This window comes from Micrasema longulum, unplaced genomic scaffold (assembly GCF_059751315.1).
Source record: "Micrasema longulum isolate JH-2025_06_02 unplaced genomic scaffold, ASM5975131v1 h1tg000953l, whole genome shotgun sequence".
In the NCBI taxonomy this organism is placed as follows: domain Eukaryota; kingdom Metazoa; phylum Arthropoda; class Insecta; order Trichoptera; family Brachycentridae; genus Micrasema; species Micrasema longulum.
Window position 1 is genome coordinate 38,319 of NW_028278144.1, and position 288,358 is coordinate 326,676.

The 288,358-nt window shown below is 31.7% G+C and overlaps 1 protein-coding gene across 1 annotated transcript; it reads left to right on the forward strand.

Annotated features, from left to right (window-relative positions):
* Positions 1-23,310: 23,310 nt before the first annotated feature.
* On the forward strand, positions 23,311-204,202 carry LOC148277939 (zinc finger homeobox protein 3-like). Its single transcript, XM_088232148.1, has 4 exons — positions 23,311-26,196; positions 32,374-35,324; positions 39,493-42,676; positions 198,671-204,202. Exons 1-4 carry the CDS (start codon positions 23,346-23,348, stop codon positions 199,303-199,305), a joined length of 9,621 nt encoding a protein of 3,206 aa, XP_088088274.1. The 5' UTR covers positions 23,311-23,345; the 3' UTR covers positions 199,306-204,202.
* Positions 204,203-288,358: the final 84,156 nt, after the last annotated feature.

A 288,358-nucleotide genomic window follows, 5' to 3' on the forward strand; every position in this document is an offset into this window, starting at 1 on the left:
ATTAGATTATAATTATTCATAATCATTTCTTCACACGTGCTGAGGCTTTTAACTAGCAAAAACAAGGTTAAATCAGGTCGTTAGAAAACAACCTTTGATAAGTTTAATTGCGTGTCTCTGCCAAAATTATTCATAATTACTTAAACACATTTGAAAATTATATTCCAACTGCTTCAACCCCTTTATTCATTTTATTATACTTTTCATTTTGATTTTTAATATTTTACACTAAAATTAGTCAATTTAATGGGGTCCTGTACCGATGTCAATTTCTTACGCGTTAATTCGATAATCACTCCTTTTTTCCTCAATTACCAATACACGACCAGATGTCAAAATCAAAAACTATTATATGCTCACACCAACAAGCTTATATATATATATACATATTATAGCTTAGATACCGACTTCTTAAAAAAAATACAAATAAATGTGGGATTGAGAAAACTCAGACATCGGGATTTATTCAACCTGTCTTAATTTTCAAGGAATGCCACATTTCATACATACGCATGTGTCGGGAATATAACATAATATTTTACTGCCGAAATAGCAAAATCGACTTATTTTAATATTCTTTTCTTACTTTTTCGAATAATTTATTTGGAATAAATCACAACTAACAATGGTCTTTTAAAATAAAATAAAAAGTTGACATACTCTGTGTAAATCTATGATTAAAGGTATGTCCATAATGCACGTTGAATTGTATCGAAAAATATACACAATTTATTTTTTACGCATGTTTCATCATTATTACCTTTAAAAAAATACAAGAAAATAAATTCAGGTTAATCCTCTATGGAATTCAAAACACTCATGTTTTAAATTAATTGTAGTATTTTGTTATGAAAATGGAGCTGCATCAGTTATCCATTATAATTATACGAGTACATCAATTTGATTCCATTTAGCTGATCTCTAAACAATATTTCATTATTCTTTTATGTTTAATTCTTATGTTACGGTACACATAAAATATTAATTTTCGTTTCTTTGGACTGACGAACAAACTGTTAGAGTGACTTTTGCTATTATATAACGAATGATCTCGCTGCAATTGATTTATGCGCTATGAGGTACGGATAAGAAAAAACAAAAAATATAAAACGTTACGTTTCTTGGTATAAATTAAAGTTAACTATTTGTGAAAAAAATATTCAATTGGCATTCAAGTGCCTGATTTAAAATACGCAGTATAATGTTACTTCCTTCATAAATTTGTACTCATTTATTGCATCGCTAGCGCGCGGTGAGTTTGTAAGTGATGCAAATATGTGAATCGTAAATCTGCGGTAACCTCACACAGATGTCAAGAATTACGTGCCACGTCAAGCGTACCGACTTCTAATCTGAAATGGTACACCGATTTAAACGCAGAAATAAGTTAAATCCACAGCGTTCAATGTATGTTTGTGAAAAAATAAAATGTGAACCAGAATATTTTGAAAAAGTTGTAGCTTTTGTGAAATTTTAGACGTTTTGTCAAACCTCTTTTTTGTTCCCGTCTCAAAAATTGTTGATTTGTGAATTTAAATATAATACAGGTGTTTTCTAGATATAATTTAACATAATTCATGTTATCGGGTGCTGTAAGGTCAAGTCTATGGGTTGCTAAAAACAGCCAGGTCGCTTTTATAAAAAAAACTGTAATAATTACCTTCTGAAAATAGTATTGATTACAAAATCGGCATTTTTAAATTTGCAGAAAACACCCACAGCACCAGAAAAATCTTTCGGTATACATGCTGATGGGAAGATTAATGCCTACATAAATCTGATTATCTTAAATAAATTAAAGTGGATAAATACATAAGTATTTCAATTTAGTAATTTAAAAATTTTGTAACAAAAAATATGTTGCAAAACAGAATATATATTCAGAATAAAATATTTTTTAAGTTATTAAAAAAATAAATTATGTGGTTCTTTACAAATTATTAACCATATATAAATATAAAATAATCTATTCAATCCTTAATAACACAACACGCATCAGAGTTTTACTATGGCTGGCTTTTTTCTACAAAATTCACATATTAGGTAGTGTGGTCAGCCAGACTTTTAACTTTTCGAATACATAATACAATATTTTTTTTGTGTTCGAAAAACTAATGAGTGCATTATTTGAATGTAAAATAAAATTTTGGCAATGTTAAAAATACTTTAATGTCTAGATTTGATTATTCACTTTTTTCGCAAAAGTGCTTTTATCCCAATTTCACTTTTCTATAGAGAAACGACATAATATTGTTGACATTTAAAATAATACACACTTATATAATATAATGGTTTTGATTTTATTAATTTTTTGAATTGACCACGAAACTGCAAATATAATCATATAAAATAAATGTGTGGTAAAACGATGTACGATATACGGTGCCGAGCATTATGTAAGGATGAGACTAGCATAATCGACCAAATAATGAAAGGAGGTTACGTTAGTTTGGACATGTAGTGCGAATAGACAGCAAAAGAACGGCTAAAAGAATTTTCGGTAAGAATGTTGATGGATGCAGAAAACGAGGAAGACTGAGAAATACATGCGACCAAAATACTTGAAGTTAGACACTTCAAAAGTCGAAATAATCATCGTGCGTGCATGAGAAGATGTATAGATGCAAAGACCGAAAAAAATATAAGATGAGAGTGATGGTTTGTTTTTGTTTTTAAATGGAAAATACATAATTAATCAATATTTTTTAACTGTATTTACATTTGCATGTTCTTATTTTATCGTTAATTAAAACTTTTTGAACTCAACATTTGTAAGTCGCTCCCTAAACTATAGTACCTACGTAGATATAAACGCGCCTTTATTATCACGCCCATCGACTGAGTAAATGAGTAAGATATTGCGCCAATTATTTACGTCGAGATTTTCTCACGCTTTGTACGTACCTTCTCACTAAGCAACAAATAGACAATCAAAACCAGGCCGCCACACCAAAAGGTTACGTTGATTGCACTGCTATTGCATATTATTCAAATACTAATTATTGTGCTAAAAGGATTTTTTACTCCGGGTAATTTGTTATCATAATTATGTGTGAGTGATCGATATGTGCCGATGAACCAATTCGGCTATTGGTATTGGTGGATACAACAGTAAGCAAAAGTCTTTTCCCACGCCTATTTTTTTTATTTTTATTATTTTAAGGTTATTATTATCATTATTATAGGTGACTTATATGGCGCCATTTTCGAAATACAATACCTCAAGGGCGCTTTACAAAGTGATTCTATAAATAATTCTACCAGTTGATAAATTAATTAAATTTTAACTTTCTAAATTTGTATGTATTGTATCGTTTTTAAGTATAACAATTTACTAAATAAACCCTTATGGATTGGTTTATAGATAGTAATCAATCATTTATAAAATACAAAGTATGTTCAAAAGAACTCTTAACTACATTAGCGACAAATTCATGAAAGTGTCTGGGTGTTTTACAGACAACATTTTAAAAATTAAAAATATATTCTTGTGGAAAAGATACCCGGATGATATTTTTTTTTAACCATATTTAAAAAAAAATATCTGGAACAGAATGTCGATTAACTTGATTTCTTTATTTTATAAATACTTTAGATGACAAAATTTAGTTCACTTTAGAAATTAAAAAATTTAGTAAATTGATTAAACTTGAATTTTCAATTTGAATTTTCTGCATTCAACATTAACAACAGTCAATAAACAAATATTTAAAAAAGCAAGATCAACCTTACGCTACAAGGTCCACGTAAAGTAAATTAAAGAAATTATTTTTTCAATTTGGCTGCTTAAAGTGCATATAAATTATGTCGATGAAATTATTATACACGTTTGACTGACGTTCATGATTCCGGATTTGAATTTGAATTTTCATGAGATCAAACTACGAACAGTATTTTTTAAAACCGTTCTTCCCCATAAGATTTCGTAATTTCATAAGAAGCGATAATCATGTAACAAAAATGATAGAGATCCACTGAAATTATCGTACCTAAAAATTTAATGCCATATCACCATTAGATGAATGCAAAGGGGTGGATAAGGACAAGAAAAATAATATCCACAGTATGTAGATTTTTTCATTTTGTTTATTCTCCACCCCATCCTGAAAACTTGTTCACAAGCCTCCCTTGTGCGCGTGCGCAGATTAACTATCAATCTCAATTATTCCCTCCAAAATTAAGACGTTATTATTCCGGACAATCAAATCTTTCCGTTAAACTGCTTGTTTGTTTTCATTATGGGATCGTTTGATGGGTTACATTAGTTAATAAATGACGGACAGGCACGCAACCCGCCGCTAATTCCGCTCAAATAATGTAAGGCATTTTCACTTTTATGACTACTTATTATTACCAGATTTCCCCCAAATTCCCTTATTCTAATGAATAACGTAATCCATTACGTTCAACGATTATCATTAATCCGAAACGAACGATTTTGACGTAAATTTTAGTGGATTTCAATTAACATTATCCAATTTCCACAAAACCTCTACAGCAAAATAGACAAATATTTCGATACTTAAATAAATTTTATTGATGATTAAAGAGTATGAGATTTTCGTTTTAAATATAGTATTATTCGAGACTTGAATTGAAAAACTAATCAAATTCAGCAGTAATTCGAACCTAAATTGAGAAACTCACACCAACATCAAATTAATTCATTTATTATTTTGGTGCAACTGGTCTTAGGATTTGGCACTGATATAAAATCTAAACAAATATGAAAAAAGAAAATACAGAAAATACATATTATATTAAAACACATTTTTTGGTGTTTATTTAATCTCAAAAATTCACATGAAAAAATATTTATTTAAATATTCTTTTTGTCGTTAATTTTAGAAACGATATTAGATTCTTTAATTTTGGTGCATAAAAATTGCCGTCTAGATATATCTAGGACCTTTTAGCACATTACCTATATTATACCTCCTAATTGTAACTGCGCTTATAGATTTCCCTTTTTTCACTGTAATTACTGTCATACATGTTTGCCAATCCATAAGGATGGACTTACATACAGTATTTTTTAAGTTTGTCGAATGTTTAAAAAATAAAAAATATACTCACAAGTTTTTACTCTTTTTTTAAAATTTACGAGTAAATTTCAAAATGCTAATAAACTCCGGATATTATAGATGCTGAGATGCAAAAAATGACATTATACTTAGAAAAACAAACAAAAAACGTAATAATTAAAAGACCGTTGAATCACAAAACTGACAAACATTTTTCAAGATTACTGATCTATCCGGTATATAACTTCTTATCGTCTTATGTTCGGGTACATAACATTAACATTTATGCGAGTCGATTTTCCCGTTTTTTATCGATAAATTTATCAGTTATTGATGTAATTAATTTGTAGATATGTGTAATTCCGTTTAATATTAAATAAAATGCTAACGATAAGTGCGTTAGTTTGTTCAGATGTTTGGAGTGAATGAATTTCATTGAGAACGTTACAGTCTGTGTTTATTTACTCGACTTTGATAATTTCTTATTTACGTAGTATAAGAATGAGGATGTTCTACCTATAGATACGAGTATCATTAGGTAAAATAGATACACTAAAGCGTATTTAAAATTCAGAATAAATACTCGCTAAATGTTCTTCATCTCTGTTGATATATATGTGGATTGGGTCTAAAAGGGTTAGTGTCGTAAATCACAACATTGCGGCTGAGGAATTTTACAGGTATTTTGTGACGTTATAACAAACTGTTTGAGATCTTTAAAACTCTTTTCAATAAAAAAAAAACACTACCACATATGTATGTGAATATGTAATTTTTTAATATGAGCATTTTTAAATTGACATCAACCCTTTACAAAATGTAGGCAAGGAAAAAAAATCCTACATTGGCCCTCATGGACCCAAGACAGATATAAATATTTTCTAAATTATTTAAGTTGAGGTACATAATAAAGGGTAGTAATAAAACGTTTTGGCGATTAACTCTTAAAATACTGTGTTAAATAATCCCTTCGCGGTGATGTAACATCGCAAAAGACGGAATATTCTAACAGTTTAATAAATCTTTTTCCATAATTTAGATAAATAAAAATAAAATTTATCTCTGTTATAAAAATAAAAAAAACATAAATTCGCCACTCATAATTCACGCGTGCGTCCCCCATCACTGTCAACAACTGACTGAATTATTTTTACACAACCCGGCTACAGAACAGCGTCGCAGTCTTCCTTGTTATGTGTTCTATCTTCGTGCTCTCTTTAAATCAGATGTATTACTGCATTTGCGGACTTCTTCGAGTAGCGAGGTTAAATATTTTTTGTAAAATCCAGCATAGTTTTACAAATTTTGCTTTCCAAATCCGGTGTTAAAATGTCGATTAGGAAAATACAATACAAAATATACAACTTAATCATTAAAAAAATAAGAGAGATATATCAAGTCATATTATCGCATCTCGTCTAGTGTGACACCATAGCCACACGAGAGTTGATAATTAATGTAAAAATAATGATTGTTGTATTAGAAGCTCTTTTTATTTTATAAATTACTAGCGGACCCGACAGACGTTGCCTGCCCGAACCTTGGCAAAAATTTTTTCATTGATAAGTAGGTACCTAGATACTTGTTTGTGATTAAATTTCAAAACTAAAAATTGTCCATATTAAAAAATATTGAATTTAAGTAGGTACTTGTTTATGGTTGAATTCCAAAACATAAAATAAATATTTTTTCAAATATGGCCTTCTTTTTGCAAACGTCAAACTCCGGTCGCCTCACCAACAAAGGGGTGTACTTATGTTAAAGTACGATTTTAAAAAATGCATTAAATTTAATATTATTTTAGTGTTATCAAAATTCCAATAAAAAGAAATAAATGGGTAGAAATTATAAGGAATTTCAGGAAAGAATCTGATTGAGATCCACAAAAAACAAAAACTGTTAATAAACATCCAAAAACAATCTTTTTTTAAACAAAAAAAAAGAATATCTTTCCATTTTTTTGCAAATGCATTCTCCTTGAATGCAACCCTAGTAGATCGATGAATAAAACATTTATGCTCCTAACTTCTTTTTAACATATTCAATTGAAGATTTTAATATCTACAAACACGCACAGTGCAAATATTTATATTTTTCTGAAAACCGCACGTAAATCGGTTCAGCCTTTTAGAAGAAGTACGGTGACATCTCACGTACAGAGGAATTATATATATATATAAAGATATGCTCTTTTTGTGCCGCGCACTTAAAATCACACACTTACTAAATCACAAAATATTTACCTTCAGAGAAACTGGTCGATGCGGTTCGCACTATCTCAGAGCGTAGATCTCTCTCGTAAATTTGGCTTCTAAATCTTCGATCGGTGCATCGAGAAAAAAAATAAAATTAATGTATCGAATAACCAACTTGATTAATGAACCGCCTTTAATTAAAATGTATCCACAGACATACCAACAAGGTCGTAGGGACAAATTATTTTAGTGTTTGGAATTCTCCTTCGAATTAATTTAATTAATTAAGATGACTGTTGGTTTCGATGTCCTAATGTTTTACAACAACTCGCGGGCATGGAAACATATTTCAAATTAATGCTTATGTGTATTTTTACCATAGTTGTATTTTTATTTGGTGACATATTATATCCGATTTCCAATTCAAACAGATTTATACAAATTTGTAAATGTAAAGTAAGAATGAAAATAAAAGTACGGACTTTTATTTCAGGACAAAAATAGCTGAATGTTTGAAGAGTAAAACGATTTACAAGTTATTTTTTAATTAACAAAATAGTAGTGACAGCCAGTTTAAGCCAATAAAACGAGTTTCGGCCGCGGTTTCAGTTTCAGACAAAATTTTCCCGAAACTTCAACTCAGGCTAAACCTGCAGTCGGGATGTGTCGGATTATATTCGTATGTACTCGAGTGGCAAATTAGCACAATCAGAGATATTGAATTGTTGTCCATTAAAATAATTATATGTTGTATCTCTATTGGCTAACATAAAAAATAAAAACTAGACTGAATTTGTGATTTGTTGACTTTAGTTAGTAGTTCTAAGATATTTCATATTTATCTTTATATAACTTCTTTTTGGTATTGCTTTTTTGTATATTTTCATATTGCGTACATTGAATAACTGTTACATAAAGAACCAAAACGCGCATAAAAAATAAAAATAATAAATTCATTAAATTTATACCTTTTATTTCATTATGTATTTTATTTTAACACTTATTTTAATAGACTCGTAATATGAACAAATTACAACAGGGATAGAGAACATTTTAGAGAATGAAATATGGACGTTTCGGCATTTACGGGGCTGACGACTTGTCATTGGCTGGTTTATGTGACCACTCTACACACCATGTAACATTTACCATTAAGCCTATGTTTATTATCCATATTTCTTCAATCCTTCCAGTTGTTGATTTTAGTGAAGTCAAAGAGCTGAAATGAACTCGTAAGGCTTAGCAAAAAAAACGTTCAGCTTGGGGCGTATTGAAATGACTTTTAACTTATTTAACTAAGTGTCGGTTTTGGCTGAGAATCTTGTTTCGGTTGTTCGCTACAAAACAGCTTAATTTGAAGCCAAAATAACCCAGGGCCCCGATTACAACGAAAAATAAAATATTCACATTAAAAAATATGCAAAAAACGTGTTTAGTTACAAGTTACCACGGAACACATTTTTGCACTCAAATTTGATTTTACTTCGACAGTTAAAGGTAATTATGTTAACATCCCATTGTAATCGGGGCTCTGTTCCTGATTCGAATTTACAAATCTTATCGTTTTAGGCATACTCGTAACTTCCAGAAAGCCATTGTTTATTATGTGGTGTCTAAAAAAAGTGCTTCGTTATTTTTGAACCTACGAGAGCAAATGCGGAAAAGAGTTCATTAAAAAGTAGGAAAATATTTATATTTTTAACTATTTAAAAGTAATAAGGGTTTATGAAATGCCGTCAAATACTTGTTAGTAGCATAAAAAATATTTTTTAATTTATAATTTTAAATTCCCGCGAAAACGGATCATTTCATTGGCCACGCCCCTAAAACGTCACGATTCGGTTAAATTTTTAACTTTGTCTGTGACCGTTCTAATAATAGAACAGCTTCACGAATCTTGACGTCACAATTATCAAGGCAAAACATGTCGCGTTTTTGCAAAGGCATTTTTTTTTTAAATGTTGTTTTTGAATAAATGTATGAAAACATTTCTCAACAATATCCATATTGATTTTTAAAATACAATATTTTTTTCTCAATCCATTTCGCATGTTTTATCGGTATTCTTAGTATGTAATATTTCCATATTGCAGCCAACATCGAGGATGTAATAATTTAAAATTTAAGAAGCAGATAAGGTCAGTTTTATTTACGTTCTTGTACGTCAAAAAAAATGTGTAATCTCACAGAATAAAAGTTTTAAATGAATTATCATATAAATGTTGGTTGAAAAAGCTAAAATGTTTCTTCGAAGTTACCATATGCCTTCAATTAACATTCTTGTCTAAGGTAAATAATAAAACAAGAAGTATTTTTATGCATTTTTTTACTCCATAATTTTTTACGCGTTTATGTATAAATATTTTACATTATTCAATAAGTTAGGGCGTATCCCGCATTATTCCAGCACATCATGTCCAGGTGTTTAAATAACCCACGTATAAGGAAACGAAGCTTAATTTTAAGTCACAAAGACGTCATTGTTTGCACCTCACCAAACGAACATATGGAGTTATTATTCCGTGGTTTATCGATTCGATCGATCGACCGAGAGATTTAAGTTTTATCTCTGTGTATATAATACTATTCATACTACAAGTAAATACGTATTTATTAAAATAAGGCATATCTTCGCTGTTTATACAATCAACACATTGAACGTATAAAAGGGTCTTCTTCTTTTCCTTCCTCTTGGTTTAGGTTATATGACCTGTTTGTGACGGTGGGCTGTCCTGGAATTATGACATCCAGCTGTTCTTATCTTTTTGGCGGCCTTCCTGATAGTCTTCTGCTGCAGGGGTTTCCAGACTTAATGATTTTCGCAAGCCTCGTATCTTCCACGCGGTCCTCATGGTCCCTCCAAAACGCTATCTGCTTCTTCCCCACCTCACTATATCTTTAGCCCCGCAGGCAGACCTAACTGTTTATATATATTTTATTCTGATCCGATATCTAAAGAGTTCTGCCTGCAATGGAGCGTAGAGTTGTCATCTCTGCTACTCTGAGAAGGCTTTTTGTCCTGTTGGTGTCGGCTCTCACTTCCATCCTGCAGATCATGATGGGCTGGACGCATGTCTTGTATATCCTGATCTTACTTTCAATTAGCATGTGCTTGTTTTTCTTTGTGGCTTTATTAGTTTGTGATCGTACTTCACCGTATCGGTCACCGCTGCTGGAGATCTTTACATCGAGGTATATGAACCCCATGACTTCCTTAATATGTAAAGTATCGATGATCAGTTTGCATATGAGTGGCTCCTTTGATGTGGTTAAACACTTTAACTCACAGAGATTATCATATTGTTTTTTTTTTTTTAATAAAGTGAAACATATATAGCATTCTCTGTAGATACTCTTAGTTTTCTGTTAATATTGCATCGTAAAAGGGGTGATTAGAGTAAAGATTGGTAGCTACTGTGAAAATTCTTCTTCAATTAAATCACGAAGATACAATATATTTCATTTTTAAATATAGCAGTTAATTTTAAAATTTTAATTCAAATACTCATGTATCAAAATAACATATTGCTAGATTAAGAATAAAACCTTTTTTCGTACATTTCTTGGGTAATATTAAGATTTTTTTTTAATGTTTGAATAAATGAGTTTAAGGAATGATTTTACAGTTTAATCAGCAATATTTTGTAAATTTCAATATTTTTGTATACAAAACTAGATTTCACTTCCTAAGGAGTTGTTAATATTAAAATTTATATCAACAGAGAGAGAAATTATTTTTAAGAAAGTAATTTGGAAGTCTAGGCATTCACGAAGCTTATTTGTTTTTTTACAGTTGTAGTCGGTATGACTTTAAGAATTGTTTAACTCATTACATAATGCAAACTATAAATAAAAGGTAGAATAAAATTGCGAATGGCAAGTTATCGAGTGGAAAGCAGATAGCTGTTAAACTGCCGATATGTACAAAAAAAATATGACCTATCCTTGGCTGGTTTAAGTAAGTGTGTAAAGTGGCCACAAGCCAATGACAGGTCATAAGCCTTGTAATAGCCTACACTTCCGTATTCCCTTCTAATAAATGTCTGATCAAACTTAAAATGTGGGGTATTTACTTAATAACTTCATTTTAATTGTTTTTTTTAACCTAAATTCTTCTTTAGACCACTTAATATATTATAATATATTAACTGGCCATGTGTTGAGAGATGTTAAATATGCCATTATTCAGCTTGTCGTGAAGGGGAAGATTGAGGGACGCAGAGAAGTCGGAAGAAAACAGCTTTCCTGGCTTCGAAACATCAGAGCATGGTCTAGTATTAGTATTGTGGAGGAGCTGTTTCGCACTGCTCACGATAGGGAAGCTTTCTCCCAGGGGGTCGTCAACGTCCGGGGGACCCGACATGACGCGTGAAGAAGAAGAAGCAATGTATAGTTTTTCAACTTATTTTTTTGCGTTAAAGCAAACATTTTTAAATAAGTAAAAAGGCGTAGTTTTAGCAGAAAAAAACTATATTACGTTTTTCATTTGGTGTCTTTTGTCTGAACGACAACGATCGCTATGACAAAAGCTTTCTATTAAAGATACGCTAAATTAAAAATAATCAATTGATTCTAATTTACGTTGCTCATTCCGATACATTTTTTAATCAGCCGATTATCAACGCACTATCAATAAACACGCGGAATTAAATTAAAATGGCGGAATGTCTATGGTTGTCATTGTCAACCAATCAATGGTAGGCAGCCATTGTCTATTATTGTGATGCGGAGGTTATTGTCGATATATTTTATTGTTCCAGGCACAAATGTGACGTCACGGTCTTTTTGGCCGATGACAATTTTTCGGATGTAACTAATCACGCGAAACAAATAACCGGATTTATGAAGATTTTGTTCATTCAGAATTTAATTTTAATACGACATTGTTCATAAGCGTCAATTTAATTTTAGTACGACATAGTTCATAAGCGTCAATTCGTAAATTTCTTGCGACAGCTAAAACTCAATTTATTTATTTGTTTATTTACATTCATAAGTTAATTGTACATTATTTGAGACATAAGTCCCAACTCCATGGGACTATAAGTCTTGTGTTGAGATGGGACTAGCAATTAGTTGACCCAGACACATGAGTATATCACCACAAATACAGGATCAGGAGCTAATTGATAAATAAATTTTAAAGATTTTTGTAAATAACAGCTTTAAATTATTATTTTGAACCCTTTATTGAACCCGCTCGTGGTGTAGTGGTCAGTGGATTTGCCTACCTTGCAAAGGGTGTCGGGTGCGATTTCGATATGGTTGACATTAATTCATTGTATTTAAAAATGAATTTTTACACTTGAATATTTCATAGTTTCCAGACTGGCGCCTGAAGCGTAAGACTGATTATCTTAACTTTTTTTAAATATCAGGATACGTAGCGTTTAATGTACCAATGCCGTGCGCCATTAGGTGCGGAAAGGGAATGATTATAAATATCGTATTCAAAAATGTATTTGTCTTCTCGTTTACGTTGCTTTCACGTCGCAACGGAGCTACCGATTGACTTGATTTTTTGCATAGGGCATATTTGCCAAAAAACTGACAAATATCATATGTTATTTTTTACATCCAACTACTCCCCGGGGAAATTCCTAGTGGAAAAATGAATTAATATTAAAATTGAATAACGATGCTACATCGCCATAGACTAACTTATCTTCGTTTTTTTCCATAGAGACAGTTAGAGGGCCGGCAATCGATACGGGCTACTTTTTCTCTAAAAAAAAAAAATACGTCAGTTCATCGAGAAAAGTCTTGTTGTTATACGACTAACCTACATAATTAATTAATTTCTCCCTAATTCCACGCGAACGAAGCCGCGGCTTAATTTTCGCTTTCTATAAATTTTCGTAAGGTTGCCAAAATTTCATGCAAATGTTAAAATTTACGTTGGTATGAGTGGACTGCGTGTTCTTTGCGCTTTTGACGTCACTATTTAATTATGCATCATTGAATAATTGTCAGAAATTTCGAAATTGGAATAAAAAACCGTTTGTGAATTAGTGTTTTCGTCCAGATCCATTCCAGATTTGAAGTTGAATATCTTCAACGTCTACGCCACAAGTGTTTTTGGACATGCTTTTGTATTGTCAATCACTTATCCATCAGTACTTTTAGGTCTCAAGTACGATTAAAAAACCAACAAAAAAATCGGATTGAATGGGTGCAACAAATTGTGTACCCAGTACTCATACACACACAAACACGCACACATCCACATAATATTGGATAATTAACCAACACAAGCAGTCCACGATGAATGAATCGTGTAGGTGTAACAGTTTACTTCCTGTGATCCATGTGAACAAATTCAACTAATAGAAACTTGTGATAGAAATCAAACAGATAATTTTTATGCAAACGAATAAAAAAGCGTTTCCATTTACACGCTATCTTATCTATTCCCAACGTCGATATCACCCTTTTTACCAAATCTCAGTTAGATTATCTTTACAACTTATAAAAGTCAAACTATACGTATAGATTACCTTGAATTAATAAACAACCAATTCGTTTCTTTTGACGTAGTGCCATGCATGAATTTTTATTTTTGTTGCGTGCGGACCCGAATCTCGATCAGATACAAGTGATATATTGGATTTGGGTCTAAGTATAATAAAACTAGGCTGTCTTTGGTACGGAAATAAGAGCTTATGATCAATTATAATAAAAATAATTTCTGATTGGCAGTTTAGGATGGTAATCACTGTTAGATACATCCGCAAACATATTAAAATATCTGAACCAACTTTTTGAAGGATATTTCATTTAGTAAATGTTTCATTTTAAATTTAAATGCGTGGGAAAAACTGTCTACCTAACTATTTATGCGATTTCCACCTTGTGGTGTAGGGATGAGCATGTTTTCTAGCATGCGTGTGGTTCCACGATCCATCACCGAAAAAGTTTTTGGACTAATTTTTTTCAGAGTTTTCCAAAACTGAAATCTGTACAGAAAAATCTGATTTTCATGTTTCAATTGATCGAGATGCGTAGTCTTTTGTATTATTTACTCCATTTCTGTTGAGATGGGGTCTCTCTAAACAGTTGTCTTTCTAAGACATGTCCAAATACAGTAGGCCCTCAACTTTCGCACATAATTGGTTCCTAAAAATGTGTGCAAATATAACCGAAAGTCGAGGGATATAAAAATAGAAAATATATTTTTTTTGTTATTTATTCTTCATACACATAATTCATAAAGTTGATACGGCTTTAAGTGTTTCAGTGCTTTCAGATGGTTTCTTTGATCAGTTTGTCAATGGTTAGTTAAATACCATCCTTTTTTTTCTTGACAACAAATTTATAACATTCTGTGTCTTAATCGCCCTACGTTCTTGAGATATATGTACGTTCTCTATTTGGATTGCGACAGAATCTTCCATGATAGTCAAAAATGTATAATTAATCTATGAAGACAAAGATCTTTTCATTTCATCCATCACTATTTCGTGTCTTTTGAAAACAATCTTTGATGATACCTTTCTAAAACTTCGATCGTATTCCTTAATTTTATTATTGTTTTTCAAAATGTTCAATATCGTAGAGCAATCAGTATTTTGATTGTACACACAGACGATCGAAGCAAAAAATCCACCGCTATCAAAACGTCTAATTGTTTCCATCGTTATTTCAATCGTATTTAGTTTATGAATGCTTATTTTTTATTATTCGTATCAAAACTGCAGTTTCTCCGTTTTTCTAAAATATTTAAAATTTCTCTAAATACTAAAATATAGCCAAATCAATTGGCAAAACACACAACGCATAGACACACTCTCTAACGAAAGACTAAATGAGATTAATGTTAAATGGGCTTTACTCATAAACTTATACGGATGGGAATACAATCCATATTATAACTATTACTACTACTATTTGCTTTATTGTATTAGTTTGTATTTGTTTTTAATAACAATTAATTACTGAATTGAATTATAAAATTGCTATAAATAATAAATAACATATTGCCATTCATTATTATATGACTTTTCTGCATTCCATTTTTCGACATGTAGGAGTACCTATATATATATATTTTTTTTTTTTTTATTATTATTTGGTATATTATTTTGATTATTTTGGATATTGTTTAATATCCTAATAAGTGTTTTTGTTTTATACAAAGAAGAGTCCCGACTTAACACGGAATTTTCCAACAAATCGGGATATAAAAAAGTTATGATTATGCTCTATGATAAAATTGTGTATTTTGTGCATTAAATAAATAAATAAAATGGTAGAATAAGTAAATATGGTATTCCTGCCTAGGCGTAACTTTATACCAGGTTTATAAGTAAGGCCCCAAATGTATTTGGAGAGCAACCACATAAGTAATAAAAATCTGTAAAAAAAATAGGTAATTTTAAAAAATGCGCAATTTAGCGAACTGTTCTAAAATTATATTATATTACTATTTGCACACAAATCTAGGATTAACCACCTGTGGTGGTATTTCGTATCTTCTCTAGAGATTGATTAATTTGAAGATTTTAATTTTTTTGATGCGACGACACTTTGCTTCATATAATGGCCACACTGATGATTAAAAGTTAATTGGCGTATAAAAGTGCTTCCAAAAAGGAAATAAAACTAATACGGTTTGATCAATACAAACTAATTAAGTATTTTGGCAAGTGCTTAAGGTCGCAATAATGTGTTAAATGAAAATCATCATGTTTGATTTCACGTGTTCATATTTTTTTGACGTTAAATCATTAATTTGGCCATATATGTAACAAAAATTAGTCTTATGGAAAAATAAATATCCCCAAATTAATCACTCTCTTTGGGATGGAGAAGATTCATAATTGCACTCCTGAGGAGTTTGAAAGATACTTCGACAGAGATGGATATGCTTTTGAGGAGAGAATATAAAAGCCTATGGCCTATGGCCAATCAGTCCGACGCGCAGTTGTCTTTTTCGCACAATATCGGGGAGGCATCTGCAAGAAAGCGACAGATAAACTCTGTCCAAATGCTATTTCTCTGCCATCGCATTTCCTCTTGAGCACAATGTTCCAACATGATTCTAACACAGTTCCAGCACGCTTAAAACATGATAACGTTATTTACGATTGGTACAATCGCCATAACATGACGCAAGAAAATTTACATCAAATTAATTCGATAGGAAATGTTTCATTGAATGAATGTCGATAACGTAGGGAAAAATGGACCATTACGATTTCGAAATACGGTTTGTTTTTTAATGCATTTAATACGTGCAGCACAAAAAGTCTTTAAGGCACATTAAGTAATAAACATAATTTGTTTTCTCCGTCGCCACTGTTATTAAAATTGTTATTATTATATTATTATTATTATTTGTCAAGTGGAGCGTGAAATGAGAAATTTTCGTATTGAGAGTGATTGTAAAGCCATCTTTGCGACTGTTGAAACTTGGTAAGGGAACGCGCACACGGGCCTTCCGCCACTTGTCGCAACTACAAACAGCCGTTATTTTTTATTCATGTAGTTCCATGATTAACGTCATCATCATCATTCCCTTTTCGCACCTTATGGTGCATAGGGTACTATATTGTTTTTTATTTTTTTAAATGAAGGTGAGATGATCAGTTTTACGCTTCAGGATCCAGTCCGGGGTCTATGAAATATTCTGGTGTAACTTCCTTCCATATCATTTCTTAGAATAGAGGCTTAGCTTAAAACCTCTTACATGGTAGGCAAACGCGCTGACCATTACACCACAAGGTTGAAAAATTACATAGTCTAATACAATATTTACAACGCAATATTTTTTTTAATCACATTAAAAAAATAAATATTTGCGTTCTTATAATTTACCTCAATATTTAATAGTTAAACTGGTATTTTATTATTTATTTATTTTAATGAAACCAACAGTCAACAGTGTTAAAATTACAAAATGCAGGTAAGGTTTAAAGACAGACCAGCGAAGTTTAAATAAACACCTATAATATTAACTTACGTATCATGTATTCACTGCTACATTATGATATTTATTTATTTATTATTTTTACATTATAAACAATGATTAATAATTCTTAAAATGTGACGTATTTATGTTTATATTTCACTACGTATTTATGTTTATATTTCATTTATGTATACCTATATTATTTATATTTTTAAACGAATAATAAAAGAACAAAAACATATATTTTTTCAGTTTATTCACGAGTACACACAGAACTAACAATAAAAACATTATAATTTTTAGGACAAAGCGCACCGAATATATATATACCGAAGTCTTTTAACACATATTGGAGAATAAACAAAAATTATATCTAAATCAATAATGTACATAAACCCTTTAAATGCCTAGACTTTCATATTCCCTTATTTAACATATTATTTAGCACTGTTCTGGGTAATATGTTAATCTGAAGCCCTATGAAGTAAAATCTTGTCCTTGCCTACAAAAGTTTCGACACACAAAAAATTCAACAATTATTTTACTTTAATTATTTTGAATATATTCAAATGTTTGTAGACAGGCTGAATAACCTCCCTAGAGATAAAGATTAAGGTATAAATTTGTTGCCGTTTAAACAAAAGCAGAATGATGAATGTTATACAGTGTGTAAGGTGGCAGCTTAAACCATTCAATAACAGGTCATACGCCTTGTAAATGCCTCGACATCCATATTACCTTTTCAAAAATGTTTCACCTCTTTGTTGCAACAAAGTTATTTTACTTCAAACTGTTTTATTTAACATTTTGTTATGCGAGTGGCCATTTGTTATATTAACACTTAACACCCCACTAATTCTTCCAGTCGACGGTACTAACTCATTTCAAATCACACATTTTTTCTCGGTAGTATTTATAGTATTATTTAATATTATTTTAATTTGTAATTATATGATTCTTAGTACCGCCCGTGCGCAAGTAGCCTAAATAGTAATAATATCGTAATGTACCAGATATTATATTATTATCTTATATATACTTACTGTAAATTAATTGTTATTATTTTTTTTTAACATTCATTCGTTATTACCATTTTTTTATACGTTTATATGTAATTTTTTTTGTTTAAATTCTTAACAAGTTATTTACAACTTGCTTTTCAACTAAACCACTTTTGTTGTATCCATATTTTTTCCTTTTTTACTATGTAAAGTTTCACTTTTTATTTTGCATAACAATATGCTTTTTATTGTTTCTACATGTATACAAAAAAGCTTTGTTAATTTTTTAAAATTATTTCTTACTGTTTGTACATACCTGTATATTTTTTCTAAATGCCCCTTAGGCGTATTGTAAAATGAAATAAATAAATAATATCAACCTAACCTTATATTGTGCTAATGAATAAGAATCTAATTTCATTTATCCAACCTAACCCAACTATGTACATTGCGTTTGAGCATTTAATGCTTTGATGCCTGTGAACCAAGTAATCAAACAAATTCCATTTCACACTACAACATTTTATTTGAAAACTTTCTGTCACGCACATATAAGCCACGCTCATTAGAGATTTGAATGGACTGTACTAAATATTTTTTTTTATATAATCTTTATTTAAAAAAAAACGTTAAAATACAATTTATACAAATTAAATGTAATATAATATATATTTACGTTTCCCATAGCGTAAAAGGGAAAAAACTATTTTTGTATCTATTAGTTTAGTTATACTTTATAAAATTTTGTTTATTTTCGGTTAGAATTAAGACATTCCTAAGTCATGTAAAGTGCCTACTGGTTCGAACATTGGGCTACATCACAAGACATTTAGGCTCATCATCATTCCCTTTCCGCACCTAATGGTGCATAGGGCTCTGCAATGGTACACCAATTGCAGCGTATATTGATCTTTTTTTTGTTACATGAAGGAAATATGAGCAGTCTTACGCTTCGGGTACCAGTCCAGGGACTATGAAATATTTTACACCCTTTTAAATATATTTATAATAATATTTATAATAAACCATGTCCGTAATCCAACCCGAGACCTTTAGCATGGTAGGCAAACGCGCTAAACATTACACCGTGAGGCCGACAGTTTGGATAACTGATAAGATTTTTTTTCAAAACGAGCGAATAAAACGAATACACCGTCTTGATCAAAACTACATTTCATTGTTATGGTCGTATCACTGGGAACCGCTCTACCGATCGCCGTAAATAAATATTGACCAATTTAATAGTTATGTTAAATCACTCTTTTTATGGCCAACAAAAAAAATTGCATTTTCGCTAAGGTTAAAAGCAGTGCCGAATGGAAGATGTAAAAGAAAAACTCATGATGACGTAATCTTTACTTGAACGAAGAAAGTAGCGAGTTTATTGGGTGTTACGGAATCTGTAGATTCCTTATCACATTATTAATACACTTCTAAATATTCCACCTTTGCACGCGACCGCCAAATTTGAGGATGTGTGAAGTAAGCGTAACGAAGCACTACTGTCCGGCGTCTAGTGGTCAAAAACTGACGAAAACCGCATTCTCACTTGCCGAAAGGGTCAGTCATAAACTGGTTCTACTAAAAACTGCCGAAGAGTTCATTTGCTTCTTTTACGGATTCCCACCGTACACCTGGGGTCTGGGAGTAAGTAGCCTAGCAATTCCGGTCTGGTTTATGAGTTGGAAAAATTTAAACCGGTTTTTTTCTTGGATAAACAATAGCAACACTTATTTATGACTCCGAAGGCGCGATGTTATTATTTTGAAATATTGAAAATACAACTGCATTATTGTAGCAATATACCTACGCTGGCATACCGTACTTAAAAATTTGTAATAATAAACGTTCATACGCATAAAAAGCTTCTTATTGCTATATAATGCAAAGCAAAGAAGCCTTAACACGTGCAAGATCGTCACATCGCCCAAGCGGACAACTTTTTATTTATTAAACTATGAACAATTCAGTGTCTTGTGTCTAAAATGGCCAATGTCAGATTTAATTTTTTTTGTGCCAACGTTTTGTTAATTCTAAAAAAATTAACTATTTTGTACACATATATATGTAATAGTGTTTTTTTCTAGATACTAGTTTAAAAAACGTAAAACAGTTTATTAAAATGGCTTAAAAAGCACTCTCTATTAGTACTATTGAGATTGTTCCTTTTAGACCCAAGCCCAGTGGCGTCTTTGATACCAAATTTCGTGAAGCTCAGATTTTAAGGATAAGTGTAATATGCGTAAATGTTAAGTATGTACCTACAGTAAATACCACAGTACGGACAGTGATTGAAGGCATTTTGAGCATTTTTATATTGGATGCTAGTTTTTTATCTTCACAATGTGTTGATATAATGAGAATTAAAATACATATTAGGTACTGGTGAATGGCAATGATTTCTTTGTGAGGCTCAGCCTCACTTGCTTCATATGCTCCTTCGTCCCTGCCCAAGCCACACAATTATAGCATCTGAAGTAGTTTTTTACTGCCCTCATAAGCAAAAAGGCAGCTTTTCGACAAAAATCACAAAACGAATTGAACATCAGGCAATGTTAAGAAATGTCGAACCATTTGATATAAAGCAAAAAACAGTTTTTTTTATTTTTAAATGTTAGTAATTATAATATTATAATAACAAAATATCTAAGGATTCCTAAGCAAAAATATTGTAGATATAATACATGCTGATTTTATGCTTAGAAACAATTAACATACTGTGTTTTAATTACGATTATTTCGAGCTGGCAGATAGGCGCCTCACTCTCCGCTCGGCCTCCTGTTCTGCTGTAGGGAAGGTGATACAACCCCATTCACGCAACCAGAGTTCCAAATTTGGCGATAGGGCTTTTGCAATAGCCGGACCTTTGGCGTGGAATGCCCTACCTTCAGAAGTTCGAAATTGTGCAACAGAATCCCTTTTCAGAAAAAAAAAAAAAACTTATTTATTTGTGAAATCGTTTCAATCGTTGTGAAAAGTGCAACTTTTTAGATGTAATTTTTAAAAGTACCATATTATGTGTATTACATAATTTGTAAAATTTGTCTGTTAGTAAATTATAATTAAGAGTTAGCCTGTAGATAGATCTTATTAAAAATATATATAAATATATAACTTTAATGTACAGCGCCCTTGAAGTGATTACTCACGAAAACGGCGCTATAAAAATTGACGAAATTTATTTATTTATTCATGTCTTCAAGTGCCAGTAGTGTAAACGATTCAATGAAACAAAATTACTATTCTTGGGAATTCAACGTTCTTACTACGACACTGTAAGAAGGATTGTCTGATAACGGTACAATCTAAAACCTACTTCAAGTCATGTCAAGTAGCAGTTTCAACTTGGATTAGTGACTGAATAGCTTTCTACAGTCAAGCCGTTATGATCATCCTTTCTGTTTTAATTAAGATTAATAAGTATTGATGGATGCGGGTCTCATGGAAACATGAATAATCGGCTACTTGGGTAGCCAACTTGTGACAAAAGTTGAACGATAGGCCAGCGAGAAACGATGATCGATCCATCAATATCGTCATTAGCTGTTTTTTGTTGAGGTTGGTTTTTGTCCAGAGTAAAATCCTGATTTAATTAGGCGAGTAATTTTAATCCTAATTTAAAAAAAGATGTTTTAGTCCAAAAAAATATCTTAATTTTCTAAACATTACTTAATGCTATCCTGGCAAGATTTTCTTTGGATAAATAGATATTCTTTCTTAACAAAACTGATACGAAGTGGCGGCTTTAATTTTGTCTCTGTATAAAAAGTATTATTTAACATATTTTTTAAGTGGTTGTGTTATTCTAGCAGTGTTTGAACGAAAGGCTTTGCGAATTAATACATCTTGGAGTGATTTAAACTCATCCTTTACCACTCCTTATCAATGTCCTTCTTTTCCTTTCCACTATCTCCTTGTTTTGTCCATATTTATCTTATTTTAATATATAGTATATTTATTATTTATATAGTTTAAACTTCAAGCCGTCGTCGCTTTATTACAGTAGTATTTAGTGAATACATATAATTGGATGGCAGGCCCTACTATGTATACATTTTATATAATTTTTAAAAAAAAAAATATTCATTTAACCTGTACATCTGTTTGTATTCGAAATAAATAAAAAATAAAAATAAAAATGATTCTTGTGTTGGTACCTAAATTTAATTCCTTTTTCAACCAAAACAAATAAACAGCGCCCTTTTGAAATTTCTAAACGCTAAAAAAATATACAAAAATAAGCAGATATAATCGGGATTATTATATTCCTGGTGAAAAATATTAATAATCCCTTCAATAGAAAAAGCCTTTTCTTATACTCACCATCTCCATCTTACGCAATAACAGTTTTTAAAAATGCCCTTTATCTAAGTAAACAATGGAAAACGCCGAGTGAACGAACATCACCTGCCCCTACCGAAGACATGATTAACCCTTCTAAAAAAACATATAAAAAATTCACCCTCAAAGTTACAACAAAAACTTTGCCAAATGATGTATCTAATGGCGAGCGCATTTAAGTAAAGACTTGGCCATTATCAAACGAGATGATTAATTTAACTTTGTATAGTTTGCTGATTTTCGATACTTCTTTGTTCATCTTCATTCCTTCTTTACCCTTGTTGTTTTTGCGTTTTCGTTTTCGTTAGGCGTCTTCTCATTGTGTTCGCCGTCGCAGTATGAATTAGTTACGGCAGGGGATTATTCCTGGAGCCATAAATCCCGTGACGTGTCACACGAAATTATGGTTTATGTCCTAAAGAAGTCGCGAAATCGGCCGGAAAACCATTCTTTATTATTAATGGGATAATATTATTTTCTTCCGTGGCGCGAGGCAGGTAGAACGAGGGTTGGGGACATGGAGAAACTGTTACACACTGTTTTATAATACTTAGCTAATGTAGGTAGCGTTGTATTGATAACGTGTTTTTGTATAAAATATTTATTGAGCTTACAACCAGCTTTCAAATACATACTAATTGAATTTATTGTTAAACCTACATTACATCAGTATTTTGATAGTAAATTAAGTGTAATTATTTTCTTAAAATTTATATGCCTTTATTTATATGTAACATTCTAAAAACATACAACTTTTAGTTGAATAATTTTTCGTTCATATTTTAAGTTTGTCATAGTTGTTGTTTCTCTATCTAACGGGTGTATTTTTCATGGTTTCAGGGAGGGATGTGATGCCGGCCGGCCCCAGGCGCCATGCCCAGCCCGGTGCTGCCAGGACTGGCTCAAGGACAGGCTCAGGGACTAGCGCACAGTCAGGGCCACGGCCAGGAGCCCGGTCACGCACTGGGACCAGCGCAGGGACAGGCCGGGGGGCCCGAGCCCACTAGCGCCCCCTGTGGTGCGCGCAAAAGGAAACGGAAGCGGGACGACCCGCAAAACTCCTACGCTTACGAAGAGGAAGAGATGAGTCCCGAAGAGGAGGCTGCCGCCTCCCCTCCGCGGGCGCTTCACCCGCCGCATGCGCCACACCCCGCGCACGCGGCGCACGTAGCGCACGCGGCGCACGCTGCTCACAATACCCACCCCGCCCATGCACCCCGCCATACACCAGACAACTGCAGCATGTCCTCGGACGTGGAGCAGTTCGATGGAAAGATTGTTTATAACCCCGATGGCTCCGCTTACATCATCGAAGAGTCGGAGCTGTCCGATGAGGAGGCCAGTCTGCCCCGGCTTCTGGGCGATGGCTGCATCGTAGATGGGCGCGGAGTTCCAGCTGATGCACCGCGGGAGTTTCCGCAGATTGCGAGTGCTGTTTACGTGTCGCGTCAGCAGCTCTACGGTGCGTTGTGCGCAATGGGAGCACCACCCGCTCGCGCTCCTGACCCACCAGCCGTGCACACCTACCGCGTTTTTAGCTTTCGGGATAAGACGCGACCTGCCCAGCTGCGAGATCATTATCGTGCCCGCGACTGTCTCAGTGTACCGGTTAAACCAATTCTTATGTGTTTTGTGTGTAAACTGAGTTTTGGGTATGCTAAATCGTTCATTGCGCACGCGCAGACTGACCATGGACTAGCGCTGCTAGACAGCGAAAAAGATGTTCTCGCGCGCAAAAACTCATCGGCGATCATCCAGTGTGTGGGTAAGGAGAAGGAGCCCCTCGTATCCTTCTTAGAGCCGGCGGGAGCAGCTTCTCCGCCTTCCTCTTCTCACCCGCTCCCGGGGTCCGCTGACGTAACGGAAGTTCCTAATTCTTTAATGAATAAACAGACAGACTCTAACGCTAGTGATAGTAATAATGATAGTTTACTCGACAATGGTTCCTGCGAAAGACAAGAAAATATGGACGGTGGTAGGAGTGGAAGCGGAGGCCCTAATAATATGTGGGGAGATCCGCCAATGTCTCTTATTACGGTGCAAAATCCTCAAGCCATCAATGCCTCCATCCAGTCGCGAGGAGGTTCTCCTAACTCTCCCGGGACACCTGCCCCTTCCTCCCTGGCATCTCTCTCCAATCTCCCGGCTCCACCGGCTTTCCTCTCGGGAACAACGATCGGCGTGTGTCCCGAACATTTACAAGGAAGACCATCAGCCGCTGACTGTCCCAAATGTGAACTGATTCTTACCTCCAGTCGAATGGGTGGACCACTAGCTGGAATGCATAGTCGAAATTCTTGCAAAACTCTTAAGTGTCCTAAATGCAATTGGCATTACAAATATCAGGAGACACTTGAAATTCATATGAAAGAAAAACATCCTGAAGCCGAAACGAGTTGTATTTATTGCATCGCAGGTCAGCCTCATCCTCGACTAGCTAGAGGTGAAACGTATACATGTGGCTACAAACCATATCGTTGTGAAGTTTGTAACTATTCTACGACAACCAAAGGAAATCTCAGCATTCACATGCAGTCTGATAAGCATTTGAATAATATGCAAGAACTTCAAAATGGTGGTGGTCAGGGTGGTGGAGGAGGAGAACCCCTAACGCCTCAACCACCACCACATACTCCTCCAGGACCACACAAACCACCTCCGCCACCACATCACTCACCGGTCACCTCTCATAAGCCAAAGCCCACCTTTCGTTGCGATGTATGCAACTATGAAACAAATGTGGCGAGAAATTTACGCATTCATATGACATCTGAAAAGCATACGCACAACATGCTTGTTTTGCAACAAAATGTCAAACATATGCAAACATTGTCAGCTTTACAACATCAACATCAGCACGGCCAGCAGCAACTCGAAGGCCTCCTTCATTTCCATCCCGGTCTGTTGCCAGCCGACAAGCCACTTCCAAATGCTGAAGCTGCATTAGCTGATATGGCGTACAATCAAGCATTAATGATTCAATTGATGACAGGAGGTCCTTTGCCCGGTCATGGCCCGCCAGATTTAGCACCTCACCTTGATCTTGGCCTTAATCCTGATACGATGGAACCGCCTCCGGAACCCGCTGATCCAGATCCAGACCGCATATATTCATGCTGTGTTTGTAATTGCTTTTCTACAGACTCCCTGGAAGCCTTGGCTCAACATTTAGCACAAGACCGAACGAAAGTGCGTGAACAAGAAATTCTCGCCCTGGTTGCAGGTCACTATGTGTGTAAGCTTTGCACGTACAAAACTAATTTGAAAGCTAACTTCCAACTACATTGCAAGACTGATAAACACCTGCAACGCCTTCAACACGTAAACCATGTGAAAGAGGGTGGTCCAAGAAATGAATGGAAACTGAAGTACGCTTCAGCTGCTGGTGGCGTTCAAGTGAGATGCAACGCATGTGACTATTATACCAACTCCGCTCATAAACTTCAACTTCACGCTGCTGGATCTAGACACGAAGCTGGCGCTCTGCTTTTGAGGCTCTTGCGTTCAGCTCCACCGGGAACAAGAGCGAGATGTGCACTCTGTGGATTTGTGTCACGTGCTCGTTTGCCTTTGCTGCAACATGCTCGGTCTCTAAATCACCTTCAGATGGAGCAGATTCATCAACTTCAACGCCGCTCCGAGGGTAAAGACATGCCCGCTGACATCGGTGAAGTCTTTCAACTGATGCTCCAACCAGACCAGTCATTTGGAGATTCTGAAACAGGTGAGATATCATTTCAACATATCATTTATATATTTACAGTAATTCATTTTACAATTCATTTTGAGACATAAATACCCACTCCACGAGACTAAAGTCCTGTCCTGAGTAAATAAAATTATACAAGTACAAAGAATAAATAAAGTCTTTTTAACTTATTTTATTGAAATTAATTATAATAATAATAGTTTGAATAAATATAAAAACAACATATTTTAATTATCAGTAGGGCTTTCGTTTCAAATAAAAGGAAGTAGTTGGTTTTACGCCGCTTCCCGACTCCCATATGGTGAATAACCCAAAACAATTACAGAGCTTGTCGGTTATTTCTTTTTAAATTTTAAAGTTCACCTACTTTTAGCTGCTGTGTAATTATGAAACAAAAATAATCATCGATAAAATAATTTAGGACACGAGGAAAAAAATAAAAGCTCGTTGTCTTGGACGGACAATGTAAGCTTTTGGGTGTTGCAACAACAAACCATCTGTCGTACAAAAAAGTTTATCTGTTAATTTAATACAACATTCAACACGTAAATGGAGTGGTTAAAAAGATGTTACACAACCTTTCAAATTATGATGACGATGATCAACAAATTTGTTGTAGACTCGTTTCGTTGGTACCCTACTTTCTCTATCACTCATTAAACGTTTGTCACGTGTTCTTCATTCTTTTGTTTTCTGGAAGGAGTATACATGCTTGAATCGCTGCTTCGTACCTAGTCAAAATATTTTTGTTAAAGTTTATCAAATCATTATACTCAAATATACCCAACACGTAAGAAAAAACTGGATTAATCAAAATGTCATTTCATTTGTTTTCAAAGCAAAATAAGGCGTCTTTCAAAAAACTCTAACCAAATCATATTTTATCGCTCTTGTGCGTAAAAAAACACGCTTTTTATTTTTCAAAACTTATTTTTTATTCATTCATCACATGCACATAAGTAATAAATCATTAATTTACTAACAATTGGCGCACTTCGTAAGAAAAAATGCTGCTTCATTTTACATGTCTTCAATCGTTTTTTTTGTTGAATTCATAACGGAGAATTTTGAATCGCTTTAAAAGCAGCAGTAAAAACCATGTCCAAATGTAAAAATACCCGTGCGTCAAATACTGGACAATGGAAGTTCGATCACACTAGAGTTTAGATTACGCAAAAGACGTATTCTTTCAAAGTGTTTGCTTGATTTCAATTAAATCCAATTCGTTCCCTCGCTACTGACGTGTTCTGTAATTTATTATTTGAGAATACATCCGGCCAATCACAGCATTGTATTATTCGATGTCTATTTTTAAATTCACAAAATAATTTAGAATGCCCATTTAATCTTCATATATCAACTAAAAACGTTGTAGAATCTGTAACACAAAAATCGCCATACTTTTTTTAAAAATTACTGCATGCTGGTTCATAGATTATTTTTTTGATGAATTGTTTATGCCGTTTTTATGGTCGTTTTTCAATTTCTAATTCGGTTCTTTTTTTTAGCGAAAAACAATAATTCTTTTTTTCAACTTTTCGAGAGTACCATTATCTTGAGTCTTTAGGATAAAACGTTTTATTCTAGTTCCTACCTTTGTAATAATTAAGAAAAATGTGTAGGTATAAGGTCCCTTAGACCTTATTATAAATTAATGAAATTCTTTCTTTGATCATTCCAAATGTCTGATCACGCTTCGGAGCAATGTAATTTGATCAATCTCCTTCCAGACACATCCATAAACGTCTAAATAATAGAATTATAACATTTCAAATTAAATTGAAACTCGAGCGTCTAATACAGGTTTTTAATAACGCGCCTTTTACGGAGCCCAACTGCCATTGGCTCGGCTCGGTCACGCCCCCTCGGTGCGCGAAGGAGACCCCGCCATACCGCCCGAGCGAGACAGCCTACATTAAGAAGGACAATGTATTGTAAATCTGCATATCGGAGCGAGACAAAAGACGGGGAGGGGGGGTGATGATGTTTGTAAGAATGCTCGGCCGATGACACACGGTCGAATGTTTTTTTTCGCATTTTTCTTGATTATTTATTTATTGAAGAGTTGCGTCGCGTCGTTGATTGTAGGAATAATTAAGCATTGATTGAAATATTTTGCTCGCTGACTATTATTTCGATCGTAAACGGCCGCCGCGTTCGAAACATTGCGCGAAAACAACTCGATGTATATCTATTATGAATGCATTAAACATGTAATTTTATCGTGTCGATTAAAATTTATTATAATTAGGCAGGTACTATAATGACTAATAAACACGTGTACTTCATTAAGAGGTACATTCTTTTCTTTTTTAAATTGTATTCATTTTTTACTAAAAAATTTCCATCATAGTAAAATATACTAATAATTGTTTATAAAATTATTATTTTGGTATTTTTTTAAACTTAAATTAACAATATTATAAATTTAATTGTCAAGGAAAATTTTAATTTATTTTTAATTTTTAAAAGTTTGTTTGTTTAAAGCATTTTTTCTTAATTGTTCTGACAAAGGTAAAACTTTTTAAGGTGTTCTATAAATATTGGTTTATTAATAAATATAAAAATTATATCATCTTTTTTATTGTATGAAGTACTTTTTATATACTTAACTTAACACCCAACCTAAATTATTAATCATATTTTTGAAAAATGCTAAAATCATCTCAATTCAAGGTTGGTGCGGCTTGACACATTTTTTATAACGCCAACCATTAGTTTCGCTTAATGTTTATTTCAAAAACCTTTACTGTTTGTTACAAAATAAAATATTCGTGTTTTACTTTGTAATAAACAGTAAAGGGTTAAACTAAAAAAACCGAAAAACACAATTTTGTCACATAATTGGTTATTGCAAAACACTGTTCATGTAAGGCAGCGATAAGTATTATCGATAAAATCAAGAAAGCGATTCTGCGTTGGTTTGTAAACGTAGAGCGATTGGACAGCGAAAGAATAGCTAAGAAGATTGCGAATGTTTATGAATTTGCATCTAAACGGACGAAAAAATCTCAGAAATTCAAGAAATGTGGACGCCAAGACGTGGGCAGATTTGTGAGTGTTACACAGTGTGTAAATCGGTCATTTCAACTAGCCAATGAATGACAAGTCAAAATCCCTGAAAACATCTGTTCAAAATTGATCAATTCTGTCAAGATCTCTTTGATTTGAACTTGTATTGAAAATAAAAAAATATTATTTTTATGAAAAGTGCTGTACAGCTTCTTGGACAAGGATAATTCTGCTTAATACCCTCTTGTCGAATCACCGAATAAAAATTAATCCGTCTTTTATTCGCGTTCTTCCACTAATGCCTAAGTACGTATCCCTCGTATTACTTCACTAACACACCTTCACTGCTGCCCTCTGTTTATGCACCAATACTCGGATGCTGTTCATCTGTGTGCGAAACATTCATTGTTCTTGTATCAGTACCGGACTCTGGTTCGAAAGCTTCTCAAACTTTGCGATAGAAAAAAATCTGGACCAAAAATATAAATTAGTTATTAAATTTTTTGATGTGGGTGCAATAAGAAAAAACGCTTTTTAGCAATAAGCCCTCTTTTATGACGCATATTAATGATTTATTTGTATAAACTGGATTGCGGTTACGCGGGAGTACCACGGACTCGTGGATCAGGGGTCTAAGTTTTGAGTCCTGCTCTTTTACAACTTTTTTTCATTTTCTTATTTCTTAAGTTCTTAAGCCTTATAATTATTGAATATTTACACTTACTTTAATTACATGTAATTTATACCATCTTACAGTAAACAAAACATTCATTTTTAATTTATTCAAACTCTTTTCATTATTAAACCATAATGCTTTGGATTTTTTTAAATGGGAGTCTCATTTTATGCTTATTTATAGTTACATGCTTATGAAAATTGGATGACATTAAACACTATTTTATTGACTAAGTGTTTGAGCATTTGATTGTTAAAAAAGTTCAATATAAAAACAAGAATATTTTAATAAATGAGTCTCTTTTTTATTGGTACCCAATTGAGTTCTTCTCGCATTAAAAAAAATATATTTCTACATTTTATTAGCGCTATTCATAAAAAAAGCATTGAAATTTTAATATTTGTGTAAAAACATAAAGGTTTTTCAATAAAAAAACGACAGTCATCGAAAATATAAAATATCTTACTTTGCCTTCCAAACAAAGGTTGTATAGGTCCACCGTTCTAAGACAGTGAATAACAGAATTCGCTTTTAAAAACGTGATTCATAATGACTTCAGATTTTTTTTATTTTTAACGATTTTTGAAAAGATTTTAGTCCGTTTTGGTGCCATGTTTCTGGACTGGACGTTCAATTCCCTACAAGATTGAAAGATAATATTTTTTTGCTTAACTCAACGTTTATTTTTTACGAGAAAAAAATCACTACGCTCAGTCGAACTTTAAAAATCGACGTATCTTTTTTAACCTACATAGTTTTTTTTCTCGTATTATTTCCAAATTCATTTTTAAGAACAGTATTTGCTTTCTTATGATTTATTCAAACATATCCATTTTAGGGCCATTTTCAACGAGTTGTAAATAACTCACTATTGGCAAATGGGAATCAGGTTGTGGTAGAACGGCGTTCAATCCTTAGACTTTAGGTTATTAAATATGCGACACTTGTCGCAGGACCACAATTATCAAATCCAATTAGCTTTTTTATTAAATTTTTAGTTTTTGTGTTGAATTCCTAACTTCATCAAGAAATCGACATTATCAGGGTTATTCATAATTTTTTAAGTAACCATGAGGATGTCACTTTTTTGACAAAACTACAAAGTTGTAGTGGTTATTGGATTTACTAATATAAAAGAGAGAAAAATAAAATGTAGTGTGTTTCATTTTATTTTATTTTAGTCAAATTATTTACAACATTGGCGCATCAGTCAATAAAACTAGTTTACGATTAGTTTTTAAACTTATTATTGTTTCGTAATAAATTACATGTAACTAATTGATTGTTTTTTGACATTCGTTTTGACAAGCTATGGTATTAGCAAAAATAATGGAACATTCTTTGGATGGCCTCATAATACATTGAATGTAGCATTTTCTTTGTTAGCTTTTAGTTACTCCCATTCTGGACGTAAATACATTCTCTTTGTGCTTTTTTCTACATGACTGACACTTCATTTCACTCGGGGTCCCCACTAACAAAATCTTTTGCTAACTTTTAAGTAGATACGTACTTTGAATAAAACTGGAATCTTATTGAAAATTGTGACAAGCATGTTGAACGTTGATTAAACTGCTGTCACTTGAAATTCTCAAATAAACCAATGAGGAAAAAATATTGTTATCGTTTTGTTCGAAACAAATCACGCGAAATTCGATGTTATTTTTTGCGTGTTTATTTTGTTCGTGTGGTGAAAGTTTTTTCACCACAGTGCAATTTTCATAAATACTTCGAGGAAAACAAACACGCCCTTATTTACTAATAGAAATCGGGAGATATTGGTTTTACAAGGAATCCGATTGTCCAAAAATATAATTTCGATAAATTTTATCCAAATATGAATGTTGAGTTAACAACATACCTCTAGTCTTATCTCGTCAGTTAAGTGGGTAGGGGAATAACACGTTTTTCGTCCAGTAAAAACATTTCTTTAGTTGAGTTTCGCACGTGAAGCCAGTATAATCTATTTACTGTCAGTTCCGTGTGCACCTTATTTAGATCACATACTCTTGTTAGAACACTAGTCCTTTTTACCTGGAAACTCTCAAAAGATCGGTTTGCACGATTTTTGGTCAGACGGTAATACGCACTATTCATCGTGCATTGTTTTTCTTCAATGCGTTTCGGTTTCTCTTCGAATCCACTACAATTGATGGCGTAATACAAAGCTCGAAGAAAAGGCGAAATACATGAATTTATGGACACATTATTTTTTCGGATGCATTTTGTAAATGGACGTCTTGTGTGTGGGTCGTGCGTTTACAGTATTTCAATTATTGTTTTTTTTGTGAAGGATCCGTTCGGTAATTCTGTAAATGACGGGAAAATCAATTTTGTTCACTTGATTATTAAGTAAACACCTTCTTTAACGGTTGTTTTTAAATAAAATAATCATCATCTGTCTATTTTTATTTTATTGTTGTTTTAAGAAGAAATCATTCGGTTACGTTACGTATCCATTTTGTTTATTTTAACTGATATTTATTTATTTTTATTTATTACAGATAATAAGGAACCTGTTGATCAGAAGCCCGAGCTCAGCCAAGAGCAGCAGATGCTCAAATTTTTAGAGCAACAGCAGCACCTTCACCAGCAAATGCAACACCAGATGCATCAGCAGCAACAAATGCAGCAGCAGCAACTACAACAGCAGCAAAACCAACATCAAGAAGAAAACAATGCTGAACAGCACTCGTGTCCGTTTTGTAATTTCAATAGTGATTCCGAGTTACGTCTGCAAGCTCATATCGTTGCGCAACACGGTGCTCCGACACCGACACCTCCGGCCTTCTTATGCCCACTCTGCCAAGATGGATTCAGAGACAGACCCGCTCTTGAAAGACACGTCATGCAGATCCATTCCGTTAATTCGGAAGGACTTCAACGATTACTCATGCTTGTGGACCAAAGCCATTGGCTCAACAGCGCGAGGCTCGTCAGTCCAGACTCCGTAGCGAGCAGCAAAGACTCCGGTCAGAAAAACGACTCTGCAAATCTCGAGGAAGACAGAGAAATAATGTCCCCTCAGAGTGAAGAAAACTCCGAATATGAAAACGAGCGCTGTACTACTTGCCTCAAAAACTTCCGAAATATAGATGAACTCTGCATCCATCAGAATGAAACTGGTCATCTTGAGCTCAAACAGACGCCCCAAGGACCCGGTTATCTATGTTGGAAAAAGGGGTGCAATCAATATTTCAACAATGCTCAAGCGCTGCAAATGCATTTTAAAGAAATTCACGCAAAGAACTCAATATCAAATATGTCAGTTTCCGAAAAACACGTGTATAAGTACAGATGTAATCAATGCAGTCTCGCATTCAAAACGATGGAAAAATTACAGCTGCATTCCCAGTATCATATGATTCGCGACGCGACTAAGTGCGTTTTGTGCGGCCGTAGCTTCCGGTCAATTCTCGCCCTCCATAAGCATGTAGAGACTTCCCACTCCGAGCTAACAGAAGAAGAGATCGCTACCTTCAAACAGAGTCTCATGAATAATCCCCTCTTGTTAGCCGGACTACAAGGACAAGTTCTCGACAGTTCAACTAACGAACTTCTCAAAAAAGAGTCGCTAAAGCTTACCGAAGAGGAGCTGATGGAGTTAGAAGAAAACAAAGATCTGAATAATATTAGCAACGAGGACGGTAATCAAGTTGATGGGGAAAATTCTGATGATTCTATCGTTTATAAAGATCAACAATTCTTAGAGGATTATCTTAATTCTCAGGCGATGGCGGAAGATTCTTATAATGATCCAAATAGAAAATATAAATGTCACCGTTGTAAAGTAGCATTTACGAGACAATCTTACTTGACGTCTCACAATAAGACCCTTTTGCATAGAAAGGGCGAGAAACTTACCTACCCTATGGAAAAGTACCTAGACCCGAATAGACCGTTTAAATGCGACGTGTGTAAGGAATCTTTTACTCAAAAAAATATTTTACTTGTGCATTATAATAGCGTGAGCCATCTGCATAAATTAAAGCGCGCTATGCAAGAACAACAGAATAATAATAACGTCCCTCCGAGCTCTCCCGGGGTGGGAGGAGCGGGACTCAACACCTCCAACCTCGCGCTCACTCCCAAGAGTACCTCCAGCGAAGAGGACGATAAGAAACGATACAAGTGCAATATCTGCAAGGTCGCCTACACGCAAGGCAGTACCCTCGATATCCACATGCGCTCCGTATTGCACCAGACTCGCGCCAGCAAGCTACAAGACCTCGCCATCAGCGGCCAAATCGACCTATCCAAGCCGCTTATAGAACAGCCGGACACCCCGAAACAAGATCCCGCTAAAATCTTTCAAGACATGTTGTCGCCTAAAAATACATCCCCTTCGTCTAGCAGCAGCGGAGGGGTGCGCGGGGGGTCCCCGGCGGGACCCGGGCCCCCCTCCCCCGGGGTGCAGGGCGTGGCTTGCAGTAGGTGCCACGCGCTGTTCCCGACGCAGGATCAGTTGAACGCGCACCAGGCGCTGTATTGTCTGCTAGGCCCGGCCACCGCAGCTCTGGCAGCAGCGGGACTAGCGCACCTAGAACAGCAGGAAACGGCCGACGACATGGTGGCCAAGAATAACAACCCGCCCAAGAAAACAGACTCGCAGATATACAAGCACCTGCTGGAGAGCTTCGGCTTCGACCTCGTCATGCAGTACAACGAGAACCACCAGCGGAGGCAGCTGAAACTGCAGAGAGAAAACGAGGAGAAGGAGAACGCGAGGGTACCGAGCCCTCCGGCGCCCCCCGCGCCGCCCGAGCCCCCCGCGCCGGAGGAAGAGAAGCCGCCCCTCGAGCTGCCCGAAGTGGCCAAGTCCACCTGCCAGCACTGCAACAAGGAGTTCTCCAGCGTGTGGGTGCTCAAGACACACTGCGAGGAAGTGCATAAAGATAAAGTGCCGTTAGAGTTTTTAGAACAGTTCGCGGAGCAGTTTAAGAGTGAATACGAGAAGAAAACAGTGGTAGTGACAGCCGCGACGTCGTCCACAGTGACGTCCAGTCCTCGAGTGACGTCTCCCAGCGGGGGCGGGGAGCGGGAGAGGGAGCGGGAGAGCGCGACGCCCGCGCCGGTCTCCACGCCCGCGCCGGCCTCCGCACCCCCGCCGGTCTCCACGCCCGCGCCGGACAGCGCCGAGGAGCGCGCGGCCGAAGGCGCCATGCAGCTGGCGCAGCACATGAGCGAAGTGCAGGCGGCTCTGGGCGTGATGCAGCTGCAGCAGCAGCTCGGCCAGCTGCACCCTATGGTGGCGCAGATGCTCTCCATGGGCCTCCCGCTAGGGCTGAACATGAGCGCCCTGGCGGCCCTCAACCTGCAGCCGCCCCTGGTGCCCATGATGATGCCCCCGCCGCCCTTCGACCAGATGTCCCTGGCGCCGCCTTACTCCCCCCAGGACAGTCCGCAGGCCGCTCTTCTTAAGCAGCAGCACGCCATGATGCAGCATCAACAAGTGGTAAGTTTTTTATTCATTGTAAATACGTAATTAGGTAATTACAAAACATAGTGGTTGATATTATTGTAAGTTTTTAATTTTATTGATGTTTATTTATTTATTTAACTTTTTGTACATAATGTTATTTGTACATTGGCGGGCTCATTGACAAATGGCAATTTCTTCCAACCAACCAATAAAATAAAAGCTTTATTTTTATAATTTAAGTTACAGAACATATTCAATAGAAAAAAAAGATTAAAATGCTAAAGATATATAAAAATAGAAATAAACGTAATAAATGATGTTCAATTGATTCATTATATGTATTTAATATACTACATCACACACTCAATTTTTTTACTTTTTAAACACTTGTCTAGGCTCTGGCTCCATTTCTGACACACATACTGTATTCTTCGTCCGCCTGGACACAGAGAAATATTTTAAACTTAGTTTGTTTATTTCTTTACAACCATTAATATTTCTATTGACGGCAATATGCAGATCGCTTTCATACTCGAATCAACAAATTTAAATAATAATTCATTGTCTGTCAACCCAAAGGCGTTCCTAATTTAGTTCACCAATTTCCTGAGCCATTCGACGAAATTAAAAAGACGCAATGATTCGAGAAAGCATGGAACGATAATAACATAGGCCTGTAATTTGACGGAATTACAAACATGAAATCATTCTTTGATCCCGCACATTTGCATAAGTCCGTATTGTTTGGTCCAATTATCGTAATAATGACGTACCTGGGTCATTTTTCCCGCGTGCCTCAGATTAATGCGAAAGATTTGAAAAATCATTTAAAAGGGCTGGATAAACTGTACCCGATGTGATTTATGGAAGTTAAGAATGTCGTGAATCATTATTTCTGAAATTCCCTGTAATTAAATGTAAGCGTATATTTATTTCCATTTTAATTTCCGCGCTAGCTTAATGTCGGTACAAACTACAGGTTCGCTTTTGATTATTTTTATCCAAACGCGCCATTATGTCGAAACAATTAGCTGCTAGGAAATTACATTTATTAAAACTTCCTACACATGACGGCTGCATAATATCAAAGCTATAACTAATACAGAAAACAATAAACATTAGCGAAACAGTTATCATTTATTAAATAATATTTTTAATTCTCATTAATTCTAGTCACGTATTGATAAAATAATCATTGCATGTAAGCAGGTACCATTTATAAAAGAAAATAACTTGTTACTTCATTATATACATTAAGAAACGTGTTAATACATTTTCTGCATGTTTTTAAGAATATATTGAAGAAAAATATTATTTGTTAAACAAACCCGATGAAAGTTTACTTATGTTAACAAATTTCAATTGATTTAGAAAGACAATGTCTAAAATCCTTTTCAGAGATTTTATTCAATATAAAATCTCTCAAAACAAATGTTTAAAACATTATTTTTATAAAAATTTAGTCGATATAATCACTCTGTAAAGCGCCCTTGGGGTGTTGTGTTACGAAAATGGCGCAATAAAAGTTATCCATAATAATAAAAGTTTTACATAATATCCTGAATTGCATAAATTTCATAGCATTCGTTTCACCTGTTAAAAAATAATATAAACGTAATATTTTTCTAATATACCTATAAAAATATAAATATTTCTAATATACACTGCGTATTTTTGAGATTTGATGATTGCACAACACACATTTCATTAATATACCAACTGAAGTGAGAGCTGTGATAGATTGTTTTGAGACTCAAATCATTGTACCGAAGCAGATGTTAGTGGCAAAAGGCTCACCAAATTCTTCTCGCAAAATCAAAGTTATCAATCTCTAATTACGTCACATTAACCGTCATTTTTCTTAAAGTGGGGTTCAGATTCTCCTCAGGTCGATTTCCCCCCAGTTTTGCGAATCCTCATAAACTGCATCGTAATTTGCTACATTAATTGTGCCGTGTATCGCATCTTTGGTGTTTGCTTATTTAGTTACCCCTAATTCTGAAAGGCACCCCTAAATTTCTACCTGGACATATGAAAACGCAATGCTTCTATGTATGGGTGAGTGAGCCGTGAGCATGTATGCATGTATGGAGCGAGACCATCCCATGAATGCAATGTTTTATAAGCTACATATTTGTCCGGAGAATGCAACCAGTTGGACAAGAAAATAATTTCAGATTAAAAATGCAGTATAATACTATATCATAATTCCCTCATCTGCACTGGTACACCAAATGCTGCGTATCTCGATCTTTTGTCACATGAAGGTAAGACGATCAGGTTAAGCTAGAAGGTGCCTGTCCGGGGGCTGTGAAATATTGCAATTTAAAATCACATTTAAAATCAAAATTAAAGTAGTTTAATAAAGTAAATTAAATAATAATTTGTGCAACTTATCAATAGGTACAAGATTTGCAGTCGTTTAAATTGTACGATGTTTTCCTTTAGGAAATAATAATAATTTCAATTATCATAAATAAACAGAAACAAAATAATTTAAAGCCTATCTTTATTTTTATTTAAAATGTTTTTTTTTTAAATGGCGATTTAAAAAAATATATATTGCATGAGAATCAATGTTTTTTTTTTTACTTTTCCCATTACGTGGATGAAAAAAATATTATGTACAATAATGTTCTATTATGTAGAGTTCGATGAATCGTACATTTTATAACATACACAACCGGAAAAAACTGTATATTTATCTTAGTAGCTACACATAATTAACAAAACTAACATAACGATTGAATTATTATTAAAACATAGAATAACCTTTTTTCTTATTTTGTACTTATATGTCATACATATATGTTTAAGTTTAATAGTATAACAGTTAAGAAACTAAACTCATTACATTGATTATCAATTAATCTTAGGTATAGATGAATTAAGGTGACGATAGTTGATTTGTTTGGTACAAAATTTTATTTAAAATATAGCCTAGAATACTCGAGCGAACATGCAATCTTAAATTTAAAAATATACAAGCGCATTCCTGATATATTACGAGTAATGTGAAATAAATGTTTGAGAATAAAATTATCTTTACGCGGCGTAAATAAATAATAATAACAATAGTTATTATTTATTAATTGACTTAATAAAGTTAATAATAATAACTATCTCGATTACGAGATCCATATAAAATCGATCCTCACAAACATGAAATGCCAGGTGACGCGAAGAACACTTCGAAAACCTCCATCGGATTGCATTGTTATATCTGTTGTTTGTTCAGTAACTATTCTTGTTACTCGTACTATTGTCATGGTCCTCCATAATGGGTGAACGCGAGTGAGAGGCGAGAGAGAACGAGAGAGCGAAAGATGAGTCCTTTGTTCCAAAAGGATGAATTTTAGATTCGGAGAACTATTATTATTGCGTTTTTTTTCTCGTTACCTGAGTTTTGTGTTCGTCAACGGGGCTTTGTTGGCGGATTTAGGATAGGGATTCTTCCGATTCTTCGTTAGCGGTGTTTAAATTAGCTGGCTATTTGAAACGTGTATTTTTCTAGCATTATTGCTTCCAAAGATGGTGTATTTTTTGTGTCAAACACGCATAGAATATGGGCTTATACACATGTTTTGTGCAGCCATGTAACGTTGTATTAAAAATAAAACGGAAAATATAAATATGGCATACCTAATAATTCTTTATAGATTTTTATAAGTTTGAGATTCGTCGCCTAAGTAGCTCCTTAAAAATCATCAAAGGACATTTATGTTTTTTAAAGCATAATTGTAATGATTGAGAGGATCGAGCGCCACATGATACATCTCGCATACATTCTTAGCTTCTTCCACTTTTATGCATCTTGTCATTCATCCCCTCTGAGTATGTCATCATTCAACGTAAAATGTAAAAACAATGCCCTTAAAAACGTACACAGCCTTCTTCAAAATTTGTTTTTTTATTAGGCACGCTGGAATTTAAATTGGCGCCTCCATAAAAATAAGTTATTATTGAAATCCAAACAATATTTTAAACTGTTTAAAAATACTTTTCCAATGTATTTTCATCCCCACAATGAGTTCTATAACTCAGAAATTCGGACTCGTGCATGGATTAAAATTTATTTATGTACCTATATTATGATGCATTCATTATTTCTAATATTCAGTAATATCAACCATTATGTTATTATACTGTATATCTGAACGTTTGCATGTCAATTTCTTATTTATGTTTTATTTTCCTGTAGGCAAACGCAGCCGCTGCGAATCAAAAGCGTGCGAGAACTCGCATCACTGATGATCAACTTAAGATCCTTCGTGCACACTTTGATATCAATAACTCCCCCAGCGAGGAAGCTATTCATGAGATGGCCGGGCAGTCTGGACTTCCACCGAAAGTAATCAAACATTGGTTCAGGAATACGTTATTCAAGGAACGCCAAAGAAATAAAGACTCACCTTACAATTTCAATAATCCGCCATCTACGACGCTCAATCTTGAAGAATATGAAAAGACTGGAGAAACAAAAGTAACACCTTTGAATTCTTCAGCTAGTTCTGATGAAGGCAAACCCCCACCAGAAAAACGACCGAAACCATCCCCAGCACCAACACCACCAATTGTATTTCACCAACAAGAAAATACAGTGAAACTAGAACCGCACGAAGATATAAACTCTGAGGAAATAAATAGATACAATTCTTACGATAATAAACACCAAGAAGACAAACTCTATAATTTTCCAATGGGCCTTCCACCTCAAAGCCCCGTTTCTAGTCTAGCTGGGTCTGAACACCACCCTCAAAACATGTCTCGTCCTAGTACGCCAAATCATATGTCGCTTAGTTCGATAATTCAATCGCAACTAGAATCAATACCAGCTTCGGCAATTCCTCAAGTTCCTCAACTTTCTGGATCAAATCATCCGTCGATGCTTCCGCCAAAACTAACACCACAAAATTTCGCTTCCCCAAACAATTTGCCCCCGAATGTCTTACCCATGACCCCAAACAGAAGTTTAAGCCCTGGTCGAGGTTTAAATGAATTTGGACTTTCCGGGGGCAATTCAAATGGATCTAACAGTTCCGGAGGGTCATCCGGTAAACGAGCCAATCGAACCAGATTTACCGACTACCAAATCAAAGTTCTACAAGAATTTTTTGAAAATAATGCGTATCCAAAAGACGACGACCTTGAATATCTTTCAAAATTATTAGGTCTTAGTCCGAGAGTGATTGTTGTTTGGTTTCAAAATGCGAGACAAAAAGCGAGAAAAGTGTATGAAAATCAGCCTGCGGTAGAACAACCGCTTCCTGGTATACCTGATGAAGCTGGAGCTAACCGTTTTCAAAGAACTCCGGGCTTGAACTATCAATGCAAAAAGTGTCAACTCGTATTTCAAAGATATTATGAACTCATTCGACATCAAAAGACACACTGCTTCAAGGAAGAGGATGCAAAACGATCAGCTCAGGCACAAGCTGCTGCAGCTCAAGTTGCAGCCACTTTGAGTAGTGAAGATTCTAATTCTAGTACCACTACTGTTGAGCAACACCATCCATCACAACAGATGCCTCAACATAGAGACAACCAACCTCCTCAGATTCATAGTGTACCAGCTAGTCCGATCATGGCCTTACCTCAGCAACCTATAACGCCCACTCCGTCAAGTTCGAACTACCCTTTATCACCGGTTACAACACCCACACCTAGTGAAAGGGGATCTGAGCGTGACAGAGAACGCGAACGAGAGCGAGAACAGAAGGAAGGAACATTTCAATGCGATAAATGTAATTTAGTATTTCCTCGGTTTGAATTATGGCGCGAACATCAACTTGTTCATTTAATGAATCCAAATCTATTCCCTTCTTATCCACCGGATTCTCCTTTTGGAATTCTTCAACAACATGCTCAGTTGCAACAGTTAAATGCTTCTCTGGGAGGAAACGATCCGAGCGGAGTTCCTCATCCTCTAATGTCAATGCTCAACAATCAAATGAATAAAAGAAAATACGAGGATTTTGAAGTCGAGTTAGATTCCGGAGATCAACCAAAAGACAAAAGGTTACGTACCACGATTTTACCTGAACAACTTGACTATTTATATCAAAAATATCAAGTTGAATCAAACCCTTCTCGAAAAATGTTAGAAAATATTGCTAGAGAAGTAGGTTTAAAAAAAAGAGTGGTACAAGTTTGGTTTCAAAATACAAGAGCCAGAGAGAGAAAAGGTCAATTTAGAGCACACGCTCAAGTCATCAACAAACGTTGCCCATTTTGCCCAGCATTGTTTAAAGTAAAGAGTGCTTTGGAAAGTCACTTAACAACAAAACACGCTGACCAATGCTCCCGTGGAGAGATAAACATAGACGCACTGCCAGACGAAGAACTCAGCATGGAGTCTTCTCCCAGTTTTGGATCACAGCAAGGGGATAAACCAGGAAATTTTTCGCAAGGGGGGGCAAATATGATGCCCCCCTTATTTCCGCCCTTTCATCCCGATATGGAGAAATTTATTAAGCAGTATAACGAGGAATCTATGAAGCGCTATATAACTGAACTGCAAGCTCACGCCGTTGCCCAACAAAATGGTGGTGAAACCAAAGAAACTACTGGAGGTAGACCAGAAGGAGAGATTCCACTCGATCTCAGCAAACCAGTGGATCTGTCACGACCAATGAAAGTAAATATGGATCACGAGCGTGGTGGTTGCGAACCTGGACCCTTAACTGATTTGAGCGAACGATCACTGTGCGATGAGCGATCTGACAGTATGTCAGAAACCACGGAATTTTATGACGATGAAAGTAATCCAACTTCACCGAGTTCAACCCAAAGCAACAATCGCAATAATTCTTCCGGAAATTGTAGCAAACGATATCGAACGCAAATGTCATCGTTACAAGTAAAAATTATGAAGTCACTCTTTGGAGATTACAAGACTCCAACGATGGCCGAATGCGAAATGCTCGGGAGAGAAATTGGCCTGCCTAAACGCGTGGTACAAGTTTGGTTCCAGAATGCGCGCGCCAAGGAAAAGAAGTACAAACTGGCGCTGCAGAAGCCATCGGGTGGTTCTGATGGAGACCCCCGCACTCCCGACGATTGCAAGCACTGCCAGTTCAAGTACAGTCACAAGTACTCCGTTCAAGACCACGTGTTTACCAAGGGACACATCGCCGCCGTCCGAGCGTCGCTGGAAGGCAGCTGCGGAGGAGGCGGCAACGGCGCCCGCGAGGAGGGCGGCGGCCTGGCGCTGCTGATGGCCGCCCGCCTCGGCGGCCTGGCCGGGCTGGGGGCGCTGGAGGGGCGGGACGAGGAGCTGCTGCGCCGCCTATGCGCACCCGCCCCGACGCCGTCGCCCGCCCCGCCCGGAGGCCCGCGCGCCTTGCACCCCTCGCTCCCCGCGCTGCCCGCCTACCCGCCCAACGGTGAGTGCCCCATCTAGCCGCTCTCCGGCCCTTTCTGTGATCTATGTGTATAGTCTAATTGTAACGTAAACCTCGCTTCCGTAATATTTGATGTTGTATAGCTTGTCTTGTTGGTGTAGTGCTTTTTGTGCTATGTGTGAGCGTGTGGACACTGGAAGAAAAATGCTCCAGAGCGCAATGGTGAAAATTTATTTTTGTTAACTTAAATCAATATGTGGACTGTAATTCATATTTTTATTTTTTTACTCGACAAGTGTCTAACGATACTTTATTGTATTTATTTGTATGTGACGTTTTATTTGCATTTTATATTAGATTATATGTTCATTTAACAGTTTGTACATAATATTTGGAAATTTATACATGTGTAAAGACATTTATCAAAATTATTTATGTTTCGTTTTGTTAATGTTTTTCTCCCAGTGTGCGCGACGTCACCGCTGGTCAGTTATCCTCGGGAGGTGGGGGTATGAGCGGGGCGGCTGCCCCCCCTCTCTCGCGTTTAACACACTAACGATGTTTATAATAATTATTATATTTAAATGCAAAGTGTAAAATACACAAAAATCCTACTAGATACTATTGTGTAAATACTATTAATATTAAAAAATATATTGATATAATATAGAAAACGCTTGGATATCTTTGCCAAATTACTGTCGCTTATAAGAAGTAAAAGTTGGATTTATTAACAATCGTTTAGTAGTGCAATTGATGGACATTGTCAGTTTGTGAGCCACATATGTACTGTGTACTCCACCCCTCGCCGAGCGACTCACCCCTGTGGGCCTAGAGGGCCTTGCGGCGTGAGACGGTCTCCGCGCCGCGCCCGGAGACCAGCGCTACCAGTTCGGATAACCTGTTAGGGAACTGCCACTGCCGCACACAATGGCCCACCGCCGGTCTGGACACATCACGAAATTCTCACGTACTGTTTCCACAATCGGGTATTGCGTATCGATGTAATTAAAATCTCAGTTGCCAAATTATTTACTCGCCGAACCAATAATTGGTCTATGTAGATTGTCACGATCTTTCTAACCGCGTGACAAATCGCTATATTGCCTTATAAAAAAGCTGCGCTTATTGAGCTGGATTCTTATTAAAATTGTAGCAATATATTACCAAAACCTTCAATTATGTACCAGACATTAAGGAAATTCACGGTCGTGTGTCCCGCGGAGAATACGGACGCTCTTTTTTAACTTCGGCTGTTAAAAACCGTTTAGAAGTCCACTTCTTCTGGTACAACAAACTCAGCTCGCGATTACCTCCAATCCGGTAGACATGCGACTTTTTCAATGCGTGTAATTTTTAGCCAAGTAGTTTGGTAACTATTCACGATGCATAAAACACGTAAATAAAAGCATTTCACAAAATCGAAACAAAGTCTCATTAGTAATTTTACACTCCATTAAATTACTTGTTACGGAACGGCATCGCAAATGATACGAGTTTCCTTTACGTTTTGCAATTTTTAGTTTCGTAAATCTAAAAGAGTTCGGATCTACGATACTGCCGTAATTTTCTGTCCCATCAAAATCAAAGTAGGTGCGTTCGGAAGACACGATAATATCGTTCGTAAGAGGGGTGAGTTTTGTAATATAACATATAAAGTAGGGGACATGTTTGAAGGCCGCCATGGGTATAAATGAGCAATTATTCAAATGAAAGTCTTTTGTCTCCAATCCGGTATAGAACTCGAGACCCTGCGTATACAAATCTCAACTGACCATCATTATATTTATCATCTTTCTCACACATGCTCAGAGCTAAAATAAAGAAGCCGGTTATAGGAATTGTCTTCACCCCTCGGAAGATATTTTCTTTATTGTATTAAAAACCGTTAACGACTGTACTCTACAAATTATAATTCAAATCAGACTGCATTGTAATTTAATAATCTAGCATTTATATAATATTTAAATGTTTAATATTATTCACACTCGAGATACAAATAATACGTCACACGACTGAATATAATAATATTAAGCGAATAATAAATGTTTTTAAGTCAAATAAAAATACAAAAATTACAAATTCGATTGCCTTAAAACGTGCTAAATAGTATTTAAATCAATAGGTACTCGTCTTATAAAAAATGATTTAAAAACATTTATTTTCCTCTAAAAAATTTCAAACCATTTTCCCGGTGACTCAATTTAAAAAATCTGTTTTTATAAACCATGTACATACATACATTAGAAATCTGAGATGTTATTCCTCTATCATAATGCCATACTTACGTATGTATAAATTCAGAACAAGCGTGCCAGAAATGCTATATGCAAATATTTATGTACAAATTTAAGGTATTCGAAAGACTTTTATTCATTCTAGATCTACCCTTAAAGGGCACGTGTTCGAGCCCATATAATGCATTTGATATTCAAATATCCTATTAATAAAGCCCAATATTGTAACACAGAACTGAATTTCAATGAGAAAAGAAGCAGTTGTGACATTGTGATTTTAAAAACTCCGTACCTTTTGTTAAACAACCATTTTGATGAATGGGAAAATGTTAATGAATGCATTGTCTTTAATATTTTATCTCACAGAAAAATCTCAATTAAAAGTAGTGTTTTTATTCGATTATTTAAAATTAAGCACAAAAAATATATTATGACTTAAAAAAATATTAGAAATTCACCTTGCTTTGTAAGAGAGTTATATCTCTGTACAGATTTGTGATTCCTATAAAAATGGTTGCTTGTTTAATTGTTGAGTCGACTTTGATCAGTTCGATATTTATGTTTAATTTATGTACAGAAAATTGTGATTGTATACGTAGAGAAATTAATTGTCAAATGCTACCCCCGAGTAGGGGTAGAGCGATCTGTAGATTTAGTTGAACAAAACGTTGTTAAGTCATTTAGTCTAAGTAGAACTAGATTGATAATTATTATAACTTAGGCATCATTTATTTTAGATAACTGTCGATTGTTGAAATAAATATTATATTTATATTTTAAAAATTATATTTTCTTTTATTTCATTTATGGTTTTTTTCCCTTTGTTTCTTTGTGTTTTTATTTTTCAGTTTTATTGTTTCATTTTTGTTCTCATTCACACACACAATACACAAATATAACCATTCCATTCCATTTTCATGTAGCTCATACAGAACAGCTTTCTGTATAATATTACATAAATATTATTTTTATGGGATTTAAATTATGAAACAGATGATTTTACAACACAAACACTTTGGTTAAAAATTCAATGGTAAATTATTTGATAATTATTGAGAAACCGCCAAAATCAATTATTGTATTTGGAGTTTCGCCTTACTGAGAACTTTGGTAACGCAAACAGGTACCTAATTATAACTTTACTGTGGGAAAAACCAGGTGATAAGTGGTTGACCAAAATGGAAATTAAGAAATGGTATGACAGCAGTGTTGGAGACCTAAGGATTCTTAGAAAGGTTTGTCTACTACACATATTATAACAATAACTAATAATACTTATTGGGTGCACACAAATATAATTAGAATTTTAATAAAAGGGTCAAATTTTGTTTGGGATTTTTAGCAATAATTAAACTGGGTTAAGCTTTATTTTGGCCGTTTAGTTTGGTATTTAAAACGGATTAAATTTTAATACTTTATGATTCTTTTAAAATGTGTAACAAAGTAAATTAACTAATTATTGTGGGATGATGGATTTTACCTTCAAAAAGTCTGATATACAGAATGCTTCTAAATCACTAACACTTTTTATTTATTTATTGTTTCGTGTTTTTATGTTGTTATTGTTTGTTTCGTGTTATTTCATTTAGATATTATTTTTCAACAAAAGTAAGTATGGACAGTTGATATTTATTTGGTTCTAAAAAAATAATGTTTAGAAGAACATTTTTTATTCTGTATTATGACCTGTATTATTTGTCTTTGTCGTGCATAAATATTTTAGTTTGAAATTTACTTTTTCTGGCATTTACGTGATGCATTTCTATTACAATATAATCTAGGTATAAATATTGTTTCAACAAAATCTACATTTTCAAGTGCGTTTTGTATTTCACGTTGACAAAATAGGATATTTCAGGTTGACTAATAATATTATTCCTTTGATATATAACTTACATTACAAAGTTTTTTTTATTTAAAGCGATATCGAATCTCTCGCCTCGTTGTAAAAATCAGGAACGAGTAAAATTACACATTAAAAAAAGAGCTCTGTTCTCTAGTAAATTAATGGCCAGTTGCACTAAATGAAGTTAAATAATTGTTGCATTTTTGTGGAAATTGACAAATTATTTGTTTGAAAAATGTTTTGACCATTTCGACAAAAACGCAACAATTATTTAAAACAACTTATCTTTTTCAGGAGCAACTGGCCGTGAATCCTTTAAATTTTCAAACTGAAATGTAATCACTAATGTAAAATTATAAATTCGCTTTTTCCATTTGTAATAGACGATAGCAAAAAATGTGATTTGGGTAGTTGATTGGCTCTTAACTTTCAAGGAATTAATTACAAGAATATGCAAGCATTTTAAATGGCAGCCAAGATGGCCGCAATGAGCAACATTAGCAAAATGGCGACTTAATGAATAAGTCAAGTGGAAGCTTCTCTATCCAGTCCACGAGGCGCTAAGTGTATATTATTCCATTTGCCACATTAGATTATTATAATGGCGGATGGGTTCGTTAGCGACTAACTGTACAATACATTTGTCACGTAATCGGGTTCATAGCTCCGCCATTGCGGCGTGACTTTACTATGAAGATTAGTACTATTGCATTAGCAATAGCATTAGCAATAATTATTAACGGCATTGACATTTGCTAAAAATAATAGCTATTTAATTTTTGTTTTTAATTTTTTTTAAATACATACATATTTTTTTTAAAATCGTCAATTAAATTTAACCAAAGCTATTTTATTACAAAAAATGCGTTTTTATCATACCTGGTTTCTAAGAAATCCTGATTCATTAACTTATATATTTAGGAACTAGGGCAATTGCCTTAATATGGATTGATATCTCAATACAGGCGGAGACACTATGTCTTATTTATTTCATGTTACCACATAGGTATGTGGATTTGTGTGACGTAAACATATTTGTTTGTATTTAAATAAATAAATATTTTCAACAGCTTAGAGGAATAAGGTAAAAAATGAGCTTGAAATAATGGTCTATAATTGAAATGAGAGGAAAGAATCCGAATAACCCCATAAAATGATAGCCACAGTTTTCGAAACTCTTTGACAGAATCTGGCTTTCCACACGCTAAGCTAATAGCATGCGAATTAAATTGAATTAAAATAATACACGCCATTACTCATATACTGAAATTTTACATACCGCGCGCGTGAACCGTGCTGCTTCTTACAAAAGTTGGCGAGTAAAGCAAATATTTTGCAGTGAAAACGCCAAGTTAAGGTCTAGGAAGTTGAGGCACTGTACTTTAACAATGTAGTCTGATGAACCACTAATAAGCCACAAAATTGTATGTTAAAGAAATAAGCCAGTAAGAAACTTTTAATGGCCTCTCTGCACAATCAGCTAAAAAATGACTTAAACCTCTTTGCCTAAATACCACCGAAGTATACTTACCTACCATTTTCTCGGTTATAGCTTATACATGGGTTAGTAATGTTAGAAGAGCCAAATGACTTAGGCTTTAGAAACTACTCCTAAATAATATATACGTACACTTTGAGAAATTTATTAATAATGTATTTGTCTTGTGTATTTCAAAATAGCATTTTATTAAAAATAATGTATACACAGCCATTTTGGTGAAACTCACCTCAAGGGCGCTGGCATATTTAAAAGCAAGAAAAATCATATTTTGATAATGCAATAAAGAGTATTAGTTTTTTCATGTAATACGTGCATTAGACCGCGTAGGTATAGCATCTAGTTGAGAAAAAAAATAGTTGTCAAAGAAATTATTTTTATTAAATTTAAATTTGAAGCTATTGGTTATTTTGAACTTTGTGGTTATTCACTATAATAAAATAACTTCCATAAAACATTAAACCTGCATTCCACATTACTAATAATAAAGGAACACTGTTAAAAAATAATCACGATTAAGTCCCTAAACATAATAAATCTGGCATATACCGATTAAATTGTAATTATTGCAATGCAATCTACATTGAAAAAACTAAAAGAAACTCTAATGATGAACATGAATGAAATGAAGAACACTTTAGGTGCCTAAATAATAATTTTATAAAAATCGCCAACCTCCTGATGGAAAATAATCATAATTTCAATAATGACACTGGATTAAAAGTTCAAAAAATAAAATACTAAAATTAAAAAACTTGAAAATCTTAGAAATTAAAAAAGTGATTTGTAATAAGTAAAAATAAATAGCCGAATTTACAATATTCATTTTACTCCACTCTTGTCTAGTTTTAAAGATCGTACCCATCTCACTTCACACTTTCCATCTTTAGGAGAACGACATGACACAAATACTTGACTCCACGTAATATTTAGTAATCACTGTTAAATAAAATAAAATATGATAGAATTCATTTGTCAATTGTACCTTGATATAGAGGCTTGTGTTGCTTTGAAACCGGTCTGTAAAAAAAATTGTTTTAAACAAATAAGTTGTTTTATATTCATTTTATTTTGTGAAAAAGATAATCAGAAATAATTTTAAAAATATAAATTTTACAAATTAAGAATCACATATAATCAAATATACAAAATAATGGTATCATTAAAATCAACAAAATAATAGTAAAATGTAGTAGTATTAAAAAAAAACAAAATAAGAGTACCATTGAAATCAACAGAAAAAGAATATATATATTGGTAGTCAGATGGCAGAAGGGACCATCTGTAATTTTCAAAAATGTTCAGGAGAGCTGAAAAAAAGGCTAAATTTCAAGACTTCAATCCACAAACTAAAATATTTTAGTTTTGTTTTTAAATAACAAATTACAATTCTAAATAATGCTGTTTTTATTTTTTTTTCTATGTGTATTTACCGAAATATTTATTAAAACTTTTGAAAACTAAAACACACAAAAAAATACAGATGGTCCCTTCTGCCATCTGACTACCGATATATAAACATAATTGTAATGATAATTGAGATATGTTTTCTAGAAACTCGCTCAATACTATAGTTTATAAAGAAATATAAGAAATAAATCATATGCCAAATAATAGTACGTACTAAATTATTAAATCACGAACAATGTCACCGAATTTTCAGTTCATACAGCGTTGCTTGCTAGATATCCAAACGATTCTTGTTTGTGCTTTAATCTAGGAGGCACTGCGCTGGTTTAACTATACCGTTCGTCTTTTGGTGTCCCTGTAATTAGATTATAATAATTGTGAGAACCTACCATAAACCGTGGAATGTCAGCCGTGTAATTTTATTTCGATTAGAGTAATGTGTAGGAGACAAAATTATTTAGCTGCTTCCCATATGTACATTTCATGATTATCACTTTGTCTTTTTTGATGAATATAATCTTTATCTAGGACAGAGTCATTTTGTATCAGACTTATATACCTTAATTACATTTTGAGTGATGAAACGCACATCAATTGACAATGAAAAGTACAGTTTTTTTCATACAAGTCACTTGGTTTTCATTAGCTGTACTTGAAAACCAGTAAACATTATTTTTAAGTAATCATTACTTAGCCAACAAGATGGTGGCCAGATGCAATAATAATATAATAATATGTTAGTTTGTGTAAAAGAATCGCATTTTATCTATTTTATTTTATTAAGGAACAATGACCGACAGCCGAACATACATACCTAGATTACACACGTGATAATATATAATATTGCTAGACCCGTCACCCTTTATAACTGTTTACAGCGTGCAATTTGTTGTTAAACAATAATTTGATAAACGTAAGAATAAAGTACAAAAGCTACAAAAAATAGTTTAAAAATAAAAAAAACATTTTTGAAAAAAAAACACAATTTTATTTTATTTTTTATACATATATTTGTAGTTCTACGTGTCATGTACAAGGCTAAGGTTCTCGGAAAAAAAATATTTTTGTTTATCTTGGAAATGGGATGTTCGATCACTGATTTTGGCTACCTTGGTACCTTTATGAGTCCAATCACCATTGTTGCAAAGTCCAAGAACAATGGCGCGTGATAACTATTTTTAACGACAGTGTGGATATCTGTCAAAGATATCCCATCTTTCCTACATTCTGCTTCAAGATTATGGCGTTGTAAACTGAAAAATGAGAGCCCTTAAAAAGTCTGCGTTGAGTCGAGGCACTTGTAACGAATTTACAAAAATACATATCCACGTGCATGCACATGCATAGACACAAACATTCAAATATGGTCACGAACACATATTTATGCATATTTAATTTTTATGTATTAAATATTTTATTAATATGATTTTTATCATTTTGTGGGACGACTAAACAAATGAATAAATAAAAATCTAGTTCATAAACTCTTTGCTCGACTCTATAGCAGTGATTTCAATAGATCCAAATCTTTTTTCGTTTTTTTCCCACCAAACTATCGCGTTGATAAAAAATGCTCACATTTCAAGTAAAACGAGCCACTGTACAGAATTGTAAAGATCCTAAGGCATACAATCGTGTGCCTAATGTAATGAAATTTCCTTTCCAAATGACTTGATTTGTAATTATTTTTCACGGGATAATATGCCCGCACGTACTTATCCGTTCTTTTTACTATTATTAACATCAACATGGTACATTGTTACATCAGAATAACTGTGTTAAATGTAATTACTGTATTTTAACGAGTAACAAAACAGAAACTTTCAGTAAATTAGATAAAAGTAACAAATGACATTTTTTGTTTCTTTGTTGAGAAATCTACATCATGTTACAAATATTTCAATAACGAAATAAAATTAGAAAACATTCTATTTTGTTTTTGCGTTCAATCATTAACACAAACATGTAAAAAAATATGAATATTTAAATTGAATAAAAATACGATAATTTTCATACTAACATAATAAATAATCTACCCTTTCAGCACCATATGATTATCTTGTTTATCTACCGCGTACACAAACTTGGAATCAACTCTCAAAAACGTCAAAATAAGTTTAATTTTCCCCTATTTTTTCCGTGTACATTTTTAAACCAATGCTTGTAAAATAATTATAATTTTACCAATAAAAAACAGAAGCCAGCTTAACAAATTTCTTGTACAAATTTTAAGTAGCGTCTAATTTATAGTTTACTGGACATCAATGTCCATGAAAATAGAATAGATATTTTATTAATCCAATTTAAAATCGAATGTAAAATTGATACGGTTCTATCACAACAAAGGTTCTTTGTAGTTTTTATTTAATATACTTACAGGTAGCTACATACTATCTCGTTATTTTCAATACCAATGTATCGATTGAAAACCGTGAAATAAGCAGCTAGTGCTGTTTTTGCAATCTTTTCAAACATGTGAGTAGAGAGTATAGTGTTTTTATTAAATAAAAAAACAATACCACACGTAAACAAGTGTCAGCGTATAAGGTTTGAAAGTTGGGAAATTCCAGACAATTTATAAGGTATATTGTATTATCAAAGATATAATAAATACTGTTAGTTGGTTGGAAGACATTTCAATAGAAGTTTTATACCTACAGTATTCGTTCACCAAATAACAAAGATGATTTTAAAAAATACCTGTTTTATACTAGTAAATATTATTTCTATTCTTAATTGTGATAAATATTTCATGGAAAAATATTTTAACCGAACGATTAAAATATATCTTAAAGTATTGTGGTATACAATGAATTAGGATGGTATTCATTATTTAGTACAGTTCAATATTTAGTATTTAGTACAGTATTTGGAAACTTTCCCCTTTTTTGAGAAGCATTATTATCGTAATGCATTATAAATATAAACACATAATAAATAAATAAAGTAAATATTTTTCATTTAATTACTAAATGAAAAAATAAATGCCTTGTTTAGAACATCGAATTAAAAATTTATTATTTTTATTACTGTATCTAAAAAAATACTTTAATGCACTGTTTTTTTTAAAACTGTACCTAGTTTGTTCATAACTAATAATGTGTATACATTTTTTTGTTTTTTGCAACGTCCAGTTTGACTTTTTATTCGCATTACAGCATGATTACCCCCTGATATGTTTGTACTTATTGTAAGTTATTTTTTTACAAATAAAACTAATAAATGATGTATTTATTAATATTTTTTTAAATATTCATATAAAACACATTTCAATAAATTATCTTACTTTTTTTTACCTAAAACTATTCCGAAAAATGGAAAAAGGAAGACACAAAAAATAATTAATTTTGACCTTGTCAAGTATCGAACCAAAAATTGTATGCACTGTAACTAAACGCTCTTACCATTAGATATTCATGTGAATAAGCGATAAAAAGAGGTCGTATCAAAATATTTTGAACGGTTATAGTTATATGGCGTTTAATCCTCTTTGCTTTCCCTTACACAAAATCACTAAGGTTTAATGTAATACTCGTATTATAGTACCTACAGCTTTTCGAAAGCACGATATCTTATTAATTATTTGAAGTTATGGTCGTTTTATAAAATTAATGTAACATAATATTACCCGTGAGACAATAGGTGAGACGTGATTGTCGTTACCTGCAGCGCCAAAGGTCGCGGGTTCGACGCCTAACGATCCAAAGAAAATACGAACGTGTCGAAAGCTCGACAACTCTGTCGCTGGTATTTATAAATTATTGTGTTTTATTATGTTATTATTTCCGATTAGTCGACTGATGTATACATATTTGAACAGAGCCGGAGTTTTTTGCGATGAGGAAGTTTGAAAGACAACGCATTTAATCAGTAAATTGTGACAAAATATAGACCATCCTTTTTAAAATAATTTTTAACTTCTACATACGACAAGCGTAGAATTTTTGAACCGATATTTCTTATAAAAAAATGTAACTTCCGTCAATTGATTTGAACTGTTTTTATCTTTAACACTAAGCGGAAACATTTATTTTGATATTTTTACGTATATGTGAGATTTGTTCATATCAATTTAAAAAGGTGTTTTTCTTATTTTTTTCAAATTACCTTTTTAGGCAATTAAAAATTATTTTGTCTACCGCAACTGTTCAGTAAAATAAAAAAAATGTTAATTGGCTTTTACATTACAATAATACCATAAAACCCTAGCATATAAAAACAAATAAAGTATTAGGCATTATTAGGATTAAAGTAAAGAACAGAGAAAAAAAAAAGATAAATACGTAGAGCATATTTTTATTTTTTATGGTTTACAAACAATAAACAATACATAAAATATAAGTTTGGTAAACAAAATTTGTTAAGTTAAGATAGTGTTTATAAACTGTATTTATCTTAACAGAACGTATATTAATAAGTAAAAAAAATCAATAATATCAAAATTAACAAATTAAATTCAATTTCATCAAGTTATATTCATATATTTTTTTAAGTCTTCGTACAGGAAAATTCGAAAACATTAAATATCAAACATGTTTTGTCCCTATAAACAATGAAATAATAGTTTTTCACTGTGTGTCCAGACATTCGTGTTAATTAAAATTCAAATAAGAGAGTACATACATAATCATTGAAAGCATATAAATTAATAAACATACATATTATATTTATTTTCATACATTAGTTTATTGCACATTATTTGAGACATAAATACCAACTCCATGGGACTCAATATCCTGAGTTAAGATGAGACGAGCAATTAGTTGACACAGATACATGAGTATATCACCACAAATATAGAATCAGAAACACTAAAAAATATTCAAAATAACTTATATATGGCACATCAATATGGTAAACAGTAAACTCAAACATTCAGAAAATCGTCGAGGAGTTTCCTACTCAAATCCCTCCCACTAAGGAAAATCCAGTCCTTAACTCCTCTCTTGAAAATAGTTTTTGTTCTTGAGAGCTTAATACGCTCCTCCAAAATATTGAACACTCTCGGTGCGATAAATGAGAGATTTCTCTGAGCAAAAGTCGTATGGGTTTTGGGTATGACATAATTCGTGCTATGGAAAAATCTCGTTGGGATATTTTACTGAGACCTCTCCTTATGATTTATTTTGTTTATGTGCTTTAGAAAAAAGTATTGTAATAAAAAAAACTCAACAAAACCAGATAAAATAGTTTAAAATATTTAAAAAGCAGTGAATAGTGTTGCGGACTCGCGGATCAGAGGTTTAGTTTTGTATTACACTCCACCTAAACTTGATTCCCATTTTTTAATAGTAAATTATTTACAATTTGTTGAAAATGGCCACTAAAATTAAAAACATTTGAATGTAGAAGAACACTAGTATTTCTTCAAGAAAAAAAAAGTTTTTTAAAATAATATTTTTGTTAGTTTTGTTGCTTTTGTATTGTCAATAAAAAAAGTTGACTGGTTTATTCTATATGACATTAAAAACATTTTTTATAAAGGCTCTTAAAACTTTGATGCTTGATATCCTGAGTTCGGTTCCGGGCAAGGGCGTCATAGGGTTTAAAGCACCAGTAAATGACCACCCCCCAGTAAATGACTAATGGTTAGAAAAAAAAAACACAATAGAAGTGCTACATGTGTCCAGTCAAAAAACTTTTAACACTAGAAACTAGGACACATCTTTTGGTAAGAAACAAATATATCAGTTTTGAACTGTGAGTTGTCAAATGGTAATAGTGCGTCTTCCCGTTATTGTTCTGAGATTGATAGTGTTTTTATAAGGAAAGGTGCGGTAAGTGTTTTATTTGATGCTATTTCTTATGCAATTCTTTGAATATATCCATATTCCAATGTGTTAGGGTGTTTTATAATGTTATGATGTAACTAAATCGGAGTATTATTTTTAATGGGGTAGTAGTGGTCAGTCACTGGTGATTCTGCTATTTTTTTAGAGTAATATTAATTATAATTTAAATACTCGTATTTCAATAAAAAAGTAAAAGTACTTCGAAAAATAATGTGCTTTTCATTATTTTCTTTTATTTTGTACGCTTGAATAATGAAATTTATACCTTTTATGTGGATTTCACTACAAGCTGAACCTTAAAAAGTCATTCGTTGGTGATTTTTGACCCTAGCTTATTTTTTTACTAAAATATTTATTATTTCGCTACTGATTTTCGGCGAAGGTATTTTTTACCACGATAAACGCAAAAAAATGCAGTCACAAGAATAAGATTTTCTTGTACTATTTTACCCGCACCGGGGAAGCGGATATAATAATGGAGTATACGCATAGCGTAATAACATCTTAATTGAATCTGCGGAACAATGGAAAAGCAACACGTTCCAAATTCAAACACTTTTCCGCCACCTAAGTTCGCTCGCACCGCCACCGCCTTGTTGCGGCAAACAGTTGAACTTACCTGACCTCCCGCGCTGCATCAAATTATCTACAATTTACTGGGCTTTTCAACACAGAGCCAACCGACAACTTTTCAGATCCTAAATTCAACACTATCATCTACAGGGCGCTCTAATGTTTAACAACCCTGTGTAAATGTGTTAGTGCCTGTCGGTGGGTGAACCGAGTAAATATATTAATTGTATTTGTTTTAGTAGGCACACAAGAATATTTCAATGAAAAACGTTTTTTTTTGTAGTTGCAAATTATTTGTGCCTTGCTTTTAAACTTTAAAATCTTTACCGTAGATAACAATAATAAAAATAAAGCAGAATCAGAATAAACAAAATAACTCTAGAAATATTACATGAACAAATAACAAAAAATAAAAATGGTAAAAGTTGGACACAAAAAAAACAAAAGGAGCTAGATACCACCATTAAATAACTTAGCCTGCTTTATCGTCCCTGTAATGAATCGAACAGTCTCTCTTCGTGTATCATTACAGTTTAGGAGCTCAGCTAGGTTATTAGTCGCAGCAATCCGAGTGTTAAAAACAATATTGCAATTAAAAAGTTATGTCACGGATACGTAAGCCAAGTTTTTAAAATATTTGAATGGACGATACAAAACCAACCTTTGGGACTTTTTCAGAGATGGCGATTGGTAATAATTAAACCTTCGGTATAATTGTTATATGAAACAGTAACTTAATGATTTTCTTTTTATACGATATTACATTAATCAGTTAAAATATTTCATTTTTTAAATTGATTTTTACATAAATTTTACTAATTTAATTTGGTTTAATTTTTATTTCTAAATCTTAAGTAAAAAAAAATGTGTTTCTTTTTAAAATAATTCAACCAAAAATGTTCATATTATAACTTTTGTAAAAGGCAATTCAGGCGTACATGTTAATAAAATAAATAAGTTTTTCGCGAGTAAAAAAGATGGCCACCAAAATGGCTAAACAAGTTCTTTGACTAAAAATTGTATTTGTTTTAATTTTCAAATAGATATTTCTTATTTCAAATAGATAGAAGATTCTTGCTCTTTATATTTATATTTTTCAATGAAAATGGCGTTAATCAAATGAGATAAATCATAAGAACACAAATGTTTGTTTTAATTTTATTATTTAAATTAAACTCAACCAAAACCCATCATTTAAAAAAAAGGTAAATAATAGAAAACTTTTCCATTTATTGTGTATGCAGACAATTGGTAGAATTCCATATTTAATTTGGTAATGTATCCAAAATAAAACAAGTTTATTGGATTATAATTCTACTTTATTTTTTATAAAATATACAAAGGGTATATTGTGACGCGTTTCGTCTTGTAAGGACATTTTCAAACAAACTAACTAAAATATTTACAAATTTTCCTTATTTACTAAAAATAATTGCTATTTTATGTTTGTGGATACAAGCCAAAACAAGTAGAGTTATTAAAATTTAATTAGGGTATACTGAGTATATTAGAGGAATATTTTGGTTATATTGAGGAAAAACCTTCCAATATTTAAAAATATTTGTAAGGGTATGACTTTAAAATTAATATAATAATTATAAAAATATTGATTTCATTTATATATTTTAGTTAGTTTGTTTGAAAATGTCCTAACAAAACGAAACGCGTCACAATATACCTTTTGTATATTTTATAAAAAAGAAAGTAGAATTATAATCCAATAAACTTGTTTTATTTTGGATACATTCCCAAATTAAGTTTTCCATTGTTGGAAAAAAAAATACGAATTTCTTTTTGTAAACATGAATTCAATTTCTTACCATAAAGTTCGGAAATTCAATTAACCGCAATGTCATAGACTTTCTTGCTCGCCTGTTATAAGCTATTAAATAAAATTAAAATTATTTTTTCTTTTTTTAGATTTATTTCGACATTGTTGGTCTTATATTGCTCTTCGCTTGCCGTAGTTTACGGGAATAATCTCCGTCGACTAAGCATTAGCTTGTGCCAACATAATTTTCTTGCTATGAAATTATAACCGGATGAGACAGCAGCATTTTGGCGCCAAAGTGCGAGAGAAACGCCGTGTTGCTCATTCCAAATTTGAATAACAGCGCTAAGTGACGATGTGACTGTAATAATACAACGGAGTCATTATGGTCGTTAATTTCACGGATTATCGGGGAAGAATTTTGTGACTATATATTTCAAAATATCGATAACATCTATCAAGATTTTATAATATTTTAATTTTTCAATTAACGAAAAAAAAATCATATTATGTACTTAATCACCTACCTAAATGCGTTGTGATATTCTTTTTGTATCCATGTGTATGAAAAATACTATTCTATTTGTGAAAGAGAACCAGAAGCCTAGACTAGTGTTTTTAGCTCGATGGCTGCTCTTAGGTAAAAATCCTGAATAAGGAATTCTGAAAAAAGTCCGTTTCGTAGTGTACCTGTCAGCGCGTTTGCCTACAATTATTTATGTCATATTTGAAAAGTTTTCCCTTATTCGTGTTTTCTAATGAAGAAATTATAATAATCAAAATATTATTTTTAACTGCACACAAATCCAACGTTGCATATGACACTACATTTGTACATAAATTAAAACGTAGCTATATTCATATCATTCGTTATTAGAAAGCAAAATAATTAATTCGTTGAAATGGTTAACATTTATAACTAAAAGTGGAATAAAACTATGTACGTATTTTTATTATAATAATTAATTCGTTGAAGATACGGTGATCAGTTTTCCGCTTCAGGCCTAGAGATATCGAAATATTGCAGTGAATGTTTTGAAATTTGTGTTCCATGTTTACTCTGCCAGGAATCCAACCCGGGGCCTAAAGCCTCCTTTTTCAGGATTCTAAAAGTAGCCAACGACTCGCATATCAGCATCAATTTCATAGGCAGAATGGTAAATGTTACACAATGTGTAAAGTGGCCACTTAAACCGGCCAACGACAGAATATAAGCCCTGTAAATGCCTAGACTTTCATATTTCCTTCTCAAAAATTATTTTCCACTCTGTTGCAAAGAAAAAAATAGATGTAGAAAGCATTTGGAAATACTCAAAACATCGTTATCTTATTTGGTTAAAAAGGTTTCATGTTTTGGAAGTCCCACAATTGGTTAGAACACCCGAGTTGAGAAGTGAAAAGGCCATTGAAAAATGAAGATGGAAGTCCCATAATCACAAAATCTCATTTTCAAAATATTTTGTTCAATGTGACTCACGTTTCGCCCTTTAAAACTTTAAGGCACAGATATTATATGGGCCGAATTCAAGAAATCAAAAAACGCAGTCATCCATTTTAGACCGCTCGTTGATGTCTCTCAGTCCGATTATTAATGTGACCACAAAATAAATTATTCACTCGGCTAAAACAATAGACGACATGTCCACCGGAGAATATGCATCCGACACGAACGGATCGAGTGATCGAGACGCCTAGACAAACGTAACCCTTATCAAAATAAATTTAAATTTATTTTTAAAAATCCCGAGATAAATCATTCATTAGTTTTTGCATCCAGATCTTGAGCCGTCTTAAAGCTTATAAATAAGCAATAGAAACGATCTTTGACTGTCTTTATTATTCTTGCTTTGGCAACATTCAAATGGGAGGCATGACGTTTGGCGACGGAAGGTTAAGTTCATTGTACTTGGAATAGTTGATTACTTGGCAAAATACAGCCTGAACACGTTATAAGTACTACTGTTGTGTCGCCAATAATTATTAGTCTTGGTCACACTACTAAACTTGCATCTTTAAATTTCAATACAAATATTAAACTCAGAATTACTGATAATGAAAAAAATATTGATTTCATTAAGAGCATTTTATTGAAGGAATTTAAAAGTCTAAGTATTAACAGGGCCAATGCCCCGCCATTGGTTGGTTTAAGCCACTTTACACACTGTGTAACATTCATCATTCTGCCTATGTTTGAACATATGTATTAACCTAGAATGTAGGTAAAATAATTCGGTAAGAATTCACAAGCAAGGCGGTGTTTCACTTCTCCACCCCCTGGACCTTTATTAATCTGGTATTTATTAATTTATTATTTTGGTAATCTACAAAAAATCATCATTAATTTTTACCTACATATAAATACATAATATGCAATTAATATGACTATAAATGTAATTTTTTTCTATGTCTCTGTGAAAATCAACTCAAACAACAATTATTATTAACCACGCGATATGCGTAGTTTTATTCTTCACTATTTTAATCCATTACTCGTACTAAAGTTTATTGAAAAATACCACTATGACATTCAGCAGATATTTCCATTATGATTTGTCATTGACAGTACTGTCAAAACTCGAGCACTGGCCGATTTAAAAAAAAAAAATAATTTCAAAAACAGCCACTGCAAACGCCACCTGTCCTATGTGATACATAATATGTCAACGGTATCCTATCAAAGAAAAATAGGCCTTCGGAAATAATGTCCGAAATACTAGTTTTCAAATAGAGAATCTTTCATTATATTTGTAATCTCTAAGTTTGTCTTAGTACTAAAAAAGCCGACTTGGGTTAAAGACGTAAAATACAGTATACTTTTTTGTATGGAGAAATAAGCTGAGATAATCGGCTAGTTTCATCGTTTACTGAGAACGAGCTGGGCGCTGGCGCTGGGCGCACTTCATAGATATTTTTTGTCGGAAGATATGAACAATGATTTATAATAAATAACTACCATTTTATTTATTTTTCCAATAACATGGTTAATATAAAACATTATCATCAAGAATAAAATATAATGGTAAGCTGTGCATAATCGCCTATTTTGACGATTCACCCCTGCCTCAATTTCAGGGAGGGGGGCAGTGAAAGTCCACGGTTTTACCAAACAGTTTCATGAAGCAGTTTAATTTGTGAATGAATAATATCATGACCAATTTTACAGAAACACGTGAATTTATTTTTTAAAATCATTTTTAGCAGCTGTTTATACCGGATTATTGGCTTATGCTGCTTTAATCTATAATTTTTTTAACTGTTTTAAATAACAGTTTAATTTTTGAAAAAGTAACTGTTTCTCATTTTTAATAACTGAAACGCCCATCACTAGTCCTGGGGGGCAGGGAGGTCGCCAGCTATTTTTTTACTCGTAAAAGGGTCGCGTACTCAAAAAGGTAATTTTTTTCTTACTGTAGGTATATTTTTTTGTGAGAATTTTCTTTCTCTTAAAATAAGTTATACAAAATAAACTCTTGCAAAATTGATAAGGCCCTTCGTCAATAATAATATTATAAAATAATTATATGTAAACCAGGAAGGGACATTCTACGTATTTTAATATAATCTTGATAAACGTCAACACCAACAATGTTTTGAGTATGTCCAAATGTTTGTTGACAGGCTAGATTTCCAAGATTCAACAATGAGGAAATACAACAGTGTTATTTTATTTATGTACTCGTACCTTACATATAAGGCGATTTCCGTGGAAGTAAGAACTTGTAAATAAACACTGATTAAATTTAACTTGTGAATTGATAATCAAATTATGCGAATATATTACGCGTAACAATAAATAAATACATTAAAATTACATTATCAATAAATTTAACTTTTTAATTTAATTTTAAACTATGGTTTTTCTGTTATTCTGCGAACACTTACAAATTTAAACTGAAGTCTGGCGGGACAGTCCAACTTTATAATTAGCCATTTAATAGGACACATTACTTCTGGACTATCCTACATCATTCAATGTGGAAGGAAGATATTGTAGGCATTCTTTAAAAAAACATTAAGTCAAAATTACTAGTTTAGTATTGCGAGTTTAAAAGCTTGTTAAAATAAAAGCGTTATACACGGTTTTTCAGGGCTAGACCACGAAACTTTAGAGAAACGTTCCTCATGGTAAGCTTTAAAATAAATCCTTTTTTTTTTCCAAAAAGTCATTGGAAAAAATAAAATCAAAAAATTTTGATCTAAAAATGGAAAAAATCTGTAATTTCTCTGACTAGCAGTCCCTTCACAAACCTCTCTGATCAATTGTCATAATATCTAAAAGTAGAATCATTTTCATAAACTTCTAATGATAACTCATCGTTCAACGTGTTGGCTGATTGAAAACTCCCTCTTTGAAAACGGCAGAACCAAAAACTATTGGGTTAGGTTAGGATAGGTTGGATTAAGTTTTATAATAAAAAATATTAAAAAATCCGTAGCTTATTAAGTTAAGCGAAAGAAATTAATTCTTCAGTGTAATTAAGGATTTAGTGGAGTAAAAACAATTATTTTTAAATCAAATTTAACCTAACCTATCCTACCCAACCTAATTTCACTTAAAAAAATAAATTAAACATTTATTATGGTTGAATTTAAAGAAATTGGCTAAGCTACGTTCAAACCTTTCGTTAAACGTTCATTCAACAAACGGCCTTGCCATTCAGTTGAATGCCGGCATTTTATGAACAGCCTAGCCGCTTAGTTGATTGGCTGATTTAACTATTTGGCGGCAACATATACATATATAGCTTATCTCTCAAGTAAAATCCTCATTACGGTTGCCTCAAAAATCTTTTGTTATTTTCTTCCATTTTTTGCAGAAGTTACATATATCTGTACCTAGGTGAAATAATTAATTCCCTATTCTCTCACTACTCACTACCCCGACATACGATCTCTCTCCATTTATAGTTCTATTGTTACAAGCGAAACGTCCCCTATAAAAGTCGATGTTATTAGATACACCATAGAGTTCCCATGAATTATTGTAAATTGAACAAATAGGTAGCACTCTTCTTCCGATGTGCCATCAAAATCTTTTGTTTAATGTGCCATAAGGGATTTCAAATTATGATTGATATTGTGTAGCGAATTGAAACTAGAAAAATTAACTGACTTTGATCTTTCTAAAATAGTGTACCTAATTAAAATAATAATTACAATTTATTTATTTTTATTTTATTTTATTCATACAAATACACATTTTTAATTGGTCTCCTAACTCTATGAAGCCAAGAGCCCTGTATTATGTTGGAATACAACATAATGGAAAGTGATCAGTATAAACCAATAGCAAATATATATATTACATAAACACATATTTTCATAAACATCGAGACAACACGCTTAATAGTATTTATTTAAATCTATGGAATATCTCGCAGCAGTGTCCTGCAATGGTCTCTTCCCTTAGACAAAATCCAAACGTTTGCACTTCTCCTGAAATTGGCTTTCGTTTTGGAGAACTTAATACGTTCATCCAGGGCATTGAACACTCTTGGAGCCACAAAAAAAATTCTCTGAGCAAAAGTCGAACGTGTTTTTAGTATTAAATAATTTAAATTACAGGAAAACCTCATACGAGCATTCTGAAATCAAAACAATTTCTAAGGCGAGAAAGTGAGAGGACATAATACATCGTACTTTTATCCACTTGCAATAATATTAATTAGACTCCCATTTAGAAGAAAGACGAAATCACAAACTTTAATTTGACAAAAAACAGTTGGAAAATATTATGATACTATAATGCTGTATTTTACAGTAACCATCTCGCTAATTGAAACATAAAGCTACATAACTAACTTATCACACTTTGAACCGATTTTCGTTTGTGGATATTTATTAAGTATCGGCTTCGATTACCAGGATAATCGCATTAGCCAATACTCACATAGGTTTAAATCAAAAACAGTAAAAAACTCATTTTCACTTTAATGAGCAAGTCTTCGATCAAACATTGAAATAAAAATATACGCAAATATATGTTTACGTATGCAAATCACCTTGTAGAGTCAAATCATGTTTTGGATAAAAAAATGTATTCGTTCACACACGCGAATAAGGTGTTAAAAAGATAGAACTTGAAATTTCGCAAAAAAAATCATTAACAAATTGCCTCGATAAAATAACATTAATCGATCTGGTATCACATATTTATTTCTCAATATTGAGTGCATATTATTTGTGTATAATATTAATGATTTTTAAAAGAATAGCCTTCTTCACACATATCATCTTAATCTAAACGGCAGGGTAAAATTATAGTGGATTGACATTTATTAGATTCATTTGTACCTATTTAAATTTGATAAAATTCATATGTTTCCTTTTTTTAAAATTATTTTCCATAGTTTATGATTTGAATCAAAATATCGATAAAAACATCTAGGTTGATATATTTAAAAAAATTAAAAATATTTGCGTTCTTATACTTAACCAAAATTTTTCAATTTTCAACGACTTGTAAATAACTCACTATTAGAAAATGGAAATCAAATTGGGGTAGAGCGAGGTTCAAACCTCGGTCCTTTGACCCGTGAAAACGCAACACTAGCCACAGAACCACATTCAGATTCAAATAATAAAGCAAAACGTAACAAAATATATTTTAATGATAGTCTTATCAAAACCATCATTGAAATTTAGCGAATACTCTCAGGTAAAAATTCTGCAAAAGTAAATCGACTGGAGGTTAGTCGGTCTCATGGTGTACTGATTATTGCGTTTGCCAGGCATTAAATAAATAATTGTAAAACAATAATTATTGATCCGCCGTCTTGTATGTTGTCATGCTGTCTAGTGGTGTGAAATGGGCCAATCGTGCGATATCACGCAGTGGGCTCGTGGTTTGCACGTGCACAACGGTCCAGTCTCCTTGAATGTACGGTAGTTGGTGAAATAATTCAGCCAGATGAATCTCACCCACATCAATAACGGTGTCAGCTCCTTTACTTTACAAAAGTCAACAAATGCAGGAGTTGAGGAAATCGGGATGTTTGTTAGGCACATTCCCTTCTCAAAAATGTTTGCCCTGTCTGTTGCAATAAATTGACATATTATACGTGTAAAACTGCTCAACTTACTACCCTGCATTTAGGGGTACCAATGTACTAATATGTAAACCATGAATTTCTTGTTTTTAATTAATCTGATAAATTTGTACTAAAAATACTTTTATTTAGGTTCAAATTCAATCCTTGCCATGTGTTTTTTAACCTTAAGGGGGTAGTTCACGCAAGCGCGCATTAAGGGCCAGTTAATTTATTTGAACGCTTCTAAAATCCGCATGTCTCGCTGTTCAGTTTTGCAGCATCCACAATAATTACAGGCATCTAATTGCTCGACATCTTCCCACAGATCGCATCGGGCAACAGTGTAGCGAGCCACTCATAATTACACCGTACCGTTTAGCCGAGGAATATCCACGACTTGAGAATTATCTCGCGTTAAGAAAATCGGTTGTTCCACAAACCTTAATCAACTTTATTATAATTAGCTACAAGAAATTTGTAACTCCATGTAATAAGCCTGGGTATTATCCTTAATACAGACTTATCATTTAATTTAAATTGCGAATTAAACTATTCCTTTCTATGATTTTTATTAATAACAAGCTTTTACCCGTGGTTTCGCTAGCAAGGTACTGGTATTATTAAGGAGAAATTATTCAAATTGTTGATTAGCAATAAGAGTATTCCCTGATATCTGCCGTATCAATTGAACGTAGTTATGCAGAAAGCAGCCAGCCATAGAAAAGTGAAACTAGCACCTTTGTGAAAAGAGTGAATAAACAAATCTCCACAACAGTTGGACAAATTTTGACTTTAACAAATGATTAACAAGGAATACATTCGTTTTTTTTTTAACATAACAAACAAGAATTTAATTATGTATTTGACCAGTTTTAATGATTTTTAAGTTTCGCTAGGATTTTTTAGAGCTGTAGGTGTTTTCTGCAAATTGAGAAATACCATTTTTGTACACTTTACACACTGTGTAATTTAAACCAGCCAATGACAGGTCATAAGCTCTGTAAATGCCTAGACTTCCATATTCCCTCAGTTATGGTATTCTCCATTGAAACAAGACAATGACAGGTCATAAGCCCTGTAAATGCCTATATTTTTATATTCCTTTTCATAAAACGTTCTTCATCATTAATTTAAAATCTAAAATACATAGCCAACAACGCATTTTTTACTCACGAGTCACATAGTCTACATTAGATGCGAGGCATTTGTTTATCTCGAAAAAAATTTAAACATGTAAAAAATAATAGATTTTGAAAGTAGTTTTTATATTTCGTACAATTTTATTTTTATTTTTATTTATTTAGGAAAAACAACAGTTCTTATATAAGAATACAAAATATAAAAATTAGTACATACATCTAGTTAAAAATTTTCACAAATATAATGAGAAAAAATGCTACACAGTAAAGAGAAAAATAATATATTATATAAGACATGAGAAAAAAAAAAGCTCGTAAGAAGGTTAAGGGATGAGGAAATAGAGTGGAGAAATATCTAAATTGGGGCAAAGTAAATGAAATTTGAGGTGATTATCATTTAATTTTTTTTTAAATGAGACCGATTTGAATTGAAAATCGTGACACAAGTTTAGCCGAAAGCAGGCGCAGGTAATAAAGAACGTATCACCAAATCCCAAGAGTTTATTGTTTAAGCCTGGAATAATGTCATGTCGGAAAGGTATACACGGCTTATTTATTCAATGACAACCTGGACTCACTTTATGCTCGGGACCCTCGTTAATAAGAATTTATATTATTATTGTTACAATTCCAAAGACACCTGGAATGTCCCTGGTAGGAGCAGTTTCAGTCTCTATGGAATTAGACAAACAATGTCTTTCATCCTATATCTTATGAGGACAAACACAATAAGACGCCGAACGTGCACGGGATGCGTACGCTTTGTTACACTTGTGAGCGATCAAATCAGCTCGATGCTTACTTTATAAAATCTACCTTTTGTATTTGTAAAATTACAATTGAAAAGACGTTATTTTCGTCAGACTAACTAACTTATTTATTTCAAGCAGTTTAACTAAAACCAATATTAAGAAATAAAAATTAATCAGTATAAAACTGTTCAAAATGCTCTTGAATTTATTTTTATGTTAATTAGAATTGCCGCTTAACATTTAAAGTTAAATTCGGGTAGTAAAATAAAAAAGCTAAGTATCTATGTGAATATAAACTTTTAATAAACTCTTCTACGTAGATGTATCTATATGTTTCTTTTTTGGGTGATTCCGACGTTTCGGCTACCATTGCAGGAGCCATTTTCAGGGTAAACTGAGTGCACCTACAATAAACTACAATGCGCACTCGCCAATAAGGAGAATTCATGCGTTTGCAAATGAATTTGCAAATGATACAGATATTACAATATTTGGGTTTGTCCAAATGTTCGTAGACAAAAGACTGGATTTCACCCCCTTGGGAGTCATCAAGATTAACAAATTACAACAGGGATGGAGAATGCCTTAACTGAGGGAATATGGAAGTCTAGGCGTTTACAGGACTTATGACCTGTCATTGGCTGGTTTAAGTTACACAGTGTGTAAAGTGGCCACTTAAACCAGCCAATGACCTGTAAAAGCCTAGACTTCCATATTCCCTTATTTAAGGTATTCTCCATCCCTGTAGTAATTTGTTGATACAGATATATTTAATAAAACACTTTTCATTTTAAAAGGCAGTGATTAAAAATTTACATTTGTTCTTGAGAACTTAATTAATAAAGCATAAACCATAAAGTTTGAAAAACTATTTTATTTTTGTTAAAATTGGTAAAATGTGTTTTTTTTTCATACTTTTTTCGAGTAGTTTTGTCGGAAACGCAAGAAATATGAAACTTTAAACTCTATATAACTGTTTTTTTGTAGCATCTAGCAGTTAATCGTACCAATATGGATATTCTATAAAAAACACGTAGTAGATGCATTCAAATTTTAAAAGTTTTATAATAATCCAATCGAATTCTATAATAATTTCAGTCATCCTTATATCGAATATTATGTAATTTTACGGAAATTCTGTTTGTATGTTCTTAAAAATTAATTATGATAAACACGTCTTTAAAGAAATACACGGGATGAAATAAAAATGAGTATGAAATTGATCGTCATTATCTCCCAACGAATTTCAATCTGCTGGAACATAGCAACATAACCTTTGAATCTGCTTATCCAATCACTTAACCCATTCGTACCGATAAAATGGTAATTATTGGCTGGCCAGGCACGGGTAATAATTAGTCCGTGTACCAATAATGGGTTGAATTACTAAAGGTTTTACACTGACCGGCCGGCAAAAACCGCAATATCTACTCCGTGGTATAGAACGAAGTAATAGTGGCGTGGGAAGAACGAAGATCGCTCACTTAATTGTCAATCAGGTATTATAATTATACCCATGATAAAACTACTTTTTTCCACCATATATCATCATCATTTCATCGCTAGTCATAATTTCTTATCACGTGGTAAAAATAGTAAAAATTGGAGACTAATGCCGAACACTGTCGAAGTGGTAAGGACGGTCTGTTGATGTCTGTCGATAGTCCGGCTTTTCCTGTATAAGTTTTCTGTAGTTTCGTCTTCATTTAGAAAATTCAGTTAAGTTCCTAACAAGGCCACAGCCGACTTTCTTGACTATTTTATATTTAGAGCAGTTACAAAAAATGCACATAATAATCGGGCCAAAAAACAAGCAACTCCCATTTAAAAAAAATAAAATACAAAGTATTGTTTAAAGATTAACATATTACAACAGAGATAAAGAACATTTTAAAGAAGCTTATATATAAGTCTAGGCATCTACAGGGCTTATGACCTATCATTGACTGATTTAAGTGGTCACTTTTCACACTGTGTAACATTCACCATTCTGCCCATATTTGAACATCTATATTCCTTCAATTCTTTCATTTGTTGATGTTTGTGAAGTTAAAGAGCTGAAACCTTTATTTATGCTAGTGAGATTCAACTAATTGAATTATTTCACCTACATAATAGGCAACGCTTAAAATTTTTTTTTTTTCAATTTCTATACTTCTTCATGGACCAGATAGATTTATCAACAATATTTTGAGTTTTTCCAAATTTTTGTAGACAAGGACTCTTTAGGATTCTCTTAAGGATTCTTTAAAATGTTTTTTATCTCTGTTGTAATATGTTAATGTTAACAGCCCCCCAGGGAGTTAAATCCAGTCCCTGTCTCCAAAATGTTGGACAAACTCAAAATATTGTTTAAGGAGTTAGTTTTACACCGCAATATTTCCAATTCAGGGGGACTGGTACCTGAAGTGTGAGACCTATAATCTTACCTTTATGAAATTAAAATCAAGACAAGCTTTTTCGGAGTATAAATGCAGTGCCTTATGCAGTATCTAGATAGGGAAGTTATGATAATTATTTATTTAGAATGCATATTTCAAACAAGACTTTTTGCTGTAAAAACCAACGAAATGAATATATAGCTTAATAAACTAAGAGTTCTCAACTTTAAGCTTAACATAGTAGCTTAACCCACTTAACCTAACCTTTATTTTATGATACCACACGTTTGAAATAGAATTACAATCAGAACAAGACAAACCCCACAGAGCATATCGCTGCTTGAGGTTTATTTTACATTCAAACCGCCATTAAGGAGAATTCTTTCTTCAAAGCCGCTAAACTAGATTCTTACCACTCTATTTGAAAATCCTTAGTAGTTTCCATGCCCACGGCTAATAACTATGCCATAAAACGAACGTACGCACAGACCAAACATTACAATACCACTATAAAAATACATTTTACGTTTTGTTTTCGATATGAAATAAATAACTTATCTGTAAATGTAGACAATTTGATGATTTTATATTATGAAAAAGTATCTCTGCATTTCGAAAACTATTTACTTGGTAAAACCAAATGCCACCTATATCCGGAAACGGTGGGATGTTTGAAAATAAAATAAAAAAACTTAACATACAGTTCACCCGGAGTCAAGAAAATGGGTTGGGAAAATAGGGAAAGAAGAGAAAAAAAAAGTAATACAAAAAAGTAAAAAATAGATAAGTTTTTTTTTATAAATTAAAATAAAATGTAAGAAAACTAATAATTACAAATTTTGCTTGTATTTTAAATAAAATTAAATTTGACTGAAATGGTCTATTATACTAAAATTATTGTTATTTGAGGATCGTACTAGATTAATACATTATTTTTTACCCAGATTTGATAGTTGTTGTGTTAATCTGCTATTGAAACTGGGTATTCTAAATATAAAGTATTAACAGCTATTGCGTCATTTAATTGTCAATTTTTCCGCCTTATCTTAATAAAAAATAAATGTTGCATGAATCTACAGATTGGTTTACAAATAGTACCTTTATTAAATCATTTGTTATACGAAGCCAATAACTTTGTCCAAACAGTATTAAAATAAACAGTGGAATTTATTACTCAGTGAAAAAAATGTTTCCACTTGACTGTTGACGTGTAAAATACATAAATAATTAAGCCAATTATTCAAAAACATCCGTAACTTATAATTTTCTTAAATGACGCAAAAATTAATAATAATTATAGCTTTTTTACTAAATCAACTTTTTAGCGATGGTGTTTTTACTTATTTGAATCTTATTCGTCATTCCGTTTTTATTAAAATACTACTTAAATTATTATAATTACATGTACTATAAATGTATGTATGATTTTATTATTAAAAGAGTTCTTAGAATATAAAAAAAGTCGTGACTATGCCTTCCTTTGTTTGTTGATTAGCATAATTATTAAAGATTCATTAAAAGAGTCATTTTTCCTAGTATTCTAAATTTAAAATCACGTCATAACGGATTTGCCGGGAATTATTTTGATTTGTTATTTTTAATTTTCCTCCTTTTTTAGTGTAGTAGAAGCCGAGTAGTCTTTTGCATTTTTGACATAAAACAATAATCATAAACTTTTATGTTTTATCAAATACATTCTGAATAATTATGTCGTTACTCTAATAATCATTTGGTTACATTTATTGTTCACACTGAACAGGGTTACTTCTCATATTACCGAAGCTATGGACTGTAATGAAGGACGTTGCTTCTCTGTTGAAATTTATCATTGGAAGGTTGAAGTTATCTCAGGAGGTCTCTGGTACTGCAGGGACACGACGATTGTTCCGGGAGCTAGGCAAGCAATGCAGGAGCAGTAAAGAGGAAGATAACCTATTTCACTGCATTATATAGCCTATGTGGGTCCACATATAAACTAGAACATGCGTCGAATGCTCTGGAACCTACCCACAGTAGAGCACCAAATCAAAACCTGTGTATTTTTTGTAAAAGCGTTTCTTTGCGTGAAATACTTAGCGCTTTACACAAAATAAGTTGATTTTTTCAAAAAACAATCCGTCCTATTAAGGAAGATGTCTGCCATTAAGGGTAAAATATAAACATCGCATTAGGAATATGATTTAATAAAAATAAAAGCCAAGAAAACCTAAAAATTTACCTCATTTTGTGACAGGAAGTTTCCTATCTGGTGGGTAATTTCAGGATCAAGAATGCAGAGGAGTGATGATGTGTTAATAGGGTAAGGATATTTTTTTAAGGAGGGTACATACTATATCTGTCTCTTATTGGGCAACCAAAGAATATGTCGTCTGGAGTCTCGTGGTCCAGACCACATTCACACCATGCACTTCCCATAACATTAATTTGGCACAGGTGGCTATTAGTGATAAAAATTAATTGCAGTCAATTAACTAAAACGCGAATACTAATTTTTTTCTGATGACATGAAATATAAATAGATTCTTACACAAAAAAGAAATGTTTAAAAATGTTATAATAGTCAATTTCATTGGAAAATAATGATGTAAAAAAATATATTTCATTTTCATAATTTCCCTATCCAAACCCAGTGGTGCATAAGGCATAGCATTGCCTCTCCGTTTGCAGTGTATCTGGATATATTTTGTTACAAATATGTAGGGCAAGCAGATTAAACTTACGCTTCACGTGCTAGGCCAGAATCAATAAAATATCATCATCATTCTATGTCCGCTCCCTAGTTGGAGCAAAGTGCCCCCAGGCATTTCTGTCAGCTGGTTGTGTCCTGTGCATCCTTCCAAGTCAGGTTTGCGTCCGGTAGTTCTGACATGAACTCCCGACAATCAGGATGTCAAAAACCTGATGCCTTGTAATGTACGTTTTTTTTATTACTTTTACCTTTTTGGGATTTTTGAAATTGTAGGAATGAATGCATGTGGATGCATGGGAGCTCCTACCCAGTTGAACGGAAGAAAACGATGCTGGTACTTCAAGTGCTGTTTAAAACATGTTACTATATCAACATAGTAACTGCCGTAGACGTTTTACTCAAGTAACTAATTTGGACTACATACTTGAACTGACTATGATTATCCGACTGAGGCTTATCCTGTCACAATTTCATTTCATAAGTTCGTTCGTTTGTCATATATCCATCTCATTCTAACTCAATCAAAACCATATTTTGCCCCTGTTCCCTCTCATACAATACGAATGAATTTACGAAACGAATTAGTTACAGCATAAGGCTACTGACTGTGTAACTAAGAATGTAACCACATATATATTATCCAGTGTTCCCTTTACTTCCTAGTGAGATCCTGAGTTCATGTACTATTTCCGTAGCTGTCAGCAATTTTAATATCCACTCAGTGCTTTGTCATTAGTTATTTGACGGTTTTGATAGTTTATTATTTCATCATCATCATTTCTTTTACACACCGAATGGTGCATAGAGCACTGCATTGGTATACCAATCGCAGCGTATCTAGATAAAAAATTTTGCTACACGAAGGTAAAATGATCAGTTTTACGCTACAGGTACCAGTCCAGAGACTATGAAATATTCTTGTGTGAAAACACCCTTTTAAATAAATATTTCACATCAACGATGTCAGGAATCGAACCCGAGACCCAGTGAACGGTAGGCAAACAAGCTGACCATTACACCATAAGACCGACTTGTTTACTCACAGGAAATGTATGATTCAATTTCTACACTGTTTTTAAGATAATAGAAAGTCAAATGACAAGGGGAATTGATTTCCGTGTGAATCCTACAGTAGTCGTCGAGTCAAAAATACTCGTCCTGGATAATAATTACACCTGTCAAACACAGAACTGTATCTTAATATGAAGCATATAGTATGGTAGTTTTTCGTAAAAGTTTTTTATTAGTGGTTTTCAATTTTTATTTCTGTAAATATACTACGCCACTGGGATGATTTATTATGAATGTAGAAACGAAACATGTAGATCTCTGAATAAATCAAAGTTTCGACAGCCGATTGTTCTAGAAGGAAGCGTCCATAGCTAATTAGCATTGCTGTAAGTCGTTTGGAGGTCACAATGAATTAAAATAACCTTAACAATGTCAAAAGAATCTTCAGATTTGATGTTTTTAAAACGTATGTTAATAAATGACACATGCGTTTTTTGCCGTCTCCACCTGAATCCTTAATACGATCAAAGTCATCACCATCATTTCCCTTTCCGCATTCAGTAATGCATAGGGCACTGGTGAACGCTTGTTACATGAAGGTAAGGTGATCAGTCGTACATTTCAGGTGCCAGTCCAGGCACAATGAAAAACCGCAATTTAAACATCTTTTAAAATCAATTTTTCACGTCCACCCTACCAGGAATCGAACCCAGGACCTCAAAGATAGTAGTCGAACTTACTTCCACTCGTTTTCCTTATTCAGGATTCAAACCTAAGAGCAGCCATCGAGTAGAAAATACTCGTGCGGGGTTCTGGTTTTTTCACACACGGAACTGTATTCTTCATCCGCCTCAACACAGAGATAATTTGCCTCACTTAGAACAGTTTTCCCTAGTTAGGAGAATTTTTCAATTAGTTTTGGATATATTTTTTCTTATGGAATAATAATTAAAAATACGTCTTCAATACAATGTTGTAAATTGCGAGTCCTAAATATTTTTTTTTTTAAAACTCCTAAGGGGTGATATTAAAATTTTTGTATCACATATTGTCATATAAATAAAATTTTGAAAAAATATCAGATTAAACGTTCTGTTATTAAAATACTTAAGTTAACGCAAAGCACCGCTAAATAGCAAATATCCTTCTAACTACCTACAGCTGTAACAATAGTGTACTCATATTATATCTTTGATGAACTGACATAAAAGTATAGCTGCAAAAGTGCAATTTTTCGGGAGAGAAAACCAATTATTTAAATACAAAACTCATGTTTTGCAAAATGAACTATTATTTACAGATCTTTTTTTTTCTGTAACATTATCCAAGTTATTTGTACAAATAACAGAAATATTCCGTATATACTAATTGAATTATTAAAGATGGGACAGAAATGGGTCTACTTATGCTTCAAGAACTAACTAATTATATTTGTACCACTCAGTGAATGATAGAAATGAGTCTACTTATATTATCTTGTACTATTTGTGCCACTGAAAATATGACACAAATGTGCATACTTATTTTATTGAAACCGACCAAAGTTTAATAAGCACAAAGTTGTTTATTTATGTTTTGAGTAGTCATAGAATTGTACTGTTGATACCATTGATGTAGGCATGTAGAAGGATCATTTCAAAAATGCAGTAATACTCTTATGTCTGCCATCAAAAATATTCTAATTCAAGTGGTTTCGTGACAAGGTGTTCTGTTTAAATGAAAAGAATTATTTAATAATCCATATGTTTTATTTTAATAAACCGATAACAATCACTAACTTTCCAAAATCAGCTAAGCATTTGACCAAAGAACCACATTCGTAAAACTTTTTTTTGAACACAAAGCATTCGTAAATTCGCCTTTTTACGGTTAAAGAGCTGTATAAAATTATGCAGATACGCTTTTTCAAATGGAATTCGAAGATAGAAAACACAAGTGAAAATACCCCTGTATTCAAAGCCAAAGCACTGATTTAGTCACTTATCCAACCCCCGACTTCAAAAGGAACTGAAGCAAAACGCAAATATTAAATAGAGTTGTGTGTTGAAAACGATTTCTTACCTTGGAGGTTAGGTTTGATTTCAGTCGATGTTCGTGAATATGGCTGCATGTATGCAAATCGAACGTCCCCTCATCATCTGTCAATCAAAGATCCAAAGAGGATTAAATTATATCAGCTGAGGAACAAGAATAGCATGTTTCTAGGATATAAAACGTATTTACATATTGCTTGTCGATATGTTTATGACGGTCAAAGTAATTTACTAAGGAACGTTAAAGGTCTGTTTAACCGTATTGTTAAAAAGGAAGGAATCAAAAAAGAAAATAAGTTTTTAAAAAACAAATATACCGGTTTCGAGACGTACCCGTCTCTTCATCAGGACACTAATTACTGTACAATAAATACATAACCAACGTGCTGTCAGGACATGATTTACCTGTAGCTAGCACCAACGTGCATTGTTTAAAATAAAAAATATTAATCTTGTGAGAATCATAGTTTTAAAGGGGGAAGTGGAGGAAGAAAGTGGTAAAATGATTTTTTTATAAAAATATTTTTCTCACTTTTTCAGGTTTTGTGGAATCGTAAATTAAACTTCTTATTTGATGTCAGTATTTATTGTAGACGTCAGTATTAATATATATGTACATTGTAGACGTCAGTATTTATTTATTTATGGACCTAATAAATTACATATAAATTATTCAGCGGCTTAAACAAAGAATTTCTATCAATAAGTTATGTTTTTTTCTTACATAATGGGTAACGTTAAGACTTTTGAATCGGGTTGTGGTCCCGTGACTAGTGTTGCGCACTCGCGGATCAGAAGTCCGAGGTTCGAACACCACTCTACTCCAACTTGATTTTCAATTTTTAATAGTGAGTTGAAAATGGGCCACCAAAACGGAAGGATTTGCGTAAATTATAAGAACCCTAACAATTATTTTTATTAAAAAAAGAATATATTAAATCTAAATAAAAAAATAATGATTTGGTTTAATGTTTTTTTTAATAAATAAACAGAAAAAGCTTACATTTAAAAATGTTAGAACAAGTTTTTAGAACCTACCTACAACATAGATGGTAAAATATTTTATCGAAAAGAAATGTAAGGCTAGGCATTTATATGGCTTATGATCTTTCAAAAACAAACTTTGAATTTTCCTATCTGTTGATTTTTGTTGCCGTTTGTACAATTGCAACATGGTCATGACGAAGAATAACAGTTACAGTATGCGAATCGCCAAGCTCACAGTTTTGAATTAAAATCGCAGTCTATGAAACTGAAATTTGATAAGGTAAATATTAGCGAAACCGACCCTGAATCTTTAAAACGGTTAACTTAGCGTAGAGAAAGTTCTTTTCCTGTTAATTTTTGCATCGTTAAATAAAAAAAAATTGATGTAGATAATTAATAAAAACAAGGTTTTTCGTTTATTTTCCGTTTATGCTGTGCATATTTTTTTTTAATAAATAAGAAACATTTGGGCTCTTGCGATTTTCCCAAATATTTCTGTCTTGGTGGCAATTTTCAACGAGTTGTAAATGACTCCATATTAAAAAATGGGAATCAAGTTGTGGCAGAGCGGGGTGCGAACCTCGTACTTTTGATGCGTGAATCTACGATACTAGCCACAGGAGTACAATAATATAATTAACAAGTTTTAAGTAATAATTATACATTAGAGGTCATAATGCTAACATGGCGTCACTATAAAATTTCTTTGAATACAAAACGCTTCGTATTCAAATTGGCGATCTAGATTTTTTTAAATCTAAGGTCATTTTGTAAACACCAGCCAAAGTGGTATGCTAATAATGCTCGTGGGGATCAAAATAACAGACTAAAGTTAAAATAAATTTATGTATCAATTTTAGATTTGAATTTATAAACCTTCAACTGATTGCCCTAGCGACCCGCTTTGTAAGCTCTTTGACAGCGAAAACAAAATGGCCGATTAAATTTATGAAAAAGTATTCGAAAAACAAATTTGAAATTCGAATGTGCTCAGTAGAGATGGGAGATCATTTACTGGGATTACAAGGAAAAAATACACCAAAATCTGTATTTTTTTACGACTCGATAATGTTAAACCAAGAAGACAGTCGAAACTTACCTTCATATACGTCATTAGCATTTCCTTATTCGCACCTAGTAGTGCATATGGCACTGCATAAGTGCGGACACCAAATGCAAAGTATCTCGATCATTTGGCGCACAAAGCAAGTCGTACGTTTCATTTCCAATCCAAGGATTATTTATTTATTTATTTTATTTTATTTAGGATTTTTACAGATTTTTACATAAACAAAATAAGTAGAAATATATTAACAATACTAGAGCCAATTAAAAAAATCCACTGTAAATCTAATATCTAGTTTGTACTAATGTGTATGTGAATGTGTGTATGCGTGAATGAATTAGGGAGAGGGTACATGTGCATGTGGGAGTTAATGAGGGAAAGGGTGCGTGTGTGTGGGTGTAAGCACCAAATTTTGAGTAAAAAGTTATACCGAAGGCATTCAACTATGAATGTAAAAAGCGCAATAAGAAAAACGTAATAAAAACAAATTATTATATGTTTAAACAAGACATTTATTTAATGAGTCATTATTAGATTGAAAAAAAAAACAAACAAACACATTGCTCTTTGATAAATTAGATAATGACATAATTTTTTATTAAGTCAGATCAAGTCACCAAAACCATGTTTTTATTTATTTACGAAATTACAAAATTTTTAATAAGTCCATAAGATTATCAGTGAGTTGGAACGAAACAATCACAAAGCTAAATTGGTCGTTTTAATATTTTAAAAAAGTATGTAAAGTAGTCATTTGAATCGGAATAAAATCGGCTCAACCGGATTTCGGACACTATATGTTTGTCTGCATTGCGTCCTTCTCACAACAATATTAACACAACGCTAATAGCGTCGCTTCCGTACTGACACGGAATCTTAATTCTCTGTGTGTAACAAAGAGACCGATGTAGTGGTTTTGTCCTATTCCCACACGAATGTTGCATTTTTTTAAATGCAGAAAGATGGGTAGTGTTCAATAAAGTCGTTTTATGATCTTAACTTATTTTACGTTTTTTTTAGTTGCGGTAAGTCGTTTTCGTTCTAAAGGTAGGATATGATGTTGTTGATGAAAACAATAAAAAATTGATAGCTTAGACAATTTTATGTTAAAGATTAAACCTATTTTTTCCTAGCGTACCTTACATCTTCATATAAAATTATTTTAGTACGTAAAATAGTTAAATGTTTCAATTTATTTATTTATTTAACTTTATGTACGTTGGCCAACTCATTGCCAATAGACGATTTTTTCCAAACAACTAATCAATAAAAAGTTGCAATTTGTATAATTTTAATTTCAAAATTTATGCGAGAAAAAATAAAACGAAAGTATAGAAAAAAAAAACTTGTAATAGAGCAATATTTGTTTGTTCATTAATCGATATCGATAATAGTATTGAATGAGAAAAGGGATAAAAGAGAGAGAAAATAGGAGAGATTAAGGAAGAAAAAGATAGGCGTGATTTAAACAGATTCTTATTAATATTTAATGCTTTAAATTTGTGGTCAAACATTTTACTAAATGTAATTAAATATTTGTATATAACCACTTACCGACTTACCTGCTTACCTGCTTACCTGCACTTACCTGTCTGTCTCTTGGTTTCGAGACGTACGCATCTCTTCGAAAGAAAAAAAAAGTAAGTGTCATTTACAAATATTTAATAACATTTAGTTAAAAGAATCACTAGATTTTGGATAGTTTTGATGGTGGATCGGAGTTCCACTGACGAGCCGCATGGACACTGTCTGAATTACAAAAATGTAAGACACTTGTATTATCTCCAATGTCTAAAATTTGTTGTAAACCGTCAGCACTTGTTCCCTCAAAACCCAAACCGCCATAGTCAAAGATGGAATCTAGGGTTAGAGATTCTGTTTCGTAAACCAACACTAGGACAGAGGCATGCAAATATCCTTGCCTCTAAACTGTATGACGTATAGCTCATAACTTATAAACACAACGGAAAACGATAATTTAAGCCTCTCTTCTACTAATAATTCATTAATAAACTGGGTCAAAAATATAAACGTCAATGTTTTTCTTTTTCTTTTCCTGATAAACTTTTGATCTGCTCTCGTATTTTTTCCTAATTTAATTATAAATTTTAATTCAATATTTTTTTGCTCTACATGTATTCTTTATTTTTTCGATTTCTTATATTCAGATTACTCTTTTTCATACATTTTTTTAAATACCCTGAATAAAACATTTTATTTTAATTTTTGTTTTTTTAAAAAAATTAACATATATATATTATGCATCTACACCATAGATTAACGTATTCTAGATTTTGTATACCCACGCACAAGCTATGCCTATATGGGATTTTTTGTTTTCATGTAAAGTCATATATTATGTAATTAAAAATGTACCAAATGCAAACATTACAAAAAAAAAAAAAAGAAAGACGAATTGTTGATGTGAATTGAGAGGGTAAGAGTAAGAACTTTTAATTACTTATTTAATATTTCATATGATTTGTGTGTACAAGCTACTGAACAAATTGCTTCGAAATCGGCCAACCTTGACCAACTAACGTTAGCATGTTTTTGGTTAGTTAGAAGATATTGATTAAAACAATAAGTCCATCAATGTGAATACATATTCACCGAAAAGTTGAATAAATAAATAAACGGCTCGATAATGTACGTTAAATGATCAAAATTTTTGTCTGTCATTACGACATTCGTTTTGGGCAAAACCCCTGAAACGGGATCTCATTTCCCATTCAAGAGGTTCTAACACAATCCAAACACAGCCATCAATCATCTCTGACCGCGTAAAAGCGAACACTGTCGAAACCATCCTCTTTGTCCAAAGAAAACGGAGGAAAAAGAAAGACATCTTGTATAAATTACGAACCGCCCTTACGTATTCGTCGCATAATTCCCCGGCGAGTGTGACCAAGGGATTAAGTCGAAATTATTGTTTTATTTAATTCATACTTTTATTTATATCTTGATTATCCCATTCCAGCGAACCTAATGACTCTCGATTCGTCGTCCATCTTTCGAAAAGGCGTATTTCGAATTTGTTAATTTTTCAAAGAATTTGTTTGGAAAATTTTCGCCTTTTAAAATAATTTAAAAAATAATCTTACTGTATTTATCTGAGTTTTTCGAAGTTATTTTAAGACTGTGTGATCCCCATTTATTCCAAAAATACATTTAAATTTTTATTAAAATATTCATCACTCAATTTCGACAAAAAATGAGATTCGCCTGTTTGAAAGATGGACAACGAATGAGTCCGTCTGAAAAGTAAAGCATTAAAAAATATTATTAAATATATTATGATGGGTTTATGTATATAATTTGGATTGATAATAAAATAGCCTTTAAAAAGTGAACGGAGACGAGTTCTGCATGAATTGAGGAGTGGGTCAATTCAAGTCAGAAGGTAAAAGAACGATAATATATAAGTTTGTTGGTAGTATTTACATACATTACAAATATGATAAGCGTTTTAAATATTTTTACCATTGCGGGAACAATATTCTAAATAAATGCCATAAAAAGTTTGTATAAAAAAACATTTTAATACCAATTTGACGTTGTTTTTTCTCAAATAATTATTACGCGGCTCTACGTCGTTAAGACACTTGCCTTAACCATTACAGCACGGAGGCCGCAGGTTCCGAAGGTTCCGAGTTGGATTCCCGGTGAGAACACCAAAATCAAATTTGTCTTTTTAAGGCTGCGTGTTCCGTGTTGTAATTCACCACTGTGATTGGGCCGCTCGGTCTGTTGTGGTGCAATAAAAATAAAATAAAAATTTGCACCACAACAATACTTATTTTGCTGTGGTGCAAAAAAATAGCTAACTAATCAAATTTTAATTTCTTTTTCGTGGATTTACGTTGTCCGTGTACTTAACCCGTTACTCACATTTGCCAGTGTCTCGGTATACCTGGCGGAATTAGTCGAGTGTAGCCGAAGGAAGGGGCAGGGGTGGCCCATCTTTCTACGTGAGGCAAATAGCAAACGAGGTTAATGCTTTAAATACGTACAAGTCTTGGACTACGGAACGTGGTACGGTTTCCCTGGCTGAATTTTTAATTCAATGGTCATTACAGCCCTGCCTCATACAGTCGAGAAACACAACGTGAATTTTCCTGTTCGAGAAAAATAAAAATATTCGCAAATCCACTACTTGTGTTCACTAAGATGGACATAGGGTTCAAACTTTTATTGTTTGTGTGTGTATTCAACCAATTACAATCCATTCAAATCTTTAACCGCCTCTGTTTTAAAAACAAAATAAACTTTAAAGCATTTTTATATATATTATTTATTTATTTACACCTCTTATCAAAAATACAATTTTACGTTTACTTTTCCCAGCTAACAAGGGTACATACCCCATTTCAAGCTAGGCAATTACATTCTAATATATGATTATAGTTAACAAATTAATAGAGAGCACAGACAAATCAAATATAAACTTACTCGTATACACATTTTGATACATATAAATACACACATCCACATATATATATTTACACATATATAAACACATGTACATACACACACACGTACATACACCCATGCGCATACACATACATACATTCATAAAACATAGACAATTTATTTATAATGCGAATTATTATGATTGCCATCTATATATATATTTTTTTAAATTATTCTTTATTTGAATTTTTTTTCGACATCCAGTAAGAATCTCTAATCCACGGCATGCATCAACCTTTCTGACAATCTACGACCAATGTTTACTACTGTTCCTACTTTAACAATATAACCAATGTTATTATAACCAATGTTATTATTACCAATGTTATTATTACCAATGTACATTCCTTTATTATTATAATTATAATAATATAGTGAGAAGAAATAACACAACTCTCTATTTATCTTAAAATCTCAAACTACAATAACAAATAAAGTTAGTATTTTCCGTAAAGTTCGAGAGTTTCCCTTGAATATTCTGTTCGGGGGATGAATGGGCGAAGAAGAGGGAAAATAGGAATTGGTTCTTCCCGTAGAGAGACTGTCACGAAGCGTCGATGATATGAATTTTTAAACATGGAAGCGTTTGGGCTTTACCTCTCTCCCCTTGACTTACCCCCCCCCCATCACCGTGACACCCCACCACCCCTCACGAGTGACTTACAACCTTTTGATGTAATAAGTTGTATTCCTGAACTAATAATATTATGAAACCCCTCTTTTCCAATTTTCTTTTGCGAAAATAAAATAAAAAGTTTTAGGCATTTTCGGAAATCATTTCTATTTCATGCACGCGTGTTTTTTATCATGTTCGCATATTTATTCTTCTTATTAACTCTTCACTAGACAAATCAAGCATATTTTACATTTATTTCATTTTAATTTAACTTTCTGCGCGATTAAACATAGATATTTTAAATATTGTGAGGAATCGTATATTTAGCAATGCGGTAGAACTAACATTATCAATAATGTTCAGATTAAAAATTACTCTGCACCAGTAAAAATAATTCACATTGAAAGCATTTAGCTTTAAAGTCCAATAAAGTTTTACAACTTTCAAATATACAATTGATTCTTAAAGAAAAATAGGTAATTAAAATATATTAAGTACTAATAACATGACATCACTAAACATTGAATATGTTAAAGGAAAGCCATTAATAGAGTTATCATTATATCAACATTATTATTTGAACATATTTTGAGCGTAAAAGTTTAATTTTATTATATGATAGCGTTGATAACTTAAACTTAGCTATTTCTCCTCTGATGGAAAAAATCATTCATAATCCTTTAAATTTTTTGTACGTACGTACAAATCAAAATCTGTTCGTATTAAATTATTATTTTAAATATATGTGTATTTTACTTTGAGTCCGGTTGCTGCAAGCTTCCAGATTGAATAGGAAACTAGAAAAATCGCGTTTTAAAGTTCGTAATAAATAGCTGGGAGGTCCCTTCATTTTCACTACCCGTCCAAGGGAAAACAATGCAAATTACTTTTCCTCCCTGATCGATCACTCGAGCCGGGCTGAGAGGGAGGGCTTAGAACGTAATAACAAAGCCTTAGTAGACGTCACATGCACAACCCACCCCTATTCTCCCCATATACTCCTTACAGTCCCTAGCGTCACGTATGACTTTACCTCGGCTGAATACGAAAAATAAGGCAGTAAAATTTATTCCCCGGCGACTTGACGTTCAATCATTGACATCGGGTTGGTTTTCTACCCCCTTCGCTCACTATTTTTCCTTTTCCTACCCCTTGGATAACTCTGCCGACTGAATACTAAGAAGCGGAAGAAAAATTACCGCGATATACCATCCCTGTCTAGCTTCCTAGCGAACCACCGTTCAATCATTGAGCGTTGATGAATATCTTATTTTTTGTATTGTTAATAGCCCGGCCTGAAATTCAGCTCACGGACCCAAGTTTCCTTTTTATATAATCAACTTAAAATACACGGACCGCGTATTCTAGAATTATTCACCACATAAGCTAAAAAAAAACCCGACAATCTGTCCGCCAGAATCGTTATCAATGTTTGAAGAACTTTCGTACGTATGATACATCCTTATTTAAAATAAAAATCTTCGTCTAAAAAAATCTTCTTCATATTGCACCATTGTGGAAATCGACTATCATGGCAATTTTTATTTTTTCCGCATTCGCTCTGGATAAGAATTAGGAGCTACAATGGAACCACCCTTGCATTTCTTTCAGCCAGGAGATATGCATTCTTCCTACATTGCTTTAAATAGTTGAAAATACATTTTTGGTCACAGTTTTCTTAAGTGATAGATACTTTTATAACTTTAATTCACTATTTATTCCCAGAACTATAATTTATTTCAAGTTTAGCTCAAAATCACTTTATTTCCATGCAGGTCTTCGTTTTTAATTAAAAAATTTCGTATTTTTTCAAATCTAAGAAATATTCGAAGTATTTTTTATATTACTTGCTTATATTTTTGTAGAAATACTCTAGTATTATTGTGAATCCACTAAAACTTATTTTCGTAATAAACGGCAAAAAAACACGACATTATAAATATATAATCTGATCAATACTTTTGTTTGTGCTCATATCCTCTTTATCAATCATTATAATGAGGTGGGGCGATAGAGTGCACACAATGGCACAATTATGTGAACGTATCCATCCCTTCGCGGCAACAGTACGCTGAGGAGCGTATTAACAAAAATAGATTCCCATTTTTTCTAATATCTACCGCCGCCTTAATCTCCTCACATCCTTAGGTAAATCTAGCACAGCAAGCAGCCCCATAATAGTGCTCGGAATGGCCATTAAGGATTATATCACCGATCGTTTCATTCCTCCCCTTCTCCTACACTCCCACCCCTTCTCCGCGGGAGAGAAAACCTTTTTATACATTTCTTCATCCATTTTTTATCCCCGCGCTATCTATCAGTTGGTTGTCTGTGTCTGCCTCTCAGTTCTTATCTTCTTTCAGGGTCATTTGATGCATGCTTAGGAAATTATTAACAAACTGCACAGACTATCTTTTCAAATAGGGACCGAATCGAGTCAATATTTACACACGATTCTTGAATTCTAAGATATCGATGTCTTGTGTGCTTAAGATTCGAAGAATACATCATTTGTGGGCTCAGACAGATAAAAAATGATTTATTACTAGGCAATCTTTATATCTCTGAGAATTATAATTTATAAAGAAAATGCTGACAAATATTTGAATGACAATCATAAGGATTCAAAAACGTTACCTAACGTGAAGGTTTTTAATTTAAATTAACAAACTCAAACTGCAGCCTTGCAAATTTTTTGTGGTTTAATTTTTTTAAATCTACGCTGTTAATAAAAGTTTTTTGGCACTGCGTTAGCGTAGCGCTTACACAGGAAATGATTGCACTATGGTCGAAAGATTACAATTTTATTAAGGAAAAAATTGTACATTCAAAACTAAAAAAGAAATAATAATCCATATATTTAATAAAATTCTTTAATTTCTTTTAATGCTAGTACACACATACTATGTCTTGAGGCCCTTGGGTTACACACATAATCACATCTCAATCACGTAAAACAAACCCACTCACACAACGAAAACCCGTCAGCCAACCAGTGAAAGGTAGCACGTTCTCGTACACATACGTGTAAACAACTTTCAGTAAGATGCAAGTAGCCTGTATCTTAACACAATGATCGCGCGTGTATTAGTTGATCTACGTAAGAGAAATATATACGTACACGTTTAGATGTTTTGGCATTTGCACGTTCGTATGTAGCCCAGTCCGTTCGTGATTCGCTTTTCTTAATTAAGAGGGGGGTTTCGTTAGTTTGAGGCGTCTGTGTTAGTTTCAGACGTCGGTGTAAGTTTCGAGGCGTCGGTGTTAGCGGCGTTTATTGGCTCGTTAGAGTGATTAGCCGAGGGTGGGCGGGGGTGAAACGCGCGCAGCCTCCGGCAGGACACGCCCTGCTGAGGGATGATTTCAGTCCTGAAACGAACCGCACCCCTTTCAGCATTTAACGCTGCGCCAATGGACTAATCAACGCCCTTAATTAAAACCTAATTAAATCGGGAAATCTGACCAATCAGAAATATTGAAAGCGTTTCTAAAAGGTGATACAAAATTGAATGAGTTTTCACCAATGCATTTTTCATTATTTGAGGAACATCAAAACTGCACTCTCAAAATAAACTTTTAACGAAACCTTTTTATTTCTATACAGCTTTATTTTTAAGGGTTACCAATTACCAGAAACATTCACTAATACTGTGTTTTTAATTTTTTTTTATTTTATTTTCAAAAATTGCAATGAGAGTAATCCAGTGTTTGTCTACAACGATTTGGGCACAGTTGAAATAGGGCGATGATGGTATTTGATTTGTTTTCAAAACAGACATTGTTAAATTGTAGAAAATACTAAAAATACCTTTCAATTAAAGTATCTGAAAATTAAATACCTTTTTAATAGTATCTCATTATTGTTGTGTAAAAGTTTTCAGCTTCAGAAAATTATTGCATTTGCCTAACATTAACCATTATATGTATGTGTATGCTCCGCAATTTTAAATCGTTATAAATACTCAAAATTCCACCAAACCTAAACATATGAAAATTCAGTACCTTTTTAAGTTTTACATTACTGTAAAGATATTGTACTTAAGCTAAAATTTCTTATTATTGCATTCCCCTAACGTAGTCTTCTCTACCCTCCTTTGGCCGTGGGTGGGGGTAGATTTTCCATAAGCCCGCGCAATTTCAATTCAAAGCCTGTCTCGGGATGCTCTCGAAAGCGCTTAGTTACGTAACATCGTTGGGCGAGTAGTGATAAGGCTCTCTCCTTACGGTAGAAATAAGATTTGTATTCGAAATGGGATGCATGCATCTACCTCTGTCTACCCCCTTGCGACTATGTGCCCCCGGTAGGAACACGGCTAACTCACCCGCTTATAAAGACTTTTCCGATTTAAATTTGTTTTTAGTTTTTATCAAACGTGACTCGAATTTCTTGACCATTTTGCTACTCTGCGCGCTGATCAAAGTTACTCCACTTTCAAATAATTAATTCGTATGAGTCATCAAATCCTTCCTTTCATACTACCCGGGTAGATTATATAATAGTTACCTTTTTTAATAATTTGGTAAATTTATGTATGATTTTTCTGTTCCGGTTTTGATCTCGGGGATTAGTTTGCAGTTAAAACTTTTATCTCATTTTCCATGATTAATATGGTGCATGCATTTTACTTTGTCTGCCTCTTTGTAATTGTGTTGCCCCGGTTGAAGTATGATTTTAATAGCGAACGTTTTTTCCAATTATTCAGCGTAATAAAAAAACTCTCTCTTTACGGTAGAAAAAGGATGTTTTTTGATAAGAACTCTTTATCCGCTATTAATTATGAGACCCTGGTAGTAGCAATATCATATGAAGGCAATATGATCAATCTTATGTGTTTTGTTTGCTAGTCGTAAACTGTGAAATCAGAATTTAATAAATATTATAAGTCTCTCTGGTCGAGAATTAAATCTGTAACTACTGTAGTCAAATAAGCTATCTAATACATTAAAAGCGTACTAAAGCCCGGTAAAGATATTTTCATGCACACATATTTCGTATAGAATATTGAATTAATGTGCTTAAACTTCCACGAAGAATTACTCACACCGACTTGCGAAACGTTTATATGTAAGGATGGTATGGTTATGATTTAGATTAGCAGTATAAATTGTCTTTTATTCGTGGTCTGAATCTCCAGGGAGTCCCAAGTCAGAGGCCTTGCTAACTGGTCTCTGGACATGCCAGCTGTCCAATAAAACCTGTGTTATGATCCCTCTAACGACCCCAATGGCATTCCGTCGCCCGCGACCCTCCGCTCTACACCTCTGGACATTTGAATTCCTATTAAGCCATAAAACTCACACGTCTACAGTACCTATCCTATAAAGTTGCTTCTTAAGGATACAAAATCGATAATTTCTATACAAGGATAACCACATATATATTATTTACTAAACACATCGCATTATGTTCCTATGCTTGTCAAATCTTTTTTCGTGTCTTTTGTCTTAGGCATTCTCGAATTTTGATATTCTCCTCTTATTCCATTTCGTAAAACTTTTTCTCGATATTTAATCTTTTTGTGTTGACTTCGTTAATATTTTTATTGTTGATTCTTTGTATTTCAAAAATAAATAAGTGAATGTTAGCCGAAAAAAGCAATTTGCATTGTACGACTAGTCTTCGAGTTGACATCTATGTATGGATCTATGATTTCTAAGGTGAATGTTTGGTAAAAATATGAACAATATGTGCAGCATAAATGTTTAGATACCTGCAGCATGTAAGTTTTTTTGTACAATTTTACAAACAATAAAATTGATTAATCTAGTTGAAAAACTTCCATTCCGGGTGCCATCTAGACTAGCACTACAAAATGTTCTGTTTTACATTGACATCGCTTCAACGAGATATTTAAAATCCGCAATCCACAATATCAAGAATATGCGAACAATAAAATCATAACTGTTGATTTACCAAGGTCGATATTTTTCATGGCAATGAACGTAATTTTTTTTTTTTTTTAAAAGAAATATTTGCGTTCTTATGATTTACCCAAATATTTAATTTTGAGGGCCATTTTCAACGAGTTGTAAATAACTCACTATTAGAAAATGAAATCGAGTTGGGGTAGAGTGGGATTCGAACCACGGACCTTTGGTCCGTGAGTCCGAGACACTAGCCACAAGACCACAACCCGATTAAATTTGAGCACGTATTTAATTAATTCTACTATTAAATACATCTTTTTAATTTCTTACCGTCTACATTTGTTTTATTTAACATAATTTGAATTATTGCCTTCAGTATAAACAATGTTTTGGTGTGTGCATTGCTATCTTACACTAATATACAAAAAAAATGACAATGTATTTTTTTCATATTGTTTATGTACCCAATAAAATAAATGAATGTGAGACTGAAAAAAGCAATATTTACAAAATAGTATTTCTGTGTTAGTTTGGACATGTAGAGCGAAAGGACCGCAAAATAACGGCGAAAAAGTTTTGCCACGTGAATTTCGATGTATGCAAAAAACGAGAAAAATCGAAAAAACATAGCAAACCAAATAAATGCTTGAAGATAGACAATTATTGGTCATGTCAAAAATCGAAAGAATCGGCGTGCGTTGCTTGAGAGGCGTTTTTTCCTCCCCCCCTAGCCCAGGTAGGGAAACTACGCGTTAGTTTGTTTGTTTTCAAATATTTAGCCAAACAACTTTTTTTTTGTTTAACGAATAAACACCACCTGGAATTTATTATATTTTTATACGTTACCTATTAATACATTACATATATATAAGTTTACTTTTTTCATAAACATGCACATTAAATTGTAATTAACATAACCTTTTCTAATTTTCACCACCAATACAATTTTAGAGCCATTTATTAATTATTACGTAATTTGCACGTTAATGACAACTTCTAGTTTTCGTTTAATTTTTTAATTTATTTATTTTCTTTTTATTTAATATATTATCCGTAAATAATTATTTCTACATCTTACAATGATTGTTCGTGCATTTTGGTGTTTTTTAAAAAAATCTTTAAAACTGTTTTAATACAATATTTTGAGTTTGTCCGTAGACTTAGGCAAACTCAAAATATTGTAATTAAACCAAATGGACAATCTAACAAGAAATTGGAAAATTGTTTTCAGGCGTTGCCTAGTGCGTGAAATGATTCAATCGGATGAATCTCTCCACATCAATAAAGGTTTTAGCTCTTTAACTTCCCTAAAATCAACAGATGGAGGAATTGAAAAAATAAGGATGTTCAAATATAGGAAAAACGGTCAATATTTAATCAAATAAAGGCCTAGACTTCCATATTCCCCTCTCTCAAATGTTTCTCATTCCTGTCTAAATTTGTACAAACTGTATAATATTTACTTTAAAATTAAATATTATTTAATGTAAAATTATTGATATTTTATCGTGTGAAAGTCTTGCTTAGAAAGCATTTTCTCGGCACAAATTTCAGTGAAGAATTTTCAGTTCATTTGGTATTGCCTCAAATTGCACTTATTACCAACCCGCCACAATTTGAAGCCACCATTTTTGATTTCCACGGAATTCAGCCAAATGATCTGTGAATATTTATATGTATTTATTTAGTCGTTTGATTTTCCGCACCACACAGCCTGGAGGGATTATCTTACTCAACACTTTTCCGATTTATTCCGAGTGCAAAATACAAACATTCGGTTAGTTAAACCCAATCATAGATGAAGGATGAACCAGAAGCGTGGCTGCTGATTACCCCCTCTCTCTTTCCCTATACCCCCTCCCCATCTCTCCCATTCACTTCCCACCCTTCCCCCTATCCCCTTTGATCAATAAACGGACTGATCGCACAAAGAAGCGAAATTTGAATTTCTTAAAGGGAGTTTCCAGATTCTTCGATTCCTTCTTTCCCGCGTCTTTCATCTCGCAAATTGGCGGGAGAACATACATGTTCATGTTAACGGCTAGGAAATTATCGAATCTGAAGGAGTTTTCGTGATTGAAAGAGAGTACCTATGCGTATACAAATATGCTCCAGAGGTAACGTTCGATTAAATTTATTTTTGAGGTGCTGACGCATTTATCCATATTTACTTTATATCTGAATTTGGAAGATACATTAAAAATACATTTTTAAAAAAAAATAACTTTCCTTTTTATAAATTGATTTAAACCATATTTTCAGTTATAAGTCAACCGGTTTAGAAATATCTACCTCATCGTCGGGACTTTTTCTTATAACTGAAAATAAAGTGCTTCGTACAAATTTACAAACAAAGAAGTGTAAAACAATGTCATGCCACAAAGTGAATACTGTTTTCGATGTTTTATTTCCTTAATTTAATAAAAATGCCAATAGAGAATTTTAGGACTCATTCTAAGAATAGTAGAAATTTAGAAGAGTTAAATTGTTTGGAAATTTTTCGTAGTATTATGTTAGAAGTGGTAATTTTTTTCCTAAACTACAACTATCTATACTAAGGGCACTGATAAGAATATTGTTCTTAGTTAATATATATTATTTTATATATAAATACAAAATTACCAATCTTTTGATCTACAAAATACAACATCACAAAAACACACCTATACTGTAATTCAACAAAGGTACTTTTAAAAACGTACAATTTGTAGATATTTTTCGATACAATTTCACATGTATGCGGTGTTTCAGGGCCAATTACACAGAATGGATAGACTAAGATTTTACATTTAAGTGTGTGGGACAAAAATATTTCTTGTACAATATAAGTAATACACGTGTACTTATTATATATTGTTAATTTAATTTATTTTAGAAAGATTATTCACAAAAGTTAGAAAAATATCTCGAAATATGTCAATTTTGGGATATCGGTAGAAAACGTTAAATTCCTGACACATGCAGAACAAAGATGTATGATACTCGTACGTTCAATTGCTTGAAAATGAACGCAGTTTGAATATATCGTGACGTCTGAGTGTTCTCAATTCCGCATCTACGAATATATGTATTCTATTAAAGAGGTTGGTATCTATTTTATCAGTTCTTTATTTCGTAGAGAAATTTTATACCAAAACTACACGGTGTTTTGTCGGAGAATCAAAATGAAAAAGAGTTGCGCGTAATTTAGATGCGGGTTAAAAATTTTAGATTTATATGCATGATATAAATCACAAATTACGCGCTGACCATTGATCACGTGACTGATGGTTTATGTCAGGACATCCTTTCGCCTTCGAACTAGAGACTTTGCATAAACCTAAAAATTACAGTGCACGAATAATAAAAGAGGCAGTTCAACTATACAAACAACCAAATAATATGAACAGGGACGACGGGCCGAAATTAAACTCAACGTTTTTCCCGGCACTACATACTACAAAAATGTGCCTACTGCCGACTGTGCCGTGCCTACTGCCGACTGTGACACGGCACAAATTGCTGGAACATAAACACATGTTTTTTTAAACAAAATACACAGTTTACCCCAAAGATAGCTAGCAACGGTAGCCGAAATATTGGAAAGAATCCAACTTACGCAGAATAACCCAAAAAAGAAATTTTTTTTTTTTTTTAAAGATTATTTACACACCACACCATCATCATTATAATTCCCTTTCCGCATTAAATGGTGCATAGAGCACAGGATTGGTACGCCAACCCCAGCGCATCTTGACCATATCTGTTAAATGAAGGTAAGATGATCAGTCGTAGGCTTCAGGTGCCAGTCCAGGGATATTCGAGTATAAAAACAAATTTTCAAATAAATATACTATGTCAACCATGTTGGAAATCGAACCCGAGACCTCTTGCCAGGTATGCAAACGAGCTGACCACTACTCTGACAAATTATTTAACATCAAATATATACATTGTTTATATTGATTGTCTTGCAGTTCTGACTGCGTCTTAAGAAAACATTAAGTAACATTTGTCGGCGATAAAATATCAGAACACGACTCCGAAACGATAACATTCAATTTGTCAACAGAGTTCATAGAAAGAAACGACAATCGTGGATGGGGAGCTAAATTTACGAACTGTGGAAAAGTGGAAAAATTATTTCCTATTAACGAACAAACTTTGCCAATTTTCCTGACGACCGGAAAATGTTGTTTTCTTTTACGATCCGAATGTGGAACTTTCAGCGAGATTCATTTAGAACTAAAGTTCGATAAGTTTATAACGTCGTCAAATGTTCGCGAGACGGTAAATTTACTTGAGGCGCTGTGCATTCAGAAATTTAGCTCGAACATTTCTGTTAAATAAATTACTCGACACGGTTTTGTCAAAATACTCGTAGTAAATATTTATTTAACCCCTGCAGACCGGATAATCAGTTTATTTCCTCCTGTATCTTCCACAATGAATAAACTGTGAGTTTAAGGCTCTTTAAAACTCGACATCAGTTGGTGTTAGACACATATGATTAATAAATAATACAATAATCTTAGAAAATGGAAGAATATAATTTGTCGTAGAGTGGAAATCGAACTTCGGACCTCCTAATTCGGAGTCCGTGACGCTACTTAGGGACCACAACCATTTCTAGTCTCTATATAAACCTTTTACATTGTATCAACATATTATACTATAAGATAATAACAGAGGTTTTCCTATTGCTCTTAGTTTGAAATTCATTGTACATTTAAACTGATATTAAATAATTATAAAATATCAAAAATTATCTCACTATTCCATTAGTATAAACACAAACGAAAACAACACGAAACATTTTTAGTGTGTATTTTTAGGAATAAATTCAGATCTGAATTGGTCGAGTGATTAAGAGGAAACGCGGTCTGAACTTTCTTCATAAAAATGTTTTGCCCTATTTTCTACCTTGATTATATCACTACAGAAGTATTTTTTACACAATATAGATATTTAACATTAGCGTGTCTAACAGGCACAAAACATATAATTCTCTTTCTCAAAAAAATCGGTTCAGTTCAAACCAACGACGATTTTAATTAAACATTATCATTCCGAAGTGCAGTTGTCGTTTTTGCAAATTGTCGGATAGGTATTTGCGAAAGAGTGACAGAAAAACAGTGTTACGCATTCATCAAAATAGACTAATACCGCATATCATAAAAAATCAATTAACGAGTTTTTAACAATTGATTAACTCATTTTGCTTACCAAATACAAAAGCCTGGCTGTTTTTTGGTAAGTTCAACATTGTAAAAATAAATATTTACGTAATATATTTCAATTTGTTTAAGACACTAGTTACTTTACTGGAGAGCCGTTATGTTTTACGTATGTTTCATGTATCTTTAAAAATGAATTGTTTTTTATTTTAAAAATAAATTTTAGAATAAACAAAGACATTCGTTTGTTGTAATAAAACGTTATGCGGTATTTCGACTTATATTCTCATCCTCAAGCCAATAATTCAGTAAAAGTAATTTAGATTTTAAATTTTTGTTTGTTTTGTCCCTCAAATTCACGGATCCTTGAACAAATAATATAAAAAAAGACAAACAGCCCTGATAAGATTCCAAACATCCATTGGTTTTACGTTAAAAGTCATTCTGAGAAGTTTAAATTAAATATACCAATCGGGTATAATTGATATACCCCTAGACCTATGTAAATACTCGAATACCTATGTCAAGATTCTCGAACCATCCATGTTAATGTGTATGTTGAGATGCGTGTACCTAATCTTATCCTGGGTAAGAAATTTCACGTTCATTTTTAAATGGCTTTAAATATTTATTGACAATTCAAGATTGAATTCCCTTTTAATAAATACTTGATACGCTTCTATTTATTTCAAAATATTGAACCTCAAGTATAAAAATATCGGCGGATTTATTTTTAAAAGCAATATCTTCCTGTAAACCAAAAAACGGACTGGTCAAAAATTTACAAAATTAGTCATTATTATTTTTTTATAAATCAATGTAAGTATTTATTTTCGAATAACAAGGGTTTTTAGTGGCAGGTAGAGCTTGTAAGTATAAGCTAAGAAAAAGAAAAATAAAAAATATATATATATATTATGGGAAGTTCGGTTTCGAGGAGTAATAATGTTTCAGGGGTTTATTGATTGATTTGGTGTTTATTTTGTAGAACTCCATATTTAAACTTATAATTAGAAATCAAACACTGATTTGAGTCTACTGAACACTTTATTTTATTTTTACAAATAGAAACATATAAAAATAAAAACTTCGTGACAATTGTTTCGCCTTATTAGGGCATTTTCAAACGAATGTGAAGATTATTTGGATTGAATGTCCTTATATAGTTATATAATTCAAGGTACTTAAGTAGAAAATAAAAATAATCTTATGAACTATAGCATGTACATTAATCATACTTGAGGGAGAAACCGATGGTTAAGGGTGAGGCTAAGTGTTTAATAGGTAATGGGGAATTTAGGTATTTGTATTTGAATTTCGGGGAAAATATAAAAAAGTAAACATTTATTGACATACAAGTAAGTATTGTGAGATAATTAATGAAGCCTTATAGTTTTGTAAATTTAGATAATTGTTGTCGAAAAAATATCAATAGTATTATAACAGGTTGCTGTTCATTTTAATTTTAAAACATGATTGAAATATTATGAGGAAATTTTTAAGTTTTTATTTTTATATGTTTATATTTGTAAAAATAAAATAAAGTGTTCAGTAGACTCAAATCAGTGTTTGATTTCTAATTATAAGTTTCAGGGGTTTCTTAAAAGTTGAAAATGAAGGTGCATTTTGTAGGGTTTCTGAAACAAGTTGGTAACTAAAAATTTTCGAAATAAGGAATTGATTCATATCTGGCGTCAATCCAAATTTTTTTAAAAGGAAATAAAAATATTTCGTATTTTAGTACAAAAAGTGATATTTTTATATATTTAACTAGCAGTTTTATTTGAATTGTTGATTTGGGATGAGATTTTAACTTCAAAAGTGCAATATCACACTAGTAGTAAAATGTTATTTACCGGTCTGAAGACGCCTGGTTGAATAAATTAGTGGAAATGTGCAAAGTATTTTAATGTATAGAATAGTGAAATTATAAGTTATTAGGTAGGCACCTAACTATATAAAAACATTATGATTTAAATCAATTAAGTACGTTTAACGAAAATACTCGGGTAAAGTTTATTTGGGGTAAATCTCATAATAATATCAAATTAATGTCCCTTTAGGGCTCGCGAAATAGAAATTGGTTCTTTTTCGTTTTTCAGTTCGATTTTCAAACCGCTCGGCGCGCGCGCGCATTGTCTGGCGGGAAACAATAACAATGGCCGACAGCGATGAGACGTCACATTAATCAACCGACGGCCCGCCATATCTCAAACCGAGGAAGGAAAAAGACAGAGCAGCATCCAACTCCATCTGTCGCCTTCATATTTTACATAACCTCTGAGTAAAAACACGAGATGCACTTTATACAGATATCGACGGTTCGCTGCAAGAAGTCACCAAGTGACAATTTTGCCAAGGCAGAATAAGTCATATTAAAAAATGATCTTACAGATACGAAATATAATGAAAATTTATCGTAGATAAAACAATATCATAACGGCTAAAAATTACTACATGTCTTCAATTTTTTAGAAGAAGACAAGGACAAACACGATTTATAAAGCAGACACCATTGAAAAATGTATCTAATTTGTTACTTTGCAATTATAAAACATGTCTCCAAGTGCCTATCAGTTAATCATCGAAACGAATAAAAGCTTTCTAACCAACCCGAAAAAATCATAAATTAATAATTTTAGTGATTAGAGTCTAATTTATACACAACAATACATCAAACTACCCATAGGCGCGAGTATATCGAAAGTTAAAATAACACATCAAAGTAGTTAGGTGGGGATTTCAGACAAATGGCATATTTTGAAAGCTACAAATTTATTACTTTTAATGAAAACTATAAGGAAATAGGTAATTAAAACAAACTCATGAAATTCGAGAAAGGTTGTACGAGAATGACATTCCGATTTAAACTAAACAAAAGATTCGACAACCTTTACAAAAGATGTTAAAAATATTATCATTAGCAGTAAAACGTGAATTTAAAAAATAAAAAATATATTTTGTTAAATGAATGTAATCCGTAAGGGTTTATACACATGTCAATAAATTTCTAAATTATTTGAGTGAGAAATATTCAAATAGTATCATGTGTTTGAAACTTGTCATCTTGAACGGGTTGTTTCTTTCGTAAATATCTTGAAACCATTATGTTAGTTAGCGGGTTCTTGCAGAAAACCGATGCTGTGCCAAGCGCAACCTGCGCAACCCACAGCGGGAAATCAGGAATCGACAGCCCTAAAGCAAGGAACGAGAGGCAACATCACCTCTGCACTTGAGACGAAGAAGGAACGATAGCGTAATGTAATATCTCCCAATAGTCGGAATATAGTTCGATAATACAGTCTGGCGAGAGCATCTATCGACCATTATTGTTATGTTATTGCAGTGGTGTTCATAAGTATGGGAACACCTAAGCATCGGTAACATGGACGAGTTCGTTCAATTTCACGTTTCACTGGTGATTGTTACATAATTTTAATTCAGGTTTAAGCAATCATAAACATCCATTTATTAATATAGTGGTGGGTTTTGTAATTTTTTTATAAATTTGTTTCAATCAAATGATTGAGACAATTCTATGCAAATGCTAAAAAACCGAGCTACAAAATACGGGATTAAAAATGTGATCTATTAAATTTAACTCATTATTATAAGAGAACCCTTAAGAAATAAACAGACGCGAGCAGAAACTCGGTCTTGGAGCTAGTTGTACCGCAAAAAGTTTTAGCTGTTTTGTCAAAATGGGTTGTTTTATAATACATTTTCGTGCATATTTTTAATAAAAGGTTACAATTATTTCTTTGATCTTTTTTTTACTTTACTTTTTTGGTGCATCTGGTCCTAATTAATTCAGTAAAAAAATATCATTATTGTAATTGAAATTCATTTTATATTGTCGTTCTTGAAGCACTTACTTTTCGGGGTTGGATGTGAGTAATAATGGTTCCATCAACTTTGTTTAAAATTACTCATTTTTTTACCGATTTCAAACAACGAGACGGCAACGTAAAAACAAATGTTTAAATTTAGGTTTCATATCATACTAACCAGATTTTATCTTTAAAATTGAGATCGTTACGATAATACTTTAGGGCATCTAGACTTATGAACATCAGTGTAGTTTGATAATTCAGTGGATGGAGGACACAACATCTATCTACCATTTATTGGTATGTTATTACATTGACGATTATCTTTCGTTTCGCTTCTATCTCTCATTATTTATTTATACGTCGCTTTATTCATTCGTTTCTTTTTCGTCGGTGTTTGCGCGCTACGACATTGTTTTATTTTGAATACGTTTAATATACATCGGATCGTGGATTTGTATTTTTTATCAGCCTCCATTTATAATTTAATAGTCTGTTGTTGACAGGCTCTCAGTGGCTAACAAACATCGCCCCTCTCCCACACACGAGAGGAAAACGTGATAATGTTTCCTTTGGTTCGTAGCAATCTTGGTAGTGTCATTGTCTCGCGATTAATCCATCCGATCTTATTTTCGTTATTCTGCATACCTACAACGTTACATTAAGCGATCAATAATAAAATATTATTTTTTTAAATATTATTTTTGAAAGCGTTTCCATTCAGAAAATTAAATGCCCCATTTGTTTCAGAATAATGATTTTATATGGTACTTTTCAAACCGTTTTTGCGACAAATTACGTTAAAGACACTGAAAACAAATTATTATGTGCGTTATATTTTAGTCTTCTTACTAATTATACTCATGAAATACAATTTCAAATGTATTTTTTACGTTAAAATGTTAAATATTAAAATTAGAACTGTCATTATATTCCCCCGTTCTTTTTACGTACTTCATGTTTTTTACCCTCATTTCCTAGTTTCCACTATTTTCTATACTGTTACAAATTGAAAATGCTAAATTTCTATGGAATAACATAAGTCAATCCAAATAATCATGTGTCCAGGTACCTAAGAATATTTTTTAAATTTATAATTCGAGTATTATTTTACTTGCCTGAAATATCAAAAATCAAATAACACATTTGTAAGCCAATCTTTGAAAGTAAAAATACGTCAATAAATAAATATTTTTATATGCTTGTCCCTAAATGAGTTTTTCCTAAAACTTCTTGCGATTATTATATATAAAATTATGTACAATAGTTTTCTAAAAAAATAAAATTAATCAGAAATTTTATTTAGAACAATATAGCAGGCATTTAATTTTAATTTATCATCAAAGTCAAATCGGACATAACTAGTTATTAGCATTGAGTCGAAAATTCAAGCCACTGAAAAAACCGATACTCGATATACAGTAAAACTTTAATAATTATCTGGATTAATGAGTGCCAGATTTTATTTATTTTGAAATAATACAGCCAATTGGAATCACATTTAAAACTTACTTAAACATTTCCAGCAAAGTTAATTGCACAATTAAATTTAACTGAAATCTTCTTTATTTATTTTTTTTAAATTTTTCTTTTTTTTGAATATGTTAATTGCAAAAAATATTGACAAAATAAATATATAATTACAAAATGGTTGAAACAAACATTATTAAAGAATAACGTTTCTACCTCCCTTATAGAGTGAAAACTCGTGTTTAGAGAGCAAGTTCGTATGATTTGAGATTTGTTTCCTGATACTGATATAAATATTTGGCAACCTGGATGCCTGGAGTTCGGACAAATGATTTTTTTGTACCTCAGAATTATAGAATTCTGTTAAAAAAAGAGCCATACTGTTTTCTTAAAATACTTGGATATTTTTTATCTTCGGATTTATTTTTTCAGTTTTTCAGATGATTTCAATAAATACCGTTCTCAATGAAATAAAATAATCTGAAATAATTAAACTTATTTAACAGGGTAATTGATTATTCATATTGTTCATCGGTAAATTATTTCATTTCGCTGTGCATTTCTTTGTGGTAAGAAAAAGGAAGCGAGACATTGTAACATTTCAGATACAACATAGAAATGATATATGACCCACGAAACCGAGATGACTTTACTTTTTTCTTCTAAATACTTCTTTTAATCTTTCGGCGGGGACACTCTTGTTAAAAATCTCGTTGTTTTTATTTTTAGTTAACATCGTGACCAACTGGCTCGACTCCCTTTTTGCCCAGGGTTGTCCTAAAACTATTAATGCCTTTTACATATGTACATTGAGGAGTATATTGCACCTGAAAATAATAGTGTTACTACTTAAAAAACTTATTTTGAGAGCTGTTACGCAGATCCGAACTATCAGAAAACTAATGTTCATTTGAAAGAAAATAAAACACAACTTAAAATTCACTCATATTTTGAAGATGTAAATAGTTTTAGAAATGATAATGGCACAATGATCATTGTGCCTCTAATTTTTATAACATTTATGTAAAAAATAAAGTAAAATATTGTATTATAGTAAGAATCATACAGTTAATTATGCAGGCCGATAATAAAATCACGAACATTTCTGCAGACTCAGAAAAGTCAATATCGAACTAGTGCCACTATTATCGTCCACGTTCAATATGTTTCATATGATAGAATATATGCAAAACCAACGTAATTATAAAATAACCCTCAATACAATTTAACTGTGCATATGTTATTTTATGAAAATAAATAAATTATTAAAACAAGAAATTAAACGATTCCATGACGACTAAATACATTTGATTTATTTCTTATATTTGTTCCGCCTCGCGGTCTAAAAGTCAGCGCGTCTGCTTACCATGCAGGAAGTATCAGGTACAAATCCTGACATGGTCACATTAAATAATTATTTAAAAATGGTATTTTACACTGCAATGTTTTATATTTATAGTCCCTGGACTACCCCCCGAAGCGGAAGACCGATTCCTTCATGTTAGAAAATCGATCCAGATACTCTGCAATAAAGTTCCAATGCAGTGCCCAGTGCAACTGTGGATAGGAGAATAAAGATGAATTGCATTACCATTCAAAGCATTGACTTCGTGCTCAAACATCAGTTAATATTTGTTTATAACCGCTTACAGGCTTTCCTGTGTATCCCGGTTTCGAGCGGTGCACGTCTCCTCACCGGGAAACTAATTACATTTAATTAATATCCAAATCACTATTGACCACCTTAATCACCCAAACCATTAGTGAAACTTGTAACAGTGCACGTTGGTGATAGTTTTCAATAGCATGTTACCTACGAACACGTTGGTTTTTTATTTTGTGCAACGACAATTCGGCCCTGATAAGCAAAAAGGCAGCTATTTGTCGTCATATTTTGAAATATGACACTTTGGAGTATTGATCAACTTTGTGAAAATTAAAAAAAAACTGTCAATAATTATTAGTAAAACCCCAGTATGACATTTTTTTATAAGTATAAAACCAGTATTCGTCAAATCTACACCGTGTAGTTGCTTATAAATATCTCGATATTGTGGTATTGCTTAGAATTATTACCATTTTTTCGAAAAATTAGTAAGCACGTTGTTTTTTGTGCTGAGATAATTACTTTACGGCTTAGTATTAAATGGTTCGAAATTTACTATAGAAAAATTACCTCATATTGAATCATTTTGTGATTTTTTCGAAAAGCTGCCTTTTTGCATGTTAGTGTCCTGACAAAGAGACGGGTACGTCTCTAAACCGCCAGGCATAATAAAGTCGTGGAAGAAGTGGTTACTTACAAATATTTATTGACGTGTTCTGGTGGTGCATCTCATCGTCATTAAGTGACAACCCTGGTTATTATAATACTTCCCGAGATGCGCAGGTCACATCTGCACCCAAAGGACTGTCAGGCTTTATAAATAAATATCAAGGGACAGCTTTATGACCAGAGCTTTTGATTAAAAATTTACATCTCAAAATCTGGACTCGAATTAAAGCTCCTTTGTACGACACGACGTGGAAGCGCTAAGGACGAACCGAAATGTTTACGACATCATTTACATTTCCATACGAGTTTATTTGTTTAAATGGTTTATATTAATGTATATTCGAATCGTTATTTTCATAATTCCGTCTTATTTATTGGTTTTTTAACGTTCGAGCTGTTCCGTCCTTACATATAAATTATTTATTGAATACGCGGGGTTTAAAGAGAAGCCAAGACTACATATAGTATGATGTAAAAATTCATTAAGTAAATGGTATTGATAATGACAGTTAAATATTACCATCCCTTGCAAAGTGACATATTTTATACGGATTACGTGGTAAAAATTATGATTAAATACGATTTTAAGTAGGCTCAAATCAGTGTTCGATTTTAATATAAAAAATATAACATAAAGTCCTACAAAATAACCACGAAGTTAAAAAATAGATATTCGAATTTGTTGCAACAGAGAGTGAAAACATTTATGAGAAGAAAATATGGACAGGGTTTAAGGGGCCACTTTACACACTTTATAACATTCACCATTTTGCCTATGTTAAAACATCCATATTCCCACAACTATTCCACCTGTTGATTTTTGTGAAGTATAAGAGCTGAATGAAACCTTTCGTGCAACAAATTTAGGTCTAAAAAAGTTTCTTCGGAGAAAATCCAGCCTGTCTACAAACATTTGCATATACTCAAAACATTGTCGACTATAAATATTGTTATAGCACCTACCTATCAAGCTGTATCTTGAATTTTAAGCGCTAATTTCAGTACTGATACTGTGATTTAAGATGTTAAAAAGTATACACTCAGCAAGGCCTACGCATAAAACAATATAGTTTTTTTTATATTAATAAAAAAATTCGTGGTTAAACTCCAGTCATTTTTTTGTACGGTATTCGTTTTACCGATGTATTACGTATTTAACATTGAGTTTTCATGCCTTTAAATCTAATATTTTTGCATATTTACCATGGTGAATCTTAAAGGCTGATTTTAGAAGAAAAAAAAAGCCAAATCGCTGCATGGTTAGTAAAAAAAAGCTTTATGGTAAAACTAATAACAGAAATGAGTTTTTCGGGAGCTGAACCAGAAATGTTATGCATACGAACCTGACGCAGTAACCACTTACTTTTACTTGGACTTTTTAATATTTTTAAATCGTTGTTTTAACCTTCATCTTATATCTTTCATGTTATAATATATAACGTTAAGAATTTCATCCTTTACCTACCCAAAATTAATTGAATTCCTTGGATTCCATTTCGTTTCGCGGTTTGACAGTTTTAATTACGTTTTTTTTGTTTATTTTTTACTCCACGTTTCGTCGCAGCAGGCGGGTCACTTCTTCATACCTGAGAAGCCAAACACGTTAACTAAATTAAACCTAACTTTAAACACGAATTTCGTTAATAACCGAATGTAGCCTTGTAGTTAAAGAAGAAGTATAAAAATTGGAAAATGTGGGTGAATTTGTTTAGCCGGATGAATCTCACCCGCATGATAAAGGTTTCAGCTCTTTTACATCACAAAAATCAACCGACGGAAGAGTTGAATCTAGATGTTTGAACATAGGCAGATAAGAGAATGTTACACAGTGGGTAAATGGTCACTTAAACACGCCAACGACAGATCATAAGCCTTGCAAATGCGTAAACTTTCATATTTCCTTCTCAAAAACATTTTCCCTCTGTTGCAACAAATTAAGATCTGAATAACTAACTCCCTATGCAGTAAATCCAGCCTGTTTGCAAACATTTGGACATACTCAAAACATTGTTGACTAGAGCACCTATTTAGGCAAATGGGTATTTAAATTATGAAAATTCGTTATATTTACCCAATTTTTCAATATGATATTAAAGCAGCTACCTTCTTTCGAAGTACGTTTATGTTCTTAAAACACATTAAATTATTTTCAATATGTCAAACTATTTCGATTCCCACAATCCTATTATATTTTACGTGCTTTTTTTTATTAAAATGCTCTCAGAGGACAAATGACTTAATTGAACAATTTAAAAAAATATATTTGTACATCAGAAAATTTAACGCAAATTAAAATCTATTCTTCAATCTACGCTTATCTAAGCCACCACTATGAAAAAAATAAATCGACAAAGGTAACATTTTTAACAAATTTTTACTTTGCTTTTTAAGTACATGTTGTAGTCAAAAGAAAAATTGTCGTTTTCTGCGCCATAAACCTTCGCTATTGTGTTAAAATGGCGTCGCCTAACATCCGTTGTCAACTTTTCCTCCTCGCCGTCCGCCATTTTAAAAGACACTGCGTCGGAAATTGAAGTCAATCAAAATGGTGAAATGTATACTCCCTAACAATACGTCCAATACGCCATACGGCGCAGTCGGAGATCTTGTTGACTTAAAATAACTTTTAAAACATATTTGGGAATGGGGGATAGTCACCCTCTTAGTAAGTTGTATGCAGTATGTACGTTTCTATTAATCTTTGAAAAATTTTCTTTTGACAGATAATCAATAGATACTTTATCTTTCAAATGATTGCATAGTGGCATTTGAAATCCGGATTTCAATTGGTTTTATAAAATAATTTACTAACTTGTTCTACATTATTCGTTTTTAACTTTTAATGTACCTACTACTTTAACTATTAAAAAATATATATTTATCTAACTTTTTGTACATAATGTTATTTGTACACTGGCAGGCTTATTGCCAAATGGCAATTTCTCTAACCAACCAATAAAATAAAAGTTTTATTTTCATAATTCAAGTTACAGAACATATTCAATAGAAAAAAAAGATTAAAAAGCCAAAGATATATAAAAATAGAAATAAACGTATTTGTTTATAAATTACCTTAAATTAAAACTATTACTCAATGTGAAAAAAAAAGAAAGAGGAAAAAGAAAAGGAGGAGGGATTAAGGAAGAGAAAGGAGATGTTTCTTCAGACGTGATTTAAACAGAGATAATGTAGTAACATCTTTGATGGTGGATGGGAGATGATTCCACAGTCGAGCCGCATGGACACTATATGAGTTAGAGAAGAAAGAGGAATTGTGGATGGGTCTTAAGAGATTACCTTAAGAATTAGAACGAAGGGGTAAACCATGAACTGATAAGCGTTGAAACTTTTCACGCAGGTATATAGGAGCGTTAGGACTATGAAGTACATTGAACAGAGGTTAGAGGGAGTGATAGTCTCTCCGCTGTCTAATTTTAAGCCATTTCAGTTGCCTACGATAATCAGAAATGTAGTCATATTTCCTAAGACCAAAAATGTACCTTATGCATGTATTATGAAGTCGTTCAAGTTTATCGAGTTGCTCCTGTTATTTTAAATCTGTTATTCTTAGTTATTAAAATCTGTTATTTCAGAATAAGCTTTTGAAATGAATCATATTTTTTTAACATAAAGCTTCGTAACATTATTTATCCAAAAACAAATTATTTCGAAAATCAATTATGAAAGTTTTGACATATTTTTAAGAATTATACTACCATTCTATACTTTCTTTCCTATAATTATACCAATATTATTTTCTCATGCACACGCATACACACCCATACTCACACACATTTACACATGAACATACACCCTCACTCACATACACATACATGAGAACAAACATCGTATACATTCTATTAATTCAACTCTGGTCTTCAATATTATTAAATTTTAGGTGGATTTTCAAAATTAGCTCTCGTATTGCTAAGGTGATTCCAAACAAAAGTAAAATAAGTTAAGTTATTTTTTGTTTTGTACACCATTTTGTGAAAAGGACTTCAAACATATTGTTATGGTATTTGTTACAATCAATATAGTGTAAAGTGTCCGCAAACCAAGTTTTGTAAAATGTATATATACTAATAGCTGTAAAAATCTCTGATTAAATAAATTAAAATAAGACCATCTAAAATTTAGAAGTTGAAATTAAATCTACAACGTGCTGTACTGATAAAGCGTTTGATTATCACGAAGGTGCAGTTTGTTCGATAGTCAGATGCTAAACTGGCGTCCTAGGTTCGATTTCCAGAAGTTACAAGAAATACTTTTTTTCTCAATTGGTTTGTGTTGTGGTGTTTTTTCCTTTTTATTGACTGGCACTTTAAGCGTAAGACTGATCACCTTACTTTCACGTGACTGATGATCGTAGATACACTGCATGTTCCAATGGGTGCGAATCGAAAAATAATGGTAATATTTGTATCCACAAAACTCGCTAACCCTACACCAGAGGGCGATCAAAATGTGATCAAATAAACAAAAATATTTGTTAATTACTGAACAAAATGCGTTTTGAATTTAATTGATTGCCATTTCTTTATGTTTTCGTTAATCTCGTTTTGATAATGCTGTGATCGTTACTTATGACATCTGTGAAGTATATATATGTATGATCACATGTGCGCGGTAGAAATTGCTGGAAAAAAACTCGGGAAATGAAATTACGCTCAAGCGATCAAAGCGATTGGAGGGGGACATACCTACCTGCCCCCATCCCTCCCCGCCCCCTCACACACTTAAAGCTTATTTCAATTTGAAATTAGAACGTCCCGGCGGCCATCTTGTTCCTTTTGACATTTCTATCGGAGGCGAATGGAAATTCGAATCAGTAATAAAGTTACGTTAGAATATATTCGGCATGTGTTAACGAGTTTAAATGTTTGTTTTTAGCATCCAGGATTAAAAAAAGACTGACTTAACCTTATATTTTGTCAAGAATTATAATACACTTTACGTATTTATTTAATCCAATTTTTAAACAGATTTTACGGAAAATTTAAAAAATATTTCGTACAGAGATTTTCACGGTTGTTCTTATCAATAGTATCACCGCAGTTTTTCTCTGTATTTATATATATATTTATAAAAAGCAATGTTTGTATGTGTGTCCTCGATTGACAAAATTACTACTGCACTAATTTACGTGCGTTTTTTTGCGAAATGAAGTTTTGCGCTGGGCATGTTCATTATATCATTTAGAAAAAAATTAGGGGCGTAAATGAGTTATTTATCGACCTACCAAGGTTACGTTTAACGAGAATTCATATACTAAAAAAAAAGAGGCTGCTTTTTTGCAGATAAAAAAAGTATTTTTAGAATGTTTACAAACAACATTTGTTTTTTGAGGATCCTAATCAGATTCTTTCCTTAAATTCCTTAAAATTTCTACCCATTTATTTGTTTTTACTAGATTTTTACCAATGCTAAAATAGTAGCAACTGACAGTTAATACATTTTTGAAAATCGTATTTCTACATAAAGTGCACCCTTGTTGGTAAGAAGAGCAAAGTTTGACATTTTAAAAAAGAATTCTATATTTGAAAACAAATTATTTAAAGTTTTAAAATTCAAACATAAACAAGAACCTAGGTACCTTCTCATCAATTATAAGTTACACCATCTTTTTTACGTTTATCCGAACGGAATATATTAATCCAACCAGATTAGACTTTTACGTAACCACGTAAAAGTAAAGTTTAGTTGTAATTTGATATGTTTAAACCTAATATGTTTGTATAAAATATAATATGAATATGTATGTGCGAATGAATATGTATATATGTGTGTATATATACGTATGTATGTTTATGAATGCATAACAAGTGCCCGACTAACACGAATTTTCTAGCGAGTCGGGGCAAGTTCACAGGCAAAGGTCGTTTCTGATTACTTACCACAATATACTTTGTCTATATCCCTAATAAATGTATTAACAAATGATAATTTTTTTTTTTTTTTAAATAATAGTTTAAGCAACAAACTTACTTTGAAGGCTCTCATTGAGAAATACCAGACGTTTAACGTATGAAATATCACTAATGTGTCTCTCCTGAAAAATTGGGGTTTAGGAGATACTGTGGCCTTATTCGTTTCGTAAATTCAGTCGTATCGTATGAGCGGGAACGAGAGATTTCGATTGCGTTAGAGTGAGATGGATATATGACGAACGATCGACCGTACGAAAGGATATTGTGACAGAATAAGCCTCATGTAGTTTACCTCTCACATACAGATATTATTTTTAAAATATATATTTTCGACGTATTCACAGTGGAAAATCTCATTTCAGATGTTATTTTACATTTATATTAACTCGCATTCCAAGCGACGCATTCGTACGCGGGCGTATCGAACAATACGTTAGAATGTGAGCAATGAACCATAACCGGCGGTTGAACAACTGAATTTCAAATGCGCATATGAAAGGCAGTAAGAATTTCTACAACTACTAAAGATTTCGCCGAGATGTTTCGGGGGGGGGGTTAGGGTAGGGTGGTGCGGGGGTGGTAGGGGGGAAGGAGGGGATAAGGCACCACGTTTTTTAATATTTCAATTTCCCTGTGCTTTTTTGAAGTCGTTTCTGGATGGATAAAACCAGTGGATGGCTCGCGAAGATTATACAGAAAATTTGGCGTGAACATAGTAAATATTTAATTTGTCAAAAAAATGTTTAAAATTTTTTTTTTTGTTTGGTGTTGCGTATTTTTAAAAACATATGAGGCTTGATGGTATATTTTATAGGTAAGCTTTAAAATAATAACAAAATACAATTATCATCAAATCTGCTATCCAAAATAAACGGATATTTTTACAACAATATTTTAAGTTTGTCCAAATTTTTAAAGAAAATAATTAGATTCGATTGTTGATGAAACCAGCTGGTCCAAGAAGAAGTGTGAACATTGAAAAGTGTTTGCAGGCGTTGCCTTATTTGTAGGTGAAAATATTCAGTCGGAATCTCACTCGCATCAATAAAGGTTTCAGCTCCTTAACTTCATAGAGACCAACAGATAGAAGAATTGAAGTAAAATGTATATTCAGACATAGGCAAAATGGTGAATTATACACAGTGTGTAAAGTTGCCACTTAAACCAGCCAGTGACAGGTCAAAAGTCCTGTAAATACAAAGATTTCCATATTGCCTTCCAAAAAATCTGATTCCTAATCTCTGTTGAAATATATTATTAGGATTTTATTTTATTTTATAACAGTCGAACAAAATTATGCTAGGCAAAAAAAAATATCAACAATGTTTTGAGTACGTCCAAATGTTTGTAGACTGGAGGGTTTTATTTTCCTAAGGAGTCATTTAGTTATAAATTTGTGTCAACAGAGAGGTAAAATATTTTTTATAAGGTAACATGGAAGTTTAGGCATTTACAGGGCTTATGACATGTTATTGGCTGGTTTAATTGGCCACTTGATACACTGTGTAACATTCAACATTCTGCCTATGTTTAACTCCACTTAAACTAGCCAACGACAGGTTATAAGCCCTGTAAATGCCTAAACTTCCATATTCACAACAAACATTTCACGTCTACCATCTCGGAAATCGAATCCAAGACCTCTTGCATGATAGGCAAATGTGCTCATTACTGCATCATGAAGCCAACAAACAAAATCAATGTAGGCCTGATTGATATTTGTGATTAAATTCGTGAACTATTTTGATCTCTCTATTGAGTTTCGAAATGTTTAAGAAATACTGTTATTTAGAATGTTCTAGAAATGTGTCTAGAAATTTCGGTGAATAGGTATTTGAACATTGTTTTTCTGTCACTCTATCGCAAATGCCTTCCTGGTACTGAGCGAAAAAGACAAATATACGTCGCGTCGGTCTGATTTTGCCAATCGACAAAATCAACGTTTTGCTCTCCCATTTTCCGCACCCCAAAACTGAACCAATTTGCTTGTATTTTTTAAAAGAAAGAGTTTTAGAAGCAAATTTTCTGTATTGGTCCCTTTTTTGTTTTTCAAAATATTTATCACGTTTGAAGATGGCAAGAAATCTGGGCGTATTTTGGGGTTTTGGATGGTCCTAGGTCCCAAAAGAAATAATTTATCACAAAATCAAAATTACAGAGACACGCCAATGTTAAATATCTATAGCGTGCTTATCTAGTGTCATAATCCAGGGAGAAAATACGGGATCACGTTTGTGTGAAGAAAAGTCAGACCGCCTTTCCTGTTAATATTGTATTTAATAGTTGCGTTGTGTTTGTGTATACACAATGACGAGCGTTTTCTAAACACAATTAAATCAATCGAGTCGATCACACGACTGTTAAATAAATCACAGCTTTGGGTACAGAATCACAGAACAGGGAACAGAACCCGAGACACTCCCTCTCATTGGACCTAACCTTCACTAATGGAGACGCGATCATCTCATTCATTTTTCAACATAAATGCAAGTAATAGTTTTATATTGTGAGGAATCATATTTATTCCAAACTCCGCCAAGTCACGGCCTGTGAATTTATCATTAATGAAAGAAGCATAAACTTTTATGAGAGCAGGTAAACCTTCGAAAAGGTCACCCCAAATGACAGGCCACGCTAAGGTTAATGATATGTCAAAAATACACGTAATGAATTATACTTTGACTTTTTGTCAAAAGATTTTTTCTCTTCGAATACTAACAAATTGCCTGGAAATTACAATTACGCAATTACATTACACAATTTAATCATAAACATTTTATGAATGTGTAGAAAAATGTCGGTTTTGAAATGAAATTTTATGCAATTTAACACCATTTTGTCAAATATGTAATAAATAAGTTAATTGTAGTTTGAGATACCTTTAGCTAATCAATCGATTTATAACTACATAAAAAAATACTGCTGAATTGAAACAGTAAATTTTGTTCTGAAATATTTCGTTTAAAAATTTCGGAATATTATTTGACATTGTTAAAACGAGAATAAATATATTTATCTGTAATTCTTGTAATAAATTAGTTATTTATGTAACAAATCAATACTACTTGTATGATATTACGTTAAAAAAAATAAAGATTATTAATAAAATGATGTATAGTATCATAATCTCAAGATACAAATATTATTTGTGCGGTTTTTATTCTTTGTGTATTTTCAAATAATTTCACGTTTTTCTCGGAGTGAGCTGGCGAGCCGTTCCAGGTTTTCCGACAATCCGAGACAGCGCACAGGAGCGGCCGCCGAATGGGAAATTTTACCGTCTTTTTATTCCTAACAATGGGAAATATAATGGAAAAACGTGGAATGATTTACTTTTACATACATTCTTTCCTAATATACTTTCTTCCTTACTCGAGAGAGGAGGGAAACCGAGTTAGGTTAGAAATTAAACCGCTCAGAAAGAGCTTTCGTCAAAGGAAAAAAACGCATTCAGCTTGTTAGAAAAACAAATATAAATACAATAAATAGACGCATTTGGCATTTTATATTATCTATCTAGTGGAAAATGGCTTACTAAAATTAGTTTTTGAAATAATTTGATTGACGTACCCCATTTTTTTACAATTTAAAAAAAAAACTTTAATAAGATGGGGATCCAATTGTGATAGAGTAAAAAACGACCCTCTGTTTTACAATTTTATAAATGATGCAATCATTTTAATCGTGTGCACACCTGAAACCGTATAAAAAAATCGTATATAAGTTTTTTTTATGAAAACGGGTTCATAAAAAAATATGCATGATAAGAGGAGATGTAAAAGTAAAAAAATCAAGGTATTATATGATTTGTGTTTGAATTCAATTTATTGTTTCGTAATGTTATAAGTTAATAAAATGAAATATTGTAAAGATATCCAGTAATTAAACAGATTAAATTTCAAACTCATTTATAAATAAGAAGTTTTAGTTTTTCTTTTTCTGTTATTGTTTTATTAGTATAGGAGTACTTATTTATTTATTTATATATCAACGGTCCAAAGAACCTTTTACAAAAAATAATAATTTACAGAAATAATCACAGCAGTGCACAATAAACATGTAGTACATAGTATGAAATAATAGAAAAATTACAACTAAAAAATTTAAAACATAAAATAAAAAAGAAACATAACATCTCTAAATAAAATATATAACCATGAGAAAATCTTATGTTTTAAATATAAATATAACACAGAAAAGTTAATAATAACTAGATAATAGTAATTAAAAAAATTATACAACATAAGTATTAAAAAAATATAAGTTTTTTTAACAATAAAATAAAAAATAAAAAAAAACTTAAATTAAATTAACTGAATAATACCTTTATTTAGTGAAATCATCATCATCAGTTGGTTGGAAGAAGTTGCCATTTGGCAATAAATCCACCAATGTACAATTTAAATTATGTCTAACACGTTAAATAAAGAAATAAAAAATTAAAATTAATATTAAATTTAAAAATAAATCCAGTATTTCTCTAATAAATAACGAGTGAGAATTCGTTTTAATTCATAAACAGAATTTGTATTGAAAATATCGAATATATGTTCTAATTCATTTCCATACCTATGGATCCTGGGTATAGGTGAGTGCATTTCGAAGTTGGTCCGTGAATTGATGCAAAAAAACTTATGCTTTAAAGATAAAAATTCTCCATCTTAGAACAAGCTGAGCCATGTTAGATGGAGACAATCATAAACAGAGAATACTCCGTTTTCATTTTACATTAATTAGTTTTATATAGATTCCCTGTTATTATAAAGTTCCCTGTTAGTATAAAAAAAAACATTTAAAAAATTGAACAAATAATTTAAAGAGTTCCTTTGATATTAGAGTTTTATTATATGGATAAATAATTTATATTTTGGAAAGTGGGAATTCTATCACATATTACGTTGTGGCCCAGCTTAAATTTTTAGTAAGTACATTAAAGTTCAGTATAATATTGATTTGGGTACCTGGACACACAACCACGGACGGTAACGAGGCAGCTGATTAATTGGCACGGCTTGGAGCTGAGACAGCCTCAATGGGCCCTGAGCCGTACTGTGGGTTGCCCAAATGTGCTCCTCGTGACGAACTTAGGTCATGGGCCAAGAAGCGGAGTATAATGCTCTGGCAAAAAGTACTTGGCCAGCACCATGCGAAGGAACTGATAAGAGGGTACTCGCAAAGGTTTGCTTTTGACCCAATAAAGCTCAACCGAAATCAACAAATGGTTATTACAAGAGCCCCTATAGGGCACTGCAGTTCGAACAAAGACCTTGCTTGAATTATTTTTTCTGAAACTTTTGGATGTAGATTCAGCAGTGCAGATGAGGAAATACTTATACACATCTTATGTGAATGTGATGCTTCAAATCAAAAAAGAATATGCATCCCCGAAGGATCATTCACTGGGACCCGTCACAATAGATCTTCATAGATCGCAGTGACGTCAGAAGCTTGTGTCGCAATGACCCTTACCTCAAAGAATAAATAAATGTTCATATAATATTGTAAGTGTTTTGAAAAAAAAGGCATACGAAAGTCGCTTAATTTTCATTCCTTTTATCCACAAGCTATAATTTTCATTTTTCATTCCGTGTAATTTATTTCTACAATATTACATTTCGTTTGATTAGTAGCTTAACTAGTAAATAATTTAAACAAAACGATAAATTAGAATATTTTCTCGACATTTTTATTGCAGTGTCATTTAATCAAAGGCTGAACATAATTTCATACCAGTTTTTTATAAATAACTTATTGGGTGAATTATTAATTTCTTTTGTGTGAAAATGACATGCCTTTTTCGCTCCGGCTTTTTCTTTTTTAACTACTTGTTTTTCGATACAGAAAATTTAACACATATAATATTAAATTTGATAAAAAATGTGTTTTTATACTTCAATCTAAATATGCATAAAATTGCCAAGGCGAAACGACGCCAGCTCGTGTATTATTTTTAATAATGCATATTTACGTCTATATTTCTTAATTTATAATTTTGAATCAATAATTGCTATTTCAGCAACTCGTAGTATTCAGAATTTCAGAAAGGAGAAATATCAAAATAAATTAAAACTAAAATACGTGTGCTGTAAATGTTGAGATGTAGACAATACTTAAAATGTAGCCAAGCTTTATTGAACCAGTTGTTCGTTGCCAATAAAATGGCTTGAGCATTATGTCCACCTCAAGGTGTTAGAAATCTAAATAAACCAAGGAATATTTTATAGGGTTTCTCTTGTTGTAATATCACGTATTAAGTACGTTATATTATTACTTTCTTAACTCTTACACAACATTGTATAAAAGGAAAGAGGCGTCGGGGGAATAAAAATTGACATCCGAAGTCTAAGACTGATTCCCTTACCTTCCATGTCACAAATATAATCTATGCTCTAATCGAACTACTAATGCAGTGCCCTTTGCATCACAGGGTGCAAACGGGGAAACGGAGATGATGAAATGCAATTCTTCATACCTGTTTAAAAATGTTGTGGTATTTATTTATTTCGACGGCTTACGCCTTTGACAAAGTATAAAATAATATTGAAAAAAAAAAAAAAAAACAAAATACCTGAACACAGTATAAAAAATATAGATACGTGGAATAAAATGAGCAGAAAATAAAAAAATAATATTAAGGAATGAATATCACAAGATAGATCAGCGGAAACCTACTAAATACGCTTGTACTTACATTGTATATGTCACAACTGGATTGTCACTTTAGCCGGAATACATATTAGAGAACCAAATTACAACACGACTTCGCATTGCAAAAGGGCCGATCGACGATTAACCACATTGTCAACACTAACTTGGTATTTTACAATTTGGCTAACCACGTTTAGCTTAGTGACTGATCGCAACAAGATTTTCCGTTGATTTCTGAATTTTCAGCTGAAACCGAGACTTATTCAAATAATTGAAAAGTAACTTCGAAACACCAAAAAATATGCATTTTTATTGTTAAACCTTACGGGTTCATTTAAATAAGTGTTAAAATTCACAATGAAAAAAAAGGGCATTAAATTAATGTGTAAATTTATTTATTTTTAGCGCTTTCTGGTTCGTTGTTGTTATACGTGTAACTTATACGTAAAGTTCTTCAATGTACGCTCTAGAAACTTTAACTTATAAACTATAAAGGAATTGCAAAAATATCAATCTCAAAGATCTCAGTTCTACTAAAAATCACCAAATCAACCCAGTTTTGATTGTTGATGTTAGACAATGCCAATACAATCATTTGAATGTACAGCAATCCAATATATCTAATTGTTACATCTTGACCGAAGGTTTTCACTTTCAGCCGAAAGTTCGGCCAATTTTTGGCATTGTTTTATCGGCCGAAACCAAAATTAAAACTTATGTCAGTCATTGCTTTTAATGCTACATAATAATGTAAATTGGTGAAGATTTTATAAACTTCGGAGAGACCCAAGTAACCAGTATAATATACTTTTTAATAAAAAAACATGTTTATTTCGTTATTCATTATTTTAATCGGCCTCGTGGTGTAATGATCAGCGTGTTTGCCTGCCATGCAAGAGGTCTCGGGTCGATTTCCGACATGGTTGATATGAAATTTTTATTTAAAATAGTGTTTTCAAACTAGAATGTTTCATAGTTTCTGAACTGGTAGCTGAAGCGTATGACTGATCATCTTAGCTTCACGTTACAAAAATGATCGAGAAATGCTGCAATTGGTGTACTAATACGATGCCCTATGCACAATTACATGCGGAAATGGAATAATGATGATGAACTATTTTATTGAAATTAGCAGGAAGTACAACTAACTAACCTAACTTCACATAAGACATCGAAATATTTTTGTGTAGGTATTACACGCTCCGTTGGCTTTTTTTTAAATCATAAGGTAATTTTCATTGGATATAATGGTCATTATGTCATATTTTTCGTGTCCCAGTGGTTTTGAGTAGATGTCCGTTTTTACCCAGAATAATGGCCACCTTAGCTTATTTTACATAATAAACATTAAAGCTGATTGTTACGTTGGCCGGAATAAAAGAAAAAATTCAATCAATGTGGCGTGTCACCAAATTCACCAATTCACCAAAAATGCAATACGGTTAATCGTCGATTGACCCTTTTAAGAGCCGATTTGTTCTACGGTTAGCCAATTTATATTCCAGCTAAAATGACGACCCGTCTGCGACATACCCTTGAAGCGAAATAAAAAGTTTTTTTTTATGTTTTCCTTTTTATAATATTTTTTTGTTTTTCTATTCCGTTTTTTGTTGGAAATCTCTGATTTAGAGACGCCTAGGTCTTCGTCAATACTATTATAGTAGTAAAAATAAAGTTACTAGCTAAATATTATAAAAAAAGAAAACGCAAGCTTGTTAATAATACCTCTCATCGTCACGATTTTTGATATCAACCAAAGACTCTCTAACTTTAGTGATGTTTTGTAAAATATATATTATTTACATATTTACTTTGATACGTTTTTTAATTTTAAATGATAAGCATTGGCCTTGTGTAGTAGTCGTAATTATTTTTAAATCCGGTAAATTTTTCAATACAAAACAATAGATTACATAAATATGAAAGTATATACGTGTATGTATATGTATATATGTGTATGTATATACGTGTATGCATATATGTGTTATGGTATTTTTTTAGAGGTAAAAAAATCCATGCACTTACCCTTATGTTATTAAACTTCTTCATATTAATATAAATAAATCCTGATTCATCAAATTTAAAAAAATTGTATTATTATGTTTAAAACATTGTGGTCAAATATTGTAGCTAATGTTAGTAAATATTAGCATAATACCACTTACTGACTTTTTGTATGTACCGGTTTCGAGACGTACCGTCTCTGTCAGGACACTCACTACACCTACATACAAACACTTAAATACACACCTTCAACATCACTGTTGTATACATAGTATTTACGACAAAATCATTCATTGCGTGCAGAGTTATAGAGGGATGCAATTACTATCGTGTCCAAATATGCATACCAAATTAGGTTAATAATATAAAATTAATTTGGTTAATAATGAATTAGGTTAATACGTCTCGAAACCAGTAGACACAAAACATCGTTAAGTGGTTTTATATTAATATTTACCAACATAATTAATAAAATAGTTTTTGTTTCTTTAGTCAATTTTCAACACATAAATACTTCATTTATATCCAAACACAATGTTCACGGTGTTATGAAATGTCTTTCTGTCTTCGAGTTATGAGAAGTGTTTTAAAGGCGTTTTAATTTTCGCGATCTTGGATTGTAAAACAATTGCAATCTCATTTGATATTCACGTTCACTCCTTTTGACTTACTCTTTTTTTTGCATTCATGTACATAAATTGTAATCATATTATAATACAGTATTTCTTCTGACACATTCCTTCCCATCCCTTTCCTGTTCAATTAATTTTACAATTATAAACGGGGTTCTTATACGCAATTATTTATTTAACCATAAATAATATGCGTATATTGATACGGGGATTAGAATTTATAGAGGGAACTTTACAGACAATACTAGCATATAACAAATAATATCTTCCTTTTTTTTGTATGATACTTACAAGTTAAAATCATTTTCAGGAAGATAAATCATAAATCTATCAAACAAAGAACAATAGTCCTTAGACTGGCACCTCAAGCGAAATACTGATTATTTTACCTTTATTTATCAAAAATGATTACTATACGCTACGATTGTGTACTAATGTAGTGTCCTATACACCATATAGGTGCGTAAAAGGAATTGTGCTGATGAACTGATGTGCAAAACTGAATATTTTATTTCAATATTTCAATTTTCGTTCTGATAACTGAACAAAGATTTGTATCGTTATAAAATGACCATTATTTAGTTCAAATTCAAACCTGTGACGGTTTCCTTTCTGTTTTTTCTAGTATTGATAATTTATTTCCTTATAAGAGCAATAACTGTCACAAATCATAAATTACTTGTATCAACTTATGAGATTACATATCTTTATTCAGTATAATTGAATATAAATCTAATAAATTTCCGATACCATTTCGAGAGATTCTCAAAGCTTCTGACCGTCACGTTGCTGATACGTATCAAAACATAGCTCTGCTATATCTCAAACATTGTATTTCCACCGTTCGGACAAGATTTCTCCATTTTGCGATTATTTTAGCGTCCATAATAATTTGAAGTTCACAGCCTGAAGGTGTAAAATGGTTGACCCTGACGTCACGCCCGTGACCCTTGTTGGCACATACCCTCTCCTCTCTTCTCCTCCCGTCTCCACTCTTCTCTTCATCCTGTCTTTTTTCTTGTACTTTTTCTTGGCCTTATTCTCCTACCAGCCCTTAGATTGTTAACAAGAGACGGCACAAGATTTAACTTCCAAATCCTTATTTTAGACTGAATGTATACTTTAAATTAACAGATTTTGAGTCTATATATGAATACCTTTACTTTTGTGGAAATATTTAAACTTTCTTGGATCCAACAGTATTTCTTCTGTTTATTAATTATGTACAATATCCGTTAATAGTATTAAAAGTTTTACCCTCTTCACTCATTAAAATGGTAATAATAGAAACTTATAACTTTTGTAATCATGACAATGTTAAAAAAGAGATACCCCAGAAAAAAGTACGAAGGAAATCAACATTTAGATAAATTAATTTTTCTTTGATATTCATTCCCCTTTCTGCATTTAACGGAGCATTGGACACTAATCGCTGAGTATCTTTATCGTTTTTGTTGCATGAATGTAAGATGATCAGTATTATGTCTTAAAAGTCAGTACAGAGACTATAAAATATTCTGGTGAAAAATAACTTTTTAATTCTATATTTTAATATCAACCATATCGGGAATCAAACCTATTATTAATTGATAATTAATTAATACTTAAATTCAAATAAAACGAACAGTGCGAAATTTCATAATGACCATTTGTTGAGCGGCATTCCAAAAGGAGTTCCTTTATTCTTTTTTATTTAGTTTGTTTTTAGTCTGCCATAGTCCAGCTCTGAACCTCACACCTTTCTTTTGGTCGTTCCCCTTTTCCTTTAGGCGGTTCGTTCAGTTCGAAGTCTTCGTTCTTTCTGCACGCCTTCTAGATCGCTATTGCTCCAGGCTGAAGCTGAATCTACAAAACCGCGCCGGTAACCTTCACCGAATCTTTATGGTTTGTTTGCACTCTGATGCGTCTTGTGAGCTCTGAGCTTCAAGAAAAGTGTGGTACTGTAATTTCAATTAAAACAAGGTAGAAGTGATGAAGTGGTGGTTCGTATCACAGAGGTGGCGATATGAGTAATCCAAGCTGATAATCTCGATTTATTTAAGATAAACAAATTACGTTTGATATCTGAAGTTATTTCATCGCTTCAACCTCCATAAAAAAACAAAGGTGTCTGTAAAAAGCTACGTTTGACGATAATTTTAACAATTAATTCGTTTTTAGACTTAAAAATTGATAAAACCTCTTATGTGAAAGAGAGAAAAAATAAATGACTTTTGGAGTAACCAAATTAGTACATTTTCGGAATTATTAATACATCTATAAGGTTTATTAGATTATTTCCGATGAGCAAACGGCACATAGGTGCTATAGACTGGTATGGCACATAGTTTTAATTGCACTGTCATTAAAACAAAAAACAATCAAATTTTGGATAATTTTAATGCAGAAAGTGTCTTTTAAATTTGCTACGCAATATTTTCATGATTTTCATAAAGTTCAAAATCACGCAACTCGGCATATCATGTTGGATATGAGATTTCTCTATAAAATTGTAAATAACCTAATTGATCGCCCAGAAATTGTTAGAAGCATTTCATATCGAGCCCCTGTCCGTAGAACTCGTCAATCTGTACTCTTCGACATTCCTAACTCAATGACTAATTATGTGAAAAATAGCACTCTTCGAAGAATACAGATTACCTAAAATGAAAGTTTTAGTGACATCGACATATTACACTGTAAAAACAATATTTTTATCATATCTGTTAAATACATTTTTTATTTATCTCCTGCTTAACTTTTAACTTTTAGTTTGGACTTTTAAATTTAATTTTAAATTTGAACTTTTAATTTCAATTTTAACTCTTATTTTTTACTTATTTATATGTACATCTACTACCTGCATCTAATTAATTATTTTTGGTTGTAAATTTTTACTAAGACATATAAATGTTTATGGAAGCAGAGAGAGAGGAAAGGAAAGTATAGTTGAGAGCCATGCAATGTCTTCTCCCTTTTATATGCTTTTTATTTAATATTAATACATTTACACATATATATTTTTTTAGATTTCAATTACTTTTTCTACTCATCTCCTGCATTCATAATAAATTCATGTGAAATCTGTTATTGGTCTTACTTTTTTTAATTGTTCTTTTGGACTATGTATTTATAAAAAGACTGTATGATTTCCTTCATAAATAAATAAATATTTTAAAAACGTGAGTATGAAATTTAAAAAAAAACAAATGTAGTAAACGTTATATTTTATACTACTGAAACACTCGTATTTTGATATATTCAGATTTTTTTAAACAATATTATTCAAAAAGCAATGACAGTTCTCGAAGATGCGAGTAGTTAGTTACATATTTTTTGGCAATATCAAAATTTCTGTTATGGTTTGTGCAGCGCTGTTTAGCTAATGTGCTTTGTCAATCTGTTTTTGTATTTTAACACCTTAAATCTGGGTTTTTTTTTCAACTTTAAAACATCACTTATTTTAAAGTGTTTTAGTCTATTCGTCAGACAATTATGCCTGCAAACTATTTGATTGTTTAGTTCTGCGCTGGCTGTCCGTTTCCCAGGTCGTGACTCCGAGGGCAATATTACCTAACCCGCGGACGCTACGGGGATATAATAACCCCACAACTCTCATTAAACCAGAATTAGTTTAATTTTCACCTGATTACTTGGCTAGAGCGTTTTACTTCCTCTAAAATTGCCCTGGACGTAAAGAGAATCATAGACAAACAAGTTTTGTACCTACGTAATGTGCCGGTAGGTAGAAATACTCGTACTTGGATAATTTCATGGGAACTTTTAAACATAATAGAGAATAATTTTAATAGTCAGCACCACGGTGTGGTGGATGGCGTTTTTTGCCACTTACGAGGTCTTAGGTTCGATTTGCGGCATGGTTGACAAGAAATAATTTATTATGTTTTGTTTCCTTGCAACCAAATCTCACTTAAGGACATTCAATGTAAAGTGGGAAAATAACATAAATTTAGAATTTATATCTATCATGTATTATTTAATAATAACAAAGCCAAACGTTTTTTTATGTAAACCTGTATAAGAAGATTTTAACAAAATATTTTTTTTTTTTTTGAAATCCCAACAGTCACAATTTCGTTTCTTTCTACAACTTTTATTATGCTTTTATATAATTTAAACATAAATATTCAATATTACACGCTTTACAACACAAAAAAAAACATAATTTTTGCGTATTGGCATAAATTCTTCTTCAAACGCACAAAGGCAGAAGGCGCGATTTTCCAGTGCCCCATTGGTCGCATTTATTCAAAGAATAATGTACACTGTTTGGCTTTTTCTTGAAAACGGTATCATAAAATGGTTCATCATCTTGTTTTAAATAATCATTTTACTACCGTATGAATTCTGATGGCATAGTTACATCTCAAAATTGGTCTAATTCGTACCCCAAATGCAAAGCGTTTTAATAATTTTTAACTCTCCAATAATTATCAGTCTTACGCCATAGTTCATTTACCATGAAATACTGCAATGGGAAAAAACATTATTTTACGTCAATATAACGATAATGTTTATTTAATTTTTATAGTTTAGAACTGTAGACTCCTTTAAATGATAAGAACATTATTATTCAAATAAATTTAATTTAATAAGCGTCATGAGTGTTATGGATTTAATTTTCTGACGAATGAGTCTGTGATTTAGCTCTATTGTGATACTAAGCGGTCTTCAATTCGAAAACACGATTCTTATCAGAGATCGTATTGTTCTGCTATATACCTGTAACGAAGAATATTGGATGATGCTTTTGAGTGGCCTTTAAACTTTTTTTCGTAGAACCCTTTCGAAAAGAGAAAAATTCACGAAAAAACACATTTTAATATGTATGTACTAGACATACTGATGCTGAACATTTTATTTCGTTTTTCTCAATTTATGAATGATCTAAAAGTTTAGCAGATTACATTGGAAACCAAATAAGAACAAAAAAAATGAAATTTAACAGAAAGATTCAAAATTAAAAGTCATACTTACACAAAATTGGTAAAGAGTTGATTATAATAACATGAAATTTAAAATTTAAGAGTTAAGTTTTCAAAAATATTATGAAGAAATTAAAAAATAATATAGACATTTCTAAAGGTCTGAAAATTGTAATGTTTGAGTCAATACAAAAAACTTAAGTACATGTATCTTTAAAAAAAATCGTTTTTTATCAATAAAAAAAAAACTACAATTGTTACAATATTTTTAGTATATTTACTATTTTAATGTTAATAAACACGATAAATGCGGTTTATTTATGAAATTTCAAGTATTTATTCAGTTTGTTGTACCAAAAAACTAAACTGAAAAAATGATATTTTTTAACTCTGTATTAGGTGTTAACACATGTAGCGTCCGTTTTTTTCCAAATTTAAAATTGAGCAACAAAAGTTTAAAAAAGGGCAAAGACTACCACATTCCAAAGAAAATTTTCAGCACTCCAAGATGTTGTGTTTGTTTTTACTTTACATGTGTTATTTTATTTTATTAGAAGCCTTCAAAGTGGAATGTCAAGTAGACAAGAGTGAGAATTATCGACATCTCGTTCTGTTCGCGTTCAAACGAGGAATTAAGCTACCAAAGCTGCTCACGATATTTGTTTAGTGTACGGTGAAGATGCTATGATTTATTGAATAATTTTATAACCCTTCATTTGATAAAGAAACTACTTTTTTTTCAAACTCTGAATTTAAAATTTAAGAAAAATAATTCAAAATAACTTTAGCAGTATTTTTATTAATTTTTCTATTTTCCTTTACCGGGCAGGCTAAATGTGTGGGACAATACACGCCCTAGCTTCGTCTCCACACGTATTTAGCGCCCTTTTTTTTATAAAATTTGCCTTTACTTTTAGGGATATTGGCGTTATGTAGAAATCGGATGAATTCTTCCGGTACAAAGCGAAAATCATAAATCATATTTGTTTGTTAAAAATATTACTTCAAGTGCTGAAACCATTTAGCATATTAAATTATTTTTAATTATTTTACATAAACTAAACCTACGCGGTTATATTATTTAATTTTTACTTTTTTCCTTAAGTATTTCATATTTCTGCTGACGATAATATAAATCCAATTTTTCAGTTAAATGTTTCTGCTCGATGGATACGACAAATTAAGGTTACAAAAGTTTAGAAGCTTAGCAACTCTAATACATATCATAAGGATAAAATTTTCATTCCATACCGAGATTCCCCAATGGACCGAGTCTTATCTGAAATCTCCATCAAACTAAGACATCGGCATCGGATAATATTGAATGATAAAGACAAGGGAGACAGATATATCGGGAGAACGGTAAATAATAAAATGTCAAAGGTTAGGCAAAAAATGAAATTCAGTTAATGCGTCAAATGGTTTTTTTTTGAAGAATTAAGTAATGCAAGCCCAGTGGTAAAGTGATTATGATGTCTGCAGAACGCAGGAAGCTCCGGGTTCAATTCTCGGAGATCACAATAATAGGGAAATATCACGTACTACAAATACCGATACAATATATTAAATGGATTAAAAATAAGTAATTGTATTTTAACTGTATTGTAAATCTGGAACATAAAAGCTAATGATCCGCATAATTTCAGAGTTGTCAATAATACCGCATTTCTTTTGAATATATTTTGGTTCATAAAGATTTATTATTATTATTATTAAAAAACTCCCTGTAAAGATAAACACATAGTAGGTGCATACTATTGTTCCAAACTTTAGATAAACTGAAAATAGTGTTTTAGTTTACATAAGACTGTCGCTATCTATAGCCTTGTGATTTTATTATTCGCTAAAAATATTACGCTTCATTGACTCAAAATCGCTCAAATTATCAGTGTGATGTATAGAATCACCTTTTTTTCGTACCTACGTTAAATTATTATTCCATTTTGATTTTTGTAGACGAATCCATCTGATTTATTTTGATTTGTGAATACATAAACCGAATATTAAGTTCTTTTCAACGATTTTGACCATGGAACGACCGCGTCTGCGTGATTGACAGTTCTAGATTCGTATCGAAAGATAAATCTACTCCTAAATTCGACACATCGACCGTCAAATCTCAGCACCCTGTAAAAAGTGACCAACGACACCTGTGACATGAAAGACACATATTCAAAGCTTTCATTCCTTTTTTACAGAGCTCAGTATTTGACTCTTCGAAATGTTCCATTTGATAACATCTAGATTGTTAAAGCCACATCGACTAACTAATCTCTGCGCCTGGTAAAAACGGACAATAATTCCCTCAGCACGCAAGACACTCATTCTAAATGTATTATTCCTTTTACCAAGTGTTGATTTCGTCTCTTCGAGCTTTAAAGATTTGAGAAGATCTAGATTGTTTAAAGCGATGAAAATATCCGTGACTATTGTCGGGATGAAATTGTGTGAAGTTGATGAAGGAATGCGCATTGCAATATTGAACACACGCTGTGAAAAACCACGAAAATAGACAGTTAAATTTAACGCATTCATCAAAACACCAAACCAAAATACCTCGCTTTTTCCTATCTAATACCATCACTCAAACATTTTGATGAAGTAACTCATGCATGATTTTATAAATATTATTTAATCGTTCTTCAGTACTGAATTTAGTTAAATGGTTCATGTACGAAAAGTTTAATTTCATTTTATATCTGTTTATGTTACAGTGACGATTTGGTGTAGGCTTTTTATATTTGTTACGTGTTTTAATATGTTAAGACCTCGTGTCACGGGTCTTGATTGAAAGTATTTGATTCGAATCAGTTAATTTAATTAGTTTAAATATCAACTTAGGAATGCTACAGGTTGATCATCGTTGGATTTGTATCTGATTAGTTCACTTTTTTTAGTCACACAAAATATTTTTTTACTAACACTGTATTTATTCATCATTGTAATAAAGATGGATCCACCTTTATAATAGACCAAGCACGTGTATTTATTTACGAGCATGTGTGTTTAATTTTTTTAAATTTATTTGAGTATAAAAATTATTTAAGAACACAATGTGTGGGGGACGGATAAAGAACACTGTTCTGAATATGGAAATGAACCAGAACCCTGGAAAATTCTGGAAATAAAAATTGAGTGGAAAATACTGTAAAAGAGACAAGTCCACCTTGTTATGCAGTGATTGGTGCGATCGGCTACCTTACAGGTCCGTAAAATATATTTTTTAGGGTGGTACTTTCCTGCAATATTTCTGTGGCTAGGATCTAAGCGGGCCAATGTCAGATTTCATATTTTCATGCCAACATTTTGTAGACAATCGATGTCAATTTAAAAATAGATCATTTACTATTTTATACACACGCGGAAATGTTTTTTTACTAATATTTACTATGAAATAAGTAAAAAAAAATACAGTTATTTAAGGAAATGCCAGAAAGCATATTTAAAAAAAAAAAGTGCAAATATATTTAAAGATTAAATATTATTTTTTTAAATACTAGGTTATGCATAATATATTGTAAATAGTGAATATACATAGGTGAATATAAGTGTACATATTGAACAGTTTGAATACAATGAATTAGGATAGTAAGTGTGTAATAGTAATAAATAATGTTAGAATAAATATAGATGTAAATATTATGTTGTAAATATATATTAGACTATGTTTACGAGTATCATAGAACGAAATAAAATAAATAAATTAAAAAAAGAGTTCATTATAACGTCAGAAGGTGGGTAAATAATTGCTTTTCCGTAATATTACGATTTACGACATTGGCCCTCTTAGACCCAAGCCGCAGATTTCATTCCTTCCGGAGTCCTATCTTAAGAATAAGACTGATGATCACCTTACTTTCCATGTGAAGACACGCTGCAGTTGGAGTACAAATACAGTGCCTTTTGCACCGCTAGGTGCTGATAGGGAAATTATTATTATGATAAAGTAATCATTTATAACTAAATCATTCTGAAACTGCACAAATGTTTCTGTACTTTCTTTTTGTGGGTAGACTTAGCACAAATGATCAACGTTCTCAAAACATCGTTTCCATTTGTTTTCGTAGTGAAATTTTCTTCAAATAATAGTTTGCTTATTTTACTAAGTGGTGAAATTTAACTCTGTTTTTGTGCTTAAGTTCTCGCACACTGGGTGAATTCGTTAATCCTGTTGAGGAAGGCCGCCTCACTACAATGTTTTCCTTCGCATTGTTAGCGCCAACGGTTCTTTAGAAGTTCTTGTTTCAAAAGTAATTATTTAACCTATTGTTGTGAATTTTGTCCGGCATTACCGATATTGTTGCTGCTTCCAGCGGTACCTCAGGGACGACCGTGTCAAATCTACTAAAGAGATAGGAAGTTGGGATCATAAACAATCAATGTACAGGTGGACCAGAAAGTCTGCCAACCTCACCAATAATGATAATTGTTTTTTGCGCATTCATATTTTCCAACCAGCATAATATTTTTTTTCATCTTTTGCTGAAACCTTCACTGCCGTCATAAGCATAAAGGCAGCTATTTGCAAATGTCGTATTTTAAGATACTACGCTTTTCAATATTTTTCACTCTATCCAAAATCCAAATTATAAAAAATTGTAAGTAATTATAAATTAAAACACATTAAATCAATTGTTTCTCAGTATAAAAGCAGCGTGTGTCATATCTACACTGCGTTTTTGATCATGAATTTCTAAATACTGTTTTACTCCTTAAAAAACTTAAAAACATTAAAAAAAGCATAATGCCGTTTTTCGCACTAAAATAATTTTTATTGCTGTTTGCTTTGGACATCAAATGGTTCACAATTTATTTAAGAACATTACCGAATATTATAACTCATTTTGTGATATTTGTCGAAATAAAATTATGGCAGTTTAGCAATCATTTTAAATGCACTTATTCAAAACACTGGAATTTTGTAAATAAAAAATATCATTTTAAATATCTCTTTGCATGACAATATTAATAAAAACAAACCTCTGTTTGGTTATTTTTCCATGAAAAAAAAAAGAATTTAAGTTTTAGTAATTATTATTATGAAAGCTTTTTTTGCTGTTCTATGAAGCATTAAACAAATGTTTCGCATTTTATCTGCATAGGCCTTTTTAACTTATGCTTTACGCAAATGATTTTATTTTAAAATAGAGCTTTTAAAAATGAACTGTCTAAACAAAGAATTATTTCAATTACATTCAGTACAACAACTGTATTTAAATCCTGCCAAATTTGAAGTGGGTAAAATATGTACGTACGTGATACACGCGCATTATTTCCGAAAATTTTGTAAGAATGTGCAAAATAATAATTAATTATCGCAAACGGTGTCGTAGTTTTTGGATCCCCCATTGCGTGTACCTGGATTTTTCATTGTCTTTGACAAACGCATTCGTACCTGCATTTGCAGCTGTATTATCCCGATCCTTCGTCTCTCAATGCGCTTTACCGATTGTCAAACCAGACCGATTAGCCATTCCTCATTCCCGTTGTCACAGTTATCAATCACGATCGAAAATTTGCTACAGCTCACACCTGGGGCCGACTCTCGCAAATCGTAATGATGCAGTTGTCATAGGTAATTGCGCGGGCTGGATTTATTGCGGCGGCCATCTTGACGACTCGGCGCGTTCTGAAGTTCGCCGGGAGCCATGTACAAAATGATCAGATTTTGATATCGTGCAGTATGAAGTATGAAAGATCGCGCACTCTCGGAAATTATTCAAATTACGCTCAGTCGTTATATTTTATTGAATAAGTACACACGGCCGCGTACGTACTTACAACTTAAGGTACGATTATGAATTATCTATAATAGTAACACTCTGATAAGATCGCTTGTAGGTTTGAATCTGCTCCTATGATAGATTGTAATATTCTATATAATATTTTTCAGATAAAAACTCATGAGATTGTGCATACATTTAGCTATTTCTTCATTCTTCCCATATTTACTCTGAACAAACTGAAACTATACAATTAACTACCAGACAAAACTAAACAAAATACTCTTTTCTCTCTTTTTTTTAAAATAAGTTAAATTAACAATAGCATTAACAAGTATGATTTGTTTTCAAATATATTATTTTGTCAAATAAATGTTATAACTATTTTAATTTATCAACAGTTTAAATGAAAAAAAAAAGTTAGAGGGTCAAAAAATTTCAACAAAACCACAAGAGTTGTTAAAAATACCAACTATGTGGAAACTCTCCCCGTTATCACAACAAAATTTTTCGATTAGAAAATCAAAAGCCTTAACTAATTGTCATCATATTGATATCCTATGCCTATCTTGTAATTTAACATAATTTTTAATAAAGTATCAGAATGTAAAATAAAAATTAAGAAATATTGTTTATGTGGCCACTCAACAAACTGCGTATTATTTACCATTCTGCCTATGTTTAAAAATCCACATTTTCTTAACTCTTTCATCTGTTGAGTTTTATGAACTTCAATAACTGATAAATTTTAATCTTAATAACTTCTCCCTTAAAAGTAAAAATTAGCCTTGTCTTAAAAAAATGTGACATGTTTAAATTATTAGGAAATATTATTTTTAGCCTTATTTTATATCAATTGTATACACAGTTTACAGAATAGCTATGGTATTATACTGCGAGTTCCATACATACATAATTAATAAAGAAGTAGAATCCATGATTTTTGTTTCATATTATAGATTCAATTTATCAAATTTATAAATATGTTTACGGGGGAATAGAAAATGATTCTAATTGATTCAATCCTATTTATTGAACCTTAATTCAACGTGTTAAACGTATGAAGTCATACTTACTGCAGTTTCTCATTAAATCTGAAATTTCTTTTAAACGCGTATTTTGAAGACTTAAATGAAATTATCCAGACAAAGGGCGAGTAATCTCATCAGGATATTAAATAAGATTTTTCAACAATGCGAATAACAAATCACATTGACAGTTGGCGTTTTATGAAGCATCCAAACAGGCCCCGGCGTGTTACGAAAGACATTAACAGTGCAGCCTTTATTTGCGGCCATTTTTATGAAAGATAATGTGGCAACATTGTTGCATTCCATTGTATAAATCCTGGCAACAATGCAGTGACCGAGGCTGGGATCGATTAATACTTGTACTTATCATTTGAATGTCTCGAAATGATAGACTTAAAAATTTAAACTACCGGGCCATGGGGTAATTAAGTTTTTACGCCATTATTTCAGAATTTAAACGCGTACAGGCCCGATTTTTACTTGTATGAACATATTGTATACAATTATCATCCTTTGACTCGCGTTTTGCATTGAATGAGTAACTTCAGCCCTACGGGAAATTGGATAAAATAAATGTTTTCTTACGCGCGGTAAAAATTGCAGCAATAAATTGTACGGCCAAGTTTCCTGAAAATGTCCGAAAAAAGAATAAAAAATCATTTTAATTAAATCGGACTACTTCGAATGGCGTCACTGGTTCATATTAATCAACCTATCATATGAGAGCTAAGGAAGATTTCCGGTTTGCTTGCCATGGATGGACCAATGGGATGAATTGTATGAGAATAAGCGGAAACGCAACTCTGACATCACACGCGGGGTTATTTCAGAAATGCAAAACTTTAAAAAATCGAAGCGCTGATAATACGATATATAAAAATTGAAAAAAAAAATTTTTGGCTTAGTTTAATAGTCGTTTAACAAATAAAAAAAATAAAAAAACCATTTAACTTCCTCATTGATAAGAGCTTCACATTAATGAGGTCTGGAGTCGTATTCCCGAAAAATTCAATACAAGATATTTACAACGTCTTTTTTCCGATTTTTTTTTACTTACTCTTAATTTTTAGTATAACATTAAAATAAACAGATTGCGTTGGCTAGGATATTTGAAATTAATAAATGTTTATCATATTTTTTTAAAATAAATATTTGCGTTCTAAAGATTCACCAAAATATTTTTATTTGAAAGCCATTTTCAACGAGTTGTAACTATTTGAAAATTGCTGGTAAAAATATGTCAATCGAAACTAAACTGGCAGTGAAAAACGGAGTTTTTGTCCCAACACTTAATATTGGAAGCGAAACATGGAACTGGTAGGGGAAAGATGAAAGCCGAGTAAACGCGATTGAAATGCGATCTCTTAAACAAATGTGTGGGCAATCAATGTATAGCAGGGTTGCGAATGATGAAATCAGTCGAGAGTGTAAATCCGAGTCAAGTATAATCGATAAGATAAAGAAAGGGTTTCTGAGATGGTTTGGTCATGTAGAACGAATGGACGACGAAAAAATGGTAACACAAGTATATATGGCGAAAATGAACGGTAATGTAAGACGAGGATGACCAAGGAAGACGTAGCATGATCAGATAAACCAAAATCTTAAGTCTGGTCATGTCAAAAGTAGACATAACCAAAGGTCGCGTATTACAAGATGTATGAATGTGGAAGAAGCTAGGAATGTATGCCAGGATAGACGTGTGTGGCGGTCCATTTTCTTTACCTACCTCCACGGTAAAATAGCGTGATGGTAGTAGTAGTAGCAGTGGTAGAAAATGGGAATTAGGTTTGGGTAGAGTGGAATTCGAACCTTTGACCTTTGAGCCGTGAGACCGAGATATTTTAATTTAGTAAAATAGCCGATTGGCGTCTAACGTTTTTCACCATATATTTTTTTTTTAAATGTACCAATAAACTAAATTAAAACTTTTAAAATAGATACTTACGTATGGTTTTATCATATTCAAATGTATTTCGCTTTCGTAAGTAGCAGAGTAGCAATTTTCATATATTTTATTTATTGTGGTAAACAAATTATGATGAACCACAACAAATTAAAACTATTGAAATATTTTCTCTTTTTAATCTTGGAACAATTTTAGTATTTTAATTTTTTAGAAAAACAAATAGCTTCTTCATATTTTACTATTACTATTTTGATTACATTAGGTTCGATAAATTCATTGCCTTCTTAAACCTTTCATTATTAATTAATGCATAGTATACATAGTGACAATTTGCGAAGTATCCCCTGAAAACGCTTAAATAATATTCAGCTATTTTATTTTTTTATTAATAAAATTTTATGTTACAAAAAAAAGTGTTTTCATGAATTACGATAACTCATAGCTGGACCTTTTCTAATATTATTCGTACCTATATTTTTAAAATAATAACACAATATAAAACGATAAAAACATACACGATTACTCCGAATACCACCTCATATTATTCTGTTTATATGTAACAGTACTTTTAGATTAAAAAAACTTTTGGTAATCGTTTATTATTTTCTTCCTAATTAAATGATTGAAATTTCATATAACTTTTATTTATTATCTACCATACTAAATAATATCCATACTGTCAATTTTTAATAAGTCTGAGACTGAAAACTAAAAAACATTATTTTAAATGTGTAATTTAATTACTGTTTATTATAAGTACTAAACCCTTAATCATTCAAAAAATTGCAAAGGGTCCTTTCATTCAATCTTTTATTTCAACATTGCAACGGTCAGTCAAGAAGCATCCCTTATCCTGGGGTTATTTTGACCCCTTACCATAAATAACATGAATCCTGGGAACAAATAATAACACTACTTGCCGCGAATATTTGGCCCAACCGTGTTTGTTAAGGTGTTTGGGGTTCCAACCCCTGGGGCCTATTTTAATATTTATTTTATTTTTGAAAATTGTGGGCGCTTTTGCGATCTTCATTCAGGTATCTTATCGCTGAAAGATTATATTTGTTTTTGGTGAGATATTTGATATTTTTTAGTGTAAATATATTTTTTATGCTATGTTAATTAGGTCTTTTAAGTTGGAATTTAGACCACCCAGAAATACGATAGCAATACCTTTTGAAATGCATCTAGAACTTTAGTAAAGACTTACCAACGTAGGTATGTAAATATCTATAATACCCACATTATCTGAATATCCGTCCAGGGTACGTATTCTGATAAAAAAATAAAATTTATCTACAAAGTAAAATTAAGTTTTCTGTATGAAAAATATAATGTGTTTGCATTATTTTTTTTATAAACATGTTCAATTGCCTGTTACTGATCAAGATACTTTGAATTTTTCATATTATATATTGTATATATGTATATAAATATGAATATTAGTTTATACCGTCTCAGCATATACCGACAAAAATTGCCGTTTATAATCGCGGCCACGGTATTATTTTTTGTTTAAGACGTATTTTTAATTATAAAAATAAAAATACTTTATAGTTTTATTCCACTTCTATTTATAATTATTTTATAATTTTTTTACCAGTGACCGGGTTTCGTCGTGACCGACATCGTTAGACTGGTGGGAGAAATTTCTATGTTATATACAAGTGCAAATACCCACATCAGAGACCCAAGGAGACATAGCTGTCGATGGAACTACCAACCAGCGGCCCCTGTTATAGTTTTAATTAAATTTAAATACATGTAATTTAAATACATTTTCATTATTAAACTTCATAAAATTATATATTTTACACCAGTTTTTATTATATACATACAAACAAAACTTATATTCTTATAATTGTTATTACCTTTCACTTAAATGATTTTAATTTAAATTCTTTTATTTACATAATTTTATAAAATCATGATTTACAAACCCCTGCTTGCACTTGTATATAACATAGAAATTTGTTTAGTCTTCCACCAGTCTGACGATGTCCGTCACGACGAAACCCGGTCACTGGTAAAAAAATTATAAATAAAAGTGGAATTAAACTATAAAGTATTTTTATTATTATAAACAAAATGCAGTTCCACCAAGAAATGTCAGAAAAAAAAACTCACTATACGTATTTTAAATTAGTTTTAAATTTTTCTCGAGCTCAGGGTTTTAACGGGGCGAAACTAAATCATCAGCTTTACATAATTTTCCTGAAATCTCTGTTGCATATAATTTCCTGCTAAAATTCATCATTACTTTTCCAAACCTAAGGGTGCATAGGGCACTGCATTGGTACTACAATCGCAGCGTATCTTGATCATTTTTGTTACATGAAGGTAAGATGATCAGTCTTACGCTTTTAGGTACCAGTCTAAAGCTCGGGTTTCCTAGGACAGCGGTGCCCGTATTTTAACGGCCGTAGTGAACATTAACGCGGTTGACAGCCGTCGTAACGGTGACTAGAGAGTGGTTTCCTATAAAAATGGTGTTGATAACACCGTTAAAAAAAAAACCACTCTCTAGTCACCACTACGACGGCTGTCCACAGCATCACCGTTCACTACGGCCGTTAAGATACGGGCACCGCTGTCCTAGGAAACCCTAGCTTAAGGGCTATGAAATATTCTAGTCTAAAAACACCTTTTTTTATAATATTTCATATTTATCATGTCGAGACCTCTTGCATGGTAGGCAAATGCGCTGACCATTACACCACGAAGCCATCATAATTTTCCATTATATTCAGCTTCCATCATAATTATCAATTATATTTTAAAAATCATTATCAGTACAGTTATTTTAAAATTGAATTCGTAAATAGGTGAACCTGAGTATATTTCTACAACAGAAGATAAATTCACAACTATCCATCCACCCTTTCAGAGCGGGGCGAGGGTATAGCGGGCAGCGAGCCAGGGTCATTATTTCATTTGCTACGCTTCTGGTTTTCAAGAAAAAATCCGATTTCTTTGGGCAAAGGGTACCGCCAACTTGGGCCCTTTGTCCGCGTAAATTGGCTTGTTTCGGAGATTGTTTATGAGAAATTTGAGGGTAGACCCGTGCACATGGGTTCTTTAAATCTCACGGATAGCGGTAAAAGTAAAAACAATATTCTAATTGATTTTGTAACGACAGATGTGCAGATATTTCCTTGAAGGTATTTATTCAGCAATTAGATTTAGTTTTAGTTACCAAACCGCTCTTTCCAAATCATTTACGGTTATGGTGCTACATGAGTCATCCATAATAAAAAAATACTTCCAGTTAAATATTCGTTTTGATTATTTTGAAATTATATCATCACGTGTGATTAAATGTTTCTGTCTGTAAAAAAAAGATTTAAGTATTTAGCTTAAAATGTCGATCTAAGAATAATGTTAAGACCTATTTTTTTTGTACTAACTAGTAAACAATAAAATTCATTTCCGTGATCTACTTAAAAGACTTCCATTTCGTGTGCTTTCTAGATCGGCAAGACAAAATCGTATATTTTAAACAATCTACAATACCTAGAATATGCGAACATACTATAAAACTATAAATTTACCGAGGCTGATATTTTTCATGATAATGGACTTAAAATTAAGTCACAGGTCTTAAAAATATTGAGTCATAGAAACATTAGCAAGCACATACCTTTTTTATTTATTACTATTTCAAACACATCTATTTAATTTCGGATTTACAAAATTCGTTTTATATAACAAAATTTTAACTATTGTATCTTCAGCGCAAATTTTTTTTGGGTGTCCTACTCTGATAATTTAAAAAAAACAACGTATGTACTTGTATATACTGTTGGTTTACATAATAAAATAAATAAAAATGCAAAAAGACATTTTAAGAGAGATCATCATCAAGGCGCTGCATTGTACACGAGTCTTACTTTTCATGAATTGATCAAATTTATTTTAGTTAATATTTAAGAATGTATGAAAATACATATTATTTATTTATTTACGTAAACTTATTTATAAATTTTTTATATTATTTATCAAATAAGTCAACTTTTTTAGCTTGCAATCGTATTCTATCTAAGTATTGTTCTTAAATAATATGGCTTATTCTGTTCCTAAAAGGTTCCGCGTATTTCTAAAATTAAGAAAAAAAATCAAATTTAGTTTATGGTTCTAAATTCAAAGCTCGGGGAATAATGTTTGGATAAATATCATCAAAATGTAAACAAAATCAACATTTCTATTAATTTTACTATTCCCAATACATAAATAGCATTTTATGAAATATCTTTAACGCATTATCCCTAAATTTCCATATTTTATTCTCAAGAGAATTCTCTTCATTTCATTTTAATAAATATAATTTTCTTAAAATATTTTCTTATATTCTTCCCTGTATTCTAAATATCATCATTTAATTTAAATTCTTTTTGCATAAATTTAATGGCAGGCAATATATTTTTCGATTCCACTTGTCGAATATTTTTTATTAAATTCAATTCATTTTTCTGTAGTTTTTAACAGTAGCCTTAAAAGTGAAATTTACCACTAACTGGTTTACTGCCAGAAAAGATGCGTTTTTGTTTTAAAAAAATATGCCAGGACTCGAAATTTTTTAAACGTGCTGAAAGCAGCCAGACATAGAAAAGTTAAACTGAGATATTAGAACTTTTGTTAAAAGAGCAAACAATCAAATCTTCAAAACAGCTGGAATGTTTTTTACTTTGACAAATGATAAATAATTTAAACATGAATTTTTTTATAATACAAAAAAAGATTTAATTACATGTTCAACAAGTTCTTATGATTCCTAAAGTCTGGCTGACCGACCACACAACGTAAGATTTGCATTTTACAGAAAATAAAATAAATAATAATAAATAAAACTCCGATGCATCACTCATCACTCATTGAACATATTGTTTTAAATTTTAAATAATGGTACTTAATTATAAATAATCACAATTCATTAGTATTAATAACTTTAAAAATAATTTAATTATGAGTAAAAAAGAATTTTGTGTTTTTTATCTATCATATGCATTTCGCAAAAAACAGAAAGATCTAATATTGAATTATATCTCATTAATTGCTTTGAATGTATGAGGTGACGTTCTGTATTAAAACGTGTTTTTTTTATAAAAAATATTTTAAAATGAATGAATTCATAAAATTGAAGTACTTAAGCATTAATTGACTTTCATTTAGTTAAGATAACTAGATTTCTGGATGCATTAATATTCCCATCAGCATTTATACCATAAAAAATTTCTGTGGGTGTTTTCAGCAAATAAAAAAATGCTGTTTTTGTGATTAATTCGATTTACAGAATGTGATTATTACAGTTAATGAACTCGGCTTAGCTGTTTTAGGAGAACATAAAATTGACCTTACTGCACCCGATAACACCAATATCTCATTTTTTTCAAAATTGTGGACTGGTGACTTTTGGCGTACTACGTTAATTTTAATTATTATGTTTAACTTTTATTTTTTAAGACAATATTTATACAAAGTCTTCAAAAAAACCGTTTTAAAAGGTTCTTATTTTTTAATTCCAAGGATCAAACAGTAACAAATTATTTCAATTAATTAAAATAAATACAATATTTCATCAATCATCATTCCCTTCTCTAGTGGTGCAAAGGACACTGCAATGTTAAACCAAATGCAGTCGGTTTTAGACGTCATTTCAGAAACAATGAAATATTGCAGTTTTAATAACCTTTAAAATCAGTATTTCATGTCTTCTCTACCTGAAATCAAACCAGGACCTCAAGAATAGTAGACAAATACGCCACCCACTGTCTAACGAGGCGGACATATCTCCATTTGATTTCCTAATTCAAGGTTTTTACCTGAGGTCAACCATGGAGTCGAAAACACTCATCCTAGGTGCTGGTTCTATTTCAGAACTGCAGTATACAGAACTGTATTCATCATTAGCCTAAACACATAATTTACAATATACAAAACGAATAATAATGTCCTTTAAATGGCACCTGAAGTAAAATACTTATTTTTCATTTCTTATAGCCAAAAGTGATTCTGGTGTACTAACCCAGTGCTCTATGCACTATAAGGCGCGGGTAAGGGAATGGTGATGAAAATATTGTTTCTGAAAATAATGAATGTATCACGTTGTTTACCTGTCCAAAATAATTTGTTACTCTAAACATTGCGTCCGTTTAAGTTTTGAGCAAGTAATAAGTTTTAGAAAACTTTTATTTCAAACCAGTCTTAATTGTTAAAATACCACACACGATGTCCAGGTATTCAGAAATATAACACGTGGATGCTGATTTCAGAAACAAAGCCTTGAAAATCACAAAGAACCAACACCTTGGTTCGTAAGACTTGTGCAAACAAAGGAGAGACTCAAATAGGGGATGATTTTTTACATCCCTTGATGAACTACAAGCAAAAACATTTGGAAATTTAGAATATACAAATTACTGAAAAAAAAAACCTTGTTTTTTATTCTAAATATCATATTCAAACAAAAAGTAAAACCTTATCTCTGTTGTATATACAAATCTGAAATCATGTGCTTGAATAAATAATTTAAAAAAATAATTGTCGTTGTGAAAGTTAATTTTCTAACACCCTAAAGGCTGGTTTAGCAAGTTTAGTTTATAATTTTGTCAACGAATCTAAATTAATATTCTCTCCCTTTTAAGAACCAAAATTAGCTTCGGTAATAACTTTTGTCGAAAAACGTGTTAATTAGAACAACTTATATAAAGTTTCATGATACTGTAATAATTATTAAAGTTTATTGTGTACGCGTCAGTAACGCAATCGATAATTGTTTACAAAACACAAAAGAACATTAATTCATTTATCAGTTGTTAGAATAATCTATTTGAAATATTTATTTACGAGTTTTATAAAAGATAAAACGGCAACTATGTACGCAAGTTTCGTATAGATGTCACGGTCATTTTATCTAAAAGGTAAGTTTCAACTGACAATTAGGCTAAATATTCGCAAAGTTGATTTTACTGACGAATTATATTTATTAAATACAAGCCATATAAATTGGCTTAGTGCGTCCTGTAATAAAAAATAAATATGCGTATTTTAGATGCGATACATAAATAAAATAAAAAATAAGTAAACATAAATAAAAATAAATGAACGTTCAAAAACAAACTCTTTTTAATACCAAACAAAATTACTTCCTTTTATTTTTTCGGTATGTGCATTCTCGGCAAATGCAGCCCTGGTGAACGAAATTAATTTACGCTCCTAACGTTTTTTCTACTTAATAAGTTGAGAATTTTAAGAGCTGTAAATATGCTCATGGCCAAGATCTACATTTCGCTGAAAGCCGCACGTAAATCGGTCCATCGACGACATCAAGTCTATTGAGGACACACATACGAACAGTGCCTTATATATTTAGGTTATATATATTTTTAAGAATGCGTAACAATATTTTAACAATCCGTTTTTTTTTACATATTGAGTATTATATTTTTATAAAAAACTTTTTTTTTTAATATTTCATTTTATTTACTACGGCTTTTACAATTCTTGGTAGTATCTTTTTATATCAACATATCGAAAATTGTGTATTAGTACCTATAAATGTTCAGTAATTGAAAGTTCTGTCGCACATTTCTAACTCAATGTTTTTGAAAAATATTCTTTAAAGAACCAGAGCATGATGTATGTATTTCGACCTTAATATTCAAATGAATCAAATCTTCTGGTTTACGTTTTAAAATTATTTTTTTAGATTCTGGAAAGAATATCAATGGACGCAACCTAAAAATGTTTTTCGGAGATGCAGATAAGCATTTTTACGCAGGGCGCTTATTTCGCCACGAAGCTTTTGTTTAAAAATGATCACGTTTGTAAGCTCGCCCTATATTATGTCAAAACCAAAGAGCGGCATTCTTAAGCATCGGTTTTATGTAAACAATGGAAGGGACCCGAATTTCACCTTAATCATTGTGATGAGGTCTTTTTGTACAGAAATTCGAGGTAGAAAAATGGATATTTTACACTGTATCTTTTGTCAGGGGAGAAAAAATTAAAAGAATGGCTCCACGAGGATGAATGGACAGTATCCTTCTTATAACCAGAAATTTTAAGGTTCGGCCATTGTACCCCGGGGATGAGAATCATTCATTACCCATCGCGGTAGGTGTGCATTCTGCATAGTGCAAAGTAGAGATGTGCGTCACACGTTGAACGAAATTATCGAATAGTTCACTACCAGTTCTTTAGCAACACGACTCTTACATAGTATTATATAATGCCAGAACCATGAAAATGCTGATCTGATGCTGAAAAAGAACCTCAAGATCTTACGGGGTGCCTTTTTCAGTGAAATTCATCGCGGAAAATCTAAGAGGTTGATAGCCGATTGATGGCTAACACATGTTCTTGTTTGATTTAAGACTGTTTATTTTGGGTGTATTCACTAAATCATTAATATATGCCACGTTTTATGTACTAAAGCAATCTTCTATAACATAACATAAGTGTAAAATGCTAATTTCGAGGAATATGTTTTCAAGAGGCGGAAGAGTAGAAAAATGTGTTGATAGAAAAAAATGCTGGCAACAAAATGAAAGGCGCACTAAGCACAGTAATTGCCAATAAAAATATGTCAATCGAAGCTATACTGGCAGTGCACAATAAAGTTTTAGTCCCAACACTTATGTATGGGAGTGAAACATGGAACTTGTAGAAGAAATATGAAAACAAAGTTAAGGCGGTTGAATTTAATATTTTAGAATATGTGGGAAATAAATATAAGACAAGGTCACAAATTATGACATCAGGCGAGAGTGCAAATCTGAGACAAGTATAGTTGATAAGATTAAAATCTCTAAGATAGTTTGGTCATGTCAAACGAATGGATGATGATAGCGTAGTAAAACATATACATATATATGGCAGGAACGAACGGTAACATAGAACGAGAACTACCAAAAAGGACGAGGCATCATCAGATAAATCAAAATCTTAAATTTAGTCATGTCAAAAGCAGATAAAACCGAAGGCCATGTATGACAAAATGTGTGAATGTGGAAGAAGCTTGGGATGTTTGCCAGTCTGGACATATGTGGTGGTCCATCGTTTGTGCCTACCCCCAGGGAAAAATTGCGTGATGAGAGTAGTAGTTGAGGATTTTCAGTTCATTAGATGACTTTTCAGTAGTTCAAAGTGAATAAAAAATTCAATAATCTTTACGATTGAATATTTAATAACCGCTTGATCAGTTATTTTTGTAACATATTTCATCGATCTGCCTAGTAATGTAGTGATTGACGCGTTCGCTAAGCATCTTTGAGGTCCCTGGTTCGATTCCTGGAAACGTTGCCATGAAACATTTATTGTTTTAGGTGGTTTGGAAAAACCTAAAGCGTAAGATTGCTCACCGTACCGATAATTGAAATACGTTGCATTTGAATGAATGAATGCATTGTTGCAGAGCAGCGATAATGATGATGATGGAATTTTTGAACGTTAGATTTTATTACAATTTTACTTTCTAACATTTTAATTTTAAATATCTATAAAATACAAAAAAATTATATCTTTACAACTAAACATATATTAGATACCAGTATTAGTACTTCATATTTGAGAATCCCAACAAGAAATATGAATATGATGTTTCAAAAATCCTGAATAAAAACAAACATAGGTTACAAAAATTTTCCAATTATTCGATTATCAACACGGAATGCGCATCACTAGTGGGGAGTATAGTACACCTACCCTAATGCGAACATATGAATCTTCATTTCTTTTGAGGGTCGATAACTCATAGTCACTCTGTTATGACTCGATTCAAAATATATTTTTACACAATTGATGACGCTCTGGTTATCAATGAAATTTAAGGATATCTAAAAAAGAACTGTAAATGTATAACAATAATATTTTTTATCCTTAAAAGTGGTATGGGCATTATCAATAAAGAAGAATGTATTTACATCTACAGAATTAAATAAATAATTACCTATCACGGTAAGCTTAAAAAATAAACCTCATATTCGTGTACGTAAATGTTATTATTATTTTTTGCAAACTATTAATTTCTCCATGTCCGGGCCGATGAAGAATACAATTATCTATATGAAATAGAAACAAAATTCCTGGACGATCGTCCTTGACTCGATGGCTACACTCCGGCAAAAATTCTGAAGAAGGATATCGAGCGGGGATATATAAATACGCCTTGTACTGTTGCTTTTGTACTTGAGGTCCCGGGTTCGATTCCTGGGAAGGCGAATATGAAACATAGATTAAAAGGGTGGTTTTGTTCTGCAGTATTTCTTTGTTCCTGGACGTAGTCTAAGACATTAGTCATCTTCACCTTACATTCATGTAACAGATTATGAGTTTTTTTTTCTTAAGTTAGCTTACATTTACAATTAAAACATTTACATATATTTACAATTACTTTAATTATATGTCTATTTACATCATCTTACAGGAAACGTAACATTTATTTTTAATTCATTTAAACTCTTTTATTCTTCATACATTCAGGCATCTATTCCTACATTTTTAAACCTTTATGCCATAACGCAATTTTGGTATTCTGTTTTTTTTTTTATTAATGGTAGTCTTAACTTATTCTTATTTATAGTAAAATGCTTAGGATAATTTAATTTTAATACTGTCTTATGTTTACTGTTTGCTCTTATTTTAATGTATTATATCAAAGACGAAGAACATATAAGCTCTTATTTTAACTGCAAGTTAACTATATTAAGTTTTATTTTTGCCAATGAACGCCGTATTTCAGCGCTGAAACCGAATCAACTTTACAAACAAAACAAATCATGGAAGATTTTGTTTGAAAAACCTAAAAATTTACAAAACAACAATTTTTCAGGGGAGTTTTCAAACTAAATACCATGGTTTTACTTTTGTTTTCCCATCTTTTAATGGAATAAAATCATAGATATACTATACTTTAAGTGCACTGAATAAAAATTTAAAGTTTTATTATTTTATGTATATTTAAAATTTATTTAAAATTATCATCTATTAAATATACACCCAGTGGGCTTTTACATGACGGATAAAAAATAAAAATTCAAGCGTTTCATGGTATATAAAGTCAATATGCGGGTCTAATGAATACTATGTATCTAATAAACAGTTCGTTTTTTTAAAGTAACTAATTACATATTTACTTTTCTAGTACATCGATATTTATTTCTCTTAAATATTCTCCATCCCTGTTGTAATTTGTTTATTAAGTAATACTTAATAGATATACATTAATAAAGATAATATATTACATTTAAGTTGGTAGGTACATAATGAAATATTTTTGAAAAATTGTAAAAGTTTCATGCAAAAAATGTCGGCCTCGTGGTGTAATGGTCAGCGCATTTGCCTACCATGCAAGATGTCTCGGGTTCGATTCCCGGCATGGATGATATGAAATGTTATTTAAATCGGTGTTTTTATACTAGAATATTTGATAGTCCATAGACTGGTACCTGAAGAGTATGACTGATCACTTTACCTTTATGTAACAAAAATTATCAAGATACGCTGTGATTGGTGTACCAATGTAGTGCACCCAATGCACCATTAGGTGTGGAAAGAGGATGATGACGATACATACAGTAGGTATTATTTTAGCGTAGATAGGTATGTAAAATACAAAACGTAAATTTTTACAGCATTTGAATAATGTAAGTTATTTTGATTTTATCGTCACAAAATTTTTAAATATAAAAACTGACAATGGAATACGAAACATATAAATTTCTCCATACAACTTTCCGAACCGGTGTAGTCTAACGTTTAGAGAATTTCAAAATAATTATGTGTAATTTAAATAAAATGTTAGTGTAACAAATGCTATTGGACAACATTTGGACCATTGTGATTTTTTTTGCAAACTAAACTAAAGTAAATACGAATAGTAATTTTGATAACAATTAATAATAAAGCAATTTTAAAAAATCTTGGAACGTAGTTGAACCTCAAATTAAGGTTCGTTAATATATTTATTATTATTTATTTATTTATTTTACAGAAACAAACAGTTGACAATGATATAATAACACAAAAAAGATACGGTTTTAAGACAGACCAGCGAAGTTTCTAAATAAAAATCTTACATATTAAATTGCGGTACAATAAAAGGGTGTGTTAATGTGTATTTGTATGAGAGTAAGTGTAGAGGTGTGTTTGTGGGGAAGTAAGTGTCCAGGTGTGAGTAAGTGTGAGCATATACAGTAAACGCTGCTAAAAACCTACATGAAAGAATATCCAAAACACCTTTGATCTGTCCAAAAATGATATTGAATATGTGTGGCGTTACAAAGTAGTAAAAATGCTGGTAAAAGGTTTTTTTTATTTAAGCAAATTGATTCGGATAATTGCAATTTTCACAAAAACACCGTATTTTTAACGGTGAATTTGGGGTACCGACGATTTTTTTACAAGTATTTGAAAATAACGATTATACAGACGCATAGACACAGAATAATAAAATCTTATAATAACGTTTTGTAAAATTTTGGGCATTTTATGAAGTCTTCAATAACTATGCCTTATACATATTAGTACAAAATTTAATTTTAACCTTGTTACGATGTCGTTAGCTGAACTTTTCGAGGCCTAGCATGGAATGTGAACATTCAGTGTATTAATTGTATATTTAATGAAATCAAAACGATTTTTACCGGTCGACACAGATGTTGCCATTGAAGCCCTGATTATTGTATTTAATTCGTCGATATAATTTACAATATTTATGGCATTTCCTATAGACTTAATGGCATGACGAAGCCATTAGTTTATGGAATGACATTTTTGCTTATTGAGAGTACACGCGGACTCGATTTTGGAATGCTATAAATTAAAATTTAAAAAAATAATAACAGCCTTGTCGTTATATGCTCCCCCTGTATCAGAAAATGATTCCCAAACTTTCAATTAAATGTACTTTAAAAAGAACTTTGATTTTGATGTATTTTGTATTTTTATTGGAAATTAAAGACGTTTTTAAGGTTAAAGTATAGTTATCAAATATTTATAGAAACTATAAAATAAATCATTCCGTGTCCAGGCCGATGAAGAATACAGTTAAGCTTGTGAAATAAATCCAGAATCCGTGACGAGCTTTTTCGACTCGATGGCTACTTACTCTCAGGGAAAAATTCTGAAAAAATCGGCCTCGTATTGATGTAATTGGTGCGCTTGCCTAACGTTTTTGAGGTCCCGGGTTCGATTCCTGGCAGGGTCGACGTGAAATATTTGTTTTGATGGTGGTTCAACACAGCAGTGTTTCACTTTCTTTGGACCTGAAGCGTAAGACTGATCACCTTACCTTTAATTTAACGAAAATGATCTAGATGCACTGCGATTTGATTGCCAACGCGTTACCCTATGCACCACTGTGATAGAAAAAAGATGATTATAATGACAATTTTTGTTTTTTTTTAACATACCTACATATTTTATAATTTTTAATTTCGTCATCAGAAAAGCACACACTTCAAATTTATGGATTTTTAAACTTGAACTTTAACTTATAAACACAACATACTCATATTATTAGTGCTTAGATATTAACCGATAAATGTTTTCTCAAAAAATTTGTCTTCCTTCCATAGTCATTAGTTCCTTCAATTAGTGCTAATTGTATTTTTTATTATTTTCATAAGGATTTTTTAAAAATGAAACAGTATTTTCATATTTATCTATTTTGATTTATATCACAAAAATATATGTCAACCCTTTGGCAACCATATGTTTCCACTATGGTCCATAACAATGGCAGCTATTCTACTGATATTTAGGCGCGCGTGATAAGGGATTGTAAAATTTATTGGATTTATTGACAGGACATTAATTTTTTAGCCGTATCGAATATCAAAAAAGAAAATTAATAACATAAAATGTGCGGACATTATTGGCGGGCTCCTATTTGTACACGCGCCATTAAAAATCACAGAACCATTGTAACACATTTAAAAAATGTATTTTTTGAATATTCATACTTTCGTTCTTTTCATTAACCCTTTTCGAAGTGTGATTTATACATTAAAAAAAATACACTATTACTTTTTACAAATTTCAATGATGTTATAACGATAAATGGAGCAAAAATTGTGAGTATTAAAATAAATTACATTTTTTATGCACGTTACGTATATAAATTACTTCATTTAACCAAACAAAGGTTTTTTTTTTAAATGTATTTCATTACCCGGTGTACATTAAATGATTTTGAAATCTCGTTTCGGTTCCTTTAAATTCCACATAAATTTGGTATTTTTGCTTTTTAGAAATCCACTTATACGTAATAGGCTATTTTTTGTAATTTATCTATTGTTAAGGTTTTTAATTATTTTAAAATTAAAAACCAAAGGGAAATGTAAATCATTAAAATTAAAAAACAAATTTTTGAATTTGATTTTTCCCTTAATTTCAGTTTTCGAATCAACACCACTTCAATATCCACACGAGATCTTCGTAGATTATACGCGAAAGGTTAGTGGAACCCTTAAATAAAAAGTAAATTATATATAGGTAAATAGATTCGGTTGTATAAAGAGCTTTTTATTTTATATAAGTTGCTTTTGAAACCGGGAAAATCTAATTAGATTACGAATCATATTTAAAATTAAATTCTATATTCCAACGAGATTTTAAAAGTTCGATTAAGAAATCGTTGTTTTTAATTTATGGTATCATGTATTTGAAAAGGTGCTTACAACCTAACTGTATTCGGTTGTAAACTTGCATGTATATTTTGGCAAAAAATATTGTTCATTACTTATTTAATTAAAGTAGAAATGTATTAAATTTCAACAATATCTTAAATAAACATACTGAGATTACAATATTTACACATGTTCTCTAAGAGTCGATCGCTTTTAATAAATTATCCTATATCCGTATTTTCTAATTAGAATTATCATCAGCAATATTTTTATTTGAAAAACAACATCAGTGTTAGGATCAAATTCTATCGTTTTTATTAAAATCACTTCTTGCGGTTGAAAAATTTCACTCATAATTACACAAATTACCATTACCATATAAGCATAATATTATTCAATGAATTTTTTAACCAATTACAACTTCAAACAAAAAAAATATTGCTTATGAATTATTTACATGTTCATTATTTACATGTATATTTTATTAAGTTAGTTCATAACATCTTAAGAACTAATATAAACACAATAATATTACATTTGGTATCAAATTTTTTCGAGAGCATTGTTTTTAAATTGATTAAACATATATTTGGAATTTCTATTTTTTCTAGTCACTCACTGTACAGTTTTAAACTATTATATAATGAGTTTTGAGAGTGTTTAGTATCTCTAGTCTCGTGTGTACAGCATTGTTGGTTGAATTTTTATTATGTTTTTTATTTATTTTTTCTGCCATTTAAAATCACGCTAAAATGTCATAATACTGATCGATATTAAGAATCTCTTTTTAAGTATACAATATTATGTTTAAACTTTAAGTACACATAGAATACGATGTATTACAGATAGGTATCGTTTGTTCAAATATTATAAAAATTAAAACAATTTTCGGTTGTGAATTATTTATTTTCAATTCGTTAGCATATCGTGTGACGAAGATAAACAACCCCCCATTTTTTTTTTCATCATCGGATCACCCATTCGCATGCAAAGTGAACTTATGTTTAATTATACACTCTTCAAACGTAACCAAAATATATTCCTCCCTTTCCATCATTGCTGGTGTTGCTAACAATTAAATTGCACCACAAAATCGCTCATTAAAGAAAAAAAACTGCAAACAACCCCCCAATGGCGCCTTAGAAAAAACCGCCAAGGAAAAAACTTATTAAAAAAAGCAATCAAAACATTCTCAGTGGCGTCAACAGGGCGTCAACCATTAATTTTGCATGACAATTAAAATCCAGTACTAGATTTTTTTAATCCCTGTAATATATACAAGTATTCAAAGCAGTTTTTTATACCGCCCCTACCCTCTTTTTTTCTTTCAGAAGTTTCAACTTACCCCCAATTATTTGCGTTTTACTGCGCTTCATTCTTCATTTCGGAATTAAAGAAACTTTTTTAAGTGGGCACCGCAGATTAATTTAATAGCTTCTTTTGAAAATAGCTTACATTTTTTACAATGAAAATCACAAAATTATTTTCAAAAAAAAAAATTACGTTTGATTTTCAAATTGTTATAATTTGCAAAGTACTTTATTTTATTTCCGTTATACTAGAATTTAGTAAACATGTAATTAAATTACATCGACCATATTTGATAGGTTGATTTATTTGCTTCTTTTTCTTTTAATCACCCACCCATTTCATCCAAGCACAATGTTATTTAATGTGAACGCTCATGTTTAGGGCAAATTATAAATTTACACAATTGAAGATAACTTACAAAAATTATCTGAATGACTTAAAAGTTTTTAACAATAAATTTTAAATGATAATCAATTATTTATAACTGTGATCTTCCAAAGAAAGTATATTTTTACTTTTACTTTTAATTTATTTATTTTTTAAATATAAACGACGTGAGTCCTTAGCATGTTTATTACTATAGCAATTTCTTCAAATCAGTAGAGGTGTATGTTAGTTTTTATTTTTAAATGTTCAATATTTTGGAAAAATTTTGCCGTATGGATATTATTTTGTATTCTCGAGTAATTTTTACTTGTATTTGCATTAATTTTCAAATGCATTTTCCTAATTGCTTCACAGCCAGATTTTTTTAAAGCAAACTGTAAAGTGGCATTTTTATTTAATTTTCGTTTGCTTTTGATATGGTAGATTCATTATTCAACTATTGTTTGTATACTTTGTGATCTACCCTAATATTTCCACCCCATCTAAAAAAATGTAGCCTAAAAAACGTTTTAAAATCGGATATTATAATTAATGTCGGTTCCGTAGCTTGCCGGATTTAAAGAACAAAGGAGTTTTTATATCAAAGCAAAAGGTGGAGCTAACTCTTTATTTCTCATTGTACTAATGTAAATATGAAGTTGAAACATTTAAAAGGGTAATTTACGATTATTAGTAATGTGAGAGTTAAGTGCGCACTAAAATGAAATTCTAAATTAGTAAAAGTTACCTTAACCTAGCTCTTGAATAAGGTAAAGAATAACAATGAAAATATCATTAGGAACCAAACTCTTGATAAAAATTATACAATCAAAAGTCTTAATTTACGAAACTAAAAAACCACTTTTATAACACGGTTTCGTATAAATTTTAAATCGACATATTTTATGTTTATCAATCGTAGGCAATCCATTTATTTATCTTTTTATCGGTTATTTATCATACTTATTCATTTGACTGTACAAAAATACCTTTTCCATTGTTTTATTTTTAGTAAAATAACAAAATTAAATATATAAATATGTTAATTGACGAAAAAATCTTAATTTTAGAAAAAGAAATACGTGATAATTAAATCCTACACATATATTCATTTTTACAAATAATCCATACTGTTCCAAATTGAAATCTTTTACTTGTAAAATATCTTATATAAAACTCACCAATATTTATCCTTTAAAAAGCTGTCAATATCACAGGGTTAAAATAAAATTGTTAAAAACAAAAATGTTTATTGCTGTAAGGGGCACTGTAATCAGACTGACACTTGAGTTTATTTTAAGATAAACAAGTGGAAATATGTAATAATGACACAAATTAGGGTGAATAAATAGACTTGAGCATATGTTAAGAAAAACACACCTAAAACTTATGTTCTGTAGAATCGATACAAGATATTACACAATACGAATGAAACCACTTAGCCATACTAACATTAATGTAAGTTTGTATCTGTCAGTTTTTACGTTATTTCGATTCAAACAAAGCTTTTCCAATGAAACAATGCATCTAGTTGAATTGTGTACGTTCTAAAGGGGACCAAATGCATTTTTTCATGGATATCTCAGTAACGCGTTTTTTTAATGCATTTTTTTCATTCCACCAAAGGGGTAGGTATTATTCGCCGGGGGGTTACGAGCAAGGGGTAGCAAACTTAATAAAAAATCACCCTCTACCCTTAGTTGTAGCGGTAAGAGGGTACGTTAGCACGCGAAAGAACGTGTGCAACTTTGGTATCTGGGTGCATTATGCAACGCACTGATAAAAATACCATTAACCCTTAAATAAACAAAAAAACTTTATTTTTGGGATATTCAGTTAGTGCTTGCATAATGATATTCAATCCTTGTTTTTTTTTGTATAAAATACAACTCAAATTATACAACTAAAATAAAACTGAATTTTTGTTTTTGTTGTTTAAAATATTTTTTACTAAATACTAAAATGATGTATAATTCAGAACTTCTAGACACCCACCAGTAAATGTAAATATTTAGATATAATTTGTTTTTCACGGGGGGCTATTTTTGTGAAAAATCACTCCAAGATTAACTGTTTTTGCAATACCGCAAGCAAACCCATATATATTTAATTTTATTATACGCATTTACATAGTAACTAGCGAGATTACCCATTTTTTTTCCCATTTTTTTTTTGCACCACAACAGGCCAGGAGGCCCAATTACAGTGGTGAATTACATTACAAAACAACCAGGCTTGAGAAAAATTACATTTTTAATTTTTGCGTTCCCACCGGGAATCGAACCCGGAACCTTCCGTGCGTGAGTCAAGCGTCTTGACCACTACACCACGGAGGCCGCCAACATGAATGCTACCTAACTATGGTTAAATATTCAGTCAAAAAATAATCGAAACCACTATAAATTAGTGATTATAATTAGTTGTATTAAGATAATAAAATTCATTACACTTCATATATTCATAATTAATAATAATTTATACTATCCGAAATGTCGGGATGTTCAATATATAAGATGCCAAAAAATAGTCAAATTAAACCAATATTTATGCACTGTGTGATATATCGTGTTTTGTTAAAAAAAATATATCAACAATTGTGTGACAATTAACAATAAACAACCCATACATCATACTTATCATACTTTGAAAAATTCCACATAATATTTCATGAAGCAAGCAACGTTTTATGTAATTTGATCTCATTTCTTATGATAATTAAGTTTTGAAATATGAAATATAAATGCGTGGCTTTAATAAACTAAATAAATTTTTAGACTTAAATATTGATGAAGATTTTGAATTAATGAAAAATTCGTAAAACATATAAATCTAGTCACTTTCGATATAATCAGTTTGGCAGTTTCAATCGTTTCGTTGGGCCGATACGCTTTTTGTTTGACTTAATTTATACGCAGTCGTAAAAAAGCTCATAATCTATTTTTTAATCGCGTCACGCAATTCGAAGAAGATTGCCCCGAGTCTGGATATATATAGTGGACCGAGCCACGAAATATGGGGGAGAGTTTAGGCATGAGGATAATAAAATGGCTTTTAGGGTGAGATGAGAAATTATGGCAATCCGGTGCTTCCGAACTGTGTGTAAACTCAGAACATACCCTTAAATATTTCTACGTTTTCCACTCTTATCGAACTCTCAGATTGTACCTAAATAAGCAAATTATTTGCAATGGTCAAGTAAAAAAAGTTGTTCGAAAAATTTCGCATTTGACACAAAAGACCCACACCGGAGTATCAGTACAGACATCTATGTATGAAAGCTAAATATGAATGCAGAAAAAAGGTTAAAGCAAATTTCAGCAGTATTTGAAATGCAACCTTTTAGACGAATGCGAGAGAAATCGATGTACCAGAGGGCTATAAACAATTAATAATTAATACATTTAAAAAGATTTGAAAAGAACAGATATATATGACGAGAATAAATGGCAACGTAGGAAGAGGTCGACCAAGAAAAACGTTGTCTGATCAAATAAACCAAAATTAAAGATCTGGTCATATCAAAGCGGGAATAATCAAATGGCATGTTCAAATTTGGAAGAAGCTATGAATATATGTCAAGATAGACGCATGTAGCATTCTATCTCATTTGCTTACCCCTAATGGGAAATTGCGTAATGGTAGCAGTAGCAGACATTTTTAAGTATTAGGGAATCCCCAGAGAAATATGAAATAAATCATCCATTCTTTGTAGCGTAATTCCGGGTTCAGTTTTCAGTAACGAAAATAATGAAATGTAATTTTTATCAAGCATGGACAATAATTTATCAGCGAAATCAAGCCTCATATTGAGTACAAACAAATAAACGCATGGCATTGGTATTACTCACTATAAAATACTGCCAATGAAAATAAAATGTATTTTTTTAATTTCCTATAGGAACAAAAAAAACTATGATTTACTCTGTTTGAATTCGACAATTTATGTTTTGTGATTCAGACGCCAATTCTTATAAAACATCAATCAAAGTAATGAAAAATGATTTTTAGTGGTAGCAAAATCTGCGTATTGAATGCGTTAACTTTATACTTCAACTTTTGTTATTAGTGCATTAACAAAAATAAATAAAAATGTGTCTTCATTATGATTATTAAGTAGCTACATTTGTTAAAACAATCTATAAAAAGGCCGGTTTCTCGGTTTACGTTTAAATCATTTTCATTAATTTTGTGTGTTGCAAGTATCAATTACATCTAAAACAATGAATTAAATTTACATTCTAGGCGATACAGTATTGGAATAACGCGTATTGTTACTATTAAATTTCATCTTCGATTTATATTACTCTTATTTCATTTGATCACGTAATGTTTCGATACATCATACTATCCTACAGCTATCACATCCCTTATTTCAACCCCCTGCGCCTCCCTAATGAGCACAACAATACCTATCCGCGAAACTTAATAATCGCGTCTTATATTTTCCATTACAGATTCGCATTACGTTTTCATGAAAATCTACTATGCAATCACTTTCCATTGTGTCTAGAAAAAAGTATAAAATCTCCCTTATTCTTTCGCGCGCCCTGGCGGTAATCTCAGGGGCGTGCAAGAAAAACGATATAAATAAGTTTAAATAAATGCTGGGTAGTGAAAAAATATGATTCCTCACTCTTAGATGCGAACCATTTGTTTGCGAGTGTGACACAAACAAGTGTGCATCGCTGCATGTTTAATTGTTTTCTTAAATTACCACACATCCAAACAATTTATTTACGTTTCTTGATTTGTGTATTGACCTGCATTTTTTGTAATTTGCATGTACTGCTTTCAATGCTCATATCACCGTCATTGCACTCGAATCTGTGTTTTCAATTTGTCTGTTACCATCAATCTAATTTTTCAAATTATGACGGTGAGAGGGTATGTTAGTTTATTATCCTGTTATTCATATCAGTTAGTAGTCATCCATGAACTCAATCACTGAATATACTCGTACATTTCTTCATTTTTGGAACAATAACAAATTAGTGGTGACACAAAATATAACCGGGCAATATTATTTATAACTGTTCACAGCATGCGAGTAACAAAAATCATTACAAAATATTAAGCAAAACAATAAATTCAATTCAAATATTAAGAAAGAAACTTAAAACAAAAAGCAGGTTTATACTAAAGACGATCTATGGCAACAAACAAAAACTTAACGAATCTCTAAAAAAATGTTTCTCGTCTGTCTACGCGTGCAATATAGAGGGTCAAATTCAGATTCACATCAAAAATATTACTTTTCAAATTACCACTTCAATATTTATATTTTCATTACATCTGAACTTGTAGTTTGGAGATGTCTAACTAATAAACTGCACGATTGATATATTGCTTAGGTATTTTTTTAGGACGCCACTGTATTTGTAACTCCCCGTTGCAAGAATAATTCCCCATTTTCTCATTTCCACTTTGGGATACGCGTCGGCATCTTATATAATATTTAATGGTAGTCATAAGCAAAAATAATTGCGCCTCACAATGTATCCCACGCGAGTCCTGAAGAAATAATGTATTCTGATGGGAGCATTCCTTGCCTTGGACGAATTTGGTAATGCACTTTTATACCATTATTAATAAAATATATGAAACAAGCAAAGATATTGAATCAGAGTATCACATTTCGTCAACAACAAATTATTTTCTTTTTTAAAAATTGAATTTCACTTTATATTTATGCGCATAATTCAGTTTTCAATCTACAATTTTATCATTGTTCGCTTTCCGCTTATAAAAGTGCATAGGACATTACTTTAGTGCACCAACAGCAACGCATCTTGATCATTTTTGGTACACCTAACGCTTCAGGTACCAGTCTCAGAGACTACAAAATATTCAAGTGTAAAAACACATTGACAAATGATTGATACCTACCTCAAAGAGCTATTTGTATTTTTATTCTATTAAAAAAACCGCAATGTGAACAATAATGATTATCGTATTATAATAATGAAGTCAAATGAGTTTATGGGGAAACGTTTTTGAATATCAGTTAATTATTAAAAAGTTAAATATTTTTGTTACATAACAGAAACTGTACAAAAACAAACTATTCTTTTCCGTATACAGAAGAAAGTCACAATTGAGTACAGTACAACAATAAAAACTTCCGTGCTATTTGATATTCTTTGAATTTACAATATGCTTTATAGATTTAATAATTTAGGGAGCATATTGGTACCTTCCTAAAGAACAATACTAACATAAAGTTACAATTTATGTTTACCATTTATTAAAAAGGCACACAAAAATTTTAAGCAGAAAAAAAAAGAATTAATAGATTGAGTTTCTATACTGACATTTCCTAGTGTAGCTGCATTAATAAAACATATTTTTCCAGTTTCATCAGTTACTTCCATTTATAATTGACTGACTATAGTGAAAAAACTGAATACAGTATTTTTACCGATTATAATTTACAGGAGATCATTGTTTAAAAAATATTTGTTAAGTAACATGTTTTGAGTCATTCCAAATCTTTCTATGCTTACACTGTAATTAAAGCCTCTTAGAAATTTATCTAAATAGACCGATACCTTAACAGTGAAGGTAGCATTAGAGAAATTTTAAACTTCGGGACTTTTAACGTCAACCTTACGATTGGAAACATTAGGCAGAATTATAATTGTTACACAATACGTCAAGTAATTACAAGCCAATTTTATTTCATTTAATTTACTTATTAAGAACATTATAAAACATAAATTATTTATTATTTAAATAAATAAAAAAAATCATCACAAATTAACCAACAAAGGTTCTACAATTTGGAAATTGCTTTCCTGACAGTAATCCCATTGCCATTCAAATTTAATATAATATATTAAATTCGTTGTGAAATGATTAAATAATAAGATTGCTTTGCCAACCGACAAGTTTCTATGAATAAACAATGGAGCTTCTCGCTACTATCCGTCGCCGTGTTATAGGTCCGGTCGGATTTACAGATCTGTTGGCTTCCAAAAATAATTTCAAGTCTTTTAAAAAGTTTTGTAATCATTTCTGCAAATACATCCAATCAATTTAATCCCAGTCAGTGAAAAATTCACTTCCTTCGTTTTCACAATTTAATAAAGTGTCTATTATAATATCTCGGTTACCTTCTTTCAGCACCAAAGATACTAAGGCTATCAGGTTACAGAATGCTCCATCGGGCATCATTTCTCGTTCGAAAACGAATTTTCAGTATACGATTATGTGGAAATCACCAAGAACGTTAAATATTCTCAGATGTGGTGCACGGTACGTGGTGGGCAGGCTGCCGACCGGTAAAGCCATTAGCAGGTTGGTTTTGCATCATGATAGGTAGAACAACCTGCGTTGCTTTTGTCGAAGAAAAAAATACAGGTTTTAAATATTAAAATGCATTAGACTCTAATTACAATTTTTAATAAACATTGGGGAGACGCGTTTCCGCTGAGAAGTCAATTTAATTTATCGCTAGTTGAATATTTTTGCATCGGTTTGTTTTATTATGAAAAAATCAATTACAAAATTCGTTCATTTCCAACGCACAGATTAATTTAAATTTCAATTTCGATTACGCTGCTCTCTTAAAATGGAATTAAGGACATCAAAGCGTCGCTTAATGTGGAATGGCAAGGCGTCCTTATTTAGGAAGACGAAGAAAAACGCAATTATATGCAAAAAGAGATCGCGCTTCAATCCACCCCTACCTCCCCTATTGATTTACGCCCTCACAAAGGTGTGCAATAATTTAGACGAAGAAAAAATGCTGGAAAAAGGGGAGGATGGATAGATAGATTCGGCACCCTTATTTTTTTCCTCCGATAATCTTACACCCCCTTTAATTTACAGGGAAATTTTTATTTATATAGTTGAGCCGTAATAAAAAGATTTTTCGCAATTTTGATTGTTTAACGGTACCTTCGTAAGACGCTTGGTTTCTTAGCGCTGGGTAACGTATAATTATATTTATTTTTCTTTCAGAGGGGTGGAAAAATGCACAAATAAGAATTTCTGGGGTGGTAACCCCCTGTTACGTGTTTCATGCTCATAATAAGTTGGAAGGGTATAATTTTTCTTTTTTAAAAACTTTTATATTAGATAAAATGAGAAGCAGATTGCGGAGGCGAATTATTAAATGATTCCAAATTTCTCTGAATATTCAGAGAGATTTTTATTATTATATATTTATTAGGTAAGGGACCATTTTTTAAATTTTAGATTGAAAATAATGTTGTTTGTAAATGTACTGCTTAAATTTACATATTTAATACCGGAAAATCTCAGCAAAACTATTGCATTAAAACATTAATATGGAGAGTCCTCCGGTTAGGTTAGGCTTCATGTAACATGGCTCAGCCTGTTCTTAGAAGTAGATTAATAAAAAAAATTATTAAATGTTATTAAGTCATTGTATATTTACACATGGCGAGTTTTCTATGACTACCGATTAAAAGACTTACCAGTCTCATCACCAGAGGTGATATTTTTAACGCTCTCATGGCCGTAGAAAAAGCTTTTAACTCTCATATTTATATGCGAAAAACGCGAAATAAAAGTATTTTTTACGGCCACAAAAACGGTTCAGAATAGCACCGCAGGACTTTTGTCACATTACATTAGCATTTTAGTAAGTGAACGACATAGAAAAGTCAGTAAGTGGTTTATACAATTATTTACTTACATTTTATATTATTATATGTATTTTATTTAAACATTATTAATGCTTTAATCACTTATACACTTTGTGACTTTCATCATCATCGTTTCATCGTTTCCCTATGCCATGCGGTGCATAGGGCGCTGCACTGGTTTTCCAATTGTTAAGTCAAGTACTTTTAAATCCTTCTCATAATTAAAAAAATATATATTAATTTTGAGTTGAAAATTTAATGTTTTATTATTGGTTCAAATAAAAACAAAAAAATATGTAGAATATAACAAATATGTAGCATATAAACACAAAAAGTAGTTGGCTTATAAAAAAAGTATTTACTGGTTTTTCTTCTTTTTTTTCTTTCACTTAAAACAATAATTTGTAATAACCTGTTAGTAATAATTTATTGTGATAACTTTTATAACAATCATAGAATTCAATTAAGCTAGCCAATTAAAAAAAATTTTTTTTTCTTTATTCGTCCATGCTGTGTTCACATATAGTTGATGAACAATATCTAAAATAACAATTTGTTACATATAATTGATGAACAATATCTAAAATAACAATTTGTGATCATTGTGCCAATGTCATATACATTGTTTATTGTTTGTGAACCATAATAAATAAAATAAATATTTAGGTTAACATGCACATTCTTAAATTATCGAATGATCCTCCATTAATTAAAATATATTAGAGTTTATAATTTTAAAAGGGCTTCACATGGAATGATTTCTTCTTTTATTAAGCAATTTTTTTTTTGAGAACAATAAGAAAAAAATTAAATCTAGTTGCGAGAACATTAATTTGTATTGGTCATCATTACATTTGAATATTTGAAAACTTGTGCAATCAAAAGTTAGAGCATATGGCGTCATTACAGCTGATTGAATCGATGTCTAGAAAGTATGCGTCCATATTTACACAACAAAGGCAAATGAATCCGTTATAACGAAAATGAAATAAAAATCGATGTTTCCCCATTACTAGCTTTCAATTATTCACGGCTATGTGATTATTCGAATCCATTTATGCACGGTGGTACGAAACTCAGCACTAGAATCATTGAAAAAATATATGAAAATTTCACATAAATGTTCAAAATGAATTAATTATGGTGAAGTTTTCAAAGAGCAAGCGACATTAAGCCTACGGCACAATTGTACGAATTGAAGTATTAGCTAACTGTTAATAATTTTGAGTAATTAATAAGTTTTTTAATTGCTCAAAACTACGTAAAAACGATAAATAATACTAGTGTAAGTTACAAAATTTTGAGTTTGTCCAAATGTACAAAAGACTGGGTTTCACCCCCTAGGGAGTCATTAGAACAACAAATTACAACAGAAATGGAGAGCATTTTAGAGAGAGGAATACAAAGGTCAAGGCAGTTAAAGGGCTTATGACCTGTTTTTGGCTGGTTTAAGTGGCCACTTTACACACTTTATAACATTTACTATTTTGCCTATATTTGAACATTTATATTTCTTTAATTCTTTGATCTGTTGATTTTAGTGAAGTGAAAGAACTAAAATCTTTATTGATGCCGGTGAAATTCATCTGACTGAATTATATTACCTACATACTGCCATAAAAATATTTTTCAGTTTTTAACCTTATTCTTAGACAGTTAGTTTCATCACAATATTTTGCAAAATTATTCTACGTCCATAATATATTCTACAAAGATTTGGACAAAATCGAAATATTTAAATAATAAATGGTTAAAAACGAGGTGCTTTTCTTTACATTTTATTTATATATCGAATTACCACTAAGTAGTGCAAATATTATTTTTTACAACTATTATATACCTTTTTATACATTTATACTTTTTATTTTGTTTATTTATTCATTTATACAAATACATACATATTACCCAAACTCTATGAGGCCAAGGGCCTAGTGCTGAGTTGGGATACAACATAATGGAAAGTGGAAGCACGTACATAATTAAATAATAGCGAAAATGAAAATGAAATATTATTACATAAACATGCATATATTTCAAAGGGCATCTGGACCACAAGCAAAATAGTAAATAAATATATGCAATTTCTCGCAGCAGTCTCCTGCAATGGTCTCTTCCCTTAGCTGAAATCCAGACTTCTACACTGACTTTCGTTTTGGAGAACATAATATGTTCATTCAGGACACTGAACACTCTTGGGGCCACAAAAGAGAAATTCCTCTGAGAAAACATCGTACGTATTTTAGAAATTAAATAACGCATGTTTTATAAAAACTGAAATATTTAATGCTTGTTTCTTTTTAATAATTTATGGTATTTCAATATATTTCAAGTATTTTATATGCAGGCTTTTTTGGACTTTTTTACTCAATTTCAAATCTTAAATTTAAATTAGTTCCGTTTCTTAAACATCATTGCCGACATTAGTTTTGCAGTACCGTGTGTTTATATACTATGTGTGTGTACAAATACGTGTGTTTTGGTGTGGTGTGGGTAAGCCGTGTATTTCGGGCTAATTGTGTCGCGCAACTTGTTTATAGGACACATCTGACTGTGCAAATACTTTGTTAGCGCAATTCTGTAACCTTGTACAATAATTTCAATCAATACTTCCAATAATTGGGAGTAGAGAGGACGTTGGATAGAAACATTGTTTGTCTCCATACTATATATTTCCATTGGCGTAGGTACATTTAAATAAAGGTAATTAATCCCCCTTAGAACAAGTTTTTCTTGTAAGAGGGACTCTTAAATTAATTTTGAATAAAAATATTTTATTTAGTAGAATTATCAATACACACACATAAACTATAATATATTATAATGACACGAAAAAGAAACGCAACAGTTAATATAACTTTTATTTGATTATTTTTATTTTTATAAAATCAAATGTAGTGTATTCTGTAATGTGTAATGTCACCTTGGTTGTTTAATTTATACATGGATACCTGTATGAAACAAATAGAATATATGGGTATTGGAGCAAAAATTGATAAATTTTCAGTAAGTTGCTTATTGTATACCAATGACGCAGTTCTGTTAGCAAGCGGCAAGGATGATTTGCAACAAAAAATCTCCAGAATATATGATGTATGCCTGGAGAGCGAATTGGAGATGAACGAAAGTAAGTCAAAAGTCATGGTATTTGAAAGGGAAGTGAGGTTACTGACTGCATAATATATTTAAACGTTGAATGTCTTGAACAAGTAGAATAATTGGTGCATCTGGGAAGTATGTTTTTATGAGATGGAAGAGTAGAAAAATAAGTCGAGAAAAGAGTGAAATCGGGAAAGCACACTAATTGCTAATAAAAAAATGACAATCGAAGCTAAACTGACAGTGCACAACAGAGTTTTAGTCTTAACACCTATGTATTGAAGTGAAACATAGAACTGGCAGTATGACAGGGTTATGAATGATAAAATCAGGCGACATTGTAAATCTGATATAAATATAATCGATAAGATTAAAAAATGGTCTCCGAGATGGAATAAATGAACGGCGAAAGAATTGTAAAACTAGTAAATATGGCGAAAATTAACGGTAATGTGAGACGAGGACGACCAAGGAAGACGTGGCATGATCAAAGTCTTAAGTCTGGTCATGTTAAAAGCGGGCAGAACCGAAGGACATGTATGACAAGATATATAAATGTGGAAAAAGCTAGGGATGTATGCCAGGATAGACATGTGTGGCGGTCCATTCTCTTTGCCTACCTCTACGGAAAAATACCGTGATGGTAGTAGTAGCAGTGTATTTTGATCATCTGGTTTGTGAAGGAGGTGATCAGTCTTAGGTTTCAGGAGTCAGTTCAGTCAACTAAAACAAGTCGTGTAACTGTTCCTCAACTTATATCTTGACTAGTTTCTCTTTATAGTAAAAGTTTAATTTTTTATGTAACTGTTTCAGCTGTTCTGGGATTATAACTGTTTTAAAATAAGATTTTTTTACCACCTTTAGTTTACATATGCTCTTTTTGTTATCTTCACTGGTTTTTAGCGAAATGATTTTTGAAAAACGGTTTTATATCCATACTAATTGTATAAATGCGAAAGTGTATTTGTTTGTGTTTTCTTTACGTCTCAACGGACCGATTGACATATTTTTTTGCATAGAGATACTTATTTTACCATGAGAACCATTATTTGAAAATGATTAGGCGGTTTGGTGGAATGTCAAAAAGAATCAATTTGAAATCTATTTTTCTAAATTTGAAAAATTGACTTGATTGACTATGGTCAGTTTGGTTTGCTTTTCGTTTTAATTTTTTAGTAACATTTTGAATATGTGAACATTATAACGATACTACTTCACCATGGACTAAGAGATTTTCCAGATACCATTAATTTGTTCATATACTACTGATTTTTTCAATTTGAACGGTTTCGGTAGGTGGAAAGAAATTGCATCAAACGAAAATGCCCGCCCTAATTCATATGTTTATAAACTTAAACTGTATATGCATATAAATTGTTCAAATAAATAAATAGTTAGGAAACCCAGATACTTTCAATCCCGATAAAATGTATCATTTCTCTGGGAAAATTGTTATTGATAATCAAAAACTCTTATTCAAAAATGACACAACTAATTAACTACCTAAATAATTCTCCCTAATACCACGTGAGCGAAGCCATGGATAAAAACTAGTATAATAGATAAAATGTCAATTTGTGCTATGAAAATTTGTAATAATAATCTCCAAATATTTGTTGCGTTTTGTCAAAATATACATAATGGTTCAAATAAAAAAAAGTGTGTAAAAATAACTTATTGGTCCACTTTGACAAACGGTTTTTTATACTTAATCTTTTTTAACTCGACTTCTTGTAGTGCAGTTATCCCAGAGTGTATTTTAACTTACAATATAATATTTTTAGTACATCTCTCCGGCACTGACATGCTGATTGGTGTGTTTCTACTTCCCTTAAGGGTTAAGGGTGTGTTTTTAGAAGGGGTTGCATCCTTTGGGAGTTGTGTACTATAAGGATACACAGAACTAGTCTCTGACTCTATGTATACACGACAAATACTACACAAGTACATTCTGTATATGATTTACTAAATCAAGTGTAAAGATTTTTGTACAGCTAGTTCAAAAGAAAAATTCTCTTAAAGAAACATAAAGTAACAGAAACTAATGACTGGATAAATTTAATGATAATAAAATATATTAAGCGTACTCCAAATCGTAGTAAACAAGAAATCTTTTCGTTCAGATCAGTTCAGTCCTTCATAGTGGTATTCATTCATAAAATTCAGGCAAAATCGTTGTGAGATATTATAGTTTCCACTCGCCATATACATGGTATTAGTGACCTCGTAGTATTAACTAATAATTTTTTTTTTCGTATTCGCACCTGTGGTGCATAGAGCACTGCATTGGTTGTATACTTGTATCCAATTGTAGCGTATATGTGTAAACCACAAAGTGAGTCCATTTTCGTTAAATTATGAAGACACTCATTCACACTTTCTTTTTCTTCTCCAACTCTATGCACTATCAAAGATAATGTTCTATGCACTATCAAAGATTTTTCTGCAGTATCTCTGTTTAAATCACATCTGATGAAACATCTCCTTCCTTTTCATTAATCTAACCTCCTTTCCTCATTCCTCTTTATTCTATTTATTTTACTTAATTCCTTTTTTATTGGCCAGTTGCAAGAAATTTACGTTATAAACAAAAAACAGATGTATTTGCTAGAACTTTATTAAACTTCAAGAACAGAATTTTCTTATTTTTTTTATTTAATATTATTAATTGAGTCTCTAGTATTTTCATTTTTTTGTCATTTTTAAAAAAATTTAAAATCGTATTATTTTATTTGTAATTTTTTTACAACCTCCATATGTAAATGGGCGTTAATAAATAAATAAATAGTTAAACATTAATTAAATAAATGAAGGTAAGATGACGATTGCCCACCTCACGGTTGAATTCTAAGTGCATTTGCTTGCCATGCAAGAGGTCTAGGGTTAGATTTTCAATATGGTTGACATGAAATATTCATTTGAAATTGTATTTTTACACTTAAACATTTCAGACTCCCGGAATGGCACCTGAAGCCTAAGACTGATCATCATAATTTCATGTAACAAAAATGATCGAGATACGTTGGGGTTGTACGAATGCAGTGCCATATGCACCATTAAATGGGGAAAGACATGAAGATGATGATTTTATATATAAATCATGTCATCGCAAGTCGCCTTCTTCTAGGAGGACTGTACAAACCGATAATTGATATTGGTTTTATTGATCCGCGGTTGACTCATACACCCCTCCCCCTGACGATGCCTCCCTCTACACATTATGTCCTTTTTTAATGCCACCCCTGCGACAAGTAATAAAAATGACGTGACCCTTTAATAAGCATCCGACATTAAATATTACCGACGCCTGGGAATTCGGTGATGTTTCTTTTTTTATTATTTTATTCATAATTATTGTACTATCAAAGACATGGTGATGGTTCTTACCACCGTCGACGAAAAAAAATATCGTAACAGAGTGGCCACTTTACACGCTGCGTAACGTTCACCATTCTGCCGATAATGAACGACATTTCCTCGACTCATTTTAGGTGTGCTTGGTATCATAAGATTGCGGGCCAGAAAGAGCATTGCCTCGCTAATGATGGCCTTTGAACTTTTTAACGGGTTGATTTATAATCCCAACATTTTGGAGCCCATACATATGGCATCGCACTTGTAAATTTTCTCAAGCTTATTTAGGACATTTTGCGCTGTAATTGGGCTTCACCTGTTATTATGCAAAAAAAACAGGTAATAATAATATTATGAAAGAATCTCATTTGTGTTATTTCTAAATTATCATTTATCAATTAATGTCGTTAAGAGAATATTTACGTTTCATAATAAATGATAAGTGAAGTTTTGTTTACCAAGAATACTTTGTACGGTAATTTTATTTTAGTTGGAGTAAACAAAACGGTAATTGCTCAGATTCATTATTTATTGTCAGACTAAGTGGAAGATAAATAGCTAGTCCAGAAATCGATAAAACGTTGGGTAATATTCAAAAGGTTATTAGAATAATATGGTGGAAGACTTGAAGACATATGTATAATACACTCCTACATATTCATATATTTCTTTTCTATGTTGAATATAAAAAATAATAATTCGTTTGAAAGGTTCTTTACTGCTAATTTAATATACAATAATCATGAATATATATGTATACACTAAATGCAGCACTAAACATCCGTTTTTACTTGTAGCCCGTAAATGTGAAGCAGCATAGAAAGGCGCAACATACAGCTTTGAATTCACAGTAAACTGACATAGAGAGTTAGTTTTTTTTACTCTACAATGCGTTTCGCACGGCAATGCTGACGCGACAACGTTCATTTTTCGGAACATGATTTCAAACTATCGTTCTGTTTAGGATCATCTCTATTTAATAATATCTCTGTGATTATAATACCATAAATCATGTACGTTTAATAACCACCATGATATCTAATACAATCGATTAAATTCCGAACTATAAATACGTGCAGCCCGCTATTGACAGATCCTCGTAAAGATGTCTTTACAATCCAAAACCCGTATTATAATGAAACGAGTGAAGATTTAGCGATGTTTGTCGATAAAGTAAACTCTCATTATTCATACGAAAACTTTGACATTTGAAAAAAAACTACCTGATTAACCCTTCCGGGCATACGCCCGGAAGGGTTAATTAAGGGTATTTAGAGTCATTGGGTAGCATATTTTCCAATAACTTTTTTATGAATCATTACATTGATTTTTTTTTTCTATAATCCTCCTACCCCATAATGTTAAAAATGTATCAGAATATTTCTTTAATATGTTTTTCAGTTTGCACGTGTGCTTTTTGCCATTTGGTGAATTTCTTCCAGCCTTAAGTAAAAAAAGATCTCGTGCTTTACATTTTACATGCATTCCTTTTCCCGATTTCTCGCAGTACCCGCTAACGGCTGACGCAACATTCAATCAGCGCTGTTCAACGCGTCACGGCAAAATCATCGCGATGTCATCAGCATCCTCTCGCGACGGTATTTCATTAAAAAAATGTATGAGTTTCGCAGAAAACTAGAAATATTATGAAATTATCGTGACAATCATGGTTGTTTATTTATTTTAAAGTCGTATTTAAAGTATTTGAACTGAGGTATTTTTGGTGCCTCTCTCAGAAACTCGAAGAATTTTTTTACCTTCAGGCCCGGAAAGGTTAATTAATGCAACTAAAAAATTGTACACAAATATTTCGACCGTAAAGCGCTTAATAAGTTTAATTAAGTGGTCATTGTCATATTTTTTTAATACTCACAACTTAACAAAATAGACTAATAAACGACTAATATTGTTTTACAATATTGGACATATATTAGTGTATTTGGGATAGATTCACGAATACTTCAATTAAACGGTGCCCTCCGTGGTGTAGTGGTCAAGACGCTTGACTCACAGACGGAAGGTTCCGGGTTCGATTCCCGGTGAGAATACAAAAATTAAATGTGATTTTTCTCAAGCCTGGGTGTTCTGTGATGTAATTCACCGCTGTAATTGGGCCTCCTGGCCTGTTGTGGTGCAAAAATAAAATAAAAAATAAAAAAATTAACATTTTCAGTTATCTGTATCGACAAATATCGATTGACTTTCTATTGTAATATGGATCCAGGTTTAAATATTGACCCACGAGCCAAACGGATTTATAAAAAAGATAAAATAATAATCGTTTAATTTGACTTAACTGGATAGTGATGTGAACGTCTAATAATTACATAACGCAATTATTTTTAAAATATAACGCGAAAGGGTCTCCTGGAGCCGTCTGGTGATGTATGTTCATATGCTCCACTTAGGAGTGGATGTAGAACAAAAGAATAAGAAAAGTTTTTTCATTTACATCCAAAATAATTTACATAATTTTTTTGTGCTTTATAAAAAAACGTGTTGATATTTTTAAAGTTGTAGTAATTCCTAGGAATGTAAATAATATGTAAAACACTTAATGTAAAAAAGAAAACATGAAGTAATCCGTTATAAAAGAAGAGAAATTATATTAATAAAAAAAGTTTTAGTCTGGCACAAATATAAATACATTTTTATAATATTTTTTTATATAGGAGTTGCTTTGTTATTTACCTTGCTTATTATATACAAGGTTTATATTTCAAAAGTTGAATTTTCTGAAATTAAATATCTTTAAATTTATCTAAACTGTTGGGTTCAGGAGAATAATACCAATGTGGGCTAATCAAGAACTTCTCAGCATAATATAAATACAATAATAGAACATGCTAGACACTAAAAAAACAATGAAAAAAAAAAAAAGAATAACATTGAAATAAGGTTGAGGATAGTGATACAAAGTGGAGAAAAGGTAGAGGGGTTTTAATTATAAAACAAACTGATTCATAGTTTACTTATGACAAATAATATAATCGTATTAAAAAGTCAAATACACAGTTAACATTTCATTTTAAAGTGATTTAAAATGTTTTTTCAAGTCGTGAAAATTCATAATAAAACTTCAATTAAGAGCAGCTACGATACGTAAATGAGTTTTAAATAGTTATTTTTTTGGATAACGGATTATAAAAAAATGAATAATCTGTCGTGTTGATTTAACGGGACCGTCTTATATTGCTAGGTTTCATTGATAATTCGATTAATTATATTATTCAGCCACGCGCATCCCTAGTATAAAGCTTTGCAGAGTCGTAAAACACAAATCATTCTTTTTAACTCTATAAATTATGCATTTCACGCTTCTTCGCTTTAGAAATCCCGCCCATACATCAATTAAACATCCCTAAACTCCATTAAAACAGAAACCAACACCATTCCAATTTGTATTATCTAGACAGTGGGCAGGTCCCGCTTGTCAAATTAAAACACTTGTATAGCTTAAATAAATAAATATTTTAATATCTGGCATCTTTCATCGCGGCCCGTGGCAACGCCCATCTATTTCACGAAGTAAAAAAGAAATGATAATTTATTTATATTACTGGCTCTACTGTGAAAAAATGCTGCCTTTAGTACCAAAGCGTGTTGTTTGATAAGTAAATTAAAGTAATCTCGTAAATTAAACACAATTAACTAAATGTTTTTTTTTTTTTAAGTGAAACTTATGTTATCTGATAACGAATAATTCTAGTAATTTCTTCATACCTACCCAAACCGTTCAGTTTTTAGAAAATAAATAGAAGGTGTATATTTTTTATTTATTTTTGAATCTTATAAAATATAAAACATTAAAAACAATATGTCCTCACATCGTTCAAATATAAGTATATAACCTGTTACCTACTTTTTTATATCTACCTGTTCGAGACATATCCGTTCATCAGGACTCTCACAACATTAAGAGAATATGCGGTTGAAAAGCGATTTGGTTAACAGATGTTTGATAATTGTTTTTCTGACACTCTCTTAAAAATGTCTTGTAAATATACAAAATTTTTAAATCGAGAAAATATTTTCATAATGCCTCAAAGGACCAAAACACCAATAAAACTTTTTAAATTCTTTCTTTAAATATCGGTTGATATTAACCCTTTAAAAGCTATGTTTTTCCACCCCTGAGGGCATTTAGCCTTAATTTAATTACTGACAAGAAAAGGGTTAGTTAACACCCCCAGCGTAGGCTGTATACCGATATGCAAATATTTACCCGGCACACCACTGAGGCCTCTAATAAAGGCGGTGAGAAAGGGTTAAGGATGGAGAATCTCAGTTAGTGAAAGGGTTATTATTACTGTAGGGTATTTAGCGAACAGATTTGGTTAACCCTTTCGTTGACTGCGGCGTTTAGGGAAATAATTTATTAACACCAGAGACAATTAAGAAACTTTAATTGTAACGTGTGAACATTGGGGTTTTCTCGAAAATTGTTGGAGATAATTATTTATGGTTTTATCTAAATGGAGGCTTAGCGGGTTATTTCTTTAAAAAAAAAATCTTTCTTCATTATTCATTATTATTTCCTTTTGCAAATATATACCAATCGCAGCATTTTGTTACATGAAGGTATAATGATCAGCCTTACGCTTCAAGAGCAAGACTATGAAATATTACAGTGTAAAAAAATGCTGCACCTACCTTACCGTTTAAGAGACTGCCATTATTAAATATTTTTAACTCTCCCTGCACCGTTTCCGGTAAAGTTTGGTCATTGTAACCAAGATCTGAAAAAAATATGTAATTTGGATAATTAGGTGGTGTTTGCATCCCCTATAACTTTAAACATAGTTTATATATTTTTTTGTCAAAACTGTGTATATAAAACACGGTGATGGTGAGTGTCCTGACGAAGAGACAAGCACGTCTCGAAACCGATAGTCGTAAAAAATCGGTAAGTGGTTAAATACGTATCTACTAACGTTAGTTTAAATGTTTGACCACAAAGTTAACACTTTAAATATAAATAGTATTAACATTTTTTTATTTTTCCTTATTTTATTTAACCTTTGAGCGTTTTTGTCTTATATTGGAATAATTACAAATACATTTGAATATACAACACATTTTACATACAACTGCCCAAACACCATGTTTCAAACAATATCAACACAAACACAAATAATATAATTTGTTTTATTTAAATTATTTATTGACAGTTCTTGATGGAATTCCATTGTAATAACGTAATAACTTACATTTACATTTAAATTATTAATTTAAAAATACTTGGTACACTTCCACTTATTTATTTGACCAATTAGCGCTTTCACCCTCAAATGGGCATCTTCATACTGGTCTGAAGGTCTGAAGGTCTAAGGTCTGAAGATCAGTCTGAAGATGCCCATTAGAGGAAGAAAGCGCTAATTGGTCAAATAAATAAGTAAAAATGTACCAAGTATTTTTTAATTAATAATCAATACGTAAATATAAGTTATTACATCAATATCATATGTATTCTCATTATATCTGTAATGTTGGCCTTGTTTGTATTGTATTGTGTACGTAATTGGTGCTGTGTACGGTTTATGTTTTTATGAAATAATTTTATTATGTAAACATAGAATTTTCTGCACTAAAAAACCATAAATAAATCAATTCAAACACTTTGGTCGGCCATTAATTTTCAATTTCTCTTTAAAACTGTTTACTTAAAAATTACACTAAACCCTCGGCAACTGACCCGCCATTTTACCGCTTGTAATTTCTTAACTTTCATTACAGGATCGTTAAGAGATTTAAACGAGTCGTGAATTTTAATAACTCAATTAACAAAGTGGTACGAGTGGGTCTCGAGTGGCAGTCCCCATCTTAGGGGACTTAAACTAATTAACCAGCCACCAAAGCTTTCAACGCTCCTGTACAAATTACAGTAGCGTCTGGAGACGTTAAGAAAACATATAATATAATAAAATCGTTAAAAACTTTAACCACCAAATGATTTTTTTTTTTAAACTTACAGTCATTCAATCAAATAACACGATTCTTTTGAAAAGCAATTTTCATACTTTGCTTCATTTTAAAAATATTACGCCATTTTACAAATTAAGGTTTGATCGTTTGACACTGTTAAAAAGATTCCTTATACTCGTCATGATTTTAAAAATATATCCGTTTCTAAACTTTTAGCATGCGAAAATAATTTGTTTTTAACCAGATCGCATATTTTCAAATGACTATTTGTTTGATTAATCATGATATGTGCATATTAATACTGTACTGGAAGGAAAACGTCGGCTGTCGCCGATTTTCATATGCTTGTAAATTCGACCCATCGAGACTCATTTAATCGGCGGCCCTCCAGGCTTAGCTAAATTAATCTTAAACATTCAAAAATTTTAGCCCTTTGGGCTTCCCAGTAAATTTTTGTTGTTCGGAGGGAGCAAAAAGTAGGTAATAAAGAAAAATCTATCTCTTAAAACAACTTTTCAACAAACACACAATAAGTTAGGCTAGTAAGCGATCGGAATTAATAAAAAGGAGTCAATGTGAAGTTAACAGAGTTAAGTTAATTGGAATTTATTATAAAAATAAAAGACGAGTGATGTTTTGAAATTCAATGTATTTTACAAAATAGAAAGGATAGAGAATTCAAAATGATCAGACATCGTAATTGTCAGTCATTTGCCATACTGAGATAGGACAATAAAGAACGTGAACCACAATAATAATATACGTAAAAAATAAAAAAAGTATTTTAACTCATCAAAATATCATCTCATTAGTTACTTCGAAACACTTTGTTAAAAGGTCCTTCACACAAAAATAATTCAATTTAAATTACTATAATAACATATAAAATTCTCTATCCTTACAGTTTTGTAAAAACACATGGAATATATAATAAAAACACAGGTCTCGAATATGTCGCAAAAACGATGAAACCAGTCACTGGTTTTCCAAATTTGTCGATCAAAGTATCTCTCGTATTTTATTTCTTTATAAAATATAAAGAAAATGAACTTCCATCAGGAATTTTCACATACAAACTTGAATGTTTTAAAATTATCTTCAATTGTCTAAAAATTAAAATCGATTTTTCTGAATGAAAAATTAAAAAGTCATATTTAAAAAACAAACAGACAGTAAATTTTTTAACAAAAAAATAGATTTTACTTGATAGGCAACTGAAGATACCTTTGAATTGTTTGTATAATTGTATCATAATTATATTATGATCAATACATTTACAAAAGATTAATAAATAATTCAAAAACATTTTTTTTGATAACATTGAATTATTTTCATGTATTTGATTTATCTTCATCGTCGCTCCCTTATCTGCAGCTAATAGTGCATAGGGAATTATATTTGTACACCAACCACAACTTATCTCAATTATTTTTGTACATGCATGAAGTAAAGATAATCCTGCGCGTCAGGTGCCAGACCAGGTACAATGAAATAGTCTAGTGTATAAAACCCTTTTTAATAAAATATTTTACGTCAATGATGTCGGGAATCAAACCCGAGATCTGTTGCATTGTAGGCGAATACGCTGTCTACAAACATCTACTTTATATCATAACATTATTTATTTGATATAACTGGGTTATATCGACGTCTCCCTTGTATATTTTGATTACGTATTTGAATTATTTAATATTATGAAGTAATCAATAATAACTCAGTGCCCAGTAGGATGCAGAATACAGTTCTGTGTGTGAAATAGATCCAGAACCCTGGACGAGTGTTTTCATCTCAATGTTTCGTCTCAGGTTGTCACCTTTAATAAGGAAATCAAATAGGGTAAGTCCGCCTCGTTGTGACATGGTTGGCGCGTTTGCCTACCAATGCCTTAAAGTTCTGCCAAACATTATTTTTCTTTGAACGTAGCGTAAATGTGCTATTGGAGTGACCCAGCAGGCTATCAAAATAATTCGGCGAATTTTTAAAATAATGACATGAACATTTAGTACCTCATCAGTTCCATTTTTATCCTTTTACCGTGAAGGTGTTGAAGGGGGATAACTTTAAGAAAACCTTAATCCCTCGGAAAATAGGGGAGCGCCCCCATCTTTAGAGAAATAAATGAGCGTCCATCTATCCCCTTAGCGCTGCCCCGAGATACAAAACACTTTTATTTTTTCACGTTTTGAAACTCATTTACACCCAAAACCCGGAGCGTGACTCAATTTACGCCGTCGTCTCGAGAATTAGAGGGAACTGTACGTGAATTAGAAGTTGCTAAAAAATGAACATCTTGCGTTAGTTTTACACGTTCGGAAAGCGATTTCTAAACGGCTGCAATGATCAATATCGAACGAGGCCGAACGCTGTCCGGGTTCGTGCGACATTTTTTTAGCAATACGCGTTTTACTCGTGGGTGTGCTAATTTTTGTTACTAGGTACACAAAATCATAAAGTGTTTTTCCATCACTATACGAGTAGTGTAATATGAAAAAAATGTGTTTGAAAATGATCTTGCAATCCTTCTCATACGGATTAGAACATAGACTATCCGACCATATTTCCGATATTTAACATGACAATTCCAAATATCGGCAATCCGGTATTTCGATATTTTTTCGATATTTTTGCTAAATATTCAATAAAAGCTTACCTGTTTTATCGCATCCGGTTTTTATCTTCAAACCGTTCTGAAAGATGGACGTCCTGAAAATAAAAATGTTATTGTAACTAACTGTAAATCAAATATAATTAATTATATTCACTGTTTACTTTTGATGTCTTTAATCTTAATTCAAGCTAAGGGGGGTTACATGTATTTTTAACGCGACAGTAACATCTTAAACTCAACAAACACATACATTTCTTAAAACACACTTTGCTTTGTTTTTTAACAAATTCAACAAAACCTAAAACAAGTAAACAAAAAATATAAAAATAAAAAATTTGGAACTTTTGGAAGTCTGTAAGCCATAATCTAAATAAATAAAATACTAACTGAGTTGTAAGCGGGCATGGCTTGCACGGCTTGTAGTAGTATTTTAAACTGACTAAAACGACTAGGAAGCTACTATCGCTACTGCCGCTGGTGACAGAGTTTTGTTGAACGAAATCAGCATTCTGATATCTGATTGGTTGAATGAGCGGAGTGACGTATGGCGTGACAAAAAATTACGTTGAAGTTTGGAACCTCAAAATAAAATATTTTTTTTCAAAACTCATCTAATATCCTGGGAACAGAAAGTTAATATCGGTGTTTTCAATATATCGTTTTTGAAACGATATTCCGGTTTTTCGAAATATCGAAAACCGGTATCCATGCTCTAATAAGGATAATCTGTTTTAAAGAGGACCATACAGAGTTCAAAAAAATGTATTTGTTCACAAGTCTTCAAACGATTTTTTATTTTTTTTATATGCTTATATTCTTTTGAGAATTTTTTTACAAACATTTTTTTAATTTTTCATGAAAAATAATAATGTTGTATGAACATTATTCGGCTCGTGGTCACTCACTTGATGTAATTCCTGACATGGCCTTTACGAAATAATTAATGTTTTTTATCCGTGTTTGAAGATGCATAGGGCACTGATTGGTACATAAATCACTGCCTATCAGATGTAATATACAGTAGATCATCAGTTTTACGTTAAGGTTCCAGTCCTGGGACTATGGCAGTTTTAAACATGTATGAAATAATAACATTGACAGGAACAAAACCCAGTTTCATAAACATGGAAGACAAACGCGCAAACCGGTAAATTATAAGACGGACTATCCATTCGTTTTTCTACTGTAATAAAAAAAACTCATCCGGGATCTGATAATATTTTACAAACATAATTATATTCGTCATTAAAAATGAAATATTATGCTAAAAATATATTTACATTAAAATAATTTTTTTTTTCTGTACTTATTCTGGACTGTGGCATCTAAAACTTAAGTCTTTTCTCATCTCTGATATAAACACTAACACAATGCCCTGTGAATCATTAAATTCGGTATTTTCACAGGGCTGACAATAATTACTATAACTCAGATTATGAGGACATTGTATAATTCCTTCGTTTGGAGTTAAGTTCCATTATTTGGTCGCCACATGAGGCTCGATACTCTTTAATCTTTCAATCAACCGACATTTTACTGGGGATGCTAGGCTATCAGTCATTATGTAGGAGGAGGGACGTTCATTTGGGTGTTCACTTTTTCCAGGTGATCGGTGGTCGCATACATAACTCAAAAATTCTGATGGATGTAGGTCTGTTCGTACCTGATAACTATCTTCGACAAAGACAACATCGATTGTTTTACCTACCACGATGCAGAACCAACCTACCAATGGTTGTGCCGGTTAGTAGAGCAATCTTGCTACTTAATCGCATCGCCTCAAATGTCGAGATATTTCACGACAGTGGGCCTTCCCTTAGGAAAGCTCTTTCTAACTTTTAATTTTTCTTTTTACATTTAGTTATATTATGTTAATAACATAACTATCTACTGTAATTTGTGATATTTAATTGTATTAAGAATGAATTGGGTCTTTTTTCTGTAATGTTCTAAATATCTGAATAAATAAATTAAATAAAATTAAAAATCGTATTTACCAATCGATAATGATGATGATGATATTTGTAACATTTTTTATGCGGTTGACACCGATTACTACAATTTATAAGATCATCTGCTTAGAAATATTATTTTTTGGTGTACACATAAGTAGGTAAATATTTTTTTTGTATTCTTTTACTTAATCAATACCTTTATTTTAATGCGTAAATTGGTAAAAGTTTTACAGTCCACAGTTTGACTACTTCCTATTTCCGGTTCGCTTTCTATGGGGGGGGGGGTTTCCAATGTTACCGGATGGGGGTGATTTTAGAAAAGTCACGTGATAAAATTCTTAATGAGCCCTTTTCACTTCTCCTCCTCTTTCTTCAGTTCGGAGTGACGTTTCAGCACCTTGACGCCCGTGATTCACATAATAATATTGTAACTGTAATTCTAACATTTTCCCCTTGGGATGGTTTATAATGCAATGTATCTTAAAATTTTCCAAAATATTTTCGATTTGATTTGATTTAAAAACGAGATGCATTTAACAGATATGTTAAAATAACTCAAACGTGTCCAAAAACTTTTGCGTAGTAAAAAATATATATTAAAGAACAAATAAAAAACTATTTGTTCCACACATAAGCAATCCGTTAACACTTGAGTGGCACAAAGTAAGTCTACATAGAATATAAGACTTGATTTTTATATATTTTTTATTTTAAAGTCGTATTTTGTTATAACAGGCCAAAATTACATAATCATTTTTATAAATTATGGAGTACATATTATTAAGTTAAATATTTGTTTTTAAATACTAGTAACACGACGTTGAAGCACCGTTTGCAGAAGAATATTTTAGCAGTCTTTTAAGTCATTTAAGTGTAATTTAAAAGTTTAAAGAGTAGTTAAATGTGGCTTCTACACGTAATGTATTTATCTTTCTTGTTGATTTGTCTTTGTGTGTATTTGTATGTAGCGATTACAAAGCAACCATAATTACAGCATTAAATTATCATATTTTAAAGTTAAATATGAAAATATCGTAACGTCAACTGATTTTAATAATTATTTTTTTATAAAACTAATAGTTCAATCAAACTGCTTTCGTGGAGCTTTCAAATATGCTAATTTAAACGTGCGTGGACTTTTAAATAACAATTATTTTATTTATTTTCGCGTAAATGTATTTCCTAAAATACATTATTATCGAAAGTCAAACATAATGGTAAGCTGTGCATAATTTCTTATTTTTATGATTCATACATATATTGCAAAGTAAGAAAAAAAGCACATTGCAGTCGTAGAAACTAACTGTACCTAGACTTCAATACACTATTATTTTAGAATGTCTTCGTCTCATTTGAGATATGAGTGTATCAAGATACAAAATAGATCGCAATATTCCAAGTGTAATGACAGTACTTAAGGCATGATCACGCAAGCAATTGAAGTCACCCAATTATAATCCTAGCATGAGGACCTAGTTGGGTTAACTTGAGAATCCTTGAGTACATTCCTGTTTAAATAATTGGAGCGGAGAGGATCATAATGATGATGATTTCCTTGATAATATATCCTCGTCGTGATCCTACACAATTCATATCAAAACTTAAGATACTTGTAACAATGGTTATCAATATTTAATATGTAACAAAAAAAAAAAAAACATTAATGGAAAGATTGCGAAATGTAATAGATTTAAAAAGTAGTATTCTTATATATAAAACAATAATATGTCCTCACATAAATTACTGTTCTTCCATTCTTTTTTTATGTAATGAAGGAGAAATTCAAAATAAACAAATTCTTCAAAATAAGGCAATGAGGATTATACTCAAAAGAAATATCAATTCTAATAGAAGTAGAAAGAATGCACAAAGAAATTGGCTTGCTCAAAGTAAAGCAACAAATTAAATTTAATGTGGCAATTTTTATGCATAAAATAATCAAGGGGATGAATAAAATAAGAACAATAATATAATTAAACCAACAATATCATACATATGAAACAAGGGGTAAAAAAATATAATTTTACCAATGAGGAGAAAAACGAAATCTCAAAACTCATTGTACAAGGGATTGAAGCTGTACAATGAGTTACCTGAAGAAATAAAGGAAATAGAAAAAATTGAAATATTTGAAATTAATTTGAAAAATATGTTATCGAGAAATTTTGATAAAAAATGGTCGTATTATTAAAAGTTTACATTAGTTCTTAAGATGTTATGAACTAACTTAATACAGCATAAATAAATAATATTTTGTATGTGAAAAAGGAAATCAAGTGGACATAATGTGTCCGCCTCGCATTGTAATGCCTACCATGCTTGGGGTATAAGGTTTGATTTCTGGAAAGGTCGACACTAAATATTTTCTCAAAGAGTGAATTTATACAGCAATATTTATGTTTTTTTTAATATGATGCCAAATATGTTTTTATTACAATTTTTTGTAAAAGGCAGATTTGCCGTTTATGTTAATAAAATAAAATAAAAAAATTTTTTTTTTGTACACTATGCTCAGCTTACAAAGGTACATACCACGTTCCAAGCTAGTCATTTATATTTTAATACATAATAATAATTTACAAGTTAATAGAAAGAACAGACAAAAAAATATAAATAAGCTTATTAGAATACACATATTGACACATACACATAAACACACACACACACATACACACCCTCACATCCATATACCCATGCGCATACACATATTCATATACCCTTGCGCATACACATTCATTCATACATAAAAGATACACAATTGAATTTATATACATTTATGCGAAACTTAATGATTTCCATTTGGTTTCTAAAAAATATTATTTATTATTACATTTTATTTTCAATATCTAGTAATCCAACATGACATGAGAAAAAGCATCAAATTTAATGTACAATCCATTAAAAAAAAAAAAAAAATGAACAACTTTCAGTAATCCATCTCCAAGCCACGGCATGAATCAACCTCTCTGACTTGATATCATTGATCCTATGGATTAACACCTGAAGCGTAGGGTTGATAACTATACCTTCCAAGTAATTAAATTGATCCAGATACACTGCGATCCGACTACTAACGCAGTTTCCTATGCACTTCTGGATTTAAAATCACAGAAATTATTCAAAAAAAGATTTCAAATCTATGTAGGTACATTGATAAAATAAATTTTATTAAAATTATTGGTTGTGTAAAATAAAACACTTTGTTTTAAGATGACTTGAGTTTGTTAAAAGCACTACTAATTAAAGAAAGCACTTTATTAGCACCTCCAACCTCTGTCACAACCTAGATGGAAATGAAAGGATCTGTGCTTTCCGAAACTTGTAGTGCTTTAAAATGAAATCAAGTGGTCTTAAAACAAAGCATTTAATTTATTACAATTTATAATGTAATTCCACAAAGATAATGCCGATTCAATCAATAATATATATCTCACACGAGTTTTACAATTATGCAAATTTTTTTCTATTTCGCATTTGCTGTCAATTTATTTAAATACGTTTTTTTAAATCAGGATAAATGCACATAATTTTTAACCGCTTATTTGATTACTGACCGGTTTCGGAGCAACCTACTCCTTTACGATGGTACTATTGAGAATTGAATATAAATCATGTTTCATAATTTGAACAGTTAGTAGGTAATAAATCAAGTTCATGTCAAGTAGTATTTGTGTGATTTAGTATGGAATAAGGTAATAAGAAAACGGACGCAGCAAACTCCGGTGACAACTGTCATCAAGCGGAGGCAATTCGGTTGGCTGGGCCATATACTGCGGATGCCTCCTGAGAGCCTTAACCACGCTTGCCCACTTTACAAGGCATCAGGTTCTCGTATGTTTGTGGAGGAATGGAGTGAGGGGTGAGGAGGCTTGACATTCGATCATTTGCCGAAACTTTTTATATTTGTGTTAATACTTTTCATTTTTTTTAATTTATATTTTTGATTTCAAAACGTGGCAGCCCTGCGATGTAACGTAGTATCATTGGTCCAATTAACACATCCAGTGTCCGCCATTGATGGTTTTAATTCCCGCCTAAATCGTGTGACGTCACGTCCTCCGCCCACGTGACAGTGTATGTGTAGCTTCCATCCTGTCGTGTCGGGGGCGATGGGCGGGAATTATTGCTTAATTAGAAAAATGTGCTTATTAATCGCGCGACCAAACCAATGTGTTTTAAATGTGTGAAGTTATCCAATTTGCGTACTGTAGGGAGTTAGTAGTGTATCTGTGACAGGATCAGCCCTAGCATACTTGCCTACTGAAGGCTAATTGCGATGAAAATAAACATTGATTTAACTCATATACACTTTTATACTATTTAGTTTATTGTTTTATTTTTCGTTACTCATATAAAATAAAATTGATCACTCACGTATCATTCATGTAGAGATGGTTCATTCGAATAAAAATAATTAAATGCATTCGATTACTAAATTCATTCGAAATAAAGTTCAAATGCAATGAGTAATTCAAATGAATTTGAATTTATTGTTATGTTTTTGTATTTTTATCACTTATGACTGTATTTAAAAATGTAGAAAGCACCATGAATGTATGAATAAATGAATAGCAAAGCAAATGTTAAATGATTCTTTTATTTATAAAGTTTGCCTTTGTCCGGGCGGATGGAGAATTCAGTTTTTTGCGTGAAACAGACGAGCGTTTTTGAGTCGATGATTGCTCTCAGGTAAAAAATCCTGAATAAGGAAATCGAGTAAAGAATAGCTCGGCTTGTAGTGTAGTAGCTAGTGCATTTGTCTGCCATTTTTTAAGGTCCCAAATTCAATTCCTAGCTCAGTAGAATTTCAAAGATTGTTTAAACTGCAATACCTAATTGTTTATTTTATTGTCTATCAGATGATTGAAACACGTTGCATTTGGTTTACCAATTCAGTGCCATATGCATCAATAGGTGTATAAAAAGAAACAACGATGACAATTTTTCCCTGCTCAAGAACTTGAATATATAAAAAGAGCGAGAAATAATATCGTGGCTCTTTCCTTTAAAACAACATTTGAACAAAGGTACAAGGATATTTTTTTTGTAAAATTGTTTAACATGCTACCACATAAAATAAAGCTAACAAAATTCATTAATAAGAAACAATATTTCAAAGGAGAAATCAATATCTGGCTAAAAAAAAATTAGGATCGAAGAAATTAAAAAATATTTTTGAATAACGTGTGGAATACATAAAATAATAAAAATTAACTATGTATGGTTCAGTTCTCCTTAGAACAGGTTTCCTTAGTAAGGAGGACTGTCAAACTAATTTTGTACAACTTTTTTTTTATAAAGTATTTAGATATTTTTAAAAATTTAATAAATTTTCAAATTCAAAACAATATTCATCATTATTAAAAACTAAAATTTTTTGAGAAATATAAATTCAAATCTAGAACGTTGAAACACGAGAAAAAAATGTTTAGACCTACATGCAAATACACAAAATAGTTTAGTTTATAATTCTGGTTTACTTCAATATAATTGGTTAACAAATTATAACATTAAAAATCATGTAAAATAAAATGAGTGCCCTCTTTTAAGCAATTTTAATGCTCGACCTAGGTTACAACTTTTTTAGAACGCACTTGGAAATCAAAGTTTCCATTAAATTAATTATTTAATCCGCAAGAAGCTAATCTTTCTTTTCTTCTAAATCCCCATAAAAATTCGTCTTAAATCTACAATTCAAACAATAAAAACGGGCATTAAGAATTAAGGGCCCGTAATTAAATCGACACCCTCCCTTCCGAATTACAAATGTTAATCTTACTTTTTTCCGCCCAACAGATTTAATTGTTTGCTTTAATTAAAATCCGGAAGGAACGAGATTACGAACTCAGCAAAAATCTTGATTTTTCAGGAGTTTAAAGGATAAAAAGTAATCGGGGATTTTCAGCGCCGGACGCCTTGTATTTCAGTATTTTCAGGAACTTTTGTTACGATTGCAGGGGGGACTTTTTCGATTTCATAGTCGATTTATTTTTCTATTTGTATTATTAACACTGCAAGGTAAAATTTGTTTCCAGAAATAAAGAATAGAGTGCTTTAATACTTCGGTTTATTTATTCAATAATCTTTTAGGTAGAAAATTTACCAACAACTACACAAATGATTACTTATTATTAAATAGTTACTACAGTAACACAATTTAGAAAATAAAAATGCTTTTTAAAATGAAAGGAATACGTAAAACAAATGATTATAATACATAGAAAAGTTACTGTAGTGAAAATACAAAAACATGATTACGTACATGAAAAAAAACACGTTTCATGGAATTTAGAACGACTTTTTTAGTAAATATTTCATGACGACTTTCTTAGAAACAGAACCTGGACCTCAAGCACGGTAGCGATCACGCCAACCATTACACCACAAGGTGGATTTATTGCCTTGGTGAATTAAACAACGATTTATTTTTTTTTAATTCACAAAATTTGTACACACACAATGTGTTTTATCTAGGTTTCTAAGATTTATAAATAGTTTTTTTTTGTAAACATTTACCTTGAAAACAATATCATTTGTATACGTGCATTCTTTATTAACAAAGGCGTTTTTTATTAATCTACCGGTCGCAAAAACTTATCTAGCACATTTATGTGACACGTTACAAGGTCAATCTAATTTATATTATTTATTTAATGGAACATTAACAAATTACTACCAACACTCACATAGGCACACACAGAACAAAAAAAGACTACTTAGTAATATTTTATAACTGTCCACAGCATAATTTACAACAATTTAATATGAGACAAAAATATTGAAAAAGAAACAATGTTTTGAGTTTGTTCAAATCGTTGTTGACAAGCACCAGATTTCACTTCCTAGCGATTTATTAAAATTTACAGACTCAGAGATGAAGAACCTTTTTTGAGAAGAGAATACGCAAGTCTGAGCATTGACAAGGCTTATGACCTGTCATTGGTTGGTTTAAGTAGCCACTTTAAGTACTGTGTAACATTTACCATTTTGTCTATGTTTGAACATGCATATTTTTTTTTTTTTTAATATTTTTCCTTTTACATAATATTTTGTCTGTTTTAATTACATCTCGGTGTATTTTATTTTTATCATTATTAGTATTTATTTTGATTATTTTAATATTATTACAATTTATTTATTTATTTATTTTATTCATTTATTCATTCAAAATTACAAAATTATATATTTATTAACTTATTAAGGCTTTTTAGGCTATGCCCGTGTCAAGCTACAATAAATAACAATAAAAATAGATAGTAAAATAAATTAGATCAAATTATAATGACATAGAATCACAATCTAGAAAAAAAGGTAAATGTTATAAATAATCAAATTCCAAAGAATACAATAATAAATTATACAAATTAAGAATCACACATAATCAAATATACAAAATAGTGGTATCATTAAAATCAACAGAAAAAGAATATATGTATAAAAGCATAATTGAAATGATAATTGAGTTATGTTTTCTAGAAATTCACTCAATTTTAGTAAGAAATATAAGAAATAGGAGCAATACATTCAATACAATGAAGAACAAATGTAAGAGAAAAGATCTTGCCTAAACACAGGTAGTTTCTAGCTAGTCGGGACCTGAAACAATGAACATCTGTACATTGCAAGAACCGCGAAATTAATGAATAAATTACGCAAGACGAAATATTGTAATTTTTGCTTTTACGTTACAAATGATGACGTAATATGTATACAATTTCGTGTGTACATGAGCAGATTTGCATTATCAGCATGACAGGCGTGAGACGTCAGAATTAACGAGCATATGCCTACCTCATTTCTTCAAAAAGAGCAAGAAAATGCGAACACATTACCCTCACACACCCACACACACATGCAAAACCCATGTGTAAAACATCCCCGTCTTAAGTTATATTTCTTTCATCCCTCATTTCTGTAATCTCGATCCCGTCTTCCTCCCTCCCCCCTCGCTATTAAAATCCGTCAAGCGAGCTGTACAGCGAGCAATGCGGGAGGAAAAATTCTCCTAGGGGTGGGAAGGGTGGATAAACATTTCTTTCGCTTTTTAAATGGAAAAGACGACGCGAAGGCATTCTAATGGCAGAAAAATCGATAGCTATAATATGCGCTATTTAAATATCTCTATAATATTTTGCGGGGGAAAATTCACGTGAACGATTGATATAGAATTATTATTTGTCATCTTCATTATTTTTCCTAAAAACCTAATTTTGCACCAAGCACTGGATTATTTTTTTCACTGATCGCAGTTTATCTCGATATATTTTTTAATGGAGGCAATATAATCAATTTACGCTTCAGGTGCCGGTTTAAATACTGAATTTATTTTTTTTTTTTTTATATTTTACATTTTATTACATTTCAAACTCTGCGACCTAGAGTATGTCGATGATGCGGTAATAATTGATCCCCGCATAAATAAAGGTTTCAGCTCTTAAACTTCACAAACATCAACAGATGGAAGAATTAAAGGAATAAAGATTTTCAAATATGGGCAGAATGGTGAATGTTACACAGTGTGTAAAGTGGCTACTTAAACCAGTCAATGACAGGTCATAAGCCCTGTAGATGTCTAGGCTTCTATATTACCTTATTTTAAATGTTCTTTATCTCTGTTGTAATATCTTAATATCAACAGCTCCTCAGGGAGTTGAATCAAGTCCTTGTCTACAAAAATATGGACAAACTCAAAATATTGTTGGTAATAAAATCATGGAAAACTTAAAAACAAAAACGCTTTTCTTCCAATTCAACATGATCCACTCATCAATCCGTACGCAACTTACCTCCATTATCCATTACTTAATAGCAATTTTATAATGGTAGTACTTACTTATTGTCTTTATGGGCAATGGAAGTAGATTTGTATATACATAGGTATAATATTACGTTTTTTATTTTATGTTTTTACTCGCCAAAAACAAAACAACCTTTTGTGTTTGGAGTGGAACTTACAGTGAATTATAAGTACGAATATAATTAAAATTTATGTAATAAAAAAAAGACTTTTTTTTCAAAAATCTAATCCAGTTTTCTTTGCATAGTGGTCCTGTAATTTGATTTGAAATAAATTTATATCTATTATTTTCGTGTCATCCCTGCCGGTGATCAAGTGTCGTAGGCACATGCACATACTGTTAGACTACAAAGCGGACAATTCTATATTAATAAAAAATAACTATTTATATCCTAATTACTTTAATAATACAAGAATATTTGAGTATGTCCAAATGCTTGCAGACTGGCTGGATTTCTTCCCTAAGGAGTTATTCATATTTAAATTTATTTCAACAGAGTGGGAAAACATTTTTAAGAAGGGAATATGGAAGTCTAGGCATTTACAGGGCTTATGATCTGTCGTTGGCCGGCTTAAGTGGCTACATTACCACTTGAACCAGCCAATGACAGGTCATAAGCCCTTTAAATGCCTAGACTTCCATATTTCCTTCTCAAAAATGTTTTCTCTCTCTTGAATTTAAACTTCAGTAGTAAATTAAGCATGTTTAAAACGTAAATAAGCAGTCAACGTAATTATGCAATGTGTTAAAGTTTCTTAGAGTTAATAAATATGTAATAAAATAAATAAAACAACTGTGTTTTTAACCACTAATTTTTGTTTTCCACCGACCGGTTTCAAAGCAAACAAGCTTCTTCGTCAAGGTTTACGTAACTAATGAATTGATTCCTTTTTTATTTTTATCATGTTCACTAAATACTACAGGTGGACCCAATAAATCAAGTCGTTTTTTCCTTACACGGGTGGTAATTTAATATCATTATTTTTGAAGTTAGACGGGAGAGGACATAAAGAAATATTGATTGTTTGGTTATTAATTATTGTTTTTTTATTGCTTTGAAACCGGTCGGTGGAAAATAAAAATCAGAGGTTAAAAACAAAGTTGTTTTATTTATTTTATTATAATGAATAACCACAAAGTTAGTGCTTCAAATATAAACTAGAAATCATCTGGTAACTATACTGGTGTAAACTCGCTTATTATTTATTATGTCGTTATATTTTCTCTTTAACAAAAAAAAGTCTTACTCTTTTAAAAGTTAATAAAAGGGTATTTTCACATGCCGGGAATAACGTTGAAATTCTTAAACATTAGGGGAATATAACAATTGTTATAATTCAACTATCAATGTATTAAAACAATTTTTCAATCATATTTTTTGCGTTTTATGAGAAAACAGTTTGCAGTTATCATTATTTAATGTCATTAATCTCCTGTAAAGTTACATAGATTTTTAATAAATATGAATTCGTCCACCACCTTGAAAACAATAAATTAATAAATGCACGCTATTTTCACTAAACGTTCTGTGCACGATCTTGTCGGGGATCCCAAAAGTGACATAACTTGTAATTACTTTGAAATTTAAAACAATTTTACTGCAACACGGAATCATGAATATTTGGAGGGACACACGAAAGCAACGAAAAAACACAAATGTAAAAATAAAGATGATATTAGATATGCTTTTTTAATTAAAGCTTCCGCTACCGTCAATCTTTAGAAAAGAGGGTTCTATTTCATTCGTCTCTCCCCCGATTTTCAAAGTAGTCTCCTCAATTTGTGTTCAGCCGAATATTTAAGAAAACTTATTTCCATTATTCAATTTATTATGTACATACATTTGTATATTTTATTTATTTATTTATATCTGTAAGTTTATTGTACATTGTTTAAGACATAAGTCCCAACTCTATGGGACTAAAAGTCCTGTGTTAAGATGGGACGAGCAATTAGTTGACACAGACACATGAGTATATCACCACAAATATAGGATCAGAAACATAAAAAATAATATTTGGAAAACATGTATATGGTACATCAATATGGTAAACAGTAAACTCAAACATTCGGAAAATCATCAAAGAGTTTCCTACTCAAATCCCTCTCACTAAGAAAAATCCAAATGTATTAAATTGCATTAAAAAATATATTCATAATCTTTTTTGGAAGTTTTCATTATTTTTAAAAATATGTCTAATCCGCATTACATATAAAAAATCAAGTTCGAGTAGAGAGATTTTTGAAAGTTCATATACTTACAGCTCTGTATATTTTGTTTTAAAAATATGTGGTGGCAAACTTGCAGTTGATGTAATATTGTGTATGTTATTAAACATTTTCTCAGATTTTTTTTATGAAAGTTTAAAAAAATCGAGTTTATTAGTACAGACGCGATGCGACTTGACGATTTTAAATTCTCAGTCTTAACTATGTTTCAACAATATCGACTTTTTATTTATTTTAAGACTCATCGTAGTTAAAATACTGTATCTTAACACATTTTTATAAAGAATATAAAAAAAATATTCGTGAATAAATCGTTCAAAGAATTTCACTCATAGTACAATATTGTAAAAGCTTTAAGTTTATTTCGGGACATTTAAATTTGATTTCATCTGTCAAGCTTTTTACAACTAAACTATCTTTAGAATTTAATCGTCGGTTTACGTTTTTAAAAAAAATTGATACACATACATTCCGTCGTTATTCTTTGTAAAAGCACGCGTGTAACACTAAAGACAAATAATAATATAAATAAAACATTATGTTTCCTGAGTGAAATCTATCTTCCTCTGTAAATTGTGCCACGGTGTTTTTATGATTCTCAGCATTTTCCCAACATACTTTTGCACTTGTAATGTCAAATTTGTGTCGGTCGAGGGTGGCATTTCTCCCTCCTTTCCTCCCTTCCTTCTGCCTACCTCCACTCCCAGGGGAGGCAAACACAGGGAGGGGTAGTGCAGTAAAACACTATCCCTGTATCCAAAATAAAACCAAATAAAAAGAAGACCCAGGGTAAGAACAGATTGCTTCAGTGCAGTGTCTCGTTTTTCGCTGCTTGAATTAATGTGGCGCTTTTGTACACAAGATAGTTTATTTTTTGTTGAACATTGTATATTAAGAATACTCACTTTTAAAAGCAAACAGTAACGATTTTCTTCATACGTGTCATGAATATTGAATGTGTTGCAAAAAGTAAGGATAAGGAATTTTTCGTTTAGATAAATTTACGCCTGTTAACTAATTTTAACATAAAAGATGAGTTGAAATAATTTTAAATGCCGTTTGGATGCTTAGAATAAAAAATCTATGTGTTTCTAGTGTAATATCAAAAGCGTGGATTCCTTTTTGGAAATACAAATAGACAATAAATTAGTGTGAATAAATGTGATTGTCTCAATGAATTCATTTAAATATATTAAATTTACATTAGAAAATAATACAATGAAGATATAACATATTCTTTTATGCGGCAAAAAACGGGAGACTAATTGTTGTACTGTTTCGTTTATTGAAGTTAAATTTGAATTCAATATCCTTACAATTTCTTGTATTTGAAAAAATGTATGTGAATTGTATTATAAAACTTTTCATATGAAAGAAGGCATCTAAATAAACGAGATTTTTTCTGTTGACACGGAGTTGTTTGTCAATATTCCACTTTATATCAATATGAAATATCTGGACGCCAGAAAGGTGAACAAAGAAAATTTAATCATATGCTTTGCATATTTTTTTCACAAATGTATCTATGCAAACATTCCGAAAAAAGCACGCCAACTTCGAGTTAAACGAAGTTTTACGAAAGCGCCTGTATATTGTACATACAATATACGAGGGATTGCAACCGACCAAAAAATATTTGGGTGTTCGAGGCAGCCAGACCCGCGGGGTAAAGCGGACTCTCGCAATTTAATTTTTTATGTATTTTTCCCCCACCGCATGGGGTAAGGCTTGTGATATTACGGGGGTGAGATCTGTGGGGACCGAGACTACTTCAAGGGTGGGTTTGCAATTTCGTTACGGTTTGTTAAGAGCATTTTTAATTAGGGGAGCGGATGATTACTTTTACGCTGAAACTCGCATTAAAAAGTGAAAAACGGCAGCTTTATCGGCGATCGGGTGTAACTTATAAGACCGTAATATCTTTTCCCTGGGTAATTGAACTTCGAAATCACTCTCGTAGTAAAATTACTGGCGGGCGATTGAATTTCAAATTTATTATGGTCATCAAAAATGAGCTTTAATGTTTTTTCATGAATACGATATCAGAACGCTTTTAATGTAATTTTTATATTATACGAAATTCAAATAGTTTATTGTATCTGTTTTTGCTAGAAATATACTTGAATGATTTTAAAAGCTATTTCTTTTCGGAATTATCTTACAAAATAATACAAAAAACTGATTCAAATGTGAATTATTTATTCATTAAACGAAATAAATTGCTAGCATCGGGTCAAACAAATTTGTTAAATATCTCTAAAATAACAATTTACAACTAATTAAAAAAACAAAACGAGTATTGGGTACTGCATTGACAAGTCTGGTTTTAATCCATTTAAGGTGAATAAAATTAATTTTATTCAATATTCCTCATTTAGATTTATTACGAGATATTATTTATTACTGAATTTTGATACAACGTTTGGACGACTGCAAAGCCCAACATTGATTACATTATATTATAAATAAACAAAAACACAAGGAGGAAGTTTTAAATTGATAATTTTATAATTACATACATATATAGTCTAAAAATACGAGTACGTCATTATAGAGATAAAAAAACTCAAACAAACAGCTTTAAATAATCTTCAATTGTAATATTTAATCCGAAAAACTAAGACAAGCGTGAATTTAAAACCAGTGAAATTTGAAGAAAAAACTGAATGACGACGTAGAAGCTGAGTTTTTTCATTAGGCTACGCGGTTTTTAGCAATTCCATTTTTCAGCCTTTAGCGTCCGCATACCCCCGAGGGTGCGTTTCGCACCCATCTTCCCTCGAGGGGACATTAAACATTCAGAAGGCACCTGCGGTTTGAAATTTCTGGAAGAGCCCGCTAATGGAAGAAGACTAAAGAAGAGGCTTTGGGGTAGAAAATGAGGAGACCGGCACACAACGGGGCTAATATAAAAGTTGAGAAAAATTCTTCGGGAGGGGACGAGGGCATTACACCCTCCAAAACATATTAAGTCGTAAACTCTGTTATGTTTTTTCGTATTCAGCTATCGCACATTTGGCGATTATCATACTAACAAACAAAATATCACAAATAAAGAAAACATGCGAGTTTTATTATTCGTTTATGCAAAATAAAATAAAGTTTTGAACGGGATTTTATACGTCTTATGTTTGGCACATTTGAAATAAACATAACACATTCTGAATAAGATAACTTTTTTGTTTAATTTTGTAACTTAGTAATTTTTCAATAAATATGTCGAGTGGAATATGGTTTCATGCAAATCAAAATAATCAAATTCTTTAAAAGATCATTAATTTTAAGTATAATAACCTCTTTAGTTCTCCAACCATTTTCTAAATCCAATTAAGCATATACATCGTATTTTATAAGTACAATTTACAAGTGTTTGTCTTCATCATTGCAAAAAAAATGAATTCGACTAATCGAACCTTATTAATACTTTTTTTTTAAATAATTTGAAGGAGTTACCTTCAAAAATTTAATTTTAGAGGCTTGTCAGTAGATGGAAAGTAGTATATGGAATAAATCCATGAAAATATACCACAATACCCAGACCAATTGAGAAAAAATATTTTTTTATTTTTTTCTTGTAACTGGCAGGAATCTTACCCTCAACGCCAGTTTCACAGTTGGCAGTCTAACCAACTGCGCCACGGCGCCTTTCGTTGAAGCCAAACGCCGATTATTTCGACATAAATAACCGGCATGCTTAATACAACGTAATAATTAATATCGCGCATATTTCAAATGCGTTTAATAATTCTCAATCATGCAATTACGGGTATTTACGAGTAAATTAATTAATTCTCTTAAAACATTTTTCTTTCTAATGATTATGATAAAATTATAAATTAAATCATCAATGAAAGTTCATGGTTTAGTTTTACTTTTTATTATTTTGACCAACGAGCGCTTTTGCCTAAGTAGGCATTTTCAAGACCGGCAAGCGCTCGTTGGTCAAAGTTTCATTGATAAGTTTATTTTTAATTTTATCGTAATCATTAACTATGGAGTTTAATCAAGAAATATTAACAAAAAACATCAATATCTTTTTCTTTCTGTCAAATTTCTCAACTTTTTTTTATTTACAATATTTGAGTTTGTCCAAATGTTCGTAGATAAAAGACTGGATTTTTTATTTACTTATCGTATTTACTGTGAAGTTTTAATAAATAAACCGTATTTTGCTTCGGTTTATTCAAGGCCCCGTTTTTCCCGACAATATTCTTGTCTACATTGTCTTAATTATGTACTTTTTAATATTTGTAATTAAATATGTGTAATGTTCTCTCTTGTCAATCTTCTGTTTCAACATATGCGAAGTTTCACTTAATGAACTGTCTTATCCTCTCGGTCTCGGCGAGGCCCCGTATTGCCCGTCGTCCTTCGTGTCTGCTTTTCCCCTACTCTCCAGTCCGTGTTCTACTCTGCCTGAGCGAGTAATGAAGTGATAGGCTCTCTGCAAATGAGGTGGTCTTCTCAAGCTGGGGATCTGACGTGGGAACTATTAGCTCCTGGCATAGTAACTGGTAACGTATCCTTTTCATCACAAATCATTCACGACCGCTCGGCAAAGACAAGAACGAAAGACATTTAGAAATGTGTATGTAAATAAATACTTATTCCCCACATTTAAACAAGTTGAATAAATTTTATGTTAATACGGCACGGTGAAGAAAAATTATTTATTTATATTGAATAAAAACAAAATATTCACATATTATGAAATCTCTGTCCGGATAGATTGAGAATAAAGTTTTGTGTGTGAATAGAATCAAAATCCAGGACGAATGCTATCGACTCGTCTACTCTCAAGTGAAAATCTTCAATAAGGGAATCGAGTGGAGATATTTCCGTCTTGTTTTGTAGCGATTAGCGCGTTCGCCTACTATGCTTGAGACCCCAAATTTGATTCCTGGGAAGATTGACATGAAAATCTGTTAATAAGGGTTCTATGTTTATTATTCTTACTGTTTATTTGTTTGCTATATAATTATTTTTTTTATACTCTGTTTTACCTCTTATGTATATTGTAAAAAAAAAAGCAAAAATTTTAATAAAAAAAGAAAAAAAAGGAGGTTTTACATTGTTTCATCTTCCTGGACTGGCACCTGAAGCGTCAAGCTGATTACCTTACCTCCATCTAACTGACTATCAATAAACACTAGTGGCTAATGGAATGGACCGTTTTCCCGGGAATTTAATATTATTAGTTTTTTTTTTTAAATATGTTACTTAAAAAAAAATTTTTACTCGAAAGTATTTCGAAGACCCTTATAATTTAAAATGGTAAAAAAACGCGATTTTTTCCTGTTATATATTTTTTTTAATTTTTTTTATTTTCTTTATATATTTTTTATATGTGCCTACATAATGTTAACATAATTTTAAAAGGGTTTTTGATGATTTTATCAAATAAAAAGGCTTATAATATCAATTTTATCAAGTTATCCATTTATTTCAATAATGATGCCTACAATACATTACAATTTTACCAACATAAATAACATTAGGGGCTATTTGATTTTTCGATTTTGGTATTTAATATTCCTCCTTTAATTATACTTAGAGATGTCAATATTAACATTACTTTCTACATGGTAGTATACTCTTAACATACAAGATAATGCGTTAAAGTGCTATATTGTTAAAGGTTGGAAGATAAAATGACGATGAATATTTATACGCTTAAAAATCGAAGGTTCAGTACTTTTTATACTAAAATGGCGTGAAGCTACAATAGCAACAAAAAAGGCGTATCTACATTCCGTTCTGCAGAAATGTACACGAATTATTGCAGGTGTGTTTATCCGATGCACGAACCAGTAGTTGCCGGACTTCTTAATCCGGGATTTGAACCCTGCAATGTGTTATTATAAAGCGACGAGTGTGCCGCGAAGGGCTTAATACTAATTTACATCTCATTACGGAATCAGCCTGTGTCATTCGCATTGACACGTGTGATTATGTCACTGTACTTATGTGACTGTCACTAATAATTCTCAAGTCGCACGTTGGTCGCCTGTACATAACCACAGCCAGTGACACTGAGGCGAAAAATAATCAAACTAATCTAATCAAATAAATCTATAAACGCAGCTAAATTTTCATTCTTTATTTGATAGAAACATGTAAAACACAATAGCTTTTCCTCTTGAAACCTATATTTATGTAAAAAGTTTGCTATCGGGTCTTGACACAATGCATTTAGGCGTAGTCTGGTAAAACGAACGCAAAATTAGGAAATCATACGATTTTGCCATTTTAAAACGAATGTTTTTTCTAACCGCGCAATAATAAAAAAATAAAAAAACATAAATTAGATAAAAACAATATTTTTAAAAAGTATTTCTGTTAAAAAAATTAGTCTAAATTTGAAGTGACGTAATCTGCCGGTCTAAAAGTAATTATATTTAGTAACATAAAACTTTAAAGTATATTTTTTTACAGAAATACCTTTAAAAAGTATTGTTTTTGTCTAATTAATGTTTTTTTATTATCGCGCGATTAAAAAAAACTTTCGTTTTAAATTGGCAAAATCGTATGATATCTTAATTTTGCGTTCGTTTTACCAGACTACAGCCTTAAGAACCATCATAATACAGCTACCCGATGGTTCTTAGTTTATTGTAAATCAAATACAGCGTACTCAGATTTTTTTCACACGAAGGAAAGGTAATCAGTCTTACGCTTCGGGTACCAGTAAAGTAACAGTAATGAAATCGGGTTGTGGTCCCGTGGCTAGTGTCTCGGACTCACAGATCAAAGGTCAGTGGTTAGGATCCCTCTCTATTAGTAATAGAGTTACTTACATCTCGTAGAAAATGGCCCTCAAAATTAAATATTTGGCTAAATCATAAGAACGCAAATATTTATTTTTCCCCTTTTTTTTTAATCTAGTCATTTATACAACTATTAAATACTTTACGTTTATCCTGCCAGAAATGGAACCCAGGACCACAAAAATGGCACGCACACGCGCCAACTAATACACAACAAAGCAAACTTATCTCCACTCGATTTACTTGTCAGGTTTTTTACCTGAATGCGGCCACCTAGTCGAAAACACTCGTTCAAAGTTCCGGTTATATTTCACACATTGAAAATTATTCATACTCCTTAACCCCAATTACAATGGGAAGTTAATTGAGTTATCTTCGACTGTCTATAAAGAAAAACCGATAGGTGTGTGCTATAATAAGTACATTTGCATGAACAGAATAAAATTGAAGACAAATCATATCTTTCCATTGTAATCGGGGTCCTGAACCCAAATTATCACCCTTTAAACGCAAGTGATTGCGTTGGTTTTTCACGGTAACTATTATGAATACGAATCTTTTTTGGGTGATTCCGTGTTAGTTGAACCCATTCCGACATTTTGGCTACTATTGCAGGAGTCATCTTCCGGGTAAACTGTAGAAGTAAAGGTGTTTTGTAGAAAACATCTGAGTTTATCTACTAGTAATTTGTACAGTGTTGCAGGCGGCAGTAAGCACGGCACATTCCATGTCATTTTTGAGTTGAATCACGTTGAGTTTATTTTCAGCCAGTCGTTATTGTTTATGATATTTGGGTTTGTTTACTTCAATTGCTTCTTGTATTATTCGTGCAATGTAATTTCTAGGTTTATCCAAAATCTTTGGTTCGAAGGTGAAAAGATGTCCTGTGTCTACATTCCGCTATTACAGATTTTTCAGGGTACCGTTCACACGTTCTTTTATGTTTATCAATTCTTTTCTTAGCAGGGCGCACAACGCGCAACAATAGTTAAATGAACAGTTTGTTTATATAAATACATGTTCTGACCTTACAAATTACAACACGAATAGATACAATGTATTACGCACTTTTGACATTTATTTTTAATTATTTATACGTCTTTAATTTAATTATTTATAAATCAAGAATTTTATCTGTAAGAAAATTTGGATGCCGGGGAATCGAAAAATATTACGTATTACGAATACCGATAAAAATGTATGGAATGGATTTACACTAATTAATTGTATTTTCAAAATATGAATATTGTGGAGAAATGTTTTCATTTATAACTTTAAAAAGATTTTTTTTTAAAAATATCCCTCTAGAAAAACTAGATATGTTTGGCATTGATAGTTGTGACGTCAAGATTTGTGACGGTGTTTTAAAAAAAAATTGATTTTGGAAATGAACATGAATCGTGACGTATTAGGGACGTGGCCAATGCAATGACTGTTTTCGTGGGAATCAAAAATTATGAATTATAAAATATTTTTATGCGAGGTACTAATAGCAAAAATTTATTTTTACGGGACAGTATTTAATATCTTTTTTACTTTGAAAATGTCAAAAAAATAAAACGTTTTATTTCCCTATTATCAGGGCTTATGTCCCAAGTGAATTATATAAAAACAATGCAAACCACAACCAGGTGTTATATCTGCAGATTATTTGTGTATTTATTGTCGTTTTGTCTCTGGTTTGAATGAAGGGTTCGGTTCGCACGACACGCTGTTATAATACGAACGATTTCCATACAAAATGTTCGTAAAGAGAACTGTCTTGTCTGAAATCCAATTACTAAAAATACTTACTTTAGTGCATAGATAAAATATTGCTTGTTATTCAAAGCTTTTGTGGATACGCTCGTTATTCTTATATAGATCGTTGCTGAGTGATAGATCGACTGTTTTTCTTGATGTATTACGATGGGTTGTTCTATATGTTTATCCAAATGGCATTTTAAAATACTGCGACTGAAATAATTATTGACTCGTCAAAGAGACTCTATCGTAACATATTTTGTATAATTATCATTTTGTAATAATGTATATACATGGAATCATATATGTATGTGTGTGTTTTAATATTGATAATTTTTTTTTATTATTTTTAAATATACATATAATTCAATCCCATTACCAATTCGAACACGTTTTTAAACTACTGAAACGCAAAAAAGTTACACTCTGTGAAACTGATTCCGTTGAGCGCCTGGCTAATATTGACAAAAACGTTGGCTAATTAAAACAATGCTACCCATTTATTACAAAACATAGTGCAAATCACGCCCTTAGATGCTTATTTAATAAGGTTTAATGCACATTATAAAATTTAATTGGACTGACTTTTTTAAATAAAATACGAAATGACAGCCGCTTTAGCCCAAAAATTTTTCAAATCTTTTTCGTAAACTTCAAGCTCTGGTTGAGGGCCAAAAGTAGTATCAAATATTTTTTGGATATTTTTTTAATTCCGAGTATTCCAAAAAGCAATTTTTAAGACCCTTTTTATTTCAAAATTCGGAGAAAAATACCGGTCTACCCTAGTGTACTGGAGTAGTTACGTACATACAATTTTTTGTTTCTTTATACTTTTGTAATACGAACCCAGGGCCCTGATTACAGTAAAAAGTTAGCTGAGTTATCTTCAATAATTGTCTGAAGCAAATTTTCTAAATATTTTTTTTTTTTAAACATCTTCAATTACGAATTACTGATGAAGATACTTCAAATTTTTTGTACAAAAATCTCAGAGTAATAATGCGCTAAGCTAAAGAGGAGCTCAAACGTAGAAAAACCATTCCATGACTATTGGGTATTAAGTTAGCTACAGTTCGCAGCAAAACAATAGGCCGTACTCAATTAATCATTGCCAAATGGATATCAATTAGCATTGTAAATACTCCTAAATATTTACATGTGTATTTATTATTGCAGGATTATTCCAATTTATTTTTCTATAATTCGCCTCTATTTATTTTATAAAATTGTGTTGTATTGAATGTGTTCATTTTTTAAAAATATGTATTCTTTTTATTCACAATATACTTTATTGAGTCATAAATTCCAACTCCATGGAACCAAAGTCCTGTGTTGAGTTTGTTTGTTTGTCCGTCACATCTCCGAAACGGTGAGTCGTAGCGGCCTGAAATTTGGACATGTCATTTTAGATGCGATTTCAAAGTTAAAGTTGCTATTTTTTAGTAAAATTTGAATCGATTTCTACTCGATTAAGACTCAAACTTTATATGGATGCCTAGTGCGGCCCCGGCACATTGCCCGTAATCAACTGTCATTATCAACAGTAAACATACTTTAATTCACAAATGTATTCCCTAAACTGAGAAAAAATAGTATCTGAAGTAAATATGTTAATATAAGAAATACACGTGTTGGGACAATAAATGCCAAAAATCAATGTAAATCATGGGAAAATATTTTAAATCAATTACCTGTGAAAAAAGACTCTTTTAACACCTATGACGCTCCTACTGCTGCAACCAAACATTCTGCAATCCACCATAGACAATTTCTATTTATTATAACGTAAATATCCAATTTATTTACAAACAAAGCCAGGCACAGCGAAAAAAGCATCCAATAGAACCGTTAAGCCTATGTTGTCAAATAAAACAAAATGGCCACCAATTTGTTGCTAACCAACATCGCTTGCGTTCTATGAAACAAAGTGATGCTTTTGTATAGGTTGACGCATTATTACTTTGAGACAAATATACATTTTCTAACAAAAAAAATCGATTCTAGAGACAGTTAAAAAGATAGCTCTAACTTTCAATTGTAATCGGGGCCCAGAAGCGGAGTGCGGCTATGAGGTATTTGAATACACCTTTGTAATTCTCCTATTTGTTTCTTACAACCCATTTTCAAACATATTAAATCAATTGAAAAAACTTTACATTGATCTTAGAAGATTGAGTTTTTATTGGTTTCGACTTAGCTCTATCAAAACTTATTTTAATATAACCCCAATATTTAAATATATTTAATTAAAAAAAAATATTTAAAAAACTTCAAGCTTTGGGACGTTCTTCTGTTCAATGGCTACACTGAACAAAAAACATACTTGGAAATTGCACAAAAATAAACGAATGTGTAAATTGGAACAAATTTTTACGCCGTTACAAAATAACGCAGTACAAAAATGAAAAATACATTTTTTTTAAACATTCATTTAACAATGCGTAATAGTAATATGATTATAGATTAAATTCGTTTTAGAATTTCTTACATTACTGTATTACTTACTAGGCGTATAATATTATGAAAGTGGTAGTAGGCAATCTTTGTTACGATTTTTAAAGTATTTTGTAGACACCTTGTCGGGTCCCCCCGACGTTGGCGATCACTGCAGCTAAAGCATTTCTGTCCTGCCTACTTTTATATTCCGCAGCCTTAACGACTGCTTATTGATATACTCTGTATTTTTTATGTATTTTGTAGAAATGTTGTATTTATTTTAAAAAATTAAAGTATAATAAACAGTAGCAATTTCTTTTCACCGTATAAAAAGGGTTCTGTTGTACTACGTAACTTACATATGATTTTAAAAAATCGATTTACCTCGCATGAAAATACCTTTAAATATGCCTATGAAGGTAAAATGTTATGTATAAGTAATTTTACACCGTTCACTTCATTTATCAAATTATCTAATTTATTAATATATTTTACGTTAATACGATATTCAGAAGTTTCATAATCATTTTTCCATAATATGCGTGACGTTCAATTACGCTGTCAATATTAATGTAATCGAATGTTTTCATTAGCCTTATTGGACATGCCATTAAGGACATTATTAAAAATACAATGTATTTAATCTGACCCTATGTTTTACTTTAGTACATCAACACTTTACGTTGATTGATTGTTGTTTTAGAGAAATTGTATTTCGTAAAATGAAAAACGGTGTTTTAAATGTATGTATCGTGCAATCTGTTCATAATCATAACACGTTTTCCACTTAAAGTAAAACTACATATTGGAGTACTTTTGCCAGTTAAATAATTGTTTTTTTAACACGTGATCTTTTCTCTGTACTACGTTTTAATTTATATCATACGAAATTTCCTTTGTAAAGTATTGAAAATACCATACGATAACATAAATAAACGTTGGTAAATATTTTTTTATAAATGTTTAAAAGTAACTTTTTATTAGTTTAAAAAAAAATCAAGTCCTTGATTTTTTATGATTTACGTACATAATAAATTATAAGGGATCGTTTTCTACGAGTTATCACTATTAGAAAATGGGAATGAGGAAGGTCAGTGGTTTTTTAAAATTTCTTTATTTGTTTATTTAGTTTTTAGTTGTTTATTTAGATTATAAAACCAAAACAAAACTTTTTTTTTGTATCGTTTTATCGCTTAGATTTTTGTTTTTTTTTTCATTATTTAGGGCGTAACGTCGCTAGTTCTATTCGGTAAATTGTCCTGATTGTGCATTGGTTTCCCGGAAGTCGGAAATCTGTCACATCACTTTATTATTTGTTGAGTTTAAAGAACTTGTGATGTCATTAAAAAAAGTTCATTTTTGTTAAAATCATTTTTATTCTTTTTTACATGCATTTTAATGAATCTTCCCCGTACAATTAAATGCTGTATTTTTTTCGCATTTAAGAAAACATTTTTTGCATCCAATTTTCTGTAGCACTGAACTTCTTCGTTGGAATTTATAGAAATAAGGACAGAATAAAAATTATCTCTTTAAAAAAACCCGTGGCGCAAAGGGCACTTTATTTGCACCCCAATTGCAGGGTACTTAGATGTTTTTTGTTACAATGACTTTCAATTCATTTAAATGAACAAGGTAACTTTCGGATACAATTTTTATTCATAAACATTATAAAACAATAAATTAAAAGGGAAATATAATGAGATTTTTTTTTTATTTTCAGCGAAAAGGATCCGTTGCTTGAACATAAGACGATTCGTACACTGAATTTATTATACATGCATCAATCATGTAACATATTTTTACCCAAATTACTCACAAATTACCCTGGATAGCAAAACGTGTAATCAAATTTTCACGTCACAATAACGTCGTTGTTTAAAAATCAATAACGGTATTTTATTTATAAGAATGTTACGCAAACATAATGATATCACTTGAATAATTTTCCGAGTACCCGTGACTGAAGTTCCCATCATTATGTTATAGGAGTTCCGATGAATAATCAATTACTGGAAAGTAATTTGTGTCAATCAATAGGCTTGTGAAATGATTAGGGGATTGATGGGCGTAAATAAATATTTATAATGGAAAACTAATCAATATAAAATTCTAATCAGAATTTGGCTCTTTTCAATTATAGACATCGTTTGTTGGACAGCAAAACGTCGAAGAATTATCAAGTATTTTTTTTATAAGGAAAATATGCGAGATTCAAATTGTTTGCTTTAATGACAGTGGTTTTGTCTTGTAATAATGCTTTTATTTAATGAGTTTAATATATTGACATCATTTTTGTTCCACAATCAAGTTTTAGATAACTCGTACCAAAATATTTTTATTACAAAAATCGCGGAGTGTAGCCGATCATTCAAATGATTTATTTATTGTTATAACAACCCCTAGTTATTTTTAATTAAAATCAATCAAAGCATCTTAAACTATCGAAAGGGTTTATAATAATGTAACAGTATAAACGAAAAGCGTCTTAAATTTGTGTCAATAGGTGTGAAATCCTTGGCTGTTATCCTTAAAAACTCTTGGCGCAAGTGATCACAATTGATAAATTTGAAAAATACTTTAAATATTTACAGCGAATACTCTTGTTACTATTACATAAGAGTGTTCAATACAATGTTAATGGCAAGGACGTGTGACCGACTAAGAAGGCAAACCCCGAATAATTAGAACTAGCCATTTGCGCCGCTCGCAACTAAACATATATTATGTACCTACACATTACTTTGTTAGTTCATATATACTATCATATTATAATGCATGGACACTACAATAGGCAATACAATTAAACAAGAAAAAATATAATCCATAAAAAAATATGAATCTCGTAAACTGAGACAGAAAGGGTCTTTTCTCGTGTTTTATTTAACCAAGTATCTCAATATATTTATTCCGACATTTTAAAATTATTATTTTATTCGGATGAAATTATAATATAATTCGTAATTTGGTTTAATTTATATGATACATTAATAAATCAAATACGTTATGTATATAATATGACACGGTGTGTAAAATGGCCGTTCTTAAGTCCTGTTTGTGCCTAAACTTCCATATTCCCTTCTCAAAAGGGTTTTCCCTTTATGTTGCAATAAATTGCATGAAATTCTGACATGTCTAAAAACATTTGGAAATACTCAAAATATTGTTGATCGTCTTGTTACTTTTATAGAAATACATTTTACTATATTTACGTGAGACGAGGACGACCAAGGAAGACGTGGCATGATCAGATAAACCAAAACCTTCAGTCTGGTCATGTCAAAATCAGACAGAACCAAAGGGCATGTATGACAAGATGTATGAATGTGGAAGTAGCTAGAAATGTATGCCAGGATAGACGTGTGTGGCAGTCCATTATCTCTGCCTACCCCTTCGGAGAAATGGCGTGATGGTAGTAGTAGTAGTAGTAGTAGTATTAGTAGTAGTAGTATCATTTTACTAAACAACAATTTGAGTATATCCAAAAGCTTGTTGACAAATACTAGATTTTAGCCTTTGGGGAATCAATTTAAACTTAACTTAACAAAAATCAGTGAATTTTTAAATTAATGTGAAATTGTAGATGTTCAAATTTATTTTATTTATTTATAAATTTATTGCAAAAAAATAAAAAAAATAATATACATACTTAATAACAGGGAATCTATATAAAACCAATTAATGTAAAATGAAAACGGAGTGTTCTCTGTTTATGATAGTCTCCATCTAACATGGCACAGCCTGTTCTAAGATGGAGATTTTTTATCTTTAGAGCGTAAGTAGTCCTATACTAATAAAACAATAACATAAAAAAGAAAAACTAAAACTACTTTGTTATAAATGCCTAGCTAATCAAATGTAAGAAATCAAAAATCATTATTATACAAATATAAAGTATATATTGGTGCCAAGAATACATGTTACTTAAACATAAATAATATAGTATAATATATAATAAAACAAATATAAACCAATGAAATACATAAAAATATAAATAATATGTGTACCAATTATATAAAGTACTACGTTTATTGATTTACATATATTTTTCAAAAAAATCTCTCGCTACACTATTTATATGTGCAGTTATCTTTATTTAAAAAATTGTTTTACATTTTGAGTCTTTTATATTTGGCAATAAATCATTAAATATTTTTGGAGCTGCATTGTACTGCTTTTTACCAGTATTTAAAGTGATAACTGAAACCAGACAATGACAAGTCACAAACTCTGGATTCCATATCTCTTTTAAGAAATTCTCACCCTCTTTGAATATACTTTAAATAGCAACATATTTTTCGGCTGGATTTTATTCGCAAATCAGCGTATCTTTTGCGGTGACAGGGGTGTTAGATTTGTTAGTTTCTAGCTTTGCAATTGATACAAGTGTTAAGCCTTTGATAATCCTTCGGAAGAAGGGGCCGTAGGACATTATTCTAGTTGTGTTTACACCTCAGGTGATTCACTAAGCCACTGTATTACGTCTGACACCGGCAAGGTGTCGGTTTACCTCGTCACCTTGACTACTTAATTACCATGATTTAAAAAATATAACAATTCATAGAGTGATACATACATCCATATAAGTAAAGAGTCCAGTTTGCATCCACGTACCATACAAAAAAAGCTTTAACTAAGCACATATTTTAATTTATTATGAAAAGTAATTTGATGCTTGTGTGTAGGTAGTAAAAGTAAATGTAGACGGTAGTACTTAGCATTGCTTAGTGTAGATTTTGTTTAACTTTGAAAAGCTTTGAATTTCAGTCGTTTTCCAAGAATTAACCTTTTTGTAATTAGTGTTTTGTTCCCTTCAACGTGACGCAGATACATATTTTTCATATGAACATTTACAATTTAATATAAAATTGTGTGACAAATAAGATAAAAATATCATTTAAAAACACCTTCAACAAATAGTTTTTTTATTATTTTGTTTTGATTACCTTTTGTTTATTCATTTTATTAATTAAATGGTACATTGTTTTTTTGTTTTTTTTTTATTATTAAATATATGTACATTTATATATTATTTTTTTTACATATTTATTACAGCAATTTACAAGTAATTATTTATACAACAAACTAATTAAGTAGTAAAAGTAACCGTAGATATTTTTTTATTTTTGCTGTTGGTTGTTGGCTTTTGCTGATGTTTTTAGTAAACATTAAAACTATTGTTAAAACCTAAGTCTTTTGAGTACTGACCATAAGGGTTATAATTATTAAACCTAAAATAAGTTTGTTCAGATGAAAGTATTTTACAAACAATTAAGAAATATTTATACTTTGTTTAGGCATTTTTATTTACTCTCCTGCAGGGAGATTTTGAACAATTTCCAATCATGTAATAAGTACATAAATTACGTGCTAGCAACGCGTTCTCTACCCCGTGAGAGCGTTCAGAATACCAACCTTGGTTTAATGATCCAACTGCGTAATTCGTAATGTATTTTATTATGTCTGATAGCATTACTAATCAGTTTTGTTTGTCTTGTTACAGTAGGCGGACATGGAAATGGAGCTGGTCTTGTTGTAGAGACAGGCTCCGGAGCAGCTCTCCTGGACCTGCCCGGGACGTCCTTGGACCAGGTCCGTCACATCTCCGCAGACCCCGGGCTGTCCACCCTCCGGCTGCCCCGCGCGCCCCCCGCTCCGCCCACCTCCCGCGACGTAGACCTCGAGGTCTGCTTCATCTGCAAACACTGCAAGGTCGCCTTTGTCACCGACCATGCGCTCCTAGCCCACCAGCGCCAAACATGCTACTCGGGCCGAGAGCATGAGCGAGGCGTCATCAGAGTAGTTCAAACAGTACTGGAATGCAAAACATGCCCGAACGGAGAAAAATTCAAAACTCTACAAGACTTCAGAAAACACACAGAAACAGACGCGCACAACATACAGAACTTTCAAAAGCCAGGGTTACCGCCTCCCGAGTCACCGCTCAGTCATGAAATGGAAGACGTCGTCAATCAGATTACTCTCCTCGCAGCCCGCGCCGCGCAGGAGTCTCCGGCGTCGGGGAACAAGGACTCGAACGCCAATATCCAGAGGGAGTTCTGCGCTCCCGGCCCTGCCAAGCCGAGGTTTCCACCTCCGGCGGAGCTCATGGCCCAGCAAGCTAGCGCGGGCCATTAACAATTAACTTTCTTCGAATTCGTTCGAAATGCTTATCCGGGTCGGAAATTCTAGCATTGGATTTCCTAAGCTATTCCTAACCAGACAGCGGCCGTCCTATACGACCTTATGTCGAGTAAGACGTAACGACCTGACTGTTACGAGTATATTCCGACCTGAGTAATGATTGTGACTTCCGATTGAATAGGCGTTTTGAAATTACGCGAAGAATTTCTCGACATGGGAATCTCACGAGTCATGCTGAATGAAAAATATCATTATTTATTCATATCTTTGTATAATATTTGAGTATTGAAATATAAACCTGTCTTTAAGAAATGAAATTGTGAAATAACCGAGATTCCTAACGTTTTTAAATCAACATTATATTATTAGAAATAATCATTTTTGTAAATGTATAATTTTGCAATGTCGTTATTGTTTGAGAAAATATTCTTATACCTTGTATTTATAAATCAACATGATTCCTGTGAAGTGAGCAATTTACTCACTGGCGTTATTTTTGTAAATACAACGCAAGCTTTTGATATTTTAGAAGAAAGAAACGCAATAAAGTATTAAAGGTAACTTTTGATTCCTACTTCAAGTTGAAGCTATTTGGTAGTGTTACGTCACGCTCGGTTTAAGGCATTTCGATAGTCCTGAGAAGTTAGTGCAGTAGGCTCTCTCTGTTAATTAAGTACTGTACATATATCGGTGTATCGAAGGGAGAGTAGGATTAATGCGTCAAGTTTCCTGTGAATGATTATTGATTATGTCTAGTCGGTAGGCTCATAGATTAAACGGGGGTAGATGGCTGTTTTTATTTGATATTTTCAAATTGTATCGATTGTGTAGATTATACTATATGATAGAAACATCGCCCTCTGAGAGTTCCTGGTTCGAAATTCCTATTTATCGGTCTGTCGATCGATTGCCCAACTAATTCCGACTCGTCGCTTCGCGTATATGGAGCGACACTAACTAAACGATATTTCGAGAGAAAATATTTATTGGACGTAGAAGTTTATTGTCTCGCAGTAAGATGTTCCTACTTCTTGAGCAAGAAGATCGTGATTATCTTCCGTTTTCAAATTTTGAAAAAGAGAGTTACTACTTTATATCTGTTTCGTTATCGAGCACAAAATACGCCCTCGCTTATTTTTTTATTAATCGCTCCGCCGCCGACTGCATATTGCGCGGCGGTGCGAAAAATCACTTATACTGGTAAAGGACAAGTTCCTCGCCTTCGCGATATCGAATCACCGGATCTCCGAGGAGATCTCATAGCGCTACACGGATAAGCCGCCGCGAGAAGGTAGCGGTGTTTACGTATGACCAAGAGTAAAAAACGTCGAGGAAAATCGATCGCGAGCCGACGATTATAATCGAAATTTATGAATTCAATTCGTTTCGCGTTTTGAAGTTGTTGAAGTTGTTCTAAAAATAATACCAATTAGCCACGCCGCGCACTGGGAGGCGAGCGTGGCGGGCGCCGCCGCGCAGCCGCGAGTCTGACGCGCGTCCAACGCCAGCCAGCGTTGGCGCGGGCGAGTCCGCGCGCGCAGTGCGCCCTCAACACACACTATCCATCGACTCCCAGTCAAGCAAGTTCCTATCTTTATAGCATATAATACTATAATTAGTTATAATACTATATAATGACTATGTAATACATATTTAATCAACTTACGATAGTTATAATGTTATCATAAGAGTTCCTGGAGCATCCGAAGCGATTATATTTAAGTATTAAATGTGTTGACATTTATACCCAATGATCGTGGTGTCGGAAGACGTTCAATTTATACTTTTGTTGAATTTTAATTTGATTGATTCTTTAAACGAGCAAGTTTTTATAAAATTAAATAAAAACAATATTTTTTGTAATTTCGGTGTAATTTCATAATTTGTCCTTTGTTTTTTGGATTACTAATTCAGCGAATGAAATTAAAATCAAAAGAGATTCACCTGTCTAAAGTTTCGTTTGCAGTCACTGATAATACGGAGAGCATGTTCTCGTACGTAAAATACGAATTCTCAATATTAAGATAAGGTATATTTCACGCAATTTGAATCTAATAAATGAATGGTTATATCCTAAAAAGTTGTTTAAAATGTGACGGTTAAGAGTCCAATTATTTTCTTAGCGATGAAATGATTAGATATATCGTTGAAAACTGAATACAAGAAGAAAATCGCCGTTCGTTGAATCGATGTATGTTTATTACAAAATTGCTTATTTATAATTTATTCTTAAGTTAATGTGATTTTAATTTAATGTCAATAAATGAAATATTTTATACCTTAATACTTACTGGTCGTTCGCCAGAAAAATGAAAAAAATTGGTTCCTATTAATAACTACTATTGACATATTATTATAAAGTGAAAGAATATTACTACAGAATTTAGGTATTTTAATGAAAGACACCTAATACCAATGTTTAAGGAGTTAATGTGAAAAATTAACTAGGACCCTTTCGCAAGGAGGGACCTCAATCTGTATTATTGTACGTAACGTAATGTAGGAGTAACGTAATTATTAAAACACGTAGAAATAATAATTAATAAAATATCGTAGTTATATTCCAAAACGAACTAACTCGAAACTTGGGCCCGGCATTGCTAGGCCTACCTCGCAAACAAGTGAGTTTATTTTGGAACTTTGTGTGATTCTTGGATTTTTATTATTATTATCATTATTCATTATTATTAATGAGTAAATTTACTCGTGTAAGTTAGTTCCCATGAGCAACACGGCGTTGACGGTTCGATTCAAACAGAAAACCCCATCCAAAAACGTACGTCGGTATTCCATCAATATCGTACCATAATACGTAGAAACTAACCTTCAAATACGTATCGAGATTTTCCACCGATTCGAATATTTCTCTCTCTTCATAATTGTAATTTCCACCAACAATTCAATATTCATGTTTGATATTGAACTTCGATCGACGGTCTGTGTTGCCCGCTGCAGAAAAATAGCAAAAGGTGTTGCCACCGCAGCATAATCCGCCGAAACTTTCCGTTCACTTGAATCAAGAAAAAAAACAAAAAAATAACGCGTACAACATTTTATCTCGATAATTAATCGCACACATATTACGTCATGATTCTGTACTTTTCCAATTCAATGTTTAAAAATACTGAAAAATCTAATAATGACAATTAAACTAAAAATTCAATAACATAATCAATTTTGTTTTTTTCTTTCTCCAAGTGAACCGGTTTTTATTACAACATTATTGCATCGCATATATACCTAAACGTAGTCAGTGTATGTGTGTGAGAATAACAATTCTATACAACAGGAGAATATATGATATCATTTTATATGAAACGAGTTAAATCGATTTCTTATTTATGATTAAATTAATAAATTCTACTACAATATTTTCATTGAGTTTGATGCTTTATTAAATCAAATTTAACGTAGTTAAATAGCCAATATTAGAATATTTTATATTTGAATGTTTAAGTATAATTTTTCATAATATATTTTAATTAGTTTTTTTCAGCTATGAGCATGCCAATACATTAAGTGTTTAATTATATTTGCATTTGAAAAACAAATTTGAAACACATTGTTGGAATTAGTAATCATAAATTTGCATTTAAATTCGCTTGGAAAACAGTAGTAAACATACATTTTTTAAAAATTTGAATTTATTGAAAAATAAAAACACCTTAATTTTTCCCTTTAACCAGATATGTGAAATAACTAAAAAGTTGCTAAATTTATTAAAAAAAACAAAACATTTATTTAAATTTAAAAAAAATAAAAAACATGTACAATTTATTTTTAATTTATATTTTTATCATAATTTATTTACAGAATGTAAAAATTTCGGAATAATCCAAAAAAATCATGGTTATAATTTATTGTTTTAGTTTGTGAAGGAATTGACGTATAAGAATATGTGAGCAAATTACTACAACCGGCATGCTCAGCTCTGGTAAAATTCAATTACTGATTAATATAATCCTCCAGCTTTTAGTTTCTATATTGAACATTTGTTGTTGTTTGTGTTCTATGTTGCAATTTGTCGAATCTTTAATGATAATACACTGATGTAATGATATTATTTTCGTGTTGTGGACGAGTCTGGCCGCAATGGCGGTCCAGAGTGGCCGTGTGCGAATGTGCAACGGCCAATAATGGTTCCTATGTAAATTTCATATCTCTATGATTCTGTGTTTGGCAATTTCCTATGAAGTTTCAACCACCAAGATATATATTAGCCAAACTGTTTTCAATCGATGATAATTTGTTGAAGATATTTTCTTAATAATTCGTGTTTTAGTGAGGAACGCTTATGTAGAGTCGCACCGAGGGACATGGATTTCTAATATTTCACCAAATTATCGGATTCTACATGAATTAAAACATTTTGATTGTGCATCACGGCCAAAACTAAATTGACTGAGATTTTTTCAATCTGATGTAAATATCATTTCATTCAACTTGCAATTCAATTATACTTTTATGCTCAATTGAAAAATCTCTAAAATTGATATTATTACTTTTTGTTGGTAGAGTCATGTTTATGATTGTTTGTTATTAAGGTTTAGTTTTTAATACTGTATTATTTTAATTATTAATATCTCACATGTTATGCAATATAGTTTGTAAAAGCTGATAAGTATTGTATTATTTTTTATTTATAAACAAGAGATGGTACTGACTGATTGCGATGGCGCTACGCCATTTTGAAAAAATTCCTATGTTTTTTGGATTTTGTTTATGAAATCACTGTCCCGCAGTGTCATCAGTTTGGCGAAATTACCATCATTTTGCTGCTCACTTTCAATGGAACAATAACATTATTGAAAGATGACGATTTTAAATACTTCTACTACATTGTCAAGTGTAAATGGTGAAATAAACTCGATGCTAGTTTATCAGAAAAATATCAATTTGTTTCAATGAACGAAAATCACAACCCTTAAACAAATCCATCCCTACATCCTCATAATCCACTTCATTTTCTTCAAGTTTAGGTGCCCGTATGAATGTCTGAGGTTCAAGGCTCGATTAATGGGAAAATTTATTATCAATGATAACTTCTTGTTAAACATTGCATTGATTTAAATAATTAAAATTTTGGTTCATTTGGCTATTATGTAAGCATATTTGAGGTTCATTCCCGAAAGGGTTTACATAATTTTTTATCATAATTTCCCTATCTGCACCCAGTGATGCATAGGAGGCTGCATTGGTACCCAAATTGCAGGATATCTGGATCAATTCAATTACATGGAAGGGGATCAGTCTTACGCTTTAAATGGCAGTTCAGGAACAATAAAATATTGCAGTGTATTTTACATGTCCCTGTCAGAAATCGGACTTATCTGCACTCTATCCCCTTTTGTACGGTTTTTTTGCTAAAAATAATTCAGATACAGATATATAACTGTTACCCAAAATAGTGCCCTTTGCACCATTATATGCAGACAATTGGACAACGGTGATGCTGATACTTTTCAATAAACTATTTAACACAATAACATATTTCATCACAGATTTGTATATTTAATTACTTGGTTTACAAACATTAATACATGAAAAAATAATACATGAAACACATAAATATTAAAACAATAAAAAAAAAAAATACACTATTTCTTTTTCATAAATTACATCTAAACACTAACTAAATACATATTTATATCAAATGAGCAAAAGTAATTATTAAATTGAATTTGAATTATTATATATTAATTTTAATTGAAATAAAATGTCAAAAACTGAACGAATTCATTGTAAAATAAACTTGAATAAAATACGTATTTAAGAAAAATTTACTATAAAAGTTGTAAAAATGAAATTATTTAAAAAAAAACATTCATTAATATAAAACTAATAAAAATAATTCATAAAATACTAATAAAAACAATAAACAAAATATGCATCGAAACAAAACCAGCAATGTAATTCATCAAAATTAAATGCACAAAATATATATTTATATGAAAAACAAGATAAAGAACACTTAAGAGAAGGTAATGTAGAAGTCTAGGCATCTACAGGGCTTATGACCTGCCATTTGCTAGTTTAAGTGGCCACTTTACTCACTGTGTAACATTCACCATTCTGCCCATATTCGAACATCTATATTCCTTCAATTCTGTCATCTGTTGATGTTTGTGAAGTTAAAGAGCTGAAACCTTTTTCATTGTTAAAATATGTTTATATTAACAGCTCTCCAGGGAGTTGAATCCAGTCATTGTCGACAAAAATTAGGACAAATTAAAAATATTTATTTAACACATTAATCATTACTCTCGAAAATAGTTTTTTTTTGTTGTTTTTAACACTTTTAAGCATCTTAACTTGTTATATTATAATAAAAACACAGTTTCACCAAGAAATGCCTGAAAAAACAATGGTTCCTTCGTATAATATTATAGTAGCTGTGGACTGTTATTTATTTAAGCACAACTGGTAATTACAAAAAACATGTTAAAAAAAAAGTACAATTGATTATTAAGGTCTAACATATAGTTCATAAAAACAATAGTTAATAAAGACGAATAAGTAACTAATACACATTATGATACATAGTTAGAGAGGAATAGTGACTGGTGATCCCAGCATGGAAAAGATACACCTCTCTAGGTAGGCTGTTTAACAGACCAATCATTCTCCCCACAGGCATCATCAACGGAAAATTTGTCCTGCATTCTGAAAGAACAAATGGTTTGTATTGCCTAGCTCTTAAATAGTTGCTCGGTACATATAATTTTATGCGCTCCAAAAGGTAACTTGTCTGTAAAGATTTGATGTTGAAAGATTATAATTTAAATCATTAGGGCTCTGATGCGGCAGAGACCCGCAAAATATGGACAGATGAACACAAATGTTGTTTCGGGAGTTAGGCAAGCAAAGCCAAAGCTAAGCAATATTAAAACACGCGCAAGAGATAGAAATATATATTTCACTATCTTATATGAACCGTGCTATGCAAAAACCCAAGCAACATTTAAAAAAATATTTTAAATTCATAAATATTTTTCTTCGACCCTACCAGGAATCGAATGTGATAGGTCATGGTAGGCCAACGTGACAACCCCTATACTACGCGACGGACTTATCTCCACTCATTTTTTTAATGGATTTTCACCTAGAAGTTGCCATCGAGTCAAACATACTCATCCAGGATTCTAGTTCTATTTCACACACAGAACTGTATGTAACCCTCTTAGACACGGACAAAACTGTGCTTTTTTCTTCATTCGACAGGCGCCGTGACGCAGTTGGTTAGACGGCCAACTGTAAAAATGGTGTCGCGGGTTCGATTCTCGCCAGTTGCAAGAAAAATATCCAAGAAAGATTTTTTTCTCATTTGGTCTGGGTGTTGTGGTGTATTTTTTACTACCTCCTTCCATATACTCTCTGTCCCACCTGCTGATAAGCTTAAATATAAAGGTTTTGCTGGTTATTTCTTTTTTTTTTTTAAATAGTCACTGTTTTTCAAGTACTTTTTTAAATGGAGATTTAATATGTTTGCACTTAAGGCAACAATTTGAACTATGTTAAATATAACAAATAAAAAAGATAAAAAATAGAAATCATGTATATAATAATAAAATTTATTAAATATCTGCTTCTTTCAATATTTCTAGGACTTATAATTCAAATTTAAAAACATTGTCATGAAAAAAATGTTAACTATTTGTTACCACATTTTAGTAAGAATGTGAACAAAACAATAAACAGTTAGATTATGTGTTTGAGGAGCAATAAACACGGAGGTGCAATTTAGATTTAACGTTATTAAGTACAGGTATTTTAGTAATAAACACCTGGAAGTATAACACATCGATAAACTCATCCCAATAAACATTTTATGCGAATCTCAGCATAAAGAAGAAGTATATGTGATACGTAAGTATGAATATTTAATAAAAAATTGCCAACTGTTAAAAAAACATTCTTTTTGATTCATTTTTTAACATTATCATTAATGTAAAAAAAGTATTAAGGTAAGTCGGGGGAAGATGACTAATTTTGACTTTCATCAGTGACTGAAGATTTACTAATGACCCTGGCCTCAAATAAAGAATAACGTTTATTTAAAAAAAACATTTTATTACCTGAATAAGGAAGAATGTTAAAAATAGTAGTAAAACAAGAATAAAAAAAATTTAAGTAAAAAAACATAAAATGTCATCTTCCTCCATTTCATCGATGTAAACATACAAAGACTTGAAGCAGAGATCACAAATATCTGAATTGGATGTGTATGTTTCATGGAGCCATTTTTTACATTGAACACAAGATATCCAGTCAACATTGGGACCATTTTTGACAAAATATTTCCCTTCGCAAATATCACAAACGTTATCTGTTTCTCTTTCACTCACCAGAAAGACTGATAAAATCAGATATTTGAGAATCAGAATCCGTACTAATTGATGCTCGTTTTTTGAGTGTTTTTAATAACATATTTTCCTTTCAATTTGTTTTTCTTCGATATCCTTTTCTTAAGTATGTCGTCTTAGCATTGTTTTCCTTTTTTCTTATATTTTTGTCTCTTTATTTGGCGTATTAGAGTGATGTTACAACCGAAGCATGTTTTTTTTAGTGGATGGAGTACTTGGTTTAGATATGACAGGAGTTGGTGAAATGTTTTCGAAAAATGCAGTGAAAGTTGAGGAATGAATCATAAAAATGTCTGAGTTTAAAGATTGTTGAGATGAATCGGTTAATAAATGACTGTTTGCAATTGCAAAAGCGTAATTAGGTATTGCCATTGGATCGTAGGGAAATATTCCACATGCTTTAAATCCTACTGCTCCATTATTTACAGAAGATGTTTGACTTCAAGTTTGGTTAAGGAATGATGGAAACTGGTATCTAGTTATTTTACGACCCTGGTAACGAATCCAAGAAACACATGTGTTATAAAAAAAAAGACCAATTAAGTGATTGCAACCACAATGTATGACTTGGCAAACATAGCCTAATTATTTTGCTATTGGCAATGAAATCTAACAAATTACGTCACTTATATGAGACGAGTGACCATCAAAAATGAAAAGTACTGATCCTGATTCTTTTCGGGGGAAAAATGATATTTTATCCACGATGAGAAAATTTCAGCATTCACATAAGACGATTTTGAGCTCATTTTGACGACAGAACCAGGTGGTAAAACGACGTATAAGTGTCCTAAGCGGAATGTTATGACGTTTTAATATCTCATTGATACTTCCCACTTTATTTGTTATATCTCGAAAAGCAAGTTTAAGCCTATTTTTCATCCATAAGGCTCTGGAAGAAGTTGTAATATAAGTCCTCGGCATTTTTGTTAGTCTTGAATAAAAATAATATAGTTTTATTTGACTGATAAACTTTGTTTAAAATAATGTAAAGGGAGCCAATGGTGTTTATTGACATTTAAACCAACTATTTCTTCCAAATGGCATCTTCCCCCGTTGATGGGAGAAAATGCCAAACTCAACAAGAAATCCCAGGAGCACACAACAAAATCTTGTCCGCACAGCATGTTATTATGCAATGAATAATTTAAACCTAGCTAAATAGTAATAAAAATACATTCTGAATAATACCAGTCAATTTAAATTATGTTCAAATATATTATAGACTACCAAAAAAGGGGTAAATACCTCGTTTTTCAGAATATTTTCTTTAAAATACATTCGACAGCTTCGTAATTTGGCACATGCGCTTGGTTACTAATAGGTGACAACTAAAACGGTCATTACAGTGTCATTTAGTGAAAAGGGAAATATTCAGGTGAACTTGAGCATCTTCCCCCATTAGGCATCTTCCCCCGACTTACTTTACATAAATTGTAAAATAATATATTATTTAATTAAATAAAATCAGAAACTCAAATATCCACAATATAACAAAAAATGTTTCAATACGTATTTTATATAAACATTATTCTAGGCAATTTATCATCATCTATTTTACCTTTATTTTAAAATAATTAAATCAGCGTCATATACGAGGGTCGTGTGACGTAACAACACACATCTCCCTTACTCTTCTATCCAAATGTGGATGTGGATGGAATGTGGATGGAATGCGGAAGTTTAAACATGGGCAGAACGGTAAATGTTACACAGTTTGTAAAGTGGCCACTTAAACCAGCCAATGACAAGTCATAAGCCCTGAAAATGTCTCATACTCATCATTCCCTGTCCCTTATGGTGCATAGGGCACTGCATTGGTTCACCAATCGCAGCGCATCTTGATCATTTTTGTTACATGAATGTAAAATGAAAACACCCTATGAAATAAATATTTCATTTCAAGCAGGTATGCAAACTTGCTGACCATTACAATACGAGGCCGACATGTAAATGTAACTACAGTTCGCACCAACTATGCACAGAACTCTCCTCTAATTCGCTTGACGCGTAATTATAATGTATTTTTTCAATAACATAGACATATTTAACTGCAGTAAACTCACTTTTAAAACCAAAATTAAAAAACTATTATATCAAAAAAATTATGTTTCCTTATAAAAAAAAATATTTTTGCATTTTAAATTTAAGTTGCTTCTATTCACTCATATCAAACTCACACTCACCCTGTCCATAAACCTACCCTCACACCCATATACAATCACACACATATTCACATACCTACCAAAACCACACTCCACTTTTTTACACACGCATCCTTACACAAAAAAAACTCGCACACGTGCACTTCAATGAATTAATATCTAACTGAACTGGATTTTTATAATTGTATTTATGTGGAAAACTGATTTGGCTTTATTTTATGTTTTTTTTTTTTAATGATGAGTATATTTTTTTGTATTGCTGTTATTTTTCTGAATTAACAAAATTAAAAAAATCTCTAGACTTCTATTTTCCCTTCTCAAAAATGTTTTCCCTCTCTGTTGCAACAAATTAATCATTTTTACTGCTTCATTACATGTACATTAATTTTAAGTCTAGCTCTTCAAAAAGAATATTAAATTTTAGATTGATGAATCTTGAAAACGTTTGTGGTTTTAAATGTGAAAACAAATTGAATGTATGCTAAGTGCCGACACTGGTTAGTACGATATAAGCTTTAAGCTTTATCTCCTTGTTAGGCGATGTTTGGCGAATGTTATTAGATGTACGAAGCCGCCAGGGGCCCAGGGGGGGCGCGGTGAGGAGCGGGACTATAGCAAATCCCGGCTGATGAAAAGCAAACAGCTCTTTGTGAAGGCAAATCTCTCGCAGAGAGCTATGCTGAACAGCAATATCAACATTAAAATTGTCTGGAATCTTGAAACGAAAATCGCGAATGAAACAGTATGGAGATATTTAAATTTCACTGCGCTCATATGGAACTTTAGGAGAAATACTTACCTTACCACATTACCAAGGAATTCTAAAACATTTCGTATGAAATAACCGACCCGTGCATTTATTTATACACTCCGAAAATTTTATCATTTGTGTATGCATCGTAAAGGCAAAAGTACCACTCTGTAAAAGTATGTAAATCAAATCTATGGTCTAGAATGTAATGAATATAATATAATACAAGCTGAACCCGGCATACTACGAATACCGATTAAGATACATGAAATCCTTATTTTTGTGGATGTAAATTAATTTTAGTCTATTTTATTACATCTTTTATGTTTTTATTTTCTCTTTTTTTTGCTTGAAAAAAATAAAATGTATTTTCTTATGTTTATTATTGTTATCAAAAACATTTTTCACTTTGTGGTATGACATTTTACACTTATTTGTTTACAAATTTGTATAAACCTTTTTAATTTTTTAATTACACCTCGACCGGTTTCGAGGTTACTACCTCATCGTCAGGAATTTAACTAACTTATAATTACACGCGTTGCTATTTATATAATAAAATATTGTATGAAAGAAATTCGCGAATCATCTTGTGTCCGAAAACCATGAATTTAATCCAGAAACGGGTGTAGAAGTTTTGCATGTCAATAAAAATGGTTTTCGTTTAGATAATTTAGAACGATTAGAAATTAGTAAAGCCATTAATCAAAAACTTCAAATAATAAATAATCAATTAAATTTAACTTCGAGTCCTCTTTTAAAACTATTCCCGTTATGATTTATTTTATCTTCTTTCTCTCTCTTCCTTTCAATATTATTATATAAATAGCAACGCGTGTAATTATAAGTTAGATAAATTCCTGACGATGAGGTAGTAACCTCGAAACCGGTCGAGGTGTAATTAAAAAATTAAAGTGGTTTATACAAATTTATAAACAAATAAGTCTTATGTTTTCCTCAATTTTATTTCTTCAACTCAATCTTTATTCTTATATTTCACTAAACTTAATCTTTATTATTACCTTAATTGATTTTACACACTTATTTTATATAATTTATGAAAGATGGTGGAGTTCTATAATTGAGAATATATATAAAAAACGTTCGTAATGCTTACTTAAAAAATGTATGTATTTTATGTATTCTTGTTGAACTTCCAAACAAATTTAAAAAAATAATAGAAATGGATTAGGAATAATTCATTGTGTTTTCAAAATCAATATGGATATTGTGGAGAAATGTTTTCATACATAAATGAAAAAAGAAATTTAATGAAAATACGCTGCTAGAAAAACGCAACATATATGGCCTTGGTAGTTGTGACGTCAAGATTCGTGACAAAGTTTTAAACAAATTTAAATGGGCATGAACAAATAAACATGAATCGTGACGTATTAGGGGCGTGGCAAATGGAATGACCTGTTTTGCGGGAATTCAAAATTACAAATTACGATATATATTTTATGCCACATTCGAGATATTAATTCGGACTTGACTTTTCGAGACAATCTTAATATGAATTCGGGCTTGACAATCGAAACATTAATTCGGAATGGATTTCGAGACAATCGAGATATGAATTCGAACTTGACATTTCGAGAGAATTTATTCGGAATGGTTTCTCGAGAGATTAATACGAAAAGTTTACTTGGACGAAGTTAATATTTCGACATAGAATGATTCGAAGGTGCTTTTTGGGAAATGCATTTGATGAGTTCTTTCTGACATGACACTTTGAAAGCAATGGTTATTAATTTTAATGATTTTTCGGAATGGTAAAATATCGTTCGTGTTCAATAAAATTCAAGTATGTAATTTATAATATAAAGGGACTAGCCTGAGCTGATTAAGATGTTTGAACATTTACAACTTATAACATTTTCACGTCTGTCAGTTTGTTTCTCGGAAATAGGATAACTATCACAACGTTCTATTATTGGTTAATTTCGGTGAACAAGTGACGTCTTTCAAATTAGTTCGATTTTATTAAAATATTTTTAAATTTTTTTTCATATATTTTCAAGAAATTTAAAACTTAAATTTATTGCTCTAGTTATTACCATGCGTAATAAAACATGTTTTTTACCCAATTTCCCGTAGGGCTGAGCTTCCTCATTATTATTTTGAGTTACTTTGATATTGCACATGTATACGTTTTATGTAACTTTCATGTATGTAAAAGCCTTATAGGCGTGAAAAATCTTTAAAAAAATTAAATGTTTTGGAATGACGGAGGCTATGTATCAAAATGTATTCCTTTATAAATAATCAACGCCAGAGAAAGTAGTACTACCCATAGTTAATAATAATAGTTAGGAAAAAATGCTTAAATAAATCTGTATTTGTAAACATGTGTGTTTGCTATAATATAGTATAGTCTAACGCAAAACGTGAAATTTTGTAAAACCACTTTTAAGAGATAAAGTGTGTTAGATAATACCGATCCATTATATATTAAAATAAGTAGATGTATTAAAAAAAACACCCCCATGTAGCATCAACCCTTCGCTAAAAGCTCAATACATCTAACAACCCCCTGATTGAGATTTTTTTGTATAAACACTCAATCGAATGCATCAATCCATAATTTTCGCGAAAAATGTCACTTCAATGGATTGATTTTTTAAACGGTGACTTATTTTAGTTATTCAATCCAGAAATTCAATTAACAAATTTAAATTAAAATGAAACAAGCGATATCAATTTCAATACCACATTTTTTTGATAGTTTTTTTATTTGATCTTAAATTAGTACAAACATTATAATCAACGAATATCATAATATTAACTTGAATCTAGTTATCATTAAACTACATATTAATCATCAATATTTCTAAACTATATCCACTTGAAACTTACATTTCATCACAACACTAAAGTGGTTACGAAAAAAATTGCAGAGAACAAAACATTTTCAATTTCGATAAGAACCAGAAGATTTGTTGATATGGGTTCATGTAAAATCATCTAAAACACAGTCACTGAACCATACACCTATCACCGCAGTAGCACATTATCCTATCAAACCACGACAAATTTAACTCAAATAAATACCCAAGAAAAATTGCGAAAAAAAAATTCAGATACCTACACATGGTAAAGTCGATGTTGAAAAAACTAAAAGTACTGACATATTATAAAAAAAATACTTATATTACATTGATACTCGTTCACAAAATTTATAACTCTTAAAAAAATACATGATTTTGGAAAACACAAAAAAAACTTCTTCTAAAACCCGAATACTATTACTTTTTGAGAGCTTACTTATCTGCCCCACACATGTTTTTTTTTTAACTTAAAAAAAAAAATTTAAAAAAATAATTACTCTCTTGTTTCTAATTGTATCTCCTTATAATATAAATGTACAGCTTGGTACATCAATGACTTAAAACGTGATGTTTAAACGTCAAGCTTCTTTTTTTTAAGCATTAATTTTAAATGAGTTTCATTTTTAAGCAACATTTTTAATTAAAACATTTTTCACCTCTTTAATTTTTTTTATTAATTCATATTTATTGATTTTTTATTTATCAATTCATTATTTTAATTTTATTAATTCACGTGCATTTTTCCTACAGCTTGCTCACCGCATAGCGCACAACATGTCTGAGGGCTTATGTTGCCCACATACAAGGAAAACTCGCCAAACAACGAAAGCTGCCCGAATTATTTTGCATATTGGTTTAATCGGTGTTTTGACGATGAGACGGGCAAGTCTTGAAACCGGTAGACATAGAAAAGTTTGTAAGTGGTAATATACGAATTTAAATAATATTTACTAACATGTTTGACCACAAAGTTAATAATGCTTTATAATGTTTTTTTATCCATAATTTCTGAAAACCTTTAAAGGTTTAATTAACATATTACTAGGTCAAGTTATATTATGTCTCGTCAGGGCCCCGATTACTGTGGGAAATTAACACAATTATCTTCGACGGTCTATAAAGAAAAACTTATATTTGTGTACAAAAATAAGTATATCTGCATGAACATTTAAAGTATCTTTGTCAGTAACCAATAATTGAACATGTCTAGAAGAAATAATTGTACGCATATTCTTCTTTTAATACAGAAAAAATAATTTTACTTAGTAGAAGAAGCAATACAAAGAACAGTGAATAAAGCACTTAGTGTAACATTTAATTTTAATAAATATACTAGAACCGCAGATTTATATAGAATAACAAAAATGCTCAATCTAGAGGAATTAATCTACACAGAAAAAATAATAATGGTATTTAAGATGAAAAATAATAAAATAAAGACAAATATTAAATTTAATTTTAACTACAACATACATAAAATAAATACAAGAGCATCAAATATTTTCACTTGCGAACAGTTTTTTGTATGCAGCAATAAATTTTTACCATGCACTATCTGACATAAAAAATATACAACACATATACGTACTTAAAAACACCTAAATAAAACAGTTCTTACAGCCCGTGTGACGAGTGATAGTTGATGTTATTTTATCGGCTTTTTATTTAAAGTATTGTGTTATTATAAATAATATCCCCTAATCCTGCACATTTGCTGATGGAATATTTCGTAAAAATTAAATATGTAATGTTACGCAATATGTAAAGTTTAAAAACCTTGTATAAAAAAAAGATAAATACTAACTTCCCATTGTAATCGGGGCCCTGGTTAGTATAGTCAAAAGGTGTTTTTTTAATATTGATTTTTAATTTGTCTTCAGTCTCTAGCTATAAATAATTATTAAAGCAATCGTATTTGTAAAAGCAAAATCATTATTGTAATATTTAAAAAATACATTTTATAGTGAATTATTTATTGCAATATAAAACTTCAGTGACAGCAATCGAATAAATAATTCACAAACGCCGAATTCCAAATCCTGCAATGCACTACCCTTTTTATCATTGGCTTAAGCTTATCGATGTATTTTTAAAATGATGGCTATGCTTAAGGGTGGTATGCTTGACTAATCTAACTGATAAATGTGAGGGGTTATTTTTTAATAGAACTTATCAACCCTAAAGGCTACTCTGGGAAATGAGTCATATGCAATAAAATCGATTCAAACAGTATCGTTTATTTTACTATATAAACACATTTTTGAAGAAATAACAACTGTTCATTTTATAAAAAGTATAAAACATTTAATGTTATCATTTCGACTTAGTTTTGATACCGAATATTTAATAATTATTATTTATTTATTGATGTATCAAATTTCTTGGGCAATATGAATACTGACTGAATTATTTTTATTAAACAATATTTTCAAATGAAACAAAAACAAAGTATTGTGGGTTTTAATACGGGCCCAAGGCACCGCACCGATTACAATGAGACCTATCAGACGCATTTAAATGTCCATAAAGTCAACGAATTTTCTGAACAAAAAAATGTGTATACTTGTGTGGTTTTTTCCTAAATATTTTCAATCACAGATGACATCATATAATATTTGTTTTTTTACAATACAAACAGACGTACAGGTAAAATGATTATAAATAAAAACTATAAATAATGTGAATACGAAAAAAGTAAGGCCTGCCATCCAATAATATGTATTCACTTAATTATACTTAAATAAAGCGACGACGGCTTAAACTATATAAATAATAAAAATACCATTTATTAAAATAAAATAAATATGGACAAAATACGGAGATAGTGGGAAGGAAAAGAAGGGAATTCAAATAGAGTGGTGAAGGATGAATGAAGGAAAGTAGGATTGGATAATTGCATTTGATTCAATGATTAAGAATGATTCATTTCTGTCCAAAAATGTGTACATGTTTTCGTACAGAAATGAGACTTTGCTTTGTAGTTAGTTGAAGATAACTATATAAACTTCCCATTGTAATCGGGGCCCAGGTATGTGTTGCACTATAGTACAGATTGTATGGCGCTGATCGATTCGACATTTCCCAGGTGATAATTTACAGAATAATGACCGATTATCGGACGGGTATAATTTAACACCGACAGAGATCGCGCAATTGTCGAGAGGTCGCACAATAATTAACCATCAACTTAATCGTCCTATAACCGCTGAACAAATTAACTCGCAGATTATTGTGTGAATCAACGATTCATTTTCGCGCCTTTTCTCGGAAACCCTATCACGGATTTGATTTTTAAATATTTTTAATATATTATATTAATACCAAAGTGAACGAAATTCAGATGGGGGCAAATGTATTATAATTAAAAGATTATTGGCGTGATTTTCATACAAAAAAAAATTCATGAAAAATCAACAAAAAACAAAACAATTCTACGAATTAAAAAACGATAGTTTAAAAATATTATTTCACAAATTTTTAAAAAACATGCGAAATAAACACATTTTTAGAGTTTGAAGTTTTGTGTAGGAAACAGTAAAAGCCAAACTCTGAACTCATTTTAAATAATTATTTGCTGCTTTGTCTCTCCCTGCCATCGAACTAAAAGGGTATTATTTTTATTTTGAAATTTAATTAATAGGTACGAGTATGTATATAGTCGATCTTTTAAATGTACAACATTATATATATTTTTTTAAATCTAGATTCAAATAAAATATTGACATTAACGCATGCGGCTAAAATACAAAGATTGAAACCCTTTAAAAAAATTGAAGATTGCAAAAAAAAAAAATATGGACTAAAAAAAAAACAAAATTAAATTTTATCAATGCAACCATCTCAAATTGCTGCCATCATTAAAACAAAAGGAAGAACCACAAAATATTGAAAATTATATTATTTGATATTTTATAAAAATGTTTTTTGAGTTTTTACAAAAAAAATATGTTCAAAACAAGCAGTTTTTCTTTAGTTTTTTTGAAAAATAAATTATACTATTTTTTAAATAGATTATTCCATCATTCATATATTATTGACTCATTTCTTATAAAACTTCTCACACGAGAAAAGGCAAGCCAATGTGATCAATACATATTTGGACTTATCTAATTTTTATTTCTTTAATTTTCTGAAAAATCTCAAAATATTTGCTGCAATGGTGATGCAATTTCTGTGAACGCTAATGTACAATACACATATATTTACTTCTATTTTTTTTTCACGTACATTTTAAAGCTAAAATGATATAAATAACACCTTTTCTTTATTGATTGGTTTAACCCTTTACTCTCTGATGCTAAAAATGTGTTCGGGTGCAAAATTATTATTTATTTATGACAAAATACAAGGTTTTTAAACTCTACATATTACATTTTAATACATATTTTATTTGTACGAAATATTCTTAATCAGCAAAAGTGCTATTATATATAATAACGCAATAGTTTAAATAACAATACGATTAAATAACATCACATATCACTCGTCACATCAGTCACACGGGCTGTAAATAATTCATATATCTCGTTAAAAAAAACGAATTTGGTATGACTTATCAATTTTGGTACATATTTGGACGTTTTTGAGTAGTTTCAGCCATTTTGAAGTAATTAATTCCAAAAATTTAAAAATTTACTCCCGGGGATCAGTTTTGCATAGAGCTGTCACTCGTTTGGTAGTGTAAAATTACTTCTCCTTTACAAACTTTAATATTATAATTATGAAAGCAAGTTAGTCCTTTTTCTTTTCAATATTTTAGTTGTTAGATTATATTGTAGTTTTTTTATTTGTTTTTGAAAATATACCGTATTGAAAAAATAACGCCTTTAAAAATTGCAATAAGGTTATAAAACTTTTTTTACATTTTTAAAGTAATAAAGGTTTATGAAAATACGTCGAGAAAAAAAATTTTTTTGCTCCTTATTGGTAGCATAAAAAATATTTTTTAATGCATAATTTCAAATTCCCGCGATAAGTGTCATTGCACTGACCACGCCCTTAATACGTCACGATTCATATTCATTTTGAACATTGTTAGAAGCCGTTTAAATTTCTATAGAACGTAGTTACGAATCTTGACAGTCACTATTATCAATGTCGCGTTTTTCTAGGGACATATTTCTTCACATACATTCTTCACAATATCCATATTGATTCCAAAAATGCAATTCATTTTTCTAAATCAATTTTATATATTTTCATCGGTATTCCGTATATTTCCTTATTCCCTGGTGGTACAAATTTGTACCACTGTTTTTTTTATATGTGAAGATTTCCAACAAAAAAAAACAGGTCAAAAACATACTTGTATTACGTTGTCCTACCCGAACGTTGGTTTGCCTGCTACCTTAGAATAAAACTTTTCATTGATAAAGGGGTACCTAGGTACTTGTTAATGATTGACTTCCGAAACTAAAAATTATTAAGATTCAAATATTGAATTTAAGAATATACCTCGGAATTTTTTTAGGGTTGAGTTCCAAAACATAAAATAATCATTTTTAAAATACGGAATCGTTTTTGAAAATGTCACACTCTGCAAACAACGGGGGAACACTATTTTTAGAATTGCGATTTTCAAAATATAGTTGAAATAATTTTAGTATTTTCAAAAATTCAGCAAAAAGAAATAAATTCGAAGAAATTATAAGAAATTTAAAGAAAAAATCTTGAGATCCATAAAAAGGGAGTGTAGTTTATAAATATTCAAAAACAAACTTTTTTATACTCAAAAAAACAACATCCTTCCTTTTTGTGTACACGCATTCTCGTCGGTAGATAAAAAAAAATTATGCTACTAACTTTTTTTTTACATATTAAATTAAAATGTTAATATCTACGAACACGCCCAGCACAGAGATCTACATTTCGTTGAAAACCGCACATAAATCGGTTAAGTCGTTTAGGAGGAGTTCAGCGACATTACACGTACAGAAGAGTTATGTATAAAAAGATTGGATACAATTGTTTTATTACCTTTGTCTTTGCTACCTAGTTTCATGATTTTTTGGTTCAGTTTTTTGTGCAAACGTTTCATCATATAACTGTTGTAATTAGCTTTGGTCGTAAATATAATAAATAAATAATTGTTTCCAAGCTATAAATAAAATCCTTCAAAAACAAAACGATCAAAAATTTTACTATGTCTACGTTTAGAGATCAAAAGGGTAATTAAATCTATGTATTTTTGTGTAATTTATTTCATATTAATGTTACGCATTTTTCACAAAGTTTATAATTGAGGCCAAAATCCTGGTTTATTGATAATAATTTAATAACAACGTTTTGGTTAACAAAAAATAAACACGTAAAGAAAAATGTTAAACTGTCTGAAAAGCTTATGACTGCTTAATGGAGTTTGATTGGAACCACAAATCACGAATCCAAGTTTTGATTTATCATATTATCTAAGTACTTCAACATCAATGATTTATGAACATTACCTTCGGGTGACCTCAATAATAGTCATTAATAAAGACGTTTCTATGAAACAATACTAAATTATCAGTGTTCTGACAGCGTATCTTTAGTATGTACGGTAAGAAAATTTTAGTGTTGGTATTTAACATATTGCAACAAAGATGGAGAACATTTTATATAATTTAAGATACAAGGATTGCGACCTGTCACTGGCTGGTTTAAGGGGCCATTGCATATATTTATTTACTATTTAGCTTGTTGTCCAGATGTTCATTTTAATTTAGGTTTTTGAAAGAATTTTTATTTTTGGTATTTTTTAATAATATGCATGCTTCCACTTTCCATTATGGTGTATACTAACTTAACACAGGGCTCTTGGCCTCATACAGTTCGGGCCACATTTTTTTTTGTAATACGTATCTTTGTATGAATAAATAAATAAATATACTATTTATTGACTTTCATATTCCCCTCTAAAATATACGCTCATTGTCACTATAAAATTCAATTTAATATATCTTCGTATGATCTAAAACTACATAAATTTTTTATTTTTTTTTTGTTAACTTGTTAGATACCGCATGGACTCTACTGAAATTATGAATACAAATTGGTTCTAGAAAAATAATTCAGCCCTGATATTCCGATGTTTTACCATTTTGCTTTGACACACCTTAAGTAATTATGTAGGTATTTACAGTTTAAACGACCGCTAATTATTTAGTATTATCACCCGTACTTATTGGACCTTAACGTTTTTTTATGTACAAAACAAGTATAGATGACAAAGCATTTGGCCAACAATAGTCCATTCGATAACGTTTAATTAAATGTACATGTACGTGCGTTTTTCGAATTAAATCTATACAATACTGATTGATTTAAAATGGCGGAATTCCTGCCTTGAGACAGGTTAACCTGGCGAAATCAGTCAATAAAAAACAAATCAACGAGCATCAAAAATAATAAATTTGTACCTTGAAGAATAACACGGGAGTCCACTTTTTGTTGATTTGAAGTTTAACATACAGAAATTATCGCAATAAGCTTTTTATGCGTGGATAAAACACAGAAGAACACCTTTTTGCTACGAACTTAAGAGGCTTCGTTTTTATCAGCGCATATTATTATGCTTTCAAATATATATATTATTTTTCTGTTGATTCAAATGATACTCTTATTTTGTATTTTTTTTAATATTACTATATTTTACTATTATTTTGTTGATTTTAATGATACCACTTTTTGTTTATTTGATTATGTGTGATTCTTAATTTGTTTTTGCATTGTATTCTTTGCAATTTGATTATTTATTACATTTACCTTTTTTTCTAGACTGTTATTCTATGTCATTATAATTTGATCTAATTAATTTTACAATGTATTTTTCTTGTTATTTATTATTGCTTGACACAGACATAGCCTAAAAATCCTTAATAAGTTCATAAATATTTAAACTAGTGTAATTTTGAATGAATAAATAAACTAAAATAATAAAATAAAATAAACTTTCAATCTCTCTCATTTATGATATTCTTCACAACCCTTGCGCTCCAAAATATCTTGCTGAGAATTTCATTTAATTTTCTGATCATGGTCTTTTGCTTCGCTCTTCTCAAGAGAGAACACTTTCCATTCCTCGACATGGCACATCATTTTTCAGCTATTTCTTTTCGGTTAAAGCTGCTAAACTTTGAAATGAGCTATCTCTTCATATAAAAAATGCACCTTCTCTAGCCACCTTTAATAATTACTTGAAACATAATTTTATATCCTCAGAATCCTTAACTCCCTGAATTTCCTTTTTTTTAAATTAATTTTTATTTAACTTTTTAACCATGGTATTTACGTGTACAGTATCAAAAGCTTTTTTTTAAATTCAAGATTAGTCCTGTGATTACAATACCTAAAATCATATGTTTTTGATTGAGTTTATTTTTCGAAATTTTTTTTGTTCGTTTGTTGTGTTGTTTTTGTTCGTTTGTGCGACACTTTTGCTTAAGTGACTCATTTATAGATTTAACTCATACATAACATTTTTTAAAGAAAATAGATAAATTTTACCCGGTTTAAGTACAGCGGCGTTCAAATGAGTGTTAGGTTCAGTGTGTCATGAGGCCATCAAGTAGGTCAATTGTAAAGCTAGAATAGGGAAATATCACATTTACAATTTAAAAATAATAAGAATCTGTCATATACCATCGAGTAAAAAAGAACCTTAAATTTCTACGCCCGTTCTTTTATTAAAATTGTAGTAAAAGAAAAAAATGGTGTTTACAAAATTATCCACAAATAAGTATACAATACTTTCCTTAGGGACATCGAATGTGTGCACATACCAATACTTTTGCCCTTTGCAATCGAATGAACTATTTATGTAAGAATAAAAAATGATGATAACATATTATTCTTAATATAATATATACAGGACGGCACTCTATCACAGCACATTCCTCATATCGGGTGGAATTAAAAATTCAAACTTAAAATGAGTGATCGAATTTTGATCAAACCATAAGCTATATAATTAAACCCACTGAATCTTTCCGTGAAGCCATTATGTCGTGTTTTTTGTGACAAAACTCAGTCGAGTGTTACCATTGCCAACGGCCAATTTAGAATATAAAATCAGATTCGAAATTATTTGATTACAGAGCAATTAAGTTATAATTCTTTACGACTTCCCACAAACCTCAAAGCGACTTGCCGTAGTACTGTTTACGAAATTAATTATAATACACAAAGCAGTTTCAGTCTGTATTGAATCCGTAATTAATTATTCGATATTGATCGTGCTACACGTTTTAATTCGAGGGATAGAAATCTAAATTGTATGAAAATTTTGTTCCATGCTCTAATCGATAGTCAAAACAAATGGATAATTATTTCAAATCAAACGGCATGTTTGTTCTTTTTGGTGATTTCAACTGCGTAATTTTACTGCAAATATTTTAAACAGTTCAAAATAGTTACCAGTGTTTTTCGTTACTTTTGATTCAACCAACGATTTTTGATCAATGTTGGGGATCGATGAGTGGATAAAAATTGCATTATACTGCACTATACTGAGAATTCTTCACAACTCGTTTCTGTGAAGTAGACTTAAGGGTGGCTCGACGATTTGGCGACCATGTGAGTTGAGGTCTCTTATGGTGGAGAGGGTTCGGAAGAAATCCTTCCATTCCTCTGCATGAGTAAGTGTGAATATTATCGATGGATACAACAGTTTAAAGACCAGAAAGGATGTGCATCTTTCAAACTATGTATTTCTTTCAATTGTTGCGCGGTTATGTCAAAAACCCTGAAATTATCAGAGCGTTAGTTTTTTGCTCCGGATAATTAATTACCTTAGGCAGCGACAATATAAACTTTTCAAAATACCAATATTCAAGACAAACCTGCCAATAGTTATACCTGTTGGAAGGACTACCTCTATGTTTAACAATGTTACGTTGGACATTGATATTTTTCACGTCTCCGAGGAAGTTTTTTAGAACAAGATCTTTTTGCTTTTTTAAACATTTTCTCAAGATGTTTTCATGTATTATTTTCAAATACATTCAATTTTACTGTTTTTTTATGATAAAGTATATCAAGAATTTTAAAAATGAAACAATCCCTGATTTCTAGCTTAAGTGCAAGTAAAGGGTCGTTTGTTTCATTTAACGTGCTTTTTGCAGATCAATTAATATTAACCGGTTTGTATGCAGATGTTGCAATTATAACACATCTTGTTTTCACTTCTCAAAGTCGCGAGTATTCATTATTTTAAATATTTATTTAAGCGTTATTTTAATTGCTCGAAAGCGGCACAATTTATGGTTTTTGGAACGCTCAATTTTCAGAACAGTCGAAGTGATGTCGAGTAAAATCCTGGGTAGGTTTCAAGAGAATAATTTAATGTTTGGCTCGGGGCTGTGAGGATCTGTACGGCCGCTATCCGCCACACTGTACGTAGATCAATTGACGCGGGAATCTTAATGTCTGTTAATCATTAACATCAGGCTGTCAGTGGACCCGGTAAGACCGACGAATAGACGCTCAGCCACATCACAAATTATTGCTGTACACTTCAACCCTCTGATCCCGATGACTTCAAAATATGGAATAATATATTAATACACAAAATTCTTTGGAAAAATGTTTTTTTATTTTAATCATAATATCATATCCACTCCCTAGTTTATTTATTTCTTCTATTTTATTAGTGCACACGGCACGAATGCTTTTTATAAAAATAAACATAAATACATTTAACATAACAGTGTTCTATTACAAAATTATGAAGTAATATAAGAACAATATATCTACCCAGTTGTTTTATACATTGTAGTATATAATAACTTTCCGATTTTTACACTTAACATACTTAGGCAAAAAAATAAGTAATTTAAAAAAAAAAGACAACGCGGAATATTTGAATTAGCAAAAATCATAATTATTAATTTGTTGGTATTGTTGCAACGTATATTTAATGCCTTAGGTAGTTGGACTAACTAACTGTTGGAGTTGGAGCATATGGTGTCCACGAAGTTCCTCCAAGCATCTCTGTGCATCCTCCCGAGTTAGATTGGCGTCCCGTAGTTCTGACATGAACTTATTCATTCATTCATTCATTTATTAGTTTATACATACAATGTTACAAAATGGCACAAAAAACACTCTGGCAAATTCTGCTAGTACTAGGAGTAGGCTCAGTATATGAAGGGTCGGCAAGCCAGAAATATTAATACGCCTAATGTTGCAATCGGTTCCTATATGGGCAAATGCCTGTTCTAAGAAACCGATTTGTTGCGGCAAATATGGTTTTCGAATATGTTTCCTATAAATAAAAAAACTAAGAAAAACAGAAGAACAATCAGCAGTGGACGTCTAGAACGTCGAGAACCTGAAGTCTTGTAAAGTAGGCAAGCGTGGTAAGTAAGGCTCTCCGGAGGCATCCGCAGTACATAGCCAAGCCAACCGTATCGCCTCCGCTTGATGACAGTTGTCACCGGAGTTTGCTACGTCCGTTCTCTTATTACTTCATTCCTCAAAAAGTCAAACCACCGCACACCCAAGATGCTTCTGAGACACCTATTCTCAAAACTCCGAATTTTGCTGTTTTAGGCCCAAGTGAGGTGCCACGATTCGCATCCGTAGAGGAGAATAGGTGTTATGCAGTCGTTATGTAGGCGGAATTTGGTTTTCACAGAGTAAACATCCGATCTCTAAACAGCCTTCATACTGTTGAATGCGGCGCCTGCTGTTTCTAGCCGCACTCCTAGTTATTTTAGAAAGCTGCAATTTTCTGTAACATATACTCCCAGGTATTTCAAACATTCGACTCTTTCGATGACTTGGTTTGACAGTCAAAGGGTTTTGAGCATAAAGGCATTTTTTTTATTTTTTTAAATTTTTTTTTATTCCAGTTAAATGGCTATAAAGTGCAGAGTCAATTCTACCAGATAAACATATAAACATGAACATAAATATAAATATAAATATAAACAAAAATGTAACAATTAACATAAATATAACAATAAACATAAATATCACAATAAACATAAATATAAACATAAAATAAAATTTTATATTGCAGCACTTATGGTGGTCTTAACATATCGCGCCATCGCTTGAACAACGGTGATTGGGTCCACTCTGCAGTGGCTTGGAGAATTTCGTTATTAGACTTTTTTAGGCGTTCCCATAGGCTCCAGGCTCTTTGGCGAAGCAGGGCAGCGAAGGTGTTTATTCGTCCAGCTGTAAACATTTTGCATTAAAAAAGGTTGTAATATAAAAAAAACAAACTATCTATCTCATTTGAAAGTAAAACAGAAAATCGACTTTAGTCGTTGATCTATCCAAAACCATATAAGTTTCCGTTGCTATTATACTGTTTTCCTACCAGAAATAAAGGAAATGGCCATCTTAAAACTTAAAATCATTATGTAAAACAACATCACCATCATTCCCTTTCCGCACCTATTGGTGCATTAGTTAGGTAACACTTATGGAACAGCTGGAGACATTCTGTCCAATTCTTTACTATCTTATAAGTCCACAATATCAAGTTTATTTGTAGCTGCACGTCAAACTATTATTGTCAATTTAATTCCATAAATTAAAAAAATACTTACTTGTTTATTCTTATTACCTTATACTTGTTTTTTTATTTTTTACTATTATATCAAATTGCATTGTAGTATTAGCAAATACGTATTTCATAGATACATATTTTTATTTCTTATTTTTTCGTGATAATATTTGCTTGCTTGCTTATTAATTTAACTTAAAAATGTCTTTCTTGCTTACCGAAACATTTTATTTATTGTTTGCTTTACAGAATTTATTTCATAAGCTTACATCTTTGCATTTTTTGTTTACATGCTTACTTTTTTTCTTGCATACCTTTGTTCTTATTTTTTTTTGTTTTACTTGGTAAAACTTTTTATTATATCCTTTTTAACTAATTTCACATATTTTTTCTGTATATTCTGTGTTTATTGTTTAGTATGTTAGAATGAATTTCATTTTTATTTTTTGTAAATGTCTTTTGGGCGTTAATGAACAAAATAAATAAATAAATTAGGCACTGCATTAGTACACCAATTGCAGTGCGTCTTGATCATTTTTTGCTATATGAGGGTAAGATTATCAGTCTTATGCTTCAAGTACCAGTCTAGGGACTAAGAAATATTCTAGTGTGAAAACACCGTTTTAAATAAATATATCAAATCAACCATATTGGTAATCGAACTCGAGACCTCACAAGGTACACAAACGCGCTAAACATTGCACCACGAGGCTGTCAACATAAGAAGTCATATTAACTAAAAATCTCAAAAATTACGGTGGCTGGAGATAGCCACGTTTATTTTTTAGCGTCACATATTATTTAATCTAGTTATTAATTTAGAATTTGAAAAAAAGGTACGCAATCAGTAAAATCAATAATCAAATAAATTAATACGATAATGATTAAAAAATTGAAATATTTTTTTTGAATCAGCTATTGTTTGAGAAAAAGGAAAATCAGAATAAATTGAGACATTTTTCCAATTCATGAAGGTACTGGACATTAGACAATTTTTTTTTTTATAGTCCTTGTCACATTTCTGGTCATGCGGCTACAAGAGTAGATCCCAGCAGAATGCTCGTTCGAGGTTTTCCTGTAATTCGAATTATTTAATTTCAAAAATACGTACGACGTTGCTCAGAGGATTTTTTTTTGTTTATTTTCAGGAGTGTACAAGTCTGGATTTTGTCTAAGGGAAGAGACCATTGCAGGAGACTGCTGCGAGATGTTGCATATATTTATACACTTTTGAGCGTGTTGTCCAGATGCCCTTTAAAATATATGTATATTTATGTAATAATATTTAATTGTTATTTTGGATTTTAATTTTACGCTTTCCACTATGTTGTATCCCAACTCAACACAAGGACCTAAGCCTCACAGAGTTTGGGATACGTTATTTATTTATTTTGTGATATGTTTGTGTTTGTATGAATAAATAAATAAATTTTAAAAAAAATTAGAAATACGTTATTTATTTTTTTATTCAGAAAACATATCAATAATTTCATATTATGTTCCAAAGAAGTTTTTAAAAAAACTCACTGAGGTACAATATAGAAATATAAATTTATTGACATATAAGTAAAATGTCATATTTCGATTCATAGGTTAAGAAACAATGAAGTACTGTTCATCGATCAGCATAGAATAAATTATGGCCTCAATTCTCCAATGACCCGTCTTTGTCGTATAGTTAAGTCGAGACAAGATCTGCACTTTTTTGGTTTAAGTTTACAACGGTTTAAACGACCACCAAACAAATTTATGTTTGTCAATGGTTCTTTTCTTTTTTTTAAAAATGTTTTTAACTTTTCTTTTATTGTTATATTAAAACCCAATAAATTGTATAAATAGACAATGTCCGATTATAAATAAATAAATAAATATTCACGCTTAGACGATGAAGTATTGGGTGTTAACATCAGTACTGGATCTGAAACGTAAGACTGATGCCTGCGTGTACTTAACGATCGTGATACGCAACAATTGGTACACTAATGCTATGATAGGCTACTATACATATCAATAATTTATTTTTCATGTAAAAAAATCTACAACCCCATTTTTACGACTTAGGTTGGAAAGGTTAAAGGCTATAAATCAGGATTCTCAGACATGAACAATAACTAGTGTAATTTTGACGATTCCGCAAAAATATTTATATTTTGTATCGGTATGAACCTTACTGGAACATGCAAATTAATTATATATTTTACTCGGAAAAAACCTGTTTTTAATTTACATCAACCGTTAAAGGTGATATACAGCATGCCGTAAACTTACATAAAAGTACTAAATAAAGAGATACGAGTCATGTCAGGATATTATTTTGTGCTTCTTATTTCAATTTCCTAATTTCTTTATTTTATTTCATCATAGATTTATTTTTATTTATTTATTTATTTTATTTAGAATGGTTTACAAACAATAAAAAAATACGTATATAGTTTTATTCATTTTCCACTAAGAATTAATTATTATATTAAGAATTTCCCCAACGGAGTGATACATTTTGGGGATAAAGAGTAGCTTGTGACACTTGTCAGCTTTTCGGCTATCTCTATGCAAAAAATCAAGTCCATCGGTTGCTCAATTGCGAAGTGAAAGATGAATTCATTTTTCCATTAAGAAGAATTTTCCCGAAGAAGTGATATATTTTTCGGGACAAAGAGTAGCCTACTTCACTTCTCAGCTCTTCAGCTATTCCTATGCAAAAAAATTAAGTCGATGGGTCACTACGTTGCGACGTGAAGGAAACACAAACAAACACACTTTCGTGTTTATAATATTTTGGGTCAGTTGGGACTTGAATCTCAACAAATGTAAACAATTATGTCAGACTGGTGGGAGACTTAAAAAATTGCTATGTTATACACAAGTGAAAGCAGGAGTTTTTAATCATGATTTTGTACAATTAAAGGAATAAAAGAATTTAAATTAAAATAATTTAAATATGAAGTAATAACAATTGTTTGAATTTAAAAAATGTAAAATTTATATTTTTCTGAAGTTTTAATTGAAATTTTATTAAAAAATTAAGAAAAACCCCGGTCACTGGAAAAATTATAAATAAAAGTGAAATAAAACTATATACGTAATTTTAATAATATACTTAAAGTGCAGTTCCATCAAAAATGTACGTAGAAAAACTCAATATATCAATAAAAAATACATACGAGATTGGTAAAATTATCATATTTTTTTATTAAATGTTATTAAATTTTTGTATATAACCACTCACCGACTTTTCTATGTCTTCTGGTTTCGAGATGTACCCGTCTCTTGATCAGGACACCAATTAAACCAACATGCAAAACCTAGTATAGAGCTTCACCATAGTTGTTGCACAAAAATATAAAACCAACACGACGTGCATTTTAATAAGCAGATGCACTGATTAGGACAAATAAACATGCAATGATTTAATTATGAAAATATTATATGTTCTTTGAGAAATAGTTGAAAAAGAGAAGAGGGGGTGAGCTCAATAGGTTTAGGGTGACCATTATAGTGGAACATCGTATAATTGACTAAATTGAAAAGTTGTTTGATTATTGATCAAAGGAACATTATTTTTTAAAGTCAAACAACGTAGAATATTTTCATAATATAATCAGTGCATGTTTATCCTAATTAGTGCATGTGCTTATTAACATGCATGTAATGTTGGTTTTATATTTTTGTGCAACAGTTGGAATGTTTTTTACTTTGGCAAATGATAAATAATGCATGCATCCGTTTTTCCTGTAGTACAAAAAAAAATCATTGCGTCTTTGACCAGATTAAATGATTTTAATGACAGCGAGATATTTTATACTCAAACTCAGAATGTATAAGGTGTAATTCATTTTTATGACATTTTGACAACATGAAATTTTTAGAAGGTTATTGTACGAAAGCGGCCGGGCTGTTTTAAGCAGAACATAGAATTGACCTTTCTGAATTGATTACACAAATATCTCATTTTTTCAAAATTGGGGACTGGCTGCTTTCTACATATCTACGTTTATTCAGAGTGGACGTAAAATATTGACTGCAAAGGTTTTTTGATCCGCAATCACCTGAGGTGTAAGACTGATCACCTTACATGTAACAGATGATCGAACTACGCAGCATTTGGTTCACCGATGGGTGCGGAAAGAGGGATGATGATGACGATAAACATATAAACGAATTACAACAGAGATGGAAAACATTTTAAAGAAGGGAATCTGGAAATGTAGGCATTTAAAGGTCATAAGTTCTGTAAATGCCAAGACTTCCATTTTCGCTTTTTTAAATGTTCTCCATTTCTGTTTAATGTGTTAATCTTAATGGCTCCCTAGAGGGTGAAATCCAGTATGTTGTCTACAAACATTTAGACAAATTCAAAGTATTGTAAAGATGTACATATATATATATATATATTTAATTAATGATACTCTGTTCGTTTTGTTTTTTTGATAAATTGTTTATCATGGAAACTAGAACCATCCAAAAACCCCTGAAAACGCCCAGTTTTATCTGCTTTGTTGGGGCGCTCGGTATACAAAAACGATTACTATTTTTTAAAAACGCAAAATGTACCAATACTTAAAATAAAATTTAATTCTGATACTTTTTAAAGCAAAAAAATCGGTACAGTTTTGAGATGTGAAAAACGGGACAACGAAATACCGATGTTGTCTCTTTTAGTGACAGAAAAAAAATTCAAATACATATTTATCATAATTCCCTGTCAGCGCATATTCTCACAATTTATGTAATCCGGAACACAAAAATAATAATGTATATGTACATATTCAATTTGAACTAAATCTAATATTTAATAAATAAAGTTTCGATTGTGTTCGTTTAATCTGTATTCCAATATATACTCAAATCTAGCAATCGCAAAGCATTACCGGGTTCAAAGAATAATAGTGTAAGAATGCATAAAATTGATTTTTAACAATTTTAGAATTTATTGTTATGAATTTTACTAACTTCAAATTACCGTGGGTGCAACTTATTGTGAGGATGATGCAGTACTCAATACTCTGTACCAACCCTAAGGGACTTGGTGTAGTACTACTTATACAATACATACCCTTCTCTATTATATACAGGCTCAAGTGTTCAGCTTCTTCTGGTGAACTTCTGAATTTTCATTAAATTTGCGGATAAATATACTACCCTTCCTTTATTTTTACAAGTTATAATAAAACTCCATCAACATAGTAAACAAATTCATTTGGAGCGACAAATATAATTAACTATTTTATTTTTAAAAAAGACATCTCGATGAAACTCTGTCAAAAACATTTTTTTGGACATTCATTTACAATTGAAAATAGCGTTTTATTTTATTGTACTATTTAAGTGATTTTATTCAAAATAATCATCAATTCCCACCAATAAATGTTACCAATTACATGATTTTTCAATATTTAAAGTTATGCTCTGCCAAGATCGTTCACTAAATAATTAAAATGCTCCGTTTATTTTTGTTTAATTGTGAATAAACCTTCAAGGAGAACTTTTTGAATCTTCAGTTTCATAAAACAGAACAACAACAACAACAAAAAAGTAGCAATAATAAATAAAATAATAATAATGTTTATTATAATCAAAAGGAGTAAGAATAATATCATGTTTGCATATCGATATACATAGTTTATAAGTTTATTAATTCAACAATTTAAATGGTTTTGGGTGGTTTCACCCATTGCATTTTTTTTTTAAAGGGGAAACATTTGCGTTCTTATTATTTACCCAAATATTTCGGTTTTGTGGGCCATTTTCAACGAGAAGTAAATAGCCTAATATTAAAAAATGGGAATCAAGCAGGGACGAATGCTCCTTATAATCGATTACATGCAGCTTCCCATATTTTTTTGACATCGAAAGTAATGTTTTATGTTACAGTATTATTAGGAAAAAACACATCACCAAAAAAATATGTACAATTAATTATGTATAACTAAAAATTATCCATATAACTATATTGGTCATTTTTTAAAAGTTATCCATCTTTGTTTTCATATGTTTTGTTCTTGTTCTTGCTCCATTATACTTCTGAAACCCTGGCGCATAAGACCAAAAAGGGAAACGCGTTAGGAAAGACCGCGAGAATTTGATTTATCTCGGATAATTATCGAATAATATCTGCTTTGCATCTCTCGTTATACCATTATGATAATTCCGTCCCATTATATCGAGTGCTCTATGCTTTCCTCTCGCAGTAAGACATCCGTTTATATCTCCGTCTCAGCACACCGTCCGGAGTATGTTCCTTCCTCGCGAGAGAGGCAGGAGGATTCCTTTGCTGTTTTGTGATCGTCGGACGAGGTGAATAATGCAGTAACTACACTTCTTCAAAGGAAGATCTTAACGCTTAAATAAATTATCATAGAAAATATTCTAGATCTTTCTTTGTTTCGTCATTTACACACTATGCTGCATACAGCTTCGAATTGGAGATACATTGTCACTTTGCCTTAATCTATCCCTTGTCTGAGGATGGTGATAGCGCCCGACTCCGGGCATGGCTCGTCTTTGGATAGCCTCCTTCCATCTGGAACGTCCTTGTGCTGCTCTGCAGGCATGTGTCAATGATGTCTTCTTATACCTAAATACTCTTTCATTAAATAAAACTAAACAATTTTTTTTTTTTAAACTGAGGTTAACAATAAACTTTTAACAGACAAAAATACGAACCTTTTTACTGTGTGGGCACGAATAAACAGAGTTCGCTGGTGTTTTGGTAGGTTCGTAAGTATTGTTGACGTCACGTGATCCAATAAAAACTGGCACCCTAAAGTCAACGTATTTCGAATAATGTGTAATATATCATATTATTAATATTTAAAACATTAACTTTGTTTTAAGTTTATAAGTAAAAATTCTTGATGGAAGTTCATTGTAATTTATTATATAAATAAAAGACGAGTGATACTTTAATCCACAAATTTGGAAAATCCAGTGACCGATTTCATCGCTTTTGCGACATCTTCGAGACTGGTATTTTTATTGAGGAGTTCAATGTATTTATACAAAACAGAGGTAAGGATAGATAATTCAAAATTAAATGAATATAAATTAAATAAAGTTATTTTTATCTTATCTTATAAGGATCATTATCAAATTTTTTTCGGGTTAACTAATAAATAAATTATTAATAAAATAATTAATAAATAATAATAATAAATTAATAAAGATACCAGTCTCGAATATGTCGTGAAAGCGATGAAAACAGTCACTGGATTTTCCAAATTTGTGGATTAAAGCAAAACGCGTCTTTTATTTATAAAATAAATTACATTCAATTTGTGGTAAAATATTTTACTAAATGTTATTAAATATTTGTAAATAACCACTTACCAACTTTTCTATGTCTACCGGTTTCGAGACGGACCCGTATTTTTGTCAGGGCACAAATTAAACCAACATGCAAACCAATCAGTGCATGTGCTTATTAAAATGCATAGTCGTGTTGGTTTTATATTTTTGTGAAACAACTATGGTGAAGGTGCATAGTGTGTTTTGAATGTTGGTTTGCATGTTGGTTCAATTAGTGTCCTGACGAAGAGACGAACACGTCTCGAAACCGGTAGACATAGAAAAGTCGTTAAGTGTATTAATTAATATTTAATAACATTTAGTGCAATATATCATTTTACCCATATATGTCATTTTTTCCGTACTTTCCCTACTCTTAATTTAAAAACGTTGGATACTACAAATTAATTAGGCATGCAAATTACTTCCCTATATTTTTTAACATTTTCAATTTATTTACTTTAAGACAGTTTATTACACATTATTTAAGACACACGTTATGCATCACATTGTATCCAACACTTCCAGAGTAGTCAGAGAGAGTTATCTGAGAGAGCTCATCCAACCTCTTTCACAACACGGACTATCTCTTCGTTCTAGTAACGAGAGAACCCTTTTATTACCCTGTCATCGCTCTAAATTTCTTGCCTCCTCTTTCACAGTAGTAGCCGCTCGATTGTGAAATAATTTACCTACTAATGTTAGTTCTTTATTTACATTTACGTCAAGATTGAAATGTCACTATCTAAATATTTAAATTGTTCCTTTATCCTTTTTCTTTCCTTCCCATCCCCTCTCCTCTCTTCAAAGTATAGTGTTATTTTTTTTTAATATATTTTTTTTGTTAATCTTTGATTTTAATTTTGGTATAAAATTGTAAGATTCAATAGGTCCGTGTATTTATAATTATCTCAAACTGAACGGTTTGGGTAGGAAGAAAAAAATTGCCCAAAGGTAATATGCCCGCCCTTATATATATTTTATATGTATATAAAGTGTCAAATAAAAATAAATAGTCGGTATATTCGGATTCCGACTCTTCATGTAACAAATTATAGGTTTGATAATGTTAAAGATTCTCTTAGGAATCCTACCCGGGTCTCAAAAACGGAAGGAGATTGTGTTTTTCACTAATCTTATTGTTCCCGCCTGAAGTGGCGTTAAGCCCCTTGCTCACGATGCGACTTGTGTACCGATAATTACTATTTAGTCATGAGTTCGTCCTGACGCGCAGAGGAATGCGACGCCTGCGGTAAGAATTCCTCATCTTCGCTTCTAACATCTTCATTCACACCAAACTGCTACGTACATTGTCAATTTTAAACGTAAAGGTGTTATTGTAGGTTTCAAGGAATGCACCTATTTATTTATTTATTTGCATATACGTCGATCGGTTTCCAGGTTACTTCCTCATCATGAGTCTTAATAAAATTACTAATAAATGTTTCCGATATAAAGTAAAAAGTAAATTTGCTATAAAATAATTAACATATAAAAAAGCGAAAAATAAAGTGTTCATTAGTTTAAAAAATAAAATTATTAATCTATTATTTATATCTGAGATTACTTACCATCGGCAGGTTGGTTCTGCAAGCAGAAAGATAAAACAGCTTAAGCTGCCAATGTCTAAGGTAGTCCATTAGAAACATTAAAAAAAAAAATTCAGTACACCTTTGTTGATCGTAGTACCGCGGATTATTCGGAAAAAATACATCATCATCGTCATTCCCTTTCCGCCCCTAATGGTGCACAGGGCACTGCATTGGCACACCAATCACTCCGTATCTTGATCATTTTTGTCACTTGAAAGTAAGATGATCAGTCTTACGCTTTAGGTACCGGTCAAGGGACTATGAAATATTTTTAGTGTTAAAACACCCTTTTAAATAAATATTTCATATCAACCGGATCGGGAATCGAACCCGAGACCTCTTGTATGGCAGGCAAGGAAAACGCGCTGGCCATTACACCACGAGGCCAACTTATTTAAATTAATTTCCTTTAAATAAAGCATTTGTTTTGAAAAATTAGGACAATTTATTTTTTTAATTAATTTATACTATAATAAAAATATTTTATGTAAAAATTTAAATGCATTGGAATGTTTAAAAAACTATCATTATGATCATTCCCTTTTCTCACCTAATAGTGCATAGGGCACTGCATTAATACAAATGAACTACTTTGAACAACGTCACAGGTTCTTTTAATTCAACCAATCAATTCCAGCGATGTTCTGTGTTGCAGCGTTGTGGTGGATTTCCGATTCCAGGTTGATTTTTATTTTAACGTTTAGTGTATTTTGACGCTATGGGGTTCTACTTATAAATGTCGAAATAACTCACCTACGGCAACTCTTGACGTCGCAGGTGGAGTAATTTCAAAATTACAAAACTTTAAAGATTCGTAGTGATGATAACACGATAAACAAAAGTATAAAAAAATACATTTTGGTTTAGTTTGGTAGTCTATTAACAAATAAAGTAAAATAAAAAATTACTGGACTTTGTCATTGTTCTAGGTTTGTTATCAATAAAAAAATTATCGAAAAATCCTTTATTACATGCAATCTATAAAAAAAACATGCTGTGATCATTTGAATTCAGTCAGATACCAAAATTTTTAATTCACTGAATAAATTATGAGATGATTATAACAGTATAGTTAGATTTGAATATCCCTGGCAAGGCACGATTCACGCCGCAAGCGATGCCGGCATAGGAACCCACAAATAATAATTAAATAAGCAATCTTCTTAAGGGGCCAGTCTTCGACACGTCAACTGTCATTAAGTGTCATAAATGATAAGCAAAAAAGATATGATGAAATGGCGGCACTCGAAGACTTATATATCTAAGACTCAACAATATTTTGAGTAGGTCCGAATGTTTGTAAACATGACTGGATTTCACTTCCTAGGAAGTTATTAAGATCAAAATTAATTGCGACATAAAAAGAAAATATTTCTTAGAAGGGAATATGGAAGTCTAGGCATTTACAGGGCTACTGACCTGTCATTGGCAGGTTGAAGTGCCCACTTTGAACACTTTGTAACAAGGTACATATCTTACATCCGAAATAGAGTCGTAACTCAAAAAGCAGAATTTCAAAAAAGTCTAAAAACTAAAATAACATGTTATTTTCGTTGATGTCTTTTTCATTGAGTTTACCTTTTCACCATTTAAGGTAATACGATTTTGTCGTTTATGTTAAGATTTGTCTTGAAAAACACTTTTACATTTTTTAAAGAAAATGTTGGTTTTCATAAAGAAAAAAGTTCAAAAATTACTCTGTTTGAAAAGGGCGTTGACCAAATTAGTTTTGATTTATTTATTAACGCCCAAGGGCTTTAACACAAAAGGTTACTTTTAAAGGTTATAAACAATTTACAAATGTGAAATGTAATATGAAAAAAAAACTAACAAAAATACCATGTAACCAGTGACTATTTTTTTATTTTTAGAATAATAAGGAACTTTAGCCCTACGGTAAATTGGATACAATAAACGTTTTCTTGCACGCGGTAAAAATTGAAGCATTAAATTGTTTTGCAAAGTTTTCTGAAAATGTACAAAAATATGTGTCTTTTTTTTTTTAATAAAAATTAAATACTTTGAACAACGTCACTGGTTCATATAAATTAACCAGTGATAAGAGAGTTATGGAAGATTTCCGGATTGCTAGCCGTCAATAGACGAATGGGCAGAGATTGATCGAAAACAAGCGGAAAATAACCTCTGAAGTCAGACGCAGAGTTATTTCAGAAATACAAAAATTATAAAATCATAGTTTTATTTAAAAAATTAAGCTTAGTTTAATAGTCTATTAACAAAAGCATATTTTTATAAACCTCTGAACTTTATTTTTGATTTTTTAAATTTGTTAAACATATTCAGGGATTCGAACCGTAGAGTTGCAGTGAGAATGTGATCACACACATAACGGTGTTATCACAGCAGATAACAAGAGGATGAAAGGTGAGTTTCTGACGCCTCCAAACCAAAACCGACCAGCTAAGAGAAGGTAACCCCGACAGAAAAATTCACCAGAGAAGGCAACGGGAAACCCCTCTGGTCACCTTTTCCCAGGAATCACTACAGCGAGTACATCCAACAAGCAGTTGTCCTGGCCTCGGAGTAGCGCCAATGTCGGGGGGACCTGATAAGGCACCACAAGAAGAAGAATTAACATATGTACATATTTATTTTTTGGTCATCTGTGTGTTTGTTTCTAAGAGAGTGAATTCTCGGGATATACAAATGTAACTTCTTAGAGATATTAATGTCTCTTAAATAAATGTTATGCCTCATTTACATTGAAATAAATTTCACCCAATCAGGATTATTCTGTGTGTCGTAAAGTTATTAAACGATTGAATCGTGAAGCTAGAATTATGCTAATTGTTTAGCATGTAAGAGTATTTTTTTCAGATTCATTCTGTGCAATGATGATTACGATATAAAATTCGTTACTCAAAATAAAACTTTTCGAACAATTACTGTATTTTATCGGAGGTGAGATACATCGATTTTTAACATTGACTGCCATCTTAACGCGACGAGTCTAGTTCGATTATATCCCGAATTTAAATACATACTCGACAATTATGTCATGATTATCTTAACTTTATAATTCATGCTTATGATAGAATTTGAATACACTAAGAATTAGGGTAAACCTGTTAACAAAACTCTTAGAACAGGATTATCTTTGGAAATTTAATAAGTATTCTCTACAGAACTTGAACTGGTAAAACCATCATTATCATCCCCTTATCCACACATCATGGTGCATAGGACACTGCATTGGTTAAATAAATGTAGCGTATTTCGATCGTCAAAAAGTTTTTTTTTTTACTTAATTTTTTGCTTACACAAATGTTTACAGTAAATATACATAGCATTAAAAAACAATACGAAATAAAAACAAATGACCATATCCTTTGCATGAGTATACCGATTTATTCAGATAGCACGATTGTATGTACAAATGCAGTAAAAAATCAGCAAAATAGAAACTAGATAGACAAATAAAATTGAAAGAATTCTAGTATGAGTCTTCAAATATTTGGACATACTCAAAACATTTTCAAAAATTAGGTTTAGTTATACGTAGCACACGCGTCGAAATAATTCTACGGACAAAATAACGCAAACCGAAGGTGTCAAAACTGCTCGTTTTCGTCAACTTGATTTTCCATTTCGAAGGATTGTAATCAAATAAAATAATATGTGTAACGTAAAAGCAAATACAACATCTGGTAGAACAGAAAATTTTCTTTCGAATGGAGTTCCACCATTTCCTTTACCGTTGTGTTCTAATTTTGGTGCTCATGTTTCATTTTTAAATAAAACGGATACAATTTATGTTAACATTTTTTACCTATTTATCTGAGAGAGCTCTTCCGACCTCTATCACAGCATGGGCAAACTCTTCGTTCTAGTAACGAGAGAACCCTTTTATTACCCATTCACCACTCTAATTTTTTTCGTCGTCTTTCACAGTAGTAGCAGCTTACGGAATAATCTACCGACTAATGTCAGAGACCACCCCTTCTTTATTTACATTCAAATCATGTATGAAATCTCAATTCCTGAATATTTGATTTATTCTTTTCTTTTCCTATTCACCGTTTTCTCTCTTCATAGTATAGTGTAGATATTTAGACAATTTTTATTTCTTTAAAAATAAATGAGTTTGTCAATATTTTGTTCTACAATGAAAATATTATATTTTACCAACAATATGTTAGTTCACCACTAACTTTCTCAAATTGAACGGTTTGGGTAAGTAGGAAGAAATTGCCTTAAGTAAATATGCCACCCTTCATGCATATGTATTTAAACTGCATATTAACATTGTGCTAAAATAAACAAACGTATTTTTTTTATTCACATATTTTTGTCCACTTTGTCTTGTGGAGGTCATCACCATCAAGCCGTAAAGTTGGCAGGGCCGAACACCCTTTTGGCTCGCATCGCGCAACCCGACGCAACGTCAGCTCGGACAAGTAATTAAACGTCGTGCAGCGAAAGAATATGCGCATTTCATCTTAGCATTTCGTGTCGCCCGTCCACCAGCTCCTCGCCAGTGTTCGCTATTCTAAATTCCTTCTGTACAAAATTGTAAGGATGTAACTCGTGTGTATCTACTCAATAAATAACTTCAATGATAATCCATCTTTTTCATTTAACCTCAAATCAATTCACGCGCACCTATCCACACAGCCCGGCTTACAAGGGTACATACCTCTTTCCAAGCCAGGCAATTATATTTTAATAAATTTTAATAATTTACAAGTTAATAGAAAGAACAGACAAAAAAATATAAACTTGCTAGAATACACATGTTGAAACATATATAATACGACGTGTATTCAGAAAATAATGGGAATTTTTAAATTTCGCAGAATTGGAGGGTCCGATTGTCATTTTTTTTTTAAATTAAGTTGGTATACATGCCCTTGAAGTATGTTAAAATTACAGACATACTAAACAATAAATACAGCTGCAAATTTAAGCAAACTTCAGGGGCATATATACCAACATACAATAATTTTAATTTGACAATCGAACACTCCAAACCCACTCGTGTACATATATACACACATAAATATACTGATGCACATACACATACATACATACATACATAAAAGATAGATAATTTTATTTATATACGCGAAACTTCATGATTGCCATTTGTTTTGTTTTTTTAATTATTCTTTATTTTTATTTTTTGTTTTCAATATCCAGTAAAAATCTCCAATCCGCGGCGTGCATAAATCTCTCTGACACCCTTTGACCAATGTCATGAAAGAGCGAGGTCAACACTTTCTTCAACTTGATAACACTCCTGCTTTTCCACAATTCCGGCAAAAAATTAGGGACGTTCTTGCCAACGTAATAGTGTTGCCTCAATGCCAGAGCAGCGTTGACCCCTTCACTTCGTATCAGATCCCTATATAGTTTTAGTTTGATCAGATTTATCAACAATATTTTGAGTTTGTTCAATTTTTTGTGGACAAGGACTAGATTCAACTCCCTAGAGAGCTGTTTATATTGACATATTACAACAGAGATGAAGAACATTTAAGAGAAATTAATATAGAAGTCTGGGCATCTATTCAATTCAATTCATTTTTTCAATTCCCGTAACCCCTTCGGATACATGGAACAGTTCAATATCCAGAGCGATGTTGTTCAGCATAGCGGTAGCTCTTCCAACAGGCATAACCATAGGCATGTTGGTCCTGTATATTGGAATATGAAACAATCTATGCTGACGCTGTCTTAGGTAATTATAAGGAACATACAAACCAATGCAGAATTATCGATCATACCGCGCAACAATCGATAAAAATGTGAAGTCAAATACACATTCCTTCTAGTCTCTAAACTGTTGTAGCCAAGCATACCCTGGAGAAACTCGGTCGGGTAGAGCCAAGGATAATACCCACACTCTCTCATGTAGAGATATCTCAGAAACTTCTTTTGGATTTTCTCTATCACAGTCTATCTATATAGTACTTCAATTCATGTGGCCCCCTAAATCATCGAGCCACTCTCAAGTCTACTTCCCACCAAGGAGTTGTAAAGAGTTCTCAATGCGCGAGTATTTTCGAAAACCCTGGCAGTACGCAGAACAAATCCTAACATCTTCAATGCATTACCACTGATTGTCTCTATGTGTTCATGAAATGTCAGAGTGCTCACAAATCTAAAGCCCAGATCCTCAACATTCGATGTTCGTATCAGATTCTGGTCATTCATTTCAGAGCCTTCAGGCGTAGCCTAGTATGTAGGTGAAATAATTCAATTAGATGAATCTCACCCGCATAAATAAAAGTTTCAGCTCTTTAACTTCACAAACATCAACATATGAAAGAATTGAAGGAATATAGATGTTCAAATATGGGCAGGATGGTAAATGTTACACAGTGTGTAAAGTGGCCCCTTAAACCAGCCATTGACAGGTCATAAGCCCTGTAGATGCCTAGACTTATTTATTACCTTCTTTTCAATGTTATATGTTCTTCATCTTAGTTTTAGAATGATCAAATTTAGTTTGTTCATTTGGGAGTCTATCTTCTCAGCCTACGCATCACGCCAATAAATTAGCAAAATCGTTTTACAACCTTTCAAACAAGCCTCCGTCATTAGCATAAATATTTAATTGCCTATGATAATCATTCAACATTTTGATAATGGCCATTAAACTCATATTCCGTATAAATAATTAATTCAAAGTATTATCATGATCCACAACTCCACTGTGATCGAGATAAATAATGTTTTCCCTCTTATTAAATTCCTCATTATGTTCAGAAGAGCTGAAATAAAAGTAATTGTGCTCCGTAACTTCGCAAAAGGACCCTGCGGCTATGCAGACTAGCGACCTTACACATCCGATGTTTAAAGAAAAAGAAGCATCGCTCTTATTGCTATAATTTTTTTTTTTTATTTATTTTAACAGAGAAAGAAAATATTTTTGAGAAGGGAATATGGAAGTCTAGGCATTTACAAGGCTAATAATCTGTCATTTGCTTGTTTAAGTGGCCATTTTACACACTGTGTAACATTCACCATTCTACCTATCTTTAAACATCCGCATTCTATCAATTCTTACAGCTGTTGACTTTTGTGAACGCACACGTTCTTTTGTTTTTTCCTCTCCTTGCGGGGGTGGTATTCGGATCCTCTGCCTCTGACCACCCAAAGAATCCTTTTTTATTCAAAGCCGTTCTCGTATTGTGAATATCCGAGTTTATACTTATGTTTGTTGTGTAAGTTATGTTTATTATGTTACTATAGTTTTATGAAATTGTTTTTGTATATTTCGATACGTTTACTTATGTAAATTGTTCGTGTACATAAACATTAAAAAAAATAAAAAAAACAGATGCATTCAGGGGATCCTGAGTTGTAGGGATGACGTGTTGGCCATTGTCCATACGTCCTCTTCCCCCCTCCTTAATCTGCATAGAGTTTGTATTCCTTAGGAATATTCATAATAACATTCCACTATGCGCAGCTGACAGAGAGTCCCCCAGGACTCTATAACAGCTGCAGATGGATGGTGGGCTTAAGGATCTCCCCTCAATGTTGACTTTTGTTAAGTAAAAGAGCTGAACCTTTTATTAAGAAGTATAAAAATTGGAAAATTCTTTTCAGAAAATTCTGGTAGGTGATTTGGTTCAGCCGGATGAATCTCACCCCACGTGATAAAGGTTTCAGCTCTTTTACTTCACAAAAGTCAACAGATGGAAGAGTTGAGGAAATGTGAATGTTCAAACACGGCAGAATCGTGAATGTTACACAGTGTGTAAAGTGGCCACTTAAAACAGTTAATGACAGATCATAAGCCCTGTAAATGCCTAGACTTCCATATTCCCTTCTCAAAAATGTTTTCCTTCTCTGTTGAAATAAATTTGAATATGAATAACTCCCTAGGGAGGATATCCAGCCAGTCTGCAAGCGTTTGGACATACTCAAACATTGCAGCTTTGACAAAAAACCGTTTGGTGCGTGGTGTGTGGGGTGCTATAAGAAATTGGGTTTTATTTATGTTTTCTGGGACCTTTTTAAACTCTTTTTAATTTCAACGACAATAAGGAAATGTCAATTTACTTTTTTTCAAATTAAATTAATAAAGGTCTAAAAAATACTATCGAGTAAAAAAATATTTTTTTAGTACTCATCAGTAGCATAAAAAATATAATTTTTATTTTCAATTTTTAATTCCCGTGAAAATGGTCATTGACCAGGCCCCGTAATATGTCACGATTTAAATAAAATTTTCAGCTTTGCTTGTGACCGTTTAAATTAAAAAAAGAACCTCGTCAGGAATCTTGACATCACAATTATCAAGGTCAAACATTTCGCGTTTTTGTAGGGTAAGTTTTTTTTATAATTTCTTTTTTTAAGTTATGGACGAAAACATTTTTCTACAATATCCATACAGATTTTGAAAACACAATCAATTTTTCTAAATCCGTTTTATATATTTTTATCGGTATTCGTAGTAGGTACGTGATATTTCCTTTTTATTTAAAAAAAAATACAACACATTAAATCGGGTTATGGACCCAGGGCTAGTGTTAAGGACTCCACTCAACCCTAACTTGATTCCTATTTTCTAACAGTAGATTGTTTACAACTCAGTATTAGAAATTGAAAAACAATCCAAGAACGCTTTATGGGCTAAGTCTGGTTGAGGATGGGCTCATTTGGTTGGGACGGTACCCCCTGTATTCCCCTGACTTGGTGTCTTCGGATTAATATATTTTCACCTCTTCAAAGGCACACTTGAGTGACAACCTTCAACCGACAAGCAGGTGCAGAAAAAGGATTTGACGTGGGGGAAGAAGCTGACGGGAGAGTTCATCAAGGAGGCCATAGAAGCTGTGCCAAGGTTTACCACATGCATTGAACGGGATGACAATTATGTGGAAAAAATCCAACAGGCGTATTAACAATATACTATAATTTTCATTCAAAAACACTTTTTCTTCCTCTTCTTATGGTTCCTCTCCCCGATGGAGGTTGGAAATCATCATTGCGATTCTTACTTTATTGGCAACTGTCCTGAACAAGGACTGAGTGCTGCAATGGAACCTGTCGCGCAAGTTAAGAGATGAGCCAAGAGATGCGCCTTCTACCTGCACTGCGTCTCCCTTCAATCCTTCCTTGTAGAATGACTTGTAAAATTTTATATTTTTCGCCTCTCATCACATGCCCAAAGTACTCAAGTTTTCTTTTCTTTATGGTCTTCAGTACCTCTTTATTTTTTTCCATCCGTCAGAGAACATCATCGTTTCGGACTCTATCCACCCAGGAGATTTTTAATATCCTCCTGTAGCACCACATTTCAAAGGCTTCGATCTTTTTTGAAGTGTTTTGGGTGAGTGTCCACGTTACGACGTCGTAAAAAAGTACTGAGAAGACGTAACATCGAGTAATGCGCATTCGGAGGTCTAAATTAAAGTCTCTACTGCAAAGAAGGTCACGCATCCTGAAAAAGCAGTCTCGCGCCACCTCTATTCTGACTTTGATCTCTTGCGAGTGATCCCATTTATCATTCAGCCAGTATCCTAAATATTTATTAGTCCACTTACTTTCTGAACATGCCTCGTATTTACAGAGAGGACATTATGAAAACATAAAAGAAGAAAGGTTATTATTTGCATTTTTTTTTGCATTTTATTACTTGTCTCCTTTTGCCAATCTCCCACAGAGTTCGTTCATAATGCACCCGATGAGACGCGAACTGAACGCCTACGGAAATTAGTACAAAACTTGATTCAATAGACCACCAGACATGATGTTGCAATAACAATAAAAATATAAATAATAAGTTAATAATAATATATCGCTAATTTTATAACCATTGCAAATTTGTTTCCTATGTATTCGCGATCTATCAAATTATGGCCATTCAATTTATTGAGTGACGTAAAATAACTGACCATTTTTTTTGTACAAAGGACAGGGAGTACCTGTAATTACAGTGATGAATTACGGCACAGAATGCCCAGGCTTGAAACAAATCACATTTTATTTTTTGAAGGAAATCGAATCTGAAACCTTCTGTGCGTAGGTCCAGTATCTTTACCATCACACTACAATGGTTACTATGTAAAACTGTTTTTATTTTTTAAATTTTAGAAAAAAAATATTGATGTGCCAATGCAATGCCTTATGCACCATTAGGTGCGGAAATGCAATGATGATGATAATGATGATGAATTTTAGTAATTTCTTAATTTTCATTATTATCATTCTTTATTCTGGTTAATTTGGTGTCATCCAAAACTGGGTTATTATTAAATAGATGTCATGCTTCATAGAACGTTAGTTTCAAATTATGTTCTAAAAATGAGCGTTGTCACGTCATGCCGCATCATCATTGCCGTGCAAAACGCATAGTAGATTAAAAGAGACTAACTATCTATGCCAGTTGAATGTGAATTCAAAGCTACACGTCGCGCTTTTTTACGTCGCTTCACATTTACTGATCGCTGCGCGTAAAACACTATTTCCCACCAAATAACAGATAAGTTCCGAAGCCTCAATTGTATGGAACACAGAATGGGTGCTAAGTGCAGCATCTATTTTATACATATATAATATATCAATGTCATCCAATGAAAGAACACTACTCTGTACTATAAATAAAAGGTCCTTACTAAACACATAAAACTCCTAGCTAGTCGAAACCTGAAACAATGAACCTACATGGATACGTTGCAAATCATTTCCCTATCACCACCTAATGGTAATCAGGTACTAAATGATACTCCAATCGCCACGTAACTTGTTCCCTTTTTTAAAAATACGTTAGGTAAGATGATCATGGATCAATATGATCTTTTTTATATGGATAGCCGGAAAGATTGGAAGTAAAATAGGTTATTTACCTTTCATCCCAAAATATAAAAGAAGTTCTAGTACTTTCAGTAAAAAAATAATTAAATAAAGCAACCATAAGCAATGTTATTTAAAAATGAATGAGTAAGTTAGGATGTCAAAAATAATCTATATGAAATTAATTATTTCAATTTCTATAGTTGACTGGCTATATGGTTAGTTTGGTTTACTTTTCGTGTTGGTTTCGTGGAAGTATTTTAGATTTCTGAACAGAATAACAATGCTACGTTACCATAGACCACGGATCATCATATTTATTTCATAACGATGGTTGGAAGCTTTCAATCTAGATAAAATACGTCGTTTAAGTTAGAAGCATAAATCTATTTTTCATCAACCTACCAGGGTTGCATTCGACAAGAATGCACATACAAAAAAATGGACGGATTTTGTTTTTTCGTGTTTAAAAAAGTTTATTTTTTAATGTTTAAAAACAACATTCGCTTTTTATGGATCCCAATCAGATCAATTATTTACATACATTCCTTACAATTTCTTCCCATTTACTTATTTTTACTGAATTTTTGGGAAAAATAAAATAATATTAACTGACATTCAATACATTTTTGAAAATCGCATTCATGAATAAAATGCACCTCTATTGGTAAGAAGAGCCGGGTTTAACATTTGCAAAAATAATTAAATATTTGAAAATGAATTATTCTATATATGTTTTGGAATTCAACAATAAACAAGTACCTAGGTACCTAAATTCAATATTTGAATATTAATAATTTCAATTTTTGGAATTCAGTCATAAACAAGTACCTAGAAACCTACTTATCAATGAAAAGTATGTTTCCAAGGTAATAGCAGGCAAGCCAACGTTCGGGCAGGACGACGTCTGTCCGGTCCGCTGGTTGTATATATATATTTTAATCGCGGTAAACCCCTGAGTTCTTGGCATGAGACAGTTTGTATTATACCTAGGGCATTCAATATATTTACAAATTAAGAATTTATGGTTTTAGCCATTTGTAATATACTACGTTATATTTATTTTTGTATGTTGAAATAATTGTATCGCATAATATTATAATACAGTACAATGTAAAAGACAACTGTGCAATATACAAAACTACGAGTATATTATTTTTGTATTATTTCATAATTTTGTAATAGAACACCGTTATTTTTACATTCATAAAGAGCATTTGTGCCGTGTACAATAATAAAATTAAATAAATAAAAAATAATATAAATAATTTCTCCATAACGCGTGAATTTAAATTTAAAACGGTTACGTTAAAAAATGAATAGCTAATAGTATTCAGCGTTTATTTGTTTAGAATATTCTCTCACAAATTGACTTTTTTAATCGGTATGATTGAACAATATTTCCTGTTGCCTATCGTTTCCGATTCTCAAGCAACTGGATGATCACGACAACCGTAAATATTACGATTAGATTTGGTACAAAAAATGTAAATTAAAACGTATTAATTCATTTCACAGTATTTATACCTTTTGCTTTTATTTTACTTCATTTCAAAATCATCATTTAAACTCTAATATCTCCATGATTACAACAGAGATTGAGAACATTTAAAAGAAGGTAATATGGAAGTCTTTGCATTTATATGGCTTTAATTAAAATAAATGTCATTTTAAAAAAAAAAAAATAAGCATAATAACATAGCAATGAAATACATATTAAAAGTAAAAATAGTAAACAAAAAAATCCCACAGCGGCATGGATTTAAAAAATACATATGAGGAGGCAAAAGAACCTTGCGATTCGTAAAAACAAGATGAAAAATAAATTTAAGTGCAATTTATTTTGTGTTGCTAATATACATTAGAAAATATATTTTTACTATTGTATGAACATATACGTAGTTTATTGTGGCAGTTAAACTGGTAGTTACCCATGGCACATTGAGAGAACTTGTGACGTCACAGGTGGAGTAATTTTAAAATCACCAAACTTTAAAAAGTCATAGCGCTTATAATACGATACATAAAAAAAATTAGCTTAGTTTGATAGCCTTTTAACTTAAAACTTTTTTTTATAAAAGCACTCTTAATTTTGAAAATTAAATACACCAATCAATGCAGCTTATCCCATTCAACTGAAAACGCCAAAAAACGTAATTAATTTTTAACAATGTTTTGAGTTTGTCCAAATTTTTGTAGACAAGGACTGGACTCAACCCCCTAGGGAGCTGTTAATATTAACATATTACAACAGAGATAAAGACATTTTAGAGCAGGTAAAATAGACGGCCACGCATCCACAGGGCTTATGACCTGTCATTGGCTGGTTTGAGTGGGCACTTTACACACAGTATAAATGTCACCATTACGCCTATATTTTAACATTCCTTTGATTCATCCATCTGTTGACGTTTGTGAAGTGTACATTATGTAAAGTGGCCGCTTTAACCAGACAATGACAGGTCATAAGCCCTGTGGATGCCTGAACGTCTGTATTACATTTTATAAAAAGTTCTTCATCTCGGTTGTAATATGTTTTTTTTGGCTCATACGCGGTATTGAACTCGCATATATGAAAAGATAAGATCCAAACAAAGAAAAATATTTTTTTTTTTCAAATAAAAATTCACGTAGGAACCAGTAAGTATTTTTGGTACTCCAAATTTTAATTCTTAAAGGCGCCTTTGTAAAATTGCACCTTTCAGTGCGAATTGGCGCCAAAATTTTGCGGCATGGCGAGTAATTATAGTGCACTCATGTGTTATTTGCAGATTAAATAATTGGCCAGTGATCGTGGCTGTGGGACCCTCCCTCTTCAAAGACGCCGAACCTACCTGAGCAAATAATCGGAAAAAACAGCATTTCAAGGTTTATTAGACAAATTTTCACATTTTCAGAAACAAAGTAAAGAATATCTTTGTTATATATTTACTTAAGTTATTATATATTTTTTTAATATTTCTAGTTATACGAAAGAGAGTTTTTTATTTATTTGGCTTTTTACACATTTAATTTGTATTTTAGAGGGCTTATTGCCTAACGGATATTTCTTTCAACGTATCAAAAATAAAAGTGTTTTTTTTAGTTTCCAAAGTTTAACAACAAAAAAAAATATTGGCGTTTTTATAATTTACCCAAATATTAAAATTTTGGTGGCCATTTTTAGCGAATTTTTGAACATGGATTCAATCAAGCTGGGGTAGAGTGTGATTCGAACCGCATACCTCTAATCCGTGAGTCCGCAACGCTAGCCACGGAACCACAACCCGATTCAAAATGTAATTTTTTACATTATTTTCAAAAACACCCAACGAGTTATGGTCCCGTTAGCGTTTCAGTCTCCGGATCAAGCAGTTTGAGGCACTTTTGTAATTTGTTTCCTATTTTCTAACAAGACAAAAATAAAATGGTCACAAAATGGAAAAAGTTGGTGAAATCAAAAGAGTGCAAATATTTGTTTTTATAAAAAGAAAACATTTATTTACATTTTTTTTTTTCATGTATATTTTTTATTTATGTACTTAGACATTATGTCTATTGATTTATTTATGGAAATCCATAAATATATTTTAAAAAAAAAACAAAAAAACGTATTCCCAACTCTATGAGCCCAAGAGCCCTGTGTTGAGCTGGGATATAACATAGTGGAAAGTGGAAAGCAAAAAAGCAAAAATTAAAATGATTAAATAAACATATAAATAAAGTAGACTATTTTAACCTACGCTCCAAAATCAATCTTAATTAATCTCTTTCGCGTGACAAAAAATAAGTATTTATTCCATCTGCCAGTCTGTAGCACTAACTATGCACAACACTCTTTCCTCTATCGTTCTTGCTCTTACTATAATCGTTTTTTTATCTATTGATATATTTTACATACCCCTTAATTTATTTAAAAATAAATTAAGACTTATTATTTCTGGCTGCGATACGATCTCACTTACTATTTAATGATGCTAACACTTACACACACCTGAACACTTACTCCCACACTAATACACATAAACACACATCTACACTTACTCTCATACGAATACACATAAACACACCCTTTTGTTGTAACATAATTTAATAATATGTATGATTCTTATTTAGAAACATTGCTGGTCTGTCTTTAAACCGTATTTTTTTTAATGTTATTATATCACTGTCGACTGTTTCTTTCTTTAAAATAAAATTTTAAAAAATATATTTTAATAAGCATCTGGACAACACGCTAAATACTCATAGTATATAATTTTACGCAATATCTCGCAGCAGTCTCCTGCAATGGTATTATATTACTTGGACGAGTATATTAGTCAATTATTATAAACATGAAGATACACTAATTATTTCAACTTTTGATTCATTTAAATAAATCTAATCTCCAGCACCTAATGGTGCATAGGGTACTGGTATCTTGGTATTTTTTGTTTTATAAAGGTAAGATTTTCAGTGTTCCAGTACCGTACGTCGGAAGACAACAGATAAAACTGGACACTTTTAAAGGTTTTTAGATAACCATAGTTCCCATAATGAATAATTTATTAAAAAAACTCAAATATAGACTCACGCCAACGGTAAAGATCTATAACGTGTAAAAAAACCATTGCTCTGGTGATATAATTGTGGCAGAAAATACGGGAACACGTTTGTATGAAGAAAAGTGACCGCGCTTCCTCTTAAATGGTACCAGGACCCTGGACGAGCGTTTTCGGCTCGATGGCTGGTGTCATGTAAAAATCTGAAAGAGGAAATCGAGTAGGAAGAAATTGAAGTCCACCTCTCTGTGTAGTGGTTAGCGGGTTAGTCTATCTTTTTCGAGGTGCTGGGCTCGATTCCTGACAAGGTGGACGTAGAATATTGATTATGAAGGTTCGAACTACAATATTTCATTGTTCCCGGACTGGCGCTTTATGCACCACTGGGTAAGGAAAGGGGATTGATGATGATGTTGGAGTAAACTTTTTTTAATTTATCAATTGTTGCGTGGTATGGTCGGTAATTCTGAGATCATGATGAACATTTGTTTGTATGTTAGCCTTAGGTGCAGCGTTATGTACAGCGTTAGCATAGATTGTTTCCTATTCCGATATACAGGACCAACCTTTCGATGGTTATTCCTGTTGGAAGGGCTACCGCTATGCTGAACAACATCAGCAATAAATTAAATTGAATATAATTTAGACAGGCGCCGTGGCGCAGTTAATTAGACGGCTAACTGTGAAACTGGCGTCGCGCGTTCGATTCCCGCCAGTTGCAAAAGAAAAAAATCCAAGAAATATTTTTTTTCAATTGTTCTGAGTATTGTGGTGTATTTTTCATTACCTCCTTCCATATCTCTCTCATCCCACATGCTGACAATCCTCAAAATAGAGGCTTAGCGGGTAATTCCTTTTAAAAAATTAAAAAATAATTGGAAACACAATAGTAATTGATCTAGCGAACTTAGGAAGCGTATGCTCGCTCAGAGCGCGTGCTTGGCGACTAGTCTCGAAGTCGTAGATAATGGCAGAAAAATTCAAACGGTTTTAGCCCTTGGAGCTTACTTGCGTAATCAGTATGGCTTAAGACCAGTTTGGAGACCCCTGATCTAAATCATTGCTTTAATGCCATGACCCAGAGAGAATATACATTAAAAAAAGCGAGACCGGATTTCTTCTTAAGCTGTCTGCCCTCTGCGAACCTTGCTTGCACTTTATTTTTATATGATAATAATATAGTAAAGATATAAAGAAATTTTATACGTCACTGTAGTAATCACTGAAATATGAATAGTAAAGTACAATGAAGGTCTAGGGGTGTCGTCAGATTTAAAGAGACCGCGTATTTAAAAGAGGAGAATCTAATAATCAGTACTGCTTTCATGTATGTATAAATTATCTAACACGAAAAACCAAACCGAAAATCCAAATTAGTTCGTGCCACATTCAAAATATTGGGCTCAAATATAAATTTACTAATTTAAGTGAGCCCGTATAGAATATTTTCATTTCCTGATCCGAATTTGCTTTGGAGATCTGATGAAAGGGGTTTACCGACATTTTAGCGAATGCTTTGGGCTCTTTATGAGGGAATATTACGAGAATGATACCGAATATCCTTTGATTGCGCTCAGTGACCGGCCACGCGTTATTTCGGCGGGAAAGCACATGAAAATAAACGCTCTTTTTGAAATAAGAACTCCACCGTTTCTGGCCGAATATTAGAAACTTCATTCATGCTTACAATATGCAAAAGTTCTCTGGGGCTCAAATCTAAAAAGGACAATGTCGTCAATCGCAACCTTACAGGAGATTAATATTATATATTATGAGTAATTTTACAAGCATTGTTTATTTTGTTTATTAGAGAAAACAACAGCAATACAATATTGTACATAATATTTAAATAGGTAAGCGTACAATAAAACCAATCAAACATTCTACAAAAATACCCATTCAAAAAAATCTAGTGAACTTAGAAAATAAAACATAAATAATGCTAGAAAAAGCTATGTGTTTGAGGGTGTGTGGATGTGGGAGTAGGGTTTGTTTTTAGAGTGAGAGGGTGTGTGTGTGTATGCGAGTGTATGGGTGTTAGGAAGGGTTTGGATGTGTGCGTGCGCTTTTATTATATATAACAAATTATAATGTAATAACAAATTATGGAGATATGATTTTTTAACCAAATAATTGTTCGAAATCTCTCATTTTTAATTTACTATTTACAATTACTACAGTTAAATAGATGATATTATATTCTGTTTAAAATATCTATTGTTTTGTTCACCTCATGGTATAATAATCAGCTCATTTGTGTACCGTGTAGAAGTCTCAGTCACGATTCCGGACATGGTTTTTGCACTAGAATATTTCATATTCCCTGGACTGGTACCTGAGGCGTAAGACTGATTATTTTACCGACACGTAAAAAAAACGATCAAGGTGCTCGGCGATTGGTGTACCTATGCAGTGCCTTATGCACCATTATGATAAGAGGAGATGTACCAAATATGGAATAGCTTAGAGAAAAAAAATCTTTTTGATTATAATCTTATTGCACATTAAAATCGTTGGGAAAATACTTATGTGGCATAAAATGTCATCGAAATATTTAAAAAAGCAAACAAATGTAATAATCTTATACAAAATATAAAACGATAGAAAAAATGCATTTTCATAATAGAGCTTTTACTATGAGATACTCAGATTTTTTTCATTTTGCATGCAATAATCAAATACGAAATCAATGTTATCGGCTCCCGAATACTCAACATAACTGCACTGGATTAACTCCTTGCCTTTGAATTTGTACCTTTTTTCAAAAAATAGTTTTTCTTTTGCAATTTCTGTTTTATTCGGAATCTGGAATCTGGCCACAATCTAGAAAATATACGTAAATCAAGTTCCACTAGAATCCCATATCAGAAATAATGTTCCTAATTTTAGGCGGAATTCCACACATGGGTCTCTCAGATATTCCATATTAGGAACAAGATTAATATACAGACAAATATATTCACATAAAAAAATCTACTTGAATTTAACTTCCAAACATTGCAAAAACACAAAATGAAGATACATTGTCGATCAGTAAAAGATCGATATTTTTTGGAGAAAAAAAAATAAATAATAAAGTGAAACTTACGTAAATATAAAAACGGAAAGGCACATAAACGTAATTTCTGTCTATGACGCTTGTTGTGCGTCTGGCATCCGGGTGTATACTTACTTTTTTGTAGGGGGGTGCGTACGCTGGGTCATAGAAGGTATTCTTGCATAGTTTTTGAGAAACACTGTCATTTAATTTTAGGGACGTATTCGGTACATCTCGTCTACTATTTCAGTGAAGTAATTTTTTTCCGTACGAAATAATTAAGAAACGTTAAATTAAACAAGAATGATTTCAATAAATGCATTTAAATAACAACTTACCGACTTTTCTGTGTCTACCGGTTTCGAGACGTACTCTTCGTCAGGTTATTAATTACATTAAGAGTAGTTGCACAAAAATATTAATCCGACATGCTGATTAGACATATAAATTAAAATAATTTACCACAAAATCTACGTCAAGAAATAAATTACGAAAAATTTAAGGATAAATTAAAGAAAAGCTTCTTGACATAATTAACATTAACTATATTTTTAAAAAAGAGATGTATGTTTAATATGTGCCCATGTTTACAAATTTTGTGTTTTTATTTATTTTATTTTTTTTTTAGTGTTATATTTTCTCAATTTTTAAAACTGTTTAATTTTTTATTTGTTTTATTATTTTGTTTTGCATTTTATGTTTTATTTTTATGTTAATTTGTAAACTTGCCAAACACAAGAGCTAGACTCTTTTTTGGCAAGTTCAACCTTAAGTGTTCCATTTTTCTACTGAATGTATTGTTTATTTATGCTAAAATAAAGGTTTTTAAAAAAAAAAAAAAAAAACATGCTAACTCCAAAAATATTTCTGACTTTGTATACAAATAAACCTAGGACAGCAAAAACAAATATTGGACAATCCCGACTGCCAAACAACGAACTGAAAATGTAAAATGACCTACAGCATAGAAGAATTTCAAGACTAAATTTAGACACAAAAAAAAACCTTCCTAATACCGCATTTACCTATGAACAATATTTTTTTAATCATGAAAAAACTTTAGCGGGTTTCACTAAAAAAAGAATATAATTGATGTATTTCAAATAAAGTCAAATTAAAGTGAACTTTAAATGACGGATTTTCGTGGTTTTTTAGACAACAAATCTTTGCGCTTTAAGAAACTAAGTTAAAAATAATTTTTTTTAAACCCTTTTTTAGTATTCTCGGAAAGATTTTCCTTTTTATACATGTTATGCTCCCCTACCTTATATTCAACAAGTGTTTCCAGAAACACAATCAATACACGTTAGTGTTAGCTACTAAAGGCATGTGTCCTACCAGCAGCATGATATTATATTTTTTTGCAACTACTGTGGTGAAGGGTAATAGTGGGTTTTTCATGATAGTGTAATTATCGTGTCCTGATGAAGAGACGGGTACGTTTTGAAACCGGTAAACATAGAAAAGTCTAAATTATTCCTTAATATTTAATAAAATGTTTGATCACAAAATTAATACTTTTAACATTAATAATGCCTTTTTATTTTTGTCTTAGCGGGTTATTAATTCATAATGCTTAAAATAAGCTTGTTATTTTTTTTTAATGATAAATTTCATGTTGAAAAGCTTAAATATCGGATAGCAAAAATACATGTGTGCTCTTCATGCAATATCTCTTCCAATATATTCAGATTAGCAAGCCTTCATGTTGGTCTGAGGCATATTAGCTTTGCGAATATTTTTCGGAGCATAAACACGTTACGCCTGTTTTTTCCAAAAGCTCGCCAAAAAGTGTAATGAAAACACCATGAAAAAATGTGTTTTCCATTATACTGATTAGAATATGAAAAAGTGGGGAAAAGCTTTGCAGAAGCCAATATTTCATAAAAGTATAAATGAAGGGTAAAGGGGAAGAAAGATTGTAATCTATATTTTTTTCAATATTTTTGTTTTGTTTTTCATAAAAATGTATAAATGAAGTATGTACTTTTGACATTCATGGTCATTAAAACACCCCTTACTGCACCCAGTAGTGATTATTGCACTGCACTGGTACTCCATTTAGATCATTCTAATATACAGGACCAACCTGCCAATGTTTTGCCTGTTGAAAGAGCTACCTCTATGTTAAATACAATTTTTTTTATTGGGAAAAACAGTAAGTGTTGTATAAAAACATAAAAAATAGTACATTCGAATACATCCAGTTATAGTTTTACACAAATATAACGAGAGAAAAAATAATATATTATATAGGCCAACAATATGAAGGTTAAGGGATGAGAAAATAGAGTGGAGGAGTGGGGGAGAAGGATTTTCATAATAAAGTTCACCGATTTAAAATTTTGATATTATAATAACATGAGCATAATTAAAGGAACATAAACTTATTACACACTGACAAACGTTTAATTTTACAGAGTTTTTAAAAAGTTTTTTTTTTATATCACAAAATTTTGTATTAAAAATATCTAAATTGGGACAAAGTACGTTTAATTACTTTGAATATTAATATTTTATACGTTTCTGAGGAGGTTTTTTGATGCAAGATTCTGTTTGCTTTTTTAACATTTTCTAAATATATAATAAATATGTGCCTACGTGTTATTTTTGTATACATGTAAGTTGGTTTTATAGCATTATGTACGAATTAAGAAACAGTTTTTTTTTTAAAGAAATATTTGCGTTCGCATTTTATATGAGGCGTTTTCATGATTTTAAATATATTTTGTTACAATAGGGCAAAATTATATGTTTATTTGCATAAATTATGGATAAAAAAGAATTAAATATTATGTCTACATGTTTTTTTTCAAATGTCTGAACTTTAGAATATTCCGTCTTTTACTAGTGGTAACACAATGTTACATCACCGCGCGCAAAGGGATTATTTACCACATATATTTTAAGAATTAAAGTACGTCTATCAATTTACCAAATATTTTCATTTTTTATTTAATAATAAATATTTGGGTGCTTATGATTTACCCAAATATTTCATTTGGAGGGGCATTTTAAACGAGTTATCAATAACTTACTATTAGAAAATGGGATCAAGTTGGAGTGGAGCGGGATTCGAACCACGTACCTTTGAGCCGTAAGTCCGAGACATAAGCCACGGGACCACAACCCGATCTATCTGACCCGATCTATATTTCATTATGTTTCTTTTTTTATTTACAAATTACTTCACAATCAGACATTATAAAAATGAATTAACAATGTGTTCTTTACTGGAAAAACCCGTGCATTCTCGTATATTGTAAAAAATAATTTTAAATATAAATTGAAAAAAATCACTATGAAACGAACCACCTTTGCATTTGAGGATTTAATACCCGTTTTCACGTTTGGGTTATTCTTTGCATATGAGATTGGAATGTACTTTCCTCATCTTAAGTAATGTCTCTAAATACGGGTATAAGTCTTCTTAAGACGGCTTGACACGCTGGCCGATACGTTGGCGAATACGTATTGGCAAACGTGTAGAGAGGGGTCTGTGTCTTGTAACTGGCAAAGCTGGCACACAAGCTGACACATGCGCTTGTGCGCAATCCGCCTTTTGTCGGATTATGTGCGCTTTTGACATCCGCAAATTGGCCTTCACGAACAGATATAGAACGCCCACCAACGTGTGGATAATTTGGCGATTTCGTTGCCAATAGGCGCGCCAGCGTACCGGCCAACGCATCAGCCAGCGAGTAGAGCTGTACTTTTAGCTGTGCATACATACGTACAACGAAAAATGGCTTGTTGCCGAACAAGATTAGCTGTCTGACGGAGCTCTCTGTAATCTGATGGTCTTAGTATCTTTATGCTGAAATAAAGTAATCCATAAAATATATGAAAGATGCAGAGCGGTGTTTAGTCATAAGTTTCAGGTACCAGTCCAGAACAATGAAATATTAAAATGTAGTAACACATTTAAAACTAATATTTCACATCCAACCTTACCAGGAATTTAGCCCGGAACCTCAAGAATGGTAGAAAATGCAATAACAATACACTACTGATCTTTTTCTACTCGATTTCTTTTTTCAGGTTTTTCCCGAGAGTAGCCATCGAGTCGATAGCACTCACCTAGGGTTCTGGTTCTATTTTAAATACAAAACTGTATTTGAAATAGAACCTCGACACAGATTAAAAATATCAGAACAATATCGTAAACAACTTTCTAAAACGACACGAGAAAATTCGAGACTTATAAAACAGGGACTGAAATTATACAATAAACTACCAGACAAAACTTAACAAAAGACTCAGACAACCTTCACAAAATACATTAAAAGTATTATCATTAACAGTCAAATATGTTTTTTTTTTAAAGAAAAAAACACTTTGTAAAATGTATGTAATCCGTAAGGGTTCATAAATAAAATTTCAAACAAAAAAAAAATCCTAAGCATAAGTATTTTTTACCGTCATTGAATTGGAATAACCTTGAGTTTTTCTGGGTTATTATGCCGTGTATCTTTCGCACACTTTACCGACAATTTGGATCGCATCACAGAATCTTTCCTCGGGGTTAGCAACATTAACCCTCTTTTTAAATCTTATTTTGACTATGATCATTTTCCCCCTTGCTCTTCAAATATATTACAAACATACTGAAAAAAGTACACTTTATAATTGGTTTTTCAATATGTTCTCCAATATATTTTGGAAAATATACCCGAATAAATTTCCAATAACAATTTTCCAAGGCCGTTTATTATTCCATAATATGATTTTAATATTAAAATTATAATAATAGAAGCATATATGTGTAATATGTTCGGTATCTACTCCGTACATGATTTTTTTTATACAACTTCAATAAATTGATGTTTTGAAAATATAATAAATTGACTTTCAAGAGACCTTCTCATTTGCGGAAAAAAATTACTCAATTCAAATGGTTCCTACGAGAAAAAACAATATTGTGTAATATACTCCGTCGGTGAACGTTTTGGTTTAAATATTAATGGAAACAAAACTAAACTTATGGTTTTTAGCCAAAAGCGTCATCAAAATGTAAATCTCCAAATCAAATATTGAGAGGGTGAAACAGTTTAGGTACTAAGGCAGTATCATCACAGAAAATCTAGACCCCGACATTGAGATAAAATGCAGAATAGAAGCAGCCCGAACAGGATTTAACAAAATGAAAAATCTTCTTTGTGACGATAATATAAACCTTAAGCTGAGACAACGAATGGTCAAATGCTATATATGGTCTGTCTTACTGTACGGTGTAGAGACGTGGACTCTAAAAGTTAATATTTTAAATTGCCTTGAAGCATTTGAAATGTGGATCCACCGTAGAATGTTAAGAATATCTTGGACCAATATGATAACCAACAATGAAGTATTACGTAGAGCCAATACTAATAGAGAACTATTCACCACTGTTAAGCTCCGTAAGATTTCATATTTTAGCCATGTGTTGAGAGGTGATAAATATGCCATACTTCAGCTTGTTACGAAGGAGAAGATCGAGGGACGTAGAAGGGTCGGAAGAAAACAGCTTTCCTGGCTTCGAAACATCCGAGCATGGACCAGGATTAGAACTGTGGAGGAGCTGTTTCGCACTGCTCAGGATAAGGAAGCTTTCTCCCAAGTGATTGTCAACGTCGGGAAGACCCGACATGACACGTGAAGAAGAAGAAGAAGTGTAATATTCTCATATTTAGCTTGCTTACCTAAAAGCTCTTTATAATTATGAAAAAGCATATGATATCAAGTCATGTTATGCCTCATCTAGTTAGTGTGGTCATCGAGTGCTTTCTGGTGTTGATTTGAAATTTGTGTCATTATAGTGTAAAGTCGTCGCCAAATAAGAATGCCGACGCTGACGCATATTTTACACAGCGCTAGCGGTCACATACTACCCATGTGCTATGATGTCTTATGAATCTACAAAGGAAACTTGATATAGTATCTTTATTTGTCATCTTATGACAGAAGACAATTATCACCCCGCACTTGAATTCTGTTGCAATCTGATTGCAGATCACCCCCGTCAATCCGGGGCCCCGATTACAGTGGGAAGTTATCTTCGACTGTTTATAAAGAAAAACCGATATTTGTGTACAAAAATGAGTATATTTGCATGAACATTTATAAGTATCTTCGTAAGTAACCTATAATTAAACATGTTAAGAAAAAAAAAGCGACTTGGAGTATGCAAATGATGCAGTCCTTTTGAAAAGTCTGTTGGTTATTTTCAGAAAATTGTTGACACACTGCAGGAAAACTCAACTCGTCTGGGTCTTAATATTAATAAAAAAAAGACTCAGATTATGTGCAACAAATCCTGTCCTGACCCTGATCAGCCACTCTATAATAATGGACAGAGAATTGAGAAAGGTGACAGCTTTAAATACTTGGTAGTACACATAACTGAGGATGGAAGCATGCATAAAGAGCTCGCAACCCGCCTAGGAATTGCTGGAGCAACACATGATGCGTGTTGTCTGGAACTCTCGTCTATACTCGATCAAAGTGAAATGCCGATTATTAAACTCTTATATAATGCCAGTTCTCCTATATGGGTGCGAATCTTGGCACCTTACTAAAGCTCAAAACATCAAACTTATGAGTTTTGAGAAAAAATTAGGCAGGCGATTCGATTTTATAACTAACATTAAAGTCCGAGAACGGACGCAGCAGCCTTCTTTGACGAGCGTCTTGAGGATGCGGCGGTGGACCTGACTTGGGCACGTGCTGCACATGCCTCAGAAGAACTTAAACCCAAGTTGCCTCTTCTTTAAACCTGCGGGGTCACTCCGCCCTGGAAGGCCGTCAATGACGACCTTTAGACTTTATTCGGTGGAATTAGGGGCGCTGGATTGACATGGGAAGAAGCGAGAGTGCTGGCTGGCGATAGGGTCTCCTGGAGTCAAATGGTGATGTCCACATGCTCCGCTTAGGAGCGGATGTGGAAAAGAAGAAGAACAAGAAGAAAAAAATGTATGCATATTCTCCTTTTCATGCTGAAAACTTAATTTTACTTAGTAGATAAAATTTAAGATAAATATTGACTTCCCATTGTAATCGAGGCCCTAAGTTCCAGCGGAGGGTAGGGTTAGTGGGAGAGGCTGGAACTTTCATAAAGGCGACTTTGACCGGCTGTACTCTTTCATGGACGGTATCAACTGGGGCGAGATGTATAAAATATCAGATATAAATGAAGCAGCACAATATTTTTATTGTGCTGTCAGAGGTGTATTTGATTCCTGCTTCCCTAGAAAATCTCAAGCTACTGGTGGGAGGTGATACCCGAAGTGGTTTTCTGGGGATGTTGCTAGAGACACACAGACTAAGCATTTCTATCATAAAAAATGTAAAGCTTCTGGCGGTCGCGGTGATTGTGAGATGTTTTGGCGTAACAGATCTGTCGTAAGACGTAGCATTCAATTGCTGGGAATTTATTTCCAGTATGGAAAATAATATACTTCAAAATCCAAATACCTTTTCGGACTACATGAAGTTGCAAAAGACGGATGGCGGGAAAGTTGACTCCATGACATGGCGTGAAAAAATGATTCAGGTTGCAAACATAGCTGAGGCGTTTGCAGTTCATTTTAAAACAGTTTATAGGAATGAACCCCCAGTACGCAGAACGAATTGAACGAAACAAAATGAACCACCTGTACGCAGAACGGTTTGGTTCGTTCTGCGTACTGGCTTGGCTACAACAGTTTAGAGGCTAGAAGGAATGTGTATTTGATCACACATTTGTATCGATTGTTGCGCGGTATGATCGATAATTCTGAGATTATGATAAACATTGGTTTGCATGTTTCTAATAATTACCTCAGACAGCGTCAGCATAGACTAACTTATAATTTGAAACATTTAAGTTTGTAAGTGAAAATTCTTGATGGAAGTTCATTGTAATTTATTATATAAATAGAAGACGAGTGATACTTCAATCCACATATTTGGAATATCCAGTGACCGGTTTCATCGCTTTCGCGACATTTTTGAGACTGGTATCTTTATTAAGGAGTTCAATGTATTTATACAAAACAAAGGTAAGGATGGATAATTCGGCATTATATGAAAATAAATGAAATAAAGTTATTTTTATCTTAAGGATCATTATCATTTTATTTTTTTTTGGGTTAACTAATAAGTTTATGCTATTTACATAATGCTTATATAATGCTATTTTAATGAGTTTAAGAATTTTTTTGGTGCCCCATCCTTCGTGGGTAGAGCCTTTAAAACACGCATAAAAGAGCACGTACAATCATGGTCTAATAATAAAGATAATTCAAATTTTGCCAATATTTAATAGAAAATAAACATTCCTTTGATTTAAAAAAATATTTTAAAAATAATTCATATTGCACCTAAAAGCCAAAAACTTGATAAACTAGAAATCCTCGAAATTAGTCGATTGAAAAATAAACCCGACGTAGAATTACTTAATGAACAGATAACACACGTGCATTCTCCATTACTTTACCCATTGTAATATATTTTTACTAATGACTTTTTACCCTTTGTGTTTCAGAAATCATAATTGACAAAAATCACACTCACGAAGGATGGGGCACAAAAAATAAAATATTTAACTCATTAAAATAGCATTATATAAACTTATTAGTTAACCCAAATAAAAATGATAATGATTCTTATGTTATAAATAACTTTATTTAATTTACTTTCATACAATTTTGAGTTATCTATCCTTACCTCTGTTTTGTATAAATACATTAAACTCCTTAATAAAGATACCAGTCTCGAAGATGTCGCGAAAGCGAAGAAACCAGTCACTGGATATTTGAAATTTGTGGATTAAAGTATCACTCGTCTTTTATTTATATAATATACTAACTAATAATGGTATACAACAACCCTTGTGTGAACTTCAGAAATCGAGAGATGACGCATACAAAGTTACCCAAATAATTTAATCAGGATAGGGTCTCATATGTTTTTAAAATTGAGATTGAAAAGTTTTAAGATTTCTGGAAGATTCTTCAAGTTTTTTTTTCAACATATGTATTTTGATTTACAACTATTTTATTGCATCTATGTAAAATTAAATTATTTGGATATCTAGGATTTTGGGAATTTTGTAAATTAGTGGGTTGTTTTTTTTTTAAAGTTTGTAAATATGTGTTTTTTTAAGGATGTCTTCAATTAAGGCTACATCTAGTTCTACAAAAACTGAATTGGACGAATTTAATATAATTTTAGGGATTGTTTTTTGGACAGTCAAAGGTGGTCGTAAATTTGGCTTGTAAACTCTTCTCCAACCTATGACTGCATACTGCAGAATAGACTGTATAATTGATGACAAATAATGATGTATTTTGCCATAGCAGGCCTAACTTACATGATGGTTTTACAAATTATAAAAATTAGATTATTTAACAGTATAAACATGTGATAATTTTTGGTTTTAGTTTTGTTGTATTATTTTATCATGATTGTAGAACAAAGACGCATGCGATTTTCTTCAACTTTACATGAAACCGATTTCAAGACCCTCATTGTAATGTGAAGTTAACAGAGATATATTTAATTGTCAGTAAAGCTTAATTGATTTTTTAAATTTAAATATTTGTCTTAAAGTTTGTAGTTTCTTTGTCGGAAACATCAATTGAACAAGTTAAAAAAAAAACCAGAAAACATACTTATATTTTACACAGAAATTCAATTTTACTGTATAATCGAATTGAGATAATTCCCATTATAAATTGTGGATCTTAGCGTTTCTTCTAATCACTATTTTTTTATTCAACAGATGAACGTGATACGCAGCATTTGTTTTACAAACGCAGTTCCCTATCATGTGCAAATTGGAGTATAATTAAATGTAAAATAAAATAAATAATTGTAAATCATTTGTTTGTTTATTTATCTTTATTTAGGAAAAACAACAGTTTTGACGTATATTGTATAAAGAAAATAAGAAAACATATCAACGAAAATTGTGAAAACAGTCGATAAAAATTTTCACCAGTGGTGTAAGATATCGATTAAGTACATTATTGGTATCAAAATAACAGCAATTAACAATTGTTAGGCACCTAGAAGTTGCAAATAAAATAAAATTCATATACTTATATACAGTTGTAAAAATAAAGTTAATAGAAACAAGATAAATTTAAATTTAAAGAAGAAGAAAAGAAAAACGTTAAATAAAAAATAATGTAAAAGGTACAAAAATATAATAATGAACATACGAATACAAACATAATTACTGACATCGCAAATTAAATTATAAATAAAACAGTGTTGTGGATTTATTGAAGAACGAGTCTTATAATGTACCGTTCTTGTTTACACGGGAGAATTAAAACACGTACCATACCCAATCATTTCATACTAAGAGGAAATATAAATTTACTAATTTCGGCGATAAACCCCGCTCTGCCCTTCTGACAAGCTTTATTGAAACAAACCCCCGTAAACCAACACAGAGTGAAAGACGAAGAAGTGAGAAGAAATGAGTTTGCCCTAATATCGAACCAGAACACTAACCGGAGTTGAGTGATTATTTTTAAAATATTGGTGTTTTTAGTTCATCAAACTAGTTAGTTAGTTAGTTAGTTCATCAAACTAGTTAGTGATTCTGACTAGCGAAAAGCACCCTTAAAGTATTTATTTTGCGAAAAAAAATTAAATTTGATTTAACTATTTAATCACATGCAAACACTAATAATGGCCTTGAATCGAGTTGTGGACCCGTGGCTAGAGTTGCAGACTCACGGATCAGAGGTCCGAGGTTCAAACTCCACTCTACCCCAACTAGATTCCCATTTTATTTTGCTATTGTTAATCATTTCTTATAGATACTTAAACCTAGTTTTATTATTTTTCTTAAATGAATAAGTTTTGCTCGGTTATTTTTGAAAGATGTTAAGCATTTCAATGCATGTTAATAGTTTGAATATCATTTTATTTTCTACCCGCTTGCAGCGCATCTTAAAAAAGAAAATAATTTATTTTTCTAAAGTTTTTTTTTACTTGGTATATTGATTTATGTAAATGTTTTACAACATTAATGTATTTCATGTTATCTTTATATATATATATTTAAACGTGTATTTTTTAAATATGCCTTCTTACTTGTTGGAATATGTATTTGAATATACCAAATGCTATATTTTATTCATTATTTTATACTTATGTGTTATCTATGTACTATACTTGAATCTGACATTGGTTCCAAAATTTCCTACCGCAATGACAGCATTGGTACACAAATTAAGGTGAGGTACAAAAAAATTAAAAAAACAGCCAAACATACATTGAGGTTAATTTGAGCTAGGATATCATGAGCATCTACATGATTAGATATTATTTGGTGCAAGAATATTAAACCAGCCAAAACCCTTTTAAAACCCGTTTAAAAAATCTCATACGAATGTTTTTCATAATTTAATAAAATTTTAAAATACGAGATTCTTAATAAATAAAGTAAAAAATTAAAAAAATCTTAGTTGACTCTTTTGTAAACTTTTTTTTAATTACTTATTTTTATATTTATAAATCATATAACACAAAGTATTTTACAAGTATAAAACTTTGAATTACATTCCCAGGAGTTACAACAACTCAATTCGGGACATAAATAATTTTAACATTTAGAAAATAGCACATATTGAGAATTACAAAAAACAAAGCAAGTTTAGCACCTTTATAACTAAATATAGCAAATTAATATATACACTAAAATCTTTTCTTACACAAGAGGAATAAATATTTTTAAAAAACGCTTTTAAGAATAAAAAAAAGTAGTGAATCTACTAAGGGAGATAAGGTCATTAACATCACTTGCTACGTGTCGCTTGATAACTTTTTCGTTTCTAGCGTCGATATTTAAAAAATCTTTACATGGGCTTTTACGTTCTCTTCGTAAAGAGCTGTCACTATTAAAATATCTGTCAGGAAAAAATAACTAAAATATGGCGATAATAGGTTACCTCACCGCAATACAAATAATAAGAGAAGACAAAAGTGGGGGAAGATAGGTGAGGGTTGAGGAAGGGAGAGAAGCACATGTGGGGCCCAATAAGGGAGCTAATAAATGAACATTGTGTTGGCCATTAATAATTTAGCACATTTTATGAGATAGTCATAAAGCAAAGATGGCGATCCAAGTAGCTACGCGCCTTACAGGATGCGAGAGGATATTGCCAATATAATTAAGCAGTAAATTATATTTATTAACAACCTGTTCTTCTCTCTTCTTCTCTTTGGTTTCTTATCGGAATTACGGAAGTTGGGAGTGAAAAGTGATATAAAACGTTGGTCTTAGAGCTGTGATTGAATTTTTTTCACATCGCACCTTATAAATTATTTTATTTTAAATAATTATTATACAGGGTGTTTTTTAAACCCTGTCACATCCAAAACCACAATGATCAGTGTGGGCAAAAAGACATATTAGCATATATAAAAAAATATTTAGGACAAAGATTTTTTTTTTTAATAAAATATTTAAAAAAACAAATGGTTGTTTACTTTTGTAGGCGAGAAGTGAGGGGAGCGCGGCGCAGTATCAGACTCCCCCCTCCCCCTTCTCGTTTCTGTCCTGCAGAAGTAAGCAACCATTTGCTTTTTTTTTCGTTCAAAAAAAATATTTTAATGTGCCAATATGTCTTCTTACTCATACTGATCATCGTGGTTTCGGATGTGACAGGGTTTAATGAACACCCAGTATATACGAGCAAAGCGTGGAAAATCCGTTAGTGCCATGATTGTGTTTATAAAACCGTTTCATGATATTTCGAGTTTTTTGCAAAATTTATAATGTTTTATCATAAAATACTGTCGCGAGAGGATGTTATTTGACAGCTGCTCTCGCTGCTACACGTTAAATAACACCGATCTAAAGTCACGCACGAGGGAAATTAGGAGAGGGAATGCATGTAAAATCTATAGTTCGAATTCCGGATTTTTGTAGTTATTGCTGGAAATAAGCTACTAAATAGCAAGAAGCACACGCGCAAACTGACCAACATTAACGTATTAAAGATAATCAAACTGTATAGCAATAAATTGTAATGTTTGCTGTTTACTCGGGGGAAAATCCATTACAAATGGTTATTGTTATCAAAAAAAAATCGGCAAAAAATATAAAATATTCTAAACATTATGGGGCAGGATTATTAAATCGGCCTCGCGGTGTAATGGGCTGGTCATTTGCCTACCATGCGAGAGGTCTGGGGTTCGATTCCCGATATAGTTAATATGAAATATTTATTTGAAGGGGTGTTTTCATACAAAAATATTTCATAGTCCCTGGACTGGTACCTGAAGCGTAAGACTGATCATCTTACCTTCATGTAACGAAAAATAATCAAGGTACGCTGCGATTGGTGTACCAATGCAGTGCCCTATGCGCCATTAGGTGTGAAAAGGGAATGACGATGATGGTTTTTTTATTTTTACATTCACATTTTTTTGCACCACAACAGGCCAGGAGGCTTACTTACAGTGATGAATTACATCACAGAGCACCCAGGCTTGAGAAAAATCACATTTTAATTTTTGTGTTCTCACCGGGAATCGAACCCGGAACCTTCCGTGCGTGAGTCAAGCGTCTTGACCACTACACCACGGAGGCCGCGATGATGATGAGTTATTAAAAAAATTCCATCAATATGATGCTTCTTGAGACTCAAGATGCCCTCCTTAGGCCCGGATTACATAAACTTGGAAACAGTCGTAAATTTATAAATTACCATTATTTTATCTAGAACTTTAAATTAGTTGAAACTTAATGATACAATAAATATTTAACTACTTTCAATTTTGTTCGAAATTGTACTCTAAATGGGATTGTCCAGAACTATCATCACTTATCAATCTTAGGGTGCCCTTAGATGATGACTAGACATTTAAGAACATTTAAGAGAAGGTTATTTAAAAGTCTAGGCATCTACACGGCTTATGACCTGTCAATGGCTGGTTTAAGTGTATGTAGATGAAATAATTCAATTAGATGAATTTCACCCGCATAAATAAATGTTTCAGCTCTTTACCTTCACAAACATCAACAGATGAAAGAATTGAAGGAATATAGATGTTCAAATATAGGCAGAATGGTAAATGTTACACAGTGTGTAAAGTGGCCACTTAAACCAGCCATCGACAGGTCATAAGCCCTGTAGATGCCTAGACTTCTAAATAACCTTTCCTTAAATCTTCTTCATCTCTGTTGTAATATGTTAATATAAACAGCTCCCCAGGGAGTTGAATCCAGTCCTTGTCTACAAAAATTTGGACAAACTCAAAATATTGTTGTAAAATCTTGAAAATTTTGAATATCATAAACTTTTCTGCTCACACAAATTTAAAATACACATTTAATCATGATATTCACAACAACATTACACAAAATTTAAAAAATCTTAATGTTTCACTTTAACATTTAACCAAATGTTAATCAATACTTGTATATAAGATTTTAACTCCTGTATTTTTATTAAAATCATGATTTAAATTGATTAGGTGATTTGCGAATTCAGAGAAATTATTATTGTGAAGACACCTCATATGTTCTTTAACACGAATATCAAATTTTTTTGATGTTCTTCCAACGTTAACTGAAGGACAAGAATTGCATTTTAATTGGTAAACACCTGAATTATTATATTTAATTAACTATTTTTATCTTTATTACTAAGCAATTATTTACCAATATTGTTATTTGTATAAAAAGCAAGTTTGATATTATTTGGTAAAAATTTGGATACATTTGTGGATATAGTATTTACATTTTCATTAATAACCTCACATATAATTACTTTAAAATATGGAAACTTCACTGGTCCATTAGAGTTATGTCTAACTCTGTAAAATATAAAACTTTGTAACTGTATTGTTTGTTTCCTAAATAAAAGAAAATAAAATAAAAAAATAAAAAATAAAAAAATTAATAAAAAATTCTTCTCCATTTAACATTAAACATAGAAAAGTCGGTATGTGGTTATATACAAATATTTAATAACATTTAGTTAAATGTTTGACCACAAAGGTCATGCTTTAAATATTAATAATACTGATACTATGTATCGTCACAAGAATGTTTTCTTTTTATGTGCCGTCCTAAATGAGTTTTTATTGACTCCTGAGTATGTGTTTTATTAAAATCAATAAAAAAATGAAAAAACAAAAAATATAAAAACTGTTTCAAAGATGGTAAACTGTAAATATTCCGACGTAATAATATAAAATATTCAATTATTCAATTCGCTATTTATTATTGATAGCGCCACCTACCGGAATATCCATAGCGCCGATGTCGCTGGTCTACGGTTTTACATACTAGTATTATCTTTTGCAAATTGCGTTATTATTATGCTCCAAACTCCAATACAAAATGACAACACTCACCTTATTCTCTGGTCCGCCGCCTAATTGTTTGCTTAATACCGAAGCAGGCTCGCCGGGATGATGGTTTAAACAAGACACTTGCACTTGATAGTCACACCCATGACACGATGGATTTGTACGACAATGCATGCATGTAAATAACTAATAAGTACGCGCCGCAAGGATTTACAAAAGACTATTGCAATCACTCAAACTTTTTATAAACGATCGAACAGCGATACAGAATCACACGCATTTGCGGAGACGGTCAGTACCTCATTCCCGTAGAAAAGAGTATTGTCACCCAAAGTAATGTCGCTACATTTTGATCAGAGTTCAGGGGGTAAATTTAAATTTTAACGTAACAAATTTCTTAGTGCGCTACTAACGAGAAATTTCTGTGGTATTTAAAAAAAATGTCAATTGAATATCTGAAAACTGAGCCATATTTTTTTTTATGTGTCGTATTGTCATCATCGCTAATGTTTTGTAATGTTTTATTAACTCCGCCCGTGATGTTGCGAGTTGACATCCACTCGATAAGTTTTCTCGACATTCAAAAGAGAACCCCGTAGCTGTCAAAACACATTAACCGTAAAAAACAGGAAATCTCTCACAACACATAACAATTCTATAATTGAATGTTTTTTGTTCATATGAACCTAATGTTTCAAAGTGGTTCTTTTTTTTTCGCACATTTGCAAAAAACTTTACCGTACAATAAAACGCTCTAGTTTTTACAGCGCCAAAGAAAATATTTAATATTTTTTAAATCCAATTTCCCAGAGCACTGTCCTTCCTTTTACTTTTTTTTCATTCCTATTGCCTTAGGCCCCCGAAATGTTTGCTAAAGATTGAAATAAAAATAATGTGTTACGTAATTTTATATTTAATTTTCAATACTAGTTTAGCAAAATGACACGTATGCTTATTGTATAATTAAACCAAATTTATTTTAGCAACTGTGTTTTGAGTGCGTCCATATTTCGTGGGCAGGCTAGATCTCACTCTACGGGGTTATTTATTTATGTGTTTTTTTATTTATTTTACAGAAACAAACGTCAACAATTATAAAATAACATAAAAAGATACAGTTTAAAGACAGACCAGCGAAGTTTCTAAATAAAGATCGTACATATTAAATTGTGGTACAACAAAAGCGTGTGAGAGTAAATGCAGAGTTTATTTTTAAATTAATTAAGGGGCATGTTAAATATATCAGTAGATGAAAAAAAAAGCATTATGGTTTAAGCAAGAACGATAGAGGAAAGAGTGTTGTGCATAGTTAGTGCAACTAACTGGCAGATGGAATAAATACTTATTTCTTGTCATGCGCAAAGAGACATTATTAATATCTCAATATGTTACAAAAGAAAGGTGAAACCTTTTTGAGAAGGAAATATGGAAGTCTAGGCATTTACAGGGCGGCCTGTCATTGGCTGGTTTAATTATCCACTTTACACACAATAGTAACAATTACCTTTCTATCAATGTTTAAGGAACCACTCAACTCTTCCACCAGTTGGCTTTTGTGAAATAAAAGACTTAAATCTTTCTTGATGATTCTTCAAGTTCCATCTGTTGATTTTGAGAAAAGCTGAGATGTGGGTAAGATTTTTTGACTAAATTATTTCTCTTACTACACAACACTTGAAAGTTAAAGTATAATATACGTGTACCAATCTGATAGTATTCAAAGATTTGGACATGCTCAAAATACTTTCAAACAAAAAAGTATAGTAAATTTTATATTTGAAGCACCAACTTTATGGTTATTCATTATAATAAAATAAATAAAACAACTTTCTTTTTAACCACAAATTTATTTATTTTTACACCAACTGGTTTCAAAGCGAACAAGCTGATTCAATCTACATTAGAAAAGCTGAATGAAACTTTAATATTAGAGTGAAAGAACATTTAAGGTACTTAAATAATAATATTTTTTCTGAATGCGCAAACCATATGGAAAATAATCATAACTTCAATAAAAACACTGGATTAAAATTACTTTATGTTGAAAATAAATTAGACAACTTATAAATCTTAGGAATTAAAAAAATGATTCACAATAAGATAAAATTCATTGAAAACCAAATAAACAATATTTCTTTTAGTCCTCTCCTGTCTAGCTTCGAAAATATTGATATCAAATTACCACCCTTGTAATGAAAAAAAGGCTTGATTTATTGGGTCCTTCCGGGTATTTAGTTAACATGATAAAAATAAAATAGGAATTAATTCATTAGTTACGTAAACCTTGACGAAGAAGCTTGTTTGCTTTGAAACCGGTCAGTGAATAAAATAATAATAAAAAATTAGTTGTTAAAAACAAAGATGTTTTATTTATTTTATTATTAGAAAATATTGATTTAGTTTTCAGTCGTTAATATAGCGCCTAGGAACACCCTTGGGAGAGCCTTTTCGCCCCGTGCAGGGTAAGACAGGGTTATGGATGGCGTAATAACGCCCCTATTAGCGCCCGCGCCGGCCACCGACTGCCCCCTAATTAAATACGTGCCGGGCCATACGCCCGCCCCTGCCCCCGACCAGTACAGCCCTGGCAGTAAAGAAAAAATAACATAATATCTGTACCTCAGAAGCAGACGGATGCAAATCCAAACAAAAAAATATCTACTTTTTCTAAGTGATTTCTAATAATTTATAGCATTAATTTGTATTTTCAGTATCTAAATACATTGGTTTTTTCATTATCAGACTTATATTTCTTCAAAATCAATGGACATGATCATGAACTGGATAAGAAAATCGAAATGTCATTTCATCAAATTCTGGATTGGCATCCGTCTGCCTCTGAGGTACAGATATATACCATATTCATTTAACTTCTTAAAAACAATACCAGTAGAACATTTTCACAAGATCGGTGAAACCGGTTAGACAAAGGCCAGTAAGTTGAAGTTTTGTAATTTTTAACTACTCCGCCCGTGATGCCTTCTAAGTTCTAGTCGGTGAATTCTGCTGATTGGTGAGTTGTCTTCTTGATTCGGAGAAACTCGTGACGTTGTCCGGTGTAGTTTTTTTTCTTACATTTTCGAGAAACATCGCCGTACAATTAAATGCTTTAATTTTTACCTCATGTAAGAAAACAATGTAAACAACTCCATCAAGGTAGGGCTCTTGAGGTGGGCTGGCCATATAATTAGAATGAACGACTAAAATCTCTCTGTGCCACAAGGACGACGAAGACCAGGCAGGATCGAAATGGGATGGATGGACGGCATCAGTGCAGATACTGCAATGCTGGAAGTGAAGAACTGGAGATTAAGAGCGGCAGACCGGCAAGAGTGGAGGAGGCTTCTGGATTCAGCCAAGGCCTACCCAGGTCTGTCGAGCCTATGAGGATGATGATGTTAGAAAACATTTTTTGAAATTTAGAGAAAGGGCGATATTTTTTAAAACCAGTTAAAGGTATTTTTTCTGAATGCATGTTTATTAAATAATTATACGTTCAACAATATTTTTAGTTTGAACCAATGTTTGTAGACATGGACTGAATTAAACCTGATAACACCAATTGGCCCAAGAAGAAATAATTCAAGCAGATAAATCTCATCCGCATCAATAAAGGTTTTAGCTCTTAAAGTTCACAAAAATCGACAGATAAAAGAATTGAAAATTTCACTTGCTGAACTTTTTTAAAAACATTCCTGTCTGATGATGTCGTGAGAGAAATAAAACTGGCTATAAGTCTACAAAGTGTCTACTGCCATTCATAACGAATATTTTTTTTTTTTTGTTAATGAAGTTAATAATCTAAAACCTTTATCACAGGTGATATTAGCGTAAATGATATTTTACCTCGTTTTTTCTTCAACTAGGAAACATACAGTTATTTTATTTTCATTTGATTATTTTCTGAATTATGAACTCGTATTTTTTGTGATCTTTAAATCAAGATTTTCACGCCGGACTTGGAAAGTAAAATTTATATAACTATGCTGGATGTTAATACAAAAAATATTTATCCTCGCTACGCGAAGAATGAATGTCCGCTTATTCAGCAACACTTCTGTAGAAGAGAGAGCACGAAGATAGAACTCATGATAAGGAAGACAGGGACGCTGTTATATAGCGGATGTTATGTAAAAAAGATTCAGTCTTCAGTCGGTTGATGACAATCATGGGGGACGCACGCGCGTTGTATGAGAGGCGTATTTATGATATTAAATTTATTTTGCCATAATAGGGTTAAATTATACGTTTATTTTGCATTAATTATTTATAAGGAAGTATTAAATAATATGTCTCCATGTTTTTTTTTTCAATTGTCTGAACTTTAGAATATTCCGTCTTTTACTAGTGGTAACACGATGTTACATCACCGCGGACAAAGGGATTATTTACCGTGGTATTTTAAAAGTTAAAGTACGTCTATGAATTTACCAGTTAAATAAAATAAATTATAATAATAAATATTTGCGTTCTAATGATTTACCCAAATATTTCATTTTAAGTTTCATTATTATTTTCAACGAGTTATAAATAATTCACCATAATAAAATGGGAATCAAGTTGGGGTAGAGTGGGATTCAAACCACGGACCTTTGAGCCGTGAGTCCGAGACACTAGCCACGGAACCACAACTCGATTCAATTATAATTATGATTATATTTTTTCAACGCTAATGATTTATCAGAACTATTTAAGTTTTGAGGGAATATAAACAGCTCAACATTCTTATCCAAAAATAATTATTCCCAATCATTAAAATGATGGATTACCAGTGTTTTTGATTTTCTAACCATTAATAAAATTTTAATTCGAGCAATCATTTTGATTGCTTTTATAAATCCTTTTTTTCATTATTCACACTAAACTGAATCTAGACTCGTCAAAGATCATCACCTCGGGCCAATTACTTCCTCATACACAAGTCTAAGACTTCGATAATAATTGTTATTGACCTATTAAAAAGCCTCGGCCAGGGCCAGACTCGAACCCGAGACCAATTTCCTAAGGCACTCGGGTTTAAGACGCCAGAATAATTATATAATTACTCTGTACCCATTTTTTCGTGGTCTACCTTTATGAACGTCTATAAGATGAGTTAAGGAGCAATTATGTATTAAATTTGAAATAATAAAATAAAATATGTTTAACCTAGGTTGATGGGTATTTCAACAAAGATGCAGAATCAACAATATTTTGATTGAGTGTAAAAAAAAATATTTTTTGACAATGACTGAGTTCCACTCCAAGAAATTTTCAATATTTTATATCAATACAATAGAAATTGAAAACATATAGATAGTTCATGCAGATTACTCTCACCTGCATCAATAAAGGTTACATTTATTTTACTTCACAAAAGTCAACAGATAAACAGCCAGTATCTGGTTTATGTGCTTCACGTTAAATAATGACATTGAAAATTATTTTTTATTTTTATTAAAATAAATTATGGAAGTATTTGTTTTCTCTTCTCTTTTTGCTGATATTTTTTATTTATTTTCAATGTTTTTACAATGTACGTTAGTTTTTTGTTCCAGGTCCCAACTAGCAACAAATTCCAGTTTGGTTTAGGAAGGACCTTTTAGTTAAATGTATTTTTTCATTGAATGGTGTTAAAATAATCGATACTTATCATATTCAAAATTGTAACAAAATCAATAATAGCAAAAATTAAAACATAAATTCAAATATAAATACTAACCTAGTAAAAATAAAAACAAAAACTCTAGTAAAAATAAAAAAACGTATTTTTTTATGACGATGATTTTATTTTTGAGAATTGTGTCTATAACTGAATATAACAGATCGTAAAAAATATTTATATACTGTACTTTAACATAAAAAACATACACTCGAAAACGCTACAACTGGTATTTGATTAAATATATGTACTTTATTATACGCCATAATAAAGGATAATCAATAATTGACATATCCATGTTTTTGAAATCAGTTTTTATTATAATTCCAGTAAATTTGCTAATTTATAATTTAATCATAAAGGTTGTTGCAATATATGCCCATTTATAATGTTATTAAAATTAACATCCCGCAAAAAACACTATCAAACCCTTTTTAATAATCGTTGATGTGTTTTTATACTTAAACCTTGTCCAAAAAAGCTCGGTTATTAAAGAACATGAATGAAATTTAATAATACATTTCTGGAAACAGTCAGGTATATAATGACACTTAAAAACCAATAGAGGTAGTTTCAAGTTTAGCCTTACAAAGTTTCGGTTTTAGTCTTTGTCTGGTGCCAAAAGTGGCAGACCGCAAAACGAAGATTATTTTCTTAATTATCGCTCTCTGTGTAGGTATACCCAGAATGCTTTAATGGTTATTTGCGAAAACACCACTGAAAGAACACAAAAGCCGAACGTTTTAAAACTCTGAGCTTTTAAGCTTTCGTCACTGAATAACTAAATTATTTTTTACGCAACGGAGAAACGACCATATCGTTTCGCTTCAATACTTTGTAACGTAACTTTTCAGTTTCAAAAATAAATTTTATAAAATTTGACCGATTTGATAACTCATCAAATTTGACCGATTTGATAACTCATCATCATTTCCCTATCCGCATTTAATGGTGTATAGGGCACTAAAATTGCAGCGTATCTCGATCATTCATTCATTCACAGTTTGGCGCTTCTGGTGGAAATCCAGGAACATTGACATATTGCAGTACAGAACCTTTAAAACCAACGTTTCACACCAACCGTGCTAGGAATCGAATCCAGGACCTTAAAAATTGTAGGAATCATACAATCAGCATGTGAGGTGGACTTATCTTAATTAGATTTTTTTGTTTAGGATTTTTACCTGAAAATAGCTACAGAGTCTAAAACAGTCGTCTCTGGACCATAATATAAATATAAATATAACCTTGGTTCTAATTTTATTTTAAACAGAAAACTATTTTCTTCATCTGGTGGAAATAGAGAAAATTATAGATATATAGAGTATTTATAATTTGTGATTAATACATAAAATAAATTGGAAATTCATCTTTAGTCTAGTCTCAACTTTAGAACGTTAAATTATGTTTTAATTTTGAACAGGCTGTGCTTCTATTAAAAAAAACTATACGCGTCGATGTAACATCGTGTTATCTCAAGGAAATAACAGAATATTTTGAAGTTCAGATACTTAAATAAAAATTATAATATAAACCTGTTTAGCTTTAAAATAAATTAATAATCACAAATACACCGGTCATTTAACTGGCTTGCACTCCCGCTCACTGCCAATAACTGACTGATAACGCCGACCACAGAGCAGAGTCTCTATCTTCCTTGTTATAAAAATTGATGTAGTCAAGTCCATCAGAGATTTAGGAGTTGTTTTGGACTATAAACTGACATACAACGAGCATATAGATAATACAGTAAATAAATCACTGAAATTACTTGGCTTCATTAACAGAATATCCTCTGATTTTACTAATGTCCGTACAATCAAAACTCTTTATTGCTCAACTGTTCGCCCTCTTCTTGAATATGCCTCAGTGGTCTGGTCTCCATTCTATGTCAATCGCATAAATCACATTGAATCAGTCCAACATCGCTTGCTTCGAAAAATAGCGTGGATGCTTGGACTAGAGAGAGATAATTATTCTTATGCTGAAATAGAGTCAATGTTAAATATTTCTAGTCTACAAAAACGTAGAACTAATATTGACTCCATATATATGTTCGGCATACTAAATGGTATAATCGATGTTCCATCATTACTGGGACAAGTAAAATTCAATATTCCGACTCGTAGATTGAGAAACAATGAAGTACTGTTCATCGATCAGCATAGAACAAACTATGGCCTAAATTCTCCAATGACCCGCCTTTGTCGTATTGTTAACTCAAGACAGGATCTGGACTTCTTTGGTTTAGGTTTACAACGATTTAAACGAGCACTAAATAAATAGTCCAGATCTTGTCTCGATGTCCCTTATGTTTGTCAATGCTTCTTTCTTTTTTCTTTAAATGTTTTAAACTACTCTTTTATTGTTATATTTAAACCTTATAAATTGTATACATGGACAATGTCCGTTAATAAATAAATAAATAAGTTCTATTCTCGTGCTCTTTCTTACACCGTAAAACATATTTATTGTCGTATTGGCATCACTTTCATTCGTATAACTTTTCTTCGCATAGCAAGGATAAATATTTATTGTACAAAAATCCAGCATATGCATACAAATTTTACTTTCCAAACCCAGTGTAAAATGTCCATTTGAAGATTTTTAAAAATATAACTTCATCATTTAAATACATATGATGGATATTATGTCAAGTCTTTTTAAAATAAAAATCTAATATTAAAACTAAAAAATGTGAAACTGTCGAAACAAAATGCTTATTGTCTTTTTTAATTTGGAAAACAATTGTTAATAAAACATGTATCAATTTAATTTATAAAACAAAAAATATGAAATGGACCATTTTCCATTAGTTTTAGTTTTCCTTAAAGTTTGTAAATAAGTATTAAATTTACTATCGGTTATTTGCTTTCATTTCGGCAGGGATGATATTTTTTTTTTTTATGTCTAAATATAAATACTTTTGCTGGAATTGTTTCGTATTATAACTAAATATTGCATTTGCAAAATAGTAAGGAGTATTTAATACAAAAAAGGGCTTGATAAACTTAAGTTTGTAATTGAAAATTCTTGAAGGAAGTTTATTGTAATTTATCATATAAATAAAAGACGAGTGATACTTTAATCCACAAATTTGGAATATCCAGTGACCGGTTTCATCGCTTTTGCGACATCCTCGAGACTGGTATCTTTATTAAGGAGTTCAATGTATTTATACAAAACAAAGGTAAGGATAGATAATTCGAAATTATATGAAAATAAAGTTATTTTTATCTTAAGGATCATTATCAATTTATTTTTTTGGGGGAAGTCTAGGCATCTACAGGGCTTATGATCAGTCATTGGCTGGTTTTAGTGGCCACTTTACACACTGTGTAACATTCACCAGTTTGCCTATGTTTTAACATCCATATTTCTTAATTTCTTCCATTTGTTGATTTTAGTGAAGTTAATGAACTGAAATCTTTATTGTTGTGAAGAGATTCATCTGACTGAATAATTTCACATACTAGGCAACGCCTGAAAACAATTAAACTTCTTCTTGGACCAGTTGGTTTTTATTACAATATTTGAGTTTGTCCTAATTTTTGTAGACAAAATACTGGATTTCACCCCCTTGGGAGTCAGTAAGATTAACAAATTACAACAGGGATGGAGAATACCTTCTAAGAGAATACATTTTCTAAGGTATTCTCCATTTCTAAGGTATTCTACAAATATTGTGATAATAATCCTTAAGATAAAAATAACATTATTTAATTTACTTTTATATAATTTTGAATTCTCTATCTTTACCTCTGTTTTGTTTAAATACATTGAACTCCTTAATAAAGATACCAGTCTCGAAAATGTCACGAAAGTGAAGAAACCGGTCATTGGATATTTCAAATTTGTGGATTAAAGTATCACTCGTCTTATATTTATGTAATAAACATAATGAATTCTTTAAGATGTGCTAGGTTATGGTTGGATATAAACGATTTTATTTTAGTTTTTTATATTTAAATATTTTAAGCATTACGAACATCTTAATTTTTTTGGAAAAATAATATACACGGCGAAAAAAGATCTTCACCTTAAAATGGCTATTCATTGAACCAATCCTCTAATCTTCATCTATCGGACAGACAGTTCCTATTGGTTGGGTACCATTCGACGTCTTAAGCACCTATTTGTGGCAGACGATAATTACCCAATTATTAAGTTGATTTCCTCTTGTCCTTTGGGTCCACTAATGAGAGGGTAGCAACACTCACACTAATTGCGGCGCAGAGACGAACCGAGATGAGACGGGGAGAGTCGAGGAGAGCTGGGAAGAAAGAAGAAGACAGAATGGACGAGGCGGTGGGAAAAATGACAATGACATTCAAATTTTCTGTCCTATTACTAAAATGAAGTTTTTAATGTCATGCTCTCAAAATTATATTATATAACTTCGATGGGAAAGGTATTTCTCCATCTTTATCTGGACCTATAATTAGATACAATTTACCATAAATCTCCGAGTTACCTCGTCCTCGGATCAATACGTACGCTTACCGTAGAACCTATATACAATGTACTTTGATAATTATTTTACGATACTCAATGATTTAGATAAAATTAAATATAAACATATCAATAAAACTTCTTGGTTTAGTAACAATTTTATTAAATTTTGACCAACGAGCGCTTTCGCCTAAGAAAGAATCTACAGGACTGGTAAATTGTTAACAGCATTCTGAACTTTTTTAATATTTCAACAATTCGTTCTCATTCTCAAGGCACTCTCTTAATACCCATACACAATTCCTCTTTCTTCTCTAACTCATATAGTGTCCATGCGGCTCGACTGTGGAATCATCTCCCATCCACCATCAAAGATGTTACTACATTATCTCTGTTTAAATCACGTCTGAAGCAACATCTCCTTTCTCTTCCTTAATCTCTCCTCCTTTCCTTTTTCCTCTTTCCGCTTTTTTCCTTTTTCCCATTGAGTAATAGTTTTGATTTAAGGTAATTTATAAACAAATACGTTTATTTCTATTTTTATATATTTTTCACTTTTTAATCTTTTTTTTTTTTTTATTGAATATGTTCTGTAACTTGAATTATAAAAATAAAACTTTTATTTTATTGGTTGGTTGGAAGAAATTGCCATTTGGCAATAAGCCCGCCAATGTACAAATAACATTATGTACAAAAAGTTAAATAAATAAATAAATAAAATATTTTAAGTTTGTCCAAACTTTTGTAGACAAGGACTGGATTCAACTCCCTGGGGAGCTGTTTCTATCAATATATCACAACAGAGATGAAGAACATTTTAGAGAAAGTAATATAGAAGTCAAAGCATCTACAGGGCTTATGACCTGTCATTGGCTCGTTTAAGTAGCCACTTTACACACTGTGTAACATTCACCAGTCTGCCTATATTTGAACATCTATATCTTAGTTCTTATAGAACATGTTTAACACCTACAGATCGCAAGGGCGGTTGGAAATCTAGACCCTATTTACAGTGAAGGTTAAAAATATTGTGATGATCTTTTTATTTCCGTTTATACTCGTATCATCTCCGTGTATACGAAGTGTGAACCAGTTCGCGCCATGTTGAAGCCATGCACGATGCACGACCCGTGGACATTGAAGGACGTTTTTTAAATTATCCTGTCGCTCCGCTATCATCCTGGCAAGTCCTTAATGCGAATTTCCATAATGCACTCAAACTAATCCGAAATCAAAAGTGCATTTCGCTCAGCCGCGCACTAATCTGCGAGCGAAGACGGAACAGAAATATCAAGCCAAATCTACACCCATATTTCTATCAAAATTACAAGCAACTTCTAAAGGCAGGATAACATTGTTATGTCGCGTTGTGGAGTGGTGTTTTAGAAGCTATATTGCACATATAACTTCTTTGTATTTTATATGGTCAAAAAATATGTGGAACAGGAAACCAAAATGACATAAACAGACTACAACGACATTCAAATTAACTAAAAACCAACTAAAGCAATCTTTAAAAAACTAAAGAATTAATTGTAAATAAAGCTTTTTCAACTAGAATCTTAAAACCGCTGATGTCATTGAAGACAAAGAACTAAAACTTGAAAAATAATATGATTAACTCGGACATAGTAAAATTATAATACATGACCTTAGTAAGAAGTCAGTTAGAATATGGGTCCCCAGTTTGGTCTCCTCATTATGTTACCCTTATAAGCAGTGTGGAGAAAGTCCAACACAAGTTTTGAATTTGGTAATGTATCCAAAATAAAACAAGATTATTGGTTTCTATTTCTACTTTATTTTTTGTAAAATATACAAAGGGTATATTTATATAAGGCCATTTTCAAACAAACTCCTAACAAGACGAAACGCGTCACAATTTACCCTTTTTATATTTTATAAAAATGAAGTAGAATTATAATTCAATAAACTCGTTATATTTTGGATACATTACCAAATTTAATATGGAATTCTACCAATTGTCTGCATACACAATAAACAAGTTTTTTTTTGTGAATTTTAAATTAAACATTCCAATTGAAAAGCTGAACTATAAAAATGTTTAATGAAGCAGTAAAAATTAATATATATTAGTGATAGATGGGAACTTTCTGATTTAGTGCTGCTTTTCAAGTTATTAAATAACGTTCTTGACAGTCTCGAACTTTTGAATTGTGTGAATTTTTATGTAAGACAGCGTGGGACGAGTCAAAATACTTATTTTTTTGATTATTTGTATAGTTCAAACAATGCTTAATACTCACATATTCCATGATTCCACATGTTAGCAAACAAACACGTAATTTATTTATTTCATTTATCTTTAAACAAATTAAAATTATCACTTTTTAATAACTTCTTTTCTAAATCATAAAAATGTACTAAGTGCTATACATGTTTGACTGTTTGTACTATTTCATTTCATTTCATTTCATTTCATTTTATTTTTCACCACAACAGGCCAGGAGACCCAATTACAGTGGTGAATTACATTACAGAACAACCAGGTTTGAGAAAAATCATATTTTTAATTTTTGTGTTCTCACCGGGAATCGAACCCGGAACCTTCCGTGCGTGAGTCAAGCGTCTTGACCACTGCACCACGGAGGCCGCCACTATGATATATCGTCTGTGTTACTTCAATTAATCAAATACTTTTTATATTTAAACTCTTTATTTATTGATAATTTGCTGCATACCTATTTCTAATTATTTTATGGTTTGTATTTATGTAACTAATTTCATGTTTAATTTTCCTTTGTTATTTCTTTATTTTTTGCTGATTTTATGTATCTATACTTTCTTCGTTTGCGTACAGATGTTTTGTATTTTGTTTCATTATACAAATAAATAAAACTAGAATATCTGAACAATATCACAGACAACATTCTTAAACAAGACAAGGACAATCGAGACCAATAAAAATTGGACTGAAACTATACAATGAACAACCAGACAAACTAACCACTTTTATCTCTACTCGGACAACTTATTCAAAAGATGTTAAAAATAGTATTATCAACAGCAGAATATTAATTTAAAACAAATGAATAAATTGTTGAATTAATGTCATAAGTAATAATCCATAAGGGTTTATAAATTAATGTTAAATTAAAAAGATAATCAAATAAAAATCGATTAAAAAAATAATTGCACTGCTCTCGCGTGGCGTGTCGTGGCGCGTCGCCGATGCAGTTCCGATTCAATAATTTTTAGTATGCGTCAGAGCCAAGGAGGAGGGTTATCGCACGTCATAACATACCACTACAATGTGTTTCTAGAAACGTCTGCTTAATGCATTGAGTCGCTGTTCATAGCTACGCAAGCACGTTAAGCAAGCTAATCATCAATAAAAACGACAGAAGAGCCCTCAACACACATTTTAATTATTTATTTCATACACTTTTGCGAAACTTCGCTGTACAATAGAAAAATATCACATACTACAAATACCGATATAAATATACACAATGGCTTTAGAATAAATAATTGTATTTTCAAAATCAATGCGAATATTGTGGAGAAATGATTTCATATATAACATTTTTTTTTAAAATACGTCGCTTGAAGAACGCGACATGTTTGGCACTGATAGTTGTGACTTCAAGATTCGTGACGATGTTCTATAAAATAATTGTCAGGAACTAAATTAAAAATTAACATGAATCGTGACGTATTAGGGGCGTGGCCAATGCAAAGACTCATTTTGCGATAATTCAAAATTATAAAATAAAACTTTAAAAAAATATATTTTTACTAGACAGTATTTCATAGACTTTTATTACTTTAAAAATGTAAAAAAAGGTTAATGTTAACCCTATTTAATGCTCTAATTTTTATCGCTGGTAAGAAAACTTTTTTTTATATCCAATTTTATGATCATTTTCCTATACCCATTAGCTCCCCAGGGGTGTATCCTGCATTGTACCGGTACTCCAATTGCTGCGTATCCTGACCATTTTTGTTATGCGGTGATCAGTCTTAGGATTGCGCAAGTCCAGATTTAAAAAAAAGGGATTTGAAAAATATTTTAATTAATTATAATCAATCCTAAAATCGCACATGTAAAAACTTGCCTTAAGGATAATAGGTATTTCTGAACATTTTCTGACACCTCATAGATACTTTAAACATATTGTTTGGTAGATATAATTTATTACACACGCGATTTGTCAAATTTTGACTGCTTTTTCGTTTAATTCTTTTGCATTTCGGAACGAATAGGTAAATTTAAATATCTGACTGTTCCAGGTGTCATATTTCAAATTACATCTGCGTGTTCTCATGTTCGAATAATAACATTTCATAAAGCTAATTTAAACACATACCTTTTTTATGATTCAAAAATAATTTCAGTTTGTCCTAATCTCTGTTAACAAGTCGGGATTTGACCCTCTACTGAAAATAGACTCATTTATTTATTTTACACTTTATACATATATACCATTGGTTTAAAATCTTCTCCGTATTGTACTTTATTTACTTTTTATAATTTTAAATCTTACCTATACCTGTTATTCATTCTTTTTTCTCTGCTGCATTCACATGTTTTTATACTTTTAAATTACTTTTAATTACTTATATTGTATATGTATATAAAATCAATATATTGCTGCTCTTACTATGTGTCATTAATTTTGAAGATATTTTTAAATTGACTTAAATTTGTTTTCTTATTTAAAGATTCTTTAAAGATTCGTCTCATCGTTTCTTTGAATCCCTTAAAATATGTATGTGTATATTTATATTTTTCCTTTTAAAAAAATGTTTTTATTATTGTATTTTATTTTTACATCTGAGCATGTTTTTCATTCTTTATTTTAATTCTTAACTTCTAAATACTTTTACGAATTTTCTTAATTTTTTTACTTTAATTAAAAAATTTTAACAACTTCTATTTATGTTTTTTTTCCTTCTCTTTTTTGTGCTTTAATAATTAACCTTACTTTAGTTAATAACCTTAATAAAAGAAGAAAAAAAAAATTAAAAATACAATTTGTAATATATACATATAAGGGCGGGCATATTGCCTTAAGGCAATTTTCTCTTACCTTACCAAAACGTTCAGTTTGATAAAATAACAAGTACATGGACATGTTTCAACAAAATCTTATAATTTTATAAAACAATTTTAAACAAAACTTAACTAAAAAGTTAACACTTTACTATGAAGAGAGGTGAGGAGAGGTGATGGAAGGGGAGTGAAATCCAGGTTTTCTACAAACATTTGGACATATTCAAAACCTTATTGGTTTTTTAAATTTATTTATTGAATTTTTTAAAGTAAGTGAAATTAAAAGAGAAGTAAAAAAATAATAAAAAATTGACCGACAATATATTGACCTTCTGAGACACGTTCGTTAATTGAAAACCCAGCACAGACGTATTATATTATAATAAGATCCAAATTACATCAAACAAAAAATAATAATTGCTCCTAATTGTTCCCATGATCAAACTCTCGAATCATCACCGGACAACTTTGTTCTTTTTATGATTTTGAAATAATAATTTGAATTCGGAACAAGCCCGAAGCGCCCTGCGGCGGCCCGAGGAACTAATGATAGGACCATCCCACACCGCCAGCTAATTGTACCAACCCACCCTAGTGTATTTAATTGACTTGTTCGAGTCAAAGAAATGTACCAGATTAGTTTCAAGTTGATTTATTTTAATGCGTCAATGATCAATTTTATCTAGAATTGTAGTGTATGTACCAAACTTCTTCATTGATTTTATTAAATACTACATACGAATCAATACCCCCTACTAGTTTAATTAACGAGTGGAAATAAACGTAACCCATTTTGAAAAATATTTATTACATACGCCAGAGGTCTTTTACACGACAAGTACAAAATTTAAATTCAAGCGTTTCATGGTAAAACACGTCAATATGTGGGTACTTAAATAAAAAAACAGTTTTCTTTTAGTATAGAAGTACATTATGCTTTATATATATTGTGGTGCAGTGGTCAGCACCTACCATTCAAGAGGTCTCGGATTTGATTCCTGATATGATTGACATGAAATATTTATTTGAAAAGGTGTTTTTACATTTGAATATTTCATAGTCCCTGGACTGGCACCTGAAGCTTATAACTGATCATCTTACCTTCATGTAACCAAAATTGATCAAGTAAAGCTGCGATTGGTGTATCAATGCAGTATTATATGCACCATTAGGTGCGGAAAGGTATTGATGATATATAGATATACATAAATAAATATAAAATACTACATAAAAATAGACAGGTACATAATGAATGGTTTAAAAAATTATAACAGTTTTAGGAAAAATTTGAGTATACAGTACAGTAAGTATTTATTTAAGTGTAGGTTGGCAAAATAATAGTAAACGCAACACATCAATTTCCCCATACACGTTTTCTAGCCGGGGTAGTCTGACGATTGGAGAATTTACAAAATAATTATATCTCTTGTTATATCTAAAATTGTATTTTTCAATATGTCCATGTATTTATAATTTTCTCAAAGTAAACGGTTTCGTTAGGTAGGAAGAAATTGCCTTAAGGCGATATGCCCGCCCTTATATGTAAATATATTATATATGAATATAAAGTGTCAAATAACAATAATAAACATATAAATAAATAAACAAAATGTTTTTAAATACATGTTTCAAATCACTCGTCTTTTGCTCAGCGTAACACGACGTTCCAGCATCGTTTCCAAAGGATTTTTTTAGCACGGTATTTTAAGAGTTAAATAAAAATTCTATCTGTGTTTCATATGCAAGTATGTGTCTGTGTTTCGTATGCAAGTTACATGGTTGAGCAGACACAATGAGCGTATGGATGAGCAAAATGCATTAAATTAGTACGCGCATAAAGTTGTGAAGTATGGAACCCGTCGCCCGGGGGTCGAACCCAGGAAAAGCAGCCTTAATTATCACCGTGCCCACTCGGCCACTCATTATAATAATTTTCATCGCCTATAATTGGATTGGTTTTGCGCTGACAGAGAGCGTAAAGCGAAAACATTCATAAATCACACTCGTATTGGGGCAATGCTCATATTGCGCACAAGCAATCATTATAAGTTTTGCCATCGTAATTATATATAATTGTTCGTTTTAAAATAAACGACAGTGTTGATAGTAGCATGTGGTATAAGCTTACATGCATTTGGTCCCAGGTTTTGTTCCCGATTGGATCAATTTGAAATAGTTAGGTCTTTTGGTGACAGATTCACTAAATATTTTATTTAATTATTATTACAAGATATGAACAATTGTGAGGGTTAAATGCAAAACCGCCACTATTACGGTTTTTGATAAGACCTACTAAAGCAGCAGCAAAAATACTATTTCTTTTAAATCCAACTATTGTTACAAGAAAAAAGAAGCTATTTCATTTCTATTTGTGTCCTAGCTTTAATTTTCTTTATTCGTATTTTATTTCATTTGTGCCTGTATGTATTATAAAGATTTATGTTTGCCATCTTAAAATGGACTAAGTATGTTCGTAAATAAATAAATAAAAACCAAAACTTGCAATTAAGATTGACGACATGAAAATTTTAATAAATTACCTTCAAATGTTATTTATTAACGCCCAAAGGTTCTATGCCGCTTATTCTCGGTCAGTTCTGCCCATTGGTCCGTTGACGGAAAGTAAACCGGATATCTCTCACAGCTGTCTTATCATTGGTTGATTCATATGAACTAATGACGTCGTTCAAAGCAGTTTTTTTTTTGTAAATTTGAAAGAAACTTTGCGGTACAATTTAATACTATATGTATTACCGCGCGCAAGAAAACATTGCTTGTATCCAATTTCCCGTAAGGCTGAAGTTCCTCAGAAAGAAAAATATTTAATTTAGTTTATAAATAAACCAGTGTGACAAAATAATGTTTTTTTTGTAAATCACACCACAAAAAAATAGGGGTGTCTAATACATTTTGCCAAGACTGTATGCTTATTTATGGCGGTCTTGCTCGCGCACATGCTCCAAAAACTATGAGATGTTTTTAAATCTTAAAAATAATAGTTAAATTTTTAATGTTTGCGCCGAAGTACAGTTACTCGTACAATAAATTAAAAGCGTATGGTAATATTTCGCTCTGAAGATTCACACATATCATAACTCCCGCTCCAAGAGCCGGTGTGTTCTCGCGCCCGCGCCCAGGGCGATAGCAACTTTTCAACGCGCCTGCGCAGTGCAAATTACAATTTTTAATTATTGCCCTAACGAAGACGAAGATGAAGGATTCGCCTTGCAGTGACAAGTCCTTGTGATTATAAAAAACGACCTTCGCAATTAAAATACCTCTGTACAGGTTTCGCCCGTAGGTACCTACTTGTTATGCAGGAACACTGAAAGCCTATAAATAAATAATATTTTGAGTCAACGATATTTTGAGTTCGTCCAAATTTTTGCAAACAGGCTGGATTTCCTCTCTATGGAGTAATTAAGTACCGATAGGCAGAATGGTGAATGTTACACTGTGTGTAAAGTAGCCACTTAAACCAGCGAATGACAAGTTATAAGCCGTGTAAATGCCTAGACTTCCATATTACATTCTTAAAGATGTTTTCCCTCTCTGTTGTTAGATTTAAATAACTGCCTAGAGAGGAGATCCAGCCTGTCTGCAAAATTATTGGCATGCGCAAAACATTATTTATTAAACTAACTTGTATAAAAAGTATAAACATTAAAAAATAGGGAAATATTCATTTTTTAAAGTAATAAAGGTCTATGAAATACTGTAAAAAAAAATTGATTTGAAAATTTGGTAATTTTGAATTCCCTCGAAAACGGTCTTTCCATTGGCCACGCCCCTAATACGTCACGATTTATGTTTATTTGTTCGTGGCCGTTGAAATTTGTGTAAAACAATATCATGAATCTTGACGTCACAACAACCAAGGCCAAACACGTCGCGTTTTTCTTCGAACGTATTTTTATTGAATTTCTTTTTTACATTTATGTATGAAAACATTTCTCCACAACATCCATATTGATTTTGAAAATACAATTGATGATTCTAAATCCAATGATTATAATTTTATCGGTATTCGTAGTATGTGATATTCCCCTTTTGTTTTCGGGCTTTGCCTAGTAGGTGAATTGGTTCAGTCGGATGAATCTCACCCACATGATAAAGGTTCACAAAAATCAACAGATACACAACAGTAACAGCAGTCTAGGAAATATGGATGTTTAAAAAAGACAGAATGGTGCATGTTACACAGTGTGTAAAGTGTCCACTTAAAGCAGCCAATGACAGTTCATAAGCCCTGTAAATACCTAGATGTCCTGTATAATGCCCTGTAAATTACAGACATTGACTGGATTCCACCCCTTAAGGGATTATTAAGATTAAAAAATAACAATCGAGATGGAGACCATTTTTGAGAAAGGACGGGGTTGTTTAGGCATTTACAGACTTGTGACCTGTCATTGGCTGGTTTAAATGGCTATTTACACATTGATTAACATTGACCAATCTCCCTTTTTAAACATCTATATTCCAACAATTCTTCCATCTGTTGATTTTGGTGAAATTTAAGAGTCAAAACCTTTATCGATATGAGTTTGATTTATCTGACCAAATTATTTCACTTACTATGCAAAGCCTGAAAATATTTCTCATTGATCTAGTTGATTTAAACAAAAATATTTATATTAATCAAATTTTGTTCCGTATCAATCAAATATTTTCTTTAAAGATTCGGACATACTCAAAATATTTATATGTTTAAAACTCCACATTTCTTCAATTCTTCGATTAGTTATGATAACTAATTCTGTCAAACGAATCACACCCGCATCAATTAAGGTTTCAGCTATTTGACTTCACAAAATCAACAGAT

Coding starts and splice junctions, on each gene's coding strand:
- LOC148277939 (XM_088232148.1), top strand. CDS start 23,346: ATGCCCAGCCCGGTGCTGCCAGGACTGGCTCAAGGACAGGCTCAGGGA. Junction 26,197..32,373: donor ATTTGGAGATTCTGAAACAG/GTGAGATATCAT, acceptor TATTTATTACAG/ATAATAAGGAACCTGTTGAT. Junction 35,325..39,492: donor TGATGCAGCATCAACAAGTG/GTAAGTTTTTTA, acceptor ATTTTCCTGTAG/GCAAACGCAGCCGCTGCGAA.